Genomic DNA, 204,138 nt, shown 5'->3' on the forward strand with positions numbered 1-204,138 from the left:
CTGCCTGGCCAGGGGTAAGGCAGGTAGTAGGGAGTCTGCCCAGCAAGCCTGGAAGTAGCTAGCCCCTCTTTCTCTTGCTCCTAATGCACCATGGGTTTTTGAATCTCCGTTTCAGAAAACAAGGCTTGGTAGGATCTGTTCTCCAGACTTTCAATGCCCTTACCCTTCCAGACTATTTCCACAACTTAGAATTTACAGGTGTTCTGAAGGGAAGGCAAGGGGTCCCTGGGCTTTCTGAAGCTTGGGGTTAGCAGCCGTGGTGCTCAGCTCTGTGACTCCGCAGCAGGTTCTGCGCACAGTGCTGTTTGGAGTCAACAGCCTCAGCCAGGTCTTCTCCAGTGTGTTGACACTTGGAATCCGTGTGGTAACTGAGTGTTGGATCTGGGCACTTGAATAAAGCCTGTGTTCAGGAAATTTTCACTTTTTAAAAAGTAAAGTCATGACTCATACGGGTATAAAACAAGCACATGCCAAAGATTTGATTCAAGAATCATAAAGACACCTATCCAGGCACCACTCCACCCTCCACTGCCCCCAAATTTCCCAACAGAATTGGTTCAGCAGCAGGTGTTCAGGCAGTATGGATGCCCGGCCAATGACCCATCAGTGCGAAGTGTCCGACCACAGGAACCAGCTGCCTTCCACCCACACCCTTCGTGTGCATTCCTATGGAGAGGAATGATTTGCAGTATTATCGGTTGTCTCCTACTTTCACCGTTTTTCACAGCGAGGAAAGGAAAGGATGCATAAGCTTATCTGACTAAATCAGTAACCAAGGAAGGACAATGAGCCTCCTAACTAAAAATCCTTAAAGGCAAACCAAGGGGGTCAGTCACCACACACCCTACAAAGTTTCAACACTGAAGGTAAGTGATTACAAGAAACAGTGCCTGTTCTTTCTGCACCCTGATAAAGATTCACCTTAAAGAATTTCCAAGTACCGTATTTTGCCATGTAAAATGCACATTTTTGGGCCCAAATTTGTGAGGGAAAAATAAGGATGTGCATTATACATGGGTAGTACTAATTCCGTATCTATATAAATGTTTTTAATTCTTTCATTTATTTTTATGAGTTAAAAGTGTAACTCTGGAAATCAGTGACAATATCTGTATGCAAAATAATACCCTGGAATACGATAATCGGTTTTGTTGAATTTACGACGAACTTGCAAAGATGAAGAGTTCTTGGCCTTCTGTGATGCGTAAATATCGTAAATTTGTTACCAGTATATAAAATTCCTTGTACCTGTTCTTGTGTTTTGTAATTATTTGTTACATAAAATTTCTTGTATCATCACATGTTAAAAAATAAATGCTAAAATTCCTTCATAATACAAAAAAGTACCTAAATGTAAACAGATAAAAAAATTTGAATTAAAAAATTAAAACGAAAAATTATTTTCCCTGAGGGTTTGGGCCAAAAACATGGGTGCGCACTATACACAGGAACGCATTCTACATGGCAAAACACCATAATTGGAATGTTTCTGGACCCTACTCATCTCCCTGACGCCAGGGGGCGCAGCAACTCAACCTTGTCTTTTCTATGCATCCCTTTCGTTTGATGTAAAACTGTACATCATTGAAGTGTATGTACCCTAATTGTAACTTCTAACATACCAAACGTACCTTTGTTGGCTTCTCTGCCTGTATAAGTGCCTCTCACTTTCCTGAAGTTGGAGCACTGTTTCAAGACTTCTTGAAGCGCTGTCTCCGGCTAGTCCTCAGGTCCAGACAAAACTCTGCTTAAATTTAGAGATTGTTTTCTTTTTGTTGATAACAGTTTTCTACATTTTTTCATAAGTTTTCCTCACAGTTGGTAAAAAAAGATGATGCAGCATAGATTCTGAAGAAAAATTATGTATGTGGGGGGGAGCGGATATTCATTATTCCAGACTTTGATGCCACCAGAGATTTTCAAAATAAACATGCTATGGAACTGCTGTTTTACATTTGGATTTTTTTCCATTCTACAGGAAATCTAAACACTTTGTGCAGACTGCCATGATTTTCATAACTTACAGTTGCATTACCCTTCTGTATGCCCTGGTCACTGGGTGGTGAGACATCCATTCAGATGTCTTTTCTATTATAGAGGGGGCTGCAGTGGGGAGCTCTGCTGCTGTTGATACCCTGAAAAATCTTGGGGGTACAGGGTCGGAGTGCCCGGCCTACAGGCAGGGATGCTCTGCCCTTGGCACACATTGGCAAGCCAGGCCAGTAGGCTGGCTGCTGTGGTCACAAGTGACCCTATTTCGCCAATCTTTCCTGCCTTGGGTATTGTTTTAAAAATATATTTTAAATAATTGAAAAGGAATGAAGTTAAGAGAGGGTGTGTATGAGTTAGATGATTCTAGAGATGTCTTAAAAGTTCTGAGTTCATTCATTCCTGAAATTCTTGAGAGCCTGTTCTGGGCCAGGGCTGTGTAGGCACCTCCCCCCACAGGAAGCCTCAGAGGCTGTGCAAATGGGCGCCAGGCTCAGAAGAGAAGTCCGCTCTCCACAAGGGGCGGCTTCTGTGGATTTCTGGATTTCTGACAACTGAAAATGGGAGTATTTTCATTTCAGGTTCGTTCCTTGACCCATCTGAGTGTGACTGAGAAGAGTCAGGAGTGAGGTGGAACCCCATATTTGCTCCAGGATGCTTGGGATGTGCTGCAGTCTGTTTAAATTCAGTTCCAGGTTTGGAGGGGTTGATGGTGGTCTGGGGAGACTCCATACTGGGGGCTGCCCACAGTCACAGGGTAACCAGCCCCATGGGGACTTCTCACAGTGGTACTGATAAGAGGCTCTGTGCTAAACCTTTGCATGTGTTGCTTCTTTTAAATCTCTCAATAACTATAAGAGGTTGGTACTCTTATTATTTTCATCATATAGATGAGGAAACAGAGGTTCAGAGAGGGTGATTAACTTGCCAAGGTGTCGTGCGGGAGACCCTGCTTGCTGCGCCATTTGTCGTGCAGGGAGGCCTGCGGGGTCTCTGGTCCCGCTCTCCACACAACAATGCAGGATATGGTGAGGCCAAAAAGGAACACCCACGGAGCCATAGGTAGGGGAGTCATACCACTATATTCTCTCTGGCGGCACTATACTCTCACTGGAGGCTGGATCCACACTGTCCTCAAACCGCCATCCGCGCTTGCCAGCCCAGCCGCCATCTTCTTGCTAGCCCCCATTCTTTTCCTCTCTCTTCCTGCTAGCGTAGCCACAGCAGTTATATTAGTGGCCAATGGCTCACTGGTTACAGCTGACGGCCAACTAGCCACAGCTGATGGCCATCCAATCACAGTTGATAGCCATTTACTACCTGAGCCAGCACTTGTCTATGTGAGGCTGAGAGCCTGGAAACTGCTTTTTGGGGTTCTGCCCCACACAAGGACACAGAGCCCCTAATTACTCCATCCTGCTGCCTCCCTAGATGAGATGTGGGTACAAAGAACAGTGAAGTAGAGGTGGTCACTGCTGAGAGTGCCAGCCTGGTGCCCTGGGGTTAAAAAACAAGGAGTCTTGCCCAGTGTGTGTGGTGGGCGTGGGAGGGGGTATCACTGAGGACAGGTCTCTGAGCTGGAGGTGAGGGATCAGAGAGGTGAGGTGTGGCCCTCCACCTCACTTCAACCAGCATAGCTTTCCTCCTCAGGTGGAATGAAATGCTCTGCTGCTAGGAAAGAGAAAGTGCGTTTCTGGGCTCCAGGGCAGGCAGGAGCCCCGCTGACGAGCCTAGAAGGCCAAGACGCACTGCTTGAGCTTCATCCTGGGGCTGTGGAACCACTGAAGTTTTTTATTTTTTTTGAACTAATTTTAGAGTTATAAAAAAGTTGTGGAACTAGTGCAGCGTTCCCATGTACTTCTCTCTCAGCTCCCCCCGCATAGAAACTCTTAATAACCCTAGTCCAGTAGCAAAACAAGCATATTTTCCTTAGTATTATACAAGCTTATTAACGAAACTCCTAACCTTGTCCGAATCTTGCCAAACTGCTCACTCATGTCTTTTTCTGTTCCAGGACCCCACACTGCATTTAGTTATTTCCCCTGAATATTCCCCACTTTGTTACAATGCTGGGATTTTTCTTTGTCTTTCCTGATCTGGATTAGAGGACTGGCTGCTGTTTTCAAAACATGCCTTCAGTTGGGGCTACTTCCCTGTTTGCTAATGACTGCAATGAGGTTATGCATTTGGGCAGGAATACTACAGAAGTGAAGCGTCCTTCTCCATGTGTCAGGTCAGGGCATGTGTGACGTTGGTGTATCCCTGGTGATGTTAGCTTGACCACATGGTTAGGCTGGTTAAGTTTCTCTACTGTAGTGATCCTCCCTTTTCCATCCTAGTTGATAAGAATCTTGGGGGTTGCTACGTAAATCCTGTTTCTCCTCGGATTTTCACCTGTGCCTTTTGCCTCCATTGGGACGTCTTGTCTATAGCCTTTGGCCCTGGTGTTTGCCTGAGTGTGATTCTCCATGTTTCTCTTTCCATCACCATTTGTTACTTAGAATTCTGCAAGGATGAACTGTGTCTTATCCTGCATTACTAACTTCTCAGTTATTAATATCAGCATGGACTCATGAACATCTATTTGATTGTACAGGTTAAAATCTGATACCGTCATTTATTTTGTTGATAAAATGATTCCAGCTTTGCCAAGTAGGATTTCCTCCAGGTCAGGTCTGGTGTTCTTTTGAGAAGCCCCATCCTTTTGGAGGTAGGGGCTTTCCTGACTTTCTGGCACAACAAGATACTTCAGGCTCATCTTGTATTTTCCCTGATTGAGCCGTGGAATCAACCAAGGGTCTCTAGGGTGCAGGAGAGTGTGGTCAGGGGGTCTCTGAGGACCAGGTGGGGTGGTCAGGGGTCTCCTAGGACAAGGGGGGTGTTGTTAGGGGTCTCTGAGGACCAGGTGGTTGTGATCCCGGGGTTTATAGGGTCAGGAGGGTATAGTCAGGGGATCCACTGTGGGCTGGGGTAGGTTGGGGGCAGAGGTGAAAGGCTGGGGCTGGAGGTTGGGTGGGATCAGCTACCTCAGGTTGAGGTCGCCTGTCTTCTTACTGTGCCGAGGGAATCTGAAGCTTGGTAACATCAGAGTGGGGTTTGACTGGGCTTCGTGTCTGGTGATGCTCCGCTTGACTGAGTGGAGGAAGAAAGTGACTAAAATCAAAATTTGGACTATGCCACTTTCCAAGGAAGAGTTGGCATGGTTTTTAAACACCATAAAGTAGTTTCCCCTTAGCTGTGCTTTCATTTTCCACAGTTCAGTTACCCAGGGTCAACTGAGGTCTGAGAATGTTAAATGGAAAGTTCCAGAAGTAAAGAATTCATAAATTTTAAATCAATCGCCATTCTGAGTATTGTGATGAAATCTTGAGCTGTCCCACTCTGTCCTGTAGGAAGCTGACTCTTCCCTTTGTCCAGTGCATCCACACGATAGATGGTTCCCGTCCATTAGCCACCTACCTTGGTTATCAGATGGACTGTTAAAGTGTCACAGTGCTTGTATTCAAGTCACCCTTATTTTAGTTAATGATGGCCCCAAAACTGCAAGAACCTGGTGGCAATTGGGATGTGCCAAAGAAAGGCAATTACAGTGCTTCCTTTAAGTGACAAGGTGAAAGTTTAGTACTATCCATGGTTCCAGGCATTCACTGGGGTCTCGGGAGGTATTCTCCGGGGACAAGAGATGATCGTGTTCCCAGAGCACTGATGCGGCAGGAGTTGCATGTGCCATCATTTAAGTTCATGGTGAAGATGTGTTAGCAGTGGTGGGAGGGCACCCCAGCCTGGGGCTCACTCTGTGCTCATGTGTTTATGTGGCACAGAGGGTAATGAGAATACAGAGATCTGGACTGCTGGTGCCATGGAGCAGGGCACTGGGTGGGAAGGGCCTGGGGCTGCACAGATCTGAACCTCACAGAGTCTGGTGGAGTCCGTGTGTCGTTCCCATGGAGGCACTTTCTAGACAGCCCGGGGTGTCAGGGAAGCATCTTTCCCGTGTTATAGATGAGGCCTTGGCAAACAACGGGCTTCCCTCACCTGGCCGTGGTGCCACCTCCATCTATCCTGACACACCCTCAATCTCAGCACCGCTGTGGGGCTGCTGTCACCAGAGGGACTGGAGGGCAGGCAAAGGAGTCCTCGCTGGGTATGGGGCACTCCTGAAGGCACCAGGGGGTAGGGCTTCTCACTCAACAACCCTGGTGTCCCCAGGCTGACTGGTGGAGCAGTTGGGCCTGGGTCTTCCTGGGAGGGAAAGGGGCTGCACCAGATCCTGCCCACCAGGGACTGACAGCTTTGACCAACCCAAGACAGGCGGGGATCCAGGCGCTGGCCTCCACAGCCAGGCCGGGAGACTGGCTCTGCTTCAGCCTGTCAGGGTCAGATGTCATAGGATGTGTCTGTCCTACTGCTTTTCGGGAGATCGTAGTCCCTCCCAGGTGAGGTTTTCTGTATTGGTTTGGCTCACAGCTAGCTGCCTTCCATGCCTAACACAAGCCTGTCCCCTATTTCCTTGGTTACCATCCTTTAGAAAATTCTGGGTTTGTCATGGCGGAACTGGTTGATTGAGGAGTGTGCTGGGGCATGTGGGGTGGGAGCTCATGTGTTTATGGTGTGTATGCGCATTTGTGTTGCACACGTGTGCAGAAGGTATGTGTGTGCACTCTTACATGTGTGTGGTCATGCATGTGGCCCCCACCCACCTGCCCGCAGGGTGGGAGCCTCAGGGGCACGCAAGTGGGCAGACCCCAGAGGCCACCAGCGCTGGTGCTGAGTGTGTTGAGACCAGGCACTGAGGACGGAGAGCCTGGAGCCACCGTAAAAATAAACCAAAATGATGTATTCATTATGTATTCAGTATGGAACTACATAGTAAACAGTTCTTATTTAATCTGAAGGCTGCTGTTTTCTGGGCGATAGGCTCTGGCGGGGCTGACACCCTCATATTGGAAGGATGCATTGTTCCAGCTCCTCCGACTAACACAGCAGGGTCTGTGCTGCCACCTGTCCCTTCTCCGCCAGGTCAGATCCACGTGTGGGGGCCTGCGGGAGGTTTGAAGCTTAGTCTGCTGGGTGGCAGGAATCTCCGGTTCGTGTTTCTGTGAAATGTCAAATGTTCAGCGCAAAGAAAAAAAAGCATGTCCAGCTTCCTGGGGGTGGGGCCCATGTGCCCTTTATGCTCCTGGGGGCCCAGGAAAATTGATGGGGCAGCCACTCGGGCATTTTTAAACCCAGCAGGTAAATGCTTGGAATTAAAGTATTTCTGCCATTTTTGTACATGCCACAGGAAAAATCACACTGCTCGAACCTCAAATAAAGACACATTTTCTTTGCTGAGTTTTTGAACAACAACAAAAGTCAACCATGGCTCTGAGCCCCTGAAACCGAGTTACCTGGTGACAGTGGTTACCTGATCGTGGTGCCACTCCTAGCAGAGGTCACCTTCTGCAGCAAGACTTGGGGCTGAATTCAGAAATGTTGCCTTTCTCTGAGAGAAATTTGGGTGTTCATTTTGGGTGAAAAGACCCACATTTGGACAATTAAATGAAGTCACCTACGGAAAGTACATGAAACCTAAGGAGTGCTTAGAAAACAGGAAATTCCCATCTTTTTGGGTTTTTGTTGATTACACATTGTTCATCACAACAGCACGAGACAACAGAATATTTGCCTATAGCCAGCATGCAGTGTGTGCTGTCGCCTCCTCCTCTGTGGACGTCACTTCACAGGGCCGTAATCCCGGCCCCTCTGAGTGCCATTGCCCACTGTATGTGCCATGGTGCTACAGCACTTTCCTCATTATTTTAAGGGCGGCACATAACTCGCACATCAGTGCTTTGGGAACAAGTGCACACTTAGTGACACACGGTATTCACCCAAACAACAAGCCTGTTTTATTTGCAAATTCTCCAAGCATATAAAGGTTCAATGGGGACATTGGGAGCCTTGAGCCTGGAGCTGTCTGCAGGGGGTAGGATGAGAAGCATGACAATTTCCGGGCACCTAGGGCCTCCCCTGGTGGCACCTCCCATCCCTGACACTGCACACGTGTTAGTCTCTATGTAGGCATGCATGTGCGTGGGTGTCTCTCAGTGACTGTGACAGCAACCCTATAAGACCGGCACTCTGGGTCACAGGTGCCGTGGGATTGTGGTGCAGGCCACCTGCCACAAAGCCTGTCCCTACCCAACAGGGACCTGAGAACACACCCGAAACACAGGCCCACAGGGGGCCCAACCTGACAGACGTAGTCTGTGGGCGTGTGAAGAACCACAAGATCTGGAGGGTTTTAGGTCCACGTATTCTGGGCAACAAGTGGTATCCTGGCTTCAGAGTAATTTCTCCATTCATGTGAGCATGTAAAATGGGTTACTGGTTGCGGTGTTGCGACTGCAGTAGGATTGGGTGGGGTCTGAGGTTCAGCGCTGGGGAAGAGAGAGGTACCCTTTGGAGAAGGAGAAATCGCTTGATTGCTGGTTTCTGCCCATTTCTACCTGCCATTGGGCTGAAGGGGAAGATGGTGGAGAGGCATCAGGAGAGACATCTCTGTGACCTCCCCTCACTCAGCCCGTGGGCCCAGCGCTGGCTAGGGCAGAGAGAACATAAGTAAATGTTCTCCACTGCTATGGGAGAATATTTTCCAACAAGGGAAAGTTTGCAGTATGTTGTAGGGTGAGAGAACCGTGTTCTAACGCAGCATATGGTAGGTGCGATTGGAAAATAAAAAGCACATGTAAACACTGGAGTGCTGTCCCAGCACCAGGTGGCATTTGCGGGGCAGTTGCCATGAGCTAGGCCCGCACTGGGACACATGCAGTGGCACCCACAGAACCCTCCAGCCACATGGAGGGCCCAGGAGCAAGATGTGCACTTCACAGACAAGGAGATGGAGCCAGTCAGCCAGGGAGGGGGCGCTGAGATGTGAATGCGGGGTTTCCCCTGCAAGCAGGGTATCTTTTTCCCTTAAAATGTTTCTCCTTGTAGCATTTACTTTATATTGTAAATTGTAATATTGTAATAATGCATACTAGTGCACCCTCTTTGCAAGGTGTTTCCATGCTACCAGAAATGTACATACATAAATACACAGTGAGAAATGAGCATTTCCAAATTTCAGACTCTTGCAAGGGGACTTCTGGGACGTTTGTAGGCCTTCCCTGAGGAACTGCAAAGACTTGGACTGAGATGGGTGGCATTAGAGTGACAGATGCTCAGAGTCTGCAGTCGGGAACCTTCGGAAGCTGAAGCTCTGTGCTCATATTTGCAGAGCAGCCAGCTGGCCTGGGCTGGTACCAGAGCTGCCTGTGCAGGGCTGTAACCACAGCACTTACAATGTGTTATGTGGCGTGCCGTTCAGGCTCTTCATTTGCAGAGGGAATGACCTGGTTGGACAATTATCAACTCTGTGCTTTGGCTCCCTGGGCTGAAAATGCAGCACTCACCTTACAGGTGTGCAGGGAAGATTAAACAGGAAAGTCCATGTCAAGTTCTCAGCACAGGGTCTGCGGGAGCGGATGTGCCTCAGGCATGTGAGGGTCGGTTAGCATCCTTGAAATTGAGGGGTGCAGATGAGAGTGAGGGTGAATTGTGAGTGCGGAAGTGAACTTGAGTGTGAGGAAGGTTGTGTAACACACACATACTCTCCATCATACACACACACACCGCCCTCTGCCCCGCCCCTACGCACGCACACGTCAAACAAAGACCTCTTTAAGCAGATGCGTATTCCCAAACGCCGCCCTAGCCATGTAGTAAACATCCACACACCACAGAAGGGGGTTCACTGTGGTGATGGAGTATTTAAAATGCCCGCTATCTCAGGACCTTCTAAAAAGTCTGCAAGAGGGAGGATGGGTGGCAGAGATATTTAGAACAGTGAGTAACACCCTCCAAGCGTGCCAGGGCCCTCTGCAGCTTGGGCCTGGAGGGACCTCCAACCCAGGGCACTTCCCAGCCCCACACTGCCATGGCAACAGTGGGCATCCCTGGGCTGCTTTCCTCTAACCCTCCTGCTGGCTCTGGAGCAGGCATGAGTTGTCAGGGCTCTTGTCTCTGTGCAGCTACCAGACAGAGAAGGAAAGGGGCTGCCTGTGGACTCCTCTGAAGGCCCCTTGAGGACCAGAACAGGGAGGCAGGGCCACCCCAGACCAGTCCCAAGCTGGTGGGGCCCCGCTGGCCTCCCCCTGCACTGACTACCCACAGCACCACTCAGCACGGCAATAAGTCCGGTGCTGCGTCCAGGTCCTTGGTGACTCTCTGCAGTCCCTCCAGCAGGCGGGACTGGGCAGGAGTGGCAATGGTGAACCCTGGCTCTGTCTGCTTATTTCCTGGTTTTTCTCTTCAAGAGACAGTGATGAGTAGGCTGATATTTGAAAGGGGGAGACATTCCCCACATTTCATGTGGTGTTGAAATCCTGGGTGGGCGTTACCCTGCTTGTTCTTCAGGGCGATGGGGCTGGGGTGAGTCTGCTATGTGACTTGAGGAGGAGGGTCCACCCACCCCACCAACGCCAGCATAGAGGCTGACAGCAGGGCCGGGTTTCCCATGGGGTTCCTGACGTCCCAGCTCTTGAACAGAATTGCCCAGGATATTTATAGAACAAATGTATGCTGTTGGACCTATGACAGGACCTGGTTTATTATTGGATTTTCCCACCTTTACCCATCTTCCCTGTCTTTTTGTTTTATTTTATTATATTTTATTTTATTTGTTAGTTTCAGGTGTACAAAGCAACATAATGATTAGACAGTTACACCCCTCACAAAGTGATAACCCCACCCAGTCTACTACCCCTCTGACATTGTACAGCTATCTATTACAATGCCATTGACTATTTGCCTATTCTGGACTTTGTATCCTGTGACTATATATATATATATACATATATATGTGTATATATGTGTGTGTATATATATATATATATATATATATATATATATATATTTATAGTTGACATTCAATATTATTTTATGTTAGTTTCACATGTATAGCGCAGGGGTAGTCAGGCATCTACACAATCTATAAAATGATCGCCCTGATAAGTCCAGTGCCCATCTGGCACCCTACATGATCTTTACAACATTATTGATTATATTCCCCATAATGTATTTCACATCCATGTGACTACCAATTGGTACTTTCTAATCCCTTCACCTTTCTCACCCATTCCCCAACCCCCCTCCCACCTAGCATCCATCAGTTTTTTCTCTGTATCTCTGAGTCTATTTCTGTTTCGTTTGTTCATTTATTCTGTTCTTTAGACTCCACATAAAAGCGAGATCATATAGTATCTCTCTTTCTCTGCCTGGCTTACTTCATTTAGCATAATACCCTCTAGGTCCATCCATTTTGTTGCAAATGGTAAGGTTTCATTCTTTTTTTATGGAAGAGTAATACTCCATTGTATAAATGTACCACAGTTTCTTTATCTGGTTGTCTATGGATGGATATTTCAGTTGTTTCCATATCTTGGCTATTATGACTAGTGCTGCAACAAATATAGGGGTGCATATATTTTTCGAATTAGTGTTTTGGATTTGTTTGGATAAATACCCAGGAGTGGAAATGCTGGATCATAGGGTAGTTCTACTTTCAGTTTTTTGAGGAAACTCCATGCTGTTTTCCATAGTGGCTGTACCAGTTTGCAATCCCACCAACAATGCATGAGGGTTTCATTTTCATTTGTCTCAAGGTATCTTTTGATTTCTTCCTTGATCTCATTGTTGACCCATTCATTATTTAGTAGCATGTTATTTAGTCTCCATGTGTTTGTGTTTTCCAGGGGTTTTTTCTTGTAATTGATTTCTAGTTTCATAGCACTGTGGTCAGAGAAGATGCTTGATATGATTTCAAATTTCTGAGACTTGTTTCATGACCCAACATGTGGTCTATTTTGGAAAATGTTCCACTTGAAAAGAATGTATATTTTGTTGCTTTGGAGTGAAATTCTCTAAAAATATCAATTTAATCCATTTGGTCTAGTGTGTCATTTAAGGCCGCTGTTTCTGTGTTGTATTTCTGTCTGCAGGATCTGTCCATTGATGTCAGTGGTGTTTTATGATTGTGTTACTGTTGATCTCAGTCTTTATGTCAGTCGATATCTGTTTTATATATTTAGGTGCTCCTATGCTGGGTGCATAGATGTTTACTAGGGTTATGTCCTCTTGTTGGATTGATCCCTTTCATTATGTAATGTCCTTCTTTGTCTCTTACTATAGCCTTCATTTTAAAGTCTATTTTGTCCAATGTAAGTATGGCTACCCTAGCTTTTTTCTTGTTTCCATTTTCATGAAATATCTTTTCCAATCCCTTCCAGTCTGTGTGTGTCTTTTGATCTGAGGTGGGTCTCTTGTAGATCCCTATGTCTTTTAATTGGAGTGCTTGATCTATTTATATTTCAAATGATTATTGATAGGTACATAGTATTGCCATTTTATTATTCATATTTTTAATCTTCGTTAGTTTCCTTGTTTGTTTTCTCCTTTCTTCTGCTTAAAGAAGTCCTTTTAACATTTCCTGTAATACTGACTTGGTGTTAATGAATTCCTTTAGCTTTTTCTCATCTGATATGCTCCTTATCTGTCCTTCAACTCTAAATGATAGCCTTGCTGGGTAGATTAGTCTTGGTTGTAGGTCCTGTTTTTCATCACTTTGAATATTTCCTGCCAATTCCTGCTGGCCTGCAAAGTTTCTATAGAGAAATCAGCTGATAGTCTTATGGGAGCTCCCTTGTAAGTAACTAGTTGTCTTTCTCTTGCTGCTTTTAGGATTCTCTCTCTGTCTTTAACCGTTGCCATTTTAATTATAACATGTCTTGGTGTTGGCCTCTTTGGGATCATCTTATTTGGGACCCTGCACATCCTGGGCTTGTATGTCTATTTCCTTCACCAGGTTAGGGAAGTTTTTGGTCATTGTTTCTTCACATAGGTTCCTGAGCCCTTGCTCCCGCTCTTCTCCTTCCAGTACTCCCATGATGCAAATGTTGTTATACTTTATGTTGCCTCATAGGTCCATTAAACCATCTTCATTGTTTTTTTTATCCTTTTTTGTTGCTGTTGTTTCAGTTGGGTGTATTCTGCTACCTTGTCTTCTAAATCCCTGATTCGATTCTCTGCTTCATCTAATTGCTGGTGATTCCTTTTAGTGTATTCTTCATTTCAGTTATTGTATTTTTTATTTCTGACTGATTCTTTTTTATGATATTTAGGTCCTTCTTTATGCTTCATTGAAAATCTCACTAAGTTCCTTAAGAATTCTTACACTTAGTGTTTTTAAACTCTGCCTGTGGTAGGTTGGTTGCCTCCATTTCATTTAGTTCTATTTCTGGAGGTTTCTCCTGTTCTTTTATTTGGAACATGTTTTGTTTTGTTTTGTTTTTTATTGGGGAAGGGGAACAGGACTTTATTGGGGAACAGTCTGTACTTCCAGGACTTTTTTCCAAGTCAAGTTGTTGTCCTTTCAATCTTAGTTGTGGAGGGTGCAGCTCAGCTCCAGGTCCAGTTGCCGTTGCTAGTTGCAGGGGGCGCAGCCCACCATCCCTTGCAGGAGTCGAACCAGCAAGCTTGTGGTTGAGAGGACGCATTCCAACCAACTGAGCCATCCGGGAACTCAGCGGCAGCTCAGCTCAATGTGCCATGTTCAATCTTAGTTGCAGGGGGCACTGCCCACCATCCCTTGCGGGACTCGAGGAGTTGAACCGGTAACCTTGTGGTTGAAAGCCCACTGGCCCATGTGGGAATCGAACCGGCAGCCTTCGGAGTTAGGAACACGGAGCTCCAACCACCTGAGCCACCGGGCCGGCCCCTAGAACATGTTTTTTTGTTTCCTCATTTTGGCTGCCTCTGTGTTTGCTTCTATTTATTAGGTATATCTCCTGTGTCTCTCAGTCTTTGCTGGGTGGCCTTATGTAGTATGTGTACTGTGTAGTCGAATTGTGCAATCTCCCTAATCTCCTGTACGTGTGTTCCAAGAGTGTCCCTTGTCTGTTCTGTGTGTTCTCCTGTTGTAGCTGAGCCTTGACCACTTTTGGTGCATCAGGGGATGGGATTGACTCCCAGGCTGACTAACTGTGAGGATTGGCTACACCCACAGTGTATGAGCTGCTGTGTGGGGGCTGACCCCTCCCTCAGAAGAGGCTTCGCCCCTACAGGCTCTTGTGCCTGTTGAGACCCCCCTTTGGGTGTGCCACTTCTGGGGCTAACCAGGTAGTGCACTGGTGTGGTCTGAAGCTGGCCTCTGGGTGTGTTGTTTTGGTGTCTCTTGGGTGGGGCTCCCATGCAGGCCAATTTCAGCCTTGCGAGGGTGAGGGCTCCAAGTCCTCCCCAACCTGGGGGTGAGGGCCTCAGCAAGCACTTCACAGCCCACAGGGCCACAACGACCTTCGCTTTCTCCGTCCTATGCTGGTTGGGGAACCGTCCACGTCTTCCCTCCCCTCCATGGGGTTCCAGCTCTCCGGCAGCTGCTCCTCCTGGTCTTCCTGAGACTGAGTGTTCATATGCACAAACTGCTCCACCGCCCTTCTGGGAGCTTTGGCCGGCACCCTAACCTGCTTTCTGCACCATTTGCCATGCAGGGTGTCATGCGGGGTCTCTGGTCCCACTCCCCACATAAGAATGCAGGATATGGTGAGGCCAAAAAGGAACACCCACGGAGCCATAGATAGGGAGTCATACCACTATAGTCTCACTGGCGGCTGGGTTGGAGACACAGGAAGCAGGAGTCACATGAACCGCAATCCGCCGTCTGCTTCTCTGCCAACCAACCTCACTTGCTAACTGCAATCTGCCTCTCTGCAATCTGCAATCCACACTCTGCCCTAGCTAGCCCCCATTGGCTGCTAGCGTAGCCACAGCAGTTATATTAGTGGCCAATGGCCCACTGGTTACAGCTGACGGCCAACTAGCCACAGCTGATGGCCATCCAATCACAGTTGATGGCCATTTACTACCTGAGCCAGTACCTTTCTACGTGAGGCTGAGAGCCTGGAAACTGCACTCCTGGCTCTGTCCCCACACCATGTCAAGTGAGTTTAGGCAGAATTCCATTTGGCTTTCTGGAGATCCAGCTGGAGCTTTTAAAATGGAAAGTTTCTAGTGCTAGTTGCTTGAATGGGTAAATGACAAAGACCTTACTGTTTTCCACTAATTAATTTCTAGTCATTCCTGGCCTGTCTTCTCCAGATACATAATTTCACATCTCAGAATACTCCGCCTGGACAAAGCTGGATGAGGCTAGAACTTTTTGTTGAACGCATCTCTCACTCAGATGGTAACATACTAATATGAACTGCCATCTCATGCAGATGTGGGGTTATTTCTGTCCAGTCCTGTGTTCTCAGGCCTTGAATGTCCCAAGGATCCCACATGGCTTCTGTTGTGGTTGCAAACTGGATGAAACCACGGGTTTCTGAGATGTAGGCCTGGAGCATCCTGGTCAGCAGGCTTCAACTTCTCAGCAGCCTGTGTTGCTTCTCCAAATTGTAACATGCGGCATCTTACAGGGGAATGTGTGTCATGTGGGGCACCCTGCTCGCTGCGCCATTTGTCATGCGGGAGACCCTGCTCGCTGCGCCATTTGTCGTGCAGGCAGGCCTGTGGTGTCTCTACTCCCGCTCCCCACATAAGAACGCAGGATATGGTGAGGCCAAAAAGGAACACCCACGGAGCCATAGATGGGGGAGTCATACCACTATATTCTCTCTGGCAGCACTATACTCTCACTGGAGGCTGAATCCACACTGTCCGCAAACCGCCATCCACACTTGCCAGCCCAGCCGCCGTCTTCTTGCTAGCCCCCATTCTTTCTCTCTTTCCTCCGTAGCCGCAGCAGTTATATTGGCGGCTAATTGGCTAACTGGCTACAGCTGACGGCCAATCAGCCACAGCTGACGGCCATCTACTACCCGAGCCAGCACTCCTCCACGTGAGGCCGAGAGCCTGGAAACTACTTTCTGGGGCTCTGCCCCCACAATGTGGCTGTTGCCTTCTTGTCCTGGATGACTGGTCATAACCCCTGGTGTGGGTGGGGGCCTAGTCTGTGCCCTCTTGTGTGCATCCTGTTCAGGGTGTGCAGGAAACTGAAGAGGGGGCCGCCTGCTAATGCCAGGTGCTGCTGCAGACAGGGCCCTGCCTTCCCTTGACCCCCACATGTGGGGCCTGGGACACATGCCATTTCAGAGTCTAAGATCTTCAGTGGCAAAGGGGGCATCTGGTCCTCTGGTCTTCCCCATGATCCTTTGTCTTAAGCAAAGTTCTAAAAATTTTGTCTGCAAAACAAACAATACTGGTTAAGAAATAATTGGCCGGGGTGGGGGGAGAGGGGGAACAGTTTCCTGAGACAGCTGTTGCCTTGTGAGAATGTCCCTTGGCGTCCAAGCACTGCTGGCAGCCCATCTATGTGTATTCTGTTAGGCAAAGAATGTATATGCACAGCACTGTAAATACCAAAATGTTGTAAATCAAGCTGGAACCCCAAGCCACTCCTCCTCAACACTGTTAACGTTGGGTGTGTGTACCTTGGACACTCAGTTTCCTCCCTCCATCCCTCCTCCTCCATCCTCCCTCCCCTCCCCCTCCTTTGCCCCTCAAATGTCTTCCCAGCCCATGCCAGGGCCTCTGTAATTATCCTGTCCTGTCTGGAAAGCTCTCAAATGACACTTTGGAGGGTTTGAGGTGCAATTGCTTTTGCAGTGCAAAGCCAAACTCTCCTTTTGGCTGAGATGACTAAAGTGTCAAATATTTTTTTTTTTGTGTGTGTGTCAAATATTTTTTAAGTGATTCTTTTTTAAGAAGAAGGGAGTAAAGTGAGTGATGATTAATCAGCCCCTCACTGCTCACACCTTGGCATCTGACATGCCATTTCCCGGGGAGCGCCTTGGAGCCTGGTGTTGGGGTGAAGGGCTCTCCCATGGTCACCTGGTTGCTGTAGCCTCTTGGGCTCCAGGTCCTAGCCTTGTCCAACCTTTTAGCTGCCTGACAAATGGTGCAGACGGGTGAAGTTCAAGGCAGTGTCCACATTTAGAAAATATTTTCTGTCTCTGAATATAATGCAGTTTCAGTTTAAATCAACGTAGGAAACTTTTTGCAAAAGTGTGTTTTCAGAAAGCAAAATTACACTTAATGTCCCTTCTTTTTTGGTATCTTGACCACATTATTTTCTCAGAGAGATTTAGGACAGCTAAGTAGAAATTATTAATACAACTTCCATACATAAACAAACATAGAGACAGCTGGCTCTGATTACAATTGCTAGAGGACTGGAATCTCAAATGAGCAACAGAAAAGCTTTTATTCTCTTATTTTCAAATAGATTGGCTTTTCTCCTGATTATAAAAATAATAAATGTTCTTTGTAGAAATTTATACATGACCAAGAATCATGGAGAGGAAAATGAAAATTCATGGACACTCACCACCCAGAGCCAGCGAGGTCAGTGGTTTGTGCACCTCTGCAGACTTCCCTTTTCCTTTCCTGGGTCTTGTCCACTGTTAAATGGAATGTTTGATAGGATTTGTTTTAGAGCCTGAAAGTCAACAAAAGTGACCCCTATCTAGAGCCTGTTGGATTCCCCACCCCAGGCCCCCACCCAAGCTAGTGTGGCACTTCTGTGGCTCTCACATGTACGGTGAGAGGAGTATGACAGTGCTGGAATTTGTCCCTTCCTTGGGGTCTGAAGGGTGCCCCCAGTGCCCATGTGGCTCCTGTGACCAGCCGTGACCCTTACAAGTGAGTGGGCGCAGGGATGACTTGCCCCAAAGGAGCTGGCAGCCCCGAGTGCTGCCTCCCTCTTCGGGAGTGGCTCTCAGAGCCTGCTCTGTGGCTGCTCAGCAAAATGTTGTTGAATGAATGAATGAATGAAGGCATCTGGCATCTCTGACCCTCAGTTTCCTTGTCAGGAGTGTGGCTCTTACTTCCAGGACTATCACTCACTCTTGAGCCTCCGAGATCCCCTGCACCTCGCCGTTCCTAGTGGTCAGTTCTCCTGGCTGCACCCTCTGCTGGGCTCCGAGCAATGTGGTCTTGTCAGTTACCTCACCTTCTGAACCACAGTTTCCTCTTCTGGAAATGGGGAAACAGAGGGTTGCTTTGGGGTGGCACCTCATTCGCTTTCCATTTGTGGGGACTCACAGTGTGGCTGGAGAATGACTGACACCAGGTCTAAATGTCTGTAGGAGGACGTGATGGAGCTGGATGCCTGGAGGGCAGGGGTGGCCAGTGGGGCACCCTTGAACTGGATGGGGGTGGATCGGGCAGAGGGCACAGACCTGAGGGCCTGGCCTGTGTGAGGCAGGGAATGTAGAGGTACCGGGGTGGGGGGCGCGGGACAGGGCTCAGAGGGCCTTGGGTTCAGCCATTTCCATCTCTGCTAATGCTAAGGATTCCAGGAATTGCTGTGTTTCGCTTGATAACTCATTGTTTCTCCTAAGAGCCAAGGGACTCCATTAGTCCTGTTTTAAAAAGTTAAACTTCTGATTTAGAAATAACTGCAGGTGTAAGAAATAGTGCAGAGATCCCTAGTGCCCTGTACCCAGCCTCCCCGATGGTGATCTCTGTAGATCTGCAGAGCGCCAGGCCACAGCCAGGATGTCGACACCGACACAGCCCATCTCCAGAACCACTCTGGCACCCACTCCCTGATGCCCTTTAATAGCTACCCCTAAATCCCTCCTCCCCTGACACCCAGTGATCTGTTCTCCGTTTTCCCACACTTCTGTCATTTCAAGAGTGCTCTGAAGTGGAGTCACACAGTGTGGGACCTTTCCACTCGGATCCCTCTGAAGGTTTCTCGCTGCGTCGGGTGTCTGTTCCTCCTTTGCTGCTGAGCGGCATCTGTGTGAAGAACGGCCCGTGAAGAACGTCTGGGTTGTTTGCAGTTTGAAGCTATTAAGAATAAAGCTGCTCTGAACAATCATGTTCAGGTTTCTGTGTGAACACAAACCTTCATTTCTCTGGGACAAATGTCCTGAGTGCAACCACTGTATCGTAGGCTGGTTGCACGTTTCCTTGTAACAGAATCTGCTAAACAGTTTCCCAGAGCGCTGTCCCGTTTTGCATTCATTCCCACGGTAGCGTTTGAGTGACCCAGTTTCAACACATTCTCACTGGCATTTGGTGGTGTCGCTATTTTTTATTTTAGCCATTCTGATAGTTATGTGGTGATATCTCATCATGGCTTTAACTGGCATTTCCCTAATGGCTAATATGATGAACTTCCGTTCATGTGCTCTGTGCTGTCTATGTATTCTCTCTAGTGAAAAATCTCTTGGTGTCTTTTGCTCATTTTTCCAATTTTGATTGTTTTGTTTTACTGTCGAGTTTTAGGAGTTTTTTTGTTTTTTGTGGTTTTTTTTTTTAACATATTTTATAAACTAGTACTTCATTGAACATGTGGTTTGCAAAGGTTTTCTCTCAGTCTATGGCTTGCCTTTTTCTGTGAGTTATCTGTTTCTGTCCTCTACCCAGAGTTATCGGTTTCTGGATCATTCCACAGCCCACTCACTCCCCTAAACCCCCCTTTCTTACTCAGACTGAATGATGGAAGGTGACTCATGTGATGGGTTGGGGTCCATCTGAATCTTAAAAAAATTAAAAACCAAGCCATTTTGCAACAAAACCAAATGTGGGTTGAGTCAAATCAACTTGTCTAACTCCATACATATAAACATCAGACAAATCGCTTTATATCTGGTAGGGTTTTTTTAATCATAATTTTGTCCCTTATGCCGCCTCATTGACTGACATGTGAACCAGGAAGTTATTCAGAATGTGAAATACTGTAAGAGACAAGATTTGGAGAGAAAGCTAACCTACTTGTGGCCCCCAATAGAACTGTCCCATCTCATTAAAACATTCAATACTGAACTTAAAAAACGTTTACTTTGGAATGATTTTAGATGTAAAGGAAGTCGCAAAAATAATACAGAGTTCCTGTATACCTTGTACCCAGCTAACCCCAATGCTTACACAATTGGCTCCATTTGTTAAGAAACTGGCATTGGTAGAATACTGCAAACTACAGACTGCAGTCAGAGTTCACTCGCATCTAGTCTGGGAGCCATACTGTATTTAGTAAATAGCGAATTTTAAGGTTGTGTGTGCCCAGAACTAACTCTACTAAAAAACAAGAGAGAGAATTACGTTCTCTTCATACATTTTTTTTTTACAAAGAAACAAAACACCCTAACTCTCAATGTTTCTAATATTTTAAATTATCGTGTACTTTGAATAAATGTTGGTTTTACCATTTTTTCATCTCTCTGTTTACAGCAACAGTGAGAGAGTTTTCACTGTTGTGATAAACGTTGCTAGCATCGACGGAGTGAGGTAGCTTTTCCCTTTGGTCAGGACTATTTTGTAGGCCAACTTCTTGGTCCCCACCTCTGTGCAGTGAGACTGCCTGGCCCTTTGGGCAGGAATACCCCATCAGAGATTCTGAAGTAGTGTTGACCATATGGTGCTGCCCCAACCCCCATAGACACAGAGGAGGCCATGGCAGGGGCGGCAGGGGAGCGGGGCACATGCAGAGTTGGCAGCAGTGCTGAGGGCCTCGGTGGAGACTGGTGGAGCTGGGTAGCACTTGGAAGATCTAGAAAGGTACATATTCCACATGTTACCTGAACTCCCTGGCACTGAAGCAGCAATGGCCCGAAGTCTGTGGTCCAGAACGTCCATGCTGATGGTTCACAAGAGTATCCTGGGGAGGGTACTGGCCGCCTGCTGGAGGAGAATGGGAGCTGGGTTATCTCACGTCAGCATGGACAGGAGGACCGGACTGCTCCAGGCTGCCACTTACCGAGGACTAGGGACACCATCTCCCAGAACCTTGGTTTCCCTACCCCACCAAAGGCTGGAGGGCTTGATGAGATCTCTGAGCACCTGCCCAGAATGCACTCGGGTGGGTTAGGCCCTCTGTCTTTTTCCAGCAGGGGCTTGGCATCAGCGGTGGCTATGAGTAAAATCTGAATTGTCCCCACAGGGAGGTGTCTTGAACATCTTCGGGTTCTTGTAGGAGGCTCATTTACAATCTCAAAGCTCAATGCCTTGCAGGTGACAGCTGACTTTCACCTGGAACTAAATGCTTTTGCTGCCTTCTGGCCTGTGTGTATACAGGAGAACCTCAGTGAGGCCCAGCCACACTCCTGATTCTGCATGTTCTGAGGCCATTGGACATCCACAGCCATGGACACCCCTCCATGACAGGAGGGTGGATCCCAGTGGGTGATCTGATTCTGAGCAGCATTTGGAGTTGTCCAGTGGGTCCCAAGTTACCCCACAAATCCAGTCTGGCTCAAGTGTGTGCTTGGTTCCCCCTTATCCGTAGTTTCATTTACCACGGTTTCAGTTACCTGTGGTCAATCACAGTCCAAATATTTTAATGAAAAATTCCAGAAATAAAAAAATTCATGAGTGTTAAATTACGTGCCCTTCTGAGTAACACAATGAAATCTACATCCTGCTGTTTCCCGCTTGGATGTGAATCTTCCCTTTGACCAGTGTCTCCATGCTGCAGACGCTCCCTGCCCCTTAGTCATTGAGTAGCCATCTTGTTATCAGATGGACTGTCAAAGTGTCATAGTACTTGTGTTCAGGTCACCTTTATTTTACTTAATAATGGCCCCAAAGTGCAAGAGGAGTGATGCTGGCAGTTCATATATGCCAAAGAAAAGCTGTAAAGTACTTCCTTTAAGTGAAAAGGTGAAAGTTCTCAACTTAATAAGGAAAGAAAAAAAATCCTATGCAGAGGTTGCTAAGATCCATAGTAAGAACGAACCTTCTAGCTGTGAAATTGTGAAGAAGCAAAAAAGAAATTTGTGTTAGTTTTGCTATCGTACCTCAAACTGCAAAAGTTATGGCCACGGTGCATGATAAGTGCTTAGTTGGGACAGAAAGGGCATTACATTTGTGGGTGGATGACATGAACAGAAAACATGTTCCAACTGACGATAACGTGCTGCACCAGAAGGCACTGAGCCTCTACAAAGGCCCCAGCAAGGGAGCCCCTGAAATGAGTGACCACATTCACATAACTTTTATTATAGAATATTGTTACAATTGTTCTATTTTATTATTAGTTATTGTTAACCTCTTACTGTACCTAATGCATAAATTAAACTTTACCATAGGTACATGTGTACAGGAAAAAATATAGCATATATAGCGTTCGGTACTGTCAAAGGTTTCCAGCATCCTCTGGGGGTCTTGGAATATACTGCCCCACAGGTAGGAGGAACGACTGTAAGTATCAGCTGCGTTCCTCCTAACACCTTCCATTCAAAGCCTCCAAAATCACCATGAGTGACATGGTGTCACTGAGAAGATGCACCCTAGGGCTGGACGCAGGACGACATCTCCCCCCACGGAGGGTAAATTGGCAGCAGCCCTGGGAGAGAAGGTGGGTGTAACAGTCAGGGTTGGCTGGCTTGTAACAAGTGTGTGACAGCTGTCATGGGCCAGTGCAGCAGTAGGACAGTGCGGGAGTGTACCCAGAAAGGAGTTTTTATAGGGACACGACTGCCTGCCACCTGGGAGCCTGGGAAGGAAGGGACCAACATGCCTGCCTCCCAGCAGATGGACTGTGGGGGGACTGGTGGGGGCACTCATGGAAGGCTGTGACCTTGTGCCTGCGTTGCCAGTGGTTGTTTTGGAGTAATGCAGAGTTGGGCACCGGTCAGAAAGGAATGGGACAAGCTGGAACCTGTGCAGATCTCTCTCATCTAATCACAGTGACCTTCAGAGAGAAAGGCACTGCTTCTCTTCCATCTCCAAGATCTCGTGCAAGCTTCCCCTGTGACCAACCCTAAGTAAGGCCCTTAGGGAGAAAGGGTTCTGGGCATGTGGGTCCAGCTCAGCCCATGGATGCTCTGAAACCAAGTCCCTTCCATTTGGTGCCTTCTGACCCCTGTCCTGTGGACCAGGAAGAGGGAGCTGGAAAGTTTTGTGGGTGTTTTCAAGAGGCCAGGAGGACCACGTCATCTGTTGTCTAAGGCTGGGTCACATGCCCCACCCCAGGTCAGAGGAGGCCGGGGGTGATAAGATGAGATCACTCCACTCCTCAGAAAGAAGTGGGGCTGCTACTATTTTTCCATACTCCTCACACTCAAACAAATGCAGATAAAAAGCAATCAAGAGGTGCTATTTTATTCTGTTTAATATTTTATACTATAAAAATACTCACTTTTGGCAAAGGCTGTTGAAATTGTCACTATGGGTTGTAACATCCATTGCTCTGATGCTTTTGCAAGGTGGCTTGTCAACACGCACCAGCCCTTACCTCACTGCCTCTGTCCATGAAACTGGGGTGCGAAGGATCCTGTGAGTCATGCCTGTGAAAGTGCAACAGCATTCCCCAGAAGGATATCAAAATGGTGATGCCATTTGAGGTTAAAACCTCTTTCACATGCCAGACTCGTAAGCGTGCTGAAAGGACTAGAAAGACATCCCCGGAACCCAGGCCGTGCAGCTGAGGCGGCCAGCATGTCCAGCACTCTATTTTAGCCAATGGTGCAGAGAAGTTACAGTGCGTAGCCAGAGAGGAGCCCAAAGCTAACAGAGTGGCTTGCAGTAGCTGAAAACTGGTCAGGGGTAGGGCAGGGTGGGGCTGGAAGGGCACTGGTGTCCAAGCAATGGGTCATATAAAATGCTCCACTGGGGTTGGGGGTTGCATCTGCTTGGGTGTGGCTGCAACAAACTGGCTATTAGGCTCGTGTAGGCTGGCAAATCCTGGGTTATTGGCATGAAATTAGGACTGCTAGATAAAATGCAGGATGCTCAGTTAGATTAGAATTTCAGATGAGCAATGAACAATTTTTTAACATGAGAATGTCCCAAATATTGCACAGGATATACTTTTACTAAAAAAAGTATTCGTCATTTATCAAAAATTTGAATTTAACTGGGTACCCTGTGTTTTTATTTGCTAAATCTGGCCACCCCAGCCAAATGGTGTTTCAGTGGGAAAGTTTTGTTTTTAATCACTTCCCTGACTGCAGGCTCAGCTATGTGCCCGCCAGGGGTGGCAGACATTGGCCAGTGTCAGCAGTGACTTGGGCATTCTTATCTCTGCTGCACAAAGCCTCCAGGCAGCCTGATGGAAGGGGGCCGACTCAGGACTCCCAAGAGGGTACAGGAGGGCATGGGGTGGGTGGGGGCAGTGGGGAGGCTCATTTCATACCATGCACTGCTTGAACCTTTGGAATTTGTATGCCTTGAGCAACATTTCAACTTAAAAAACCAAAACCACCTAAAGACACACACACTGGATAATGTGTGCCCAGGAGCCCTTAAAACCTGGCCCCTGGCCTCTTCCAGCCTCAGTGTTTTTACTTCTCTTTGTAGTCTGTCCAAGATAAGCCACACAGAGCTCTTTAAATGCTGGGCTGCTTAATGACCCTGAGAGTTTGTAAATCCGGCACCACTTCTGTATTCCAGGTATAGCCGGGGCCACTGAAAGAACTCCCAGGCCCCTGCTGGCCTTGCTCCTTTGTTTAAAATTCGTTTTTGCTGTGCATACATTCTAAATTTTTATGTCAAATGTATCAGTTGTTTCCTTTGTGGTTTATGCTTTAAAAATTCCATTACCTGAAGACATTTCCATGTATTTTGTCATAAAGACATTTCCATGTATTTTGTTCTAAAAGTTTTCAGGTTTTCTTGCTTTTCATGTTTGGTCTTTAATTCATCTGGAACTTAGTCATCTATACACCCTGAACTTTACCACCCATGTGGCCTCGTTTGTCACTCTTTCCACCAGCTTTTGTGCAGATCTTCCTGGTTCTTTGCTGGCCTATCCCTAAGTGAGAGAGGGCCCCACACCCTCTTCTGTGAGGCTGAGTTGGGCAGGAGCCTCCCCTTAGGATGTGGGCACTGCCCTTTTCAGCCTTGCCCTAGACTGCTTCTTCTTGCCTAGCCTGGGGCCATCTCCCTTTGGGTCACTCCTAAGTGAAATGAATGGACAACCCCCCAGGTAGAAAAGTCTCTGCTCACCTGCTCTTCCAGCCTTTGATTCTACACAGGTCCCTTTGGATGCCTGGCTTTCAGGGTTCCTCTGCCTTCTGCAGACGGGCTGCCCCCAGATCATCGCCAGCTATCCCTAGGGAGACCCCTCCTCATCAGGACTGCCTCCTGTGCTGCCTGGGGGAGGAAGAGCAGGCAGGGGGATTGTGGGAAGGGGCACATGGTGTTCCCATGAAGAGCTTCTGACCCGTGAAGCTATGTGGGGCCATTGAGAGTCCACAGCACAAATGGGTCTTCACAATTGTCACCAGGAACTATTAAGGGTTGAGGACAAAGTTTGGACCATTGAGTCATTGATGAACCAGTTGGACAGAGAAATAGAATATATACCATTAATTCTCTGTGGATACCTCTCCACTGTGGGCTGATGCTCCCCAACCTAAGTCACCCCTTGCCCTTTTTACTGATGACCATATTATATCACCTACCCTGTTTCCCCGAAAATAAGACCTTGCCGGACAATCAGCTTTAATGTGTCTTTTGGAGTAAAAATTAATATAAGACCCGGTATTATACTAGATCAGATCAGATTAGATTAGATTAGATTAGATTAGATTAGATTAGATTAGAGACCGGTCTTATAGGAAAATAAGACCTGGTCTGGTATTAATTTTTGCTTCAAAAGATGCATTAGAGCTGAATGTCCGGCGAGGTCTTATTTTTGGGAAACACGGTATATATCACCACATACCTAATTACCCAAAACTTAGTGGCTTGAAAGGACAGTAGACATTTATTAACTCTGTTAGTTTTGGTGCATCAGGAATTTGGGTGCCGGGTGGCTGTGGCTCGGGGTGTCTCTTGAGGCTGCTGTCAGACATCAGCTGGGTCTCATCTGATGGCCCGACCAAGGCTGGGGGTCCACTTCCATGTGACTCACTCCCTCACAGCTGGTGCCGGCTGTGGGCTCAGGGCCTCAGCTGCTCCCCACACGGGGCTCTCCTCTGCGCTGCTTGAGCGTCCTCATGAAACGGCAGCTGGCTTCCAGAGCCGGTGACCCAGGAGAGAAGGGCAGAAGCCACAATGTGGTACATAACTTGGCCTCAGAAGTCATCCCTATTATTTCTGCACTGTCCCATTGGCTACAGTATTGAGTCAGCCCTATTCAAGGTGAACATAACTACATAAGTACAGGATCATTGGGAGGTGACCATCACTGGGCCATCTTGGGTTCTGGCTGCCACAAGCATGTTTCTTCTTGGATGGTGTCACCTCCCTGGTGGAAAGACCCCTCCCGTCTTAGGATGAAAGGACTCTTGACTTCAGTTCTGTTTTCTAGCCATGCCCCCCACCCTAGTCCACCTTTTGTTCATCACCTGCCAAAACCCCTCACCTTTTGGATTGTAACACAGCCTGCAGCCATACTGCTGGAGTTAATCTCTGACTTCTTAAGCCATTTCTGCACAGCGGGACCTGGGCCTGGCTCTCCAGGTCCGATGGGGTCCTGCTGCCAGTCTCCTGGCTCAGTCATGTCAGTGTGGGAAGGGCTGTGCTGGGGGATGGTGGCAGACGTTGTCCTTCCTTCCCCTCCTAAGCTGGAAGCATCTGGAAGGTCCACCTGCCACAGGCCAGGCCATCGTCCCTCACAGAAACTCCAACTGTGCATCCATCTTCTCTCCATTTTATGGAGTGAGAACTGGAGCTCCAAGAGTCTCAGTGATGTCAACGTTGACAGCCAGTGAGCCATGATGTGAACTCAGGGGCCTCTGAGACACCAGCCACCCGTCCTTTGTCACCTGCAAGGTGGGACGTCTCTGAGTCCTCAGTGATTGGTGACAGCTGGCAGGGCCAGATGAACTTGTCCTCACCTTCGTCTGTAGACTCCTGGGGGAGATACACCGATGGGGAGCTGGGTCTGGTTTGGGGCCATGGCACCCTTTGGGCCCAACACAAGGTGGCTGTCCCTACGTTTTGTCATGGACATGAGTGAATGCTCATCAGTGCCTTGGTTGTAGAATCCTTCAAATCTTGGGTTGAAAGGAAGAATATTTGGAAGTGAAAGTGGGTAGCGTATCTCACTGTATGCCCCCAAACATCTGGTAAATATTTGGAAGAACCAAGGCGGGGAGTAAGTCCCCTCTCCAGCTGCTGTGGGCCTCACTTGTGGAGAAACAGGCCCGTGCACTCAAGGGACACACCAGGAAAGGTCAGTGAGGGCTGGAGAAATCAGCTTGCAACTGGCCCCTTTGTGGATTTCCTTTGTCACACTCACGTGTTCCCTGTGGTGAAGCACTGTCCCCCAAGGGGGGCTCTACAGTGACGTGTGTGTGTGTGTGTGTGTGTGTGAGAGAGACAATGAGGAAACCAAGGTCTTCAGAAATGGCTTTTTTTTTTTTTTTTTTTTTTTAAAGGCTGTAGGGTTGGATGAAGAAATCATCATGCAAATTTGGTCAAAATTCATGGTCTAAGCCTTATAGGACCCCTGTGTCTATGTATTTTCTTTCTTCCTAAAGGTCACTCACAGAGTCCTCCCCCTGGGTGCTAGGGGAGGATGGACCTGGCTGGAGCAGCCCCCATGGGGAAGGTTTTCCCCGGGGGGGTGGGGGGGTTGGCTTCATTCCTGGGAACACCTTGAAATAAGCTGTTTTCAGCTGGGCCTCTCAGTTTTCCAACTCGCTATGGTTATTTTCACGGTTCCCACCCCAAAACACCCTGAGGCAGAAGCCTATGCAGGTTGTTGGACTCTTGATGTTAGCCTGTGGGGCTGCTGCCTGTGTGGGCTGGGGCAGGTCCCACCACTCAGCCTGCTGGATGCCCCTCTCTGACAATCCAAGCGTGAGTACCTGCAGGTTTGCTAAGAAACGCCCACCAAGGCGGAGGTGGGAGGGTTGCGGCCTCTATCCCAGAGCTCAGGGGCACTGGAGCAGCTGGTAAACTCTAAGCCGCCCACTGCAGGCCAAAGCGGGCCACTGTGGCCTGTGCCTCGGGCAGCATTCCAGGTGGTTCGGCTGTTTTCACAGATGAGGCACTGGAACACCAGCAAGCTGGGGCGTGTGACAATGCGGAAATGTTCTTGTGCGTCGTTTGGTGACCCATATTGCGAAAACTAACAAACGGAAGTGTGCTCTGCTGCTTCCTGAAGTCAGCCCCAGAGAGAAGTGAGCACCAGAGAAAGGGGTGAGTGGTGCTGGCTCCGGGGTCTTCACAGCTCAGACAGCCTGCGCTGGTCTGGTAAGGGGTGCTTTGGCCTCGAGAGCCGTTCAGAGCAGGAGCTGCTGGGGACAGATGTCTTCAAGGCAGGAAGCTGTTGTGGTGGCGCTGAGTGGTGTCTTGTTTGTGGACCTTTGTCTTCCTGTGGAGCCCCTGACATTGTTTGTTAAAAGGCAGGTTATTGTGGGTATCACAGAATGGCAGGCGTGAGAATCCTTTTTAAACGCTGAGTGCCAGAACAGTGATGGGGTTCGTCTGGATGTCTCAGGCTCTAGCAAGGATGACCCTGAGCCTAGGAGGGGCTGGGGTGCCAGTGGCTGAGCATTCAGGGTGAGTCCACCTCAGCCTGGACGGCTCACCTGCCCACGCCAGGCCCACTCCTGTCGCCCAGGCCCGGAGCTTTGTCTTCCTTGCCTGGGCCAAGGCAAGCTGGGTGGTCTTAGACAGTCCCTAGCCAGCTGCGGCCTTCCCACAAGATGTAGTTCCTCTGTAACCTGCAGTTTAGATAGTGACAGTCAGGGCCTGTCTGTGGCAGCACGACAGGGCCAGAGGGCCGAGCCCACCAGGGCCTCCTCGGGACCCTACGGTGTGCCATAACAATGTGAGGTGGTGGCCAGGCATGCAGCCCCTGCCCCAGCTCTGCAACTTTGGGCCACTGCTCCAACCGTCTTGCTCTCCTGCCTGGGGAGAAGGGCCAAGGGGTGTTAGGGTCCTGATGTGAGCACTGCTGCAACGCTGCTGTGTTCAGGGCATGGCCCCCGACAGCGCCCAGGGCCCCTCACTCAGCCATTCTTGCAGGAAAAGAGCCTGAGGCCCACAGCACCCCATTGCTTATCCCGGACCTTGGCCTGCATGCTGCCCAGCTGGGCCCAAACCTAAACCTCCAGAGCCTGACAACTTGCTGGGTCTGGGTGGAGACGGGTGCAAAGGCAGGAAGTGGTTTGTCCCCAGCTGGGTAGTTGCAGGAGGCCCCAGTTCCGCTCCTTGGGGCTGACGTCTGTCTCTACACACAGATCAGCACCTCCTGATATGCAGTGGTCCCTGAGGCTGGACAGGACTGTGTGCTCTGTCCTCACAGAAGCCCGGACCACAGTTAGTCTTTCAAGGTCAGAGATGAGGCCCCAGATGACGGGTGGGGCTTTCCTGCCTTGGGTCCCACGTGAGCTTGGGTTACGGGTGGCCCTGGACTCAGAACAGTGACCATTGGTCTGGTGGCTGGAGCACATGACTCTGCATCTTGCTACCTGCCCAAGGTAGGCTCTGAAACCCCCACTGACAGCTGAGAAAATGGTGGCTCTGCTGTAAAGGGGGTGAGTTTGGGAGTCAAAATGTAGCCTTGGGGCAGTACTGACTTAGGACAGATGTGAAACCCCAACCTGAATGGAATGTCATTCACCTGCATGGCCCCATCTTCTCACAGCTGTGAGATCCATCCTGGCTCTATCCACTAGGCCCCACCTCCTACCTCTGTCACCTGGGCTCACTCACCTGGGCACACTGCCATCTTTTCAGATGGCCTTGCTTACTCTTATTTGCCTTCGTGCCATTTCCTCTGTCTGGGACACTGTTTCTTCTGTCTGAGGTGCTGTTCCTCTACCTAGGACACTTTTCCCTCTGAGACACTGTTCCCTCTGTCTAGGACATGTTGCCTCTGTCTCAGACACTGTTCCCTCTGTCTGGGACATGTTCCCTCTGTCTTAGACACTGTTCCCTCTGTCTTAGACACTGTTCCCTCTGTCTGGGACATGTTCCCTCTGTCTAAGACACTGTTCCCTTTGTCTTAGACACTGTTCCCTCTCTCTGGGACATGTTCCCTCTGTCTTAGACACTGTTCCCTCTGTCTGGGACATGTTCCCTCTGTCTGGGACATGTTGCCTCTGTCTTAGACACTGTTCTCTCTGTCTGGGACATGTTCCCTCCGCCAGCCCCAGCAGCCACCGTTTAACTTTCTGTCTCTAGGATTCCACTAATCTAGGGACCTCATGTAAGCAGAATCATGCAGTATTTGTCCTGTGACTGGCTTATTTCACTGAGCTTGTCTTCAGGGTTCATCCATGGGGTAATGCGCATCAGAATTTCCTTCCTTTCTAAGGCTGAATAACACTCCCTTGTGTTATAGACCTCACTTGTTTATCCTTTCATTGTTGATGGCACATGGGTTGCTTCCACCTCTTGGCTACTGTAAATAGAGCTGCTGTGAAAATAGGTGTGCACGTATTTATTTAAGTCTTTGCTTTCAATTCTTCTGGAAGAAGCGCCTTCTTGAGGAGAGTGACTACATATTGGGATTTGGTGTTGAAACAAATGCAGCTTCTCTAAGCAAAGCTGCAGCACACCTGGGAGTGTTAGGACCCCCACCTGGCTGTCTGGCCTGCAGGCATCTGTCCATTCACAGACACGCCAGCAACTGTCACTTCCTTTTTTCATAATTCCTCAGTTTTCTAAAAAGGACCCACCACTGATACAGTTTTCAAAGTAACAGTAACTTTTGAAAGTGGTGGTGTGAGTTGTTTGGGGGTCCCAGCAAGCAGAAAGGTTGCTGTGTTGATCCATCTCCTTTCTTCCCCACTCAGCTTGCCCCGGTGCCCCCTCCCACGCCAGGGTCCCACTGACCTCCATCCCGAAGCATGTGGCCCCTCGCAGCACCTGCGTCCATTTCCGAGTTCTCAGCACACAGGATGGACACCCCAGGCCACACCAGCTGCAGCCAGAGCACGTCCCAGGCTGAGGCCCCAGGGCAAGTATCATGCTTCCAGATCCTGAGGTGGAGGGAGGGCGCCTCTGGATCACTGGGTGGCTTTGCTAACTGGCTATTGGCCTTTCCATCTGGCATGGCCTTTGTCACTACTGACATGGCCTCGGTTTCTGCAGCCTCAGTTCCCAGTGTGTGACCTGTATGCAGATGTGTGCCACACAGGGGTTCCTGGCATTGCCCTGTGGCACTTGCAGAATGATTTAATTACCTCCTGCACTAACCAATCACCTGAACTTGGTGGAGTGAAGAGCAATCCTCTGAGCATTGTCATCCCTTACAATTCTGGGGCTGTCAGGGCACAGCGCGGTGTCTCTCACTCGGGGCTTCTCTGCGGCTATTGCCAAACAGTGCTGGCACAGTTCCAAAGGCTTCCTCTCTCAGGCTCATACCTCTGGCAGCTGCTGTGGTCCGTCAGCTGGGGCCCCGTGTGCCAGGGCACCCAGGACATATCAGTGACCAGATAGGGGCAGTCCCTGCCTGTGTGGGACTTCCAGGGTGCCCCGTGACAGGCAGCAAGTGAGACGGGTATGATGGAGGCTTTAGCAGGGCTCCTGCACTGCTCCCAAGGAGATGCCTGGCAGAACGTGCAGCTGGGTGGTGGGAGGCTCGTGGCCCATCTTTAGGACCAGCCTGTCCTGACTCCAGCTTCCACCAGCAGTGCAGGGTCTCCAGGGTAGAGGCCACAACATCCACCTTACTTCGTCTGCTGCTGCTGTGTATGGAGCCACTTAAATGGTCCACAGTGCCCTGGAGACTGGGGCAAATAAGTTTCTCCATACTCTGCAATCCTTGCACTTCCCCCAGTCCCAGTGTTAGGCCTCTGATGTTGGGTGATGGCAGCCTCAGGTGCTGAGGGCCCCGGGCCCTGGCGGAATCCTGCAGCAGGCACAGCTCACGTGGGGTTGGCTCACCTGGGGGAGGCAGTTGCCAGCCTCACTCAGCTCGGGCTGCTCAGGGCTTCTAAAGGAAGAGCTGAGTGTCCAGGTAGAGAGAACTGATAACAGCTCTTTGGCACCCATGTGGTGACAGGTCCCCAGCCCTGGGAGTGTCATATGAGCCCGGAGCCCAGTCAAGGATTGAGAGAGGCATCTCTGAGGGGCCCAGGGCCCAGGGGCTGTTTCCCTCCAGTGTAGTGTGTGGCCAGGACCAGCCTCAGTGCCCTCGTCTGAAGCACAACGTCACCCACTTCAGTGACTGTGACTGGGCAATGCCCAAAAGTGCTCAGCATTCCTCCTGGCACATGGTATGTGTGTGTGTGTGTGTGTGACTGTGTGTTTATATGTACTTGGATGTGTGCACATGTGTGTGTTGTGGAGGCATGTGTGTATGTGTGTTTGTGTGAGCATTTGTGCACAGCCCCTCCTCTCCTGAGCAGTGTGAAGGGGAGGCTGGAACTGGCCTGGCCCTGCTTTGGTGCTTATGTTGGCCTGGGAAAGGGAGCTGGGAGACCAGCCCTGAGCTGAGTGAGGCCATGGGCTGCATCCCTCAGCTGCCTGAATCAGATCGGGGTGGTCTCGGCCGTTCCCCCTCCAAGACCTCCTCAACCCTGTGTTCTGCTCCCTGAGCCCTGGGCTCTCCTGTCTGGCCAAGCATTGTTTGGCTGCCCTTGCACAAAAGCCCTTGGAAGATGAAATGGTCAGGGCTTAAGGGCCTCCAGTAGAAGTGTGCATGCCTCTCCTCTGCCCTGCTCGTGCCTCCCCAGATTGTGGGCCTGCCACACACCTAACCACCATCCTCTGCGTGATTCATTGTCCCTTCTGTAATAAGAAAAATGATACTGGGGAATGTCAGCAACTCTCCAAGTTCACACAACTCAGATGTATCACCTTCTATGAGGCATAAGTGACACACAATTAACTGCATGTTTAAAGTGTATAATCTGATGTTTTGATATACGTGACACTGTGAAACTATCACCACAGTCAGAATCGTAAGCATGTTTGTCACCCCTGGAAAGCTTCCTGTGCTCCATTGTAAACCCCACACCTCACCGTGTCCACCCGTCCTTCCAGGCAACTGGTCTGCTTTCTGACACCAGATTAGTGCGAATTTCTAAAATTCTATATAAATGGGAAGCAAGTAGGTACTTTCTCTTTTGTCTGTCTCCTTTCACTGGGCATCATAATTTCTAGATTAATCCATATTGTTGGGAAGCATTCTTCTTTTCCTGAATGTTCTGAAAAGGTTTGTGTAGAATTGGCATCATTTTTTCCTCAAATGTTTGATAGGATTCACCAGTGAAGCCGTATAAGCCTGGAGTGTTCTGTGGAAATATGTTTAAATCTAAACATTTCTTGTGCTTCGTATTTACTGAGCTTCTTAGATCTGTGGATTTATAGTTTCCATGAAATATGGAAAAACTTTGGTTATTATTTCCTCAAATATTTTTCTAGCTCACTTCTTTTTTGGGACTTCAGTTACATATGGCGACTCTGATCACACATATTATACTGCTTGAAGTTTCCCTATGTCACTAATATTGTCTGTCTCCGTCCCTGAGTCTCTCTCGCTCTCTCTTCTTGGAGACCTCCTATTGTCTATCCTAATTCAATAATTCCTCCACAGTGTTTCATCTATCATCAGTCCCTTCCAGTGGGTCTTGATCTCACACTTCGTGGGTTTCACTTCCGGAAGTTAGGTGTGCATCTCTTCATATCCTCCATGTCTCTGCTGACCTTTTGAACATGATGGAATGTGGGTACCATGGCTACCTTAACATCCAAGTTCAGTGTCAGCTGAAGGTCAGTGTCACCTCACTGACTCTTCCTCCTCACTGTGGTTGTGTATCTCTGCCCTCTGTGTGCCTGGTAATTTTTGATTGGGTGCCAGACACTGTAAATCTCACCTTGTTGGGTGCTCAATATGTTTGTGTTCCTATAATTGTTCATGAGCATGGTTCAGGGATGCAGTTGAGTTGCTTGTAAACAGGTGGGCTTCCTGTTAAGATTGGTCAACATCAGTTAGGTAGGGCCGGATCAGAGATCACTATAGGGCGAATTGTTCCCCACACAGAGGCAAGACCCGTCCAGGTTCTCTAACGCCCTGTGGATCCTGGGCTTTCCTGTCTGGTCCATGGGCCAGTGGGGACGGGCATGTGCCCTACCTGTGTGAATGCCAGCTGGTGTTCCCTCCACCCTCAAAGGAGTTTCTTTCTCCAGGCTTGTGGTTTCTGCACACCTGTGCTGAGCCATCCCGTGGGCCCTATTCAACTCTCCTCTCTCTGTGCCATGCTCTCCGCCCCAGTGCTCCGCCCTGTGACCTCCAGCTGCCTGGGTCTTCCTGGATTCTCAGCTCTGTGTCTGCACTCAGGTGTCTACCTGGGATCCCCTTCCCAGGAAGAAAGCTGGGGAGACAGAGGGTACACTACACTGGCTACCACCTCTTAGGAGCACGGGGATTTTCTGCCCAGTGTAGAGTATCTCTCAAGCTGTTGTTTTATATGTTTTATCCAGGTTTGGGTTATTTTAGGCAAGAGACTAACTCCAATTTCTGTTACTGCCCCTTGACCAGAAAAGTAGGAGAGCCTGAGGTGGGGTTGCCACAGGCTCTGCCTGGTGCCAACCGCCTGTATTTGGACACACTGAAGCTGAGTGCACGGCTCACATTCCAGCTAGCATATTTTTACTGCTCTGTCATGTCTGATTTCTGGAAACTTGAGTTTATCTCCTGTGCTATGAGAAGAATGCAGCAAACCGTGTATTTTCTGTTTAGAAATCTTAATATTTCTCCCCATTAAGCTTGTTAAGAATGTGGCAGTGGCCAATGATACATGCGTATCCTGCACTGGTTTGGGTGTCGCTTAGCGAAAGGTCTGCTCAGAAGTAGCCTGGCCGCAGGAGAGGGGAGGAGGCTGTCGCAGAAGCTGGAGTTGGTGCTCGGCCACCTGGGCTCCTGCTTCGCTTCCCTCTGAACTCTGCCCGGAGGCGTTTCTGCCAGTGACGTGATGTGTGAGTGGCAGGCTCTGTGACACCTCTTGGTTGTGTGTGTGAGACTTGCATCTCCATAGGTGGTTCTTTACTCTGTTCAGTGAGTGAGGTGGGGAGTGTGTGAAGCAGCTACTGGTAGCACAGCAGGGAGTGTGTCTGGGAGGGCGCCAGCGATGTATGCAGGGTGTGCACTGGGAGGGGCGTGGTGGTGCCCGCCGGCTCTCCGTGCACTTGGTGGGCTCTTCCTCCCTGGTGTGGGCACTGCATGGCCACAGTGTGGTGGGCCACAGTTCTGGGCCCAGAGCTTCAAGCTAGGGCCGTAGGAGCTGCCGCATACTCCCAGCCATTGCCTCGGGTGCCCGCTGTGCTGAGGCAGGGGAAGCAGCGTGCTGCCTCCACCCCACAGGCCCTGTCACCTTCCTGGGGTCCACCACGCCCTTCCACCCTCTCTATTTAGAACCGGGCCTGTCTTCCTGGCTGCTCCAAGTGCCAGTGGAGAAGGTGGCTTTCATTTTCCTTTCATGTTGTTGTAGAACCTCCTGAACTACTCTGCTTCAAACCTGCTGGACAAGAAAGAGATTTTCAGCGAATCTCCTCAATCCCCGAGAGTGGTCTTGGACGGCCAATTGAAACCCTTGGAACTTGGCTGTCAGGGAGCCAGGCATCCTCCCACCAGCTCAGCAACCTCACCGGGTGTCTGTGGGCATCAGGTAAATGGCCTGTCCCTCAGGGATAAGTGACTATCGCTCCTGGTCCCTGTCCTCCTCCATGGCTCCCCTGCAGGTTTAAGAGGAAGATGTCAGGGAACATCAATCTCACTCTGGTCCAGTACCACTCTTGACCCTTGTAGGCTAACATCCTGTGCATTCTCTGTGCACCTAGAATTACACTTGAACTTGCCTCTCCTCAGAGAGGGCTTCCACGTGAGGCAGGATATGAAGGCATATTCTCCAGTACATGTGGGGAAGAGGAATTTGAGGCAAAGCCCCTCTGGCCCCTGGTTCTCTAGAAGGAACCTGGTCACCAGTGTGACAGATAGTGGCAGTGATGGTGAGGTGTTTTGATGGGGATCCTGCCTCACCTCAGAGCCACATCATAGCATAAAAAGCAGTGTGGATGCCAAAGCACATTATAGACCCGATCCACTGTGCTCATTATGGTCATTGCTCCTATTTTGCACATATATTTTGAACTCATTGAACAGCAGGTAGCTTCATGCTATAGGATCCCTCCCTCTCCACTCCTCCCTCCTTCCAACTCCTCCTTCCCTCCTCCCCCTCCCTCCCTTCCCCTCCCTCCATCCCTCTCCCTTCTTTCCATCCTCCCACCTTCCTCCTCCCTCCCTTCCTCACTCTCTCATTTTCTCCCTCCCTCTCTCTCTTCCTTCCTTCATTTTTTTATGTAGAAGAAATTTATTATTAAAATGCAGTGCTTTCCATTAGCCATTGCCCAAAAGTCTGACTAGATAGGAGCAGCTGAAGCTAGCTGGGCTGTTTACTTCACACAAGGCCTAGCTCACCTCCTTCATGTTGACTTTCTCTGGGGAGGCACACCCATGGGCTGGTCCACGGTCTAGCTGGCATTGACTGTGCTCATTTCTCCCTGACAGGAAGCACCCCCAACCTGGCCATCCCTCCCCTTACCCTCCCCCACAGAGCTCAGAGAGCTCAGCTTTGAGGATGGAGTCAGGAGGAGGGTCTTCAACAGCCCGGGGCCCCATGGCCACCCTGGGTGGGGCAGGTGCTGGGCCTGGCTGCTCCTCCCTGGATCTGCCCAGCACAGACCCAGGGAAGCTCCGAGTACTGCCCATCAGGCCTGGAGCCCACGGTGAGGACCATACCTCTAAGAGCCCTAGTGGTCAGGCTGCTGTGGGGGACGGCCCCCCAGACATGGGCTCCATGGGGGAGCCGAGCTGCAATGCTAAGAACCCTAACCGGGACAGCGGGATTGACAGCCCATCCTGTAGCATGGCCTGTGAGCCCTTCCCCCGCAAGGAAGACAGTGAGGCAGGCCTGGGCCCCAGCGTCCTGCAGCTGCACCCAGAGATGGCCTCAGACAGCAAAGCCTCCAGGGAAGAGGCCGACAGCGATGTGGGTGAGGACAGCAGTGAGGAGCCCGAGCCGGAGAACAGCTCCTCAAGGGCTGGTGCAGACCCAGCCCCAGCCAAGGTAGGCTGCCCTCCTGCCTGGGGAAGCAGGGCTCCTCTGGGGGGAGGGGGGGGGTTTGCAGTGCTAGTTATCTGGTGCCCACACAGACACCACACTTGGAGAGGCCCCTTCGCTGGGTTGGTGGGCAGGACCTGGGGAAGGACCATGTAAGCCAGCACCCCGACACCTCGCAACCACCTCACTACTGCGCCTGTTTTCCATGGCTGCACAGCGGCACAGGAACCGCACCCCAGGGTGGCCTGGCCAACAGTCTGAGGGGTAACAGTGTCGATATCAATGCCCTTTGCCCAAGCTTGCTGCTCACCTTGCAGAACCCCTTTGAGGAAGGTAGAGTAAGGGTCACCCGTTTTATGAAGGGGGAAAACCCCAGAGTTGTCCATGGGGTGGGCAGAGGCAGGAAGAGAGCCTGGGCACATGTGTAGAGCTCTGGGCATGCGTCCAGGAGAGCACCTGGGTCCGAGGTGTGCTGGATTGGCCCTGACAGAAAGCTCATATGCATCCCTTTAGCATCCTGGGCTCTGGACAGGGAAATAAAGCAGATAGCCCCTGGCTCAGAGAGACCACCTGTGCGTGGGGAGAAAGCCCTGGATAAGCTGCAATGACTGGGTCCCAAGATGAACCAGGTGGTGATAGACGGGTCAGGCCTGCAGGCTCCTGGGTGGAGAGGTTGCTGGCTAACATGGCAGCAGGGGGAGATAGGCTGGGAGGCGAAGGGTAGCCATGTGCCTGCACATTGTGAGCCAACTTCCTGGGGCTGGGCTGGGTTCAGTTTTAATCTAGGTTTATCATTATTTGAGTGTGGTGAGGCCAACAGGTCAGGAGAGGATGGCCACTGAGAGATAGCTGGTTACTCACAGTTCCCAAGAGGAGGGGCATGCCACCCCCCAAAGCCAGGTGGGGAAGCACAGCGTGAGTCAGGAGGCCGAGGATGTGGGGGAACTGAGGGCAACAGCCTTCGCTGTGGTTTCTGAGGGAAGGTACAGGTGGGGCAGCCAAGCAAAATTAGGATTGGCCAGTCAGAATAACTTCAGCAGGCTCTGCTCTGGCATCCAGACCTGGGTGATTAGAGCAGGAGGATGGGGAATAGCAAATATGGAGGTAGTTGGCATGTGGGCCCTGGGTGGGTTGGTTTGCATATGAAAGACATGCCTGCAGGCAGGTCCTTTACATCCAGGAATCAGCTGTCTGTGGCAGTAATAGGCCCTCCAGGCCAAGCAAGGCCCCTAGAAGTCAAAACATCATAAAAAAAAAAAAGAATAAGTGATGTGTCTACTACAGGCCCCATCATCCTTGATTCTCAAGGTGTGCTCCAGGGAAACTGGCTCCCTCAGTCTGCCAGGTCCTGGGGGTGAGTGCAGACCCAAGACCTGGCCCCATCCTGCCCACACAGGCTCTGGGATGCTCCCAGGACCAGAGGCTTGCTGGGGAAGGCCCTAATCTTTGTGTCGGTAACATGAAAAGGTCATTTTACTCTGCCGCTGGTGGGAACAGGTGTCTCTTCTCCATCATGGGGTTCAACACACACTGGCCCAGTTCTCGGGGTGAGGCTCTGGACCAGAAGCCCAGGGACCTTGTGCATCATGTCCCCCACCAAGGTAGAATGGGAGGGTGCTGACATAGGGAGGTGATGCAGGTATACACACATGTCAAATTGGCCTTTATTATGTAGAGTTAGTTTCCTTTTTCTACTCCTAGTTTGTTGACTGTTCTTATCATGAAAGGATGTTGAATCTTGTCAGATGCTTTTTCTGTATCAATTGAGATGCTCATGTATTTTCCCCCCTTCATTCTGTTAATGTTGGGTATTACACTGATTGATATTCATATATTGAAACATTCTTGCATTCCAGATATAAATTCCTTTATTTATTGGACATGGTATATGATCTTTTTAATGTGTTATTGAATTCAATTTGCTAGTATTTTGTTGAGGATTTTTGCATCAATATTCATCAGGAATATTGGCCTATGGTTTTCTTGTAATATCTTAGTCTAGCTTTGGTATTAAGGTAATGATGGCCCCATAGAAAAAGCTTGGAAATGTTCTCTCCTCTTCAATCTTTTGGAAGCATTAATTCTCTAGTGAAGACACCAGTTTTTTGTTGTTGTTGTTGGGAGTTTTAAATTGCTTATTCAATCTCCTTACTCATTATTAGTCTGTTCAGATTTTCCATTTCTTTGTGATTCAGTCTTGGTAGGTTGTATGTTTCTAAGAATTTATCCATTTCTTCTATGGTATCGAATTGTTCATAGTATTCTCTTATAATTTTGTGTGTGTGTGTGGCATCAATTGTCATGTTTTCTCTTTCATTTCTGATATTGAGTCTTCTCTTTTTTTAAGTTAATTTTAAAGAAGGGTTTGTCAATTTCATTGGACTTTTCAGAAAATAATTCTTAGTTGATTTTCCGTTGTTTCTCTGTTCTCTATTTCATTTATCTCTGCTCTAATCTCTGTTGTTTCCTTCTTTCTGATTGCTTTGTGTTTAGTTCTTGTTTTTCTGGTTTCTTGAGTTATAGTTAGGTTGTTGATTTGAAATCTTTCTTCCTTTTTCATGTATGCATTTACAGCTAAAAACGTCTGTCTCAGCATTGCTTTTGCTGCATTCCATAAATTTAGTATATTGTGTTTTCATTTTCATTTTCTCACAGTATTTTTTAATTTCCTTCATGACTTGGACTCTTGTTTAAAAGTGTGTTGTCTAATTTCCACATGTCTGTGGATTTCCCAGTTTTCCTTGTGCTATTGATGTCTAGTTTTATTCTATTGTGATTAGCAAAGATACTTTATATGATTTCAGTTTTCTTGAATTTGTTAATACTTGTTTTGTGGTTTAACATGGTCTGTCCTGCAAAATGTGTCACATGCATTTGAGAAGAATGTATATTTTGCTGTGTTCTGTATATAGCTACTAGGTCCCTTTGGCTTCAGTGTTGTTGAAGTCCTCTATTTCCTTACTGATATTCTGTCTGCATGTTTTATCCAGGATTGAAAGTAAAGTATTGAAGTTTCTTACTGTTATTTTGTTACTGTCTGTTTCTCCCTTCAATTCTGTCAAAATTTGCTTCATATATTTAGGATCTGTGAGAGTTGGTGATAAATACTTATGATTGTTATATCTTCTTGGTGAATTGGTCCTTTTATCATTATATAATGTTCTTCTTTGTATCTTGTAACAGTTTTTTATTTAAAGTCTATTTTGTCTGATATAAGTAGGGCCACTCTTGTTCTCTTGTTGGGTTACCATTTGCATGAAATATATTTTTTCCATCATTTCACTTTTAGCCTATGTGTGTCCTTAAATCTAAAGTAAGTTTCTTGTGGATAGCATATAGTTGGATGTTAGTTTTTAAATCTATTCAGCCAATTCATGTCTTGATTGGGGGGTTTAACTAATGTACATTTAAAGTAATTCGCATTTTATTTTGACAGCATATAAAACTCTTCAACCACATATAAAAACTCTATGTCTTTACAAGCTCCCCCTCTTGTCCACTCTGTTAGTGATATCACGGATCACATATTTATATATTCTATGCTCATTAACAAATATTTATAGTTTTCAAATGTTTTTATCATTTAAATTCAATGTATCAAAATTACAACTGTACACTTATTGTATTTTTCCATGCATTTACTTTTATCAGAGAACCTTATATTTTTATATAGCTTATATTACTGTCTACCATTTCACAACTTGAAGAACTACCTTTAATATTTCTTGTAGAGCAAGTCTAGTGGTAATGAACTCTTCAACTTTAGTAAAGTCTTAATTTCTTCATTTTAGAAGGACAGCTTTCCTTGGTACAGTATTCTTGGTTAACAGTTTTTTTCCTTTTAACATATTAAATATATCATCCCCCTCTTTTAAAAAAAATATTATAATGGATCTCAGTGTGGTCCTTTTTAGATTTATCCTAGTTGGAGTTATTTGAGCTTCTTGAATTTGTATATCCATTTCTTTACTCAGATTTGGAAAGTTTTCAACCATTATTCCCTGAAATAAGCTCTCTGCCCCCTTCACTCTCTTTTCCTGCTAGGACTCCCATAATGCGTACACTGATCTACTTGTTAGTACCCCACAAGTCCCTTAGTTTCTCTTTGCTTTTATTCATTCTTTTTTTCCTTTTGCTCCTCTGACTCTATGATTTCAAATGATCTATCTTCAAGTTTACTGACATCTTCTTCTGCCTAATCAAATCTGATGTTAAATCCCTCTTATGAGTTTTTTAGTTCATTTATTGTATTTTTCAGCTGTGTAATTTTTGTTTGTGTCTTTTTAAAAATAATTTCTATCTATTTGTTGATATTCTCATTTTGTACATGCATCATTTTTCTGATTTTGTTTAGTTATCCATCTGTGTTTTCTTTCAACTCATTGAGCATCTATATGACAAGTTTTTGTTTGTTTGTTTTTGTTTTGTTTTGTTTTTGCCAGACAGCTCACAGATCTGTTTGTCTTTAGGGTTGGTTTCTGGAGTTTTGGGTTTTTGTTTGTTTGTTTGTTTGTTTGTTTACCTTTGATTGAGTCATGTTTCCCTGTTTCTTTGTAATTTTTGCTGGACTTTGGGCATTTGGAAAACAACCATCTCTCCAGTCTTTGCATGCTTGCTTTGTACACGCAAAGACCACCAGTCAACCTGGCTGGAGATCCTAGTACCTCTTAAACCTTTTCTGATTTTTCATTCTTCTGGCAACTGCCAGCAGAACATCAGCTCTTGCCTCTGTTTTCAGTGGCTTTTAAACTCTGGCACCGGTCATGTCAACACTCCAAGTCATACAAAACAGAAACCAGTCCCTCAGGCAGCCCCCAGACAAGTCAGAACACTGGATGCACAGTTCACTCTTTTGTTTCCATCCTGAGGGAGGAGCCCCATATAGGGGATTTCCTTCCACTTGTGCCATGCTATGCTACATGAGAAGGACATGAAAGGGATGCAAAATGAAGCCAGTTTTCCTACCCATTTGTGGGAATCTCTTCTTGACTTGGGAGCTGTAGCTTCTCTTCTGGTCTCTAGAGTTCTCACAGAGGTATTCTGGTCCATATATTGTTGTTAACTCCATGTCTCTGTGGAGGAAGGAGGGCCAGTGGCTTTTCAGTCGGCCATCTTGCTGGCATCACTCCACAATATATTTGATGTGGCTGCTGCAGCTGCTCTGTCATCAAAGCGGCAGGAAGATAAGGTCATCTCTGGACTGCAGAAGCTTTTGGGGGATTGGCAGGGACTGTTGTGCTTTCCCCAGAAATTCCCTAGAAATTCCATCTTTAAGAACGGAGCCCCCACATTCCAGTCCCAGCAGCCTCCTCTGGTCCCTCTCCACCCCTAGTCGTCCCTGGTGCACCGTGTATAGTCCTTGTCAGACTTGTCTGTTCAAGTCTCATCTTCCCCAGGTGAGCTGTGGCTCTTCTCTCCCCAGTGCTCTGAGCCCCAGAAGCTGCTCCACATCGCCCAGGAGCTCCTGCACACCGAGGAGACCTACGTGAGGCGGCTGCACCTGCTAGACCAGGTAGCCCTCCTGGCTGGGCCACACCTTGGTCCACTTCCAGAGTTTCAGTGGGCAGTTTCACTGGCAAACTCCCTATCTTAGCATTGGCTAGGCCTTATAGTTGAAACACCAATGACTATACTAAAACTCAGACAAATTGAGTATCCTCCAGACACATGTGCTTTTTGCTTTCAGAGCTTGTGGTTCTGGGGCAAAGGTCCTGTCCAGTCCCCTCAGGGACCTTTCTTCCTAGCGGTCACATTATCTGAGCATGTCAGTGGCCTCTGGATATCTTTCTGCATGAGTAGTTGGGAATGTGGGTGGCACTATCTCCATTCATATGTCAACATAGGGTTTATGAGCACAAGAAGTAAGACTCCAAAGGAAACCAGGGTGTTGAAAGGTGTTGCTTCTGTTTGTAGCTCACAAAGCAGAGAAAGAAAATCAGGACCTTCCATTTCCTATGAGAGGTAGATGGAGGAAAGATGGCTTGTCCCCATCTGAGGGCACTGTCCTTGCCTCAACCCCAATCCTTAGCCATAAGTAAGTTTGCTTTAAGACCATAAGGTTGTTTGAGCCACTTTGATGAACTGGGAGGTTTATTAGGGAAAGAGGAAGTGGTCACAGCGTCTCCTGAACATTCCCACCCGCAGCAGAAGCACGATCCCATCTGTGGTGACCCATACTCAGTGACCATTGTGTGCCCAGGTTTTCTGTACCCGGCTGACGGAAGCAGGGATTCCTTCAGAAGTCACCACAGGCATCTTCTCTAACATCTCCTCCATCTATCGTTTCCACGGGCAGTTCCTCCTGCCTGAGCTTCAAACGCGGATCACAGAGGAGTGGTGAGTGTGGCTCACAGCACCCAGGAAGTGGGAGGCTGGTGTTGCCCAGGGAATTTGGCTCCAATACTGTTGGTGGTTGAGGGTCCTGATGATTCAGTCGTGGCAATTTTTTCAAATTATCTTTGCCAAGTGGCCTCTAAATCTGGATTTTGTTTTCCTTAAGTCTAGGCAGACACTTGGGATGCCTGTCTCATGGTGCTCTAGGCTCCTTCTCCACCAGGTCGTGGGCCAACCTGACCCCACTGGTCCCACTGCTACTTAGTGTCTCCTAGCCTTAGCTTCTTTGTCTGAAAATCAAAGGGACTTTAATACCTGCTCAGGGCTTTGTGGGATTTAAACGAGTTAGATGTCTGCAAGCACCAAACAGCTAGCAAACATTGCTGGTCGGTTCATTTTCCCTGCTAGTGGATACTCCACCTTTGCTTTAAAAATTGGATTTGCCCCCTCAACAGCACACCTTGGATCCTCCCACTGTCCCAGGGGGTCTGTCCTCCTGTCCTCCTCCTGCTTCTGTTCATTCTTGGTAGAGGACTGGCTTGGCTGCATGTCACGCTGATTAATACCACAGGCATGGCACCGCATGACCATTCTCCTCCTTACGTGTTTCCTGCTAGGTTCTGGGCACTGCTGCAGCTTTGCTTTGTGGCTGCTGCTATCTCCCCTTTTTGCTGATCTGGCTTGATCCAGATGCCATTCCCCTGCCATATCAGCAGCATCGGGAGAGGCCAAAGAGAGCACGGGGCTGCGGCTGGCCAGGGTGTGTCCCTCTCCTGCAAGTCTCAGCCATGCAATGCGTCAGTTTGTAAATCTTTAGAGGGACCAGCTTCACCTGCAGAGCCGGTTATATTGTGTCCCCAACCATCGGATTAAAGCTCAGGACTGGACTGGCCTCACGGATGACAGTCCATGGCGGCTAGAAATGGGTCTTCTACTCCGGCTCTACCTAGACTATTAGTGCACAGATGCCCGTGTGGCATCTGGTATAATCACACGCAGGAGCCCAGTGGCTTGTCTGCCCACCTTCACAGGTGGTGGGCCTTTGAGTTAAATACCTGAGCACACAATTCTAGTAACATGGCAGTGATGACTCTGTGTGTGCCTTTTTCCTTTCTTTTTGGTGATTTATTTAGGATAACACACCCATAGTTCTCAGGCCAGATTATTAATATATTTTTATGCTTCTTGAAACTTACTTCCAAATCCCTGTTGAGACCATTGTCAGAGTACACAGTGCAGCTTTCCCTTCATGGTACCAGCCTTGGATAGTTTCGTTGTTCCTAACTTTTGCTCATTTGAAAGGAGTAAATGGAGTTTCCTTGCTTCTGTTCGATAACTGTGGCCAATCATTTGAGTGGCTCCATTCCTGACACCTCCTGTTTTTGAGCACTGGTTCTGTGCCTGCACTGCTGAAGTGTGTTACATGGTCTCTCGTCTACCTCCCAGTAACACACTATTTCCTACCCCATGTAATGTGTGTGTGTTTGGTGGGGGGCGGGCGGGGAACTAAGGCTCAGAGTGTGATCAGTTTGCTCTCATCACATAGAACTAAGAGTCAGGTCTCCACCCCATAGCCTCCTGGTGAAGTCCCATCCCACCCAGCTCCTCACCTGAGTTGTTTCTCAGATGATCTCACCCCCCCCACACACAAAGGGACATGAACCCCCGGCTTGGGGACATCCTGCAGAAGCTGGCCCCATTCCTCAAGATGTATGGAGAGTACGTCAAGAACTTTGACCGGGCCATGGAACTGGTGAGCGCCTGGACCCAGCGCTCGCTGCTGTTCAGGGACGTCGTGCACAGCATCCAGGTAGGGCCCTGCCCCAGCTCAGGGGCACGGCACTGGGCTCATGACTTCATGTGGGGAAAAGTATTACCCTTATAGGATGTGTCCAGCTGCTCTACTGATGCTTTGAGTCCTAACATAACTCCCAGAGACAAATCATCATTCTCATTTCACTGGTGGGAGAATCACGGCTCAGAGAGGTTGTACGATCTGTGTTGTCACAAACCATTATTTGTATTATTTGATAGAAGCTGCATCCGAATGCCAGTTCTTCCTCCACAGTGCCCCTCAATGGCTAGTGCAGGCTTTTAGGAAAATGTTGCATTGCTCTTTTCTTTCCCTTTGTCTGCAAACAGCCTGTGCACATCGGGCGGCTCTTGTGTTCTGTTGTGTTGCCCTTTTTCTTATTAATTCACAAGGTTTTTATTTATTAGGAATGTTAGCTGTTACTGTCATATGTGTTACAAATTATTTTTTCTCATTGATCTTTCATTTTTTATAGAAAATTTTTGGTTTTTAATTAGCCACATTCACCACCTTTTCTTTTTTTTAATAGTTTCAGGTGCACATTTACCAACTTTTAAATAAAGTAATGCTTTTAAAAATCTTTGAAGTAGTGCTTATAAATGCATTTTTTCACTTCCCCAAATTATATAAATTATGTTTTTTTTCTAATGTATGATTTCGTATTAAAAATTAAAAATGCTATCCCAGAATAGTGTCCAGATGGATTATGGTATGAGGTAAGAATCTAGTTTTATTTTTGTGATTAGTTAGCCACTTGTCCCAACATCACTAGTACACACACACACACGCACATACATGTATACAGACACGTGCACACACACATTCCTCAATGTACCCTGGAGTGTGCATGGGCACTGAGTCACTGTGCCGAGTGTTTGGAGGCCAGGCCTGGATTTGGGGTGACCCCTCGATAACATTCTGTGTTTTGCCAGATCCACTGTCCTCAGGTCAGCTGTGCTTTCCGAATGTGCAGCCCTGGATCCCCCAGTGTGCCCAGCACCCCTGTACCTCCCCAGGGAGGACAGCTCTGACACTGAGTCCTCCCTTCTCCCTGCTGCCCGCACCCCCTGAGCCCTTCCCACTCACTCACATCTTGGCGCTCCCAGCTCTCCCCATGGAACAGTTTCCTCCAAGCTGTGCCTGTGGCTGACCCACAGCCCTGAGTGACCAGAGACCGGGGGCGCATGATCCCCAAGTCTGCATAGTCTGGTCACTCAGCTGCAGGGCTGACTGGGGTCGCCCTGAGCAGGGCATCATCCTAAGCACGGATGTTTAGGCTGGTGTGGGCACCGTGGTTCTGCACTCCTGTCGAGGGTGGCAGAGGGAGGAGACAAAGCCCCATTTCCCAGGACATGAGCTACAGCATGGCCTCCTTTCCTAAGAAGCGTGTGCCCTGCGTAGTTTTATTAGAGGTCATTGTCTGGTTGGCCGCCGCCCTTAGAGCGGCACCGTAATTGTCAGAAAGGCTCGTGGGCTCACCCCCAGTGCCTCACAGACCCAAATTGCCCCTGGCCCAGCTATCCTTCTCAGCCGAGATGCCTGCATTTGTTATTTTTTTTTCTCCCCCTATATCTCCTCTCCTTCATAATAACAATAGTAATAACAATAAAGCTATAGTTGAGGAAGTTGAAATCTAATTTTCATTGGCCACTTGGTATCTGATTTGGTTATTCTGAGAATAAGAGAAGAAAAGATAAATCAGGATTCATTGCATGTGCTTCCCCATGCGCCAGCCAGGGACAACTCTCTAGACTCCAGGATGAAGGGTGGCCTCTTCTGGGGACCTGCTGCCTCTCGTTGGAGCGACTATGATGCTAATATACACACAGCCCCCAACCTGATGAGGTGCTGGGCTGTGAGCTTCCTCCTGACGTTTGTGGCACAGGCTACCTTCTCTGCCCACACCTGGCAGACCAGATCCTCGGGTCTACAGGCCCTTATGACCCCACACTTGGGCGTGGGGCTGACCAGTGTGTTGCCGTGGGCAGGCATGGCTCATGTCACAGTCAGCTGCTGGCCAGCACAGCCCCACACCCGGGGCAGACCTGGGGCTCTGGGTCAGGTGTGCAGTGGGAAAGGCTCCATCCCTGGGCTCAGCACAGCCCACAGCTCTCAGGAGACCACCCTGCCCCCAGAGACCCCCTCCGCAGTGGGCACAGGCATAGGACGTGGCTGAATGGCTCATGAGCACAGGCTAACCCCCACCCCACGGAGTTCTCTGAGACCTCCAGCATGGACACACCAGGGATGGGGCAGCCTTTGGGGTTTCTTTGGCTCCATCCAAAGCATATTCTAAATTTTTGGAACTTCTATTTTGAAATAATTTCAAACATTGACAAGAAAGTTGCTAAAATGGGGAACTGTTAACATTTTGTCTTTTTTACTTTATTACTTTCTCCAAACACACACATATGATTATTATTTTTGAACCTTTGAGACTGAGTAGCAGATGTAGCCCAGTGTCACTGAAGGCCAACAAGGACATTCTCCTGCTTGACCGGCAATGGGAGCAAAGGCAGGAAGCTTTGCATTGGCGCAGGAGCACTTACCTCGTCCCAGCCTTCATTCAGGTGTCACCAGCTGTCCCAATGTGGTTTTCTTTTGTTTGTCTCTGGTCCACACACAAACCCAGGAACACACATTGCGTTCATGATCATGTTTGTCTCCTTCCCTCTTTGTCTTGCATGCCCTTGTCACCTCTGAGGAGGGCAGGCCAGTCTCTTGATTTGGGTTTGTCTGCAGTTTCTCCACCACTCAATTCAGGTTGAGCATCTTTGCAGAAATTTTGCGGGAGTGAGGCCTAGTCCTCCCCTGTCCTGCCTGTGCTGCGCTGCTTCCTATGGTCCTGCTTCTGGAGGATGCGTATGTGACTCAGGGAGTGTCTGGCAGACCTCTCCATGGTGAAGTCACTTTTTCCCCCCATTAATACGTTTCTGGGAAAGAAATGCTTTGAAATGATGTAAACGTCCTGCTCCTCACGTCCCTTAATATTTCTTGCCTGAAATGACTGTTTTTATGGTGGCTGCAGACCAGGGCTCTTCCAGACCTTCTATGTCCAAGGCATCCTGAGCTCATTTCAGCTAGAAGCTGTTTTGTGCTGGGCCCTGAGCTGGACGAGCTTGACAGGTGGGTGGGGGAGGCAGGTGGCCTGTGCGACACCTTGATGACTGCAGCCACTCCTCAGGCAGGCGCAGGGACAGGTGGATTCTGTGCAAGGCCTAGCAGCCGAGACGTGGGTGGGGGATCCGTCAGGAGAGGAGGAGAGGGTGGCAGAGGCGGGCACCGATGGGTGAGCACCGAAGTGGTGGGTGATGGCATCTTTCAGTATGTGTAGTCCAGGGTGCAGATGCCCATCGGGTCTGGAAAAGGTGCTGAGGGGCCAGAAACAGGATGGGAGCCCGGGAGCAGTGCTGGGCCAGGGGTCCCGGGAGGGTCTTAGCCCCCACCTCACCCGACATTCAGTGTCATGTTTCTAGGAGGAGAATAGATGGCACTTAGAGCAGTATCTAGGCACGACCCCCTGGGTTCCCCCGTAGGGAGGGCTGGAGAAGCTTCTACCTTCCCAGCGTGGGAAAGAACTCAGGTCAGGCCCCCAGGCAAATGTGAGTGGGAAAGTTACTCTTGAGGGAAGGAGGTGGTCTTTGTCCAAGCTTTTATTTCCTTCTACAAAGATGTGTATAAATGAGCCAGCACTGTGTCTAGAGCTGGCCCAGCAAGGGTCTGGGTCATTGCTCCAGTGCTCAGTCTCCCCAAGCCTGTTTCCCCTGCTGTAAAATGTGTTCTGCAGTCAGAAGGTGCAGGTGCTCTGGACAGCCTCCTGGAGGTAATGGTGGGCCTGGTTCACACACGTGTCCGTGATACCCAAGCTGTCTGTCTCCCCTGCAGAAGCAGGAGGTGTGCGGGAACCTGACGCTGCAGCACCACATGCTGGAACCCGTTCAGAGGGTCCCCCGCTATGAGCTGCTGCTCACGGACTATCTCAAGCGGCTCCCAGTGGATGCCCCAGACCGGAAGGATGCAGAGAGTAAGCGGAGCTATCACCAGGCTGACCGACTCCTGGGAAGGGGGAGCAGGGGCACCTGACGCAAACCCATGTGGAGAGAGAGACAGAGGGATGGGGGGTGGACAGAGAGAGAGACTGAGACAGAGACAGAATGACAGAGATGGAGAGATACAGAGAAATAGAGAGACTGAGATAAAGAGATGTAGAGAGACGGAGGGGGAGAGAGAGAGAGACAGAGACAGAGAGACAGAGAGACAGAGAGAGAGAGAGAGAGTGATCCGAGTGACCCCTAGACTCGTCTTGGGAAGACGCCCCTGTTCCCACTGCAGTGTAAGGGGCACACTGGTTCCGGGGAAGGGGCTACTAAGTGCTGGCAATGCTTAGGCCCCAGGAAGGGCCTCGCTGGTTGGCAGGGGTTGCTCCTGGCCCAAGGGCAGTAGCCAGCAGGCAGCACAGGGCAGGGATCTACGCAGGGAGCGGGGTGCTGCCCCCCCACAGGCCCTAGCAAATGAAGTATGTCCGCAGGTTCTCATCCCCCAAGCAGCCAGGTCTCCCAAGTAGCCCCAGACACCCATGGGAAATGGCAGAGCAGAGCAAACCTAACGCTCAGCATTGAGGGGCCAGGACGTGTGTGGAGCCACCAGGCACCCTGCAGCCTGACTAGATCTTCCTCCTGCAGGGTCCTTGGAGCTCATCTCCACAGCTGCCAACCACTCCAACGCCGCTATTCGGAAAATGGTGAGTTGGAAGCTCCTGGGGGGTGTCTGAGGGCCCCACACTGTGATGCGGAAGAAGTGGGGGTCGGGCCAGGTGCCCTTGGTGTGCACACGCAACCACCTGTCCCCTGATGGGCTCCATTGGCGTTCACACACACACACACACACACACACACACACACACACACACACACATCTGTCCCCAAGTGAGTTCCATCGATGTGCACACCCACTTTTCCCCAGGTGGACTCATGTAGTGTGCATATACATTCACCTGTCCCCAGGTGGGCTCCATCAGCATGCACAACCATGCTTCTTCCCAGACAGGTTCCATTAGCACGCATGCGCGCACACACACACACAAACGCATACACCTACACCTCTACCCAGGTGTGCTTCGTCAGCGTGCACACGCACCCACCTCTCCCCCAGGGCAGACTGGATCTCCACTGAGAATTAGCCAGGCCTGCCCCATACTAGCTCGATGATTGTTGGTTAGCACTCTGTGCCTCAATTTCTCCATCTGTAAAACAGAGTTACTGACAGAATCTGTCTCATTGGGCAGTTGTGGGGTGAAAGCACTCTACATAAAGTACTCAGCACAATGCTAGCTCTCAGTGTTCCCACTATTTAAAATTTTTAAAAAATTATTATTAGTTTCAGGTGTACAAAACAACATAATGATTAGACATTTTCACACCTCAAAAGTGATAACCCCAACATTCCCATAATTTTTTCATTCATTCATTCATTCAAGCTGTCTCAGTCAGCTCAGGTCGCTGTAACAAAATACAGGCAGCTTTGGTCCTGGTTTGCTGGTAGCTGCCTTCTCGCTGTGTCTTCACAGCTGAGAAAGCAACAAACTTCTCTGGGTCTAGGATCATCATGGGGACCCTGCCCTCATGACCGTGATCTCATCTAAACTTAATCACCTCTGAAGGCCCCACCTCCAGATACAGCCCAAGGGTAGAGGAGACACGTCTCCTTGTTGAGCTAACACCTGTGCGTAATGGGATCTGTGTATCAGGCAGGCCTCCTTGAGCCCACACTGATGTCCTGTGACCCAGGTGGCTCTGTCTTGTTTGGCCTGCACGCTGCTCTACTCTCCAGGCCACCACAGTCCCCACCCAGCCCCAGTGTCTCCCAATCCTGAGATCTATTTACCTTTACACGGGCACTGTTGTTTTTTGAGAGGAAAAAGAAAGTGAAATGTTTTTTTATTCCACATCTCTCAGAGAAATGCAAGGTAGGTGGCTTGTTTTGGGACAGCTCTTGCTACATGTGGTCCACATCCAGTGTCCTCTATCCACCTGTCCCCAGGCCTGGGTCTGGGGCCCCCTGGACCAGATTGACCTGAGGTCGGATTCTCTCTTGGGCACCCATGGCAACCTTAAACAGGCCACATTTCACTCTGGTCTTTTTAATATGATTTCCTCCTTCCTCCCCCTTTTCTTTCTCCCCAAGACTTCATGTAATGAAAGAGGGAAAGCTGCTTCACAGAATTCCATGGTCACAAGCTCACACAGAAGACACTGGGGAGAGCCCCCAGGGGCATACCTGTCTGAGGGGTGCAGACAAAGCCTGGAACCTCCTATCCGGATGGATTCCTCTCTCACCTGTAATACGCCCGCTTTGTGGCAGTCCTCTCCCTAAGTCCAGGTGTGGCAGGTGGGAGGCTCCAGGGAGAACCCTGGGGGCAGCACTGAGGAATTCCCAGTGTGTACTCCCTGAAGCCTCTTCATGCTTCCATCAATCCCCATCACCCTCAGCCTCCACCTCCACAAGCCAGCAGTCTCCCTGGCCTCTGATCCACCCTTCTCCACCACAGGGCTTTCTAAGGGGCACCTATTTTGTCACTCCTTGTTCAGAACCCTCTTGGCCTGCAACTGCCTCCTGCATACGAACCAGCTCTCCTGTACACCAAGTACCTGCCCAGTCCCCGGCACATGCCATGTGCATACCCAGCCCCCACAATACACACCAGGAGTACACCCAGCCCCTCAGTACATACGGAAGACATGTCCAGCCCTCCACTATACACCAGGTGCACCCGAACCCCCCCATACAATCCAGGTGCACACCCAGCCCCCTAGTAAGCACCAGGTATACACCCTGACCCCCCAGTATACACCAGGTGTACCCCAGCCCCCCAGTAACACCAGGTGTTCCCCCAGCCCCTCAGTGCACACCAGGTGTACCCCAGCCCCCCAGTATATACCAGGTGCACCCCAGTCCCCCAGTATACTTCATCAGGGTTCCTGCAGGCTCAGCTCAGCCTCTGCTGCATTCATTCCTTCACTCCCAGCTCAGGTCCCCAGTGGTGGCGGTGACAGGTGTGGGCCCATGTCCTCTAGGCTCAGAGCTGGGACCATAGCTACTGACAGTCCCCCATCGCACCCCAAGGCCACTGGTTGGCCATGTGACCACCCAACCAGTCGTGTGGCCAGAGAGAGATGAGTTGCAGATTTCAGAACTGCAGTCTCATGATGGGCCTCGTGGAGTAGAAAACTGGGCAAGGCTATCAGAGGAGAGGGTAACATCTGGGTAAAAGCTGCAGCTGCCCGACATGTCTCTCTGAAGGGTCCCCATAGAAGGCCTAGCTGGTGTGCGGCACAGAGGCTGAGAGGGCTGCTCCCAGTCCTCTAGCTAAAACACTTCCAGAAACTCCTTGACTGCTCCGTACCTCAGTCTCCTTGTCTGTAAATTGGGGATAATAATGGTATCCACCCGAGAGGGTCAGTGGTAGAACTGAATGAGTTAATACCTACAATGTGTGTGGAACACTACCTGGCACATAGCAAACAGTGTTAGCTGTTGTTATTTACTGTTTTCTGCACAGTGAACTTCTGTTCATCCTTCAATGCCCGACTCAAGTGTCACCCTGTGTTTTCCCTCCTACCCCTTTGTCCGCAGGCTCGTTGCGCCGCCTAGACCACACTTACATGGCGGGGCTCTGCTCACCCCTGGGTCCTTGTGGTTGCACAGCTGCTTGAGCCCTGTGTCTCTTGCAGGAGAAAATGCATAAGCTCTTGGAGGTGTATGAGCGACTAGGGGGTGAGGAGGACATTGTCAACCCCACCAACGAGCTGATCAAGGAGGGCCATATCCAGAAGCTGTCAGCCAAGAATGGCACAGCCCAGGACCGCCACCTCATCCTGGTGAGGCGCACCCCCCAGCCCCTACAGGCCACACTCAGCCCTGCCTGGCCCCATCCCTGCCCAGCCCCAGGGCCACTCACACCTCCCTGGGATGCCTCTCTGTGGGGTCTCCTGCCTGGCTGCCCGCCTGCCCCTCATCCCGCCCTACTCCCATCATACAGTTCAACAGCATGATCCTTTACTGTGTGCCCAAGCTGCGGCTCATGGGCCAGAAGTTCAGTATCCGGGAGAAGATGGACATTTCGGACCTCCAAGTAGGTGACCCCTCCTTACCTCCCCACTCCCCTGGGAGGGCACAGAGCAGGGATAAGGACATGGGCTCTGGCCCCTGCTGCACATGTAGTTGCACACCTGGCCACTGGCCCACTTCTCTGAGCCTCTGCTCTGTCGGTGACTCAGGCAAGGCCAGACCGTCTCTGAGGGTGCCTTGGCCTGGCATCCCAGGCTGGGTGGGCAGGATCCTCTGCCTCTCTACTTGACCCATTGGCTAGGGCATTGCCGGCCTTATGCTCCTGAGATAAGGATGGCACCAGGACCTGGGCCGGCCCCTGTCCCGTGTGAGGTTGGCGCTCAGGGCCCTATTTACAGACCTGAAGGTGAAGCTTGGGGTGAACGCCTGACCCTGTCCCCACTCTCTCCTCTCCCATACCACCTCGGAGCCTGAACGAGGTCCACAGGCACCTGTGCCCAAGGTGCAGCCCACCTGCTGTCCTTGCTGCCCCAGTTCTCTGAGCTGTCAGTGTCTCCTGGTTGGGCTGGATAGGCTCGCTGGCTCGGTGTCCGCTGCTGTGTGAATTGAATGTCTTTCACCTGAAAGTTTAGCAGATGCCTTCTTTTTCTAAACTGGGTAACCTTGCAATATGTGTTTATTTATTCATTGTATTTATTTATTTGTGGTTTAAAATGTAGCAGTACTAAGGGGAGGTCAATGAACATTAAACCTCTGCCCAGCTATTCCTTACTCGAGTGGACATTCTTAACTATCTCTTCAATATCCATCCAGAATTTCTGTGCTCATACATATGTACCTGTTTTTAAAATCACAGATGGCCTTTTACTGTATAGCCTGTTATGCATCTTGCCTTTTTCACTTAACTTGTCAGAAATCATCTTATATCCTGGCTGCAGGAGCTGGAATCTCCTGTGGGGGAATGCTCTGAATTAATGGGTGCTCCAAAAAATACTGACTGAATCGAAGTATTTAATCAGTTGTAGAAAGTGAAAGTTTGCCTTAGTGGTACACAGAAAAAAAAATCCCTTCTTACCCTGAAATCCTCCGAATCCAGGTTTAAGAAACACCATTAAAAGTAACAACTAACTAGAGAAAAAAATACTTTCTCCCATACCTAGAAGAAACCGTTTTTTTAGTGTTTCTCAAAAAAAAAAAAAAGTCTATGTAATTAACTGGATGTGTTAAAGCAGAGTTTCTTGACCTTGAACCGTTGGGAAAGTCCTGCTGTGAGGCCCCATGGAAAATTCTGGGCAGGCCAAGTCCCTGTTTCCCTAATGCCAGGTCCTGGTTCTGACAGCAGCTGGCCTGAGGGCCACATCCAGACAAGGGCCTTGGGGGTGGGGTGCTGGAGAGATGAGGGACAGCTCCCCATAACAGGGGCCTGCTGATCTGAGACAACTGCCCGTAGGGCTCAGGTAACCCTGCAGAGCAGTGGAGACTGTCCTGACTCTTCTCCTAAGATTCCCATCCCTCTGTCAGGAGTCGTGCTGGTGGATGTCTTAGTGGGGAAAGGCACAGCTTTGTCCAAGGGCTGGCGGCCAACTTCCCAGGAATCCCAGGGGCCAGGAGGATTTGGCAGATGAGATGTCCTAGGTGTGCCTGGGCAGGACAGTCCACCGTCCCCCGCAGACCTGCTCACACAACAGACATCCCTCAACCATGACCTTGATCTGGGCACTCTCCCTGCAGACCCGCTGGGTCGCCACTGTGCCCTCTCCAGGAAAGACCTCCTTGTCTGAGAGAGTGAGGCCAAAGCTCAGAGCCTGCTAAGTGTTCGCTGTTGTGCTTTATCCTCGGTCATGTGCCTTTAGGTGCAGGATATCGCCAAGCCACATGCAGCCCACACATTCATCATAACAGGAAAGAAGAGGTCCTTGGAGCTGCAAACCCGGTAGGCTCGCTGGCTCGGTGTCCGCTGCTGTGTGAATGAATGTCTTTCACCTGAAAGTTTAGCAGATGGCTTTTTATTCTAAACTGGGTAACCTTGCAATATGTGTTTATTTATTCACTGTATTTATTTGTGGTTTAAAATGTAACAGTACAAGGGGAGGTTAATGAACATTAAACCTCTGCCCACCTATTCCTTGCTCCAGTGGACATTCTTAACTATCTCTTCAATATCCTTCCAGAATTTGTTCTCATACATATATACCTGTTTCTAAAATCACAGATGGCCTTTTACTGTATAGCCTGTTCTGCATCTTGCCTTTTTCACTGAATTTGTCAGAAATATTCTTATATCCAAGCACCATTTCCTAAGCAGTGTAATTCTCCACCATAATCACTCTCTGGTTCTCACTGACGGGCAGGTTCGTCCAGGGTCTTGCTGCTGTCTCAAAGGGTGCTGCACGCAGCAGCCTCGCCCCAGGCTTTGTGCATCTGTGTCGTTATATCCATCGGATGAATTTCTGAAGTGGAATTGCTGGCCATAGGGGTAGCACATCTGCTAGTGTCACACCACCTTATAAGGTGCCAGGCTTGTGCTCTGACTGGTGGCAGTGTGTGGGATATCCCTCCTCTCACTTCCACTAATGACCTTTGTAATGACACACTGTGGTCCAGAGAGGCATTAATTTACATCCATTATAGAGGGCTCTGCACACCACATCTGCCCACACCTAGCCGTACGTGACCCCATGTGGCCACACCTAACCCCACCTGACCCAGTGTTACCATACCTAACTCATCTAGTAATACTTGACCCCATATGGCCACATTTGACTGCACCTGGCCACACCAAACTCCACTTGTCCACATCTGACCCCACCTGGCCACACATGACCCCACCTGGACACACATGACTCCACCTGGACACACCTGACTCCACCTGGACACACATGACCCCACCTGGACACACCTGACCCCACCTGGCCACACATGACTCCACCTGGACACACCTGACTCCACCTGGACACACATGACCCCACCTGGACACACATGACCCCACCTGGCCACACATGACTCCACCTGGACACACCTGACTCCACCTGGACACACATGACCCCACCTGGACACACCTGACCCCACCTGGCCACACATGACTCCACCTGGACACACCTGACTCCACCTGGACACACATGACCCCACCTGGACACACATGGCCCCACCTGGACACACATGACCCCACCTGGACACACATGACCCTACCTGGCTGCAGTGTTCTGGAGCCCCGAAGCCAGTCTTCCAAGCCTTGATCTGTACTTCAAGGTAGTGAGACGCTCAGACATGTGCAGCAGGGCTGGGAGGAGGCTGGTGGTTTATAGTAAGTATCCAAGACTGAATTCATTAAATACTGTTTCTGTTTTTCATAGGACGGAAGAGGAAAAGAAAGAATGGATTCAGGTGAAGCTTCTAAAGTGTTGTTGTTTTTTTAAGATTTTATTAGGGAAGGCGGACAGGACTTCTATTGGGGAACAATGTGTATTTCCTGGACTTTTTATTGGGGAACAGTAGTGTGTTTTTCCCAGGACTCATCAGCTCCATCCAAGTCAAGTTGTCCTTTCAGTCTTAGCTGTGGAGGGCGCAGCTCAGCTCCAGGTCCATTCGCCATTGTTAGTTGCAGGAGGCACAGCCCATTATCCCTTGCAGGAGTCGAACCGGCAACCTTGTGGTTGAGAGGATACACTCCAACCAACTGAGCCACCCGTATGCTCCGAAGCTCCTAAAGTTTTAAAGTAACCAAATGACCAAATTCTTGAGCCCCAGGCATCACCTACCGATCTGTCTGCCTGAAAATGATGGAATGACTGCATTTATAAGCATCTTCAGACACCACGAGCCTTTCGATCCGCTCACTTGTTTGCCCCCAGTAAATAAATAAACACAAAGGGCCTGGAGGTTGGCAGGCAGGGAGGTGCCCTCACCCCGGGGGATCTCTACTGTCTGGGGGCTCCAAAGGGAGCCCAGTTGCCTTCTCTCTGCAGCTGGCAGGATGAGCAGAGTGACTTACAGGACAGAGCCTTGCTTCAGGGACAGGCCCGGCAGGGAGGCAGGCAGCGTGCTGGGGCAGCAAGAGCAAGTTGCTTAGGACCGGCCACAGTGGGGACGCAGGGGGCAGACAAGCCTGTGCAGACCGAAGGTCAGAAGCACTGTGGCAGAGCCCAGCATGGCCACAGCCAGGCCAAACACTGAGTGTTGGGTCCTGTGGCTCCCCAAATTCATAGAACAGATATCTGGGTAAGAGGAGAAAAAGGAAATTCAAGCAGAGATCAGGTGGAAGTGCTGATGCAGGAAATGAAAACATGGCTTCGAATCCACATAGAACATTCCCAGAAAGCATCAGCCCTCGACCTGGAGCACCGTGAGAGGGAACCTGGCCTCTTGCAGTGTGGCACTGGGACCCATGAGCTGGGGTATGAGGACCTGGTTGGCCATTGGGCATGAACCCCAGTCACGTTTCCTGATCTCAGAGCGGGGCTTTTGCCGAAGTCTGATGTTGCTGGTCAGAGGGAAGTGTGGTGACTACAGGACCCCGTCCTCTGGGACAGAGGCACAATGCCTGCCTTCCCACACCGCATGCTGAGGGCTCTTGTTCTTTGTGGCCTGGTTTCAGGTCATCGAGGCCACCATCGAGAAGCACAAACAGAACAGCCAGACCTTCAAGGCCTTCAGCGGCACCTTGGGCCAGGACGAGGACCCCTCCCTCCCTCCAGACCCTCCTGTGAGTGCCAGAGCCCCTGGGGTCCATGGGAGGCGTCTCCTGGCTGCAGGAGTGGGCGCCTCCTGCAGGCAGCCCAGGCCTATTGCACAAGGGCTGGTGTCTGGGAGGGAAGTGCCCCCCACACCCAAGCTCTCCTCATGTCTCACATGAGCCTTGGTGCTATGATCTTATCAGTGGGGCAGCTCATCTGTCTTTTCCCAGAGGCGCTGCCTGGGACCTGGTGGGAGCGGGAGTCCGAGATGCAGCCGTCTGTCGGCGGCCTCCTGGGGCCCTGGCCACCTCCTTGGTCTGAGCTTCGGAGTGAGGCGCCCTCACTCTGTGCTTCCCATCAGGGGAGTCCCTGAAGCCGAGGAATGCCTAGCCCAGCCTGGCCCAGCAGCTCCTAGTCCCAGATGCCAGGCCTGGCTGGCCTTCCTAGGGCCTAGCTGGGTCTTTGGCCTGCAGGCCACTTATTATTCACTTAATATTTGCATCAAATCTACTTGATTTTTTCTGCTTTCTGGACTATTTGAAAGAACACTGCATCTCTCCTGGGCAGGAAAAGCACTACTGTCCCCTGACTTGAAAGGAGGCGACCTGGAGACAAAACACCCCTTTAACACGCCATTGCAGTCAGCACAGAGGCAAAGCCCAACCATAGAGGGCAGGCCCAGAGCTCTCCACTAGGACATGTGAGGAAGGAGCTACAGCCAGGGCTGCCTCACTGCCGTGGTGTGATAAGTCTTTCCTCCACCCTGTGGTCAGATGGAGGGCTGCGGTGTGCCCAGCCCTGCACTGGACACTAGAGTGTGTCCATGGAACCTCCACTCATGCCAGCTGTCTCTGTCCCTTTCAGATGGTGACTACCAGCTCTGAGGAAACTGCAGTGGCAACCGACAGTGGAGGGGGTATTGCAGGGGTGAGTGACTCCCAGCAGGGGTGAGATGTAGAAGGTTGGGTGAGACTAGGGTACTTGGAGGGTGAGGCCAGACAAGGGAGACCTGAGGGTGAGAGCAGACCAGGCTGACCTGTGTGACCCAGATCCCCACAGTGATGACCCTGCGGCTTTTTGGTGGGTTGCGGGGGGAGCCCACTGGGACTCAAATGTACCCCTGCCCCACCACAACTTCTCCTCCATCCCACAAAGGGTGGCCCTGCCCCCCGTTCCTTGGGGACCACCTCTGGGCCCCCACGGCCTCCCTGTGTTCTCAGCAGCTGTGCAGTGCTGCCCACAGGGCCCCGAGAGCTTTGGTTCTGCCCTGGGGCTGAGGCACATGTCTGGGCTCGCAGGCAGGACAGCGGATCTAGCCATCCTGCTGCCGGCCACTCCCACCTCTGGGGCTCTCAGTATCCTCACCTGGAAAACAGGGATAGCGGGGTCACCCTGAAGTTTGGTGGAGGGTGGGTGCTGCCTGGCCACAGCAGAACCCCCGGATGGCCTTGTCTCTCCCCTCCTGCCTTTCCCTGGGCCCCATGAGCCTCTTCTCCCCTTTCTCCTTGTGTCTGGCCGCCAGCATTCCTGAGACATAGTCTCCAGGCAAAGAGCTCTCAGTGAGGTGAGGGGCAGCCAAAGCCAGAGGTGGCCTAGGTGAGGACACATGGCCATGGAGAGTGTCAGTTTCGCTTATGGGGTCTGTGACGCCCATTCTCCCCATGGCAGGGCCCTGTGACCCTGAGCTCTGTGGGCCAAACTGAGAGGGATCCCAGGGTTGTCTTACACCCAGTGTCCACAGGGCAGGCGGTCATGAGATGGAGGAGGAGCCAGGGCCTTGGGCAGAGCAAACATCCCCCTCGGAGGAGCCAGGCTGACCCTGGGCTCTTCGTCCAGACTGGTGCAGGCTTCACAGTGATGGGGACCATGAGGAGGGTGGGGCTTAGTGGAGGCTACATGGCTGGGAGGTTCAGGACAGAGTTTGCACCATGTCAGTATCAGTCAGCTCGGACTGCTGTAACAAAATACCGCCGACCAGGTGACTTAGATGACAGACGTTTGTTCTTTCTCATTCTGGAGGCTGGACATCCACTCTTCGGCCCCAGGAGAGCAGTCTCACATGTGTGAGGGTGGACTGAGTGCATGCCCCTGAGTGCCCAGTGTGGAGTAGGTGCCAAGCCCCAGGGCCCAATGAATGACAGTGTAGGAGCGAGGGCTGCATGGCCCCATGCTGGGTGCAGACACCCAAGGCCCTGGCTCTGGGCCTCTAAGCAGATCAGCTGCCATCTCCCACAGCGTGGGCTTCAGTCACTATCTTTTCAGACACATCAGTCTAAATCACTGGCCTCTGTGTAGAGACAGTCATCCCGGGCCTCGAGTTCTGGCTCCACTTAGCAGCTCACTCCATGTGACAGCAGGGTGGCCCCTGGGGAGCAGGGCTGGGCAGGCCATGGCCAACGGGGCTTCCACTTGATTCCCTTGTCCACATCCAGCTTTTTGCCCTGTGTGTGCATTGCCTGTGTATCACACAATCACCCCCCCAGCGGGCCGAGAAGCTGACTGCTACCATTTGCTTTCTGTAGCTCGAGCCCAGAAGAGGGTCCTCTAAGACCAGGCGCGACAAGGAGAAACAGGGCTGCAGGGGCTGCGGTGAGACCTTCAACTCCATCACCAAGAGGAAGCACCACTGCAAGCTGTGTGGGGCAGTGAGTGGGGACGGGGGGTGGGGAAGGGCGGCCCCGGTGGCCTGTGTTCTTGGTGCCTCTTCCATCTTCTTTCTGGGCATGCAGATGCCTGGATCCTGGGCCCTCCTTGCCTCAGGGCCTCCGCTCTCCAGCAGGGATCCTGGACCCCACTGCCTACAGGGAAACCCTTCCCCTCTGCCCACCATGTTCCTGTGGCCCTTCCAGCCTCTTCCAGGACAGTCTTCTGTCCCGGGAAGGTAGGGTCACAGGTGCCCTTTGTCTGGCAGGTTATCTGTGGCAAGTGCTCCGAATTCAAGGCCGAGAATGGCAGGCAGAGCCGAGTCTGCCGAGAATGTTTCCTGGCACAGCCATTGGTCCCTGCAAGCCCCAGCTCCGAGATTCCTGCTGAGCCCAAGCAGAGCAGTGAGGAGGTGGGTGCCCTGTGAGCCTCCCAGACACGAGCTCCCCACCCTGGCAGCCTCTGCAGACTGTGCTCCTAGAGCTGTCAGCTTCCCTGGGAGCAGGACCGATCAGCTCCATGGGGTCCACAGGCTGCTGGGAGCAGCTGGCAGTGGAATGCTTAATATCACACATGTGTGTGTTGGGCTTCTCAGGGTCTGGTCAGCGTCGAGGGCTTGGGAGCCACTTGGACCCAGGAGTTAGATGATGTGTTAGTCAGCTCAGGTTGTGTGACAAATGCTACAGGCAGAGATTTATCTCATAATCTTGGAGGGTAGAAGTCCAAGATGAAGGTGTGGGCAGGGCTGGTTTCTCCTGAGGCCTCACTCCTTGACTTGCAGACGGCCATCTCCTCCCTGTGTCCTCACAGGGTCATCCCTATGTGTGTGTCTGTGTTCCAATCTCCTTATAAGGACAGGAGTCATATTAGATTAGGGCCCATCCTATGACGTTTTTTTGACTTAATTACCTCCTTAGGGACCCCATTTCCAAACACAGTCACATAGAGGGTTAGGGCTTCAACACATGGGTTTGGGGGCACACGATTCAGCCCACAGCAGATGAGAACAAGTGTCATCTGCACTCATGGTCACCCTGATTGGACCTGGAGGGGTGATGCACCTGTGCCTTGCTGGAGCCGTTGGGGGTGGGGAGCAGGGAGGGCACCAGCCCCTCCTCGCCTCCTGCCCCTCTGAGGATGGATACTCCTTCAAGGGCACAGTCCCTGTTTTATGGGATGGCAAGAAAGTTGGAAAAGAGAAAATGTGGCTTTCCAAAAATGCTCATTTCTCCATTTTCTCTGTGTAACACAGCTCATGGTTCTGAAGCCAGATGTAGGCTGGGGTCTCCCAGGAAGCTGTTTGTAATATTGGCTTCCCTCCACCAATTGTTGTAGGGTTTGGTCTGAGTGGGCCAGGGCTGCGGCTGGAGCACTGCCTGAGTATCTGTCTTAGAGATCAAATTTGTAAGCGTATTAGAACCGAGTATAGAACCATCTTGGCAGTTAAGCCCCTCTCATGGCCCTGCACTTTCAGCACTGAGTGTCTGGAAGGCCCAGGTCTGAGCAGGGACCAGGTCTCCACATGTGTCTGAGGGCTTCCTGATCACTCACGGGTTGTGTCCATGACTGCTCTATGCACATCAGAGAGAGGAGTGTTGTGTGTGTATGTGTGGTGCGTGTGTGCGTGTATGCATGTGTGTGTGAGTGTGCGTGGTGTGTGTGTGCGCACGTGGGCGTGTGCATGTGTGTGTGAGTGTGCGTGGTGTGTGTGTGTGCACGTGGGAGTGTGCATGTGTGTGAGTGTGCGTGGTGGGTGTGTGCCCACATGGGCGTGTGCATGTGTGTGTGAGTGTTCGTGGTGTGTGTGCACGTGGGAGTGTGCATGTGTGTGTGTGCCCACGTGGGAGTGTGCATGTGTGTGTGAGTGTGCGTGGTGTGTGTGTGCACGTGGGAGTGTGCATGTGTGTGTGAGTGTGCGTGGTGTGTGTGTGTGCCCACGTGGGAGTGTGCATGTGTGTGTGAGTGTGCGTGGTGTGTGTGTGTGCCCACGTGGGAGTGTGCATGTGCAGGTAGTGTATGTGAGTGTAACTGTAAATACCTGAGTCCCTCACAGCCCTTCCCCGTGAGCCACAGTCTGGCTGCAGCTATTCCGTTTCTTCCTGTTTTATCTTATATCTATCCTGACCCCACTGGCGACTGCATTCCCTAGGGAGTCCAGCCCAATCCAAGTGGCCTTGCAGTGCCCTGGGGAGGGTCAGCTGGCCCTTGGCCAGTTCATCTGTCCCCACCCCCTTATTCCCCGGAGGCGAGGCACGCCCCCCATGAGAGTGATGCCCGCAGAGAGACTGCACCCAACCTGACCTCTGTGTCTCCAGAAGCCAGTCTCTACAGATCCCCTGCCCAGCCTGCTTTGTGGCCCTCCGTGGGTGTTAGACAGTGGCTTGTCCTAGAGTGAGGTATGGGCTGCCATTGCCACGTCACATCCCTTGGAACTGGAGCTTCACCAGCAAGGAGCCCGTCATATGTGTCCCCTGCACACCAGGCTGTGCTAGGGGTCTGCTTGCCCCTGCAGCCCCGAGCCTCAGGCCCATGTGCCCAGAGAGGCCCGGGTCACACTGCCTAGGAACAACCTCTCGGGGTGGCTCACGTGACCCCGGGGCCCCCATTTCCTGGCTGCCCAGAATCACCCCTCTGCTGCGATGGTATTTGGAGATTCCAGGACTCCAAAGGCTGTGGTGCTGACTTTCCTCTACTTTGCTGCAGGACAGCGGGCCACCATGTGCCATCCCCCTTTCTGGCTGTACGGTGAGTGTGCTGGACCTGGCAGAGAGGCTGGATGCTGGCATGTGTGGCGACTGCAGCAGGTCCCGCAGTCCTTGTACCTGAGTGCCCCATCCACCGAGCTGGAGGTCCTGCCTGTGGCCACCTGCAGGGAACCGACCCAGGCCAGCCCAGGGCCTCAGAGTCCCAGACCCCGGAGACCCGTGAACTGAGTCTTGGCCATATCCTTGGCTCTGCAGCCATCAGAGGGGCCTCTGCTTACTTGGGAGGTGGCCACAAAGGCCACATTTAAAAGTGAAGGGTGTCCAACTGCTGAGGAGCCAGTAGGTCACAGGACACTTGGCTCTGGAAGGTTCCTCTGCTTCAGAGAGGAGGACACTGAGGCCCGGAAAGGCCACCTATCCAGGGTCACCCAGCAAATCTCAGGGAAGAGCCCAGCCTTTGCCCTCAGACCCAGCAGTATGGCTTGGAGTGGCACACAGGTGACTGTCACATAAACCCCATCAGTGTGGCCATGTGGGGGCTCTGAGAGGCAGAAGGAGTGTGGTGGGTGGTGCCCAGGGACAGCTGGTGGACGTCCGCAGTCGCGCTCACTCTCCCGGCCCCTGTCCTCCTGTCTACACTGTGTGAGCTAAGCCACAACTGGCCCCCAGACTCCACCTCCTTCTCTGCCCACTCCTGGCTGCCAAGTGCCCCCCGCCCCTGCCCCGATGTTGCCTCACAGACCACCAGCCCGTGCAGAGCCACTCACAGGACAGGGCAGGTGGTGAGCCTGGGCTGACCAGATGACACTCAAGGTTCCTGAATAACCTCCCTGAGAAACTCCATGGGAGCCCCTCCCCCACCCCCAGTGTCACGTGGGGGCCTGAGAGTTGTGCCTGCCTCCTCTGATGGATGGCCAGCAGTGCTTATCTGCATAAATAAATCCTGGCAGACAGCCGGTGGGCACAGCCTGGGGTGCAGGCCCCCTCGGTGGGCCCACTGGTGGTTGGGTGAGGGACGAGGGTGACAGAAGACCACAGTGACCTGGGCCTGTGGGGTGTAAGTCCAAGCCCCTTTGGGGACCCCAGGATGAAAGGGCATCAGATGGCTGGGCCTCAGACCAGGTGCAACACCTGGAGACCTGCTCTGCGTCCCTGGTCATGGTAGTGAGGAGACAGGGACATGTGCCCATGTGGGAATAGGAGCATGGGGTGTGGGCATTCACAGAGAAGTTTGGAAGCTCACGGGGGAGGGGTTGCTGTTTGCGCCAGAGCCCACAGACCTCAGGAGAGAGAGGAGGGATTCAGGGACCGATGACTGAAGGGTTTCTAGTCCCTGGGGACACCCCCATTCCTGTAACACCCACACAGCACCCTGGGTGATGCCTGTCACTGCCCAGCCATGGTCAGACTCTCAGAACGCCCACATGGGGAGCTAACAAATAGGCTTCTGGTCACAGGTGATCTGGGGTGGGGCACAGGTGGGGTGGGACACATGTGAGGCAGAGGCCCAGATAAAGTGAGGGTAGGGCCCAGGGCAGGTGGGGATGGAACCGAGACGAAAGGGGTAAGGTGCAAGTGAGGTGGGGTACAAGTGAGGGAGGCAGGGCACAGATGGGGTGGGGAGAGAGCTGAGCCCAGGTGAGGTGGGCATAGCCTAGGTGAGCTTATGCTTCAGCCAATGCTAGCCCTGTGGGCCCACCCAGCTGTGTCTGGATGCTGCTGCAGCTGTCTACCTGCTGTATGCCTGGGCCTCAGTCCTGTGTCTGAGCAGTCACCACCATGCAGTGGGTATTCTGGCCCCACTTGACATCAGGGACTTGCCCAGTGGGAGATGGAGGCCAGTCCCTTCCAGCCTGCTTGGGGCCCTGGCCAGGCTCCTGCCCACAGGCTGGAGCAGGGACAGTGGATGACTGAAGCTCACACTGGGCCAGTCTCACCAAAACCCCAGGATGTTCCCACTTGACGCTGAGGAAACTGAGCCACAGAGAAGACCGTGAGAGTCGCACAGCTCCAGACCGAGTTGGAAGCCGGATTTGACCCACTGGTCAGGGCAGCACTCGGCTGGGGTCTGGAAGGAGACACAGGGCGCCCCACCGAAGGTCTGCACAGCATGTCTCCCAGCGAGCTGTCTGCGTCAGAGCAGTGCCAGCCCTCTCCTCTGCCCACCAGCCTGCCCATCTTCCCACCCCGCATATGGGTTTCCACCGTGATCTCGGAATGCTTTGCTCCAGCACATGGGAGAGGGGCAGGTGGGGTATTCTGCCCACCAGGATGTTGTATTTCATTGGGGTCCACAGAAGCTGTCCCATCCGGGGTCAGCTTCAAGGGTTGGGGCAGGAGGTGTCCCCAGCAGCTATGGCTGCAGCAGGATGAGGAAACATGCCCTCCTGCCCATTTCAGACAGTGCTGGGTGCCGAGCTACTGCCCATTCTGTGGGGAGATGCTGAGAAGGAATTGTGTGGCCTCAGGAAACGGTGCCTGGGTTTGGGAGGAACAGAGCAGGGAAGAGAAGGGGGCACAACAAGGGGCAGAGGTCCCTGGGGATTCTCCCTAGGATTCCCCAGGGCAGGTGTCCCAAGAAGGGCGCCCAGGCCAGAGCAGGGCAATCAAGGCCTGGAGGGGCAGCAGGGGGAGCACTATGGGCTGCGGGAAGCGGTGGCCTGGTCGTGGGGTCTCCACGGGGTCTCTCCTTCGGCATGGCTCTGAGAGGCAGGAGCAAGGGCAGCAAGTTGACTGTGAGCATCGGGTGGGCTTGGGGCTGAGACTGAGACAGGTCCCTGCATTCCCGCGGGTACTGGTGCAGACCCCTGCAACAGGCACTCAGAGGCCAGCAGCTACAGCACTGTGGACAGCCACCAACTGTCCCCCTCAGGCAGGGACCAGCTTTTCAAGAGATGAAGGAAACAAAGAGGTTCTTATGAAATACCTTGACAGAGATTAGCAACTATTTCGGAATTTGAAATCTTGGGGTGAGCTGCTGGTGCACAGCTGGAAGTGGGGGCAGGGCACTCAGTCCAAGGGCCCACACTCGCAGACAGCCAAGATCTGAACTCATTTTGGTTGCAGGCTGTCATTCCCACTTTTGCCAGAAGTGGAAGCTGAGGTCCAGAGGGACAGCGGAGGGCTTCAGCCACACAAAGCTCTGTGTGCACCCTTAGAGTCTGTCCCCGGGGGCCCCTGGCTGGAGGCATTTGCCCTAGCCCACCCCTGCTGCCCACCCCGGGGCTCCACACACTGCCCATCCCATTGGCCTTGCTCGTCCTGCACCCGCAAGTGTCAGGGTCCCGAGGCAGGGGTCTTCTGTGCCCCAGCGTAGCCTGATCGCAGGCCCAGGGACTGTGGTTGGGCACGATGCACACCTGTGCAGAAGGGTTTCCACAGGAGTGAGAGAGACAAAAGAAAGGAGAAAATGGGACAGTGGGTCTGGCCACTTGGATTTCTGGGACCAGTGGGTTGGGTGATGCCCTGTAGCCTCTGACCCTGCCACACGTCCAGCCTGGTTTTCTACTACACCCCTCCCACCAAGGTCCCCAGGCTCCAGCCAGTGGGCCTTCCTGACTCAGGGCCCTCACACATGCTGTTCCTCTGCTATTCCTGTAGGTCTTTGTAAGACTGCTTTGTGCCACCTCCATAGAGCCCTTGCCCCAGTCTCTACTTTGTGTTTGGGTATTTGGCCTCTTGTTTAATGTCTTCCCTCTAGAACAGAAGCTCCAAGGCCAAGACACAGCACCAACAACAGCGCCTGGCACATAGAAGGTGCTCAGTTAATATTTGTCAACAGCCTCATGCAGCCCCTGAACACTTTATGTCTAGAGGTTTTTGACCCATTTTACAGATGGGAAATTGAGGCTCAGAGAGAGAGAGAGAGAGAGAGAGAGAGGCTGCCTGGGGTTGTAAAGGTCCAGTGTTCTCCTGACACCCCAAGGTCCCTGGGTTTCAGGGACACAGAGCCAGTTCCTCCTCAGATGTCTGGTCCCATTGCAGAAACCAGCACAATGAGACCAGAGTGGCCCTCAAGCTCCATTACACCAGCAGAGGAGCATTTGAACCCCAGAGGGTCCGACGTACAGCTGCGCCCATCCCCCATCCTCCCCGGGGACAGCAGGACCACACTGTGCACAGGATCAGCCCTCTAAAGTCCTGGCTTACTCCAGGCCCCAGAGCCCAGGCTTGGGGGGCTCCAGCCTTCACCCCTCCCACAGCTGCTTTAGGGGCCTCCCCACTCGTGGGGTCTGACAGGGCTTGCGAACCCAAGCCCCTCTGAGCAGCCAGTCCTGGTGCTGGGCATCCAGGAATGAGAGACGGCTTACCTTGCTCCAGAGCTGCTTGGAATGTGTCTGCAGACAGGCTCCATCTGGATGATCCGCCTGGGGGGCCATCTGTGAGTCCTGAGGGGCTCCAGGTCATCCCCCAGGTTTCCAGGTGGACCCAAGGGGCTCCAGCTGGTCCCTGAGGAAGTCTGCTGCACCCTGTCCACACACGTTCTCCCACCAACACCACTTTCTCGTTTATAAGGGGAAAACCTGAAGGCTGGGAGTGTAGGGGTGTTGGAAGTGGGCAGGGCCAGGACAGGCTCCGGGAGCAGCGCCACCTCACATTCTGCGCATTCCTTCCTGGGAAGCCTGTTCTGACTGCAGGACCCACCCTCCTCCCTGACCTGATGGACTTCTGGGCTCCCTGCCCCGCTCACAGGTGCAACGCTCTGATGCAGGCCATGCAGCCTGGGAAGTGTGGTCTCTTGGCATGAGTGCCGCCTCCTGACTTGTAGGGTCCTCTCCCTCAAAGCCCAGGTGTGCTCAGATCCCTGCGTGCTGGGCCTCAGTGGCACCCTGGTGAGGATGGTGGCACACCCATGCTTTTCCCTCAGTCCTCTCCCACACTCCTGATGCCCACACCCCACGCCCTCGCCCTATGCTGACCCCAAACAGGATTCGGCCCTTTCTGACCAGCAGGGCTGGAGACAAGGCTGTGCCTGGGGAATTCCCTGCAGAGAAGAGCTGGCGGCTGGGGTGCATCACCTGGCCCCCAAGATCCTGGAAAGGAAAGGTGTGCAGGGAAGGGACTCCACCTCAGCCTCCTGCATCACAAGCTCGCTGTCCAGTTCTCCAAGTTCCTGTGCCAGGGTTGGCTGAGGAGTCCTGTGTGACCCAAGACAGCCCACAGCCATGAGGGTAGAGGGGGCCAGCACTGCTGTGCTTAGGGGGCCATTCTGGAACCAGATGGAAGAGCCCCCCTGGGGACCCAAACCAGGACATGTGAGTAGAGGCAGGAAGAATACTGTCTCTGACTTCACCTGAAGCAGGTGTGTGACAATAAAGCATGTGTGGAGTTAGATTTCCTCTTCACTGTGGCACTGCCTCACCCCCAGCCACCATTTGCAGGAACGAGCCTGTGCCCTCCAAAGGTCCTGCCTTGGCATTATCTCCCCACCTGAATCCAGGTTGGCAGTATCTCTGAGAGGGACAAACCCTCCCTCCTCTCTCCTGCCAGGGCCAGGCCTGCCTGGGAGCCCAGTCTTCAGTGCTCCAGCTGTACCCCTGTAAATGTGCACACAAACACCCCTGCACCTATCCTTGACATGGAGCTCTGCTTCTCAGTGCCTTGTCAAAGCTCCAAGAGCAAATGACACCTCCAAAACAATGTCTGCCGCCAAAGGGGAATCAGAAAAGTGCTGACAACTGAGCAGGACATCTACTTCTAGGAAAAATAAAATTGGAATCAATCCCAAGTCCTCCACTTCCCAGAGGCAGAGGGTAGCCATTTGGCTGTGTGTGGCGCTAAGCCCAGAGCCCTCCAGCGTTCTCGCCTCTGTCCTCTCAAAACCCCAGAGGAAGGGGCTACTGTCCTCACCTGTCTCACAGAGGGGAATGACTGCAGCTCAGCACCAAGGGGCTCTGTCTTAGGTGGGCCCCTAGCACCTTAGAATTGGGGGCTCGCGCCTTGGGTGGGTCCCCAGTAGTTCAGAATAGGGTGGGGCTTGTGTCTTAGGTGAGTTCCCAGTAGTTCACCTACTATGAGACCCAGGGGTGCAGGTCTCATATCTTAGGTAGTGCCACAGTAGCTTAGAGCAGGGGTGATGTCTGATGTGGTTTCCCAGTAGCTAAGAGCGGGGGTGGGGGGGTGGGGCTTGTGTCAGGTAGGGTTCCCAGTATTCAAGAAGGGGACCTGTGTCTTAGGTGGGTCCCCAGTAGCTCAGAACAGGGCAGGGGGCATGTCTTAGATGGGTCCCTATTAGTTCAGAGCGGGGGCTGTGTCTTATGTGGGTCCCCAGTAGCTCAGAGTGGGGGGCGTGTCTTAAATGGGTCCCCAATAGCTCAGAGCTGGGGGTCGTATCTTTGGTGCTTCCCTAGTAGCCAAGAGCAAGGGGTTTATGTCTGAGGTGGGTCCCCAGTAATGCAGTGGGGAGAGGCGTGCCTTACATGGGTCCAGTAGCTCTGAGTGGAATGGAGTGTGTTAGGTGAGTCACCTGTAGTCAGAGCGGGTGATTGTGTCTTAGTTGGGTCCCCGGTATTTCAAAAAGGGGGGTTATATCTTAGGTGGGTCCCCAGTAGCTTAGAAAGAGGGGCGTGTGTCTAGGTGGGTCTTTGGTAGATCAGTGCAGAGGGCCTGTTCTTAGGTGGTTCTTCAGTACTTTAAAGTAGGGGACTGTATTTAGGAAGGGTTCTCTCAGTAGTAAGGACTGCTGCATGTATGGAACGAAAGGAATTTATTTGGGAGGTGACCCAGAAAAAGTAGGGTAGTGGAGAGTGAGGAGGAGAAGGCAGAATGCCAACAGAGGTGTCCTGGGTTGAATGGTGTCACCCCAACATTCATGTCTACCTGGAACCTCAGAATATGACGTTATTTGGAAATAAGGCCTTTGCGGATGCAGTCAGTTAAACTGCGGATAGCACGGGCCCTAAAACCAATGACTGGTGCGCTTAGAAGAGGAGAGGACGCATGGGGAGGCCAAAGGGTGATGGGGGCTGAGATTGGCATGAGCAGCTGTGAGCCAGGGGAGGCCCAAGATCAGCAGGAGTGAGGCATGGAAGGCTCCTCCCCTCGAACCTCCAAAGGGAGCACAGCCCTGCCGACACCTTGGTTCTGGACTCCTGGCCTCCAGAGCTGAGAGGATTACTTTCTGTGTTTGAAGCCATTAAAACATTTGAAACTGGAGGAAGGCCATCCTTATAAAGTGGCAGAAACTTGGCTGAATAGTGTTCTAGTGCTGGGGAGAAAGTAGAAATTTTAAGGGATGACTATTTGGCTGAGGAAATTTCCAATACGAGTACAGACAGTGTGGCCTGGGTTCTCCCTGCCGCATGCAGAAAAATCTGAGTGGAAAGAAATAAATTGGGGAAGGAACTGTTGAGCAAAAAGGAACTGGCAGTTGATGATTTGGGAAGTCTTCAGCCTGTCCAGATTGTTAAAATTAGAAAATTCACTGTTCAGAAAGTACGGTCTAAAGAGAACGCCAAAGGTGTTGTGGGAGAACCTACAGTTGAAGAGATTGTGTGTGTGTCGCGGGTCTACTCCTCCATCTCAGTGGAATGCAGAAACAGGCATGGGGATACCCGAGAAAGATCTGTGGAGCTCTTGTCTGATGGTGTGGATCCCTGTGAATTACACAGGAGACCAGCAGGTTTTTGAGAACGTTACACCAGCAGAAACCCTACCAGCCTGGATTGAGAGGCAGAGATAGATGAAGTGAAGGAAGAATGACTTGGAGGGCAGAGCCATGGATGCAGAGGCAGCCAAGGGGGGGGGGGTGGTTGAAGCTGCTGCCAAGGCCCCAGAGAGCAGGGCACCACCATGCACTCAACGGGCAGGGCATCGAGCGCCAGAGGATTTTTCTCAGGCCTTGAAATCTAATGGAACTTGCACTGCTGGGTTTCAGACGTGCTTTGGACCAGTGATTCCTTCATTCCTTCCACTTTCTCCCTTTTGGAATGAGTTAAGTCTTTGGGAGATGTTGAGATGGGGTGGATGTATTTTGAAGGTGGGACCAAAGTGAATTTTGAGGGGGTCAGAGGGCAGACTGTAGTGGGTTGAATAGTGTTCCCCCAAAACTCATGTCCCCCTGGAATGTCAGAATGTGACATTATTTGGAAATAAGGTCTTTGCAGGTATAATTAGTAAAGATGAGGTCACACTGCTTTAGGGTGGTCTCTAAATGCAGTGACTGGTGATCTTGTAAGAAGGAGAGGACACAGAGATGTGTGGAGTCAGAGGATGGAGGGAGAGAGTGCAGTGGTATAGCTACAAGCCAAGAAGCCCTGAGGACTCGGCTGCTGTTTTAAGGCCCCTGGTTTGTGGTACTTTCTGCAGTGGTTCCAAGACACAGATATACAGAATGTGCTTAAGCAACTTAGGTGTGGAGGCAACAGGAGCTTGGCTGCAGGGAAGACTGGATGCCCCCCACCGATACCCAGCAGCGCCCCTGGAGCCTGCCTGCAGTTCACAACGCTTGGTTTTTGACCTGCTGCAGTGAGGTGAACACACCCCACGGGGAAGCATCCAGTGTGTGCATGAGTGATGTTGGAAGGACTGGAGGGGGTTTGAGGGAGCCTGGATGAGATGCTCTCAGGAAGTGGGGCTCGTTCTAAGCTTATCAGTACATTTTCTTAGAAAGTGGGGAGAATGAAGGGAGGCAGAAGCTGTAGTTGGTAATGAAGCAGCAGCCGCTCATATTCCAGGATAGGGGACACTCAGTATATTATCCTTCGCCCAGTGACTGTTTTCTGTGCCTAGACAAGCTGATGAAGTGGTGGTGTTTTTTTGTCTCAGAGTCATGTTGTCTGAGGTGTTTCTGTTCAACAGGAGAAGCCCACAGCCCAGCCTTCACACAGTGTAGAACCATCACCGCAGAGCTACTGTGCCCGCAGGCGAGGCCAGGCACAATCTGACCACTGGGGGAGACAAGCACAGGGTGTACCCCAGCCCAGCCTGGGTATGCAGGGAGTCCTTCCTGGAGGCAGTGGCACCTGAGCCAAGTGCCGAGCACCAACAGAGCCACAGCGCTGGGCAGAATGGAAGGCAAGTCAGCTTTACTGAGGGCTTCACGCCTGGACTCTGTGGACTTGAGAGATCACAGAGGCCAGCAGAGTGGAGCCCAGAGCCAAGAGCGTGAGCAGCCACCTCAGTATTTGATGACAGGGTGGAATAAAATGGGCACACAAGGAAGAGCTGAGCAGGGACCTTTTAGCATACTCACCCCTTTGAGTCTGTCTTTGAGGGCTGATTGCTATCAGCCAAGGAAGGCAGTCTGTGGCCACTCTCTGCAGGACGGATGCGTGCGTCCCAGCCCTCTGAAGGCTGCAGTGACCCTCTCCCCTGTCAGGATCGCAGTGTTCAGTTGAGCAGGTGTGCACTGCTCAGAAGCCCCAGGGAGTATGCAGGTACAGTGAAATCCAGCCTGTGCTCTATCTTCAGGGCCTTGGTCTTTAGAGAATGGTTTGGCCTCAGCCTACCTACCTTAGCCCTGTGTGAGGAGCCGAGGACAAGATGGTCTCCAGGAGGGCTTGGGATCATGGGGGTGCAGGGGACAGGGGACGAAAGTATCAGAGAGACCTTGGATGGCCACACAAGCTTGGACCCACCTAGACTGAGCCGGGCCCTGAGAAGAAGGAATAACCATGTGTACCATTGTCGGGACTCCACGTGTGCTGGAGGAGGGCTCCTTGAGAGATAACTGCTTCTCTGTCACTGCTGTGCCCCTGGCACAGCCCTGGGCTAGACGAATGAGGTGTACCTTCCTCTGAACAGCCCAGAAAATATGGATAAGCACCAAGAACACAGACATTACCTGTACCCTCCACCACTAACACGGTGCACGAGAGCCCATCTGCCCTCAATGTGCTCATGCATATCTGTGTTTTATCAAAACTCAGTGGGCTCACACCTACCTGCAAGGTACAATAAAAAATGTTTAAATTTTTAAAAATTTATGACAGTAAAGGACACGTTGCCATTAATACCCCTCAAAATGCTCCCCCTCGCTTTGAACACACTTTTCCTATCGTTCTTGCCACTTTCTGAAAGTCCTCTTTTGTGAGTGTCTTTAGCTGCACTGTCATGGCTGCCTTGATGTCCTGAATCATTTTGACTTTAGGGAAGAGCCAGAAGTTGCACAGTGCCAGATCTGGTGAATAAGGTGGATGAGGACCCATGGTAATATTTTATTTGACAGAAATTGCCATATACCAGAAGCGATGTGTGACACAGAGTGTTGTCATGATGGAGGATGATTTATGGCACACTTTAAAACACGCCTTCTCTCAACTGTAGCTCACACCCAACTGACTGCACTTAACAAGTTGAAACCTGTCACACAGTGTTACTAAGGTTCGATGCACTGCTTCCTTATTGAAGATCCCTGCCTTTCTGTTGGATGGCACTCGGCAGCAGCAATCACTGTATTTTGGGATCACGAGAGAAAACAGCCACTCAGAAAAGAGGCCCGAGCCTCAGTTTCTCGTCTGTAAAATGAGGATAACAGAGTGCTCATGATTACTAGAAAAGTGCAGCTCTCAGTACAGGGAGTGAGGGGGCCAGAGTAGGTGTGCAGCCCCTTTCTGCTCCACTATCCTGCAGACTTACTCCCTCAGCGACAGCACAAAGCCCCTCTTACCAGCCCTGACTGTGGGCTTCACACGCTGGATATGCCGGTGGGCAAGGCACATTTCGTCCTTCTTCAGCCCTGGTAGGAGCTAACATGCTCATTTTGCAGATGTGAAAACTGAGAGGTACAGAGCGCCAGACCATCAGGCCCCAGAGCCCAGGCCTTGGGGACAAGGTCTGGGATGAGTTGTGTTGCTAGGGGCAGATCCTTCCCCTGGGCCTCAGTCTCCCTAGCTATGAAACGGGAGACCTCCAAGCACCTGTTCCAGGCCAGGTCTCTGATCTGTCCATTTGGGGACAGGGAGCATGGGGAGACAGGGTTCTGGGGAGGCAGGCTTCCACCATGCTGGCTGGGCAGGTGCAGGGCATCAAAGAAGCTTAACTTCAGTACTAAGCCTCTGGATTGCCCTTGACCATCTGTGCACTTACTGCTGGCTTACCTGAGAGCAGCCTGGGCTGTGGAAACACACCGCTGCCCCCAGCAGGCGGCCCAAATCCTATCATTACAAGTGAGCCCTCAGACTATAGTAGTGAGGCATAATCCTAGCAGGCGAGTGACCTCAGACAGGACAATTCCCCCTCTCTGATCCTCAGTTTCCCCATCTGTAATGAGGGGTCAGTCTACATCTTTTCTTACAGGTGGAATTCAGAACTGTCCTATGAATGAGTACAATCATTTATATTTATCCCACCCTTAAAATCTGTATTAGTTTCCTGTTTTCTGATTAGAGAATAGACTTATGCTTGTGTAGAAAATACAGACCTTGAACAGTCAAGAGACAGGAAAACATAACCCAGAGTCTGGCTGCCCAGAAGCAATGGAGGAGAAGCCTCAGGGAGCAGCCAGTCAGGCTTTGTCCCTCCGGGCCAGCATGCCCTAGCTGCTGAGCAGTCCTGGCACACAGGAGGGGCTGCGCAGATCTATTCTGTGTGTGTGTCACCTGCTTTTACCCTCTGGGGGAGTACACAGCCCACGTGCCTTGCTGCATGTCTCCAAGCTGTCACTGCCAACCTGTGGGCAGTGGCTCGATGTCACCTGTGGTGACTCACCTGTCTCCCCCCTGAAAGCCACGGCAAGCCTCGTGTGGGCAGGCCCCTGTCCAGGGAGGACAGCCCCACAGGCAGATTCTGGGCCCTTGCGGGGAGTGGGCTCTGGGCCGGGGCTCCTTACATAAGGGGGTTGGATCTTGCTGTGGAGTGGATGGAAGACCTGTGTGCATGGCGGGCGCCAAATGACCTGGCAGAAAACGTTTGGGGGGAAATTCTTTTCTCCCCAAATACCCAGTTTATTGGAGCTACAAGCTCAGATTACTTTTTTTTTTAATGCTTTTAATTTTAAAAGGTTTAAAAAAAGAGGTGACGTCCATGAAGTCACCTGCTTACATGACTTGTCTCACAATGGAACTTTCTGGACTTGGTCCATTGTGAGAGGTTTTTAGGATGAAAATCTCATTTGACTATTGAGTGGGTGTAAAAATGAAGAATATTTAAACAAAAAGCATTTTACAATTCTATAGTTATTATCCAATTTGAGGGAAACACACCAATAACTACCTCCCAACCAGGCTTATGCACGGTCTCCCCTAGGGTACCAGGGCTTCTGAACATGGACGCTGTGCCAGGTGAATCAAGGGTTCTGGAAGGCTCCCCGGGCCAGGCAATGCCTGAGCTAAGCCCTGCAGGGAAAGGAGATCACCAGGCCAGACCCTCACTATCCCCTGTAAATCTCTGGCAGCACATGTGTGAGTCCATTTTACAGAGCAGAACACTGAGGTCCAGGGCTTTCAGACTCTTCCACATCCCAGACTCCCTCGTTCCTTCCCCCATACTGTGTACTCCTGGCTGTAAACCCTGATAGGGGAGCAAGTAATGGGGAGGGGCTAGACTCCCAAATGCACGGAGTCCAAAGCTATAGTCAGTTCCTCGGGTGTCTGTGCCTCCCCTGCCATCTGCCCACATGTTGCCTCCACTGAGGAAGCCATATGGCCTCCCTGATTCAGAGACACGGCATAAGTCTTGAGGTCACACAGCACAGAACGGCTCTGTCAGGGCAGGGCATCACGGAGGGCTCCCTGGAGGAGGTGCCTAAGGCCTGAGGGCAAGCAGACACCAGTCCGGGCCAGGACGCGGAGAGCCTGGGCAGCTAGGAGAGGGGCAGGTGGCAGGGTGCTCAAGTACAAACGCTGACAGGTCCTACAAGGCCTAGCTTCATGGTGCTGCCCTCGGGAGGATGGCAGAAGCTTCTCTATCCCTCAGATGAGAACATCAAGCCTGCGAGTCTATGGGGAGGCTTGTCAGAGTCATGGTCTCTGCCATGGATAGGGGGAGAGGTGGTGGGGCCGGGGTGTGGCCCAGGTGGTCTGTCGTGTGTGGTGGGCTGAGTCCTTCCCGTCCCTGGCCTCAGTTACCCTCCCTGCACATACATAGTCAGCATTGCTGGCACTCTCCAGGATTGTGCCATTCCAAGATGCCCTGGAAAAGGTGATGGCCCAGATTAAGGTTCATATCGGCAGAGGTTTCACCTCCAGAACCAACCCAGTGACTCCTGCTGCTTTTGAAGATGGCCTAGGCAGCAAGTGGGTGTTCTGAAGCATGACAAGGCGTATGGTTTCCTGTAGCACATGACAGAGGTCTCAGGCCACCCCCGGCTCCCTAAGGGTACGAATGGAGGTTGGCATCACATGCTTGAACACCAAGAACATGTCACCAACCACAGATGGCCAAGAAAATATACTGTCTCCCTCTTGACACTGCCTGTGATGACCTGAACTGTGTCTCCCCACCAAATTCAAGCGCTTAAGTCCTAACCCCCAGTACCTCAGAACATGACCTCTTTTGGAGATAGTCACAGTGGAGTTAAAGTGAGGTCATTAGCGTGGCCCTAATACAATAGGGCTGGTGTCCCTATAAAAAGGGGAAACGTGGACACAGAGACAGAAATGCACAAAGGGACAAAATGGCCATGTGAAGACTGTAGTGATGATGCCACAACCAAGGAACCACAGGAAGCTGGAGAGAGGCCTGAACAGACCCTTCCTAGTGCACCTGGAGGGAACACAGCCCTACTGCCACCTTGATCTTAGACTTCTGGCCTCCAGAACCCCCGAGACAACACATTTCTGTAGTCCTTAGGCCCTAAGTCTGCGGTACCTTGTTACGGCAGCCCCAGGAAGCATACCCACCCTAAAAGGTCAGGCTTCAGTCCCGTATTTCGGGCTCCTGAGGCCTGGGGCAGAACACGGTGGTGTGGGCAACCCACAGCCAGCTCCCAGCAGCCTCATCCTACAACTCAAGAGCCACTCCAACCTCGTCTCCCAGCCCTGTCCCCGAGCCTACAGGCAGCTGCCCTCAGCACATTGGTGTGCACAGGGGCCAGACCCAGCGAGAAGGTCACAAGTTCCCCCAGGTGGGCATGGGGCAATTTGGCAGGGAATTCTGGGGTCCCGGGTCCCTGAGTGTGGTCTGGAGGGGCCCTACAGGTTCACCTGGCTTCCTGATATGGCGGATGGGACACACATGCTTGGTTTTACATCAAAGGAATTGAGGAAAGTCATCAGCTGTGGCCCACAAAGTCTGAAGTGGGAACAAGATACTATGGGGTGAAACCAACCCTGATCCAGGGAAGGGGGAGGATCCTTCACCTGTCACACTGAACCTCATCTTCTATTTGGCTCAGAAAGCAGAGGGGGGAGCACTGCCCTGCTGGAACAGGGCTGGATGGTCCCATGAGAACACCTACCTCTTCACCGCCTTAGGCCAGGCCTTCCAGAGCCAGTCCTGTCCACTAGGTCACCTCCTGGGCCAGCCACACTGGTCTATCAAACTTTCGAAGTGTTCAGACCTCAGGGCCTTTGCATCTGCCGTTCTCTTTGCAAGGACCACCTCCCCCAGTTCTGCCTGGGATAGGGGGTCACCTGCTCAGGAGCCGCCCTGCACGGCCTGCCCCACCCTGGCTCAGGCATCTGTGGCTTGAGATCCCCCTTGGTGGTGTCTTGGGCAGGGTGCTGTGCTTGGGCTGGTTGGGGTCAGGGAGAGAAAGGGGCGGGCCTCGGCAGAGAGAGCTGTGCAGGAGGGGAGGTGCCAGGGTCCGCGGGTGTGTGCGCGTAGGCCCTTTGCCAGACTCGGAGTGTCTGAATCCTGCCCCCATTACCCCGGGGTCCATCAGTGAGTACCTACAATATCTACACCCACCTCGGAGGGCCTGGCCCACAGTGACATAGATGGAGTCCACCTGCATTGCTCACCAAGGATACCTGGGCTGGGGAGACGGGGCTTGTCGGAGAGGCGGAGGCAGAGGCACCACCTGTGCAAGGCCCTGGAGCGAGACTTCTGGCTCCGCTGGCTTCGCCCCCTTGGGGATTAGGGCTCAGGCGAGGCTGGCCCCGCCCCCAGGCTCACGGGGAGGGTGGTACTCTGGGGGGGGGGGGGCGTGCCCAGGATGCCCGCCCGGCCGGCAGCTGTCGGGGCAGTCCAGCCGACCGCCATGGAGCGTGCAGTGATGCATCGGACGGCCACGACCCGCCGCGGCAGGGCGAAGTCCGGGGGCCGCTCGGGGGACACCACACACGCCCCGGGGAACAGTACAGGTGAGAGCTGGGGCTGCGAGCGGGGCTCTGCCCTTTTACCAGACCGGGAAGCCTAGGGGCGGCGGGGGGGGGGGCGCACTGCCTGGGGGTGTACTGCCTGCCCGGGGGCAAGGGGGTGCACAACTAGGGAACTGGGAGGGGTGCGGGGGAGGGCGCACAGCAGGAGACCCACCCGAGGGCGAACCTCCCCGACCCTCTCCGTCCGACGGGCGCCCCTGGGAAGCCGAAGCCCGGCGGTGAGCGGCCTGAAACCCGGCGCCCGCCGGTCCAGGTGCGCGCCCTTCGCGATGGGGGCCGCTGGCTCCGCAGGCGCGCCTCGCCTCGGCCCTCGGGGAAGTCGGCGAACGTGGGGAAATCGGAACTGGCCTCGTCTTGCAGGGAGGTGCTCCGGTTGCTTGGCTAGCTCCCCAGCCCCTCTTCACTGGTGGGGAAACTGAACCTAGAGAGAGGAGCGACTGCCCAAGGTCCCGCGGCAGCCGGGCCTCGTGTTGAGGCACCGGAAATCTCCGGAAGGAGGGGAGGGCTAGCTATTTTACTTTTCGTTTGATTTCCATAGTGTTTTGAAGAGAGTTCATCTTAGTGTCTAGGCTCTGGTGTAGAAAACGCGTCTGAAGCCCCAGTTCCTACGTCGACTTTGTTTCACGAATGCACCTAAAATCTAATCCTTTTAAAAACAGAAGCAAACCCCGACCGGGTACTCTAGATGTCCTGCAGGCTCACTTGAGGGTCTCGGCACCTGTGCCCCAGGCCAGGCATAGGTGGAAGCTGGGCCTGGGGTAGGAGTGGGTGGACTGGTCCAGGTCCCCACGCCCGCGGGTGGGGGTGGTTTTAATCAGCCAGTCCTGATTAAAACAATGTTGCCTGCCATCTGGATGCACTTGGGGGCTGGCTTCTTCTCAAATGGGGAAACTGAGGCCCAGGGAGTTAAGTCACGCAGTGGGAGCTGAGACCTGCTCCACCTAGTAGGTGCGTTTATTTTGTTTGACACCTCAGGGCAGCCTGATGCACAGTCTTGAACTGGATGCTTTGCCCCACGCGTGTAAGAAGGACAGTGTGTGACTGCTGCAACTGCCTGTGCTTGCTGGGGAGGTGGGTGGAGGGACTTGCCCAAGGTCAGCCAAGGACGGGGGAGGAGCTCTGGCATATTTGCCTATAAAATAACTCTCCTGGATGAAAGAGGGGCTCGGAGTCCCATCCCTGCCCTCTGGCCTGCCCCACCTAGTCCCGGGTTCTGACCCCTGCAACTCAGCCTCCTTCCACTAGTGAACCCTGGGGTCCCAGCCAATGAGCCCTTCCCTGAAATTTGAGGTTGGAATCTCCCCTTTGACCTGGGGTGTGTCTTTGACTCTGTGCCTCAGTTTCCATGTGTGCTACGTGGTGGGCACTGTCTACCTGCCCCCAGGCTGTTGGACACGCCCAGTAGAGCCACCCTGCTGGCTATGGTTATTCTGCTCTGGGGTAACTGCTCCCCCAGACTCCACTATTTACTCTCTTGCCCTGTGCCCCCAGTTTCTTGGACTGTGAAACGGGCGCCCACCTCTCCTTGTGGAGCTGTGAATGTGATACTGTGCTAAGGTCCGCCTGCCTGCCTCTTGCAAAAGTTAAAAATCGAGAGACAAGATTGGTAGAAAGAAAAGCAGGTTTATTCAGAATGCCGGTATTCTGTGAGGATGGCAGGATGGTGGACTCCTGTCCAGAAGGTTTTATAGGCAGGTAAATGGGAAAGAACAAAGGAAAGCAGGTCTCAGGGCTAATAGTTGAGAAGTTGTCTGCTGGGGTCTTCTGAGGCCTCAGGTCTGTCTCAGTGTTGTCTTAAATCTCATTATCTGCAGCCATCTGCGAAAAACTGTTAGGGAGCTGTGATCTTAGGTCCAGAGCATTAAAGAAGCTGCCCTTTTCAAGTTAGGACGTTTATTAATTAACAAGGTATAGTAGCCTTGAAAAAGGGAACAGAGTTCTTCATTTAATCAGTGGGAGGAGACACAAAGAGGAAACAGCTAAATATCAGGATGGATCAAACGGCAAACTAGCTAAGTTTAATTACATTATTGATCTACCAAATTTCACCCTTACAAGGGATGGGTGTGGAGGTTTTTTGGAGACAGTTTGGCTCTGTCCAAAATGTAGCAACAGGGTGTGTGTTTTTCCTGCAGTCTGTAAAATGGGCACATTATTCTGCTCTTCCTGAAAGTCCAGCCAAATGGATCCAGCATCCTGTGAGGTCTGTGTCCTTCTCTCATCTCCCATGCGTGGCTGGTGACGAGCAGGTCAGGGGAGGCTGACTCAGAGCAAGATTTTAAGTGGTGAATGGCTGACTGGGAGAGGCTAGGTGCCCAGCCCACCGTGGAGGCTCCCTTCTACTGCCTACAGTCCCCTGGTCCTGTTCCCACGGTAGCTCCCTGATTGCAGACATTGTCCTGGAATGTTGCTGTTGGGAGGAGGAATTGGGGTTCCAGCGGCCAGGGGTGACCCCCACACACCGTGTACCCTGGAATGACTGCGGGGCAAGGGCCCAGAAAAGGGCAGCAGTAGGACCACCGGGTGGTGAGGGCATGCTTTGGGCATCCTCTCAGCTTCACTCCCGCAGCCCTGCCACACAGCCATCCTGGGCCCATTTCACAGAGGAGACACCAAGGCCCAGAGGGAGCAGTGGAAACCAATTGAAGCCTATGTGCCCCCCGAGGCTGGCTCTGGCCTCCTGCCAGGGTACAGGCAGACCTGCTGGCTGAAAGCAGCTGCTGGAGCCTCTGTTCTCCCCTGAGAGATTTGTGGGTACACGCTTCCTGGCTTGGAATTAGCCTCGTTCTGTTTTGGAGGAGAACGTTATCCATGGGTATGAGCTGACCTATCATTAGGGGAGTGTCTGGGAGACTTGGGTCTGAGCTATGGCCAAAGTCCAGGCCGGCAGTGGCTCTGAGCTCATGCCTGCCCTCCATGGGGGGAGGAGATGGGCTCAGCGAGGGCAAGTGTCTTGCCTGAGGACACACAACCAGAGCTGTAGGCTTTCTGCATGTGGCTGTCCCCACTGCAGGGGTCTTGGAGTTTCCACTCTATAGACCACTTGTGTGTGCACATGTCACCCTTTTGAGCTGTCTGAGAAATTCTTCCTGAGGCTTCTCCTTTCCATTTGGGAAAATGGACTCAGAAGGAGGAAGTAACTCTGGTCACACAGGGACCGGGCCGGGCCTTCCCTGGGTGGGCTGGCCAGTGGCCTGACTCTCCCTAACGATGGCCAGTGTAAAAGGTAACTTATTTTCTTGGCCCCCGGCTAATGATGTCAAGGTTTGGGAACTGTTTGGGCTCTGGGAAAGAGGACGGGAGGAACAGGCCCTGGTCCAGGTTTTCAGATAAAAGATTAACAAGCAAGACTTGTTCTCACTCCCGCTGGCCAGGCTGGCTGGGGGGGCTGGGGAGTGAAATGGGGTGTTGGGTATGCCAGGGTTGTCCCGGTAGGCAGGTCTGCCCTCTTCACTGTCCATAAGGGTTGTTTTTGTTTCGTCTCTTGTTTACATCAAAATCTATTCCCTTCGTTTTTTCTGTTTCCTCTCATTTGAGATTTATTTGCACATAGTGAAAAAGAGGGGTCATAAAGGGTGCTGAGGAAAAATATACCCAATGTTGAGGAGTGCATTGGTCCAGCCCAGGAATGGCTGGGGAAATGCAGCACCCAGTGTCCTGTTGTGCGGGCCTGCAGGTGGATGGGCCGGGCCATGCCCAGGCTGGAGGGGGAAAGGACGGGTTGGGGGGTGGGGCTGGGAAGATTGTCCTGGGGCAGCTGGGTATCTGTGAGGGTTTTAGAAAGAGAGGGAGAATCTGTGGTTTGCTTCCTAGGCACCAAGTGTGGGGAGGGGCTATTGGGAGCCAGCAAAGGGTGTCTAGGGGGCCAGGGGTCTCCAGGCTGGGGGGGCAGTGAGGGATCTCCAGGGAGCCGGGGTAGATGTGGCTGAAGCCCCCATAGGCCCCTGGCACTATACCACTGTGGGGACAGAGCCAGGAGTGCAGTTTCCAGGCTCTCGCCCTCACGTGGAAAGGTGCTGGCTCAGGTAGTAAATGGCCATCAACTGTGATTGCATGGCCATCAGCTGTGGCTAGTTGGCCGTCAGCTGTAACCAGTGAGCCATTGGCCACTAATATAACTGCCATGGCTACGCTAGCAGCAAATGGGGGCTAGCAAGAAGATGGTGGCTGAACTAGCAAGCGCGGATTGCAGTTAGGATGGCAGGTTGCGGACAGTGTGGCTCCTGCTTCCTGTGTCTCCAACCCGGCTGCCAGCGAGACTATAGTGGTATGACTCCCCTACCTATGGCTCCGTGGGTGCTCCTTTTTGGCCTCACCATGTCCTGCGTTCTTATGTGGGGAGCGGGACCAGAGACCCTGCATACCACCCTGCGTGACAGCCACCTCCTTACCCACCCTGACGTGGATCACCAGTCCTGTGGAAAGGTCTGATGGAGGCGCTGCCAGGGTGCACCTGAGGCCTTGAGCAGGTATGTGGGCCTGAGTTTCGTCATTTAGAAAATGGGCTCGGCCTTGGGGAGTTCTTGCTGGCCTTCCAGGCCCAGGGAGAGATGCAGGAGACCCCGTCAGGGCTTGGGGGGGCAGGTGGAGGTCTCCCAGATACTGTGGACTGGGAGGTTGGGACATGTCCTTAAGCCCCTCCTGGGGAGCGTTCCTGAGCTCTAAGGTCTCCGTGAGGTGGTCTCACTCCTCCCATGACCCTAGAGGGGGCAGGTCACCCATTTTGCAGGTGGAGAAATTGAGTCTGAGCAAATGTAAGGGCCAGGGCCAGGACCTCAGGCCAGAAAGTGGTGGAGCAGGGTCAGATGGGCACAGAAGGGGCGGGAGCGTCCTGAGCAGGGGTTGACTTCTGGTCTTCTAGGTGGGAGAAGATTCCAGGAGGTCACAGTCACTAGAGTGGCCCTAAGCAAGCGTTCCTCTCTCCCCCCACCCTTCCTTACAAAGCTCATTTCATTAGACCTTCCATTTTCTTTGTGAGGGAAGACCTGTTCAAACAGCACACCTCTGCTAGGAGCAGGAGGGTCTCCTTGGCTCTGGTAGAAGTGCAGAGGAGGAGGAATGGGACCACCCTGGAAACCCCCTGCACTTCTGGGTCTCTGGGAGGGACTGTGCCCCAGCCCCACAGTGGCATAGTCAGGGAGCTGCCTTTCACTGGGCTTGTGGTCCAGTGAAATTCTTTGTGCCTTTTCCACATCACCCCTCACCCTCCCACCTTTATGAGGCTCCAGGACATCTTGGGAAGGTGTTAGTTCTGTCCTTGCAGATGTATGACCCCGTGGGTGGTGAAACCCCCTGTAGTGCCATCTGGACCACAGCAGTCCCCACTGCCTTGGATACTCCAGGCACTCTTTCAGTGGTGGTTTTCTGGCTGGGGCTGCGTGTCATCTTGGTCAGTCCCTGTCCCACCTTGCCCACTGCAGCATTTCCAGGTGGGTCACAGGTCCATAGCGGCACAGTGACAGGGTCACCAGCAGACATGTGTGGCTGCAGAGCTGGGGTGCTTCCTGGAGCCTCTGCTCCTGTCTGACTTGGGTAGAAGGGACTATAAGTGTGGGTGGCACAAGCTCAGCAGAGGTAGGCGGGGTCTGGGCCGGGCCCTGGCGGGAGTGGGCTTACTGGTGGTTAGTGGCATACAGCAGGGATGCTCAGGGTTTTGTCCCCACATTTTTGTAACCATGCCCCCCAACTCGATCCTACCCTTAACATGTCACTAGACCTGCCTCTCCACATCTCTTGCACATCTCTTTGTGCATCCCTCCCCTCACGGCTTCTTACTTTGTTGTTGAAGTGCTAGTTCTATCTTTGAAGGATGGACATGAATTTGTCCCTTCCTCCTGTCATTCATTAGGTGCTGGTGTGTGTCCTGGGCAGACAGCTGCAAGCGCCCCCAGAGCTCTCACTCTTGCTCATCCTCTCCTCCACGGGGTCTCCCTTCCCTGAGGGCCACATGGGACTGAGGAGAAAAGAAAGAAGGTGCTTAGCTCCAGAAAAATGGGGAAGTCACAGCTCTAAATTGAGGATTAGGAAGTACTGGCTGCCTGGCGATCCTGGGGAAGGGCCGTGTGGCCAGCCTGTGGCTGCCCTGCTGTGTCTACCCAGTTTCAAAACCCCATGTCCACCTCCCAGCACATGTCCGGGTCCACAGATCCTGGAGAAGAAAGGAGGTTCTTCCTGGGGTGGTGCAGATTAGCTCTCGTCTGTTAGGACATCCATCCATCCACCCACCCACCCATCCACATATCGATCCATTCCTGTTCTGGTGCCTCTGGAGACAGAGCGTGCTGCTTACTTAGTTAAGAATGCAGACTCTGTACTCAGAGTTGGCATCTACTGTACCACTGAGCTCTGGGTGACCCAAGGCCTGCAAGGGTAACTGTGGGGTTCTGGGAAATGTCTATATGGGGGCACGCAATCTCCTCAGCCTCCCTCCCTGGGGCTCCCAGCTCAGCCCCCTGCTATAGGGCCAGACAGCCTCTCAGGCCTGCCCTGCCCCACACCCCAGGGGTGTGTGCTCCTCCCCGCAACCCTCACCAACCTGGTGAGCTGTTTGTCTTTTTTATCTTGACCAAGCTAAGAGGCCCAAAACAGTATTTTAGGTTTCAAATTTGCATTTCTTTGACAAATATTTCCCCTGAATTTTTCTGATTGCTTTATGGAGGTATAATTCATGTACTGTATGATTCACCCATTTAAATTGTACATTTAACTCAACGTATATTTAACTCAATTGTACAACTCAATGGCTTTTAGTACATTCATGGATATTTGCAACCATGACCACCATCAATTTTAGGGCATTTTCATCACCCCAGAAAGAAGCCCTGCACCCCTTAGCAACTACCATTCCCCCTCCTCCCAGCTACTACTAATCCACTTTCTGTCTCTATGGATTTGCCTGTTCTGGACGTTTCATATGAATGGGATCATACAGTACAGGGTCTTTTGTGACTGGCTTCATGCGCTGAGCATAATGTTTTGAAGGTTTATCCATGTAGTGTGTGTCAGTGCTTCATTTTTGTGTCCAAATAACATTCCATTGCTTGGACGGACCACATCTTATCTATCCATTCATCAATTGATGGACATTTGGGTTGTTTCTGCTTCTTGGCTATTATGAATCATGCTGCTGTGAGCATTTGTGTACAAATTTTTGTGTGGATGTGTGTTTTCATTTCCCTTGGTTATTAGCTAGGAGGGGCATTGCTACGTCCTGTGGGAATGCTCCGTGTAACTGTCCGGGAGATAATCAAAGCAGCTGCCAGGGTACTGTTCCCACCACCTGCAGGTGTGAGGCCTCTGGCCTCTGCACGTCCTGAGTGCACCTGTCTTTTCCGAGTATAGCCCGCTGGATGGGGGTGAAGAAGGCCTCCCTGTGGGTTTGATTTGCACTTATTTCCCTGCAGCTGATGATGCTGAGCTTCTCTTCATATGTGGGTTGGTGGCCATCAGTAAATCTTTAGAGAAATGTCTATTCATTCAGCTCCATTGCCTATTTTTAAGTTGGGTTATTTGTGTTTTTATAATTCAGTTGTAATAATTTATATATTCTAGATACAAGTCCCTTATAAGATACATGATTTGCAAATATTTTCTCTCATTCTGTAAACCTTTTTACTTTCTTGATTGTGTTCTTTGAAGTACCAATGTTTTTATCTTTGATGAAATTCAGTGTTTTTTTTTCTTTTGTTTTTTGGCTGTTTGTATCATGTCTAAGAAACCATTGCCTAATCCAAGGTCAGAAAGATTTATCCCTAAGCTTTCTTCTAAGAGTTTAAATAATTTTAGCTTTTATATTTATATCTTTGAGTCATTTTCAGTTAATTTTTGTATCTGTAAAGAGAGGTCCAACTTTACTCTTTTGCATGTAAATATTGTTGTCCTACCACCAATTGTTGAAAATTGATTCCCTTCCCATTGAATTGTCTTGGCACCCTTGTCAAAGATCAAGTAACTGTAAATAAAGTTAATTTCTGACTGTCAACGCTGTTCCATTGGCCCTATGTGTGTCTCTATGTCAGGACCAACCTGTTTTGATCCCCGTAGCTTTGTGGTAAGTTTTGAAAAAGGGAAGTGTGAGTCTTCCAACTTTGTTCTTCTTTTTCAAGATTGTTTTTGTTTTGACTATTCTAGGTCTTTTGCATTTCCTTATAAAATTTTTGGGTGGGAAAGGAAATGTTTATTTTTCATTAATCTTTTGGATGCAACCACCATAGTTTTTCTGGTTAAATTTAGTGGCAAACTTAATTAATAACACTTCCAGGAGTTCATAATTTCAAGGCTAAGGTTCCAATTAAGATAATATGGTTATCACTTTAAAAAGGCTAAAAATGGTCTGACCTCTTAAAGGAAAATATAAATGACCCAGACTTTAGTCTTAGTGGCATAAGGACACTCCAGGACTGCAAAGGTGGAGAGAAAGATCTTCATTGAAGCCCTGAAAGAAGCACTGCTGTTTTCTTCCGCTACACACGTGTTTTGGTGGCTACACGCTGGTATGAATGGGGTAGTGTAACAGCACTGACATACGCGGTGTGTGCCAGCTGTGCTGAAGGAGGTGGTGGTGGCTGTGGCAGGCATGGGCAGGGGTGGCTGCCAGGTGGCACCTCGGTCTTCTCCACAGAGCAGCAGTAGGGCTTGCTTAGAGTTCCCAGATGTCCCCCCTTAATCATGGAATAAAGAGGGGTGGCAAATTCTTCCTGAACTCCCTCCTAATATTAAACAGGTCAGTCTCACTCCTGGAAACCGTCTGTCCAGCTCCCTTTATAGCATTGTAGACTGTTCCTGCAAGGTAAGCAGACATACCTCAAGTAGATTTCACAACAGCAAGGAGTAGTTGCTCCAAATTACCAGAAGTCTCTTGGTCACTGGTTTCCTCAATTTGAAATCCCGGTATAGTCATGTATTTGTCAAACACCTTCTTCGCACGAGACACACACTTCGTGTTGCAGAGATGGGGATAAACTTTTCTTCATCATCCCCATTCAGTTCTCCAGCCGGAAAGAAAGCCTCCGCATCTTGTTCTACCTGTGCCTCCTCAATGCCAGCGTCAGGGTCTCTGTTAGCCTAAGGAGACCACCAACATGCCCTGGTGACCCCCACCATGTCACCTCCCAGGCTTCAGCCGTATTCTACATAAACTACTTTTATGGCTGTCAGTTCTTCAGGGATCTGAGAAGCAATAGTTTCTGTCAGTACTTTTTCATTTATCCCTGCTCCCTTAAGAGCATGCTTCAGTTCACAGGCGTCACAAAGCCAAGAAGTTTTGATAGGGTAGGTAGGAAGGTAGAAATGAGCAGAGGAGGGAGCCAGCCAGGGTGGGGGGCCCCGGGCAGCTGCTCTCAGTTGGGACACAAACACCTGGCTTGCTCAACAGGATATAGAAGAAGGAAAAACGCCAAGAGGGAGAGAAACCATTCTGCTCATCAGAATATACACTCAGCTTCTCAGGACGATTTTAATGAGCTTCTCAAATAAATCATGGGACATTAACAGGTACACGCTTACACCCTGAGAAACAACCTTGGGAACAAGAAGGGAGGATGGGACACCTCAGCAGAGAGAGAGAGGAAGATAACAGAGGAAGAGGGGGAGACAGTTCTACCCACAGAGATCAAAATCCTCACAGATGTAAGGAGAGCCTGCGTCCCTCTCTTGGGTCAGCCCGCTCCATGTCTCAGAGTGTACTTGCTTTTACTAATAAACTTCTGGCTGTTCTGTGCTGCACAGACTGTCTCCTGACTGAATTCTTTCCTCCAAGAAGACAAGAATCGAGGTACAAATGTCATTCCTGGTAACGGTTTCATCAGAGCCACGGTCACTTTTTCAAATTCTCCAGTTAGTTCCGATTTGAGGTCACCCAGAAGGTCCCTGCCAAATGGCGTTGTAAAGCTGAGAAACAGAAACTCATGGACACAGACAATAGTTTGGTGGTTGCCAGAGGGTAAGGGGGGCGGGGGGTGGGGGGTGGGAGATGAAGGTAAGGGGGATCGAATATATGGTGATGGAAGGAGAACTGACTCTGGGTGATGAACACACAATGGGATTTATAGATGATATAATACAGAGTTGTACACCTGAAATCTATGTAATTTTACTAACAATTGTCACCCCAATAAATTTAATTAAAAAAAAAAAAAAAAAAAAAAAAAAGCTGCAGCAGTTTCCTGGAGCGTTACTTCAGGCTGTCAGCAGTCAGGAGGCTCTCTTCATGGGCGCCAAGGCCCTTGCACGGCCTCGCCAGGAGTTCTGTGTCAGCCCGCCCAGCACATCCCAGTAAGTCCATCACCGTGCCTGCCCTTGAGAACCTGTGCCAAGGTGACTGCTCCAGTCAGTAGGAGGGACGTGGGCCCGACGGAGGGACCAAGTGCTGAAACCTCGCTGAGAGCAGCCGCACAGGCAGCACCCTCTCCTGGGGCTGGGTGGGACGTGGGCACACAGGGCCTCCTCGTGGATCTTGAGGAGCAGTTTGTCCGTTTCTGCAGAGGCAGCAGCTGGGACTGTGCGGGGGCCGTGCTGCATCTGGACAGCAGACCAGCAGAGCACTGTCCACTGACTCCTGGCCACGGGCCGTTTCCATTTAGTAGGTCTTTAACATCTCTCTACATTGCTTTGTCGTTTTCAGAGTTTGTTTCATACTTCCTTTTTAAATCTATTCCTAAGTAATGTATTTTCTTGATGTCCTTGTCAACTGAATTGTTTTCTTAGTTTCCTTTTCAGTTTGTTCCCACCACTGTTCTGAAGTAGCGTGGGTTTGCAGGTGTTGACCTTGTTACCTGCAACCTTGCTGGACTGGTTTACTAATTCCCATAGATTTTTAGGAGGTTCCTGGGGATTTTCGGTCGTCTGATAGAGAGGTTTTGCTTCTTCCTTTCTGATATGGATGCCCTTAATTTTCTTAACTAGTTGCCTTGCCCCCTGGTTTTTGGGCCATTTGTCTTTCCTAACTTAACCTTTTTTCTGTTGTCATGTCTTATTAATACGTGAGTGCTGTTTACACGTATGTTGCAAGTACCCACACACCTGTAGAGGGCTGCAGTGACCCCAAACCCATACCTTGTCCACTGTCATATTAGAAATCTTAAGTGCTGCATCCACTTGTGGCTGATACCCTCTGACTCGAGCACTAGGCATGTCAGCCGCCTCTCAGTGCTTGTTTCCTCACGTCGAAATGAGGCTAATAACGATTTCTTCCTGGACGCCCTCCACGATGGTTTTGAGTGCTGCACGAGGTCAGGAGTGTGAGTGCTTCTTGACCAGAACATTCTGTCAGATGTGCATTGCTGCTGTGAACAGTCATGCTGATGACGGGCAGACACCTGCAGAGGGAGGGCCAGACCCCCCGCCACAGGTGTGCTGGGACGTGCAGCTTCCACCTCACCACCTTCCTGCTGGTGACCCTCAGTGTATCATCCAGCCTTGCTGTACCTCAGTGTCTCCATCTGTAAGAAGGAGGTGGCCACCTTCCTCACAAGGCTATAACACAGCAAAGCACCCATGAGGTATCCAGTGTGGTTGTGCTGATCTAGAAGTCAGCCCCCCACAAGGGCCCCCCCAGGCTCGCACTCTGCCCCACATTGCAGCCTGGAGAGGGCCCCCCCACAGCTTCTTGGTGGGGCAGAGCTAGGGTGTGGACTAAATGCAGCTTGGAGGCTGGCCCTTCTTTACTACCCGCTGTGAGGGGCTTCAGCAGCCTGTGCCTCCCCGATGGCAGAATGCGTGGCCGAGGCTGAGCCTGGCTCTGCTGCTGCCCCGTTAACATGCTCACCCTGAGTGGGGCAGGGCCACGTGGCCAGGCCAGCGGTGGCTTAGCCTCCCTGAGCTGGGGGCTGGTGTCTGCCAGCCTGTGAAGCACTGACATGGGTATGTGAGTGCACATGTGCAGCCATCCAGAGTGACAGCCGCTGCTCTGGGCAGTTCTGGGTGCGCCCTGTCCCCACACCTGTGCGAAACGGGGTGCTGTGCATTCCACAATAGAGCCCTCCATGGCTGCTTCCAGGTGGACCTGGATTTTGGAGGCCACTCCAGCCCACTAAGATGTCCTGGGTATATATTTTGAAAGCAGGCTTGTTGGTTGTGGATTGATAAAGAGTCCAGGTAAGTTCTAAGATTTGGGACTGAAATAAAGGAGGAGACTAACATCAGAGTTAAAGTGGGGAAGGCCAAGGACCAGCAGGCTGGGGTCACAGGAGCTTGGCTGGGTTGTGGCGGGCCGGCCGAGTCGGCAGGAGGCCACCCGTGCCTGGCCTGCCATGCAGGGGTCCTGTCTGGAGGACAGGTACAGGGTCATCTCCTGTGGGTCTGCAGTATCGGGGTTCTCTGCTCCCCTCCTCCCGGTTGCTCCAGCCTTGGCCGCTGTCTGCTGAGGATGGTGGCTGCCAGGCCCCCACAGGGTGCCTCCCGCTGAGTGTGTCCACTAGCACAGGCCAGATAGTCCGCACACCCACTGTTCTCCGAGACTGAACGCTCTGTCTTCATGCACCAGTAGTACAGTCAGTGCTCAAATTCAGAACATTCCGGAAAAGCAGGAAGAAGGGCCTTTCCTACACTTGGGCTGGGGAGGCAGGCTGGGGACCATCCATAGCAGCTTCATTCCGAATTCTCCAACACGAGAAACAGTTCATTCGCATTAGCAGGGAAACAGAAGCAAATAGGGCACATATACGTAGCACAGTGCCTCCCACATTGTGCCACACGGGGGAAACCAAACAGACAGGGTACATGGCGTGTGTGCCCATGTGTCAGTGTGTGTTTGTACATGTGCACATGTCTGTGGGCATGTGTGTTGAGAAGGTAGGCTGTGGCTACCTTGCCTTGTTCTGAATTTCTACCCTACAGCATACAAGCTGTATGACCTCAGGAAGTGACCTAACTGTTCTGTGCCTCAGTTTGTTCACCTGTCAAGTGGGGAGGACGATGGTTCTCCCTCAGAAGGGGCTATGCAGATCCATGAGTTCATATGCATAGAGCATGTGGAACAGTGTCCAATGCACAGCAGGTTCTGCATAATGCCAGTTGTTGTCACTGCTATTATATTATAAAAATGCTTGCGATTGCCACTTCATCTGGATTGTCTCTCTTTGTCCTTATATCAGGACGTTGTAACATTTTAGGACGGCCTTGCTGACATTAGTTATCAGGATATACCTCGATTTACTGCACCCATCCCCACAGCTGGAGACATAGGTGGTTTCCACTTCTCACTTTTCTATGTGCTCTGAGGCAAACATCCTGGTGTAGAAATCCTGGCAGCAGATTAGTAATTATTTCCCTTGATTAAAACCTCAGATGCATGTACAAGGTCTGACAATTAAGTTTGCGAACTTGCCATCATGCACATACGTTGGCAGCAGTGTACAAACAGCTCAGTAAGGTTTCATAACCTCGATATATCAGTGTCTCAAAGCAGTGTTCGTGCAGATGTGTAGCAGTGTCTTGCTGAGTGGCATTCATTATTGTTGTTGCATGTTTTTGTGTGCTGTCGCGAGAATGTCTGAGCTTGAATTAGAACAACGAACAAACATTAAATTTCTTGTTAAATTTGGCAAGAATAGAAGTGAAATCAGGGACATGTTAGTCCAAGTTTATGGGGAGAATGCCATGAAGAAAACAGCAGTGTATAAATGAATTAAATGTTTTTCTGAGGGGAGAGAATGCATCACTGAGGAAGAGCGGTCAGGGCAGCCATTAACGAGCAGAACTGACGAAAACATTGCAAAAATTTGTCGAATTGTGCGTCAAAACTATCCACTGACTGAGAAGCATAGCAGACCAAGGAAACACTGATAGAGAAACAGTTAGGAAAATCTGAACTGAAAATCTTGGCAGGAGAAAGGTGTGTGCAAAAATGTTCCCTACAGAACTTACCATTGAACAAAAGCAAAGGAGAATTAAAGTTCGCCAAGACCTTTTGGAGAGGCAAGATGATGTTTTGGGCCGTGTTATCACTGGTGATGAAACATGTGTGTACCAATAGGACCCTGAAACAAAGCGTCAAAATGCACAATGGAAGTCAGCCAATTCTCCACGACCAAAAGCATTCCATCAGTCCAAATCAAGAGTCAAAACAATGTTGCCAACCTTTTTTGATATCAGAGGGATTATTCATTATGAATTTGTACCAACTGGACAAACAGTTAACCAAGTTGATTGTTTGCAAGTGCTGAAAAGGCTGCATGAAAAAGTTAGACCACCTGAATTTTCGCCAACACTTCATGACTCTTGCATCACGACAATGCACCAGCTCACATGGCACTGTCTGTGAGGGAGTTTTTAGCCAGTAAACAAATAACTGTATTGGAACACCCTCCCTACTCGCCTGATCTGGCCCCCAATGACTTCTTTCTTTACCCCAAAATAAAGAAAACATTGAAAGGAAGACATTTTGATGACATTCAGGACATCAAGGGTAATACGACGACAGCTCTGATGGCCATTCCAGAAAAAGAGTTCCAAAATTGCTTTGAAGGGTGGACTTGGCACTGGTGTCGGTGCATAACTTCCCAAGGGGAGTACTTCGAAGGTGACTATAGCGATATTCAGCAGCGAGGTCTGTAGCACTTTTTCTAAGATGAGTTTGCGAGCTTAATTTGTCAAACCTCCTATAACATAAGGCTCTTAATATGTTTTACCAAACTCCATCCAGAAGATTTGGGTCTGCACCTACCAGCGGTCCCAGAGTAGTTCCCAGGTCCTTGCTAACTTTGCACATGATCTTTTTTTCTCCACCGTTTGCCAATTTTAAGGAGTGAAAGATTAACATTCATTTGAATAAGCATTTCTTTAGTTACCATGAGGGCATGCTTTTTTCATGTGTGTTGGCTATTTGTATCTCATTTTTTCATCCAAGTTTGTTTGTTTTTCAACTATTAGAGAATAAAGTTTTTGCTTTTTATTTTTCATGTAATCACATCTGTTGATATGTCTCTCCTTTTTTCTTTCTTCATTCTGCCTTTGGAGCTGTGCTTGGATAATCACCATGTATTTGTTTTTCTTGTCTTCTGATATGTGTTTCTTTTTTCTTTTCTCTTCTGCGTGCCAAGCTTTGCACAGCATTTTCCCCCCATAACTATAAAATCTACCTTTTATTGATTCGTAGGTTTGAGTTACATTTATTTATTTATTCCTTTCTTTCAATTTTTCTTCTTTTAAGAAATATTCACCCATCCCCCATCCCCCTCTTTGGCCACCATCAGCTTGTTCTCTGTGTCTATGGGTCTGTTTCTCTTTTGTTTATTAATTTGTTGTGTTTTTTAACTTCCATATATAAGTGAGATCATATGGTATTTGTCTTTCTCTGTCTGACTTATTTCACTTAGCATAATACTCTCTGGGCCATCCGTATTGTCTCAAATGGCAAGATATAATTTTTTTAATTGCTGAGTAATATGCCAGCGTGTTTTTTTCCCAACACTGTGGTCTTTAGAACATTGAGAGTTCACTTAATGCAGGGATCAGCTCTGCATTTGTCCCCAGGCCACTGGCTCTGTGGCTGCCACTCCTGGTGGTTTGGGTGGCTGGGTGACCCAGACCATATGGCCGTTGGGGCAGCAGCTGCTGCCCAGACCCTGCCCTCCAAGGTAGGGTCCTCATGCTGTCCTCTTTCTCCCTAGGCAAGTGCACCCAAGTGCAGCCGCCTCCAAGAGGTACCCTCCAAGTCCTTCGTGGTGATGGCACTTCTCTGGGATCTGTCATCGTGTTCCACTGCCCCACAGGCCACCAGATGGTGGGATCCGGCCTCCTGACCTGTGCCTGGAAGGAGAGTTTCGCCGAGTGGTCTTCAGGGACCCCTGTGTGCAAGTGTGAGGCCTGCTTCCCCTGAACTGCCCTGGTGGGAGGGGCCTGATTCTGTCACATGAACAGCGTGGGTGTCCACGATGGCACAGTGGATGCCGAGTCACGGCTGGGCCTCTGTGTAGGGTCCTGCTCCCCGTGCTGGTGCTCCTAGAAGTTCCATGTCCACGAAGTGGACTCAAGTCCTAGCAGCTTCCCAAATCCTAGGTCTGCCATTGACTTGGCCCGTCATCTCCAAGGGGTTATTAGTGCTGTCTGAGCTGGCACTTGCCTATTCTACAGTCATTCATTCTTTCATGCATGCACGTGGCAAACCTTAATAGGATACTCACTCCATATGCCAAGAATTCTAGAGCTGGGGACACTGAGGGCTAGGAGGCACCTAGGTTTGGGGCCCCAGTCTGGGGGAGGAAATGGTTTTGTACTGTGTTTTCCCAAAAATAAGACCTAGCTGGACAATCAGCTCTGTTGCGTCTTTTGGAGCAAAATTAATATAAGACCTGGTCTTATTTTACTATAAGACCCGGTCAATATAATATAATAATATAATATAATATAATACCGGGTCTTATGTTAATTTTTGCTCCAAAAGATGCATTAGAGCTGATTGTCCAGCTAGGTCTTATTTTCGGAGAAACACAGTAGTTGTATTTGTTTTACAAGGTGTTAAAGGATAATACCCAGAACAGCATTTTTCAAAGTGATGTCACGTGCAGTATGTTAATGTGTATTGTGCAATAAAAAAAGCACTCAGTGGTCAAAACAGGTTGGAAAAGCACAGGCTAATTGGCTGCAGGACTTCTTAGAGCCTTTAAAATGCTCACGTGCTAGGTAAATCTCTGAGAAGTAGGGTATCTACTAGGATTTGATCCCAAAAGACACAAAACTCAAGATAACAGAAGTTAAACAAAATAACAGGAGCTGTGGAGCTTTGTCGTGCCCAAAGCCCTCAGATTGGGCAGTCCTAGGCTCATTTGGCGCCCAACAGTGGTGACCCAGGCCCTTCCATGTTGTGGTCCTGTTGGACATGACCTCAACTGTGTGATCCAGGATGGTGGCAACTGTGTTTCAGGTAGTTGTGACAGGAGTAGGGGCAGGACCTCTTAGAAGTTGTCCCAAATCCCTTCCTCTTGTCCACCACTGGCTTAGAACTTGATCATGTGACCACACACAGCTGCAAAAGGAAGCTGGGAGATGTAGTCTTCAGTCTGGATGGCCAGTATCCAGCTTGGGCATGGGACTGGGGAATGTGAGCAGTGTCCACTACAGGGGAGAGTATGCGACATTGCTCGAATTAGGACACTGCTCACATGTGGCCTCATTTTCCCAGGATATCTTTTAGAACCTGATAGAACTAGTTCTTGGCACATAGCTGAGGTCACATAGCTGTTATGTGGCAAAAGCCTTTTGACCCCAAATTTGGGCATTTTCCTTGACTTTTGCCTTTGTGGAAAGTGACATAGGCCCCTGAAGAGTTTTGCCAACTCGGGGCATTGCAGAAACTGACCAAGGGCTCTCTGCTGTCATCTGGCCTTGGGGGCCCAGGCAGCAATGGGTGAGAGCCAGAGGGGCTCACTGAACTCCCTGTCAGAGCTTCTCCCAGTGTGCCACTGTGAACTCCTACACACCCTCCAAAACCCTGCCCGAACACTCCCTTGGGTGGCAGTCTTCTGTGATAGCCACACCCCTACAGCAGTTTGCACAAACCTTCCCCTTAGCCACCAGCACCTCCCTGCCTCCCGTGGGGAACGGGGCTCCCTGAGGGCAGGCTGGGTGACTGCTGCTAGGCCTGGGTAAGCCACGTCCACAAGCTGGTCTTGTCCCTTGCAGCTGTGATAGCCCGCGAGACCTTCGGCTTCAAGGTGGCCGTCATTGCCTCCATTGTCAGCTGCGCCATCATCCTGCTCATGTCCATGGCCTTCCTCACCTGCTGCCTCTTGAAGTGCGTGAAGAGAAGAGAGCAGCGGCGCCTGGACAGGTGTGGTGGCCCCGCACGTATCCTCCCAAGACACGGGCCTGCAGCCTTGAGCCCTGGCCTCCCAGCAGCCAGCAGCACTACTGACACTGCCCACAGGGTGCCAGCAACCGCAGCCACTTGGGGCCTCCTAAGTTTGTCCATGAGCATGAGAGCAGCGTCCCCCTACTGAGAGCTGCCCACAGCCCAGGCTGGCAGCAGAGGGGTCTGTCAGGGCTGTAGTCTGCCTGCTGGGTGTACACCCTGCTGTGTCGTACATGCGGGGCTGACCTGTGATGGTTAACTACAGCCTACAGGCCGTCTGGCCTAACCACTGGCTGCCTTTTCACTGCAATTTGTCCTTTGGGGGATAGTTTTTTTTAATTGCGGTAAAATATTTACAACATAAAAGTTACCATTTTAACCATCGGTAAGAGTACAATTCAGGAGCATTAGTTCCATTCACAGTGCTGTGCCTCCATCAGTATGGTCCGTCTGTAGAGCTTTCCACCACCTGCTTTGTAGAGTGTTCTGGCGTTTCCCTATCATCCCAGATCACTTCTGCCTCCAGCGGCAGAGCCGAGGAGCGGCTGTGTGGCTCTAAAACCCTTGCAGGTGGCGGGCGGCCTGGATGCCCACGTACTCAGCAGCCTCACATCTCTCCCCAGGAATGCCCAGCTGTGGCTCCAGCTCAGAGGTGAAGACTTGGAGACGGTGCAGGCCGCCTACCTGGGCCTCAAGGGCCTGAGTAACAACAGCGGCGACCCCAGGAGCCAGCCCAGCCAGGCGCACGACAACCACAGCTTCACCACGTGGGCACGGGCCTGGGGTGGTGGGGCAGCGGGTGAGGGTGGGGCCCCCGACGGTCAGGACTAGGCCAGAGAACCAGGCCCCGGGGTGCTGGTGCCCTGCGCTGCTCAGGCTCACCTGGGCCTCAGATACACCCTGGCGCCCGGAGCCTCCACCCCACCCACAGCTTTATTCCAACCTGTGGAGAAGGTGAAGCTTCTGGACACGAGTGTTGCCTTCACCAGCACCCAGCTGGGCTCTGGGGGGGGAGGGGCACACGGACTTGTTCTGTCCTCCCGTCTCCCTCTCCCTGTTTCTCAGCGCATGTGCGAATACACACAGACATTCTCTTACGCAACCTTTTCTGCTAATGAATCTAACCCTGGTTCAACATGGACTGCAGATACAATATCTCCTAGCATCCTCGCCAGCTTTGCGCTCACACCCTCTGACCCAAGGTCATGCATGGCATTAGCTGCCAGGTCTCTGGGCTCCTGGAATGGGGATAGACATTTTGTCTTTGGTGGCTGGTGGTCGCCTACAGAGACCTTGTTCTGGACTGTCTGGCATTGGTACTTGGGCTGCATTTCTGTTGCAGGTGCTGTGGTGGTGCTGGTGAGACACGGGTCAGGGGTCAGGGGTCAGGTTTGCCCCGCGAGCATGTGGACTGGGGTCTCTTGGCCGAGACACGTCCATGTTAGGTAATGAAGAAGGGACTCTGCCAGGGGACTCTGCTGCCCACGACCTCTGACCCAGACCTCAGCATCCATGGATGGTCCTGCTGGAATCAGGTTTTGCCCTTGGGGTTACACAATAGTGATTTTAATTCTGTTGTGATTCTGTCATTTTTTTCTATGAGGAGTGAGGATGAGTTCTGCTTTTTCTTTCCTTTCTTCGTATTTTGTTGTTTTCATATCACTGTGAACTCATCGGTATTCTTTTCTAAAGCTTTATTTGGGGGAAATTTCACAAATACACAGAAGCAGAGAGAATAATGTAATGGGTCTCTTGTCCCCATCGGCATCCGCCAGGGTCGTCGTTCTCCAGGTCCGCATGCAATTTCCTGTGGGCTCCAACCCTTCCCTGGTGGGAGCCCCGCCATGCTGGCTGTGCCCTGTTCTTGCCCTCACACTCTGAGCACCTCCTTTCTCCCACAAGATGTCCCGGCCCATCTACTGCTTTCTCTGCCTGAGCCCCAGGGTGGCTGCCCCTCCCACAGCAGGGTGGAGGGCCACGCTCAGAAACCGGGCCTGCAGTGCACAGGCAGACGGCCTGTCCCTGCAGGAGCCTTCCCAGGGTGCCACGTGTTTGCCTCAGCTGTGTGACAACTGCTGCTGCGTCGATTTCCTCACTTGCATAGTGAGGACTCTCCAGTGCCCCCCCCCAGCCCTGTTGAGGTGACTGGAGTGAGGTGAGGGTGCAATGACTGCTAGACGCAGTTGGTAGTTCTGCTCTTCTTCCTGCCGAGGCACAGGAGGTGGCCATCTGTTTGGGATTGCCACGACCTGTTTGGTCCTGTGTCTACATGTGACACGCTGGGCCTGGCCTGCAGGAGGAATTGATCCCCGTCTTCCGCCCTCAAGCTTCAGATGTTAGTCCTGCCTCGCGTGGCCATGGCAGAAATGCTGTCACACCCTTTCCACGTGACGTGATAGGTTTTTGAGCTGCGCTAGTGGTCCAGGGACCCCAGAGCTTTGCTCTAGATCAGGGGTGTCCAAACTGCGGCCCGCGGGCCAACTGCAGCCCACAATCCATTGTCAATTGGCCCACAGCAAATTCCAAAAATATATTTAGTTTACTTAAATAAACCAGGTGAGGCAATACGTACCTCACCTCGACAGAGTGGCCCTGCTGTTTGTGTATTTTACCGTATATGGCCCTTGGTAAAAAACGTTGAAAAAAGTTTGGACACCCCTGGTCTAGATGCTCCTGTGTCAGCAGACCCTCCCTGACTGGGCTCAGGTTAGGGCAAACATTGATGCTTAGAGCTGTTTTTCTTTTTGAGATGACATTTTGGAGTGGTCCTAGGAACAGACTGTTTAGGCCAAATAGTCTGAATATTTTTATTACCAAATTCTTTCTTTAGGGACCCACCACAAGTTAGTGGAGCCGTTCTTACATCTCTGAGTGGTAATGCCGTGTTTCTACTTGTTGGCTTAGCAGGTGTCACGCAGGTCGTTTTCATCGTGTTCTGTGACTAATGGTGTGGAAGGGTGTTCTGCATCCCTTTGCTTACCAGTCAGTTGCATTGCTGCTTTTATTCGCTTTCTGTTGGCTTTGCTGAATCACCTGCCGATGTTTCTCTCATAAACAATGGGATCTCTGTGTACTGTGTGGAAGGGAGCCTTATTCCTCATTTGGCTGCAAGTACTTTCCTTTTCATTTTAGTTATTATGTTGGGGTGGTCCCGCTCATGCCTTTTCTTGTCATACAGATTTGCTTGGCAGGTTTCCCCACCCTGCCACAGCCCCCTCCCCATTACAGATCTGTGACAGATTGCCCCGTGTCTCAGTCGGGAAGAGCACCAATGGAATGGGCGGGGGAAGAGTTGTTGCCTCTCTAGGCAGCACGGTGTCCTGGACCAGGCCCCAGGCCACGGTGGCTGAGATGGGCTGCAGCTCTCTCGGGGGACTGCAGGCGTCCTGTGCCGCTCCACAGACGCCTGTTGTTAGACCTAGAGATTTGTTCTCTCCCACTGGTGGCTGGCACAGTTATGTAGGGAACTGTGTGGCCACCTCCCCTAAGGAGTGAGGGGCTGCCATGAGAGGCCCCTGACAGGAGGCCAGCTTGGGGGCCACTCTGAGAGTCAGCTCTAGTCAGTACAGCTCAAGGTAGGAAGTAGGAGGTGAGGCTAGGGGAACCTTGGGGTCAGAACCCCTCCCCACCAAGGACTGCACAGCTTCATGTGGGCTGGGTCCCCCAAGGCCCCAGGACCTCTGGCTCTCAGGCAGGGACACTCTGACTACAGCCCAGGGGCGTCTGGACATGCCGTCCTAGGCAAGGCCCAGGTGCCTCCGTTCTACCACTAACTATTGGTAAAATTGTTATCAGTAAGACCAGGTTTGCCCCTTGACCTTGCTTTTATTTCATAAATGTTTCCCAGGACTCAAAAGAGCTGTTCTAAGCTCTTCCAGATATTCCCTGTTCTATCCTTAGGGGTGGGCACTGTTCTTATCCCATCTAAGAAACTTGTCCAGAATCACACACAACCGCTAAGCATGAAGCTGGTTTTAAACTCAGGCTATCTGGCTCCAAAGTCCACAGATTTGCCCACTAAATTGTCTTTCCTCTTCACCAATTTATTAATTGTTCCATTCACTTATTCATCAAACCAACACATAACTTCTTAATTCCTAAAGCTCTTCTGAGAATTAGGTGTGGGTGGGAACAGATCCAGGAAGGCTTCCTGGAAGAGGTGATGCCTGAAGAGAACAAAATGAGAGAGCCTGAATTTGGGGGAAGGAGAGAGACAGTGAAGCGACAGCATCTTAAGGGGAGGGAGCAGCCTGCAGAGGGCTAGAGGTGGAGCAGCAAGGCAGCCTTCAGGGAGCAGAGGTCACTAAGGGGGAGCAGGGTGGGCCAGGTGAGGGGTCAGGCAAAGGTCTGATCAACGGGGAGAATGTGTCGGTTTGTGGTTTGGAGGGTAGAGAGGGTGGGGCACAAAGGAACTGGAGATGTGGTAGGTAGGTAGGTGATCTGCCCCAGACCACCAGAGGACAGGTGTCCCCTGGATATTCTTAGGGTGTCATGGCCTAGGGAGGCAGCCTGACCTCCATGGTTTGTGCACACTCTGAATAAGCCCCCTTCTTGAACACAGGCCAGGAAAGCCCCTTCCCCACCTCCACCTGGAAGGCAGCTCGATAGTGTCAGGGCCCCCCAAACCCTGGGGCTCTCCTTGGATCACCCCCTCATACAGGTGAGGAGCCTCCTCAGGCTCAGGACAGCTCCAGCAGGAGAGATGGTTGGGGATTCGCCGACCTTGGGGCAGCTGTCTGCCCCAGGCCCACTGATGGCTGGGGTTTGGGGTGCTGGGTGTCAAGCATGGGGGCAGGGCCAGGGTTAAATGTGTCCTCTCTCTTCCCCCACCTCACACCTTCTCTCCCTGCAGAGACCTTGGCGGGGGCACCAGAGAGCTGGCTGGCGTGGCCTGCAGTGTGGACAAGGACCTCTGGACCTCCAGCACCCCTTCCTGCTCACCTTGGGCCCAGGTGATGGTACACACAGTGAGCCCAGGGCACACCCCGCCTGCCCCCAGGCCCACTGTGAGAATGCCCACACAGCCCATGCCCCATGTCCGAAGGTGACCGAGGCCCAGGCCAGAGCCACTTTCCACACTGGGAGGACCCGGCCGACCACACCAGCCAGCCACCTACATTTCGACATGTGTCCAGATGGCTCAAAATTGGTCAATGAAGTCAGCACCCAGGTTTAGGGATCCCTCAGGGCACCCACTGACTCCGGAGTCTGGGGACCCCAATGAAGAGTATCCGGTCCCTGGGGAGCCCAGCTGTAGCAGTTTTTATAGACTGGCTTCCTTGAAACCACCCTGAGGTTCACAGACACAGCTGCCGCCCCCTCCAGTCAGCCATTTTTAAAGAGATGGGACATTTTAAGGACATCTAGTTTTGCATAGCAGAGGGCAGCTGACCTTAGCAATCATGGGGATGCCACAGGGAGGGCTGCCTGTAAACAGGGACCCACGTGGGTACTGCATCCATTATCTGTAAAGTTGTGGTGAGGGGTGTGAAATAAACAATTCTAATCCTGAAAAATGCAAAGGTAAAAATCACTGGCTGGATTTTCAATCCCTGCATAACAAAATCTCAAGCTATGTGGCCTAAAACTACAGTCCCTTTTATTACCACTAGGGCGTCTGGGCAGCCAGAGCTCAGTGAGGCAGGGGTCCCTCCTGTGGTGGCTGCAGGTCTGGTGGGGCCCCTCCGATGGTGGCTAGCTCTGGGTCGTATGGAAGGCTGGCTGGCTGGCTGTCACATAGTCTCACACCTTGGAGTTGCTGCTGCTATCGGCAAAGACCTCATGGGGTGGTGGCATCTTGAGTGGCCTAGGCCTCCTTGCACCACAGTGGCTGGTTTCCGTGGTGAGAGTCTCGAGTGTGAGCCTTGCCTTCCAGGGCCTGGGAATCATGCCGGGTCACTGCTGCTCAACATGGGAGGCAGCTGGACTCCACTTTTGGTTGGAGGGAGTACCAGGCATGGGCAGGCACCATTAAAGCCATCACAGTCCCCTAACCCATCACTTGTCAATGCAGTTAGATGAAAAAGTGCCACGTCTCTTGCCCCCTAACCCCACTGCCTGAGGGGAAAGTTGGTGAGAGCCCGTACAATGTACCTGTGTATACACACCCCTCAGGTGTGACTTTAGACATTTACTCCATCTAAGATCACCTCGGGCTCATTGCACAGCCCTGTCCTCTGAGTGGACCTACATTCCCTGTCACCAGCAGAGCCCACATCTGTCCTGGGCCAGTTAAAAGCTGACCTCCAGTCTCCTGCGATTTGGGGTATGACCTGTCTAGCCATTGAGGATACTCGATATGGTTTGTCCCCAGACCTTCCTAAAAGCTGCACTGACTAGAGCTGACTCTGGCCCCCAAGAAGTCACTGCCTGCGAGCCCTGCAGCCATATTGGGGCCCTGAGGAGGGCAGCCTGATGAAGAGCAGATGGTCCTGAAAGGGCCCACACTGGCCCCTGAAGCCATATCTGTTGTGTTGTCCGTCACTTACAAACATGTCCTGATACATACTGCACAGAGCAGTCTGTCTATCCTGTGATCCCTGGGAAGCCACCAGGGAGGTTTGCTGGGTGGTGCTGACGTCCTTTCTGTTCTGGGATGCTGTTCCGTCGATGGATTCCAGAGTCGGATCCTGAGGCCAGAGATCATGCCTGTGGTGCTCACTTAGGCTTGCTGGTTTTCATTCATGCTCCTGGGGAGACACAGCAGGGACTCCAGGTAGGCAAGCTCAGACCCCGCCCTGAACCAGAGCAGTGGGGTGTTCACATGGTGGGGTACCCCACAGACTGCTCCTCTGGCTTTTCCGGGAGTGGCAAGGGAGGCCCTTCAGCCACCCACCTGAAGGCTCAGCTGCGGGGGCCAGCAGGAGTGGACGGCCACCCTGCTGCCTTGATCCTGTAGAGGGTGACGGGGGATGTCACCCTGTAGCTCTCGGAAACCACTTGGCTCCTTACAGGGCTCAGCAACTCCATCAAGGAGGAACACTGATGAGAAAAGGCTCTGGGTTCCCCTCATCCTCAGTGCAAGTGAGCCCCACCTGGGCCTCTCCATCCGCTAGCCCTCATTGGGAGGAGGTGGTGGGAGGCTGGGGGAGAAGAAGCCTGCCATGAGGGTTTGGCGTTGCCTGCGACGGGGAGGCAGGTGTTTTGTCCTCAGGTGCCTGACCCTGGGCTGCTGGACCAGAGCACAGGAGGATTGGAGTGGAGTGGCAAAAGAATGGTGGCCCCATTCTTCTGTAGCTACCAAGAGCTGAGAGTTGCAGAGATTGGTGTCCAGATGGCCACCAGGGAGCTGCAGGGGCAGGAGGACAGGAGGGAGAGAAAGGATGTGCCCAGCTGGAGAGGGTGCAGCCTGGACGGCAGAGCCATTGCCCTGGAGAGCTGGGGGGCAGGAGGCCTTCACAGTGCTGGACCTCTGTGCCACGGCCTCGGGGTCTCAGCTGGGTTGGGAGACAGCCCCACCAAGGAGTGGGGAGGGAGCTGTGTCCTCCCACAGGCATTTCAGAGCAGAGGGTCTTCACCCATCCACAGATGAGGAGGAGGAGGGGGAGCCGGCCCCAAATTCCCCCTAAAACCAATTCCAGCTTGTGCTGGGAAGACAGAAACACCTTTTCTTGTTTTTTGAAACCCAAACCTCACTCTCACCAAGGGGCCTTAGCACCTGCTGTTCCCCCTGCCTGCAGCACTGCTCTTGCAGGACACATGGCTCACTCAACACTTTCCTTGTCAGCTTGAGAAACATGAACTTCTGTTGCTGTTAATAGCATTCAGGATCAATGAGGTTATGCTGCTGAAACAAACAGCCCCTGTGTCAGTCAGCTGGGGCTGCCATAACAAATGCCACAGCCATTTCTGTCTCTCAGTTCTAGAGGCTGGAAGTCCAAGATCAAGGTGCTGGCCCATTCGGTTTCTGTGAAAGCCGTCCTACCGGCTTGCAGATAGCCTCCTTCTCCCTTTGTCCTCATGTGGCTTCGTTCTTGTGCATAGGGGGAGAGGACGAGACTAGAGAACTCTGGTGTGTCTTCTTATTAGAACCCTAATCCTATGGGATCAGGGCCCCGCCCTTACGACCTCATCCCCTAATCACTTCCTTACAGGCCCATCTCCAAACACAGCCACACAGGAGGTAAAGCTTCAATTATATGGATTTGGGGGGCGACGCAAACATTCAATCCATCAACCTCCCCAGCCTCAGAGGCTCAAACAACCTCACTATTCCTTGCTCACACTACATGCCCAGTGTTACAGGCAGGGGCTCTGCACAGTGGAAGCCGGTGGAGCAGCGTGTTCTGACACGTGCCTCCGAGATCTCTGGGAGGGAACGGATGCCCAGGGGCTAGCGCCAGCAACACCACAGTCTGGTCTCGGGACACACCCCACTCGTGTGTGGGGTGCATTGACCACACTGACTTAATGGGCCATGACCGTGACTCTCCCAGGTGTGGGGACAGGAGAGGGAACAGCTAGGCACAAGCGACCACTACAACCATGACATCCTCATTATCCCACGTCCTCTGAAGCCGGCATCAGCTCTGTCACGTGCTGGTGAGACCCACGGTTTTCAGTGGCTGTGACAACTACCGTGTTTCCCTGAAAATAACACCTAACCAGAAAATAAGCCCTAGCATAATTTTTCAGGATGACATCCCCTGAACATAAGCCCTAATGCGTCTTTTGGAGCAAACCTTAATACAAGACCCAGTCTTATTTTCGGGGAAACACCAGTCAGCCTTAAATACTGGAGTGGTGTCATTCTTGTCCCCAAAAGAGGCTGAGCCAAATCAGGCTAAGATGTCACAAAGGAAACCTCATTGCCAGGCAGAGCATCCCCCAGGTGGGGACAGTGGTTGGGAAAGATTGTGCCTCAGGAGTCAATTTGTCAGCAGTTGGTCACCTGAGTGTCCCATTTATCCACTGCCAGACAGTAAGTCACCTGACTCAGTAGCTGGAGTCATTCTCTCCTGGTTCTGCCAGTTCTTGCTGACATGTCTCCCCCATGAGTCCAGTCAGCAGAGACCAGGACTGGAATCTTCCAGAGGTATCTCTATTCACACATCTAGAAACACTGCATGTAGCTTGAGTATCCTTCCTGCATGGCGGCAGGGATTCCAGGGTAAGTGTGCCAAGAAACAGGAAGTGGGATTGTTGGCTTGGGCCTAGACCAGGGCCCTCTTGGCTGAGCAGTCAGACATGTGGATTCCTCAGACTTCTGAGCCCCACGTGCCATGAAGACCTCGGCATCCTAGCCCCCTCCCCCCAGCCAATTTCCCCACAACTATCAAAAGGTTGCTTTTTTATTGGATTTTTTGTGGTAGAATATAACATAAAATTTACCATCTTAACCGTTGTTGTTTTTTGTGTTTTTTTTTTAAGATTTTATTAGGGAAGTTCCCCTTTATTGGGGAACAGTGTACTTCCAGGATTTTTTCCAAGTCAAGTTGTTGTCCTTTCAGTCTTAGCTGTGGAGGGCGCAGCTCAGCTCCAGGTCCAGTTGCCATTGCTAGTTGCAGGGGGCGCAGCCCACCATCCCTTGTGGGAGTCGAACAGGCAACCTTGTGGTTGAGAGCCCACTGACCCATATGGGAATCGAACCGGCAGCCTTCGGAGTTAGGAGCATGGAGCTCTAACCGCCTGAGCCACCAGGCCGGCCCCCCATCTTAACCATTTTTAAGTGTAACGCTTAGTAGCATTAAGTCCATTTTCAGTGTTGTGTGGGCATCCGCATCCCCACCATCCATCTGCAGAACATGTTCACTTTCCCAAGAAGAAACTCTGCCCACTAAGCAGTAACTCCCCCTCCCTGCCCCCAGCTCCTGCACCATCATTCTGTGCTCTGTCTCTGTGATTTAACTACTCTAGGGAATCTCATACATGTATGAGTGGAACTGTACAATATTTGTCCTTCTGTGACTGTATTATTTTCCTCAGTATAATGTCCTCAGGTTCATCCTTGTAATGTGTCAGAATTTCCTTGCCTTTTAAGGCTGAATAATGTTCCACTGTGTGGATATATACCACAGTTTAGCCATTCACTGTCAATGGGCACTTGGGTTGTCCCACCTTTTGGCTAATCTGAATAGTGCTGCTGTGACTCTGAGTGTGCAAACATCTCTTTGAGGCCATGCTTTCAATTCTCTTGTGTAGACAGAGGGTTGTTTTAAAAACAGATCAGATCACCACACCCTTCCCTCAGTTTATAAGTTCTGACAATTAAGTTCGTGAACTTGTTGCAACGATGTTGCTAACCTGTTTTCATATGAGGGATTACTCATTATGAATTTGTACCAACTGGACAAACAGTTAACCAAGTTGACTATTTGGAAGTGCTGAAAAGGCCTCATGAAAAAGTTAGACGACCTAAACTTTTCACCAACAATTCATGGCTCTTGCATCACGACAATGCACCAGCTCACACCGCACTGTCTGTGAGAGAGTTTTTAGCCAGTAAACAAATAACTGTATTGGAACTCCCTCCCTACTCACCTGATCTGACCCCTAATGACTTCTTTCTTTACCCAAAGATAAAGGAAATGTAGAAAGGAAGATATTTTGATGACACTCAGGACATCAAGGGTAATAAGATGACAGCTCTGATGGCCATTCCTGAAAAAGAATTCCAAAATTGTTTTGGCATTGATGCATAACTTCCCAAGGGGATTACTTCGAAGGTGACCATAGTGATAGTCAGCAATGAGGTGTGTAGCACTTTTTCTAGGATGAGTTCGTGAACTTAATTGTCAGACCTCATATATCCCCAGATTGCGGGCTCCTGGCTGCCTGGTTGTGTGACCCTGCATGATCTGCCCATGACCTCCTGACCTCATCCCCCTGCTCATTCCACTCCAGCCACTCCAGTGGCTGTTCCTCAAGCACAGAAAGGTCATCCAGGTCATCCATGCCTAGGGCTCCCGCATGCACTGTTTCCTCTTGAATACTTTCACTACCTGTTATGTAGCTTGTTCCTTCACTTCAGCCGGGCCTCTGCTGAGACATCGGGTGAATTAGTTATGTAACCGGCTGCCCCCAAAGGTAGTAGCTCAAGAACAATAATCATCATTTATTGTCTCTCACAATTTGGGGTGAGGCTTGGCAGGGTGGCTGTGGCTCGGGGTGTCTCTTGAGGCTGCTGTCAGACATCAGCTGGGTCTCATCTGATGGCCTGACTGGGGCTGGGGTTCCACTTCCATGTGACTCACTCCCTCACAGCTGGTGCCGGCTGAGGGCTCAGGGCCTCAGCTGCTCCCCACACGGGGCTCTCCTCTGCGCTGCTTGAGCGTCCTCATGAAACGGCAGCTGGCTTCCAGAGCCGGTGACCCAGGAGAGAAGGGCAGAAGCCACAATGTGCCATATGACCTGGCCTCAGAAGTGGCACGCCATCACCTCTGCCACATTTCACCAGTCACAGACCAGCCTGAAGAGCCATGCAGAAGCGTGTGATCCAGGATGTGAAGATCGTGGGGCCATCCTGGAGGTCGATGTGGCCCCTGTCCTGGGAACTGACATTCTAGTGGGGAGAGGGGCAGCAGGAAGTGCCCGGGGTGGACTTGGGAGCCTGGGGAGGCACCCCGTGGCAGGGTGTTCCCCAGGGCCAGGACCACAGAGGGTCTGATTAGGCCCTTGGATTTGTGACAGATTGATCCACGAAACATGAAATTCTTATTATAAACAGAATCGAGCAGCTTGGTATGGCGTGTTTCCTCTTTTTCTGAACACAGGACTGTTGACCTCTTTCTGATCTATAGGAGCTCTAGTCATTAGAAAGATGAGCTGCTGACATTTCCCCGGTTTCTTGTTTGCTGTCTGACTTTGCTGACCTGTTGCAGGGGAGGCTGAGAAAATAGCTGAATAAGTAAGGAGACCCTGAGAAAACCAGGGGAATAGCAAATGCAGACACCATACTGCATGAGCTTTCCCTGAGGATTTAAAATTGTATTTACCAGATAAGCATGCCTTGGTTACAAAATTCTAAAGAACTGAGAGAAGGGGATGGAAGCTGTCAGGCTGGGGCTGGGGCTCAGGGCTGGTGCATCAGGGACAGCTGGTGAGCAACCTCAGCTCCCATGGCACACAGGGTGATCAGGTTCCCTCTGCGTGTGAGAACTATAGTTCTCAGTACAGCAAGTGCGGGTCCTCAGCATACCTGCCCTCCCACTGTGAATGGCTGGGCCTCCAGGCCTAAGTGCTCACTTCTGTGTTGGCCTGGGGGATGGGAGGAACTCTGCCCCTTCCCCCCCAGAGAGCCGAGTGCCTGGGAGCTGCTCTCTGATCCTGGGAGTGTTGTGCCTACCTACCACCTGGGGTAGGGATCAAAGCTGGTAGTCCCCTACTGGTGGCTTCTACTCCCGCTGGCCTACAGTGGACATCCTAGGGGCACTGGGCTCTATCTGTGAGTTCTTGGGTGGGGCCCTGGGAGCAAATCCTGAACCTGGGAAGCTGGTCCTGACTGCTAGACCTTGGGCGAAGAATTCTGCTGTCCAAGCCTCAATTTCCCCTTCCATCCCGCGGCAGGAATGGCTGTGAAGTCGGTCACCCAGGAAGTGTTGGGGCTCCCTGGAGGTGAGTAGGCCTGGAAGACCTCACTGTCCTATTGTGTTCCCTGTCCATCCAAACTCTGCCTTTACTGCACTGACATTACTTCTAGAGGATGAAATAAACTAACAGGTAAATGCCAGGAGCCGTGACACAGGCTGAAAGATGTGGAGTAATGGGGTTCAGGCTGGGTTCTACTAGGCTCAAGAGGCCCTCTACCAGAGGCCCCTGGGCATGCCTGTGTGGGGCTCCACAAGGAGGGAACCCCAGCCTCCCTCCCCAGGGAGGCCCTGCCCATGTGGATCCCCAGCTGGGGGCAGGCGAAGGCTGGGCCTCATGGGGAAGCACTCCCACTGTTTGGGGAGGGTGTGGCTCCCAGGTAGTGACAACCATGATTCAGCCCAAGGGTTTTGGGGTTTCCAGGAGACAACTGCACCCATTCTTTGGATGCCCCAACTGCACACAACCTTGATGGTCGGTCCTAACCCTGTATTACAGGAGACAGCTGAGGCATAGACTTGGAGGGCGCATGGACTTTGGGAGCAGAGCATCCCTGTGCTAAGAAAAGAATACTGTGCTTGAGCCCCCACTCCAGGTCCAGCCCCTGCATCTCATTAGAGCATGTAAAGGAGGAACAGCTGGCACAGGCAAAGAAGGAACCAGAAAAAACCAAAACCATATCTGCAATGGCTTCTGTGAAGGCCCTGCTTTCCCTTCCCAGCACAGCACTCCACTGTGCGGAGGGAACCCTGCGCATTCACATACCGCACTCGCATATCTAAGGACTGGGGGCTTCCCGGGTGGGTGCATTATAGAAAGGCCAGGCCTGTAGCAGAAGGGGGAGTGGGCTTCCGGAAAAAAGAGATTTGCCCAAGGTCAGCCATTTTACAGACTAGAAAACTGAGATTCAGGCAAGCTAAACGACCTCCTAGTTAGGGTCACACTAATAGGCTGATGTGCCCTTTTGCAAACTGAGGCGAGAGAGGGGAGTGCCCCACCCAAGTCACACCGTTGAGTCCGACTTCTCCCCTGGATTGGGGAGGGTCACTGGGCAGGTACTGCCCTCTTTAGCTGATCCTTCTAGGGTACTGCAGCCCACCGGCCTTTTGCTCCAGGCCTGGCCCTGTACCCCGCACGACCTGACCTTCTGCGTGACCTTGGGTAACTCTCTCTAAGCGCCTCAGTTTTCTCTTTCAGGGCGTGGGGCAGCGGACTGGGCGCAGTAGCGCAGGCCACCTGGACAACAGCCCAGCCGCAGGGCGCTGTGGGGCCGGGGGCGGGGCCCACACGCCAGCTGGGCCCGGAGGAAGCGGGGCGGGAGGCGCGTCGGAGCTAGGGGCGGGCCTCGAGTGAAGAGCGGCGCTAAAGGCTTCTGAGGACATTGCACCGTCTGCCGGCGCGAGCGAGGCTGCGGGCTCCTGCAGGCCCCGTAGGAGGCGAGGGCGGGGCTCAGTGAAAGGCGCGGTACAGGGTTGTGGCAACTACGTAGCCGACGTCGGTGAGGGTGGAACTCAATGAGGGTGTGTTTCAGGGCTCTGGTAGACACGTCGCCGACGCTGGGGCGGGGCTCAGCGGGCGGGGCCATGGCTGGGCGGGGTTAGGGCTGTGACAGCGACGTTGCCGACGCTGGGGGCGGGGCCTTCCGGGAAGGGGCAGATCTAGCCGGACGGGTGGGCTGCGGTCACCCCTAGTCCGCTGGAGGAGGCCGACTGACTGGCGGACGGCGGTAGGGGGATAGGCCGGTGCCGGGCGGGTGCATGCCGTGCCGCCGCCATGACAGGTGAGCGCGGGCCTGGCCCGGGTCGTGCCTGTGCCCCCTGGACGGGTACGCGATCCGGGTGGCCCGCAGGGCCCTGCTACGCCGATGTCGCCCGCGGGGGCATCTCCTCACTGCGTTGTTTCAGTGATCTTGTTCGTGACCGCGTGCCCGTGACAGCCTCCGCAGTCGGCGGGACTACAGAGGCCCGGGGGCGTGGTCACCCCCTGCAGGGTTCTGGTGTATGTGGGGAGGGGGCATGGTCAGGCCCTGGAAGGTTCTTGGGGGCGTACCCAGATCAAGCCCTGGAAAATTTTTGGGAACGGGACCATGGTCAGGCCCTGGAGGGTTCTGGGGGGCAATGGCCATGGTCAGGCCCTGGAAAGTTCTAAGGGATAAAGGCCGATGTGCATCTGTGGATAGGGAGGTGCTGGGGTGAGGATGCCGCCTGACAGAGTGGGAGGTGAAAGTGAAAACGGTGCTGGTAATACTCTGTGGTCCTACTAGTAGGAGATACAGACACTCCAAACTCACAGCCACCTGACAGACAGGCCTGACTGGCACTGCATTCTTGGGCAGTGTGTGGTACCCCGGGAACTCTCTGGTCCCTCCCCGGCTGTACCTCTCAGTCAAGGACAGGCCTATGGGAATCGGGGACACAGACTGAGCCCCCCCCAAGACTTTGTGCTCCATGCTGTGTGGCCACAGCCCCTCCAACTTCTTTTTCCAGGATGGAATCTGCAGCCCAGCCACCCCCAAGGACCTCTCTGAACTGGGGCCCTCACCTCCCTCCTGACCCCAGCCAAGTGGGGTCACACTGCTCTGTGCACTTTCTTACCTTGTTGGCAAGCTCTTAGGATGATAGGCCTGTTGTGGACCCATAGCAGAGTGGGCAGGGAATGTGGGGCCTCCCAGAGCCATACTTCATCCCTGTGAGGCCCATTCTTCTGCCTCATGGGGCATAAGTCACCTAGGGTGGCCCAGGGGTCAGGGAGGCCCCAGAAATCCCTGTCCTTTCACCCCAGAACTCACCGGAGTTCCAGCCTGGATCCTGCACATATGGGCTGGAACCTGGTAACTTCTAGGACATGAGTGTCCCAGCCTAGGCTAGAAAAGACCCCAGCTGCTACCTGCTCCCCTGTCATCTCTGTGAACCCTTTTTTTGTGTGTGGCTGCCATTCCTAAGCACCTAATGTGTGCTTGGCCCTGCAGCGAGGACGTCCCACCCAGAGGTACCATGTAGGGACATGTGGAATGTCGTGTGCGGATGAGGAAACAAAGGCTCAGACTGGGCACGTGCCAAGCAGCAGGCCCCTCGGGTGGTCAGTGGCAGAGCCGGGACTACACCTGTGTCCTTCTCATGCCCTCTGACCCTCCCTGTCCCTGCCATCTCTGTGTGCTGGGCCTCTAGAGACCCAACCCCTCACCTCCCTTCATTTTGGGGATGGGGAACTGAGCAGAGAGCGTAGGCCAAGGAGCATCAAATGGGCAGCCCTGCAAGACTGCAGGCCTGTTGTCCATGGTTCACTCTCCCTGTGCATTGATGGGCCTGCCTCATCCTGGTTCTGGGGCCGCCGTGACAGGCTGTGGAGTAAGTGTCTGGGACCCACTGTGCCTACACAGGCCATGCAGTGGCCAAATGTTATTGCAGCTGTTAACTCTTGCTGTATAACCAGTCCCGGCCTTGTAGTGTGTTGGAGTGAGCAATCTCAGCTCCTCCATGCCCAAAGCCAGGTTGGGCTCTGGGAGAGGAGAAGATTCTGGGAGATTCCATTCAGGATGGAGCTTGAGGTCCAAGCATGTGGATTGCAGTGGGGTGGGGGCGATGGCCTCGGGGGGTGGGGAGGGCAGTGAGCTAAGCACCAGTTAGCTGGGTGGAAACCACAGGGATGCATCTTCTTGACTTGGGGCGGGGGTCCTGGGCAGTGTGGTGCAGTTGGTGGCTGCCATGTGGGAAGGCTCAGAGACATGGGGGGCTGGGTGAGAGTAGGTGGGGCCAGCTCCCACCTGGCCACAAGTGCCATGTGGGGGTAATGGGTTAGGAGTCCATGGTTCTGGTGCCAGCTAGGCAAAAAGGTGGAGGACGTGGGGCTTGGCAAAGGGAGCTGGCAAAGTCCTGGTGGGTGTTGTGCCAGAGTGTTCTTTCTTTATCCTTTAAAAACCTGGAACTGTTTATCAGGACCAAGACCAAAGTGGTTTCCTTTCTAGTGCCATTTTGTGCCTTGAGTAGCTGCCTGGGTGTGGTTTGTGTGCAGTTTACAGCGACCACAGGAAGCACAGAGTGAGGCAGAACCTGGAGCCTCGCCCCCGGCTGTGCTACTGTGCCAGATGACTCACACCTGGTGGCCACGGCCCCACCTGCTTCTGTGCCCACGGGGCTGCAGGAGCCACTGCAGGGCTGGCCCCCATCCTCCAACAGCGCTCGTCTGTGGCTCTCAGACCTACATCCATTTATTCCAGAACTCCTAGTGAGCGCCTACTGTGTGCTGGCTCTGCACAGCTGCACATACTGGACAGGACAGCCTCGGGCCTGCCCTACTGGGCCTGGCTAGGAGCAGACATGATGCAGCTAAGTGCACAGTTAAAGGAGTGCTGGAATGAATGGATGTAGGTCTGAGACCCACAGGCAAGCGTTGTAGGGGGGCGGAAAGTCTGGATTTCAGGAGGTGGCCCCGACACTGTGCCTAGGTCCTCACCTTGTCCCATCACTCCCTGGCTGGCTAAGGCCTTGGTTGGGCAGGTACCTTATCTACTTGCTGTGCCTCAGTTTCCCCATCTGAAAATGGGGGTGGTGGTTGTGCTCATACTAATCTAAGGATGAAGATTATCTGTATGCACAGAGCCCACAGAATGCCTGGCCATGGGGCACACTCTGAACTCTGGCTGGTATTCTTAACTCTTTAATCAGAATGTGCTGAAGCCGGGTGGCTACGAGGGTCCCACCAACGGGGCTGTGGCAGGTCTCTCGGTGTCCTAGTGTTCTGCTTTCTCACCGTGACGGGGCTGCTGACAAGTTTTTCTTCCAGGTAGATTTCCAGAGGCTGGGAGAATTTAGAAGTTAGAAATTTGTAATCAGGGGCAAAAAGGCCAGCCAGGAGGAGTTGACAATGGGAGAGAGATGAGGGAGACAAATGGTCTATTGAGTTACTCCACATAGGAAATCAGGGAGGAGACCCATTTGTTCCAACATGATGACCCCATTTTTAAATATTCAACTTCACTGAGACATAATTACAAACAAATGCACTCATTTTTAGTGAATAATTTGATAAGTTTGGACAAGTGTATACACCCGTGGAACTAGCAGCCCAGGCCCGATCAAGTCAGAACATCTCCATCACTCCAAAGAGTTTCTTCGTGCTCCTTCCCAGGTAACCCCATCTGATCAACGAGTTCGGCTGCTTTCTGTGACCCCCATTTTTTCTTTCAGATTCTACACTGGAATTTCTAAATAGAATTTCTTTTTAATTACTAGATTTTATTTTAGAGCAATTTTATGTTATGGAAAGTTGAGCAGACAGTACAGAATGTCCTCAGCCTAACTCCCCCCCCCCCCCCGTTTCCCCTATTGACATCTTGCATCGCATGGTACATTTGTTACCCTTGATAAACCAATATCAATACATTAGTACTAACTGCAGTTCACATTAGGGTTCACTCCTTGTGTTGTACATTCTGAGTTCTGAAAAATGCATAATGTCCTGTGTTTACTATCGCACTGTCATATAGTTTCACGGCCCTAAAAATCCTTTGCCCCACCTACTCACCCCTCCCTTTTCCCTGATCTAAGCACCCTCTGATCTTTTTACTGGCTCCATAGTTTGGCTTTTCTGTTGGAATAGGCTTTTCACATTAGCTTCTTTTACTTTTAGCAGTATGCATTTACGTTTCTTCTATGTCTTTTTATGACTTCATAGGTCTTTTTATCACTTATATTTCATTGTATAGATAAACCAATTATCTGTTCACTTTTTTTGTTTGTGTGTCACTGTTTTAGCTATTTCAGTGGCATTAAATACATTCACAATGCTGTGAAACCATCACTACTCTCCATTTCCAGAACTTTTTTTTATCATCCCAAACAGAAGCTCTATATCCCCATTAATTACTAACTCCCCTTTATCCCATGACCCCTGGCAACCACCATTCTACTTTCCATTCTCTAGAATTGCCCATTCTAGATGTCATTTAAGTGGAATCACAATATTTGTCCGTTTGTGTCTGACTTTTTCAAACTCGCATAATATTTTCAATGTGTCGTAATTTCAATGTGTCTGAATTTCTGTCCTTTCAAAGGCTGAATAATATTCCATGGTGTGCATATGCCATATCTTGTTCATTCAGTCATCCATCGGTTGCTTCCACCTTTTGGCTCTTGTGAATAGTGCTACTCTGAACACTGGTGTGCAAGTGTCTGTTTGAGTCCCTGCTTTCAATTCTTTTTGGTGTATGCCTAGAAGTGGAATTGCTCATTCGTATAACAATTTATGTTTAGCTTTTTGAGGAACTGCCGAACTGTTTTTCCATGATGGCTGCACCATTTTACATGCCCACCAGCAATGCACAAGAGTTCCAATTTCTTCACATCCTCATTTTACATATATATATATATATATATATATATATATATATATATATGGTCACCCTAATGAGTATGAAGTGATATGTCATGGTTTGGTTTACATGTCCCTGATGACTAATGATATTGAGCTTCTTTTCATGTGCTTAGTAGCCATTTGTATATCTTCTTTGGAGAAATGCCTATTCAAGTTCTTTGCCCATTTTTTAATTGGGCTGTTTATGGATTTTTTGTTGTTGAGTTGTAGGAGTTCTTTATATATTCTGGGTATTAATCCCTTATCAGATATATGCTTTGCAGATATTCTCTCCTATTCTGTGGGTTGTCTTTTCACTTTTTTTTTCTATTCAAAATGCTGTTTATTTCTGGACTCTTTATTCCAGTCCATTGGTCTATATATCTGTCCTTATACCACTACCACACTGTTTTGATTCCTGTAGATTTGTATTAAGTTTTGAAATCAAGAAGTATGAATCCTCCAACTTTGTTTTTTTTTTCAGGATTGTTTTCAGTATGAAGGTTCTTTGATAAATGAATTTTAGAATGACTTTTTCTGTTTCTGCAAAGTCATCATTGGGGTTTTTATAGGGATTGTATTGAATTTGCAGATCACTTTGGCTACTATTATCTTCACAATATTAAGCCTTTCAATCCATAAACATGGGATATCTTTCCATTTATTTGTGTCTTCTTTCATTTCTTTCAGCAGTTGTATAGTTTTCAGTGTACAGGTCTTTCACTTCATTACTTAATTTTATTCCTAAGTATTTTATCTTTTTGATGCTACTATAAATGGAATTCTGTTCTTATATTTTTTGGATTGTTCATTGTTAGTGTATAGAAATGGAACTGATTTTTGGTGTTGATTTTGTGTCTTGCAACTTTGCTGAATATGTTAGTTCTAACAGTTTTGTTTTGTTTTAAACTTTGGGGTTTTCCTAAGATCATATCATCTGCAAACAGAGATAATTTTACTTCTTCCTTACAATTGGATGCCTTCTATTTCCTTTTCTTGCGTACTTGCTCTGAATAGGACATCTAGTACTACCGTGTTTCCCCAAAAATAAGACCTAACCAGAAAATAAGCCCTAGCATGATATTGCAGGATAACATCCCCTGAACATAAGCCCTAATGCATCTTTTAGAGCAACCTTAATAAAAGACCCAGTCTTATTTTCGGGGAAACACGGTATATTGAAAAGAAGTGGTGAGAGTGAGTATCCTTATTCCTGATCTTAGGGAAGAAGCTTCCATCTTTCACCATTGAGTATGATGTTTGTTGTAGACTTTTCATATATGACCATATAACTTTTATCATGTTGACAGACCTTTGTTGTCAAGTTTGAGGAAGTTTGCTTCTATTTCTAATTTATAGATTTTAAATCAAAAAAGAGTATTAAATTTTGTCAAATGCTTTTTCTGCATCGCTTGAGATGATCGTGTTTTTTTCTTTCATGTTATTAATGTGATCTATTATATTGATAGATTTTTATATGTTGAACCATCTGTGCATTCTGGGAATAAATCCTTTTAATGTGCTGCTGAATTCAGTTTACTAGTATTTTATTGAGGATTTTTGCATCAGTATTTATAAGCAATATTGGTGTGTAGTTTTCTTGTAGTGTCTTTGTCTGGTTTTGGTATCAAGGTAATGATGGCCTCAGAGAGAGTTATAAAGTATTCCCTCCTCTCCAGTTTTTTGGAAGAGTTTTACAATGATTGGTGTTAGTTCTTTAAATGTTGGTAGAATTCACCAGTGAAACCATCTGGTCCTGAGCTTTTATTTGTTGGGGGCAATTTTGATTACTGACTTCATCTCATTATTAGTTATACATCTATTCAGATTTTCTATTTCTTCATGATTCAGCATTGGTAAATTGTGTTTTTAGAAATTTGTCCATTTCATCTAGGATGTCCAATTTGTTGGCATACAAATCTTCATGGTACTCTCTTATAATTTTTATTTCTGTAAAATTGGTAGTAATATACCCACTGTAATTTCTGAGTTTTACTTTCTTTTTTTCTTTGTCAGTCTAGATAAAGGTCTGTCAATTTTTTATCTTTTCAGAGAACCAACTTTTGGTTTTGTTGCTTTTTTCCTACTGTTTCTTCTCTTTCTCATTTACCTTCATTCTAATCTTTATTATGTCCTTCCTTCTGTTGCTTTGGGTTTAGTTTGCTCTTTTTCTAGTTCCTTGAGGTGTGACATGAGGTTATTGATTTAAGGTCTTTCTTCTGTTTTATTGTGTGCATTTACAGCTATGAATTTCATGCTCGGCACTGCTTTCACTGCACTCCTTAAATTGTGATATGCTGTATTTTTATTTTCATTTATCTCAAGGTATTTTCTAATTTCCTTTGTGATTTCTTCTTTGACCCATTGGTTTAATTTTAACATACTTATGAATTTTTAGTGTTCCTTCTATTACTGATTTCTAGTTTTATTCCATGTGATTAGGAAATATCCTTTGCATAATTTCAGTCTTTTATAATCTATTAAGACTTGTTTTGTGGCCAAACTTATTTTGAGGTCTATCCTGGAGAATGTCCCATGTGCACTTGAGAAAAATGTGCATTCTGCTATTGATGGGTGGAGTATTGTGTGTGTATCTGTTAGGTATCATTTGTTTATGGAGTTGTTCATATCCTCTGTTTCCTTATTGATCATGTGTCTGGTTGTTGTGTCTATTATTGAAAGTGGTGTATTAAAGTCTCAAACTATTATTATAAAGCTGTCTATTTCTCCCTTAAATTCTGCCAATCTTTGCTTTGTATTTTTTGGGGCTTTGATATTTGGTGTATACGAGGTCTGACAGTTAAGTTCGTGAATTTGCCACGTGCACTTTTATTGGCAGCACTGTGCAAAAATCTCGGTAAAGTTTCATAACCTTGGTATATCAGTGTTTCACAACTGCAGCCGTGTTCGTGTCCACATGTGGCGGTGTCTTGCTGAGTGGCACTCATTATTGTTGTTGCGTGTTTTCTTGTGCCATTGCTAGAATGTCTGAGCTTGAATTAAAGCAACGAACAGACATTAAATTTCTTGTTAAACTTGGCAATAGTGCAAGTGAAATCAGGGACATGTTAGTCCAAGTTTATAGGGATAACGTCATGAAGAAAACAGCAGTGTAAAAATGGATTAAACATTTTTCTGAGGGGATAGCACGCATCAGTGATGAAGAGAGGTTAGGGTAGCCAGTAACAAGCAGAACTGACGAAAACATTGCAAAAATCCATCGAATTGTGTGTCAAAATCGTCAGCTGATTGGGAGAAGCGTAGCAGACTAAGTAAACATCAATAAAGAAACAGGAAAATCTGAACTGAAAATCTTGGCATGACAAAGGTGTGTGCAAAAATGGTCCTGAAGGAGCTCACCAATGAATAAAAGTAAAGGAGAGTCGAGGTTTGCCAAGAACATTTGGAGATGCAAGACGATGTTTTGGGCCGTGTTATCACTGGTGATGAAACATGGGTGTACCAATAGGACTCTGAAACAAAGCCTCAAAGTGCACAATGGAAGTCAGCCAATTCTCCATGACCAAAAAAGGTCCATCCAAATCAAGAGTCAAAACGATGTTGCTATCCTTTTTTGATATCAGAGGGATTATTCATTATGAATTTGTACCAACTAGACAAACAGTTAATCAACTTTACTATTCAGAAGTGCTGAAAAGGTTGCATGAAAAAGTTAGATGAACACGACCTGAACTTTTCGCCAACAATTCATGGCTCTTGCATCACGACAATGCACCAGTTCACACGGCACTGTCCATGAGGGAGTTTTTAGCCAGTAAACAAATAACTGTATTGGAACACCCTCCCTGCTCACCTGATCTGGCCCCCAATGACTTCTTTCTTTACCTAAAGATAAAGGAAATATTGAAAGGGAGACATTTTGATGACATTCAGGACATCAAGGGTACTACGACGACAGCTCTGATGGCCATTCCAGAAAAAGAGTTCCAAAATTGCTTTGAAGGCTATCAGTGCATAGCTTCTCAGTACTTTGAAGGCGACCGTAGTGATATTCAGCAGTGAGGTATATAGCACTTTTTCTAGGATGAGTTCGCCAACTTAATTGTCAGACTGCATATATGTTTGTTATGTCCTCTTGGTGAATATCCCTTTTCTTAATATATAATATACTTCTTTGTCTCATATAACAATTGTGACAAAGTCTTTTTTTCTCATATTAGTATAGCCACCTAAGCTCTCTTGGTTACTGTTTGCATGGAATATTTTTTTCCATCCTTTCATTTTCACCCTATTTGTGTCTTTAGATCTAAAGTGAGAGTCTTTTGAAGATAGCATATAATTGAATTATATATATATTTTCAATCCTGGGAGAAAAACACAATTTCTCCTCTATTCCTACACAAACCCTCAACTTCTCAACACTTCTGATACTTCTGGTCACCGAATGTGTTTGTTTGCCCCCAAGCAATTATCCAGTTCTCTGGTGGATACTAACTGGGTGTCCTACAGTTTAAGTCAATTCTCACACCATCTAGCTGGAGACAGCATCAGATGCCACAGGTCAGGGCTCAGTCCCACAAGACTGCTCCTACTTCAGATGCCAATCACAAATCCAGGTTGTCACCTGGGCCTATGACCAACTGGCTATAAATCGGATTTCCATCCCCCCCTCCTTGAGTTCAGTTATTTGGTAGAGTGGCTCACAGAACTCAGGAAAACACTTTATTTATTCCTGCCAATTTATTACAAAGGATATTTCAAAGTATGTAAGTGAACAGCCAGATGGAAGAGACGAATAGGGCAAGGCTTGTGGGAAGGAGTGCAGAGCTTCCATGCCCCTGCCAGTTGGGCCGCCCTGCCAACTTCTCAGAAGCTCTCCAAAACCCATCGTTTGGGGTTCTTATGGAGGCTTTGTTACGTAGGCATGAGATTAAATCATTGGCCATTGGCGATTGATTCAATCTCTAGCCCCTCTCCCCTCCCCAGTGGGTGGTGCTGAAAGTTCCAACCCTCTAATCACTTGGTTCTCTGGGCAACCAGCCCCCACCCTGTGGTTATTCCAGGCGTTTCCAAAAGTCAAGTCATTTACACAAACTCGGGTGGGGTTGAAAGGGGCTTGTTATGAGTAACAAAAGACTCCCACTTTCATGGCTCATCGATTAAGAAAGTCCAGGGTTTTAGGAGCTGTGTGCCAGGAAGAAGGATGAAGACCAAATATACATTTCTTATAAATCACAACATCACAGATCCATTCTGCCAATTTCTGCCTTTTGAATGGAGAGTTTAATTCATTTACATTAAAAGTAATTACTGATAGGAATAACTTGTTCTTGTCTTTTGCTATTGCTTTTCTGTATGTCTTATAGCGTTTTTGTCTTTCATTTCATCCATTACTGCCTTCTTTTGTGTTTAGTTGATTTTTTTGTAGCAATACTTTTGATTTCATTTTGTGTGTATTGTGTGGAGATATATATATATATATATATATATATATATATATATATATATATATATATATATATATATATATATATTTTGTGTGTGTGTGTGTGTGTGTGTGTGTGTGTGTGGTTACCATGAGGATTACACACAACTTCCTAAGGTTATAACAATTTAATTTGAATTGATACCAACTTAACTCCAGTCACTTTCAGAAACTCTCCTCCTATACAGCTCTGCCCATCCCCCAGCCTGTGTCCACCAGGAAATGGGACAAACTGCTACAGGTACGTAGGTAAGGTGGTACACCTGTTCAGGTAGCCAGTGTCACAGGGACTCAGGACCCTCCCTCAAAGAACCTGTGTCCCCCACTTGCCAACCTCTATCCCATCCCTTGTTGTTAAAGGCTTGTCATTCTAAGGAATATTCTTAATGGGAAGGAAGGTGCAACAATGATGCTTTAGCGGTGATTCTGAAAGAAAAGACAAGAGAAAAAGCCTTCCTCAGCCCCCTGGCAGGCACACTGGTCTGCTGTTGGCAGCTTTTCCAGGCCTTGCAGACAGGCTGGAGGGTGATCCTGTCCACCTTCTACTGACACGGACCTGTTGCCATGCCAGCACGGGCCACCCTGAGCCCTGTACGTTTGTCCTATGACAGTGGTGGCTGTGAGCGCCCTTGGGCAGCAGATCCCTCGGCCCTCAGTGCATTTTCATAGAAGAGAAGGGGCAGAGGCTCTGTTCTGCTTTTGAGCATTTTGGACTGTTCTCACCATACCTGCCCACCCCATCTTCTGGCCAGGGTGTTGACAAGACATGGGGGGCTCTGGGCTGTGCGTGAGGCCCACACGGGCTGGGATGTCAGCATGTATCGAGGTGCTCACAGCCTGCATGCCTCCCGTGGCAATGGATGCCCTGCTGCGCTGTGGGAGGGGGGGCAGCCACCCCGTCCTCGGGCCGTGCTGCCTCATGCCCTCCGTGTTCCCTACCTGTGTTTCAGAGCAGACCTACTGTGACCGCCTGGTCCAGGACACACCTTTCCTGATGGGCCATGGGCGCCTGAGCGAACAGCAGGTGGACAGGATCATCCTCCAGCTGAACCGCTACTACCCCCAGATCCTCAGCAACAAGGACGCCGAGAAGGTGCTGAGTGAGGGGCGCGCCTGCCGGACGCTTCTGTCCTATTCCTTCCTCTCTGGGCTGGGAGAGCGGGAGGCAGGAGAGCTCAGAGATGAAAACTGCCTCTTTGGGTATCCTTGGGCCCAGAACATAAGCTCTCTCAGTCCCAGTGTCTTCATGTGTCACTCTTCCTGTTGACCCCTTCCATGCTGGGAGTATCACAGGAGACATGTGACAACACGCAGCAAACTTGGAAGGGGGCAGAGGAGGGAGCAGAGGTTCTAGACAGGCCCACCCATGTGCCACCTGGCTCTTCACTCTGCCTCTTCCAAAAGTTCAAAATGAGCAAGCATTTTGGGTGTAACACAGCCCATCCTGTTCATGGGCACAGCCTGAGACTGGGTGACCTTGCCTGTTATACCCACTTCTCTGACTCCCCCGTAGGCCTGAAGGTGGGTGCCAGAGACCAGCCAGGGCTTTGGGGTGGAGGCTCCCCTCCCAGCTGGGTCACTGAGTGAGCCCTTCTGGAGCTGCAGCTTCCTGCTTTGGTGCAAATTAATGGTGCCACATGGGGCTGACCAGAGGGTTGGGCCTCTCCTGGAGACAGGTGGGGTTGATCCCTGACAGAACTGGAATGCACATGGACCTGCTACTGGCTCAGATACCGTATTTTGCCATGTATAATTCATACGTTTTTGACCAAATTTGTGAGGGAAAAATAGTGATGTGCGTTATACAAGGGTAGCACTAATTCCATATCTATAGAAATGCTTTAAATTCTTTTATTTATGCTTGTGAGTTAAAAGTGTAACTCTAGAAATCAGTAATGATATCCTTATGCAGAATAATACCTTGGAATACTATAATCGGTTTTGTTGAACTTATGACGAACTTGAAACAACAAAGAGTTCTTGGCCTTCTCTTTTTTTATGATGCGTAAATATCATAAATTTATTACCGGTACATAAAATTTCTTGTACCTCATATCTGTTCTTGTGTTTTGTAATTTGTTACATAAAATTTCTTGTACCATAATATGTTAAAAAATAAATGGTAAAATTCCTTTATAATACAAAAAACAAGTAGCTAAATGTAAACAAATAAAAATTTGAGTTAGAAAATTAAAACGAAAGATTTTTTCCCCTGAAATTTTGGGCCAAAAACGTGGGTGTGCATTACACATGGCAAAATATGGTACTTCTTAAGTTATGAAAGTAATACAAGAAACTAAAAAGTTGGATCTCAAAATTATGTCTTACTATTGTAGTTAAAAGTTTTATACATGTTCATTTTTAAACATTTGAAAAGTTTGTATGAGAAAAAGGAAACGCCTCCATACATGGATACCTGTGGCTCCAGCTGCTCTTGTCTGCAGCTTCTGCACATATGTGGTTCAGTTCTGCTTCCATGTAGAACACTATGCCGCCACCAGGGGGTAGCACCAGGCCACAGCCTCCAGGTCCTGGCTGTCAATGCCAAGTGCCCTATCCACTGACCTTCATAGCCTCACATTTCTCCATCAGACACATCGATAGAGCCAATTCTTTCCTCCTCAACCCTCGATTTATTTTTTAAATACTTGAATCACATTCCTGTAGACTGTAAACTATTAAAAGTGATTACATCATCACCTCATTGATTCCCTGTAATAACCCTACAGGGTGGGGTTTATTTTTCCCTTTTTACAAATGAGCAAAGGGAGTCTTAGGGGGTGAAGCGATTACTAAAGTCACACAGCAAGCCACTAAGTTCCCACGCTTGGGATAATGTCACCACTGCCTTTCTTGGTGGCCTCTCTCCGCCCTCACAGAGAGTGTGAGAATTAGCAGCCATGCTGTGACTAGCACAGTCTCAGGCCAAGAGGCCGTGGTTCACAGTCACTACCTCCCTGGGGTGTTTGGAGCACCCAGGCAGAGTCACCCTGCCACGAGGAAGCTGGGGATGGAGCAGGCTGGGGGCTGACCCTGGAGCCCCTCCACCCCCCTCCGACAGCACAGCTACCTTTGGCCCAGCCTCTTCCAACCTCGGGTTCCTTTGTGGCCCTTCTGCCCCCAGTTCCGGAACCCCAAGGCATCCTTGCGCGTGAGGCTCTGTGACCTCCTGGGCCACTTGCAGCGGAGCACCGAGCGAGATTGCCAGGAATTCTACCGCGCCCTGTACATCCACGCGCAGCCCCTGCACAGCCGCCTGCCCAGCCGGCACACCCTGCGTAAGTGTCTCACTCCCCGGGCTCCAGCGTCTCCTTGCTCAGCCCCTTGCTAGGGACACCTGTGGCTGTGTCTAGTCTCCTCTGGCCCCAGAGAGTAGAGAGTGTTTCCCGCAGCACACATATCTTTGTCTCCCGGTCTCTCTGTGTCTCTCTCTGTCTGTATGTTTCTCTGTGTCTCTGTCTCTTGTGCCCGTCTTGACACAAAAGGTAGCATCTGCCCCTTCCCTCCATAACCTAGTGCACTGTGGGAATCCTGTCCCTTCTGATCCTAAGGCCTCACAGCTCTGGCCTGTACCAGCCTTAAGTGAATGGGCCCCCATAGTGGGTACTGAGGCCGTGTCCACCCTTTTCCCAAGTGGTTCCCAGTGTGGGTTTTTCTGCAGAACAGTCTCAGGCCTGATGGCTAGTCCATGCACATGTGTTTTGGTTTTGGGGTCTCGCCTGTGGGCCTGGGGGTCATGTGAGAGTTCTTCTGAGTTGCTGGGACCAGGATGTGGAGGGTGTAGGTGGGGATGGCAGCTCAGTCCTGAGGCCTCTGTGCCCTGGTCCCCAGGAGTGGCTGCTTTTCCTCGATTCTTAGGACAGAGGCCAAAGGCTCCCAGAGATGAGGTGGCTCACGCAGGCCACTCAGCCTGGGCTGGGGCTGGTGTCTGACCCCGAGGACAGGCTGGCAGGACTGGCTCTGAGCTTCAGCATTGGACCCTCCTGTCACGCCCGCCCTGCTGGGAGTCAAGCACCTTCCTGGCTCAGCTCCCGGCTGCCCTCAGGGCCATCTGGCAGGGGGCTGGTTGGGCGGCCTGGGGAGAGAGCGCCCTGCTGACAGGGACACCTTCAGGCAGGGTTTGTGCTACATCTGGTGCCTCGTGGTCACCAGGGAACAACAGGCCCCCACCCTATGGCCCTTGAGGTCCTAGAAAGTGAACAGAAGACCCCGAACCGTGCAAGGTTCTCTCCCGGGCACTGGCCCCCTCAAGCACAACATGGTCCAGCACAGCTTGGCCCAGGGCTGGGTGGTCCTGGGGCAGAGGGACCTTGACAGCCCCCTTGGTTTCCTGAGGGCGGGTGAGCACTTTCCTCTCTGGCCCACCCATGACTAACTGCGCCCTGTGATTTTGTTTCCAGAGAACTCAGATTGCACAGAGCTAGACTCAGGCACCGCGAGCCGAGGGCTCAGTGACAGGGGTAACCGTCTCCTGCTTCCCCTCTGCCCCCCCACCCAGGGCTCTATCTCTACGTGGGGGCTTCTCCACTCCAAGTTGGGCTCTGTTCCTGGCTTCCTGTGGACATACCCCCCCACGGTGCTCACTGGGGGTATCCCTGCCCACTGACCCCAGCCTGGGCCACAAGCCTGTCCCTCTGGGTCTCCGGACCCCTCCCCGCCCTCTGAGATGCGGGCAGCCCCTGACACACATTTCTCCCCCAGGACCCGTGGCCTTCCTGGCCTGTCTTGGCCTGGCTGCGGGGCTGGCCCTCCTCATCTATTGCTGCCCTCCAGGTGGGTGCTGCCTGGCCAGGCCTCCGCCCAGCCCCCACGAGAGCCCAGGACAGGGCTCCCATACTGCCCACTCAGCTCTGAGCAAGGCACCAGCCCCAGTCTCTTGGAAACTCGCTGTCCTCACCTGCACTGGGACAGTGGCCGGGCTCAGGAGAAACAGGGAGTGGGGGGCCCAGTGGTGGGTTCTGATCCCCATGCCCGGCATTTGGTGGCCCACCACCCCCAGGGTCAGAGAGTGATGGCCCCTTGTGGGAGAAGGGGCACAGCCGGGGCTCAGGAGTTATAGAAAGCCCTGTCCCAATTGGGGCCTGGAGCAAGGCACTGCCCACGTCCCGGGTCCCCTCCAGTGTCCCAGCTCTGGTGGATGGACGGGAGGCCCATGGCTGAGGCGCCGTGTCGGCACAGCATGGTGGCCCCACTACCCCTTTTTGGATATGCTGAGATGTCGAGGTCAGGTGGGGTTAGTGCCTGGCAGGCCCACTTGACGTCACTTGGGTGTGAAGCTTGCTGTGTCATAAGGTGGGTTCTGAGACACCCTTGTTTTCCAGACCCCAAGGTGCTGCCAGGGGCCCGGCGTGTCCTGGGCTTCTCCCCACTCATCGTGGACAGGCACGTCAGCCGCTTCCTGCTGGCCTTTCTGACAGATGACCTGGGGAGCCTCTGACAGACCAGCTGCTGCCGCCCATCTTGCACCAAAGAGCCCCTGCCTGCCCACTCGCCTGGGGCCTTCTTCTTTTCCAAATGCTTCTATTTCACTATTTATAATGACTGTAAGAAGCGCTTTACCTTCTTACAAAGGTGCTCAACCATATTAAATGTACCAGTCTCCTCCCTTCTCTCAGGAGTGTTTTTTAGATGATTCCCACTTGAGACTTCACATACCTCTCGCAGGAGCTGACCCTGAGGGCTCTCGGAGTCCCTCGTCCAGCCTGGGGCCCAGGGCCTGCTCAGGTACGGTCCCATCAGTGTAGGAATAGGCCCCGCCCCCCTCTACCTGGCTACCTGCTCCAGCCCTGCCGCCACAATCCTCCTAGTGTCACCCCCGGATGTCTCCCACCCTACTGCCCATGCCAGATGTCCCCGTGCTGCATGTCCTCTCCCCTCCATGGCCTCTTCCCACAGCTCTCCAGAGCTCCCACCTCCCCACACACATCCCTACCCATCACATCTCCCTCCCCAGCTCTAGGCCCCAGATGGGTAGGAGGGGCAGCCACCACCAGGCCACTCAGTCACCCAAGCCCTGGGCCTCGGGGCCCATCAGCCAATGACCTGTGCTGCCCCAGTGCCTGCGTGTTAACTTGATTCCTCTTGGCCACCCCAGCACGTGGGGGCTGCTGTTCCCATTTTCCCCAATAGGAAACAGGCGAAGGTGGGAGGTCCCTCAGCCAAGAAAGAGGGACTCTGCACTTGAGGTGTGAGCTCAACCACATCTCGTTCCAGTCCCGTGATGTGTCCTGAGCAGACGCCTCCTCCTCACCCCTCATCCCTTTCCTGGGCCCCTGCCTGGCCCCACAGACCACTCTTGACAGAGCCCCTGCTCCTCCCACCCACCAAAGGTTATGGCAGGTTCTTTTTAGTTCAGAGCCTAGAAATGAACACAAAATCTTGTCTGGGATTCCAGGAGACTCCAGACTGAAAAGAAAACAATCCAAGGAACATTCTAGAAAATTTAGAGATGAAATACATCGTTGTGCTCTCCCAGGTCCTGACCTCTGACTCCATCACATCCTCCACAGGCTGCCTGGGATTCCTGGGGCCCTGTCCCTCGTCCTCAGTTCTAGCCCCCCTCCACCAGGGGTCTGCGCCCCCGTCCTCCGTCCTCAGTGCCGGGCCCCCCCCTCCACCAGGGGTCTGCGCCCCCGTCCTCCTCAGTGCCCGGGCCCCCCTCCACCAGGGGTCTGCGCCCCCGTCCTCCTCAGTGCCGGGCCCCCCCCCACCAGGGGTCTGCGCCCCCGTCCTCCGTCCTCAGTGCCGGGCCCCCTCCACCAGGGGTCTGCGCCCCGTCCTCCTCAGTGCCCGGGCCCCTCCACCAGGGGTCTGCGCCCCGTCCTCCTCAGTGCCGGGCCCCCTCCACCAGGGGTCTGCGCCCCGTCCTCCTCAGTGCCGGGCCCCCCACCAGGGGTCTGCGCCCCGTCCTCCTCAGTGCCCGGGCCCCCTCCACCAGGGGTCTGCGCCCCGTCCTCCTCAGTGCCCGGGCCCCCTCCACCAGGGGTCTGCGCCCCGTCCTCCTCAGTGCCCGGCCCCCCACCAGGGGTCTGCGCCCCGTCCTCCTCAGTGCCGGGCCCCCCACCAGGGGTCTGCGCCCCGTCCTCCTCAGTGCCGGGCCCCCCACCAGGGGTCTGCGCCCCGTCCTCCTCAGTGCCGGGCCCCCCACCAGGGGTCTGCGCCCCGTCCTCCTCAGTGCCGGGCCCCCCCCCACCAGGGGTCTGCGCCCCCGTCCTCCTCAGTGCCGGGCCTCCCCCCACCAGGGGTCTGCGCCCCCGTCCTCCGTCCTCAGTGCCCGGGCCCCCCTCCACCAGGGAGTCTGCGCCCCAGCCCCATGCTCAGCATCCTGCTGTGACAACATCACTCACGGACAGAAGAGGGTGAGCATACAAGCACCCGGGCGCCTGGTACTGCCCTTGGTGTCCACTGTCAGGCCCGGGTCCGGGAGCTGGCCACACTCCCACGCTTGCCCACGGATGCCTCCCGTCCTCCTGGTGGTGGCAGAGCACCCTTCCCCTCTTCTGTGCCTGTCACCACCCTCATTGACGAGGGACCTGAGGTTCTGAACCCAGGACCTCACAGCAACTGAGACTAGGGTTTCCCTTGCCCTCCCCACATGTGCACAGGCACTATACACACGTGCACACATGGACACAACACTCCTGTATACACACCCATGTGTACACATGTGCACAACCTTCCTGTACACACGTGCACACACATGAGCATGCTGCTGGGCCTCAGCCCAGCCCCCAATGGGTCTCTCTTGTTTGCCTCCCTCTATGAGCTCCTCCCCCAGCCTCTTTTTGGGGAAACAGAAGCATATTTGTCATCCAGAGAGTCATCATGAGTTTGCAGTTTCCTCAGGGGGTTTCCGGAGGCGCCAGACAGGTTCTCAGAGCACAGGGAGTGGGAAACTAGATGGGGACAGAGGAATCAGCTCCAGGACACGGTGGCCAGCGGCATGTGGCCAGCTCGGTACTATTTCACTGTGTGCCTGTCAGAGAAGTAAGGGTGAGGGCAGGGGAGCTGTGCTCAGGAGCCCTCCCACCTGCCAACACCGAGGACGTGCCTGACCACCCGCTCTGCCACCCCAGGCATCCGTGCAATGGGAGCCTCCTCTGGGAACCTCACGAGCACAGTCTGGGGTAGCACTGCTCAGTTAAAGCGCCATCCCTGCAAAGTGCTCTATGCATTTACCACTTTGCTGGCAGATGTAGCCAAAGCAGGTTTCTGATAGAGAGAGCAAGGTTGTCGTCCCGAGCTGGGCAGGCTGAATGGAGCCCAAGGTGGCTGTGCCCCACATGGGATCCCTCTTGGCCTTGCTGGGGTCCGCGGTGAGAGATACTGTGAACCCGCCCACTCCCCTCCAGCCCTTCTCCGGGGCCTGTCCAGGGCTAGGAAGATGCACTGCTCTCCAATCCCTTGCAGCCATCGAAGCCCCATGTAAACTATCTCCGTCGTTACCAAGGCTGGGCTGGAGGCTGCTTCTTGGTTGCCAGGCAGATGTGACTAGTGCTTGTGCCTCCTCTAGGCTCTGAACTTGGGGGGCAGCAGAGGTTCTCAAGGTCAGCAGACCCCTGTGGCTCAGCCTGGCATGTCCTGTCCAGTCTGCAGTCTCTTTACCTGCCACGAGGGGCAAGATCCTGATTCCTGGGTAAATTTCTTCTGGGCAGAAACCCTGGGGTGTTCTCTATGTTTGTCCTGCTCTCTGAGAGACAAAGCTGGGAAAAGGTGGCAGAAACGCAGGGAAATGCGACCGAGATGCCGGTGTAAAGGTGACAGTGACGCTTGGGTGAAGGTGACAGATTCCAGATCTGCAGATTCCTTGATCTCATACTTGCAGCCTCCAGACTGAGACATAAATGCCCTTTTTGTTGAAGCTGCCCAGGCTATGGACCCTGTTATACGAGTAGCAGCCTGGACAGACTAAAGCAGTGCTTTCAGGAAATGTCCAACAGACAAGCGGGCCCGTCACCTGACACCTGCGAGGCCATGGCTCTGTAGGGCCCTGAGGAGGGTGCCATTCCGAGTGAGGCATGGTCAGTGCCTATCCCAGGGCCTCAGGACCCCTCTGGTGAGCTGTGATGGTCCAGGGTGCTTGTCCCTTGGCTTGGGCTGGGCCACTTCCCGTGACTGCTTTTTTCTTCCATCCGTGACCCACCAAGACCCTGCCCTCGAGGTCCAAAGCCAGTCCCTGAGCCCAGGCTGTTCTTGGACCCTTCCCCCTGCTCTCAGCCTCAATGATGATGGCCCCTTCTCTGATAATGCCTGGACTCTGGGCCTGGATCTGAGATCTGCAACGGCCCAGCCTACTGGCACAACCCACGAGCCAGGCCTCTCTCCCATCTGCCCACCCCCAGCTGCTCAGAGCCCCCAAAGGCCTTTCCTCTTAGGGTGGGATTTAGGGAGGGAAAACAATAGGGCAGCGGTATCTAGGCTCAGCACCCCCCACCCCCCACTCTCTGCCATGAGATCCCCACTCTGTCAACCACCTGGTTAGTCAGTGCTTGTGACCTGGAATGAATTAAATCCATCGGAGCATGAAAAGCACAACAGGTCAGACCTCTCCTGTTGGCCCTCCTGCTTCACAGCCCTCACTGTCTGCCCAGACTCCCCATCTCCACACCCCAGCAACAATAACTGCTCATGATCCATGTCTCTGCACCTTTGAACATGCTGGTCCCTTGGCTGGAACACTCCTTACTAATCCCCCATCTACTCACTCTTCAGGTCTTGGGTAAAATGCCACCTCCTCCAGGAAGCCCTTCCTAACATTCCAGTAAGAATACTGTCATGCATCGCATAAAGACATTTCGGTCAACGATGGACCACATATATGACAGTTGTCCCATAAGATTATAACAGAGCTGAAAAATTCCCATTATCTAGTGACATAGCTTTGTAACATCATAGCATTACTCGTATGTTCATGGTGATGCTGGTTGGTGTAAACAAATCTACTGCATTGCAAGTCATATGAAAGTATAGCACACACAATGATGTACGTTTGTAACAGGGTAGAATGCTTCTGCTTCCCTCCCTGACTCCACCTTAATTCCAGCCCAGCGTTTCTATAGATATGCTAATTGACTGGAGGGGTTCTGCCTGAGACTTGAGTAACTTCTGGTCCGACCTATTGGGAACAAAGAGATTTGGAGATTCTGACCTCTTGCCCCATCCCTCCTTCCTTCCCTAGATATATAGGGTGCTGGAACTTGGGGTGCTCTTAAGACGGACTTGAGAAACGTAGAAAGCTCCCATCTTCTTGTTACAGCATTGTCTTGATAAATAAAACCTTTCGTTATTCCAAACTCTTATCTATTGAATATTAAATATTTGATGCCCTGAGCACACGGGCCTTGTGACAGCAACATGTACAGTACATAATACATGATAATAAATGACTATGTTACCGGTTAATATATTTACTATACTATACTTTTTATCGTTATTTCAGAGTGAACTCTATCTACTTATAATAAGATTTTGCTATAAAACAGTAGCTGTGTTATGCTGGCAGTAGCATCATACATTTCATATTTAACTGGTCTCTTGACTGCGTCATTTTCTCTTGTGCTTGATCTAATCTCATGTCGTTCTGTTCTTCATGGACCCTAAGCATACAAATCCACTGTTAATGTTGCCAGTAGGAGGCTACGTCAAGTGATTGAACTAGAAACAAAATTAAAAGCTATTAAGGGCTGTGAAGGTAGAAAATCACCACTCAGGCATATCCCACTGGACCATAGATAGCTTCCATCTTGAAGAACAAGAACAAAATGATCGAAGATGTTAATAGATCTGCTTCACTAAAGGCAATGAGACTAACAAAACTTCAAGAAGACCCTGTATCAGATATGGAGAAACTTCTAATGACCTGAAGACCAGGCACAGAAGCGGGTCCCTCTCAGGACCATAACTATCACGGCCAAAGCAATAAGTTTGTTTACAATGTTGAAAGAAAAGGCTGGACCCAACTATGACGATGAATTTACTGCTGGTTCTGGGTGGCTTAAGTAACTCAAGTATCATTATTCATTACTTAATGTGAAAGTGGGTGGTGAGTCTGAGTGCTGATGTGAGGAATTTTTGGAAATGCTAGATAAGCTGATTGTGGAGGGAAATTACTTGCCAGAGCAAATATTTGATATGGATGAAACCTCCCTATTCTGGAAACAGATGCCTGAAAGAACTTTCACCCAGAAGGCCAAGTCGATGCCAGGTTTCAATGCAGTTAAGGGCAGGATAATAGTCTTGCCTGGGGGCAACAAATGGGAGCCCCTCGTGATTGGCACAGTGAGAACCCAGGGCCTTCCGGTGTATCAACAGGCACACAGTGTGGGTGTACTATAGGAGCGATGAGAAGTCACAGATGACCCAGCTCCTCTCCCAAGATGCCCTCCCGATCACTATGTCAGTGAAATGGAGAAGTACTGTTTGGAGAATAACATACCTTTCAAGATTTAGCTTATTGTTGGTAATGCTCCCAGACAGCCTCTTTTATTGGGGATCTTCATCCCGGCATCAGACTGGTGTTCCTCCCTCCAAACAGCACCTCTTGGACCCACCCAATGGGCCAAGGAGTTATAGCAGCTTTAAAGGTGTATTATCTGAGGGGAATTTTGCCCAGGCTATTGCAGCAACTGAGGAAGACACCCAGAAGTTACTGATGCAATTCTGGAAGGATTACACCATTTATGACTGCATCTGTGACCTTGCTGGGATTTGGGATGAAGTCACCAAGGAGTGTATGAATGGCATCTGGAAGAAGACACTCAAGAGGTTCGCCCATGACTTCAAAGGATTTGCCAAGGATGAGGAGGTTGCAAAAATCACCAAGACTGTGTGAGATGGCAAACAACTGTATCTTGGGTGTGGGTGAACGTGACATTGAGGAGCTCCTGGAGGGGGTTCATGAGGAACTGACTAATGAAGAGTTGTTGGAACTGGAACAGGAACATGTAGCTGAGGAAGAGGCAAGAGAAAAGGAAACTGCAGGAGAAGAAAAATAAGAAGGACCTCCAAGACAATGAATGAAAAATTTAGAAGAAGATCCCACAAGGAAATTCCATGAAGAGTCTAGAAGAAGCTTTTGTAGAACTCAGCAAGATCCTTAAAAAGTTTGAAAACGTGGACTCCAACAATAAAATACAGAGGGTGCCAAAAAAAATGTATACACATTTTAAGAAAGGAACTGTATTAAAATTGTAATACTCAATGTATACTGACAACAAAAGATAAATACAAGTCACGTTTGACTTCTGCAATTATAAGCGGTGCTCAAAGTGGTTACCGTCAGCATCTAGACACTTCTGATTACATCGAACTACTGCTTGAGCAACGTTGACCAAAGTGTCCACTTGTGTACATTTTTCTGGCACCCCCCATATTTTAATTAATAGAGAGGAATGGTCATGGTGTATTATCTACTTAAGAGAAAATCTCTGAAGAAAAAAAGTAATAAACCAAGCAAAGCACCATGGACATATTTCTGGAAAGAGTGACACCTCCGCAAGAAGAATCTCAGGCAGGTTCTTCAGTAGATATCCCAGAGAAAGGCATTGTTGTCATAAGAGATGACAGTTCTGTGCCTGTTACTGCCCCTGAGGACCTCCCAGTGGGACAAAGGTGGAGGTGGAGACAGTGATATTGATGAACTTAACCTTGTGTAGGCCTAGGCTAATAATATGTTTGTGTCTTAGTTTTTAACAAAAAAGTTTAAAGAGTAAAACAAATTAAAAAATTTTAAATAGAAAAAAGCATATAGAAGAAAAAAATATTTGTATAGCTGTACAATGTATTTATGTTTTAAGCTAAGTGTTATTACAAAAGAGTCAAAAAGTTAAAAAATTAAAAGTTTATAAAGTAAAAAAGTTACAGAAGCTAAGGTTAACTTATTATTGAAGAAAAAAACATTTTTATAAATTTAGTTAGTGGAGGCTAACTGTACAGTTTATAAGGTCTACAGTAGTGGACAGTACGTCCAAGGCCTTCACACTCCCTCCCCACTCACTCACTGACTCACCTGGAGCAACTTCCAGTCCTGTAAGCTCTATTCATGTTAAGTGCCATATACAATACAGGTGGACCATTTTTAATCTTTCATACCGTATTTTTACTGTACTTTCTCTATGTTTAGATATGTTTTGACACACAAATACTTACCATTGTGTTACAGTTGCCTACAGTATGCAGTACAGTTGCCTACAACATGCTGTACAGGTTTGTAGCGCAGGAGCAATAGGCTAAACCATACAGCCTAGGAGTGCAGTAGGCTGTACCATCTAGATTTGTGTAAATGCACTCTGTGATGTGTGCACAACAAGGGAATCACCTAACAAGGCATTTATCAGAACACATTCCTGTCCTTAAGGGACCCATGACTGTAGTTTCTCATCATGGCTACCACAGTATTGGGGTGCCTTTCCTTCCTCCAGAGCTGTGCAGGGGCTGGAAGGGGTTGCCTGGGGTGGGAAGAGAGCTCCCATTACCAAAGGTGTGTGGGGAGGGGCTGTGTGAGGGATGTTGTGTGAGGAAGGGACAGTGTGTGAAGGAAGATGTGAGGGAAGATATTTGAGGGAGGGTGTGAGGGAGGGAGAGAGGGAGGGAGTGAGAGGAGGTGTGAGGGAGGGTGTGAAGAGTTGGTTAGGTAGGGACTTGGTGTGGGTGTTGGGACGGTGTAATATGAAGCAGGGCCATGTATCTGATTAGTGGATGTTCATGTGAGGGAGGGAGTTTGGGTCTCTGGCTCTTGACCAGGAGGGATATGGTTACAAACCGGGTGTGCCACAGGCTCTTGTTTTCGGGGCCCCAAATGCAGCTGCATCTTGCACAATACAGGGTTCCCCTTTGCAAGAGGGTGGTGTTGACTCTGCAGGCACAGGGCCAGGTTGGGGGGGGGGGCGCTGACACTGCTGGAATTGGGGTTGCTATTTATAGTTCCCACCCAGTCAGCTCTGAGGCAAGGCTGAGAGGGAGCCCTGCCCACTCAGGCCCCTTGTGTCCCCACAAACCTCTCCACAAAACCCAGGCCCTGGGTCAGGCCCCTGCTATGGGACCCACAGTGTCACAGATGAGTATCTGTGAGGGGTCGGGCTCGGAGGGGGCTCCAGAGATGGAGAGCTGGGTGGGCCTGTTCTGTCCCCAGGCCTGCCCGCTGGAGTTTGGTCAGCTTACCTGTAGGATGAGGGCAAGAACGGTACCCCTTTTAGAGAGTGGGGCCCTCCCTCAGCACTGGCGAGGTGGCAGCTGATTTTTATCCCACCTGGAGGTGGAACAGAACCCCATCTCCCAGCTGAGAGGTCCTGGAGGGCAGAGGCCAAGCAGGTCTGGGGAAGGGTCGCTGCCCTGGGTCAGCTTCCCAATGCCACACAGATCCAGTGCTTAGTTAGTTTCCACGTGAAATAAATACTTGAGAGAAAGAGAAGAAAAACATTAAAACATTTAGCCCCTTGATTTTTAAAAATAATGGCATGAGGAAAGAGGGATTAGTCAATTAAAGGCAGGTGGAAGGCCCCTGAGGGTGGGAAGAGGAAAATGGAAGGGTGTGGGTGTGGTGGGTATGGGAGCAAATGGCCGTCTTCCCAGCCCAGCAGGCCCACCCTGTCTGGTTATCACCTCCTGGGGGTGGGCAGGGTGGTGATGGTCATGGCTGACTCTGCCTGTCCTTCCTCCTCCTTCCTCGGCTCAGGTCAAGTGTGGACGGTGGGGATGGAGAGGCAGGGGAGGGAAACCTGTAGAGTGAACTGGACCTGGAGGACACACCCAGTGTTTGAGCCAGGCAGGATAAACTGGTGCCCTGGGATGCAGGCAGGGGACCTGAGCCATGAGGACACACCAGCAAGGTCGTGGGAGAGACGGAGGGACCCTGTCTGGGCTTCCACAGGCACAGAGCTACTTCCTCACCTGAAGACACTGGAAGGGCAGCCTGGAGACAACCCCTCTCCCCCTATGCCTATCTGTCCATCATATGCTATCATTTATCTGTCAGTCTGTCACCTCTCTATCACCTACCTGTCTATCATCTATCATTTATTTATCCATTAATCTGTTATCTATCGATCAAGTATTCAGTTAATCATACATATCCCTATCACCCATCTATCATCTATCATGTACCGTGTTTCCCCGGAAATAAGACCAAGTCTTATATCAATTTTTGCTCCAAAAGACGCATTAGGGATTACGTTCAGGGGATGTCATCCTGAAAAATCATGCTAGGACTTATTTTCTGGTTAGGTCTTATTTTTGGGGAAACACAGTACCAATGGATAAATGTATCAGCTCTTGTCCATTCATCTACCATCATCTATCGTTTACAGTAAGAAGGGTAAGCATACAGTCCCCCTCCCCCGTCTCACTCAGAACCCCCCTCAAGCCAGGTTCATAGTGCCTCAGAGTTCTTCCCTCTGCCAAGCCCCCTTCTCTATGTGTGTCCCTCTGTGGCATCCCCCCAACTCTGTGTATGCATCTCCTTGCTCTACACCCTTTGCTCACTCTTGGGGTCTCTGATGTCCCCCGGGGGGACAAAGCTGAGCTCCGGAGTGGGGCAGAGAGGAGAGTTATACAGGAGTGGGCATGTTAGGGTCCAGAAGGAGCCACTGAAAGTTGTCACACCTGGGGGCTGGGTCCACCTGGGCCTTCTCTCTGGGCTTCGGTACACATGTCTGAGTGAGTGGGTATGCTGTAGACATTAACTGAGCACCTACTGTATGCTGGACATAGTGCCAAGGACACAGGCCATGGATGGTGGTATCTGGTGGGACAGCCGAACCAGACCAAGTAAGTAAATAAAAGCACAGCCATGAATGGGGCCCGCCCCCCTCATCGCAAGCAGAGCCCCTCTGCCCTTGGGGAGACCGGCGGCTACTTCCTTCCTGGGGTGCAGCTCTGGTCTTGGGCCAGTGTGGCAAGGGTGGATGGGGCTCAGACACTGGCCAGAGAGACACAGTGGTCAGTGAGGCCATCCTACAGCACCAAAGGCTAAGTAAACCTAAACAGCCCACTGTGACAGCGACAAGTGGAGGGGTCGGAGACCTGTGGGGAGAACCTCAGGGCTGACCCTGGAAAACGGCAGCACAAACCAAGGCCTGAGACAGGGATGTGTCTGGAGTGAGGCTCAGGGGGCTGGAGTTGCTGTTGAGGTTTGAGTCTGGGAGCTGGTGGAGAGAGAGGTGAGGGCCATCATGTGTGCCTGGTGGGGGCACTTGGGGACAGGGACCATTGAGGTCAAGAAGCAGAGCCCTACCTGGGATGGGGCGTTTGGGGGTCTGGGATGCACAGACCCATCCACTGTTTTCCCAGTATCCCCAGAACCCAGGGAGGCCAGCCTGACTTGGTGGCCCGGGATTCAGTCCAGCCTTCTGGGCCTATCCCTCTTCAGCTGTGTTCGGGCAGACTTCCGGTCCTGGCCAAAGGAGGAACCAGTCCATCCGTTGGCCATGTCTGAGGTGCTGCCTCATGAGACCAGAACACAGGCTGGCATCCCTCCCTCATGGCTGCCGGCCAGCCATACTGCAGGAAGGCCACGGGCCACTCCAGGCCATCCCAGGGACTGTGTGGTAGAGCTGGACCCGAGGGAGGGGGCCTGGACACTGCCCTAAATACACTAGGATGTCTGGGAGCAGGAGGGCAAGGAGGATGGGACGGGGCGCATCAGACAGGCTGGCAAGAGGGCCTGTACAAGGAGAGGGCCTGACCGCCTGCTGCTTCCTGCCAAAAGTGAGAGGGGAAAGTAGGTGTGTTCACAGTGACCAGCAGGAGAGAAGGTGTGAGTCCAGGAACCTCCTTGCTACCCGTCCCAGGGCCTGCCTGCTGCACACCTCTGCGCCTTCCCCCCTAAGATCCCCCGCATCCCGGCCACAAAGACGTGTCCACCAAGATGTGTCCACCCACTGCCCAGCTGCTCACTTGCTTCTTCTTGGACCTTGTCCCATGTGGCATCACCTTTAAAAACCCTCTGTATGGGACACTCACTGGAGCAGAGCTGCCTGATAGCCCCATGCTGCAGTCACTAGCACTTTTCCAACCCTGTTTCATCATTTCCCTGTGGAGTATTTGTAAGCAAAGCTCAGGACTGGATGTCTCACCCACCAGCTTTGTGCAGAGCTGATCCTTTAGCCCCACAGACCGGACTGCGGGGTCACCTGACCATATTAAGGGAACAGATGTTGGAGCCACCGCAGGCTCTGGTGGGGATGGGGAAGAGACGTGATGGGGAGAGGAGGAGGGGTGAAGGCCACAGGCATTCGCAGGTATCCCAGGCACGCAGAGGGTACCAGATGAGGGCAGACCTGCCACCTCAAGGAGGTAAGGGGGTGGGACAGGCAGGGTCATGGTGGAGGCGACAAGGGGCAGAGTAAGGGCTCAGGCCCTGTAGGCCTGGGGGTAGATGGAAGCAGCTGGGGGTTCCAGGCAGGACTGCTGGGACAGGCCAGCCCCCCCCCCCCCCCGAGATAGCAGCTGGTCCCTGTTAGGGTCTCTGCAGGATCGCAGGTGCCTGGGTCAGCCCTGCTGTCGTTGGCACGCTCGCTAGGCCTTCCGGAAGGGCGGTGTTGGGCATCATCTTAGGGTGGGACACGCCTGTGGGTATGGAGGGAAGACACATGGCATGAGGCTGCAGGAAGCAGTAAGTGCTGGAACTTTCCATGAGGGGCTGGTCAGGGGCTGAGTGCCTTGAGGACAGTAGGGGCCGTCTGGAGATGCCAATGGAGGATGCTTCCCCAAGGGCATCCTGTGTGCCACCCTTCCTCCAATCCCTGTGGAGGAGGGTCTTGGCTTCTGATCCCAAATGCCCCCAAAGTTGACATGGGGACCAGCCACTGCCCTGCAGCTCTGACACAGGCACCCCAGGCCAGTCACCTTAAAAATTGCTCCACCTGAACCAGATTTGAGGAAACACCTGGGAGCCCCTGAACCAGAGCAGGGGGCGAGACCTTGGGGTTTTGTTCTGTTCTGCTATAAATGAGCTAGTGGAAAGCCTGGCAATGCATGATAGGTCTGCCATGTGGGCAGCAGTATTGTGTCAAGGCTGGTTTTCTGACCTGGTTATCATGTGTGGTCATGTCAGTGAACCCATTTCTGGGAGGTTCACACTTAAGTTTTTGGTAGTCAGTGCAGCATGTGTCACTCACTGGAGCCCCAGCCAGATGGGATGGGCGCGGAGCCACAGGCAGGCTCCTAATAAAACAAAGGATGACCTGTGACGAGACTTCTTGACATGCTGTCTCCTGGGCCCAGGCTACCAGGAGCTCTGAACCATTCTTCCGTGCTCTAAAGTAAAAAAAAGACACTAGGGCATTAGAAACCCAAGACCCTACTATCTGCCGAAAAACCTGACCCAGTATGTCAGGACCCAAGGGAGCTGCTCAAGCTCACGGTTCTGGAGAAGGCACCTGTGGTTCGAACCATGACCCCATGACTGCCCTGAGTAGGAGGGGAGGCCAGTATAGGCTGGGTTCTGGGGGTACAGGGTGGGGCCCAGGCCCGGGGGTGGGGAGAACAGCATAGGCTGGGGTTCTAGGGGTACAGGGTGGGGCCCAGGCCCGGGGGTGGGGAGAACAGCATAGGCTGGGGTTCTAGGGGTACAGGGCAGGGCCCAGGCCCGCGGGTGGGGGTGCAGGACAGCATAGGCTGGGGTTCTGGGGGTACAGGGCGGGGCCCAGGCCCAGGGGTGGGGAGAACAGCATAGGCTGGGTTCTGGGGGTACAGGTCAGGGCCCAGGCCCGGGGATGGGGAGGACAGCATAGGCTGGGGTTCTAGGGGTACAGGGCAGGGCCCAGGCCCGCGGGTGGGGGTGCAGGACAGCATAGGCTGGGGTTCTGGGGGTACAGGGCGGGGCCCAGGCCCGGGGGTGGGGAGAACAGCATAGGCTGGGGTTCTAGGGGTACAGGGCAGGGCCCAGGCCCGCGGGTGGGGGTGCAGGACAGCATAGGCTGGGGTTCTAGGGGTACAGGGCGGGGCCCAGGCCCGGGGTGGGGAGAACAGCATAGGCTGGGTTCTGGGGGTACAGGTCAGGGCCCAGGCCCGGGGATGGGGAGGACAGCATAGGCTGGGGTTCTAGGGGTACAGGGCAGGACCCAGGCCCGCGGGTGGGGGTGCAGGACAGCATAGGCTGGGGTTCTGGGGGTACAGGGCGGGGCCCAGGCCCGGGGGTGGGGAGAACAGCATAGGCTGGGGTTCTAGGGCTACAGCGCAGGGCCCAGGCCCGGCAGTGGGGGTGGGGAGGACAGCATAGGCTGGGGTTCTAGGGGTACAGGGCAGGGCCCAGGCCCGCGGGTGGGGGTGCAGGACAGCATAGGCTGGGGTTCTGGGGGTACAGGGCGGGGCCCAGGCCCGGGGGTGGGGAGAACAGCATAGGCTGGGGTTCTAGGGGTACAGGGCAGGGCCCAGGCCCGCGGGTGGGGGTGCAGGACAGCATAGGCTGGGGTTCTGGGGGTACAGGGCGGGGCCCAGGCCCGGGGGTGGGGAGAACAGCATAGGCTGGGTTCTGGGGGTACAGGTCAGGGCCCAGGCCCGGGGATGGGGAGGACAGCATAGGCTGGGGTTCTAGGGGTACAGGGCAGGGCCCAGGCCCGCGGGTGGGGGTGCAGGACAGCATAGGCTGGGGTTCTGGGGGTACAGGGCGGGGCCCAGGCCCGGGGGTGGGGAGAACAGCATAGGCTGGGGTTCTAGGGCTACAGCGCAGGGCCCAGGCCCGGCAGTGGGGGTGGGGAGGACAGCATAGGCTGGGGTTCTAGGGGTACAGGGCAGGGCCCAGGCCCGCGGGTGGGGGTGCAGGACAGCATAGGCTGGGGTTCTGGGGGTACAGGGTGGGGCCCAGGCCCGGGGGTGGGGAGAACAGCATAGGCTGGGGTTCTAGGGGTACAGGGCAGGGCCCAGGCCCGCGGGTGGGGGTGCAGGACAGCATAGGCTGGGATTATGGGGGTACAGGGCAGGGCCCAGGCCTGGGGTTGGGGGTGGAGGACAGCACTGGCAGCTACACAGAAGGAGCATCAGTTTTATTGATCATTAGTGCTTAGGGAAGTGGGGCCTCAGGCCCCAGGCCCCTGCCCAGTCACTGCTGGTGGAGGATGTCTGCAGGGACCATAGCCACAGTGGAAGGCCAGTGGAGGAGCTGGATGTCCAGTCTTCTGGGTCAGGAAGTATAGAGGCCATGGGTCCCCCAGGGGGTATGTTGGCTGAGGGGGGCTTCTCCTCGTTCCTCTGGAAACATCCTGAGACTGAGGCTTGCCCTGGCCCCTTGCTGCCCAGCCTCGGGCCTCCCACGTGTCCGTGTTGACCATGACCCTTCTTGGGGATCTCCAGTTCTGCCTTCTGGGTCTTGCTGTCCCTGCTCTAGGAGGAGCAGCCGAGGATGGAGTAGTTCCCAGGCCGGCCCAAGTGGCCTCCAGTCCAGTCCTAGGCTCTGGCAGTTTCAGGAAGTGCCACGCAGGGAGGTGGGCGAGGGTGAGGCAGCTGCTGAAGTCCTTGTGGCTCTGGCTATGCACAATCTGGGCATCTGTAAAGGAGAGGAGAGGCATGAGGACCACCTAGACCAGGGGGCCCTGGTCCTGTCCGTGACCCTGCCTCAGTGGTGTGTCCAGTGACCAGTCCATGATCACTGAGGCCGCTCCAAATCTGGAAGGGCTCAATTCTGATCTGGGTGAGCCTGTTTCCCCTCCTGGGTCACTGCCAGGATTTAAAGGCCCTGTCCTGGAACGTTCTGATGGGAAACCTGGAGAGCAGGGGCTGATGCGTGGGGAGGGTCAGGATTGTGTTTGGGGCATACAGTAGGTGATTAATAAATGGTCTGGTACTCATGCCAGGAATAAGGGAGCAAGCTGGCATTCAGAGGGTTCTGGGGGGGTTCCCACTGTGCTGTGGGCACCCTGTTCATGGTGCCCACCTTTCCTCTGGGGCCAGTCTAAGGAGTGAGCACTGGGCTCCAGGTCGCATGGACGTGTGGTGTGCAGCCCTGGCTCGGGTCCCAGACACAGGACACTCATGCCCCAGGCCTTGGTCATCAAGCTCAGCAGAATGTTGAACTATGCTGACCTTCTGCATCTGCCCTCGTGACACTCGCAGGTGCCTGTGTCCGAGCGCCCAGACTCTGCACAGTCGTGCTGCTGTGCTGAGCATGTTACAAGGTCACCGGCCTCCCTTGGCCCCGGCTCCTTTAGTGGGACAACCTTGGCCGGTGCTTGGCTTCTGAGCAAGGACAGGGGCTGAGTGTGGTGGGGGTGTATGTGTCCAGGGGTGCCCACCCTAGGAGGCCCAGTCATGGGGCTCCTGGTGAGAGGCCCCGAGCCCCCAGGTCTGCTCCTGGGTCAGCGGCCAGGGGCACACAGGCCGGCCCTCCCAACTCACCGGAGCCCTACTGCCGGGACGCCACGTCCACCACGGGCTTCTGGACGCCGAAGGCCGTGATGAAGATGTTGACCACCACAATGATGAAGACCAGGCCCGTGGCCAGGTTGTTGAGGAAGTCCAGCTTGGCGTGCTTGGCTGGGTTGTTGAGGTCATACCTGACTGTGGGCGAGAGCGCGGCTGCATCCCAGGCTGCCTGCATCGGGCCCAGCACTGCGGCCGAGCGGTGCTGCAGGACCCACTCGTCTCCCAGAGAAACATGCCTACTTTAACACACGACCCACCATGGGTCTGGCCCAGGAAGCTGGCTGGCTAGAAGCCCAGAAGGGGCCTGGTGCCTATGGTCATAGAATAGGGGAGTGGGGGGCACCACCCCAAGGCCCACCCTGCGATACTCACACATACCCAGCACCCTATCTTTATGCCTAGGAGGCCAAGTAACCACCTGAGGCCACAGAGCCAGGAGGAGGGGCAGCCCTGGAGCCCTGGTATACCTGGCCCTGACCCTCACTTCGGAGCGCAGGGTTGCTGGGGGGACAGGACCACCCTCTAGTCCTGTAGACCACCATTAGGACTAGAGGGCACATGGCAGGCACCCAATAAATGTCAGCTCTAGTATGTTTATAACATTTTCCTGCATCCTCAGCTTGGGTGAATGGAAGGACAGAGCCATGGGGGTCTCTCTGGGGGCCACATCCTGGACTTCATGGCCAGGTGAGGGCCAGCAACCTCCACGCTCAGAGGGTGTCAGGTGGTGAGCATCCCATCCCTGGAAGTATGTAAGGAGAACCAGCTGCCCACGGGGTGGGGCTGCCCCAAGGCCGTCTCACCGCCTGGCCCTGCCCAGGCACCTACCCAGGAAGATGAGCAGCACGCCCACACCGATCTGCAGCACAAGGGAGATGGAGATGAGGACCACCAGGGGGACGAAGAAGCCAAAGCCGGGGCCCTGTTCGATGACAGCCTTCAGCTGGGAGGCATTGGCCATCAGCAGCGCGATGTCCAGCATGCTCTCTGCTGCGCTCTTCTTGTTGGCATAATGGTTCACGTTGATGGGCCGGCTCCTGCCCCAGCGGCGCGGCTGTGGGGAGGGGCAGTCATGAGTCTCCCACCCGCAGGGAGCAGGCAGGGGTGCAGGCCTGGGCCTACCGCAGGCCCCACCCAGGTCTCCTCCAGGACTGGCGGGGAAGTGGGGGCTGACTGCTTGCAGGTGTGGGCTCAGGTGAGGGCTCAAGAGGGAAGGGCATATTAACAGAACAAGAGGCCCAGAGAAGGCTATTCAGCCGTCCTGCACCCTCCCTAGGGATCAAGTCCTGGAAGAGAAAGGAAACACAAACACAACTGCAGCACACACTCTGGTTTCAGACTGGAAACTGCTCCCAGTGCCTGCCTACCATGGCGCGGTGTCTGGCAGCCTTCCCCAGATGCCCTTTCCTTCAGGGCCGTGCCTCCCCTCCCCCACAATCTGGGGGGGTGGCTGGCGCCAGGGCGGAAATGACGTGTGTGCAGGACAGGAGCTGGGTCCTGGATCCCTGCACACTTACCCAGCTGTGAAATAAGACTTCCCTGGACCAGTGACCTTGCCCAGGCCACCTCCCAGATGCAGAGGGCACACAGGTGCTCCAGGGTGCCTCGGCTTGCTATGCTGAAGTCGCGCTTAGCTTCTTCCTTAATTTTTATTAAAACAATTTTAAACCACTTTATTGAAGTATGATTGACACAAAACACTGTACATATGTAATGTAAACAACTTGAAGAGTTTGGAGACAAGCGTTCATGTGTGATATTACCCCCTCCAGGCCATCACATATCCATCCCCTCCAAACGTCTCCTCCTGCCCCCTTTATTCACCAGGATTTGTGATGAGAAGACTTGACTGAGGCCACCCTTACAGTGCCAGGCACCGTGGAGCTCCTGCACTTACTCTGCCTTCCTGTTCCTGTTGATAAAACAGGAGTAGAGTTCGGACCCCTCCTCCCTCATCTCTGCCTGAGAACCCCCCCAGCCTCAGAGCAGGTTCCCTGCCACTCCTGGGTCCCCTCCACGCAGTGACTTTGGTCAGCCCACATCAAGGTGACCTTCAATGGGCCCTGGCCAGGCCCCTCCGCAGCCCCCAAGGACAAGTCTGAGCCCCTGGGCCCTGGCCCATTGTCCACTGGGGCCTGAGCCGCCAGGCTGGGCCTGAGGCCTCCCAGGGGACTGGTCAGCAGGCAGGCCTCCTGGGGCCCAGGATATCCTGTTTCTAGACTCATGAAAGATGCAGGGCTGGGAGGCGGGCGCCAGAGGGGCCACATAGCACCAGGAAAAGCGACATGGTGTTCAGTCCGCCTCCACTTTCTGCAGCTGGAAATTTTACCGGGAAAATATACAGACTGACACAGAAAGGCGGGCCTTGCTTTTACGGTGTGACTTTAGGTTTAAATTTAGTCCAGAATAACAAGCCCAGGAGGAAGGGAGGCTGGGTATGCTGAACACAGGTAAGTGTGCTACCTGCCGCACCTTTCCTCAGTAAGTGGCTGTGAAGCAGCAAATCCTCCTGGTTTAAAATGCTAAACCCAAGTGCATACAGGAAGGCCTCCTCCACAGACCCAGGCCCCAGCCCTGCTCTCTGGGGTGATCCATGCAGTCAAGCCCCCGGTCTCCCCTATAACTCTCCATGTGGGCTTTCTCTTTGCCTCTTCATGCCAGGTCTGCAGTTGTACCACAGTTGGGTGGACTATCCCCAGGCCCCTGCACCCCAGGGCATGGCTGCTCCTCCCCAGGGTTTGGAGCAGACTGCCCACTGCCTGCGGGCCTGTGTCCCCCACAGCATAAAGATGTCCCCTAGCTCCACACCCTGTCACATGTGTGCTCCTCTGGGGGTGCAATGTGGGAGGTGCTGGCCTGAGCTGGTGGTGTGCTCCTATGTTTCATAAACCGAAAGTTCAAAGTGCTGTTACTTGAAGCTACCCCAATGCTCATCCCAGTCTCCAACCCCAGAGAAAAAGCCAGGTGCAGATCTTACAGGGGCTCCCCGCTTCTGGGCTGCATCTGTATACACATGAGCGTATACACACATCTACACACCCCTACATACACACATACATGTACATACCATAAACAAACATATACATACACCATGCATAAGCAACATATATATACACACATGTGAACACACATATACACATACACATACATAGACATACACATGGGCCTGCATACACATGTAACTAGATGTGCACACACACAATACACATTATACATACACATATATGCACAACACATACACAAGTACACATGCATTAACACACACACACACACACACGGGTACATGCCCAGGCTACGTGTGGTGGCCTCTGAGCAGAAGGAAGAATTCCTTTTTCTTCTGAGCTCTCCTGAACCATTTCAATATTTTATGCCATTCAGCCACAGACACATTCAAACACAGAATGACGCTGTCAGTGGCAGCACTCCAACCACAGGGAGCCTGTGCCCCTGCTGTCCTCTGTCCTGGGCGTCCTTATTCACCTTTCACCTGGGTGCCCTCTTCCAGGGAGGCCCTCTGATCTCATATCCACTTACTGTAGGTAAACTGAAGCCCCTTGTTCAAAGCCAATAGCAAGTGAGGGCTGCACTGGGATTTGAACCCAGGTCCCGGAGCTCAGAAGCCTTGGTGGCTGACACTATGGTCCCATCAGGCCCCATGGAGGGGGCTGGGGCCCAGGGCCAGCCCGTGAGGGCAGAGCACTCAGAGGCTTCCTGCCCAGGCCCAGCTGCATGACCTCAGCACAGCCAGCCCTCTCTGGGCCTCAGTCTCCCGTGGGTATAACAGGGCCACAGAGCAGGCACTGTGGACCTTCTGGGGGTCTGGCCACTGCTTCAGAGCCCTGGCCATGCACCTCTCCTGGTACAGGGCGCTTCCTGCCCATGCGGCCGTCTGCTTCCTGTTCAACCTGTACAGTTACAGTGGGCTGGGGGTGGAGGGGCGTCAAACCCTGGCTCACCATAGCCTGGCTGTGTGGCCTTGACAATGTGCTCCCCCTCTGCCGGCCTTGGTCTCCCCCTCTGTAATCCCCAGGCTGCACTCTGGGAAGCTCTGCCATCCACTGAGTTCTCCCACTAACCAGGAGAGAAAGTGTGATTCTCCCATTCTACAGAGCTGGAGACTGAGGCTTGGGGGCTGCCAGAGCCACCGTGAGGGAGGGGCAGATCAGCATTCAAACTGAGCCTGTTTGCCCCAAAGTTTAGGGCTGCCCAGGATATGGTGTGACTTCTCGTCCAACTTAGGAAGGGGCCCAGGGCTGATACACTTCCCCCATGCCTGTCCTCATCGCCCCAGGCCTCCTGGGGGGGTGTGGGGGGCCCTTAACTCTGAGGGGAACTCTGGGCCCTGGAGATGACCACTGTACAGGTGAGCCTCAAGGAGGCCACTGTCTTGGAAGCCACCTCCTGCAGGTCTGGAGCTCCGTGGGTCTGGACCCGCCACCTGCTCACTCAGCTGCCAGGGGCCACCCTGGGTGGGACTCTCCCACCAAGACCTCTGCCATGATCTGGGCAGTGCAGGGAACCCTGGTTAACATGTGCCCAGGGCCAACAGGACTTCCCAAACTCTCAACTGTGGTCCCAGGAGCTGGGTGACCTTCCCTAAGCCAGGAGGAGCCTTGTGGGGAGATAGCTGACTCTCTGCAGGGCCACCCACCTTCTGTGGACAGAAGGTTTTGTGGCAGCTCTTCACAGGCAGCTCACAGGGGCCCAGGCCACTGAACCCAGGTCACACTGCTGGGCATGCTCAGCTCAGGGGGAAGGGAGTTAGAACTGGACTTGAACCCAGGTTTGAGACACCCTGGGCACCCAGTTCTGGTCACAGCATAAAGGATGCTCTGGCCCACCCCAGGCTTGGATGGAAGATGGGGGGCTGCCTGAGGCACCAGCTGGGCCCAGTTGTCTGGCCTACCCCCAGCCTCCTAACCCCTGCCTCCCTGGGAGACCAGAACAGGCCAGGGCCGAGGCCCACTGACACCCTGCACCACCTGAGGGGAATGTTTACTGACTCCCTCCAATCCTGCCTGACCCCCACTCTGCCACTGACCCCAAATCCTGAGTACAGTATGGAACAAGGAGCCCACATGGGAACTCCCTGCCTGTTCTTCCACACCCCATGACCACATCTTCAGAGTAAAAGACCAAGGACACTAACAAATCTATGTGGTTCATTGACCAGGCTGTTAGGAGCTGAGTGGGGCTGCCACCGGCCCTACCCTCTCTCATCCCTATACTCCGCCACACCACGGACATAAGGGTGCCTGCCCTCTGCTTCGGTTTCCTCACACCTATAAACCAGGCAGTCAGGCGCTCAGAGGCCTGGGGACCGGTCAGAGCACAACCAGCTGGGGCAGGAGGGATGGTCCTCACCGCCTAGTCCCCAGGGCTTTGAAAGACTGCCTCCCAAACAAACTGTGCAAGCTAATTAATGAACTCCATCAAACCACTCTGCAACTAGGAAGAAAACGGACAAGCCTGGGAAATAGGGCTGTCCGTGTAAGACGAGCGGCACTGGTGGGTCCTGGGTGTCCATCTCCAGCTGTTGGCCCACTGCAGTCCCTCCTGTGCAGGAACCCAACCTTGGGCTCAGTCAGCACCAGAGGAAGTGTGGGCTCTGGCGTCCTCCCCTCTGGGGTGAGATCTGAGAACCAAGTTGGCTCTGGCAGGGCCTGGGTGTCCCTTGTCTGACCCACCAGTGCGTGAGCTGCCATTGTGCCCACCACACAGGCTGTGTGAAGGCACCCGCCTGGGCCACATCAGCCCACACTGTCCCCGAACTGTTGCCACCCGGCCAGCCAAGATGTCTCCAGTTCCACGCAGGAAGTTTGGTTGGGGGGTGGGGGGAGAAGGGGGGAGAAGAGTTTCCTGTGGCAGTGGCGCCATGGGCTGGGCACACCCACTTCCTGCAGGGTCAGCACTGGTTGTCAGTGACCCTGTGTCCACATCAGAGTCACCTTTTAGAACTTGGCCGGGACCCTGTCAGCCTCGGGATCTGTCAGGAAAGCAGAAATGAAAGAACAAAGTTTCCCCAGTAGCTGAGGTTGTGCATGGCCCAGATGTGGCCCCAGGAGCCTTGCCCCACCCTGTCCTACCAACTCCCTGTTCTGTCGTCAGCTTGCCAGGACCCGCACCTGCTGTAGAGTGCAGTATCGCTGCCAAGCCAAGCCACTCTGGGCATGACACAGCCGTGGGCCACTTTTACAATAAATGGGATGTTTACCATTCCTCCTGCTGGCAGCCAAAAGCAAGTTGACTTAACAAAAACATCAGATCACTCCTGCGGGGCCATGGGCTGACGGGCCTACCTGAGGGCCGTGGGGGCTTAGGCACACAGGGGGGTGCATCTGTGGAGCTCCCCACTGCCTTGGCCCAGCGGTGCTTGTCTGCTCACGGGTTACACACGAACTCCTTCCTAGGCCCAGCCACCCCGGGAGGTGAGCCATTCCGCACCATCACAGAAGAGGAAACTGAGGCCGCAGCAAGTCTGCACTTGCCCAAGGTCACACGGCGAGGCCAGGCCTCCCAGTTTGTCCTCCCACAGTCAGGGGCATGCTGGGGACACAGTAGTCCCCTAGCCCACCCACACTGCCATCTAGGGTTCCCAATCTAGTGGGGATGTGTCTTCAGACCCCTGGGTTTATCCCTCCTTTAGGCAAGACTTTCTTCCTGCTCTCACACAGGTACCTGAGGCTCAGATTCAGGCAGGGCCGCTGGAAGGGCCAGCTGCAGAAGTGCCAGGAGAGGCGCAGGGGGAAGTCCACAAGTGCCGCCTGGGGAAGGTACCTGCCTGGGCGTCACCCCCGGTCTCATGTGGCAGGCGGAGATGTCAATGACATGGTGTGCCTCGCTGGCTGCGGCACTCCACACATAGCTCATTTAGTCCTCAGGTCGACCTCTGAGAGATGCACTGCTACCTCCCATTTCACATATGAGAAACTGAGGCACAGAGGGATGTGCCCAAGAACACAATGAAGCAAGTCCTGAGGGAGGGACAGGGAGGGTGGAGTCTGAGGCACCGTGTTGGGTAGACCTGGGCCCAGGTGGGGTGAGCAGAGTGGCCTTGAGGCTGGCCACCCATCCCAAGGTCTCCCTGCCTGTGACTGAGGACAGCCAGGCAAATGCATTCACTCTCACAGTCGCTCCCGGTAAGGCTGGCCTCGCATCACTGAACCTCCTCTCTAACTAGCGCCAATGTGCTCCGTGGCCAGCCTACGGGCCCCTTCCTGTTCCCTCTGCCTGGGATGCCCCCCACACTGTGGGGGAATATACCCACACCCCACGTATCTTCCAGGGCCCAGCACCAATGTCACATTCCTACCACCACCTCCCTTAGCACTTTGGCCGGGGGGGGGGGGGGGGGCTTCTCTGTCTGCTCTGCTTATGGGGCGTAGTGCCACCACCCTTCCTTCCCTCACTCTGGTCCCAGAGACAGTGCAGTGCTCCAGAGGTGAGGCAAGCAAGGCAGGCGTGGAGTAAAGGGCCCAGCCAAGGCTGGGAGGTGACCAGGAACCCCCCCCTTTTAAACCGACTTCCAACCCATCTGTCGTTTGTTACCTGCCATGCTCTCCCCACTTCTCTGTCTGCTCTGCTTATGGGGCAGGCAGGGGTCATCTGTTCTTCCTTTTCATACCATGGACAGAAGGCCCAGTGAGGTGAAGCAGCCTCAAGCACACGCTGCCCACTGCTCCAAAGTGCTCACATGCCAGGGCAGGGCCAAGTGTGGGCTCCTCTCAGTCTTCAGTTTCCTCATCTCTAACCCGTGGACAAACATCCTGTGCCACCCCAGGGCTGTCAGGATTTACTGAAGGGCCAGCAAGGTGGCTGGGTCCTCAGAAACACTTGACGCGGAGAAGGATGGGGAGGACTCCCCTGTGGAGCCATCCAGGCCTTCTGGGGCTTCACTCGCCCCACTTGGTCCTCCCCCTTCCCTACCCCAACACAGGCTGCCACCAGGGCATTCTCCACACCTGGGTATTGTCAGCTGTCTGCCCCAGCCAGGTTCACACCGAGAGGCTGCTGGCCCTGCCCCCATCCCCAGAGGGTCAGAAACAGAAAGAATGTCCAAAGTCAACCAATCCCGGAGTGCTGTGCCCAGGACTGCTTCACAAACAAGCGCTGGGGAAGTGCTGGGCCAGAAGTGGCACGGACCACCGCTTGGGCCTTGCCGACCAAAGGGCAGGAGGGCACCAGACTTAATGTGGGGGTGGGACAATTGCCAGGGCCTGCCCCGTGCCCACCGCCCTGCCCTCCCAGGTCGGCAGAGCAGACTGCACAGGCTGCCAGAGGGCTTGGGGGTGGAGAGAGGAGCGGGGCCACAGCGGCCCCAAGTTCCCCATCAGGGCATGCACCAGATTGTGCGGTCGCCGCGGACACCGTGGGTGACGTAGCTGTCTGCCTGCTGCTGGCCTAGGGCCCAGAGGCTGGGATCCTCCCCGCCCACCCCGCGCGCGCAGCGAGCGGGAGGAGAAGAGGCAGCAGTAAGTTAGAGTGTGGTGCAGGAGGGGGAAGGCCGGGTCGCTGAGAGGCGTGGGCAGCCTGCCAGCCCTCCCTGCGCCCCTGTTCACCTGCCGGGATAGCGGGAGCCCAGGGACCACCGCTCGGGCCCCCGACGGCGCGGGTGAGGCGCTGGGCGGCGACCCCAGCCAACCCACAGTACGGACCCAGCGCGCAGCTGGCCGGCGCCGATAGGTACCCTGGCTCCGCGAGCGCGGAGTCCAGAGAGGGTGGGCGCCAGCCAATGTCGCACAGCGGTGCGGGGGAAGGGAGCTTACTGAGGAGTCCGGGGAGCCGGGGGAGCCCGGACTCAGGTCGCCGTTGAGCTCGTAGTTCTCGGGACCCGAATCCATGATGCGGCCGCCGGGGCCGCCTCACTCCGGGCCTGAAGGCCTCCCGCGTCTCCGCCGTGGGTCCCAAGCTGCAAGCCCGCCCCGGGACCGCCCCGGCCCGCCCCGCCGCGCGCATTCGTCCCGGGCTCCGCCCCCAGCCGGGGCGGTCCCGGGCCCCGGAGGGCCGGCTCGCGGGACATCAACGACCCCTCCCTCTCCGGGTGAGGACCCCGCGCTGCGTCCTGGCTACCCAGGCCCCGGCCTTGCGTGGTCGTGGGCTAGGCACGTCCCCCACCCAATGCGCGCCCGTCGTGGACACTTTGAATTCATAAAATGAAGCCAAGAACCTGGCCACTTCGCCAACTGCCCGGCGCGCCCTGAAGGAAGGCTAATGGGCACTACTGCAGCGGATGTTGGGTTTCGGGGGCCCATCCCGCACACAGTAACTGCGTCAACGAGTCTGTTTGTGCCCCCTGACACTGGGCCTCCAGCCTCTGAGGCTCGGCTTTCCAGCCTGGGAAATGCGGGCGCGAAGGCCTCCCGCGCTCTAGGGAAGGGGGGGGGCCGGGGGGGGCGGGCAGAGAGCGAATTACTGCGGGTCGGGCCCTGCGGTGCCAGGCGGGAGGCAGGGCCCGGTTGCCCGGGTGGCACCCTGTGCTCTTTTCAGCGGGTCGGGGCTCCTGCAGCCCCTGGCTCAGTTGGCCCTTGTTTCCCAGGACTTGTGCCTGGCCCAGCGTGTGGGGTGGAAGGGGCCGGGACGTTATTAGGGCTGGTACTCTAAGGCTGGCAGCCACCGTGTTCTCCTGTCCTGACCAGGCCCAGGGCACAGCTGCTTTTGAGTCCTCCCCAGTTGGACCTTCGATTTATGCCTTCTTCCACGGTGTCTGCTGATGTCTCCATTGAAGCCCCCCTTCCCCCAGTGTGCGGTAAGCAGAGCCCCGGGGGTGGGGTGGGGAGGGGGGACGGCGGCCCTTTGATCCTCCCAGCTGCCCAGGGGAGGCGCCATAGTCCCTCTCAGGGCCTGGTTGGGCCAGGCTGCCAGACTCTATGACCCTGAACCACTGCCAGTATCTGTGTGGGCTCAGGCAGGTGGCTTGACCTCTTTGTGCATCAGCTTCCCCATATGTGAGAGGGGAATGTGCTGCTCTTAGCACAAGGCCAGGCCGGCATGATCTTTTCCCCTCCCCATAAACTGAAGATCAGAGAGGGTAAGCAGCAGTGCCAAGGTCAGGAAGCAGCAAGTTAGGGCCCCTGAGCACCAGCCCAGCTGCTGCTGGAGGCACATCCTTCACCCTCTAGTCATGGAGCACCTGCTACTATGCCAGGCCCTGTTCTAGACACTGGGGCTGCAACAAGGCAGCCAGAGCGGGGCTTATGGGAGGTGGCGTGGGCACCCCTGCATGGGCCTAGGTGCATTGCTTCTCTTACAGCTCTGGGAAGCAGGCATTCACCCTCACCTGACAGGGGTAGAAACTGAGGCACAGCTGGGGAGAGGCCAAAGAGGCATAGCTCAGAACTCCTGGGGAGGTAGTGTGGCTATTTAAGTGATGGACGCTTCCCGCTGCGGTCTGCCCAGCCAGCAGGTGGGCACCTGTGGACGCTGGAACCCAGTGTTGGCCTTGCCCGTGAATGCCCTCTACACTCTAGGCTGGGACCTCCTCGTCTCCCCTTACCCTGTGCCTCACTCACCCCTGCTATGGAGAAGGGGGCAGGGTGTTTTGTAAGTGAAACTGAAGGCCTGGAAAATGCAAGTCAGCCTGGGGATTTACCGGGAAAGGGATCTTCCACTAAACCCTGGTCGTGCCTCCCCCTGACCCACAGGCACAGTCGTGTCACCCATGGTGGGGCTGAACCCCAGCTGGGCCCCTGCCTCTGTATGGCTGATTTTCCCATCTGCTTACGGAGGCTTTTGGATCTGATCCCTCAGTGCTATGCCCATCTGGGGGACCTGGGGTTCAGAGAGTGTGGGGAGCTTGGCCTGACTACAGCCTTGAAGTCCCCCAGCCCACAGCTCAGACTGCTAGACCTTAGTTGTGTGCGGGAGTGGGCAGGGCCACCAACGCCCTCAGCACTTTCCCGTGGGGCGTTGATTCTGCCCACGCACACCCGTCCCATGCTGTTGGCACACTTCACAGCTAAGGAAACTGAGTCTCAGAGAGGTGGTCACTTCCTTGGTCCTGCCTCAGCAGCTGCCATGAGCAGGGGCACGGCGGTTCCTGGGGGTCTGGGCATAGCAGCCCCTTGTAACAGTGGTTACTGTTAATTCTCACATAACCCACACCTGACCATGAGCAGCTGGAAATCCAGATTTTCAGATGTTGGCACCATTCATGCAAATGCACTTGCTGCTCTCCCAGCCATATGGGACTAATTTCCACCCCGGGGACAGACTGCCTCCTGGAGGGGCCAGACAGAGGGTGACCAGGAGAGAGAGCCCTGAGGGTGGAGAGTGGAGGCCCCAGGTGGGGGGAGTGGGGAAGGGGGCTGGGGGAGGAGAGGGACTGTGGACCTCTGTGTCCTTGCCTCTCTGGCGCTGACGGTCTCAGTGGGAAAGCTCCGGGCGCCTGGTCTCCCATCCTGAGGACATCTGTCCTGTGGGCCTCAGAATAGCTCTGAGTTGAGGTTCATTATTACGTCTAGAAGGAGGAAGCCAGGAAAGGTCGTGGTGGAACAACTGGGCATTTAGATCTGGGTATGTCACCCTACTCTGTACTGACTGGGGGGCTGGCAGGCACTCCACCTTCCTGGGGTCAGCTCTGGGCAGGGTCTTATCCTCCAGGCCTGTCAACCCTGACATGTGTCCTCGAGGGACTTCCTGTCTGCTGTGTCATCCTCATTTGCCTAAGAAGTGTCTGTTTCCCAGACTGTTCGCAGGACAAGCTGAAAGGAGCAGTGTCCCATGTCTACCTCGTTTCAAATTCTCCTGGAGAGACCTGCATGAGTGCCCAAGGCTGGTTTCCAGTTCCCAGACCCTGAACTGAGCAAGAGCTCGTGGGGAAGTGACCACTGGGGAATGTCCCAGGAGGGAGGTGGGCTGGGGAGGGATGGGGCCAGTCAGCTGTGCTCCAGCAGAGACACGGCGACATGGTGGAGGGGACATGAGTGCAACCAGCACACACATGCAGACACACACACACACAGCATTGTGTTGAGTTCACCTGCCACTTCTGAGCCATGTGACTGGGGACGTGCTTCTTGTCTATAAAATGGGGGTGCCATGAAGATAAAGTGACCTAGCCTATGTGAGGGTGATGGAGGCCTTGACCCAGCCCCCTCCTCATGCCGCCACCTTGAGCAGGCGGCTTGATCCCACCAGGACCCAGAATTGTAGCATCACTCCTGGTCAGGAGGGACAAGGGCCCCACTGGACCTCCAACCCTCTCTGTGGCCCCAGGAGCCGGGCATAAGCATTACCACGAGGAGAATACAGATGTGGCACCTCAGGCCTGGGCGGATTTCAGACTGACCACATTTGTAAACAGGAGCCTTTGAAAGTAGTCGGGTGCCTGTCCCTCTCCATCTCTGAGAGGCGGGCTTGGAGCGAGGATGAGACCAAAGCTGGAAGGTGGTGAGGCCTGCCCCTGGGGCCTCAGGCCAAGTGATGCCCAGTCCTGGCCCAGGAGGCCGGCTCTGCAGCTGCACTATGCCTCTCCTGGGCTCAGGCAGACCTTAACACGCTGCCAGCCAGGGAGGGTACCAACATGGGACAATGGGCACTCCCGCCGGGCACCCACCCTGGGGGGCCGTTACATGGCAGTGGGGTGGGCCCAGGGCTCTGCACTTCTGTCAGGTACTTTCAGCGACCACAGCTCCCACCAGGTGGGTGCACAGAGCAGGGGGTGGGAGAGGGTTTCCATCCCATTTCCAGAAGGACCGAGGAAAGAGGCTAGGCATGCAAGGATGAACTGTGCCATCACCTCCACTTTAAAGACAGGAGGAGAGGCACTGCCAACATCATGCAGGCACGCCCAGGTCGAGCATGGAAATGGGCTAGATAGTGTGAGGTGGGCACCCATGCAGGTGTGTGCACCCCCTCACTTGACATCCCAAGGCCACACGGCAAGGCACAGCTGCCCCCCGAAGGCCCTGAACCCTGGAATCAAAGTGGGTGCCCCCCATGAGGGAATCGCGGAATCATGCCCATTGCATTCTGGCATGTCACACAGCAATCAGCAGAGTGGGTGAGACAGCCAGCTGATAAGAGGGACCCCCTGGTACTGTGGAGAGACAGTGAGGAGCCCTGATTCATCTGTCTGTCCTGCTTGTTTGTGCATCCATGTCTCCCTGGGGCAGGTGGAGCTGATCCCACTTGTCGTCTGTGGGCATCTGCCCAGGAAAGCCCTTATCCCCACCAGCCAGGGCAAAGGTGGCAGGGACAGTGGTCACCCTCATTATTGGTTCTCCCCTTCTTCCTCAGTCACAGACTCCTACTATTAGCTTAGCAAATGGCTTCCCAAAATAGGAGATGCATTTGCCAAACTTTCCTGCAGCTGGGTGTGCCTGTGTGGCTACATCCTCACGATGGAAGGGGGTGTGCCAGTCTTCATTATTTCCTCCTTTCTGCTGGCTGGAATATGGATGTAATGGCCAGAGCTCCAGCAGCTATATTGGACCAGGAGGAGAACTTGAGTATGGGAGTCTCACACAGCAGAGCCCAAGGCAGAGGAGCCTGTTGCCCCAGTGCTTGGAGCACTGAGCCCAGGCGCTCCCTGGGTTGCCCACCTCAAAACTTCTTAGTGTGAGTAAGAAAAAAAAAATCTATTTTGAGGATGCTGTAATTTTTTTTCCTGATCTCCATCCTATTTTTTATATGTGTTATATTTCTCATTAATAAATAGGTTTTCTTTAAACACAGAAAATACAACAGATTGAAACACTTCCTCCTCCCCCTCAATCCTATTTGGAAAAGGTAAATCAGATTATGTCACTGGCCAGTTTAAATTCCTCTAAAGTCTTCTCTGGAAAATCCTTGCTTCTGGAGGCTACATCTTCTGCTCCTTTTGCCCTTCTGTTTGTTCCATGGACTCTTCCCCACGGCCTTTGCATCCCCCACCTGGAGAGCCTGCCCCCAGGCTTCTATGTGGCAGGCTGCTTCTTGTCAGCTGATCACAGACCACTGTCTGCAGGGGCCCCTGGCCCCACTAACCCCTGCCCTGGGTCAGTGTCTGGAAGCACTTGTTTGTGTGCATGTTGACTGTCCCCCCCCCCCCCCAGACATAAAGCCCCAGGCACTGCTGATTCTCAGCCCACGCTCTCTGGCTGCCCGGGTCATGCCCTGGGCATGTCTGCTTTATCCAGCCTCCAGGTGTCCCTCGCTCAGCCAGCTGGGCCCAGCCTCTACTCCACAAACCACTAATGACAGGGCTGCCGGCTCTGTGTTCTTGACCTTGACTGAGGCCATGAAACCACGGGGTTACAGGTGAGAATGGGAAAGAGGACGGACTTCTGGAGCCAGGGTGGGCAAGTGGCCTGTGGTTTGGCCAAGAGCCGTCACTGGCAGGTCAGGTCTAGTCTGGGTAGCCCCTTCCTCTCTGAAGGTCGGCTGCTGGCTGTGGCCTGTCCAGGGAGCTGGCTGGCTGGGTTGAGGGCCCAACCCTGGGTGGTGAGGAGGCCCTGTGGGCAGGCCATGGCTCCTTAGTAAACTGGATCTCAGAGCTTCGCACTTGGCCAGGTGCTCAGCAAACAGTTGCTAAGGCACTGGTGGGGCCTGTGCACACCCAGCCCTCAGAGCCCCCTGCCTGCCTCCCCTGCTCAGGACCAGAACCTCCTTATTCTCCTCCTCCAGGAAGCCCCCAGATTCCCCTGAGGGCATCTTCTCTGTACCCCCAGGTCTCTCCCTGCCCCTTCCTTGGACACCACCTCCCTCTGAGGTTCACTGAGGCTCAGGGGCTATCTGCTTTAGTACTCACAGCTCCCAGAATGCTTTCCACCCTTGTTGTCGGGGCCTGTTCACAGGCCGTGAGTTACGACCATGATTCCAAGTGGAGACATTGCCACCCAGATGCCCAGGCTGGGGCTTTGGTGTGCACTATCTCACTGTGGGGTGCTGTGCCCATTCTACATTTGGGGAAACCGAGGCTCCCATTTGAACTCAGGTCTCCTGAACCCACTTGCCCTCCCCAGCAGGTGCTGGGAGTCACCTCGAGGTCACGGTGAGACCCTCAGGCGCTCTTGGCCACCTGAAGACTTTCCTCCCTTCCCTGGAAACGCGTGGCCCACCTCAGACTCTAGGCAAACACCCCAGGGACTTGTGGTGGGCCAGAGGCTTCAGGCCCAGGTGTGGATGCTGTGCAGGGAGAGGACAGCGGTAGGCCTCACACCTTTGGGACACTATGCAGCTCCATCCAGAGGGGTGTCCTGTGTCGCTTCTGGCTGCACCAGTATCAGAACCGCTGAGGGACATGGCTTGCCAGCACCATCTTTCCTTTCTGCCCAGGCCCCACCCTGAGCCCTGAGGTGGGAATTTGGGTCAAGTCATGGATTTGACTGAGGGGCCCCACTTCTGAGCACATGCTGTGGGTGTTCCTTCACACAGCTGCCCTCATGAGTTGCCTCTTAGTGCGGGCACGGGTCTCTCTGCTGTGGGAAAGTCGAGACTTATCAGTGTGGCAATTTAGAAAGGGCTGTACTGCGAAGGCATCATTTTTAGTTACTTTACTTGTTCGAGCCCCTGAAGGGAAGAGGCCTGAAGCTATCATGGCCACATTGGCTGTCATGGCTTTCATGCAGGTGGGGTTCCTGACCACCAGGCCATGTCCTGTCACCTGTCACATCTCACAGCTGAGGAGCAAACCCAGTCTAGCAGATGGGCAAGCACTGCCCTCAACCCTGTAAAGTGTGCTGTGGAAAAGCACGGGCCTGGAGGACCTTGATTGCTGGGAACAATTGCAAGTGGCCAGGTGAGGGAGTGGGGCAGTAACACTTCGTATGGCCACAAGCTGTAATGCCTGGTCTGTGCTTCTCAGTCTAAAAACGTTAGTTTCAACAACCTCTTCTTCCAAGTTCCCTTGAATCCCACATGGTGGACCAGCCTCTGGTTTCTTTCCTTGCTTTCAGCCAAGGCTGACCATAAGAGTTTGGGAGCTGAGATATTCCATTTCAATTCCACAGATGCGACCTCCAGTCTAAGGGAAGGGGTGCCACAGAAAGGACCCTCATGCTGTCAGTCAGGAACTGGTAGGATGCAGTGTGTTCTTGTGGCTGGGCAGGAGTAGGGCCTGGCTGAACCCTGGGGCTCGTCCAGGGGACACCACTGCTCAGGGGCCAACCCACTTGGCCCTCAGCCATCTATTCAAGGCAAGTCCAGGAGCCAGGCCCTGGGGACACACTGGCCTCTCATGGGGCTGGCTGCCTGTGCAGCGTGTGGTTGTTGTCTGCCCTGTGCAGAGGCTGCAGTCTCTGGGACAGCTCCTTAAAATGCCATGTCTCCTGTCCCTGGCTCCAGTGGCATCCAGCCTGCAGGGTTGGTGCTGGGCTGAGCCCAGGGCAGCGTGCAGCCGGCTCTCATTAAAGGCATCTCACAAGTTGATGGAAACCCATCCAGCACAAAGGGGGCATTTATCAGCTGGATGGTGTGTCTCCATCTGAACGCAGGGAGCACAGAAATAGTTTTTCACAGAGTGCCAGCAGGGCTAGGCTCTCCTTCTCTGGAGGGTGTCAGTTTTCCGGCTCCTTCTCCAAGCTGTGCAACCTGTCCATATTCATGGTGAGTTAGTCACTCTGTCCTGGCAGGGGACTCACTGATTCCTCTCCTGATGAAACTGTTAGAGAGAGAGGGAGAAAGGGAGGAGGGGAAGAAAGAGATGGGGGGTACAGCGGAGGGACAAAGGAGAGGAGTAGCGAGACAGGGATGGGAAGAAAGAGAGGGAGAGGCAGGTATTGCAGGGGAGAGGGGGGATGGAAATATCAAAATACGGAAATACAGTCTGTTGGGATGTTGTGTCTCAACCATTTTCCATGATGTGAATAATGTGAATTTATGTCTCACCTGATACCCTGTCAGTAAGATGAGAGCAGATGGCCTCCACTCCAGGAAGTGACTTCTGTGTCCCTGAAAATGCCTGTCCTTTCCAGCTTGTATAGCTTTGTCTGTGCTACACCTTCTGCCTATAATGTCCCTCCAAAAATCCAAAACTAAGCAACAATTAAGTCTTACTTGACACCTATTAATAATTTAAATTTTTTAATGTGCTAAAACCAATGATGGTAATTTTTTGAAGAGGTTAAGAAGTAGCTCAGTTGCTACTAGTAATAGAGTTCTAAAATTCAAAGACTTAACTAATACAGGATTTATTTTTGTCTCACCTGAAAGAAGGCTGGGGATAGGAAATCTAAGACTGAGATGACCCCTCCACAGTATTATTAAGGATCTTTCTTCTCTGCTTTGCATAGTGTGGAACTTCTATCCTCAAAATGGCCTCATGGCCCAATATGGCTGCTGGAGATCCAACCATCACAGCAAGAAGGAGGTAGAGGAGGCAAAAATGGGCTCCTTTCTAGTTTTCTGTCCACGTTTAAGGAGCTTTCCAGATGACTCACTCAATAAACTCTGCTTACATCTCATTAGCTACCCCTGGCTACTGGGTGAACTGGCCAAATTGCCCACCAGAATAAAATCATAGCTCATTTCCTAAGAAATATGGGGTGGGTGATTTGTGGTGTCTGCCATAGGCACCTGTGAGTATAGCTGGTGGAGAAGTGCAGCGGCTGATTTCTTTCGAAAGGCAAACATTTAAATACGTATCAAGAAGGAGTAAAATATTCATTCCCTTCCATATAGTTCCAAGTCTGTGATTTTATCTTTGGGAAACAACTCAAAGGGAGAAAAGAAATGCCCATACATGAATATATTCATTGTCCTGTGATAACTAAGCATGACAATTTGGAAATAAATTTCCAACAGGGGAAACACAGGAACATACTATGGTAGATCACATGGCAGGGTATTCGGTCAGTGCAGTAAATGTTACCCACGGAAGACACAGAGGAGGATTACAATGTAACTTCAGAGCAAAGACAGGAATCAAAAGGCAGCACTGTGATTACTGCTAGTTCCCCTAAATCTGTAGGAGGCTGGGAACAGAGGCAAGTAGCCTTAGGGCAAGAGGGTTTTTTTTTAATTTCCCAAAAGCTTGTTTCACTCACACACACACACACACACACACTCTTTATATAAAATAATAAAAACGTTTATATAAATAACAAAATATATAAACAATAACAATTTGTCTAATACAATAATATAATAAATAATAAAATAATATATAAATAATAAATTATATCTAATAAACATGTAAATAATTATGTAATATGATAAATAATGTGTAAATAAAATAAACTTAAAATACAATAATATAAAACATTTAGGTATACATTTATAATATTTTATTATAATAAAATATGTTCATTGTAGAAAATCTAGAAAATGAAAATAAGAGGAGAAAAAGAAAATTATTCCATCGTGCAGGAACAACAGCCTCTCCTAGTGTGAGGAACCCGCAGTCCCAGCCACCGTGACGCCTCAAAGGTGTCTGGGGTGAGGGTGCACGTCTTGTTCTTGGGCCAGCGGGTTGCAGGGACTTGGCCCGAGTCTGCTCCACAAGTGTCCCATGCTCTGGGTCCCCTGCTCCTCAGACAGTTTCCTCTCACACTGGGGTCTGGAGCTCCCAAATGTGACCAGAGCATGCATGATGTCTGAAGGTCTGAGCTCCAAACCCGCCACTGAAGCTGCTATCATGTTCCCTTGACCAAAGCAAGCCATTGGGCCAAGACTGTTTGACGTGGTGGGAAAGTCTCCTCCACCTACAGTGGGAAGGGATGGGTGTCAACAAGTGCTTATCTATGGTTCAGACGACCCCAGATGTATAGCATTTCATACCTTTTCTATGCTTTTCTATAAAGACATGTTCTTTACACAACAGAATCATTCTACTTATACTATTTTGTCTCTTAATTATGTGTGATGAACTCTCCTTTCCATGTCGTAAAAAATCTTCTGCAATGTATGAGTGCACACTATTTTATTTTATGATCATATCATGACTTACTCAACCTGATGGACATATATGTCTCCCTCCCTTCCTCCCTCCCTTTCTTTTCCTTCAAAAAGCAATACTGCAATGTCCATCCTCTCCTGGTCAATCTTTGCATACATCAGTAGTGTTTAAAGAATAAATTTCTACAAGTGGATTGGCCCCCAGCAACGCTCCCTTTCACATTCACACCCTTGTAAGTCTCCCTCATAGTACATCTGGTCTGTGTCTGGTGAGATGCAGCAGAGGTGATGGCATGCCACTTCTGAGGCCAGTTCATACAGCACATTGTGGCTTCTGCCCTTCTCTCCTGGCTCAGATAAACCCCAGCATTTTGGTGGCTAATGCAGTAAGGTTTATTTCTGACTCATGCACTTCTGATGTGGGTGGTGGGCGCCCTGTTTGTCACCCAAGTGGCACCCAGAGACCCAGTGTATTTCAATCTAGTATCAGGTCACTTCCTCTCACATTCAGATGGTGAGAATTGGTCATACGTATGATCATACACAAACATATAGAGTCAAGATAATAAATTGAGTAAACTGAGTAAAAAACTGAATAAACTGAGTAAACTGAGCATTGTCTCTGTCACAGAAATCACAGAAATCAAAATAACTATAAATGGCTATTATCTATTTTTTAAAAAATAACCACAAAACTAAAGACATATATATTGAAACCATGATTCACAATTTTTTACTTCCTATGGAATAAACAAAAACCATTTTTTTAAAAAACCTGAGAGTATCCAAACTTCCACAGTTGCTACAAGACAAACACTTGCAAACACAGCAACTCTTCTTCACAAAAATTTGACAATGTATATCAAAAGCCTAAATTACCTATTTCCTCTGACCCAAATAATTTTGCTTCTGGGAATCTATCTTAGAAGGCATTCTTTAATATGATAAAGCTTCACCTATAATTTACCATAGTGTTCTATGAAGTAATGGAAAATTGTAGGCAATTTAAATGTATGCCAACGAGAGGGTAGACTACAGCACCCCCATGATAGAATATTGGGAGACCAGTGCAAGCAATTCTTCAGTGGAGGCATCACAGCTGACACACAGCTACAGTGTTACAGGGAAAACATTACAAAATTCAATAAGTGCCATGATATAAACACACTTATAGAAAAGAAACACTGACATGTTAACCATGGTTTCCTCTGGATGGTGGGATGATGTCTTCCTCCTTCATACCTTTGCTGACTTTCCAGCTTTCTCCAGGGGGCACGAGGTACCTTTGTAAGCCTGCTGGCCTCTTTCTCCATCCATCTGTTTATTTGTTAGATAATAAAATGCCTTTTTTTTTTTTTTAGAAGATTTCCCTGAGTCAGGTATAGTTTTGTGTATATAACTTTATACATTATGTTATACCCAGACAAAAAAAGAAAAAAAGTGACTTAAAAAAAGATGCTGCTGTTTTTGGGTTCTAATTAGAGGCAGGTCTACTGGCTTCACTGTCCCCTTTCAGGTGACAGCTCCCCAGTATTCCCTGAAGCTTCCCCAGGAGGGGAGATGTGGGGGTGCAGGCCGGGCAGGAAAGAGGACTTTTCAGAGAGCACCAGGGTCCTGGTCTTGCACCCCAAGGAACTGGGTAGCGACCCCCATGGGCTCCTGGATGCTGCCACTCAAACCCAAATGAGAACCTAGTCTGAGGTTCTCCCACCTCACTGCCCGGATGCGGCTGGCCTCCCACCCGCCACACATGATGTCCACGGGCCCCATGATGACACCAAGTGGGTTCCCAGGGGTAGCCTCTGCTCTCAGCCCACCTCCTGGGGAATGCCCCCCTCAGGGATAGTTGGCAGGCCTCAGGACGGATAAAGGCTGACTAGAACTTGAAAGCAGATATAATCAGTCGGGAGGTCTACGCAGGGGCTGGGGCTTCAACTTCCTTTTTCCTCATATAAATAACCCTCCATCTTGCCACACTGGCCAACATCAGCAGGTGGCTGGCCATGTCTTCATGCGATGTGTGGCAACCCTTTCTTTTTCTTTGAATAAATCCTTTTTGGTGACAAAACAGCTAGTCGATATTATCTTTCTGCTGACAGGAGCCTCTGGATCCAGAAGTTAGTCACCACAGTGGGGCTGGAACTGGGCAGAGGGAGCGGGGACCTGCTCACATCAATGCTGGTCTCCACCCTGTGGCCACATGGCCTCAGCTGTGGTCTCACTTTCGGAACCCCATGGGAAGGGCTAGTGTTGGAGCTGCCTTGTCAGCCTGGCTGCTGAGGAGAGCACACTTAGTCCTGGAGTGGGGGAACCAGCCTGCATGTATCCCGCACAGCAAGCCAAGCCAAAGGTGCTATTATCCCATTTGTACCGTGTGTCCCGAAAATAACACCTAGCTGGACAATCAGCTCTAATGCGTTTTGCTCATATATATATATATATATATATATATATATATATAATATAATATAATATATAATATATATTATTATATAATAATGTATATATTATTTTATGTTATATTATATTATATTATACCCGATCTTTATATTATATTATATTATATTATATTATATTATATTATATTATATTATATTATATTATTTATTATATTATATTATCATATCATATTATATTATAATGACCGGATCTTATATTATAGTAAAATAAGACCGGGTCTTATATTAATTTTTGCTCCAAAGAGATGCATTAGAGCTGATTGTCTGGCTAGGTCTTATTTTTGGGAAAACAGCGTAGAGGAGGAAATTGAGGCTCAGGGGTTGGCAGAGCCACTGGGTTGAGGGCAGGGCTCAAGAGCTCCACCATGGGGGCTGTGAGGGGGTGGCCCCTGCTGGGGTGGGTGGTCCCCAGCTCCATTGTGGTGCAGGCCAGGCTCCCAGGGACTGGGGCACAGGATTGGGCTCAGGCCATAGTCGTGACCAGCGGCAGCATCAGAGTTCAGGCTGCACAGAGATTTGGTGTGGGCCAGGGGTGGCCAGAGCCACTGTGCCAGGCTGGGGGCTGCGGCTGGCGCCTCCCAGGGAGCAGGTGGTGGTGGCAGCTGACCTGCCAGAAGGAGGAGTGAGGGCCTCCAGGGCCGCTGTGGACATCGGCAGTGGTAGCTGTGGAGGTCTGAGGGGGAGGAAAGGACGGTGGCAGCCATGGTGTGCCCCATGTCCCCCAGGCACTTGGTTTCTTTTGGGGAAACCAGGGGCAAGGAGACTAAGAGAGACAGATGACCAGTGTGAACCCACGGCTGTGATGTAACGTGACTATTGAGAGCCGAGGAGCCCCAGCCCTGTGGGCACCATGCACTTGTCCAATTGGTTCCATTTAACAGATGGGACCTGAAGCTGAGGGGATGCTTCCCTGCTCACACAGCCAGGAAGGGGGCCCTCCTAACACAGAGCCTAGCTTTCAATCTATCACTGCCTCACCCCACTGATGGAAGAGAGAAAGAGAGCGCTAGGAAGACAGAGAGGCTGAGGGAGGGAGGAGAAAGGGAGAAAGGGACGGAGGGAGGGAGGGAGGGAGGGAGGCAGGGAGGCAAACTCAGAGAGCAGGGGAGAATGAGACTCCCCCATTGCCTCCTCTGTTCATGTGCATGGTCTGGTTGCCCCTTGAAGCCACTGCCCCCCTCCTGACTTTGCTGAGGTATGTGGAGGCCCTGAGTTCCTCTGGAGGAACCATACAGTGATTGTTTGGGGGTGCATGTGCAATATGGTTCTGGCCTGAGTGACACGAGGGACTCCTGCAGGTGGTCCTGTGACATGAAGGGTTTCTTTGGCCTGGGATCCAACCTCTACCCCTGGCCGTTGGACCCTGGTGCCCAACTCCCTGCTGGAATGGGTGCGGGATACCCCTGGATGAGGCCCCACCTCCCGAGGTCAGGAGTGGGTCCTACTAGCTGCCTTCACTCACTTGGGCTCCCTGCTGCCTTAGCTGTGGTGAGGGACAGGAAGTGATTACACACAGTAGGTCTGCCCTTGGCCTGAGGGATCCAAAACAGCAGGACTTGGGACTCACATGTTCTTGTCTCTTTTAAAAACTCCAGCTATATTTGAAAATGACAGCATTTATTTTTCTGTCTTATTTTTCTTATGTTTTCCAGAATTGCTTAAAAACGCATGCCCATTGGATGACCTATTTTCCTCCTTCCCTCCACACTGGGCTCATGGCCCAGCCTAGCCAGGGAAGGAGGGACTCATCCAGAGATGGCTTCCAGGAGTGACAGAGCCTGTGGTTTTGGAAACATCAAGGTAGATGAGATGCTTACCCTTCACCCTGAGGTTAGGGCATAAAGAAAAACAATTAAGGCAGCAGGAGTGAGTTTTTAAGGCAGTGTGGTAAGTTGTGGCACCAAATGTGTGTCCTCCTCTCTGGTCTCCAGACCCACCTGGGAGACGGTGGCCAGAACACTGGCAGTACTCACCAAATCCTCAGAATTTATCCTTGGGGGCAGCTGTCGGAGCTCACTGCTTCCACCCATTAGGAATGAATCACATAATAGAAGTAGACTTTTACCCCTTCCATCACTAGTTAAGACCTGGGAAGCTGCTGCCTTGCATAGAGGCTTGATGCTATCTGAGTAGTAGATCAGGGATATTCTTATCTCCTCGGGGTTGCTGCCTCATGGTCACAAAATGGCTGCCACAGCTCCAGACATCATGTCTGTGCAGGCCAGGAGAAACAGGGAGGAGCCCACTAGCCATATCAGCTCCCTTTTATCCTGAAAGCAAAGCCCAGAATTTCCCCAGAAGACTGCCCCTTGGGTCTCAGGGCCACCCCTAGCTGCAAAGAAGGCTGAGGACATGGAACAAAAGTGGGCCAATCTTGACCTGTTACCTGGTCTGACTGTGCTGTCCCCTGGGGCAGAGACTGCCACCAATATCCGTTCTTTCCTTCTTGCTTTTTAGTAACTGAACCCCCAGGTTTTATCTGGATTACCCCAAATAAAGACCACATCTTCTTGTGCCCTGTACTGCCAGGTGTGCCTACGTGACCCAATTCTGTCCAGTGAGATAGACATGAAATGATGTGTACACCTCCTGGGTTAAGTGGTGAAGGGGAGGTGCATGCCCATTCCTGCTCCTGCTGGCTGGCACGGAGGTGCTGCGGCAGGGTGGGGCAGCCCTCAGGACCACACAGACTGGAAGCTGCATGTAGAGGAAGCAGAGCCACGAAGGGAAGGAACTTGGGCTCTGAAGATCCCACGGAGGCGAGCCCCACACTTGTGCAGAATGACTTCTCTGTTGTTTCAGTTCTGTTATTTGGGGAACTCAGAATGACATTTGTTAATTTAAAAATAAAAAGGCCTTTCAAAGTGAGACGCAAATAAGCATTTATTCGAGATAGAAAAGAATAGCTATTTGGGAGGCACTGATGCAGGCAGAAGCCCAACTAGTGTTCAGGTGAGGAGACACAGGCGATGAGTATTTACCAGAAAGGGAAGGGGAAGAATTACATCAGTAGAAGCAAGGCATTTCTGTTGGTGCAGGTAACATAACATAGTGATGCTAATTCTAAGCAATGTTTTAAATTTTTAGTCCAGTAGTCATAATATCTGCTTTCTTGTTACCCTTGCAAACAGTTCTTTGGAACACAAAATTATTTAGGCCCAGTCCAAAGGTTATTTTGCCCAGTTTTAACATTCCAAAGGTTTGAGGGATAAGCCACAGGAGGCCGTTCCCCTGGGATGGCAGCTCCAGCTCCATTTTAAAGTGGCTACGTTTATTACTGTTTTTCGACACATTCCAATCCGCCACCTCCACACACTGGAGTTCTGTTTTTCAGAAAGGAGGGAGCAGTGGCTTTTCGGGAGGCATTGGTTCCGGAACACCACGGCCTGGCTTTCTGCTCCTCGGCTGAGGGACACACTTGCTGTACTTACTATTCCTTGGCTTGATCCTGGGCCTGTCGTCAGATGGGCTGTTTCTCTTCTCCAGATAAAACCATCTGGGCCTCTTCAGCCGTTCCCTTTGTGTGGTGTGAGTCCTTCTCCACTGTACATCCCCTGGCTACTCTCCCTCTAGTGGGTCCAGGGATCCCTCAGAAAAGGGGCCCCTAGGGTGTCCTGTGGGCCGGGTGGGGCTGGACAGCGTGAGACGTGATTTAGGTGTTGGTGTTGGATTACAGCTGACACACACCAAGAAGGCAACTGTCTTGGTGTCCAGGTCCAGGTTGAGCGTCCTGACAACTGTATACAGGGACCATCATGAATAGCGAGAGTTAGAGCACTGCCAACCTCTGGAAAGTTCCCTCAGGCCCCTCTGCGGTCACAACCTCCCCCACCTACACAGGCCACTGCTGTTACGGCTTTTTCCACCATAGATTCACTTTGCCTGTTCTGGAGCCACAGATAAACAGAATCATTTTTTATGTCTGGCTTTTTTCCTCACCAAATGTTTTTCAGATTCATCGCTGTTGTTACTGTGTCCGCAGCAGCCCTTCGCCCCTGGGCTGTACCCCGCCACGTGGGCACCTGGCAATTTTGTGCATCCACCTGCTGATGGACAGTGAGGTGGCTGCTGTGCGGGGCTGTAGTAAGTGAAGGTGCTCCTAGCACCTGTGTGTAAGGACCATGTAAGCATGTGTTCTGAAATCTCCTGGGCAAATAGAGTGGAACTCAAAGTGTGTATTTAGTTGTATAAGAAACCGCCAGACCATTTTCAAAGACACTGTACACACATTTTTCACCAGCAAAATATAAGTACCAGTTGTTCCAGCTCCTCCCTAACCCTGGGTATTTCCAGTCTTAAATTTTAGCCATTAAATGGTGTTGATTGATAAACTGGCCCCCGTACACAGAAGGCAAGGAGAGATGGAAGAAAGACGCAGACCACTCCAGATTGGTAGGTGGGAGGTTTAGCAAGTGGGAGAACTTACATACAAGGATTGTCTCGGGTGCCTCAAGACAAGTAGACCTCCACACTCGCCCACAAGAACCTTAGAGATTGATTATACAGAGGCCTGCACGGGATTCAGTCACATGTATCGTCCAGACAGTCTCAGCAACACTGTGCTCCCCCAAGGTGTGGCCTTGAAAAGGGCCTCACTGTGGGAATGGTGGGAAGAGTGCACATTCCAAGGACAAGGGAGGAAGCGAGGCGCCTCTGAGTGCCGAGGTCCAGTGCACGGGTCAACCAGCAGCCATGTCCCCTTGATGGCTTCCTCCGACATCTCACCCAGGTGACCAGCTCTTACGATCTGTGCGTCCCCCTGCTCTGCAGTGTGCCCCAAGTGGTCAGCAAGGGGTTTCATTAGCACAGAGGAGGCGCATTTGGCAGCTACCCGGTTGCACTGGAAGCAGAGACCATAGAACAGTATAGGCACGTGCCAAATTAAGATGATGATTCTCAAAACCTTACTTTTCCACCAAGAGCCCCAGGATCTGAACCACTGACTCAATAAGTCCCCTGGGCTATGGGTTGGATAATTCCCTTGTGTCCTCATGTGATGTAATAACGATGATCTATTCGACTCATTGGGTCTGAACGCGCAATACTGTTTGGATAACGGCGCAGGTGGCCCTGTGAGGCAGCGATCACATCCAAGGCCATTCTACTGTCGAGAACAGCTTTTCTCATTGGAGACATTCCAGAGTTCAGTCAGGACAGATATCATCAGCTGTCATTTAAGGCCTGTTGTGTGAATTTAGTCAGGGCTTCTTTGTGCGCTATTATGTCCTTCAGGCTAATGGAGGGGACGAAGATACCAGTGAGAAACAGAATGTGCTCGGTGGCCTTGAGGAGAATGAGGCTGGCAGCTGAGGACTTGACCTGGTTGTATAAACCATCCACGGTGGCCGTGGGAGGCAGCACTGTCCGGGGTGAGGGCAGGGGCTGGCACGGGACAAGCCAGACCAGGACCCACACCTTCTCCCCTCTTTCAATGGTGCACGTTCCATTCCACGTATAACGTGTTCCCACAGGTCTGGCTTTGCCACAGGACAATGGGAGCCCAGTGGAGACTGAGTAATTCCCCCTCCCCCGGGATGTGAAGTAAGTCACCCATCCAGTGGGACACTTCATTGTAAATTCCAGTAGATAACACCTTTCCCAGACGTGAGAGGGTTTAGTGTTCTCAGCAGCATAGCTCATTGATTCACGGTGAGAATTGGGGTGATGGCGACAGGTCTCCTGTGACTTCCATATCGTTTGGTATTGGGTGTCTCAGCAGGGGTTCCCAGTCTGGCATGTGCATGGGGCGACAAATGTATTAAAGCCTGGGACATACTTTAGTCCACCTGGCTGAGGTGGTTTTACCTGTTAGTAACTTAATCTGCTGCTTTAATATTCCATTCTACCTTCCTATCAAGCCTGCTGCGTGTGGGTGATAGGGGAGATGGAGCCTCCACTCAGTGGTATGCTCTTTTGTCCAGTCTTGCATATCATGGCGTCTGAAATGGGACCCCCAACCACCGTGTATTTGACAAGGTACTCAGCTCCTCTAATCCCCTAATGGTGGCAGCTTGGATTGCAGGGTGACAAGGGAAAGCTTAGGTTAAGCCAGACACAGTGTCACATAAACCAGGGCATGTTTAAAACACTTACTCAAAATAAGGGGCCAATATAATCAATTTGCCAATCTCACTGTTGGGGCACTCTGGTGGGTGGCCCTGGACTCCCTTGGCAGTTTCCTTGGGCATTGTTTAGAACACACAGGACATGTCTGCATGGTCACGGCATTAACCAAATCACTGTATTTCAAGGGCAATCTGGCATCTTGGCAATACGCCTTCCCACCTGGGCACTGCAGTGTCTGTTCTTTCTACTCACTCAATCTGTTGTATCTACTGAAGAGTCAGCTGCTAAGGATCAAACCCAACGTAGGACATTAGCTTCCTAATTGCCAGGACTGTCTGCCTCAGGGACCAGGATGTGGAGAACGGAGGATTGTCTCAGGCTCTCGCTAGCAAACCCAAATGTCCCCCCGCATATTCTGAACCTACGAGTCACTCTCATGATCGTCCACCCCTTGGCTTCCCACTGTCCAAGCCACAGGGTTAATCCCTTTAGAGCAGCCTAACTGACAGTGCAAAGGGTTAATAGCCAAGTCCCAGCCAAATCAGCAGCCGTGGTTCATTCCTTCCTGACAGGCTCCACCTAGAGGAGCGCTGGGGACACGGCTGGGAGCTGCTGCTTGATGGGGCGCATGTCAGCTTCCGGCCCTTTCACAGCTGCACCCAAATCCTGGAGGCATTCTCCCCCTCTGTTGCTTTTGCCACAGTGCCTGGCTCATACCTGCCGAAGTCACAGACACATCCAATTTGAATGGTAGCCCTGCTTTATGGGTAGTTTTGCTTTCTCAAAGGTGGCTTGCTCTTCTGAATCCCAGTCCCACATGTGCCCTTTCTTCACAGGTGGCATAAGGGATGGAGGCACTGTGATAAGTGGGGAGTAAAAGTCCTCCAAACCCTCAAATCCCCACAAAGGTATGCACCTCCTTCTCTCTCTTTTCTCAGGGGTTGGACAAGCTTGCACCTTATAGATCACAGCTTCTAGGACAACATGCGTCCTACCCACCCACACGACTCCCAAAAACCTTATGGCCGTTCCTGGGCCACCAATTTTCTGCTGGTTCACCACCCACCCTGTCCCTGGCAGAAGTTCCAGCAAAGCTTGTAGAGTGTCCTGTAGCAGAGGCAAGTCTAAATAGATGAACACTATATTATTAATGTAATGCAACCATTTTACTGATGTGGGGAAGCAGAACAGGGACAGGTCTCGTGCTACTGTCCCATGACACACTGTGGGGCTGTGTAGGTAGCCTTGGGGAAGCACCTGAAAGGTCCATGGTTGCTCCTCCCACCTGAAGGTCAATTGATCTTAGTTACTAGGAACCTGTATTTGTCAGAGTCTTTCATGAATCTCCCTGAAGTTGGGGCACTTTTACAGGAACACTTTTACAACACCATCTGACTGAAAGAATAACTGTCTGCAAATGTCAAAAGACTTAAAAATGGTCATAGTTAAAGATCTGATGAGAGTTCATTATAGAACTTTGGTTATTTCTGTGACATAAATTTTAAACTAATACCTAGAATTATGACTGCTAAAATTATACCAGGACATAACAAATTTTAAAGAATTTCATACTCATAGAAATATACCATAAAGAAAGTTTAGCATCATTTTTTTATTTGATAATGCTTTCCATGTCATTTAACATATCAAATAAGCCTAATTCGGTTAATATCTTTCTTTTATAAGGAGAGAGAACACATCTTTTGAGATGTTCTATGGGCCCTCTGAAAAATCTCAAACTCACTTCTAGGTCAACAAGACTACATTTAGAATTTGATTTTTGGGAAGTTTGTCAAAAAATATCAAAAAGTTTAAAACACTTCATAGGTCATTGTGAAACAATACTTAGTTGTCCAATTAACCAAAATAACTATTAAAGATTTCAAAGGCAAAAACAGAAAGTTACATAGTTGTAAAAAAATCTTAGTTCTATTAATATTGAGAAAACTCAGTTTTTTTTAAGTAACTAAACACCTGTTAAAGAAAACATGAAGCATAGAAAATTATTTTGCTAAAACATTGAATCTCTGTTTTCTAGGTAAATTACTTAAAATGTAAAGAAAAAACTTTCAGAGAAGGTCTAATATGGCAGATTAGGTAAACGCTATGCCTACTGCTTGCCAGAATCACACCAAAATTACAACTAAATTATAGAACAATCAACCTCAAGAATCTTCAGAAGACCAGCTGAACAGAACCACTATAATTAAGGATATAAAGAAGAGGCCACATCGAGACTGGTGGAAGGGGCAGAGACATGAAATGGGCTGACCCCAAACCCACAGGTAGTGGTTGAACATTAGGAGGGATACCTTGGTGGCGGAGGTCGCCCCTGAAGAGGGAGGGGTCCCAGTCCCATACCAGGCTCCCCAGCTGAAGGGTCCTGTCCTGGTTAGATGGAAGGAGGCTGGAAACCCAGACATCCTCTTAAAGGGTCTGCACACAGACTCACTCACTTCCAAAAACTCACCTGGTGGAGTGGCAGTATGCCAGAGACATATGGGGAAAGAATGAGTTGTGGGCTTCAGCTTGAGGGCTGCAGGGACAGCCACCATTGTCCCTCTGTGAAACCTGCCTCATGTGGAGCCTACAGGAGGGTGCCGTCTTTTCTATGTTGAACCCTCTCCCAAAGGACCAAATCTGAGACTACATTGGTCTGGTGAAACCCGCACATGTGCACCACCTTTGTGATACCCTGGGTCTCAGTCCCACCCAGCTAGTGCTGCATCGCCCAAGGTACTCTTCACTCCTGGGCACCGGCCCCACCCCACAAGCTGCAGACACTTTTTATAGCAGCAAACAGCCCATGGTGGCCAGGAGAACTTTTGGTGGTGGACAGTGAGCCATAACTTGCACTGTAGTCTCTTTTGGGTGGTTCTTGGGGATCTGTGGGCCCGAGGTGAGCAGTGGCCAGCTGTGGAGTTCTTAGGGAATTTTGAGAAGTGGTCACAGTTCCGACACTGGTGCAAGAACTGAATCTGCATTAATTTTAGAAAAATCACTGGTCTCATGAATCCCTGGTACCCTGCCATGCCCAGTTAGTGTTGCATCACCAGGGATGCTTTCAACACTGGGTCAACCAGCCTGATGTACCTAAGAAGACTCTTTCAACAGCTGAGCCTTTATGGCAGCCACCAGGTGGCAACAGGCCTAGGGGGCCCTGGGCCTTTCCCTAAGCTGCCCCAGGCCCAATACAGCTGGTAGCCAGTCTTGGTTCACAGCGAGACCACCTCCACATGCCACATCAATCACCACATATAGCTTTGTAGCTCCTTCCAGGTAGCCCCAGGCTGTTAACATGCAAAACTGAAATTGGCCTACACAGAAGCCCCTCCCAAGAGATACCAGAAACAACTCACCCAGAGGCCAGCTTCAAACCACACCAGAGCATTATAAGTAGCACACACAAAGAGGAGCACAAGAGCCTGCGGGGTAAATCTTCTTCTCAGGAGCTGAGGGCTCAGCCCCCACACAGCAGTTCATACACTGTGGATGTACCCAGTCCTCACAGTTAGTCAGCCTGGGAGTCAATCCCACCCCCTGACACACCAGAAGCAATCAATGCTCAACTACAACAGGAGGACACACAAGGGACACTCCTGGAACACACATACAGGAGATCAGGGAGACTGCATCACTGGACCACACAGAACACATACTATATATGGCTACCTGGCAAAGACTGAGAGACATAGCAGCTCTACCTAATACATGGAAGCAAACACAGAACGGCAACCAGAATGAGGAAACAAAGAAACATGTCCCAAATAAAAGAACAGAAGAATCCTCCAGAAAAAGACTAAGTGAAATGGAGGCAACTAACCTACCAGAGACAAAGTTTAAACACTGGGTACAAGACTGTTTAACGAACTTAGTGAAAACTTCAACAAAGAGATAGTAAGCATAAAGAAGGACATAGAAACCATAAAAAAGGACCAGTCAGAAATAAAGAATACAATAACCAAAATGAATACAATAAGGGGACTCGAGAGCAGACTAGATGAAGCAGAGAATCGAATCAGCAATTTAGAAGACAAGGTAGTAGGATACACCAAATCAGAACAGCAAAAAGAAAACGAGTATAGTTTAAGGGACTTTTAGGACAACATCAAGTGTAAAAACATTCGCGTCACAGGAGTACTAGAAGGAGAAGAGAGGGAGCCAGGGATTGAGAACCTATTTGGAGAAATAATGACTGAAAACTTCCCTAACCTGGTAAAGGAAATGGACATACAAACCCAGGAAGTACAGAACATCCAAATTGGATGAAACCAAACAGGCCCATGCCAAGACACATTATAATTAGAATGGCAAAAATTAAAGACAAAGAGAGAATCCTAAAAGCAGCAAGAGAAAGGCAACTAGTAACTTACAAGAGAGCCCCTATAAGACTGCCAGCTGATTTCTCAATAGAAACTTTATGGGCCATAGGGGAGTGGCAGGAAATATTCAAAGTGATGAAAAACAAGGGCCTACAACCAAGTCTGCTCTACGCAGCAAGGCTATCATTTAAAATTGAAGGAGAGATAAAGAGCTTTCCACACAAGAAAAAGCTAAAAGAATTCATTATCACCAGGCCAGTATTACAAAGAATGTTAAAAGGATTTCTTTAAGAAGAAGAAGAAGGGAGAAAAACAAAGAAACAAATAAGAAAAGATTTTTAAGATGAATAATAAAATGGCAATAACTATGTACATATCAATCATTACTTTAAATATAAATGGATTAAATGCTCCAAAAGACATAGGGTAGCTGAATGGATAAGAAAAAAAGACCCATGCATATGCTGTCTACAAGAGAGTCACTTCAGATAGAGAGACATACATAGACTGAAAGTGAAGGGGTGGAAAAAGATATTTCACACAAATGGAAGTTAGAAAAAGCTGGCATAGCAATACTTATATCGGACAAAATAGACTGCAAAACAAAGACTATAAGAGACAAAGAAGGACATCACATAGTGATAAAGGGATCAATCCAACAAGAAGACACAACCTTAGCAAACATCTATGCACCCAATATAGGAGCACCTAAATATATAAAATATTGAGTGACATAAAGACAGAGATCAACAGTAGTACAATCATTAACACAAACATTAACACCCCACTGACATCAATGGACAGATCTTTCAGACAGAAAATCAAAAAGGACACAAAAAAGCCTTAAATGACACACTAAACCAGATGGATTTAATTGATATTTTTAGAGAATTTCACCCCAAAGTAGCAGAATACACATTCTTTTCAAGTGCCTATGGCACATTTTCCAAAATAGACCACATGTTAGGCCATGAAACAAGTCTCAATAAATAATCATATCAAGCATGTTCTCTGACCACAATGGTGTGAAACTAGAAATCAATTACAAGAAAAAACTGAATAACATACAAACACATGGAGGATAAATAACATACTACTAAATAATGAATGGGTCAACAATGAGATCAAGAAAGAAATAAAAAATACCTTAAGACAAACAAATATGGAAACACTATGACCCCAAATCTGTGTGAAACAGTGAAAGCAGTTCTAAGAGGAAAATTCATAGCAATGCAGGCCTACCTAAAGAAACAAGAAAAAATCTCAAATAAACAGTCTATCTTTACATCTAAGGGAACTGGAAAAACAAGGGCAAACAAAGGCCAAAGTGAGTACAAGAAAATAAATAATAAAGATCAAAGTGGAAATAAATGAAATAGAGACTGAAAAAACAATACAAAAGGTCAGTGAAACCAAGAGCTGTTCTTTGGAACAGATAAACAAAATGGACAAATCTTTAACCAGACTCATCAAGAAAAAAAGAGAGAAGATCTAAATAAATCAGAAATGAAAGAGAAGTGACAACTACAACCACAGAAATACAAAAAATTTGAGGAAAATACTACGAGCAACTGTACACCAACAAATTAGACAATCTGGAAGAAATGGATAAATTTCTAGAAGCATACAAACTTCTAAGGATGAATCAAGAAGAAACCAAAAATCTGAACCAACAAATTACTATTAAAGAAATTGAATCAGTAATCAACAAACTCTCAACAAACAAAAGTCCTGGACAAGATGGCTTCACAGTTACATTTTAGCAAACATTCAAAAAAAAATTAACACATATTCTCCTCAAACTATTTTAAAAATTCAAGATAAGGGAAGGCTCCCAAGCTCATTTTATGAGGCTACTATTACCTTGATTCCTAAACCAGACAAAGATATTACAATAAAAGAAAACTATAGGCCGATATCCCTAATGCACATAGATGCAAAAATCCTCACCAAAATATTAGCAAACTGAATTCAGCAATGCATTACAAAGATAATACACCATGATTAAGTGAGATTTGCTCCTGGAATGCCAGGATGTTTCAATATTCTGAAATCACTCAATGAGATACACCACATAAACAAAATGAAAAATAAAAATCATGTGGTCATATCAATAGATGCAGAAAAAGCATTTGAAAAAATCCAGTATTCATTTATGATAAAAACTCTCAGCAAAGTGGGAATAGAGGGAACACACCTCAACATAATAAAGGCATATATGACAAACCCACAGCAAACATTATACTCAACGGGGAAGAGCTAACAGCGTTCTCCTTGAGATCAGGAATAAAACAAGGATGTCCCCTTTCACCACTTTTATTCAACACAGTACTGGAAGTCCAAGGCACAGCAATCAGAAAAGAAAAAGAAATAAAAGGCATCCAAATTGGAAAGGAAGAACTAAAACTGTCATTATTTGCAGATGACATGATACCATGTATCGAGAACCCCAACGATTCCACCAAAAAAACTATTAGAACTGATAAATGAATTTAGCAAAGTAGTGGGATACAAAATTAATATTAAAAAATAGGTTGCATTTTTGTACACCAAGAACAAGCTATGAGAAAGAGAAAACAATCCCATTTACGATTACATAACAAAAATGCCTAGGAATAAATTTAACCAAGGAAGTAAAAGACTTGTACTCAGAAAGTTATAATGCATTGAGGAGAGAAATTAAAGAAGATACAAATAAGTGGAAACATATATCATGCTCATGGATAGGAAGAATTAATACAGTTAAAATGTTCATACCACCCAAAGCAATCTATAGATTCAGTGCAATCCTTATCAAAAGTTTTCACAGAACTACAACAAATAATCCTAAAAATTTATATGGAACCATAAAAGACATCGAATAGCCATTGCATTCCTGAGAAAGAAGGTATCACACTACCTGACATCAAATTATACTACAAGGCCATAGAATCAAAACAGCATGATACTGGCACAAAAACAGACACATAGATCAATGGAACAAAATAGAGAGCCCAGAAATACATCCATCCCTATATTATGGTCATTTAATCTATGACAAAGAAAGCAGGAATATACATTGGGGTAAAGACAGTCTATTCAATAAAGGGTACTGGGAAAACTGGACAGACACCTGTGGGGGGAAAAGAAAAGAACAAAGAAATAAAAGAAACTGGTCCACCTCCTTACTCCATATACAAAAATAAACTCAAAAGGATTAAAGACTGAAATGAAAGACCTGAAAGCATAAAACTCCTAAAAGAAAATTTTTAGTTATTACCCTTAGTAATATTTGCAGTCATTACCTTAGCAATATTTTTTGTATCCCCTCAGATAAGGGAAACAAAAGAAAAAACAAACATGGGACTATGTCAAACTAAAAAGTTTTTGCACAGCAAAAGAAACCATCAACAAAACAAAAAGATATCTTACTGAATGGGAGAAGATAATTGCCAATGATGCATCTGATAAGGGGCTAATATTAAAAATTTATAAAGAACTCATGCAACTCAACACGAAAATGACAAACAACCCAATTTAAAAAATGCGCAGAGGATATGAATAGACATTTCTCAAAAGAGGACATACTCATGGCCAATAGACATGAAAAGATGCTCAACATTCCTAATCATCAGAGGAATGCAAATAAAAACCACAATGAGCTACCACCTCACTCCTGTCAGAATAGTCATCATCAATAAATCAACAAACAACAAGTGTTGGCGAGGATGTGGAGAAAAGGGAACCCTCATGCACTGTTGGTGGGATTGCAAATTGGTGTGGGATTGCAAATTGGTGGGATTGCACTATGGAAAACAGTATGGAGGTTTCTCAAAAAATTAAAAGTAGAACTACCCTATGACCCAGCAATTCCACTCCTGGGTATTTATCCAAAGAAATCCAAAACACTAATTTGAAAAAATATATGCACCCCTATGTTTACTGCAGCGCTATTCACAACAGCCCAGATATGGAAACAACTGAAATGCTCATCAATAGACAATTGGATAAAGAAACTGGTACATTTATACAATGGAGTATTACTCTGCCACAAAAAAAGAAAGAAATCTTATCATTTACAACAATATGGATGGACCTAGAGGGTATTATGCTAAGTGAAATAAGTCAGAATGAGAAAGACAAATACCATATGCTCTCACTTATATGTGAAATCTAAAGAACAGACTAAATGAGCAAACAAAACAGAAATAGACTCATAGATACAGAGAACAAACTGACAGTTGCTAGGTGGGAGGGGGGTTAGGGCGATAGGTGAGAAAGGTGAAGGTATTAGGAAGTACAAAATGGTAGTTAACAAAGTAGTCACAGAGATCATATAGTATGGGGAACATAGTGAATAATAGTGTGAAAACTATGTATAGTGTCAGATGGGTACTAGACTTATTGGGGGATCACTTCATAAATTATATAAATGCCTAACCACTAAACTGTACACCTGAAACTAACATAAAATAATATTGAAGCATCGCCCCAGTGGCTCAGGCGGTTGGAGCTCCGTGCTCCTAACTCTGAAGGCTGCCGGTTCGATTCCTACATGGGCCAGTGGGCTCTCAACCACAAGGTTGCCAGTTCAACTCCTGGAGTCCCGCAAGGGATGGTGGGCTCTGCCCCCTGCAACTAAGATTGAATACGGCACCTTGCGCTGAGCTGACGCTGAGCTCCCGGATGGCTCAGTTGGTTGGAGCACATCCTCTCAACCACAAGCTTGCCAGTTCGACTCCGGTAAGGGATGGTGGGCTGTGCCCCCTGCAACTAGCAAGGCAACTGGACCTGGAGCTGAGCTGCACCCTCCACAGCTAAGACTGAAAGGACAACAACTTGAAACTGAACAGAACCCTCCACAACTAAGATTGAAAGGACAACAACTTGACTTGGAAAAAGAAAAAGTCCTGGAAGTACACACTGTTCCCCAATAAAGTCCTGTTCCCCTTCCCCAATAAAATCTTTTAAAAAATAAAAATAAAAATAAAATAATAATATTGAATACCAACTATAATTAAATAATATTTAATTAAATATATTAATATAAGACCCGGTATTATATTATATTATATTAGACGAGGTTTTATATTATATTTAATTAAGACTGGGTCTTATATTAATTTTTGCTCCACAAGATGCATTAGAGTTTATGGTCCAGTTAGGTGTCATTTTCGGGGAAACACGGTATATATATAGTCATGGGATGTAAAGTACAGCATAGGGAATATAGTCAATGGTATTGTAATAGCTATGTACACTGTCAGATGGGTAGTAGACTTGTTGGGGTTATCACATGTGAGATGTGTAAATGTCTAATCACTATGTGTTTTGTACACCTGAAATTAATAATTAAAAAAAACGAAAAAAAACAGACAAACCTATCACAATTCCATCAGGAACAGACCAACAGTCCAAGAACACTTTATCCTTTTAGCAGATGAAATGAAACTAAGTTTCAGTTTTACACAAGTACACTATTGATATTAAAGCTTATTGTTCTTTAAGCCAATTAAATAGAGCACTTCTATAAATTAATTTTGGCAATATCCTCAGGAGGTAGAAAAAACATCACTGCACATAACATATATCCATAGACATATACATAAATATGCAAACAGACACAAAGAGACCTCATAGCTTTCATTCCAAACCTTTAGCTCCTGATGGAGGCTGTGGACTAGATTCTGGGTGAAGGAGCTTCTTAGCAGTCTGTATTTTAACGACTTTTCCCCCCTTTATTTTCTTCAGTCTCAGGCAATCTTGGGCATGTTTTTGTTTTCTCCTGGGATGTTTACACTTCAAATATGCGATCAGATTTGCAACTTCAAGGGACAAAGAAAGAATGCACGTTTTCTCCTAAGAGTTTTGGGATCTATTTCTCTATTATTAGAAGTTTAGGGTAATTGCTATTTAAAATTTCCCTTTGTATTAGGGTTTGGATGGCAAGGGGCACTCTGTTTGCCCATCAATCACCCACCACACATCCTCCCCTTTGCTCTTTTCACTTTCCCAGGAATTCTACCTCTTAGTGTCTTAATCAGGCTTTGTCACAAGCACCTGGACCTTAATCTGTGGCAGCTTGTGCCCTCCTGGCTTTAAGAAGCACGTTAAGGTCTCCAACTCATTATCCTGCTTTCCCCCTGCCTGTCAGCCCTGAAGCTTTCAAAGCAGAGGACAACCTGTGCCCTCTGATCTCAGCTTTTTTTTTTTGAATTTTTATTTTATTTTGAATTTATTTTTTATTATTAGTTTCAGGCATACACAACAATGTAATAGTTAGACATTTATATCCCTCACAAAGTGATAAGCCTCTCAGCTTTTCATTCAACTTTCTAACTTGAGTTTCAGTCTCTAGTTGGGCGGTGGTGCCCAGCCGACCTGCCCACAGTGGGGGCCAGCTCCCGGGGCAGTCATGTTTCCCTTCTTGGCCACAACGTGCTGTCGTGCGGGAGGCCTGCGAGGTCTCTGGTCCCGCTCCCCACATAAGAACGCAGGACATGGTGAGGCCAAAAAGGAACACCCATGGAGCCATAGATGGGGGGGAGTCATACCACTATAGTCTCACTGGTGGCTGGGTTGGAGAAACAGGAAACAGGAGCCACACAATTCTCAACCCTCATTGCTCCGCTTGCAGGCTCAGCCACCATCTTCTTGCTAGCCCCCATTTTTGCTGCTAGCGTAGCCACAGCAGTTATATTAGTGGCCAATGGCTCACTGGTTACAGCTGACGGCCAACTAGCCACAGCTGATGGCCATCCAATCACAGTTGATGGCCATTTACTACCTGAGCCAGCACCTTTCCACGTGAGGCCGAGAGCCTGGAAACTTTCTGGGGCTCTGCCCCCACACGTGCTATGTGCAGGTCCTCAGCTTTAAGCAGCCAGTGTTGGGGGCCATCCTGTACTCGCACAGTGGTCCACAAGCATCTAACATATGGGCCTCCCCTCCCCACATAGAGGTCGATGGCCAGCTCCACATTCCCCTCGAGGATGCCTCCTTCCCAAGGCTCATTTCTTCAGCCTCCTGGCTGGCTCCCTAATTATTGGTTCATAAAATGGCCCTCATACACGGAGGGCAAGGAGAGATGGAAGAAAGCAGCAGATCACTCCAAATTGGTAGGTGGCAGGTTTAAGAAGCAAGGGAACATACTGACTAGGCTTGTCTTGGACACCGCAAAATGAATAGGTCTCTGCACCTGCCCAAGAGAACCTTAAAGCTTATACAAAGGCCTTCACTGGGTCCAGTCACATATGTTATTTGGTCTCAACAGCACATTGGTCTCTCAGGGCTGCGTCCCTGAAAATGGTTCTGAATGTGGGAATGGTGGGCAGAACGTACATTCCAAGGATTTTGCTGCGTCCCACTTACATTACAGGTCAACCTGTTGGTGACCTCCTTCAACAAACGGGTTTGCAAAGGCACCTCACTGAAGTATAATGAGCGTTTACTTGATGATGCCTAATGTGATTAAGAACATTTTCATGTGCTCAGCCATTTGTTCACCTTCTTTAAAGTGTCTATCCAAGTCTGGCTCATTTTGAAATTTGGGTTATTCATCTTTTTAGCCTTGATTTTTAAAGGAGTTCCTTCAAATTAAAAACATTTAAAAAAAAGTTCCACCTACATTTATTATAATGCTGCCATCCATCTACGTCTACTCCCCTCGGCACTGACTCCTTCTCTTGATCCATCATGTTGGAGGATAGACCAGAACAGCCAGAACTGAAAGTGTAGCTAGGTAGAAAGTCTTAGAATAGTGTTTTTCAACTTTTTGTTAATGTAAAGATTTTTTTGTGTTAGTTTCAGGTGTACAAAACAACATAATGATTAGACATTTACACCCATCATAAAGTGATAACCCCGCCCAGTTTACTACCCCTCTGACAATGCATATAACTGTTACTCTACCATTGACTATGTTCCCTATGCTATACTTTATATCCCATGACTCTCTCTCTCTTTCTGTGTGTGTGTGTGTGCGTGTGTGTGTGTTTAATTATAGTTGGCATTCAATATCATTTTATATCAGTGTCACGTGTATAGCTCAGGGTCAGGCATCTACACAATCTATGAAGTGACACCCCTGATAAGTCCAGTACTCATCTGGCACCCTACATGAGCTATACAACATTACTGACTATATTCCCCATTCTGTATTTCATATCCATGTGACTATTTTGTGACTACCAATTTGTACTTCCTAATACCTTCACCTTTCTCACCCATCCCCAGCCCCCCTCCCACCTAGCAACCATCAATTTGTTCTCTGTATCTATGAGTCTATTGCTGTTCTGTTTGTTCATTCATTCTGTTCTTCAGATTCCACATAAAAGCAAGATAAGATAATATGGTATTTGACTTTCTCATTCTGACTTATTTCACTTAGCATAATACTCTCTAGGTCCATCCCTGTTGTTGCAAATGGTAAGATTTCATTCTTTTTTTGTGGCAGAGTAATACCCCACTGTATAAATGTACCACAGTTTCTTTATCCAATTGTCTATTGATGGGCATTTCAGTTGTTTCCATATCTGGGCTATTGTAAATAGTGCTGCAGTAAACATAGGGGTGCATACATTTTTTTCAAATTAGTGTTTTGGATTTCCTTGGATAAATACCCAGGAGTGGAATTGCTGGGTCATAGGGTAGTTCTACTTTTAATTTTTTGAGAAACCTTCAGACTGTTTTCCAATTTGCCATCCCACCAACAGTGCACGAGGGTTCCCTTTACTCCACATTCTCACCAACACTTATTTTTTGTTGACTTGTTGTTGATAGCCATTCTGACAGGAGTGAGGTGGTATCTCAGTGTGGTATTTATTTTCATTTCTCTGATGATCAGGGATGTTGAGCATCTTGTCGTATGTCTATTGGTCATTGTCCTCTTTGGAGAAATGTCTATTCATGTCCTCTGCCCATTTTTTAAATTGGGTTGTTTGTTTTTTTGGTGTTGAGTTGTATGAGTTTTTTTTAAATAAATTTTTAATATTAACCCCTTATCAGATGTATCATTGGCAAATATCTTCTCCCATTCAGTAAGATATCTTTTTATTTTGTTGATGGTTTCTTTTGCTGTGAAAAACTTTTTAGTTTGACATAGTCCCATATGTTTGTTTTTTCTTTTGCTTCCATTGCCCGGGGGATATATCAGAAAAAATATTACTAAGGGTAATGACTGCAAATTTACTTTCTATATTTTCTTCTAGGAGTTTTATGCTTTCAGGTCTTACATTTCAGTTTTTTTTGTTTGTTTGTTTTTGTTTTTTTAATTTTTATTTATTTATTTATTTTTTTAATTAGTTTCAGGTGCACAAGACAAAGCAAAACTTAGACGTTTATCATTTATATCCCTCACACTGTGTGAACCCCCCTCCCCCCATCCACTATCCCTCTGTACGTTCCCAAAACCTCTCACTACATTTCAGTTTTTAATCCATGTTGATTTTATTCTTGTACGTCGCATAAGGAGATGGTACAGTTTCACTTTTTTTTTTTTTTTTTTGCATGTATCTGTTCAGTTTTCTCAGCACCATTTATTAAACAGACTATCTTTGCCCCAGTGTAAATTCTTGCTTCCTTTGTCATGGATTAAATGACCATAGAGGCATGGATGTATTTCTGGACTCTCTATTCTGTTCCATTGATCTATGTGTCTGTTTTTATACCAATACCATGCTGTTTTTATTATTGTAGTCTTGTAGTATAATTTGATATCAGATAGCGTGATACCTCTCCCTTTGTTCTTATTTCTCAGGATTGCCATGGCTATTTGGGGTCTTTTATGGTTCCATACAAATTTTAGTGTTATTTGTTCTAGTTCTGTGAAAAATGGCATTGGTATTTTGATAGGGAATCTATATGTTGCTTTCGGTAGTAGGGACATTTTAACTATATATTAATTCTTCCTGTCCATGAGCATGGTGTATGTTTCCATTTATTTGTATCTTTTTTTCTGTCTCTCTTCAATGTCTTATAACTATCTGAGTACAGGTCTTTTACTTGCTTGGTTACATTTATTCCTTGTATTTTATTATTATTATTTTTGACGCAATTGTTCATGGGATTGTTTTCTGAGTTTCTCTTTCTGATACTTCATTATTAGTGTATAAAAATGCAACTGATTTCTGAATATGAATTTTGAATCCTGCTACTTTACTAAATTCACTTCTCAGTTCTAATAGTCTTTTTGGTGGAATTGAGACAGGAGAGTTAGCATGTCCCTAGGTAGACAGGGAGGTCCCTGGTGGAATAAACAAAGACAGCCATTCCTAAAACTTCAGGTTTTGAAATCACTCCTTCACTCCAGGACATACTGTAACAAGGCCTTGAGGTTAATCATAAAATTCATTTTGGCCTGGCAAATGGAGCAGATCTGATAGATAAGAGCGGGTTGCTTTGCTAATTCCTTCAGGATGGGTAAGCAGAACCAACCTGGTAGACGAATTTCATTAGAAGACGCCAGTTCCCTTCTTCAAACAATTCCCTTCTCCAAAGAGCTCCCCTTCCCCAAACAGGCAAAGGGAAGGTATAAAAGTAAGAGCTTTTGCCTCAGTCACGGGCACCCCCATTCGGGACCCCCTCCCGCTCTGGAGCTGCAACCTCTTTTCCTGCCTCTACTAAACTATCCTTTTTTAAAACTTTTTGTCTCTCCCTGGTCCGTGTTTCCATTCTTCGGCTTCACAAGACACCATCCCGGCCCATACTCAGAAACTGCCGGCAGATCCAACATCACCTATATCAGAATCTTTGGTGTTCTCTGTATATAGTATCATGTCATCTGCATATAATGACCATTTTATTTCTCCTTTCCAGTTTGGATGCCTTTTTTTGTTTGTTTGTTAGTTTTTTTGTCTGATTGCTGTGGCTTTAACTTCCAGTACTTTGTTGAATAAAAGTGGTGAAAGTGGGCATCCTTGTCTTGTTCCTGATCTTAAGGGGAAAAGTTTTAGCTTTTTCCCACTGAATGTGATGTTAGCTGTGGGTTTGTCATATATGGCTTTTATTATGTTGAGACATGTTCCCTCTATTCCCATTTTGCTGAGAGTTTTGATCATAAATGGATGCTGGATTTTGTTAAACGCTTTTTCTGCATCTATTGTTAGAACCATATGATTTTTATTTTTCATTTCGTTTATGTGGTGTATCACATTAATTGATTTGTGGATATTGAACCAATCTTGCATACCAGGAATGAATCCTACTTAATCATGGTGTATGGTCTTTCTATTGTATTGCTGAATTCAGTTTGCTAATATTTTATTGAGGATTTTTTGTATCTTTGTTCATTAGGGATATCCACCTATAGTTTTCTTTTTTTGTAATGTTTTTATCTTGTTTTGAGATCAGGGAAGTGGTGGCTTCATAAAATGAGCTTGGGAACCTTCCCTACTCCTGGAATTTTTGGAATAGTTTCATGAGAATAGGTGTTAATTCTTTTTTGAATGTTTGGTAAAATTCACCTGTGAAGCCATCTGGTCTAGGACATTGTTTGTTGGGAGCTTATTGATTACTGATTCAATTTCATTGGTAGTAATCAATCTGTTCAGATTTTTCTGTTTCTTCTTGATTCAATGTTGGGAGAGTGTATGCTTCTAGGAATTTATCCACTTCTTCCAGATTGTCTAATTTGTTGGTGTGTAGTTACTCACAGTATTTTCTTACAATTTTTTTGTACTTCTGTGGTGTTAGTTATCACTTCTCTTTCATTTCTGATTTTTTTTATTTAGGTCCTCTCTCTTTTTTTCTTGACTGAGTCTGGTTAAAGATTTGTCAATTTTGCTTATCTTTTCCAAACAACAGCTCTTGGTTTCATTGATCTTTTATGGGTTTGTTTGTTTGTTTTGTCTCTATTTCATTTATTTCTGCTGTGATCTTTATTATTTCCTTCCTTGTACTCATTTTGGGTTTATTTTGCTGTTCTCTTTCCAGTTTCCTTAGGTGTAAACATAGACTCCTGATTTTAGATTTTTCTTGTTTCTTTAGGTAGGCCTACATTGCTATAAATTTCCCTCTTAGGACTGCTTCACTGTGTCCCATAGATTGTGGGTCATTGTGTTTTCATTTTCGTTTGTCTTTTTTGATTCCATATAAATTTTAGCATTACTTGTTCTAGTTCTAAGAAGAATGTCATTGGTATATGGATTGGGATTGCATAGAATTTGTAGATTGCTTTGGGTAGTATGGTCATTTAAATGATATTAATTGTTTTAATCCACAAGCCAAGGATTTTATATGATGTGTCACATATGGCAGTGTGACTACAAGTGACACAAACTTCAAAGTGATATAGGAGAGCTCCCTCACTACAAAAGTTTTAAGCCCCCCTCACTATAGAAATTTTAAGTCTCCTTTTCCCTAGTTTCTTAGCTCCTTAGCCCCTGGCTTTGATTTCTCTTCTAATCAGTTTCTGAGTCCTAGACTAAAGACTGCTCCTAGCCTGAGTCACAGGATGTCTCTCACCCCTGCCTCAGATAATCACCTAAAAGCCTGTGACTTCCCAACATCCCCCAAGCCATTCTGGACCTAACTCTTGGTCATCCCAGAAACCAAATAGGTTTTAACATTCCCCCAGGCCAGTATACTTGTTGATTGTAATCACTAAAGCCTAATGTTCTCTCCTACCGGTTCTGGGCCCACTTCCGAGACAACTGCTACCACCTGAATGACTGGTTGAATGGCCACAGGCTCTATAGAGCTAATGGATTTATTAATTAAAATCTATTTTTCCTCATTCAGGGGCCTTGGGGATACAGAGGATACCCCAGCAAGATTACCTGTCCCAACCAAAGATGCCCACACGGTCTTCCAGGCAGATCCTGAGACCTCTTCCTCTCATCTGAGATCAGATAGGGTGAGAGTTCCGTGAATGCCCCAATAGGTAGGGACAGCTCTATGCCCCTGCCCAGCAGGAAGCAAATACAGAAGAATAGACCTCCTGTCCCTCAACTTCCCATAGAGATTGTGGGGACAGAGCCAGGAGTGCAGTTTCCAGGCTCTCGGCCTCACATAGAAAGATGCAAACTCGGGTAGTAAATGGCCATTGTGGGGACAGAGCCCCAGAGAGTAGTTTACAGGCTCTCGGCCTCACGTGAAGGGGTACTGGCTCGGGTGGTGAATGGCCGTTGGCTGTGGCTGATTGGCCGTCGGCTGTAGCCGGTTAGCCAATTGGCCGCTGGTATAACTGCTGCGGCTACAGAGGACTGCCGAGGATTGCTGAGGAGCCGAGCAGAGCCGAGGAGAGCAGAAGAGGAGAGCCGAGAGAGAGGAACAGAGGAGAGAGTGGAGAAGAGTCGTCGGTCGGTCGGTTGGTGGAAAAGCGGATGGCAGGTCGGCGTCCGGTGGGCCCAGCCTCCAGTGAGACCGTGGTGGTATGGCTCCCCTACCTATGGCTCCGTGGGTGTTCCTTGTTGGCCTCACCATATCCTGCGTTCTTGTGTGGGGAGCGGGACCAGAGACCCCGCAGGCCGCCCCGCACGACAAATGGCGGAGCGAGCAGGGTCTCCCGCACGACAGCCATCAACTGTGATTGCATGGCCATCAGCTGTGGCTAGTTGGCCGTCAGCTGTAACCAGTGAGCCATTGGCCACTAATACAACTGCCGTGGCTACGCTAGCAGAAAATGGGGGCTAGCAAGAAGATGGTGGCTGGCAAGCGTGTAGTGTGGCGGAGTGAGGGTTGCGGATCGTGTGGCTCCTGCCTCCTGTGTCTCCAACCCAGCTGCCATTGAGACTATAGTGGTATGAGTCCCCTATCTATGGCTCCGTGGGTGTTCCTTTTTGGCCTAGCCACATCTTGAGTTCTTATGTGGGGAGCGGGAGCTGAGACCCCGCAGGCTGCCCCTCATGACAGAGATTTTATGGGGATCACGTCTCTCAAGGGAAAAACAAGGCAGGCAGTTAGAGACAGGCATCAGGTCTCTAAATTACTGCCCAGAAGACCTCTCCTCTCTGTTCCCCTCTCTGTCCGAAACTTCCCCTTCCCACTGTAAACAAATGGGTACAAGATATCCAACTAGATCAAACCGGACACTCACACCAGCGCAATTTTAAAAAGATGAGGTAATAGCCTCTTGTCAATCACAGGTGTGAATCAGGTGGTCCCACGCCCGGAAAGGAACAGCCCATTTGAGAGAAAAATATGAAAACCTCACTTCATTAGTCTGGGCCCTTGAGCCAGTCTCTACTGCTCGGGTCCACTTCTATTTCTTTGAAGTGTACTCTCTCTTCTAATAAACTGCTCTTTCATCACTTTATTTCTGTATCTCGTTCAATTCTTTGCTCGAGACACCAAGAACCTGGGCATTGCACGGAGGACTCACTCTCCGATAACAAAAGTACCAGTTGCTTAAGCAAAAAGCCATTTTTATCGTATCACATAGAGGATGCCTGAGGCAAGCAGTAAGGGGCTGATGTGACAGTTCCATGCAGTCAGAAGCCAGGGTTCCTCTTATCTTCCTGCCTCCAACTAGTGGTCTAAGATGGTTGTATTAGTTACAGCTATTGTGCTTGCATCCCAGCCAGTGGGAAGGAGGAAGGGAGAAAGAAGGGTGCACCCCACAGTGTAAGACACTCCTCAGAAGTTTCTAGACACGTTCACTCACAATCTGTGGCTAGAACTCAGCCACATGGCCATACCTAGATGCAAGGGAAGTAAGGACTTGGACTTTCTATCTCAGGCATCCATGTTCCCAACTGAAGAGGGCACTTAGACATCTCTGTTACTTAATTCTAATCAGGTCTAATAATTTCCAAAATTTAAATCTTATTTATGTAGTTTTTGTTAAGTAACGTGATCATACAGCATGAAATTCAAAATGGCATGTGGTGAAATCTCTACCTCCCACTCCTGCCCCCAGAGGGGCAACAGAGGTCATCTGGGCTCGCAGTTCTCAAAGTGGGTCCTAGGATCAGCCCAGCATATAGGGGTTTTTAAAAATGGAGATTTCCAGGCCCCTACTGAGATAGGTTAGTTAGCATGATTGCTAGGTAGATAGGGGGGGGTCCCTGGTGGAATAAAGAAAAGACAGCCATATCCTAAAACTCCAGGTTTTGAAATCACTCCTTTACTCCAGGACATAATGTAACAAGGCCTTGAGGTTAATCATAAAATTCCTTTTGGCCTGACCAATGGAACAGATCTGATAGATAAGAGTGGGTTACTTTGCTAATTCCTTTAGGATGGGTAAGCAGAACAAACCTGGTAGACGAATTTCATTAGAAGGCGCTAATTCCCTTTTTCAAACAGTTCCCTTCTTCAAACAGCTCCCCTTCCCCAAGCAGGCAAGGGAAGGTATAAAAGAGCTTTTGCCTCAGTCATGGGCACCCCCATTCGGGACCCCCTCCTGCTTGGGAGGTGCAGCCTCTTCTTCTGCCTCTAATAAACTATCCTCTTTTTAAAACTTTTTGTCTCTCCCTGGTCCGTGTTTCCATTCTTCGGCTTCACGAGATATGATCCAGGCCCACACTCAGAAACTGCTAGCAGATCCAACATCACCTACATCACAACCCCTGTCTGGGGGTGAGGTCAGGAATCCGTTTCAGCCAGCCTTCGGGGTTCCTGAGTCAGCTAAGTCTGCGAGCAAATACACGTGTGCCTGAGGGCATCCGGCCCATCTGCATCAGTGGAAATCCACTCAGAACTCAAGCTGTCCTTCTGCTGCTTTACTTGGCGGCATTCAGGACCACAGACAACTTTCCTTCTTTGCCAGCTAGACTGGGATGTAATTCACACTCCATTAGTGATGTTTAAGTGTATACACTTAAGTATATTCAGAGTAGTGCAGCCATCACCATAATCCGTTGTAAGACACTTTGATCATTCTTTATTTTTAATTTAATTTTTGAATAGTCATATTCAAGTGACTCAAACATTTTAAGAAGGCCTCCCCTTCATGCTTGCCCCCACCTACTCAGTGGCTCCCACACCCAGGGAACTGCCATCTTTGAGGCTGTGTTACCTTTCGAATCTCTTCTTGGTCAGCACAAGATGGACACAGACACATTTCTTTATCCACACTCATGGACAAGGGCAGGCCGCATTGTCACAGTCTTGTACTTTGCACCTTTCCCCAGCTTTTCTGTTTGGGCCCACTTGCCGGCCCCTGTGGTGTCTCAGGGTCTCCATGGGTGACCGGCCCACACAGCAGAAGCAGGACCAGTGAGGCCTTGGGACATCCCCCTCCCAGGGTTTCTTCGTCAGTGGTCATCTCTGGGCTGCCAGCTAGGTGGGGGATGGTGACATCCCTTCTCCCACGCTCCCCCACCCCCAAATCTGGAGTCCAGGCTCGGCTCCTTGGGGCCCTGACCTGTACTCTGCTCTGACGCTGATTTTTTAAGTCTGTTCTTCTGTGGGATGGTGAGTGCACCCGGGCTTGGCTGGGGTCTGTGAGGGGTGCATCCTCACAAATATTTGTGGAATGAATGAATGAGTCAGGCTGTCCCTGCAGCCCCATCAGTAACTCTGGACCTTGGAATGTACTACACTTCCCCGAGCCTCAGTTTCCTCCTCTGTAGGTTGGGGACAACAATCTTTACCTCACAGTGCTGTGGGCAGGATGCATTGAGAGACAACCATGGGACTGTAGAAGCAGAAATGTTTTCCCCTCCCTCTCGGAGGAAAATAGCCTTGAGCACAGTCGCTCTTTCAAGTTCAGTATTCTCCACCTCTGAACTCTACCTTCTGATTAAGCCTCAAGGCGGATTGCTCTCCTGCGCTTCCCGGCCAGCCACCAGCAGGGGGCGCAGCGCACCGGAGGCCTGGAAAAGGACCTGTGGTCAAGCGGAAAGAGCTGGGAAAGGGCCTAGGTCTTGGCCAGGGGAGTCTGGAGAATTCAGTTAAAGATTTTGTTGGGCACAGGCAACCAAGGGAAAAACAAACTTCATCAAAATTAAACACTTTTGTGCATCAAAGGACGCTGTCAAAGAAGTGCAAAGACCACCCACAGAATGGGATAAAATATTTGCCAATCACGGATCTGACTAAAGTTGAGTGTCCAAAATACATAGAGAACCCCTGAAACTCAAAAGCAAATGGACAAACAACTGAATTCAAATATGGGCAAAGGACTTTAATAGACATCTCTCTGAAGAAGACATGCACAAGGCTATAAACATGAAAAGTTGCTCAAATCACTAACCTTAGGGAAATGCAAATCAAAACCACCTCATACCCATTAGGAAGATTAGAATTGCAAAAATGAAAAATAAGTGTTGGCAGGCATGTGCAGAAACTGGAACCCTCATACAGGGCTGGTGGGGATGTAAAATGCTGCAGCCACTGTGGAAGACAGTCTGGCTGTTCCTCAAATGGTTACTTACCATAGAGTGACCTTATGACCCGCAACTTCACATAAGTGTATACAAAAATGTGCACATGAATGTTCATAGCAGCCAAAAAAAGTGGAAGCAACTCAAATATCCATGGGTGATGGATAAACAAATTATGATCCATCTGTGCAATGGAATGATATTCAGCCATAAAAGGAATGAAGCTCTGACACACGTTACAGCGTGGAAGAACTGGAAAATATTAGGTGAGTGAAAGAAGCCAGACACAAAGGGCATATAGTGTGTGATTCTATTTATATGAAATGTCCTGAATAGGTGAATCCAGAGACAGAGACTAGTGATTGTCAAGGTCTGGGGGCGGGGGAGTGGGGAGTGACTGCTTGGTAGTCTTTTTTTTAACTACTATTTCCCAAACGTTATTAAAGGAAAAGGAATGATGACAAATCTCTAGAAGATAGTCAGTTTTCTGGGGTTCCACCATTAAAATTTCCAAACACATGCCCGAGTATACTAAGCAGGTGAGCAGCTGAAATCCTCAACTGTTGATCTTCCGACTTTCCCAGTCTGTGGTCTGTCTTTGCGTCCATAATGTGGCTTCATTCATTTTTGCCTGTAGCTCTCTGAGCTCCTCCATATGCAGCAATTGCAGACTTGGAGCAGCTCCATTGAAAGCTGCATCTCCTGTGTCAAAAGCAAGAAGAGGCTTGTCTAAAGCAGTAGGCAAGCCCTCCCATATGTGATTTGCGTTAGCAGCTGCGTCCTGTGTCAGGGCTGCTGGGCCACAGTCAGAGCTGCATGCTGATGCTAAAGGGGAGCCAGAGTGACACCAGCCTCAAAATCAGGGTTATTTACATCCAGACTCACCAGCCCCCGACCCCACCCCACGTCTGTAGTTGCACTGTCAGCGTTTTTTGTGTTACCAGGTACCAAGTACTTGTGTTTTTCAGCATCATCTCCATATTCTAGTCTGACAGCTAAAGCTTTCTGAATCTTGCAAGTACAGCTGACATTTCTGAGATACTTTTCAGAGAACTTGGGCCGGTCACTGCTGTGGATATTTCTTAAATTATCTCTCTTCAATCTGGTAATATCTGGTTTTCTGGTCTTTAAGGCAAGCAATACAGTTTCTAAACTCTGTTTCATCTTTGAAGTTGAAGCAGCAGATCCTGGTGGTCAGGGCCGTCAGCTCCATGGGGACAAGGGCCCTGCTTCTTGCACTGGGCCCAGGCCTTCAGCCGGAGGCCAAGTCTTCTTCTGAGACTGTGCTGGACTGGGTGGAAACGGTTGCATGAGTCTATATATGTGCTGACACCATTGAGTTATATGCTTTCAAGGGGGACTTTTATGGCATGGGAATTATTTCTCCATTAAAAGAAAAAGACTGTTGGTCAGTATGAAAATGTGGTGGCCCAGGGTGGCTCATGCCCTTACTATGCTGGCCCCCTGCCCCACCCCCAGAGCCTTTTTAGACATTTCTGTCCAATTTCTAGACATTTTCAGCTTTCTGTTGAGTTCACATTCCTGTTCATTTCTTCCCGTGATTCTTTCTTTGGGGGGACATAATGGAAAATTGCAATGTGGCAGACACCCCTGGGAGTCACCCCTGGAGGCCTGGGATGTGCAGGCTGAGGTGGGGGTATTCACTGGCCCCGGGGCCCCATTGTGCAGTCCCAGGGCAGTGACATTGGAGGGGGATCAGGAGTGCAGCTGGAGGCATCTCGAAAGCACAGTGCTCCTATCCTGGAGATGCCAGCAGGGCCAGCAGTCAGCCCTCAGGCCCCGGCGTGGGGCTCACTTAGAACAACCCCAGACTTACAAACAGTCCCTTGAGGAGGTTAACTCATTTAGCTAAGTAACACACATTGTTGGCACTGCAACAGAACTAACAAAAGTGTGTCCCCATCTTCACAGGTTTGCTAGGTTGCCCACCACGACCTCTGACCTCAGGGGTCTACAGCGAGGTCAGGGTGAGGCCAGATGGGACCAGCCCCATGGAGCCCAGGGCAGTCGCCAGCACCATGAGCTGACACGGCCTCACGCTTTTCTGGGTGTGAGCTGTGTTCTCTGGTGGAGAGGGTTTACAATATCAACAAACGAATCAATAAATGACCAGCATTTTCAGGAAAGCGAGGTAGCCATGTGCCTGGCCCATACCACCTGGGCAAACCGAGGGGTGATAGGGTTCATATGCAGAAAGTACCTCCATGGACACTGAAGCTGTCACCTCCCACAGCCCACATGGAGGGAAACGAGCAGGGCACAGCGTAGGGGAGACACCTACCGCCAGGAGGTGGCGTCCTGCGTGGTGTTCCTGTCGGAAAAGGTAGGATTAAAACGCTGCCGTGAGATCAAGTCCCCAGCTAGTGGGCACCATTCACAAGGATGCAGGTTTACGCCCCACCTGCCAGGGCTGGGGTGGGAGTGGGGGCTTCCCGGGGTGGGGGCAGTGAGGGGGCAGAGCAGGGCCCGGCCTCGGAGCCCTGGCTGAAATAAGATGAAGGATGCATCCGTGCCACTGTCCTTGGTGGTCACTTCCTCTGTGGGGGTGACAGTGGCCCTGCTGCCTTGGGGCCATGTGTGTGAATGCTGGCTCTTGTGCTTTGGGGTGCTGGGACCCTGCGTACCCCTGGACCGTGCTGGCCCCTCCCCAGGTGCCACCACCAACAGCCTGGACTGAGTAGTACTTCCCACAGCAACTCGTCCACATGGCATGGGGTACCCTGCTCTCTACCACAGTGCTGGGCATGGCTGTAAGCAGGCCTGGTGACCAGCGGGGGTGGGTTTGACTGGGGGGGACCAGGCATGGACTAAGTGGTCATTCCAGCTGCCCTCACCCAGGCCGACAGCGAGCCCTGGGAGGGAAGCTGTGACCCAGCACGAGTGTGATCTGGGGTGGCTGGAGGCCTCAGGGGCACAGGCCCTAGCCTCCTGGAACCCCACTGACCCATCCTCCTGTGCTCAGGCCTGGACTGCCTGCTCCAAGCACTGCAGACACCTGCTCTGTCACCCTCACGGTGACCTCGGAAGTCAGCAGCACCACGACAGTGTACAGATGGGAAACTGAGGCCTAAGGGGCCAGCGTGCAGTGGGGTCCCCAGTCTAGGTTTGGCCTGGGGCAGTCCAGGGGCCAGACTTAAGTCCAGGCCACACTTCCTACAGCCATCGTCTTGGGGCTAAGACCCTGCTTCATGGGGTCCCTGGAGCAATGAAGAGGGTTCATTACCCAGTCCATTCAGCTTACACCAGCTCGGGCCCTATTGGGGCAAGGGAAGCACTGGAACCAGAGAGACAAGGTCCCCGGGCTGGGGCCTGATGCTGTGGCGGGGGAGAGGCAGATGCCGTGATGGCGGTGATTTCAGAGTGATAGGAATGGCCTAGACAAGCCCCTGGCACCTCGAGCCTTGCCTTCTCCCTTGTAAGATGTTGAGAACAACACAGATGCCTTCGTCGCCGCACTGTCTGGCTTGTTGAATCTTTCCACAGCCCTGAGAGCGGGCACACACTTTCTCCGTGATTTATAGAGGAGATGGCTGAGTGGGTTTGAGCCCCTCATGGGCATGGCCGGCCTGTCTCCTCTGTGGGAAGGTATCGTCCACACTGTGTCCTGCATGAGCGTGGTCACAGGTGAGGAGGCCCAGACATCTCATCCTGGCAGCTGGGAGTCCTGCTGTGCTGTGTCCCAGACCCAGGACTCACAGTTGGAACCCAGGCAGGGACGGGTGACAGGCCTGGACCTGAGTGCAGAGGCTGAGCTCACGCCTAATAAGAGACACGGAAATTAAAGCCTGGCTGGGATATTGCTTTTCTCCTAAGCAAAGTCAATTAACACACTCTGTGGGCGAGGCTGCTTGGCTGGTGGGGTAAAATCAGTACAGCCTCTCCTGAGGATGATGTAGTAAAATCTATCACAATTATAAGTGCATAAACTTCTGCCCCAGCAGCTGGTTCAGGGCTGGCCACGCGTGTGCAGTGCACAGCAGAGCTGAGGGACAGCTGTGGCCGCCATTTGAAAATATCGCAAAAGCACAAAGGAAAAATGGAATCCACCCAGATGTAACCACTGCTGATATCCGGTGTATTTTCTTGCAGTATTTTTTTCGGAGATCATTCTTTTATTTGCTGTTTTAACAATTATTGGTATAGCTTCTATGATACGCCAAGCTCCCTTGTCCGCTGAACTCAGTGCTGAGTGTATCAGTCCACGCGTGCTGTGGTAACAGCCATCTCAAAGCCCATGGCTTAGGATAAAGGGTGTGAGGGGTGTGGGGAGTGGTGTTACCCAGGCCCTCCTGCTGGAACCTGATCGTTTCAAGTAATTCTGAGATAAACAACTCTAGGCCTAAATCTTTGCTTTCCTCGGGGTAGGTTCCAAAATGGAGTTCAAGAGTAGGAGTAAGTGAGAGAGTCTGCCAGCCTGCCCCCCTGAAAGGCTGTCCGACCGACCGGCCCACAGCATGCAGTCTGGGCCGTCCACCAGCTGCAGGTCTTACTGTTAAAACAAGGACTGCTAATCTCCAGGTGAAGACGCCTTTGGTTAATTCCCCGTGAGACCCAACTGGGTTCTAGACATCCTGTGACCTTAGGTCTGAGCATGTCCTTTGCTCTCTTTTCTTTCGGGAATTTGGGCTTTCCCTCCACACTGCAGTCATATCGACTCGTACGAGCGTTTTGCATATTAAGGACAAGCCCCCTCATCTTCCATACTTGCTGCAAATCTCTTTCAAGTAAATGCTGCCTTTCAATCTTGTTTCTGAACGTTTTTAATTTAGTCAGTTTTATCTTTCTCTTTTAAAACCCAGCCCCATCTGCCTGCCTACCCTCACCCCAGCCCTATTGCTCTTGTTCAGAAACTGACACACACATTAGATGACTGTTCGTTCGAAAAAAGCTCCCTCTGGGCTGGGATGAGGCCTCATAGGACCTGGAGCCCTGGTTCTGTGCCCTGCTCACTGGGTGCCCTCCAGCAGCTTTCTTACCCACTCCAGGACTCGATTTCTCAATCTGTTAAAAGGCCTGGTTTGCTCTTGCCTATGTCTGTGCTGGCCTCCACCCCTCAACTTCAGGCCCAAGGCCTCCTGGCCTGCCCCCCGCCGCCCCAAAGCCTCAGAGACACAGACCAGAGCCATGTCACACCCCGTGCCGCACACACTGCCCTCCTGTCCTTATCTTGTGGGGGCCAGGGCACCACTCTGGCCTGGCCATCCCTGTGACACTGATGTGGACAATGCCCCTGGCCCAAGGCTACCCACAGTACCTTGCTGGTGCCCTGTGGGGGCCAGTCATATTGCAGGTTTTTATTTAAGGCAGAGGACAATTCTGGTCACCGGTGTCCAATTATCTTGTAAAATGGCAGTTCCATCTCTAAGATTGTTAAGGATTTGTTCATCAGATGGTCACTGTTGTGGTTTATTGATTAGTGACTTCATTTATTGATGTGCAGTTCATATAAAATCTTCTAGAAAAACAGATGTTGCAGCCTGATGGCCCCATGAGGGTGCCACCTACTCCCTTGGCAGATATGTGTGGAGTGCTAAGCCTGGGAAGGGGACGTTAGTGTTTAAGGAACACTTCCTGTGTGCGGGGTTGTCCAAGACACTCCCAGCCTGCTTCCCCAAGGTCAAGGTCAGGGCATTGGAGGATCAATTTCCCCTTGGTTTGGAGAAGCCCTCCTCCCACACCCAGTCCTTCAGTCCACAGGAGACTTGTGCCTCAGGTCTGGCCCATTGGAGTGTTCCAGCCTGGGCCGTGGGGATAGTTCAGGGATGGGCACATGACCTGTCAACCAATGAGATTCCACTGCAGAGTTTTTCTTAGGGCCACCAAGGGAGAAGCAGGGAATATCGAATTGGAGCTGCTGGAGGCTGTGAGCACTGCCTCTAGAAAGGGTCAAAATGCACACGAGGCTACCACAGAAGGAAGCAGAGCTGAAAGCTCTGGACACATCACTGGAGGCTCTGGACACATCACTGGAGCACCTGGGCCCAGTCACACCTGAAACTGTAGCTGCTTACCAGATTTTCCACTAACTGAGTCAATAAATTTCCTTTTGGTTTAAGCCAGTTTGAGCTTGAGTTTTGTCACTTCAAGAAACGTGTCCTGAGTAATGTGCACTGCTATAAGGGGAACACAAATAGAATCAGAAGTGTTCTCACTTCTGAACCCAGAGTCTATGAACAGGAAAAGAAGAGCCACTGTTTGTCAGGTCCCAGCAGGTGACTAGTGTAAAACACAGGCAGAGGATAGAGGGGGCAGAAGCAGAAGCTCCTGAAGGGACTAAGCAATAATCGGTGTGTGCTGTGTATGCAAAGAGAGAATAAAAAGGCAGTGGTGGTAAAATCTCATAACGTTTCAAATATTTCAAAATAAAAGTTGAGAAAAGCAAAAGCAAGCCTGCGCCAACCTCATCTGAGCCACAGTGGGGCACCTGTGGGTGCCTGGAGGGTGGCTGGGCCTCTGCCTGTTTACCTCTGCCCCCCAGGGACCCACCGTGTGCCTGTGACCTTGGGCAGGTAATTGGTGTCCCAGAACCTGCCTTCTCTATTTGTAAAATGCAGCATCACAATTCCTACTTCATGAAGTGGTCTCCTTGGGACCTTAAATCAGGACGTGTGTGCTGGGCTCGGACCAACCAACCCAGGGAGTGACAGTATTTGCAAGGTGTTGGGGGACACGCCCTGTGATGCATGGAAGACTAATAGTGGACACAGGTGGCCCCCCTGTATCCACAGGTATGTGTTGTCCCCAGCCTGCTGGCCCTGTGTAGGAGGGGCCTTTGCCTTGCTGGGGGGGTGGGGTGGTGGCTTGCCTCAGCGGAAATGAACTGAGGAAGCTCAAACCTAGGCCTGGCCCCTCCCTGGCACCTGCCCCCATGTTGTGGGTCTGCAGACCAAGTTCCTCCTGACTCCCTACTCCCACACACGACAGCGGGATGCCAGACTGGCTGTTGGCTCTGTGAACAGGCTGCCATCTGACACACAGAGGGCCTCACTCCCAGACATTGGAGGAAGTGAGACGTGGACATAGTGCAACCTCTGCACACAGAACTGACGGTACCCAGATGAGCCCTACTACAGTATGGAGAGACGGAGTCACTTAGGATAAACTGCTCTGCCCTTGAGCAGCAATGTGTACATGCTCAGGTAAACTCCTGGGGATAGGATTCTTGTGTCCAAGGTGAGGAAAGAGTGCAGACAGGGAATGTATAAAATGAGTCATTTTAACCACGGTGCTAAAATTATCAACATTATGAAGGTTGAGGCATGAGGAAAGACTCCATTTTTGCTCTAACTGGCTTGGAAGCTTAAACTATTTTGAACTTTCCTATCCTGCACCAACACCTGGATCTACACCTGGACCTCCAGGTGACCCTCTAATTATCCCTGAAGGATTTGAGGTTCCAGGCCAACTGATTACTCCCTGAAAGACTCAGGTATACACCGACCTGACATCCATTATCCAGATTGCCTGACATCTGACGGGTAACTCTCCTGGGCCAATCCTAGGGCTAAGAATGCAGGACTGATATTAATAATTCTCAAGAATGTGCTTTTTACTATAAGAACTCTTTGAACTTTTCTTTCTCCTTTGGAACACTTCTGGGTTTTTACCTAGCTGTGTTCCCAGTTTGCAAACTCTAAGACCTTCGAATAAATCTTTATCGTTTATTTCTAGCAAAGCCTTTCCTAGTTTGTTCGCAAAGGGCATGTGTGTTCGTGATTATTGTCCATAGAACAGAGGACCGCTGCCACCGGGGAGTCTGTCCTCGTGGCCGCATCTCTCAGCACTTTCACACTGTCTCATTTTTGCCAACCTGATCATGGAACATGGTATCATGAGGTTTTTCATAATTTTAATAGGAAATTTTTTTATTATAAGCAACATTTGTGGGTTTTTTCCATTAATTTTCTACTTCCATGGCTTGTCCATTTTCCTATCAGGTTGTTGGTTTTTACTTACTGATTTGTGGGAACAATTTATGAATTAAGAAACTGTGTCCTTTGTCTTTCTACTTTATCGGAATTTTGACAGGCAGAGTCTTACATAATTAAATTCATCCATTGCTTATGGGTGTGTATACAGTCGGTGCTCATTATTTGTGGATTCTGTATTTGTGAATTCATTTACTTACTAAAATTTGTTTGTGACCCCATAATCCACAGTTGCTGCACTTTCAAGGTCATTGGTGGATGCGCACAGAACAATAAAAATCTGAGTTGCTCAATGTGCACCCTCCCCGCTAGGGTGAATAGGGTGAAGCTCTGTCCTCTGGTTCCAGCTCTCAGACTCTAAACAAGGGTCCCTTTCACAATCTCTTGCATTACGGTTTTTGCATTTTTGTGCTTTTGTTGGTGATTTTGCTGTTTAAAATGGCAACAACAGCAGACCTGAGTGCTGTCAAATGTTCCTGAGAGCCACAAGCTGTGATGGGGACTCACGGAGAACATACAGAGATGAGTCTTGTTGAGGCAGGCGTTATAGTGCTGTCAGTCGTGAGTTCAATGTTAATGAATCAACAATGTATATTAAGTAAAGTATCCTTAAGTAGAAACACACATAAGCAAAGTTATGTATCTGCTGGTTGAGAAAAACGTGTGAGTAGGGGCTTGCAGTACCAAACCTGGTGTTTACCTGGGTACAGTGGCTCAGCTCACACATGCAGTGTTTGCAGCGACTCTATATTCACTGCCGCGAATAACAATAATCGATTGTATATACAGTAGACTGAGCTTCCAGGCTATGTGTCTTCCTTTAGAAATGGCACCTTTTCATCTTCTTCCTCCGGTGTCTCCCTCCCCCAGGGCACCTCCCTGCTGCTCTGGTTGGCGGCTCCTCCATGTGTGATGTGGTTATTTTCCGTGCACGCTGGGCCAGTGCACAGTAGGCCTGCCAGCTGTTTGATGACGCATTATGTCACGCAGGCACCTCTTCGGGCTGAATGAGCAGGCGCTCCGGGGGCAGGCACCGCAGTTTGGACAGAGCTGCTGGAAAGCCCAAAAGTCAAGCAGGAGAGTTCCTGGCCAGTGGAGAAAGCCTCTTCTGATGACAATTATGCAGAGTGATGTGCCCCCCCGCCCCTGCCCTGGGGTTCTCACTTAGTTGGGGTGCTCTGCTTACTCCTTTACCTCATCGCCTGTGTCTGTCAGTGCATCCCATTTCCCAAAGACATGGGCTGGAATTTAGGTGGAGCTGCCTCTTGTCCAAAGTGCAGAAAATGCACAAAAGTGAAGCATCCACTAGTAAGTAACATTTTGGTGTGTTTCCTTCCGTTTTTTTTCTCCTGTGCACTGTCACTTCCCATTATATCTAATCTTCTTTCCGTGTTATTATAAAACTCCATGAACAGCGTTGAAAGGGCTTCATCACATTTGATTATGTAGGAATAACATAGTTTATGGAATCATTTTCCAATTGTTCTGAATACTCCCGCAGGGGGCACATTTATGTGTCATTGTCGGCACGGCTGGTCACTTCGTTTGTGTCAATTCCCTAAAAAGGGATTACTGACTTAAAGGGTGTGAACACTATTAGACACTTGCCCCAACCATGAATCACTTTCCAGGAAGCCTGTGCCAGTCTGCCCAGTGAATCCATGTGAAGGCAACATGACAAGACTAGGGTGGTGACTGCGTGGCCAGTGAGCACTGACATGAGCTGTCACAGCCAAGAGGAGAACATAGCCCAGAATTCAGGGCCTTACCAGGTGGGGGCCACTTTGGACGGCAGTGGGCGGACATGTTGGGCCTGAGGTCAAACTAGAATTAAGGGAGGGTCCAGACCCCACGACCTGTCCACTAAGATGGAGCCCCAAAGAAGAAGTTTAGAGTTAGAGAAGAGAACCGAGGCTGAGATTGGGCAGTGTCCATTCAACAAAGAGAACCCACACTGGTACTTCCTACAGGGCGTTCCACGCCAGGGGTAGGTGCTAGGTGCTGGCGTGCTGAGTGAGCATTACGGGGCTCCGAGGGGCCCAGACAACAGCTCGCAGTCGGGCTGAGGCACAAGGAAGCCTGGAGCTTGGCAAGGGGTGGCCAGCTCGGGGGGTGCTTTGGGCTCAGTGGGTGGGGGGAGCCTTTTATTTGCTCACTCCTCCCTCAGAGGGGTGCAGTGTGGCCAGCTCTGGGGCCAAAGCATGCTGGGTGAGGAACCCTCTGCCCCCACTGGATGTTGATGGTAACCAAAAACAGGAAAAGATGCTTTCTTCCCACTCAATCTCCTTCTAGCACCTCTGCCACCAATGCCAGCTGCACAGGTGGAGATATTGACAGAGCGGGTGCTGGTGGACATGTACCAGGTTGGGACGAGGACCAACCTCTGTATTTAATGAAGGCCAAAGGGCAGGGACTGGCCACAGAGGTCTGAAGAAGGTTGGACAGCAGTGGCTACAGCCTGGGAGGCATTCAGGGTGTGCTGTACGCAAGCCGGCCAGTTTACCTTCAGGCCCACTTCTGTGGGTGTCGAGCTTGGACAAGTCAGTCGCCTCTCTGCCGCTTCCCGTCTGATAATAGGGCCGCTTCAGGACACTGTGAGGTGAGTGAGAGAATTCCTGTGAAGATGTAGCTCAGTGCTACGCACACACCACATACCCAGTAGTGCTGGCATCATCATCATCATCATCATCATCATCATCATCTTTACTTCAGCAGCTCAACTTACTCGGGCTCCACTACCCACTGGGCTCAGCAACCCACCCCCTTTTGGATGGCTGCCAGTTTCTCTAGATCCATGGGCCAAATTCCTGGGGCTTTAAGGAGAGATGAAAATGTGGAAAATGGCTGGTGCTCTCTTCTGCTCTTCCCCATATTTCATGATCCATGCAGGTCTCTTGGGCCACTTGGCCCTTCTGTTTGCAGACCAACTTGAGTCTGACCTGTGACACTGAAGGGAAGCTTGCCCAGCAGGCCCCAGAGGGCAGACGCCAACACTTTCCCCAAGCACCTTCTCACAGCTGGTCTACCTTCACTGCGTCCAAAAGACACTGAGAAACCAGGGCAGCCGTGACCACAGAGGACATCAGGGCTACTGCAATGTTCCAGCTCCTGAATTGAGCGGGACTCCCCTGAGGTAGCAGGATGGTGTGAAGGTGTGCAGGTGGCAGCGCCCCGCCACTCAGGTTGCTGAGCCGGTAGGATCAAACACTGAGTAGTCTCAGTTGTTCTTCCTCAGACTTAAACAGAAATAAACCTAAGAGTTTTATCCATTAAAAAAATTCCTGGGACCTGGAGTTGAGCGGAGCAATTCAGGAGTGATCCCTAGGTGGACCGGGGGGCTGACGGCATCCCCTCCATCCTTTCTTCAGCAGGAATGTGGGGGAGGGGATTTCAAATACCTGCGCATCCTAGGACATCTGAGAGCTAAAGCCCCATTCTCTGGACCAAACAAAATAGGATATATGACCTTACATCTGGTGTGAGCCTGAGTAAAATTAAATAACTGTGCATAAGAGAAATAAGTTCGAATTTCGATTCACTTATTTGCTAGGAGCCTGCTGAGAGTCTCCCAGGGGACTGCTGCCAACGACAGACAATGCCTGTTGGGGGCGCGCTGGGAGTCACACGTGGGTAGCAACACATGGACAGCTTAAAAATTTTTATTTTCACTTTTTTGTTTTATAAACTTTCTCTAATGAGGACACGCTTTTAAAAAATCAGTATGTATATCCATGCAATGGAATATTATTCATCCATATAAAGGAATGAAGTACTGATATCTGCTGCAATGTGGAAAAGACCACATGCTGTGTAATTCCACTTATGAAAAGCCCAGAATTGACGAATCCATAGAGGCAGAAAGTAGATTGCTGGTTGCCTGCAGCTGAGAGAGGAGGAATGGGAAGTAATTGCTAATGGGGACAGGTTTCTTTTTGGAGTAATGAAAGTGTTCTGGAATTAGAGAGTGGTGATGGCCATACAACTCTGTGAAGATACTGAAAACCACTGAATTGTACACTTTAAAAGAGTGAATTTTATGGTATGTGAATTATGCCTCAGTAAAGCTGCTATTTAAAAAAATCACATTTTAAAATTTGGGAGTAGAGGAAATGTTACATCAGCTTATTAATTATAAAGAAGAATAAAATAAAAACTGTGTTAGAGAACACTGGGCCCTTATTTGGTGGGAGCCCCACTGGGGGGGGTCAGAGTGGAGGGGCCCAGCATTCACCCTCCCAGCCGCATACGCCTTACTGGGAGCTTCAGAGGCCCACACGACTCCCACCCCATGTGCCTGCCCCCTGCATCCTTCCTTCAGGTCCCTGAAGCCTACCCTGCCCCCATCCGTCCTCCCAGGATGCTCCACCTACCTCCTACTCTGCTTTCCCAGTGCCTTTCCCCTCCCCTGTGGGACCTGAGTTCCCAGAGGACCTAGGCTACCTGCTGTCTCTCCTGCCTGCTGGGGTGGGCTCCACATAGTGGTCCAGAGAGCCAGTGGCCCCTTGTAGTGAGGAGCTGCCTGCCTGTGCTGTGGCTTGTGGGAGGGCTCAAGGCAGTGGCCGGTTGCACTGGATCTGACAGCTCGTCTGCCCTGGGCTGCCTGAGCCCACTCAGAGGCAATGTCTGGTGGCTGAGCTTCCTCAGGCGAGGCCAGACTCCACTCTTCTGACTGGTGAGCCTGCAGGGGCCTGATGAGCAGGGGTGGAGGGTGGGCCCTTTCTCTCCCCTCCTTCCATGAGAGAGCTTTTGTTGAACACTGACTACACCCCAACACTATTGGTCATGATCATTACGTCATCTCAAAGATGAGCAAACTGATGGCATGGTTCTGTCACCTGCTGGATTCTGGCCCCAGAAGTACGTTTGCATGGGGCAGGTGCCCATTGATCTGACCAGGATGGGGCACCAGGGCAGGCTGGACTTGGGGTGACTTGGGGCTCCCTAGCACTGGAGTCTTAGGTAGCCAAGGTGACAGCAATGGGGGGTGGGAGGAGCATGTGGCCAGCTCTGTGGCCTTGAACTAACTACTTAAAGTTGAAGAGTCTCTGAGCTGGGTCTCAAGGTACTCATCTGTGACATGGAGATAATCAACTCACTTGGCCTGACAGCCATTGAGATGGCTATTCCAGGCACAAAGAGGGGTGTTGTCATCATCAGCCTGGGGCACACAGTTTGCAGGATGTCTTCTACAGCCTGGGGCACACAGTTTGCAGGATGTCTCATTCCAGCCTTAAGTTAACCAGTAAAGCAGATGGGCAGTGCTTGTTCTCTGCAGGGAGATGGAGGCTCAGAGATGTCATGTGACTAGGCTAGGAATACACAGCAATCCTGGCAAAGTTCTGGTCCCAAGGTCTGTTCAAGGATGCCTCAGGTTTCCCTTTCCTGGATCCCAG

General features: G+C 50.7%; 4 protein-coding genes, 2 long non-coding RNA genes and 2 pseudogenes across 23 annotated transcripts; 4 read left to right on the forward strand and 4 right to left on the reverse strand.

The window, feature by feature from the left end:
• Positions 1-2,547: 2,547 nt before the first annotated feature.
• On the forward strand, positions 2,548-68,557 carry FGD3 (FYVE, RhoGEF and PH domain containing 3). 8 transcript variants are annotated; one of them, XM_074330170.1, is made up of 18 exons: positions 2,548-2,570; positions 30,720-30,883; positions 35,361-35,537; positions 36,437-36,995; positions 42,412-42,501; positions 43,189-43,325; positions 44,976-45,132; positions 49,021-49,159; positions 49,818-49,876; positions 52,866-53,012; positions 53,174-53,266; positions 55,056-55,135; positions 56,556-56,586; positions 57,797-57,904; positions 58,740-58,802; positions 60,398-60,520; positions 60,787-60,930; positions 63,222-68,557. In XM_074330170.1, exons 4-18 carry the CDS (start codon positions 36,507-36,509, stop codon positions 63,342-63,344), a joined length of 1,983 nt encoding a protein of 660 aa, XP_074186271.1. In that variant the 5' UTR covers positions 2,548-2,570; positions 30,720-30,883; positions 35,361-35,537; positions 36,437-36,506; the 3' UTR covers positions 63,345-68,557. The 8 variants fall into 8 exon arrangements, with proteins under 8 accessions (XP_074186271.1, XP_074186275.1, XP_074186270.1 ...); XM_074330169.1 differs by lacking the exon at positions 2,548-2,570 and adding an exon at positions 27,872-28,113; XM_074330168.1 differs by lacking the exon at positions 2,548-2,570 and adding an exon at positions 28,061-28,167.
• On the reverse strand, positions 45,140-67,666 carry LOC109435773 (uncharacterized). The gene is made up of 3 exons (XR_002136015.2): positions 67,534-67,666; positions 56,392-56,542; positions 45,140-48,607 (listed from the first exon to the last, which is right to left on the reverse strand). It is a non-coding gene; the product is annotated as an uncharacterized LOC109435773 (long non-coding RNA).
• Positions 68,558-78,250: 9,693 nt separating the features above from the next.
• SUSD3 (sushi domain containing 3) lies at positions 78,251-105,552 on the forward strand. Of its 3 annotated transcripts, XM_019713855.2 has the most exons (7): positions 78,251-78,408; positions 94,035-94,223; positions 96,046-96,193; positions 96,838-96,981; positions 100,776-100,874; positions 101,067-101,166; positions 101,259-105,552. In XM_019713855.2, the coding sequence occupies exons 1-7, from the start codon at positions 78,261-78,263 to the stop codon at positions 101,388-101,390; spliced, it is 960 nt and encodes a 319-aa protein (XP_019569414.2). In that variant the 5' UTR covers positions 78,251-78,260; the 3' UTR covers positions 101,391-105,552. The 3 variants fall into 3 exon arrangements, with proteins under 3 accessions (XP_019569414.2, XP_019569415.2, XP_019569416.2); XM_019713856.2 differs by lacking the exon at positions 100,776-100,874; XM_019713857.2 differs by lacking the exon at positions 100,776-100,874 and having other exon boundaries at positions 96,838-97,013; positions 101,259-101,395.
• Positions 85,747-88,944, reverse strand: LOC109435755 (annexin A5; annotated as a pseudogene).
• A 4,686-nt stretch (positions 105,553-110,238) lies between the features above and the next one.
• Positions 110,239-126,145, forward strand: CARD19 (caspase recruitment domain family member 19). 8 transcript variants are annotated; one of them, XM_019713848.2, is made up of 8 exons: positions 110,376-110,519; positions 113,753-113,866; positions 120,725-120,777; positions 121,487-121,629; positions 123,661-123,814; positions 124,937-124,996; positions 125,238-125,309; positions 125,858-126,145. In XM_019713848.2, exons 3-8 carry the CDS (start codon positions 120,759-120,761, stop codon positions 125,971-125,973), a joined length of 564 nt encoding a protein of 187 aa, XP_019569407.1. In that variant the 5' UTR covers positions 110,376-110,519; positions 113,753-113,866; positions 120,725-120,758; the 3' UTR covers positions 125,974-126,145. The 8 variants fall into 8 exon arrangements, with proteins under 8 accessions (XP_074186277.1, XP_019569409.1, XP_074186278.1 ...); XM_019713846.2 differs by lacking the exon at positions 113,753-113,866 and having other exon boundaries at positions 110,366-110,519; XM_019713847.2 differs by lacking the exon at positions 113,753-113,866 and having other exon boundaries at positions 110,372-110,519; positions 121,492-121,629.
• Positions 126,146-140,494: 14,349 nt separating this feature from the next.
• Positions 140,495-150,797, reverse strand: NINJ1 (ninjurin 1). Its single transcript, XM_019713844.2, has 4 exons — positions 150,656-150,797; positions 142,719-142,944; positions 141,864-142,025; positions 140,495-141,015 (listed from the first exon to the last, which is right to left on the reverse strand). Exons 1-3 carry the CDS (start codon positions 150,728-150,730, stop codon positions 141,871-141,873), a joined length of 456 nt encoding a protein of 151 aa, XP_019569403.1. The 5' UTR covers positions 150,731-150,797; the 3' UTR covers positions 140,495-141,015; positions 141,864-141,870.
• Positions 150,798-150,807: 10 nt separating this feature from the next.
• On the forward strand, positions 150,808-166,025 carry LOC109435775 (uncharacterized). Of its 2 annotated transcripts, XR_002136016.2 has the most exons (4): positions 150,808-150,930; positions 151,526-151,635; positions 164,815-164,962; positions 165,692-166,025. It is a non-coding gene; the product is annotated as an uncharacterized LOC109435775 (long non-coding RNA). The 2 variants fall into 2 exon arrangements; XR_002136017.2 differs by lacking the exons at positions 164,815-164,962; positions 165,692-166,025 and adding an exon at positions 153,573-155,476.
• Positions 166,026-191,352: 25,327 nt separating this feature from the next.
• On the reverse strand, positions 191,353-192,009 carry LOC109435759 (RNA transcription, translation and transport factor protein; annotated as a pseudogene).
• Positions 192,010-204,138: the final 12,129 nt, after the last annotated feature.

The sequence above is a fragment of the Rhinolophus sinicus genome, linkage group LG04, assembly GCF_036562045.2.
Source record: "Rhinolophus sinicus isolate RSC01 linkage group LG04, ASM3656204v1, whole genome shotgun sequence".
Taxonomy (NCBI): Eukaryota; Metazoa; Chordata; class Mammalia; order Chiroptera; family Rhinolophidae; genus Rhinolophus; species Rhinolophus sinicus.

What these genes read in the sequence shown, in the direction of transcription:
- CARD19 (XM_019713846.2), top strand. Translation starts at nt 110,497, where the DNA reads ATGCCGTGCCGCCGCCATGACAG. An exon ending in GCCCAGCCGGCACACCCTGC is followed by an intron (nt 123,815 to 124,936) that starts GTAAGTGTCTCA and finishes TTTTGTTTCCAG; the next exon opens with AGAACTCAGATTGCACAGAG. An exon ending in CATCTATTGCTGCCCTCCAG is followed by an intron (nt 125,310 to 125,857) that starts GTGGGTGCTGCC and finishes CTTGTTTTCCAG; the next exon opens with ACCCCAAGGTGCTGCCAGGG.
- FGD3 (XM_074330170.1), top strand. Translation starts at nt 36,507, where the DNA reads ATGGAGTCAGGAGGAGGGTCTTCAACAGCCCGGGGCCCCATGGCCACC. An exon ending in ACGCCGCTATTCGGAAAATG is followed by an intron (nt 49,877 to 52,865) that starts GTGAGTTGGAAG and finishes TGTCTCTTGCAG; the next exon opens with GAGAAAATGCATAAGCTCTT. An exon ending in TCCTTGGAGCTGCAAACCCG is followed by an intron (nt 55,136 to 56,555) that starts GTAGGCTCGCTG and finishes TGTTTTTCATAG; the next exon opens with GACGGAAGAGGAAAAGAAAG.
- SUSD3 (XM_019713855.2), top strand. Translation starts at nt 78,261, where the DNA reads ATGCCCGCCCGGCCGGCAGCTGTCGGGGCAGTCCAGCCGACCGCCATG. An exon ending in GACAACCACAGCTTCACCAC is followed by an intron (nt 96,982 to 100,775) that starts GTGGGCACGGGC and finishes TCTTGAACACAG; the next exon opens with GCCAGGAAAGCCCCTTCCCC. An exon ending in CCTGCTCACCTTGGGCCCAG is followed by an intron (nt 101,167 to 101,258) that starts GTGATGGTACAC and finishes CCATGTCCGAAG; the next exon opens with GTGACCGAGGCCCAGGCCAG.
- NINJ1 (XM_019713844.2), bottom strand. Translation starts at nt 150,730, where the DNA reads ATGGATTCGGGTCCCGAGAACTACGAGCTCAACGGCGACCTGAGTCCG. An exon ending in CCGGCTCCCCGGACTCCTCA is followed by an intron (nt 142,945 to 150,655) that starts GTAAGCTCCCTT and finishes CCCTCCCCACAG; the next exon opens with CCGCGCCGCTGGGGCAGGAG. An exon ending in CGTGCTGCTCATCTTCCTGG is followed by an intron (nt 142,026 to 142,718) that starts GTAGGTGCCTGG and finishes TCTCGCCCACAG; the next exon opens with TCAGGTATGACCTCAACAAC.